Source organism: Chiloscyllium punctatum, chromosome 7 (assembly GCF_047496795.1).
Source record: "Chiloscyllium punctatum isolate Juve2018m chromosome 7, sChiPun1.3, whole genome shotgun sequence".
NCBI lineage: Eukaryota > Metazoa > Chordata > Chondrichthyes > Orectolobiformes > Hemiscylliidae > Chiloscyllium > Chiloscyllium punctatum.
In genome coordinates, this window is record NC_092745.1 from 90,465,514 (window position 1) to 90,667,683 (window position 202,170).

Sequence of the window (202,170 nt, forward strand, 5' to 3'; positions counted from 1 at the left end):
GGAGACCCATTTCGTCTGCCTGCTCCTGCCCCACAGAACCCCGACCTCAACTCAATTTTTGTCTCCCCTTGTCCAGTCCCTTCCACTTACATCTATGACTCTTCTGATACTTTACATCAGGATATCCAGATCATGGGCTCCAGCCACCTTAACCATGGAAATGCAATCCCTTTACACATCCATCCTCAATCAGGGCTCTCCGCTTCTTCCTGGAAGAAAGGTCTGAACTATTCCCATTTACCACTACCCTCCTCCTGTCCAAGTTCGTCCTCACTCTAAACAATCTCTCATTTAATTTCTCTCACTTTGTTCAGGTCAGAGGGCTATCCATGGATACCTGCATACGCCCAGTTATGCCTGTCTCTGTCTTTGTTCCACTCCTATTCAGGCCCCCAATCATAACTCTTTCTCAGGTACATCGGTGGCATCGTTGGTGCTGCTTACCCCTCTTGTCTGGAATTGGAAAAGTTTATCTATTTCACTTTCAATTTCCATCCTGCTCTTACCTTCACCTGGTCCATTTCTGACTCCAGTCCTCACTTGCTCAACATCTGTTTCCATTTCTCACACAAGCTGGCAACTAATTTCCACTATGAACCCTCTGACCCCCAGTTACCGTGACTATACCTCCTCACACCCTGCTTCCTGTAAAGACTCTATTCCAATCTCCCAGTTCCTTTGCCTCATTACATCTGTTCCAATGAAGCCAATTTCGACAAGGGCATCTCCACAAAGTCCATCTTCTTCCTTAACAGAGGATTCTCCACCAACATCATTGACAGGGCCCTCAGCAGTGACTGACCCATTTCCCACACCGGCCCTCACACCCTCTCTCCCCTCTCATGACAGCGATACGGACCCCTCAACCTCACCTACTATCCCACCAACATCCATGTCCAAAACATCATCAACCACTATTTTCACCACCTCCAGTGAGATGTCACCGTCAGACACATCTTCCCCTCCTTGTCAGCCTTTTGCAGGGACTATTCCCTTCAGGACACCTTGAGCGAATCCTCCTCCAGTCTCAACATCTCTCCAAATCCCCACATCGCTTTCCCTTGCTATTATAGAACTTGTAACACCTACTTGCTTACTTACTTCCTCCTCACTATTTAAGGCCCTATACACATCTTTCAAGTGAAGCAGCACTTTACCTGCACTTCTCTCAATATAGTTTAGATCAGTGTGGTGCTGAAAAAGCACAGCAGGTCAGCAAACATCTGAGCAGCAGGAAAATTGACGTTTCGGGCAAAAGCCCTTCTCTCAATATAGCCTACTGTAATTACTACTCACAATGTGCTCTCCTCTACATTGGGGAGATGAATTCAGACCAGGCAACCCGCTTTGCCAAAGATATACATTTTGTCTGCAGGTAGGGGGTCGTGGACCTGACCAGGTAGTCATGGAGGCAACGGTCTTTGCGGAAGGCGGAAAGGGCTGGGGAGGGAATATATATCCCTGGTGGTGGGATCTGTTTGGAGGTGGCGGAAATGTCGGCGGATGATGTGGTTTATGCAAAGGTTGGTAGGGTGGAAGGTGAAATGTTGGCGGATGATTTGGTTTACGCAAAGGTTGGTAGGGTGGAAGGTGAAATGTTGGCGGATGATTTGGTTTACGCAAAGGTTGGTAGGGTGCAAGGTGAGCACCAGGGGTGTTCTGTCCTTGTTACGGTTGGAGGCTTGCTGCAGTACTCCAATGAAGCTCAGAGTAAGCTGGGAGAATGACAGCTAATTTTCTGCTTGGGAACTCTGCAGCTTTCTGACTCCATATAGTCAGAGAGCCAGAAGGGTGGAGAGATAAGTGAGAGGAGGGTGGGGTGGGGAGAAAGTAGCATAGAGTACATTAGGTGAGTGGGGGAGGGGGTGAAAGTGATAGGTCGGGGTGGGGGAAGGCTGGAGTGGATAGGTGGAAAAGAAGATAGGCAGGTAGGACAAGTCATGGGGACAGTGCTGAACTGAAAGTTTGGAACTGGGTGAGGTGGTGGAAGTGGAAATGAGAAAACTGTTGAAGTCCACATTGATTCCCTGGGGTTCAAGTGTTCCGAGGCGGAAGATGAGACGTTCTTCCTCCAAGCGTCTGGTGGTGTGGGAGCAGCGGTGAAGGAGGCCCAGGACCTCCATGTCCTCGGCTGAGTGGGAGGGGGAGTTGAAATGTTGGGCCACGGGGCGGTGTGGTTGATTGGTGCGGGTGTCCCGGAGATGTTCCCTAAAGCGCTCTGCTAGGAGGCGCCCAGTCTCCCCAATGTAGAAGAGACCGCATCGGGAGCAACGGATACAATAAATTATATTGTTGGATGCGCAGGTAAAATTTTGATGGATGTGGGAGGATCCTTTGGGGCCTTGGATGGAGGTGTGGGCGCAGGTTTTGCAATTCCTGCGGTGGCAGGGGAAGGTGCCAGGACAGGAGGGTGGGTTGTAGGGGGTCGTGGACCTGACCAGGTAGTCACGGAGGGAATGGTCTTTGCGGAAGGCGGAAAGGGGTGGGGAGGGAAATATATCCGTGGTGGTGGGATCTGTTTGGAGGTAGTGGAAATGTCGGCGGATGATTTGGTTTATGCAAAGGTTGGTCGGGGGGGGAAGGTGAGCACCAGGGGCGTTCTGTCCTTGTTACGGTTGGAGGGGTGGGGTCTGAGGGCGGAGGTGCGGGATCATCTTTAACCACATGGGAAGGGAAATTGCGGTCTCTAAAGAAGGAGGCCATCTGGTGTGTTCTGTGGTGGAACTGGTCCTCCTGGGAGCAGATACGGAGAAGGGGGAGGAATTGGGAATACGGGATGGCATTTTTGCAGGAGGTAGGGTGGGAAGAGGTGTAATCCAGGTATCTGTGGGAGTCGGTGGGTTTGTTAAAGATGTCGGTGTCAAGTTGGTCGTCATTAATGGAGATGGCGAGGTCCAGGAAGGGGAGGGAGGTGTCATAGATGGTCCAGGTAAATTTAAGGTCCATTGCTCCTGGTGCGGTCTCCTCTACATTGGGGAGACTGGACACCTCCTAGCAGAGCACTTTAGGGAACATCTCTGGGACACCTGCACCCATCAACCACACCGCCCCGTGGCCCAACATTTCAACTCCCCCTCCCACTCAGCCGAGGACATGGAGGTCCTGGGCCTCCTTCACCGCCGCTCCCTCACCACCAGACGCCTGGAGGAAGAATGCCTCATCTTCCGCCTCGGAACATTTCAACCCTAGGGCATTAATGTGGACTTCACCAGTTTCCTCATTTCCCCTTTCCCCACCTCACCCCAGTTCCAAACTTCCAGTTCAGCACTGTCCCCATGACTTGTCCCACCTGCCTATCTTCTTTTCCACCCATCCACTTCACCCTCCCCCCCCCCCCCGACCTATCACCTTCATCCCCTCCCTCACTCACCTATTGTACTCTATGCTACTTTCTCCCCACCCCGACCTGTGGGAGGAAACCCACACAGACACAGGGAGAATGTGCAAACTCCACACAGTCAGTCGCCTGAGGCGGGAATCGAACCCGGGTCTCTGGCGCTGTGAGGCAGCAGTGCTAACCACTGTGCCACCGTGCCACCCACTACCAATACCAAATTGACTGCAGCGGTTCAAGAAGGTAATTCACTACCAACTTTGAAAGGATAACTAGGATGGGCAATAAATTCTGGCTGAGCCAGTGAGGCCCACATTCTGAGAGTTAATTTAAAAAAAACACATTTTATATGCTTAGGCAAGCTGTATGAAAATACCAAAAATTGAAATTCATGTGTTAATCCAGAAAAGGGCCAGGGTTAACCATAAATGATGGTATGTATTGATGTATTGCATCGTAAATATTATGAACTTGAAATTAATCTTCAGTTTTGGGGCTGAACAGACATTACAATAATCAGTACACTTCAAGTCCTTGCTGTGAAAGACATTCTGAGGTCACAATTGATACTGTATAAACGTAAGATGATTTGGCATATGTAAATCTAATCTTGTGGAAATCTGGTCATTTCTGGCTGGGTCATAACTTTTAAACTGTTGTATAGTAAACAATATTTTTGGATGACTGATTAAATGGCATTTAATCCATCATACCTCACTTGCACTGTAACCAGAAACACTCCCCACCCCAATTACTGGCTATCCGGCCTGTGGCACTGTTTCAGGGTGGATTTCCTGTTGCCTAGTAGTCTAACAAGTTCTGTAATTACAAATAAAAAACTAGTTTGATATATCTAGAAAGATGGCAATCCATACACTATATTACGTAGACAATTAGAAATTCAAAGGAGGAGGATCATCCCTAATGGTAAAGGATTAGAGAGAAGTATTAATTTTTTTAAAAACTGCCTCTGAAGACCATGAAGTAAAATCAGTACGGATAGAAATTAGGAACATTAAGAGTCAGAAAACAAAGGAGGGAATAGTTTATAGGCTTCCTATCAGTCACTGCAATATTGGACAGAACATAAATTAGGCATTATAGAAACTTGTTATAAAGGCAATGTGAATTATTGTGCAGAACTTTAATTTTCGTATAGATTGGGACACAATGTTCTAGAAGTTAATTTTAAAAATATTTTCATGACATTTTTATGGAGTGATATGCTGTGGAACTATCAAAATAAAGTTATCTCCAATCTAATATTGTGCAATGAGACAGGATTCATAGAATCATAGATTGATGAATAATATCATACTAACAGATCCTCTGAAATAAGATCATGATACCACTGAATTTCATATTAAATTTGAAAATAATGCACTCGAAATGCAAATAACAATTTTAAACACAAAGCCAATTATAGAGGAAGGTTAATTGGGTAAATAGACTGAAAAGCCGAAAATGTGTTGCCGGAAAAGTGCAGCAGGTCAGGCAGCACCCAAGGAACAGGAGAATCGACGTTTCGGGCATCAGCCCTTCTTCAGGAAGGGCTGATGCCCGAAACGTCGATTCTCCTGTTCCCTGGATGCTGCCTGACCTGCTGCGCTTTTCCGGCAACACATTTTTGGCTCTGATCTCCAGCATCTACAGTCCTCACTTTCTCCTAAGTAGACTGAAAACTATGGCTATGAATAAGCAATAGAAAATATTGACATACACAATTCAAAACCTTCAATAAGAGTCATCCCATTGAAAACCAAAAACCCAACATGGAAAATCCACCCATGGCTCACTCAACAAGCTAAAAATAGCATTTACTTTTTGTCTCCTTATCTGAGGAAATATATATTGGCATTGGGGGCAGTTCAAAGAAGATCCACAGGGTTGATTTCAAGCATGGATAGATTTTCTTCTGAGGAAATGTTGAGTTTTGGAGGCTAGGTTTGTACTCATTGGAGTTTAGAGAAATGAGGTAACTTTATTGAAACATGCAAGATTCTTAGCACGTTTAACATGGTGGATGCAGAGGTTGTTCCCCTTTGTGGAAAAATTCAGGACAGGGGTCATAATTGAAGTTTCCCATTCCTGGTACCCTCTTCTGCACTTCTCCCATGCATTTACATCATTCCTGAAGTCCTGGCACCCAGAACTGTACACAATACTCCAGGTGAAGTCTAAGTAGTTTCTTATGTAAGTTCAGAATAACCTCTTTGTTCTTGTACAGTATGCCCCTATTAATGAAACAAGTCTATATGCTTTACGAACTGCTCATTTTACCTGTTTTGCCAAAATGGGCTTAAGGCCTTAATACTCTTAAGGGACAAATCCCTAGCACCTCATAGCCTACACCCCAGGGGATCTAAAAGAGATAGCTGCAGAGGTAGTGAATGCACTTCGCCATGATTTCCAAAAATCCTTAGAATTGGGAATGGTGCCATCAAATTAGAAGTTAACAATTATTACACTATTTTTCAAGAACAGAGGAACTACAGGACAGTTAGAGGAATATCAATTAGAATCATAAAGTCATAGAGATGTACAGCACGGAAACAGACCCTTTAGTTCAACCATGCCGACAAGCTATCCTAACCTAATCTGGTCCCAGTTGTCAGCACTTGGCCCATATCCCTCTAAATCCTTCGTATTCATATACCTATCTAGATGCCTTTTAAATGTTTGGAATTATATCAGCCTCCACCGCTTCCTCTAGCAGCTGATTCCATACATGCACCACCCTTTACATGAATAAGTTGCCCTAAGTGGCTTTTATAGATTTCCCCTCTCACTCTAAACCTATGCCCTCTAACTCTGGACTCTCCCACTCCAGAGAAAAGGCCTGATCTATTTATCTATCCATACGCCTCATGATTTTATAAACCTCTATAAGGTCAGCCCTCGGCCTTCGACACTCCAGGGAATACAGGCCCAGCATATTCAGCTTCTCCCTGTAGCTCAAATCCTGCAACCCTGGTAACATCCTTGTGAATCTTTTCTGAGCCCTTTCAAGATTCACAACATCCTTCCGATTGAAGAGAGACCAGAATTGCAGGCAATATTCCAAAAGTGGCTTAACCAATGTCCTGTACAGTTGCAAATGCTAAGACCTATTATTAAGTTTTAATGCACTTGAAAATGTTTATAGAACAGGTCAATATGGTTTTATGTAACCAGTAAAGGATGTAACCAGCAAGTTGGATAAGGGGAACTGGTAGTTGTATATGGATTTCCTTAAGTCAGTATGTTAAAATACAAGAGGTTAATCGTCTCTGGGGTGATTGTAAGAGAGGAGTGGGGACGTGGTGTCTAATGATGAGAGGCTGAGCAACTTGGATTTATAGTTTTAGGGTAAATGGTAGTTTAATGGTATTGTTATCCCTCTTAGTTGCTGGATCCAAATACTGCAACTCCCTCCTTTACATCACTGTGGGAGTACCTCCACCACAGATTGCAGCATTTAACAAGATGGTTCACCATCATCTTTCTCAAGAGTAATTAGAGATTGGCAATAAATGCTGGCCTTGCCAGTGACAGTCACATCCCATGAATAAACACAAATTAATGGAGAAGAGGAGGATGAATGGAGAAAATTGCAAGCCCCTGCAGAATCTTAAATAAGATCACCTCCCTTTCTTGTAAACTACAATATGCATAGGTCTAACCTTTCCTTAAATGACAAACATTTCATCCCAGCAATCAGCCAAATAAAGCTTTCCTGAATTGTTTCCAGTGCAAGTATATCCCTCCTTAAATAAGAAATCCAAAGCTATATTCAGAGCTCCAGATGTAGTCTCACTGATGCCTCTATGGTTGTAGCAATGTGATTGTATTTTACATCTCAATTCCTTTGCAATAAAGACAACATTACATTTGATTCCTAATGACCAATGCTAACTTTTGTGATTCGTGTACAAGACATCCAAATCTTTCTCTGTTGCAGCATTCTGTAGTCTGTTGCTCTCTAGTTAAATGTAATAATGTTAGCAGGAAAGGATGCTGACTGTTCACACAGTAAATAACTTCAGACAATTATCCCACAATAGGGGATAATGCCTAATAATTTTTGTTTGGTTTGGGTAATCGACACCATTCTGTTGAAACAGATTGGATGTGGGTAAAGATTAGAACAAAAACTCACACAAGATCTGGAATATTCATGTGGTTAGCAGCAAAGCATTTTCATTACCACTTCAATTTATTGAATGTTTAGACTGCCTCAATGTCTAGGAACACTTAACCATGGAACAGTCATTAACTCCAAGAATTCAAATAATGTATGGTGTACACCATATAATGAAAGCTGATGTAACTATATTTAACCACCTGAGCTATATTGGATGATTTTTTTGAGAACTGAACAGAGTTCACTTTCCCAGTTGACAGATTATTTCTTAGATCCATAATGCTAAATTAATCAGAAAAAAAACAGGAATCCAATGTGGATAGGACAAAACGTCATCTTCTTGTAATTATACTGCAACATTTGTGACCAAACAAATTCTTAAAATACTGCAATTAGTGCATTTTGTGATTCATGCTGTTGCCTTTATGCAATTCTGTTGTGGTTAACACATTTTGGATCTTTTCTACTGTTAATCTAGAATTTTTGCTTTTAAGTTTTAGGTTGCTGTCTTGAGAATTGAAGTTTCACACCCTCGAAGATATGTTTCACAGCTTTTGGGAGGAGAAAACCAAGCAGTTGTGCTCGTTGAAGATGTTTACTCCACACGTTGTAAAGGCATTACTATGTGCATGAAGGATAAGGCATGACATTATCAGCAAATTGACTTAGCATGTGCCAAGGACCACCTTCAGGAAAATTGCAATGTTTACATGCCCAGAGAAAGACCAAAGATGGTGCAATGGCAGAAGATCCCCCAAGCACCAATAATGTGAACGGTCAGTTCTGTGGACATCCATACCATCCCACATTAGACTTTTCAAATCAAAAAGGTAAAAACAGATGCTGGAAACCAGATTCTGGATTAGTGGTGCTGGAAGAGCACAGCAGTTCAGGCAGCATCCAAGTAGCTTCGAAATCAACGTTTCGGGCAAAAGCCCTTCATCAGGAATAAAGGCAGTGAGCCTGAAGCGTGGAGAGATAAGCTAGAGGATTGTGGGGGTGGGGAGAAAGTAGCATAGAGTACAATGGGTGATTGGGGGAAGGGATGAAGGTGATAGGTCAGGGAGGAGAAGGTGGAGTGGATAGGTGGAAAAGAAGATAGGCAGGTAGGACAAGTCCGGACAAGTCAAGGGGACAGTTACTGAGCTGGAAGTTTAGAACTAGGGTGAGGTGGGGGAAGGGGAAATGAGGAAGCTGTTGAAGTCCACATTGATGCCCTGGGGTTGAAGTGTTCCAAGGCGGAAGATGAGGCGTTCTTCCTCCAGGCGTCTGGTGGTGAGGGAGCGGCGGTGAAGGAGGCCCAGGACGTCCATGTCCTCGGCAGAGTGGGAGGGGGAGTTGAAATGTTGGGCCGCGGGGCGGTGTGGTTGATTGGTGCGGGTGTCCCGGAGATGTTCCCTAAAGCGCTCTGCTAGGAAGCGCTCAGTCTCCCCAATGTAGAGGAGACCGCATCAGGAGCGATGGATACAATAAATGATATTAGTGGATGTGCAAGTAAAACTTTGATGGATGTGGAAGGCTCCTTTAGGGCCTTGGATAGAGGTGAGGGAGGAGGTGTGGGCGCAGGTTTTACAGTTCCTGCGGTGGCAGGGGAAAGTGCCAGGATTGGAGGGTGGGTTTTTTGGGGGCGTGGACCTGACCAGGTAGTCGCGGAGGGGACGGTCTTTGCAGAAGGTGGAAAGGGGTGGGGAGGGAAATATATCCCTGGTAGTGGGGGCTGTTTGGAGGTGGCGGAAATGTCGGCAGATGATTTGGTTTATGCGAAGGTTGGTAGGGTGGAAGGTGAGCACCAGGGACATTCTGTCCTTGTTACGGTTGGAGGGGTGGAAGACAACCTGCAGAAAACAATAAAATTAATTACAGCTCAAACATATGCCAAAGACTAGGAGTCTGCTGTGAATCAAAAGGTAAAATCTTCTAAACACTTGTGACTTTGAATAAATCGTCAGATTAACTATAGAAATGTAGATGTAAATTTAAATGTAAAATTAAAATGACCTGCATTGAGAAATGTGGAAGTTCACTGGAATGAAGATAGCCATATGCAGAAATAATAAAATGCTAGTGAAAGTCGACCTGGAGGAAGTATAGATTATGACAAAAGATATATTGAAGAATTATTTTGCAATGTTTCAACAGTAAGGGGATAGCCAGAGAATGAGAACTATCAAAATGCAAATGAGGTTGAAACTGAAGATAAGGAAAAGTTAACATTGAATACTTCTTTCAAGTAGTTCTTCCCTCAACTTATAATGCTGAGACAAAAGGGCACAAAGCAAGTATATCCTCAAAGACTGAAGGCATTCACTGTCAAATAACAAAGAAGTCATGAATGCAGTTTTGTTCGGCAGTCATTACAAGGAAGGTACAAGGCGCTATCAATTGGGAGGTAACTGTAAATGGGAAACAGGCTAACTTGGTAAAAATTCTCAAAATTGGCAAAAGGAAATGATACATCATTGGTTACTTCAGTACCCTAAAAAATAATGTAATTTGCCATCAGAAATAAATGAGGATTTTCTACATAAGGGAATAAATAGCAGTTTAGATGCATTAAGTATATGTATGCCATAACATATTGCTCACAATAATCTAGATCTCTATGTTAAAGAAAGCAGAGAGAGATTGAGTAATCATTTTGCTGAATACTTTTGCCATTTGCAAACATTTATCCTGAACTTCCAGTCATTTGTTCTTTTTTAAAATTCTCTCACTCTTGAATGATCTACTCTTGCTACTACGTCCTATGTGTCAATAACCTTTTTGCATTTTACCATCCACACCACAGACAGAGCTAAGCTATCCTATAACTTTGTTCTATTAATCCAGAGACCCAAATAACACTCATTGACATTGCTTCAACCAGCACTTGTATAGGTGATAATCTGCCCAATGAACTCAGTCTGGGTTCCACAAGAGCCAGTCTGCTCCTGACCTCATTGCAGCCTTGGTCCAAACACGAATAAAAGAGCTGAACTCCAGAGGTGAGAGAATATCTGGTCTTAGTATGAAGACTCCATGAAAAAGCTAATGTGAATCAGGAACATTCCCCATTGATTGGAACCATATTAGCAAAAAACAAAGGTAGTTCTATTGTTGCAGATCAGTCATCCCAGCTCCAGAACATCTCTGCAGAAGCTCAAAGTAGTGTCTTAAGTTCAACCATCTCCAGTTGCTTCGTTAATGGCCTTCCCAAGTTCTGAAGTGGGAATATTTGCTAATAATTGCACAATGTTCAGCGCTATCTGCAACTTCTCAGATGCTGAAGCAGTTAATGTTCAAATGCAGTAAAATCTGAACAATATCCAGGTTTGTTCTGAGAAATGTTTAGTAACATTCATCTCACACAAGTGCCAGGCAATGACTATTTTCAACAAGAGTCCAACCATTACCACTTGACATTCAACAATATTATTATAAGACCATAAGACCATAAGACATAGGAGTGGAAGTAAGGCCATTCGGCCCATCGAGTCCACTCCGCCATTCAATCATGGCTGATGCGCATTTCAGCTCCACTTGCCAGCGTTCTCCCCGTAGCCCTTAATTCCTCTAGACAACAAGAACCTATCAATCTCGGCCTTGAAGACATTTAGCGTCCCGGCTTCCACTGCACTCCGTGGCAATGAATTCCACAGGCCCACCACTCTCTGGCTGAAGAAATGTCTCCGCATTTCCGTTCTGAAATGACCCCCTCTAATTCTAAGGCTGTGTCCACGGGTCCTAGTCTCCTCGCCTAACAGAAACAATTTTCTAGCATCCACCTTTTCAAAGCCATGTATTATTTTGTACGTCTCTATTAGATCTCCCCTTAATCTTCTAAACTCCAACGAATACAACCCCAGTATCCTCAGCCGTTCCTCATATGCTAGACCTGTCATTCCAGGGATCATCCGTGTGAATCTCCGCTGGACACGTTCCAGTGCCAGTATGTCCTTCCTGAGGTGTGGGGACCAAACCTGGACACAGTACTCCAAATGGGGCCTAACCAGAGCTTTATAAAGTCTTAGGAGTACATCTCTGCTTTTATATTCCAACCCTCTTGAGATAAGAGACAACATTGCATTCGCTTTCTTAATCACAGACTCAACCTGCATGTTTACCTTTAGAGAATCCTCGACTAGCACTCCCAGATCCCTTTGTGCTTTGGCTTTATTAAGTTTCTCACCATTTAGAAAGTAGTCCATTCCTATATTCTTTTTGCCAAAGTGCAAGACCTCGCACTTGCTCACGTTAAATTCCATCAGCCATTTCCTGGACCACTCTCCCAACCTGTCTAGATCCTTCTGTAGCCTCCCCACTTCCTCAGTACTACCTGCCTGTCTACCTAACTTTGTATCATCGGCAAACTTCGCTAGAATGCCCCCGGTTCCCTCATCCAAATCATTAATATATATTGCGAACAGCTGTGGCCCCAGCACCGAACCCTGCGGGACACCACTCGTCACCGGCTGCCATTCTGAAAAAGAACCTTTTATCCCAACTCTCTGCCTTCTGTTAGATAGCCAATCCTCAATCCATCCCAGCAGCTCACCTCGAACACCATGGGCCCTCACCTTGCTCAGCAGTCTCCCGTGTGGCACCTTATCAAAGGCCTTTTGAAAGTCCAGATAGACCACATCCACTGGGTTCCCCTGGTCTAACCTACTTGTTACCTCTTCAAAAAATTCCAACAGGTTTGTCAGGCATGACCTCCCTTTACTAAATCCATGTTGACTTGTTCTAATCAGACTCTGCTCTTCCAAGAATTTAGAAACCTCATCCTTAATGATGGATTCTAGAATTTTACCAACAACCGAGGTTAAGGTGATTGGCCTATAATTTTCCATCTTTTGCCTTGATCCTTTCTTGAACAAGGGGGTTACTACAGCCATCTTCCAATCGTCCGGGACCTTTCCTGACTCCAGTGACTCTTGAAAGATCTCAACCAATGCCTCTGCTATTTCCTCAGCAACCTCTCTCAGAACTCTAGGGTGTATCCCATCGGGGCCAGGAGATTTATCAATTTTAAGACTTTTTAACTTTTCTAGCACTATCTCTTTCGTAATGGCAACCATACTCAACTCAGCCCCGTGACACCCTTTAATTTTTGGGATATTACTCCTGTCTTCCACTGTGAAAACTGACGCAAAGTACTTGTTAAGTTCTCCTGCTATTTCCTTATCTCCCATCACTGAATCTTTCACTGTCAACAAAGAGGAGGTTACGACTGAACACAAACTGAACTGGACTATCCATATTCATGTTTTGGCTACATGAGAAGGTCAGATTCTAGGAATCTTGCAGGTTCACTTTCTGACTGCCTAAAGTCTGTGCACTATTAAAAGGCGTATGTCAGGAGTATGATGGAATACTCACCGATTGCCTGGATATGCTCAGTTCTAACAAGACCCATGAAGCTCAATATTATCCAGCACAAAGTAGCCCTCTTGATTGGTACCATATCCAAAAACTTCCACACCTTCCACCACTGACACTCAGTAGCAGCAGCATGCACTACTTACAAGATGCACTGCAGTAATTCACCAAAGCTCCTCAGATAGCACCTTCTGAACTCATGATTACCACATCTATAAACACAAAGACTGCAGATACATGGGAAACTACCACCTGCAAATTTCTCTCCAAGCAATTCACCATCATGATTTGGAAATGTATCATTTTCTTCAGTGTCATTGGGTCAAAATCCTGGATGCCCCCTCCTTAACAGCATTATAGGTGCACCTAGACAAAATATACTTAGCAGTTCAAGGACGCAGTTCACCAACCTGTGATGAAGAAGACTACTGACAATCCTCAATGACGGCAGAGACCACCACAAATGTGCAAGTGATAAGTTGAAAACATTTGCAAACAGTTTTAGTCAGAATTCCCTCGTGATCTTGGTTTCCTCCCAAGTCCCCAACGTAACAGAAGCCAGAGTTCAAACAATTTGATCCACTCCAATCTGTACTTTTATCATTTAATCACTCCTGTAATCCACCTCCTCACAGACCTCTCTTTGGTTCTTTTTCTGCAACACTTACTTTTCATCTCTAATATCTTGTAATTCGAAAGAACAGCTATTGACCAGAAAGTGTAAGGACTACACACATTTTATTTTGCATAATAAACCAGAAATTAGAGTTTGAATTATCAGTTTTGTTTTTACAACTTGAAAGAAGCTGAACTGTATGGAATGCTCTTGCTAAAACTTAATTTGACACTGTAGTACTGGCTCCACTGTCTTTGTAGGGGGGGGGGGGGGGGGGGGGGGAAGCAAAAAAAAACAATAATGCCCAGCAATCTCATTTGCATTGATCTAAAATAGCAGTTTGATACAAAACAGTGGACAGAAAGCAGTTGGGATTCAGACCTTTAGCCTACCAGCAAGTGGAATTACTCTCTTTCTCTCACTGTGAGTAAAAGAAATAGCACTCAAAAGACTTGGGGGGGAAAAAAATGAACTGCTAATTTAAGCCAAGACCTAGGACCAACTGAGCAGCTACTGAATTGAAAGTCACACTATTTAATGTGATATCATCTCCAAAATCAAAACAACTGAGAGAAGGTCACATCATTTTACCCCATTTGTTTGGAGTCTGATCCACATTGAAACATACAGAATAGTGAAAGACCTGGACAGAGTAGATGGTTGGAAGATGTTTCCATTTGTAGGGGAGACAAGAACCCAAGGGCATAGCCTTAGAGTGAAGGGACGACCTTTTAGAACAGAGATAAGGAGCAATTTCTTCACCTAGACAGTGGTGATTCTATGGAATTCATTTCTACAGAAAGCTGGGGAACCAGGTCATGGAATATACTTATGACAGAGATAGATAGGTTCTTGAGTATCAAGGGGATTAAGGGTTCTGAGGACAAAGTAGGCGAATGGGGTTGAAAAACTTACCAGCCATGATTAAAGGGCGGAGCAGACTCAATAGGCTACATGGCCTAAATTCTGCTCCGATGTCATATAGACTTTGTGCCTTTTCATCTGTATATTCCATCCATGATATTCCTTTAAAAAAGCTGTTTGTCTTATCTGTCTTGTTTGTCCTATTTGTGAATAAATGTGTATGTGTGCTTGGATTTAAAGTTTGTGTAAGCTTGTATGTTTGTAATCAATACTTGTTCTGCTACAATGTTAGAGGATAGGTTCATTACAATAAACAAATTTTTCATTTATCTTAGATAGGGGTCACAGTTAGGCATTAACTGTAGAGATGAAATTGGTCATGTGTCAAACTTGTGACAATTCATGGAATGGTAGGGCTTGGATTCCAGTACACTACTCCCATCAGGATCTTAACAAAAGAAACTTGTTCTCTCTCCACCCATACTAATCTGCTAAATGCTTTCAGCACTTCACATTTTTAATTTAAGAATTTCCAGCATCAGCAGTTTTGTGAAGAAAAAGGCTCTACCTAGTTAACTTCATTGATGCCACCATGGAAGTATTGTAGTCATTTTCAGATGGGAAACTCTACAACCCAGGCTATCAAAAACCTTGACAAAATTAAATTTAAAATATGAAGCAAGCTCATAGATGCGCATGCAACAAGTCAAAAAAAAATTCAAACAATAAATATGAATAGATGTGGCAATAGCAGATAAAATTTAATATAGACAAATATAAAGCACTGCGCATATGAAGAAAAATGTGCATTACAATTACTCCATGGTTAATTTGAAGTTGAAGAGGAATCCAAGTCATGAAAGACTCAATCCTTAACTTGTCCAATTAATCCAGCAGCATTAAATGATAGACAATTAAACATTTCAAAATATTTAAAGTCAACTAGGGATTGGCAATAAGTACTTGCTTCGCCAGTCATGTCCCATCCAATTAGTGAATTAAAAAACCCATCCTGACTAACTGCACTACGCTCCGATAAGATCACAGCGCAAGTCAAATGTCTAGTTCTGATCTCCAGGTTGAAGCCATTGTTTAAACAGCGCAGACAATATTGGAGATAACCAGTTTCAATATTAAGAACAGAATACTGTGGACATTTGATATTTACAAGATTCAGAATATAATACCTTATAGGGAAAGACTATGTCTGGAATATTATTTAAAACTAAATTACAAAAAGTTGTTTACATTCAAGTTCAAACTGGCAATTGACAAAATTGCAACTAAAATCAGTGATTTCTTCAAAAGAATATAAGTAGAATAATTGAATGGATGGAATAGTGTAAATGTCCCAAATTGTTCAAAAATAACAGCATGCCACAACTGTGAAGATTACTGGGTATTTATGCATGGGATCAATTATAATGGAATGAATCAGCTCCTTCATCTGCATTTATCATGTGATCCTGAGATAACAAGCTGCTACATTAACCTCATTTAAAAACGCTCTCAGCATGGATGCGACGAGTTACAGGAGGGATTTTATTTGGTATATAATCAATTTTAACGAATTCTGAAAAATGCCTGAAGCAGGCCATTTTCTGACCCTTAAAGCAATTTGTTTTAAAGACAAAAGTAAATAAAACAATACATTGCAACCAATAATATAAATGGAAATGTTGTATTTTTCTGGTGAGGTTCAAAGTAGGTTGAGTGTGACATTATGATCACAAGATGCCAATATGGCCTGATAACACAGGCTATTGTAGAACAGAAAATTATGTTAATTTTGCTCCACGAGGTTTCATGGAAATTCCAAAGTGGTCTCACTTTCAGCCCTTGGCAAATCTGTACTGCATTTCAGCCAAGACAGAATTCCAATTCATTGGATTATTTAAAATTGTGTTAGAAATATACAATTAACATAGGAATTGAAAATTCAATACTTTTCGATGTTATAATTCTTTTTGGTTCAAATATATTGCTTATCTTGATTACTATGGAACTGGTAAATTTTGGCCATGATCTATTTTGAAGTAGTTTCCTTTCTTTCTCTTCAGAGTCATACAGCACAGTAACAGACACTAAGATCCAACTCAACCAGACATCCCAATCTGACCTAATCCCATTTGCCAGCACTTGGCCCATATCCCTCTAAGCCCTTCCTATTCATATACCTATCCAGGTACCTTGTAAATGCAGTAATTGAACCTGCCTCCACCACAGAAATTATCTGAAACAGAAACCTTCCCATGTAGAAAAGCCAGAGTATAAACCTCCTGTTACAAATAAGGTTTAAATTTAGTCTTATTGGAATCCTGTTATATTCAAGCATATATAGGTACAGTACTGCTTTCTATCTGCTCCTCAGAATTTGAATGACAGGAAGATCTTCTCCTCAAGCATACTAATAATTCAATAAGACCGTATTCTTGCCTTCATATAGAGTGGATTGCTCGCACATAAATTAAAAGTCTGAATTCAGCATTATTTGTAGTTTTCATGTTCATATAAACTGAGACACTCCACAAAAAGAAGGGAACACTGAATTGCATTAAATAAGCCAAGTTATGTTACAAATTTCATTTTGTAGCAGTTAAGAAAATAACAGGTTAAGGCCATTCAACCCTTCAAAATCTATTGCATCATTCTATTATGATAAAGTTGATCTATACATCAACTCCATTTACCCCATTGTTACACATCCTTGATAGCTTTTCCTAGCAATGTTTTATCAATCACAATCTTGCACATTTCAATTGATCTTTGCTACAAATCTAGATTTATATTTCCCCTTTTGTTTGAGGTTTTGTATCCTGTTTTAATTCCCAAATAGCCTAACTCTACTTTTGAGACGATGCCAATGTTTTAATTGCGCCAAAGAAAATAGTGTCTCTGTCTCTGCAGTACAAGATACCTTTATCCTTTTATACAACTCTGTTACCCACTAATCAACTTTCTAAACTCAAGGGGATGCAAACAAGTTTGTTCAACCTGTCCTCATAATATAAGGTATATAAAGTGACAATATTTCAGTTGAATAAAGGGAAATATGGAGCTATGAGGGAGCAACTGGCCAAAGTTCAATGGTGCAATACCTTAACAGGGAAGACCGTGGAGGAACAATGGCGGATATTTTTGTGTATAATGCAGAAGTTGCAGGATCAGTTCATTCCTAAAAGGAAGAAAGATCCCAGGAGGAGACATGGGCGGCCGTGGCTGACGAGGGAAGTAAAGAAACATATAAAGTTAAAAGAGAAAAAGTATAACTTAGCAAAGATAAGTGGGAAAACTGAGGACTGGGAAGCTTTTAAAGAACAGAGGATTAGTAAGAAGGAAATACGCAGAGAAAAAATGAGGTACGAAGGTAAACTGGCCAAGAATATAAAGGAGGATAGTAAAAGCTTTTTTAGGTATGTCCAAGGCAAAAAAATGGTTAGGACAAAAATTGGGCCCTTGAAGACAGAAACAGGGGAATATATTACTGGGAACAAAGAAATGGCAGAGGAATTAAATGGGTACTTCAGATCTGTGTTCACTGGGGAAGAAACAAGCAATCTCCCTGAGGTAACAGTGGCTGAAGGACCTGAACTTAAGGGAATTTATATTTGCCAGGATTTGGTGTTGGAGAGACTGTTAGGTCTGAAGGTTGATAAGTCTCCGGGACCTGATGGCCTGCATCCCAGGGTACTGAAGGAGGTGGCTCGGGAAATCGTGGATGCGCTGGTGATTATTTTCCAGAGTTCAATAGAATCGGGGTCGGTTCCTGAGGATTGGAGGGCGGCTAATGTTGTGCCACTTTTTAAGAAGGGTGGGCGGGAGAAAGCAGGAAATTATAGACCAGTTAGTCTGACCTCAGTGGTGGGAAAGATGCTGGAGTCTATTATAAAGGATGAAATTACGGCACATCTGGATAATAGTAACAGGATGGGACAGAGTCAGCATGGATTTATGAAGGGGAAATCATGCTTGACTAATCTTCTTGAATTTTTTGAGGATGTAACTCGGAAGATGGACGAGGGAGATCCAGTGGATGTAGTGTACCTGGACTTTCAGAAAGCTTTTGATAAAGTCCCACACAAGAGGTTAGTGAGTAAAATTAGGGCGCACGGGATTGGGGGCAAAGTACTCAATTGGATAGAGAATTGGTTGGCTAATAGGAAACAAAGGGTAGTGATTAACGGCTCCATTTCGGAATGGCAGGCAGTGACCAGTGGGGTACCGCAGGGATCTGTGCTGGGACCGCAGCTTTTTACAATATATGTTAATGATATAGAAGATGGTATCAGCAATAACATTAGCAAATTTGCTGATGATACAAAGCTGGGTGGTAGGGTGAAGTGTGATGAGGATGTTAGGAGATTACAGGGTGACCTGGACAAGTTAGGTGAGTGGGCAGATGCAGTTTAATGTGGATAAATGTCTGGTTATCCACTTTGGTGGCAAGAACAGGAAGGCAGATTACTACCTCAATGGTATCAAATTAGGTAAAGGGGCTGTTCAGAGAGATCTGGGTGTTCTTATCCACCAGTCAATGAAGGCAAGCATGCAGGTACAGCAGGTCGTGAAGAAGGCTAATAGCATGCTGGCCTTCATAACAAGAGGAATTGAGTATAGAAGCAAAGAGGTGCTTCTGCAGCTGTACAGAGCCCTGGTGAGACCACACCTGGAGTACTGTGTGCAGTTCTGGTCTCCAAATTTGAGGAAAGACATTCTGGCTATTGAGGGAGTGCAGCGTAGGTTCACGAGGTCAATTCCTGGAATGGCAGGATTGCCTTACATGGAAAGACTGAAGCGACTGGGCTTGTATACCCTTGAGTTTAGAAGACTGAGAGGGGATCTGATTGAAACGTATAGGATTATGAAAGGCTTGGACACTCTGGCAGGAGGAAACATATTTCCGCTGATGGGGGAGCGCCGAACCAGAGGACACAACTTAAAAATTCGGGGTAGACCATTTAGGACAGAGATGAGGAGAAACTACTTCACCCAGAGAGTGGTGGCTGTGTGGAATGCTCTGCCCCAGAGGGCAGTGGAGGCCCAGTCTCTGGATTCATTTAAGAAAGAATTGGATAGAGCTCTTAAAGATAGTGGAGTCAAGGGGTATGGAGATAAGGCTGGAACAGGTTACTGATTGGGAATGATCATATTGAATGGCGGTGCAGGCTCGAAGGGCTGAATGGCCTACTCCTGCATCTATTGTCTATTGTCTTAAAACCCTGCTAACTTCTGATTAATCTGCACTGTATTTCTTCAATATTTCCAAAGGTTTTGTGCCCAAATTTGAATACAGTGCTATAGAAGCAGTCCTACCAAAGTTTGGTACAATTGGAACAGCCCTTCTGTTCTTTTCCAATTCAACTGCCTTGAAATTAAAATCAATATCTCATTAGCTTTTTTGATTACTTCTTGTCCCTGTGATTGAGTATTTACATAATTTGTAATTATCACACATTTGTAAAGGCTATTTGGTCTGTAAAAACAATAATCCAAAAACCTGTGAAGTGGTTCCTGGAATTACAAGACTGTGCTGTTCATTCATTGCTGCCAAAAAGGCAGAAAGATGAGAGGAGGAATTTCTTCTCCGAGAGGTTTGTGAATCTGTGGAATTCCTTATAACTGAGAGCTGTTGAGGTTGGGTCATTAAGTACATTCAAAGCTTAGATAGACAAAATTTAAATCAGCGAGGGAATGAAAGGTTATGGAGAAAAGGCATCAGAGTTGAGGATTAATGATAGAGTAGATTTAATGGGCTGAATGGCCTATTTCTCCTCATATGTCTTAGGGTTTTACTTATGCTTTTAACCACAAACCACGTTTAGAATTTGATTAATCCTTAGGCGATACAATGGATTCTTCTAATGGTGTGAGAATTCAAAACTGCCGACAAAAAAATGAGTTGAGACTGGCTGAGGACAGAAAAGCTGAAAATTAGAGGCTAAAGCCAAAATGTTCTGAACATTTTTTGACAACGAATCATGTAATTATAGCACTTTTATAATATGCAGTGAATGCAAATACTTCTGGTGAGTTGAAATTTTAGCTTCATTTTGGCTAATATTCTATTTCTGCCAAAACCATGGACCAATGCATTTCTATCGATCCACCAAAAGGACCATTGCATTGCAAAATTCAAACAATTAGTGCATGTAATAGAGGATGAAGCCCACACCAACAATAAAACGGACTTTGCTGGATGATCCAAAGGTGAAGCTGTGCAAACAATGTTTCAACAGGATCCCATTTCAACCCACCATTGCTTTCCCTACAGCCATGATTTAGAGGAGCCAGTGTTGGACTGGGACGGACAAAGTTAAAAATCACACAAAACCAGGTTATAGTTTTACAGGTTTATTAGGATGCAGTAGCTTTCGGAGCGCTGTTCTTTCATCGGGTAGCTACAAAAGATTACAGTAATACAAATGATACAGTGAATAAACCTAGATTGTTCAATGAATCATTGTATCACTATAATCTTTTGCTATAAGTTCTATGTCTGATGGTCCTGCTTCACAACCACCTGATGAAGCGGCAGCACTTCGAAAGCTAGTGCTTCCAAATATACTTGTTGGACTATAACATGATGTTGTGTGATTTTTAACTTTCTCTTGAGCAAATAGGATAAACAACAAAGGCTGGCCTTGCCAGTGTGTCTGTAAACATATATATAAAAGAAAAACCTCTAGGAAATTAACATGACTTCCTAACTCCAGCAAAAGCAAAACAGCAATAAAATCGCACTGGAATCTTTGACATCGTTAAAATTTGCACAATATAAATCAACATAAAAATGTATCCTACAAATATGAAAAGGTGCATTTTCAAGGTACTTGTAAAAAAGACTTACTTATACACTCTCAGGTTTCAGTCAAACTTTCCACATCCCATAGTGACAGAAAACTCAAGACTCTGACCTTCACCCACACACATCACTGTAATAACAATATCTCTACCCAAGACATATAGTTGCTTCTCAAACCACATCTCCCCAACTTAGTTCCACTCTTTTTACGGCCTCCACCTTCCCGCTCTTCCCTGTGACCTACATTTTTCCACCTTTTCCACATAAATATTGTTGACATTTGTGGTCCTATCAAATGGCCTAGTGAGACATTATGAATCTGCAATACCAGTAATGCCCACATCCAATGAAATAAACAAAAACTAAATATTTTATTTTCAAAACTAGACCCTAAAACCCATGCTTGCATTTATCAAAAGAAATCGGTTTATACAGATTTGAGGTGAGCAGAAATTAAAGAAAAGTAGCTTAGTCTTAATATGGTCACAGTTGCTGGTGAAAAGCATTTACAACATTAAGTATACGAGAAAAATGAAAGAGGATCCACCATAACAGAAAATCCAAATTGGACTATCATATTATGAAAATCTTGCAACGTTATATTTGCAACAAATCCCCCAAGAAAAATCAGTATTAGTTTATTTCAACTGCATTTGAATGAAAACATTCAAATAATGGAATAATATTACAACAAAATATTACATTATTCTTCAAATTTCAAAAAGCAGGTTGATTAAACAAAACAGATGACAAAGTTTAATGATATTGTATTTGGAATGCAGATTCTAAAATAGACAGAGCCATATTTAGCTTTAAGTCTGATTTGTATTTTTATATCATGTGTAGGAAGTAAATTATATAGTTTCAGTTTAAGATTAGATTTGTTTTGTGTGTGGTGCTATGGTGCCTGAAGTTTGTTGATACATGTACTTTTTCATAAGGGTTTCCAGCCACAGAGTTTATGGCAAACAGTGCAGTGCATAAGAAATAAGGCTAAAAAAAAATCAAGATATCTATCATCAAGGTGTCTGAAGACATAGAGACACAAACAATATAATTTAGAAAAGCATTATATGCAGGTTTAGACAGAGCAAAAACATGCTATTAGTTTAGTAGTCTTCAAAGGTTAAGGATGGTAAGTTCCAAGTGATTTGGAAGAAAACTCCTGGAAGCTGAGGGTATCAGGACTGCATTTGTTTATCTTGCAGTCAGTAAGAAACTTTAGATAGCAATTACAGCCCTAACGACTTAAGAATGAATTTTAAAGTGGTGATAGGTTGACCCTTCATTCAGGTTTGAATATCTGTAAGGATGTTGTCAAGGGTAAAAGGGTTGATTCTGTATTTTTGATATTTACAGTAAGTCCATTTCAAATAGTTTAAACCAATTATGATTTTCTTTCTTTTGCATCTTATAACTGCGATGCTCTTTCATTAAAAGTATGCTTGGGTCCTTTTTGAATATGTTCAGTAAATGACCACGATGGTGTGTTCTTGTGAGGTATATTACATTGGTTCAAATTTTGAAATAGCTTTGACTGTTGTTAAGACTTTTCTGGAATAGAAAATGCCACATGAGATTATTTGAAATCTTTGACAAAAAAAAGTTTACCACAACTTAAAAGGTTGGCATAAAAGTCAGATCTTATGAGGCTGTGATACCTAAAATGATTACCCAATATTTAGAATTAGCGAGAATTAGCTTAGATTCAGCTAGGAATGCAAAAAGAACTTGAATTAAAAATGAGAGGAGAAAAAAAAATCAAAGAAATGTGTAGGGGAAAGGGAGGAGAAAAAAAATAGAAAAATGGCATTAAAAATGCTTGCATTCCAAAGAGAGAACTCAGACAACATGACTTGTTTATAATAAAGGAAGAAAGAAGCAAGTGTCAGTTCTGCTATTAGCAGTAGTTCCATTCTCGTGCAATCCCGTGTTAAGAAAATCACGTAAAAGCAGCACCATTTAACCTAATGGGGCCGGAATCACATTATAACCAATACACACTTCAAAACTTTGTGCTTTAGAAAGTGTCCCCAATTCATCAACTGTGTTATAGTAAATTCATGTAAACAAAATACAGAAGGACCTGTAATAGCTCAGAGGATGACTCTGATTCTAGTGAGAAATTTAACTAGAAATATGCACTCAGTGCATAGATTTACAAAGAATGAAGTCAGAAGATGGTTTATCTGAAAGGATATCTGTGAATTTATAGCGGAAGACTATCACAGACTTGGAGTCAAACAAAAATCTAGAAGTACAACATCTGTGGTGCCTGAGTTAATGTTTCCAGTTCATGGTCTTCATTAAAAGTGGAAAATGTCTGAGATGTAAAAGGTTTCCAATGAGTAGAAAGTGGAAAATGTCTGAGATGTAAAAGGTTTCCAATGAGTAGACAGGTGGGAGCTGAACACAATGCCAAGTTTTAATAAGGCAAAAAGATGGAGAGATTAAATTACAAAAATGATGAGGTGAAAGGTTATGGTAATGGAAAAAAAAATCAAGAAACAAATAAGATCTGGATGTGATCAGGCCAGATGAGGATGGCAGATTTCCTTCCCGAAAGCGTAAAGGTGAAAGAGTTTCTTATGGCAGTTTCATAGCACCATCACTAAGATGATTCAGTGGGAGATAGAAAATAACAAATTAATTTATTCTGCTTTGACATCACTACAATGCAAATAAAAATGCAAGTTAGATTTTTGATGGGCGACAAATCACCAAGTCAGCACCAGAAGGATAAGTTGCTCTCATAATTAGGTAGGAAGGGTATGTGAAAACCAACAAGGAATTTTAACGGAGACTGCAGTGAAACAAAAAAACCTGGGAAAACCAAGCTGTGATTTCTTAATCAACTGTGAATTCATATGGGTATACTGAATAGCACAGATGGTGCTGGCTAGGTCCAGCATACTACATTCCATTTTAATGGATTCCACAGAACATCTTTACATAAGCTTGCATTTTATTTGATGTTATTTACTCATCCAGGCAGTAGCAATTTCACATGAACATGAAAGGAAAATCACTTAAATTTATAAACTGACAAGTTAAAAAAATAAAGCCAGTAAAAAGTTTAGCAGTGCATACGTTTAACTTACAGCAGCAGTTTCAGCATGTATTTTGAAATAGATGTTCTATACAGTTATATATTGTTAGCACTGGTGGTTACAGAAACAGTTAATATGCTACACTTGAAACGTTTATGATTTTTGAAATCTACTTAGTCATTAAGGTGTAAATATGTACAGCTGTTCAATGGCTTCTGTATCCTATTGGACAATATTATTTGAACAGGAAGCAGAGATGGTACACTCCATTACCCAACAATGCAAAGGAGTATAATTATAAGTAAATTCATTGCATTTAATACAGATTTGCATCAGTATTTAGCATGTACATTGTTTTGATTTTTACATATACAGGATAAAGATTATTTGATACTTTTGAATTAATAAGTTTCACCACACTGATCCAAGTCCAGTATAAGACTCTTTAGTAATGAACTAATAATTTCAGGGAAGAATTTCCATAATGACATAGTTACTTTAGGTAGTTTCTATATAAAATGTCATTAGTAAGAATAGACTTGCTTAGGCGAGTCAATGGCAGCCAGTACATTGAGAACCATAGAAGAGCTATTCATGCTTCTGATATTTCAGATTTACTGAGTGCTATGGCCAGTTCCAAATCCTCTTGTTCTTGCTGATTTAATCTCGCTAGTCGTTCCTTCTCTGCTCGTTCACTTTCTCTTTTAGCCCATTCTATCTGGTCTTCCTCACTGGGGTACTGAAACAGTCAAAAACAAAACGACAGAAAAATACAAACCATTTCTTATAAACAGCACACTGAAGACAGGAAAAAAAAAGTGGTATATTTTACACAAACAATAATGGCTCTGCTGATATTTTAAGGAAATCAAAGTCAGTTTACCTTTAGACATACACATGTAGCAACAAATTTGCAACAACTACAAACATTATTAGTTCATAACTTTTGAGATGCTTAACATTTAATCGGGAGAACACTAGCCTCACGTTAGCAATCTCCATTACTGACCAACAGTTTTAGTGTTCAAATAAAAATAAAATACTGCAGATGTTGATGATCTGAAATAAAACCACAAAGAGCTGGAGGAACTCAGCAGATCTGGCAGCGTCTGTGAAGACAGAAACAGAGTTCAAAAGTTTACCTTGGAACTGAATTAGAGTCATGGGACACTAAATGTTAACTCTGTTTCTCTCTTCATAAGTTTGCCTGATCTGCTGAGTTTCTCCAGCACCATGTTTTATTTCACAGTACTGAATGGTTCCTGATTAAGTTTATGCAATTCCAATACTAGATTCAATTGCTTCTCATAGATTTGCTTTGGGGTGGATAGGCATACACATAACAACATTAACAAGGAAGAAAACATAACTAGAGTCACTATAGAGCTCAAACATTTGACCACATTTACCAAAATATTAAGAGTACTTTGCTCTACAAACTGGTAATTACTTGAAACAAAACATATTCAGTTTATCTCCAAGTTCAAATTATGTTCCAGAAACTTAGACCTGGGCATAACCAGAAAAGATGCAAAGAATCTAGAATTAAAGAAGAACAGAGATCTGGGAGGGTTGAGAGACTGGAGAAGATTAGAGGGTGGGCAGGGTGAGGCCATGAAGGCATCGGAAAACAAATCAAATTACTTTAAAATCAAAATGAGCGAATAGTGGTCAGATGATGGTGGAAGAGGACCTGCTTCAATTTAAGAGACTGGAACCAGGACTTTGGATGATCAAGTTTATAGAAGATAGAATCTGGATGATCAGCCAGGAGTACATTGGAATAATCAAGTCTCCAGGTAAGAAACGCACAAGAGAAGGTTACACCAGCAGATCGGCCATGGTACAGAGGTGCAAATAGGTTGTCCTAGTGATGGCATGAATGCGATTGGAAGCTCATCTCAGGATCAAGTGTGACATCATGACTGTGAACAGACTGGCTTAATCACAAACTGTAAACAAGGAGAGAAATGGAATCTGTAGCCAGGAAATGGAGTTTGGAACAGGGGCTAAAAACAACGGCTTCAGTCTTTTCAATATTTAACTGGAGCCATTTTTTATTCACCCAATAATCGATGACAGACAAGCAGTCTGATTAGCAACAGTGGAGAAATCAAGGGAAGGTGTAAGGTGAAGTAGCACTGTATTTCATTAGAATACATATGTAAACTGACACTGCCTTCAGAAGAGATTGATAAAAAGCAGCAGCTGGATGAGGAAGTGGAGTGTCGAGGATAACTCTTTGGGGAAGCATTAGAGGTATGCGGTGCGGGAACAAGAACAGAAACCATTGCAAGTGACTCTCTGGTTGCCATTGGGCAGTTAAGAGTAGAACCATGTGATTCAACTGTTGACAGTGGAGAGGCATTAAATGAGGATGGTGTGCTAACCCGGTCATGGGCTGCAGGCAGGTTGTGAAGGTTAACAAGAGAAGGCTTATATTTGTAACAATGATACAGAATATCATTTGTGACTATTAAGAGGAGCTTCAGTACTGCAACAACAGAACCTGTTGTAGGGATTCAGACATGGGAAAGCAGGGAATGGATTTGAAAGGCCAACATGTTTAGGGACTTTAAAAAAGAAAAGGGAGATTGAAGATGGCATAGTGGTTTAAAACATGGAACCATTAACAGTATCAGCCAACGTGGGGGCCAATAGGGGAAGTAGAGTGATCAGCAGTTTAGTGGAAATAGAATGGAGGTAAGAAAGGTGGTTCTCATAAACAAGAGCTCAGAGTTGACATCAAGGAGACAATAGAGGAACTGCAAAAAGCTGAGAGATGAGAGTTAAGGCAGAAGGAGCAGAAAATAAGTTTGGCCAAGTGGACAAATAAATATGGCAGAGGCACCATACAAGCGTGTCTCAGTCTTATTGATAAAGAGGTTAATGAGCTTCTTGTGTAGAAACTGGGGGGGACAGGGGCTGAGGACAATGGTTGGTAGTACAGAAAATAAACCTGGTGTTATTTCTGTTTTCCACGATGATTTCAAATAATGAGCATGTTGACCAGAATAGGATAGGAACCTGTAGCATTTCAAATGATTTGGCCAGATCTAGTAGTTAATGATCATTTGTCCCCATCATATTTTTGTTCCTCTCAAGTGTGCATCCTTTGGACCGAAGAAGCAGGGATGAGGGTTAAACCAGTTGAAACTCTCAGAGTGAGAGAACTATGGTTGACTGGGGACTGGGACAGAAAATGCAGTAGTATTGCTCTAGTAATGCAGAGGCTTAGGCTAAATGTTTTGAGAACATGTGTAAAATCCCACCTCTGCAGCTAGTGGAACTTAACTTCAAAGAATTAACCTGTAAACAAAGCTAGACTCATAACCTTGACAATCATTGATTTTTGTAAAAAGCCACCGGGTTCACTAATATCCTCCAGGGAAGGAAATTTGCCATCTTTACCAAGTGTAGACTATACATGAACCCCAGACCCAAAGCAACATGACTGACTCTCAACTCAAATATCCCAGCAAGCCAGTCAATTCCAGGGCAATTAAGGGTAGGCAACAACTTCCAGCTACATCCATACTCCATGGAAGAATTAAGAACTAGGATTAAAAAGGTCGAGCTGAGTGTTTAAGCAAAACAGCAACTGTGGAAATGCTAATGGTGAGTAAATAGATGACTGGGAATTTGAATTAAATTGTTTTTCCCAGGAACAAGTAACAAAGGGGTAGGGTTAGAGTGGAGAAGGGGAGTGTGGGTAGTAAGTGATGCAAGGAAATGATCAGAGATGGTTTTATCTCAGATTGATACAGTGGGACGAGGGAGACCTTATGAGATGGCAAGGTCAAGAAGGTGATGGTGAATATTGTTTGCAGACTTATTGGGAATGGAGGGATTTCAGAATGAATAAAGATCGTGATGAATTGAGATCAAAGTTGAAACCACAGAGGATAGGGAGTAATTCGGTGGTGAGGCCATGACAGGAAAGACTATAAGATGTGGAATGGAATTATGCCATTACGCCAATTAAGCTGCTCCACCACTTGAACATTGCTGATATGTTTCTCAAACTCATTCTCCTGCCTTCTCCCCGTAACCCTTGCTCCCCATACTAATCAGTAGTAAGCAATGAACATATCTCTGTGTGATAATATTTTTGTTATACTGGGGAGGGCAGTACAATGACTAGACCGACAGAAAAATAACAAGACAATCAGTGATGTTTAAACTAGTTGGCAGATCATGTTTGATGAATCTAAATGAATTTTTATGAAGTAACTAAAAAGGTTGATGAAGGGAATGCAGTGGATGTTGTTCAAAGGAAGGTTAAGAAAGTGCCTTACGAAACATGATATAAAATAGTTGGTTAACAAGTGTGAAACTTGTGAAATAAGAGTGTCAGTGTCAACTTCAATAAAAAAATTTGGCTAATGGTCTGAAATCAACAAGTTGTGAGAAATGGTTGTATTTCAGACATGAGGATGATGGACAATCATGTTCCTCTACAACTATAGTACTGTATCTAAATCACAACATTTTAAGAAGGTTGAAGGGTCCTGGAGACAGTGCAGAGGAGATTTGCTAGAACAGCTCCAAGATAGAAGGAATTCAGCTCCAAGGTTAGATTAGAGAAGCTTAATCATTTTAAGTAAAGGAGGGTAAGAGGAGATCTGATGGAACTTTACAAGAAGACAGGCAAGTTTAGATAAGGCAGTCAACAAAGGGCTGTTCTCATTTGCTGTTGGTACAAGAACTAAGGACCCAAGACATTTAAATACCTTGGGCAAGATGTAAGGATGTAACTTTTCTTTTAAAAACATAGGAACTAGTTAGACCGAGAACTTGCTTCCCATGAAGGTAGTACAAACGGAGACTATCAATGATTTCAAAGAAAACTGGATAGGCACTGGAGTGAAATAAACTTGCAGGGCTATAGGGTCAGAGTTTTGGAGTGGAACTGACTGGATTGCTTGACAGAAAGCTGACATGGACTCAATGGGGCATATGGCATCCTTCTGTGCCACAGTGACTCCAGGTTTCTTCAAATCAAGGTATCTCCTCAGCTTTGGCATGGACAGAAATCTTGATTGTAGGCTTTGGTAAATGTTGCTGGCAGGTGTTGGTAAGGGAATACTTTCAAAAGTGACCTGCTGGTGACTAGCTCATCCAATTTCGCACTATTTCTACCTTCTGACAACACTAATAAGAAGAGCAAACAAGCATTTTAGGAAACCCTGATTAAGAATAGGTATTCTGCCACTTCTTCATTTGGCACAAAATTCCCAGTCAGTAGGAGAGGGTCCACACTGCCAAAAATAGGTAAATAAAATTCTTGAAAGACACAGATTTTTGTACCTTAAAATTATCAAACACACACACAAACAAAAACACACACACTTACAGCATTGAAGTTTGCAAAATTTGTGGTGTCTCCAACATCTTTACTTGGAGAGGTAGGAGCAAATGGGTCAAGATGATTCTCTTTATGGAATGAATCCCCTGAATTAAACGGATGGAAAGGATCATTTAACTTGGAGTTGGATGATTCTGATTTTACAAGGGAAAGTCTTTTACCTACATTTAAAATAAACACACAATAATAGTAAGTGCCTTTGCCATTAAAACTCTCAACATCCCTTGTCATGGAAGAGTGTTGAAATGGTTCATTTTTAAATCAATTAAATTTTGATGAGGAGGTAAGTGAACTATCATTGTAAATTTGGAAAATAAAATCCCTACAGTGAGCAAAGGATACATGCTTAACATTATCTAAACAATTACAAGAAATATAATTAACATTTGAAACAAAATTAGCACTTTTGATGTCCTCCTATTCACTTACCAGGTGGTGGAGGAGGGGGTCTTGTTGGAGTGCCAACCTTTGGTGGTAAAGCTGGAGGAACCTCATCAATGTTTATAGGTTCATCTGTGAATCCAGTTTTTCCAAATGCATCATTATTAGGGTCTATTCCTGTAGCAGAACTGAATGGATCTTGCTGGTCAGACTGAAATTTTATGTTCAGAGGAAACGAAAAAGAAAATATTACCAGTGATATCAAACTTATGCTGTAAAAGATATTCAGTGGACTTAATGCAGCCACAAAGAACTCACACAAATGTCCAAAGAATTGAATCAGTACAACATGTTTTCATGTAGTAATATCAAAGATTGAACTTGTCTACTTTCCCGTATCAATGAGCCAACTTACCCAAATTATACAAAATAACCTTTCAAGTTCTCTCCATTATGATAAGGCCAATAGTTGATCTATGTGCCCACACAGCATTACATTTTTAGAGATCTTACTGTGTTCTTGTTTTTTTTTAAATATCTGTCTTCAAAACTGAAAGAGGTGTAACAGATAAGTCTTGTCAAATGTACAAACTAGAGATCTCCCAATGTAGTGAATGTTAGGGGTCTATTGATAACATTTTGTCAGTATTCGCATTAGAAAAGGGCAATGTTTGTAAGAATACAGAGATACAGGCTACTAGAAGAGATGTGATGACAGTTGACAAAGATGAGATTTTAGCAATTTTGGAAGATCTGAAAATAGATAAGATTTCCGGGCTGGATGGGATTTATCCATGGATTCTCTGGGAAGCTAGGAAGGAGACTGCAAAGCCTTTGGCTTTGATCTTTATGTCATCATTGTCAACAGGAGTAGTGCCAGAAGACTGGAGGATAGCAAACGTAGTTCCCCCGTTTAAGGAGAGAGGTTGGGACAACCCTAGTAATTATAGGCCAGTGAGCCTTACTTCAGTTGTGGGTAAGGTGTTGGAAAAGGTTATGAGAGGGAGGATTTATAATAATCTGGAAAGGAATAATTTGATTAGGGATAGTCAACACAGTTTTGTGAAGGAGAGGTCATGCCTCACTAACCTTACTGAGTTCTTTGAGAAGGTGACAAAACAGATGGATGAAGGTAAAGTGGTGGATGTGGTGTATATGGAATTCAGTAAGGTGTTTGATAAGGTTCTACACAGAAGACTATTGGACAGAAGACTATTGGACAAAATAATGAGTGTCATGATTGAAGATGATTTAGCTGTTTAGATCGGAAATTGGCTAGCTGAAAGAAGACAGAGGGTGATGGTTGATGGGAAATGTTCATCCTGGAGCTCAGTTACCAGTGGTATGCCACAAGGATCTGTTTTGGGTCCACTGCTGTTTATCATTTTCATAAATGATCTGGACGTGGGCATAGAAGGATGAGTTAGTACATTTGCAGACGACACTAAGATAGGCAGAGTTGCAGATAGTGCTGAAGGAAGTTGTGGATTACAGAGGGATAGAGATAAGATACAGAGCTGGGCTGAGAGGTGACAAATGAAGTTTGATGCTGAAAAGTGTAAGGTAGTTCACTTCAGAAGTAACAGGAATGCAGAGTACTGGGCTAATAGTAAAATTCTTGGCAGTGTAGATGATAGATCTGTGTCCAGGTGCATAAATCCCTGAAAGTTGCCACCCAGGTTGATAGGACTGTTATGAAGGCGTATGGGTGTGTTGGCATTTATTGGTAGTGGGATTGAGTTTTGGAGCCACGAGGTCATGCTTCAGCTGTACAAGACACTGATAAGGCCGCATCTGGAGTACTGCGTACAGTTCTGGTCACCACATTATAGGAAGGATGTAGAAGCTTTGGAAAGGTCTCAGAGGAGATTTACTAGGATGTTGCCTGGTATGGAGGGAAGGTCTTATGAGGAAAGGCTGAGGGAACTGAGGCTGTTTTCGTTGGAGAGAAGAACATTGAGAAGTGATTTAAATCGAGACGTGCAAAATAATCAGAGGGTTAAATAGGGTGGACAGTGAGAGCTTTTCCTTGGATGGTGAAGGCTAACATGAGGGGACATAGCTTTAAATTAAGGGGTGATAGATTTAGGACTGATATCAGGGTTAGTTTCTTCACTCAGTAGTAGGGGCGTGAAACGGCCTGCCTGCAACAAGAATAGACTTGCCGACATTAAGGGCATTTGAATGGGCATTGGACATACATATGGATAATAATGTAACGGTGTAGGTTAGACGGGCATCAGATTAATTTCACAGGTTGATGCAACATTGAGGGCCGAAGGGCCTGTACTGCACTGTAACGTTCTATGTTTATATACATTAGGAAGAATAGCAAATTATATCTTTTTTATTCTTCGGAGAAACTTCAAAGTCTATGTGCTTCTTTTGTTGCATCTTTTTACTTCAATTCATTCTCTGAATATGAGCTACTTTGGAAATGTTGTCAGAGTTCTAACGCAAGACGCACACAACAGGTTGTGCACAGTAAGTTCACACTAAAAGCAAAGTGCAAAAATGTTAACTAACGGTTTTAGGACATGGAGTCTTTTGTATCCACCAGAAAGTGCAGAAGGTACCTTGGTATCATGTCTCACCTGAAAGATAACATCTGACACAACAGCATAACCTCAATACTAAAGAGAAGTGGGCAAAATCTCAGCAGATGGAAGATAGGTGTGGAAAATGGGTGAACAGGCACTTTGCCAGGAAGAGGAGAGAATAAATACACAAAGTCTGCAGACAACTGCAGCAGTGTGTGTGTCTGGGGTTCTTGTACGCTAGCCTTTTGTGATTCATATACAAATAGAGCAGGGAGTCGGGATGGCAAACAGAATGTTGGTTTTTACTTCAAAGGGAATGGAGTACAAAAATATGGAAGTCTAAGTAAAATGAGAAAAGGTACTAGTCATACCACACTTAGAATACTGTAAACAACAGCAAAGTGCTTGATTCTTAACTGCCCTCTGGGCATTTAGGGATGGGCAATAAATGCTGGTCCAGCCAGTGATGCTCTCATTCCGTGAGTGAATAAATACAATTAATCTAAGGAAAGATATACAGGCATTGGAGGCTGTCCAGAGAAGGATTACCAAGTTAATACCAGGTATGTAAAGGAATGGTCTTCGCGCAAGTCTAGCAGCAGACAGCATAATCTCAGGGTTTAGATTAGAGTGGTGCTGGTAAAGCAAAGCAGTTCAGGCAGCATCTAAGCAGTAAAATCGATGTTTCGGGCAAAAGCCCTTCATCAGGAATACAGGCAGAGTACCTGAAGGGTGGAGAGATAAATGAGAGGAGGGTGTGGGTGGGGAGAAAGCCACACAGAGTACAATAGGTGAGTGGGAGAGGGGGTGAACATGATAGGTCAGGGAGGAGGGTAGAGTGGATAGGTGGAAAGGAAGATAGGCAGGTAAGACAAGTCGTAGGGACAGTGCTGAGCTGGAAGTTTGGAGCTGGGGTGAGGTTGGGAAAGAGGAAATGAGGAAACTGGTGAAGTCCACATTGATGCCCCGGGGTTGAAGTGTTCCGAGGCGTTCTTCCTCCAGGCATCAGGTGGTGAGGGAGCGGCGGTGAAGGAGGCCCAGGACCTGAGGAAAGGTCAATGACCTGAAATTCTGTTGTAATCTCCAGAGATGCTATCAGTCCTGCTGAATATTCCCATCATTTTATGTTCTTGCTGAAGAACCTGCAGCATTCTGCTTTTAAATTACTACAGTTTGTTTTGATATAGTCCGCTGCGTCAATAATTTTTTTTCAAACCAAATTATACAAGAAGGCTTCTGATATGGCCAGTCCAAAATATTGATGGAGCTTCTTCAGAAGCCATGTTAGAAAGAATTTTCAAATGCTTTTAGTTTTGATATATGATGTTTAGAAAAAAAAAGCCGGAAGGTAAATCAAGCATCACCACATTATTATCAATGAAATTAGTCTCAAGCCAAATATGCACCAAACAGCATATTTCATAGCTGAAAAGAATTGTAAAGATAAACATGAGCAAATGGGTAGCCACATTTGAAGCTTCACTATTCCTAACTGTTTCTCAACTAGCCCAACATTCCATACTACAGATGTTGGAAATTCAAAATAGGAACAGAAAATACTGAAAACATTGAGCAGATCCTACACCTTCTAGGGAAAAGAAACTCTTATCGTAACTCAAAATGTTAATTTTGTTTCTTTCTCCACAGATGCTGCCAGACATGCCTCAGTGTTTCCATAAGTTTATGTTTCAAGGCTATTTTTAAAGTACATTAATAAGAAAACATTTACAATGGAAGGAGATTGTGAAACAAAACATTAAAAATAACAAAATATTCTAAGTACACATTTTGCATAGATTTCTAAATTAATTACCTGTGATAATGTGTTAAAATCAGCAAATCCACTTCCAAATGAATCACTTCCAAACACTGAGACAAAAGGGTCTGCAACTAGAACAGAGACAGATAGTTATCAAGAAAAAGAAAATCACATCACATCACAGAGAAAGCAATTTTCTTTATCCACATGTTGGCTTCAGTAAAAATGCAATAGATAGGAACCAATAAGGTCTCAGAGGCTCTTGTGATTGTAAGTTATTTACTAAGATAAATTCGTAAAGATTAATATTTATCCTTCATTGAAAAAGATAATTAAGGCTTAAAACTTCGAAACAAATTTGGCAAAAATCACCAAAGAACTGTGAATGCTGAAAATCAGAAACTGCTGGGAAAACTCAGGTGGTCAGGCAGCATCTCTAGAGAGAAAGCAGAGTTCACATGTCAGGTTCAGTGACAAAGAAAGGTTGTTGAAAAAAAGTGCATACGTTTTTAAGTTATGCTTCTATCAAGTGAACAGACACATGAATATTTTACAACATCTCTGCATATCAAGGTGCACACACATTTATTCTGTGAATGTGTCTATTGATATTTTTAAGTATTGATTATTAATTTAATGTCCTTATTTCTTAATATATTTTGCTATAGTCACAGAGGTGTACAGCACGGAAACAGACCCTTTGGTCCATCTCGTCCATGCTGACCAGATATCCTAACCCAAACTAGTCCCATCTGCCAGCACCCAGCGCATATCCCACCAAACCCTTCCTATTTATATACCCATCCAGTTGCCTTTTAAATGTTGCAATTGTACTAGCCTCCACCACATCCTCTGGCAGCTCATTCCATACACGTGAAAAAATTGCTCCCTTAATCTCTTTTATATCTTTCCCCGCTCATCCTAAACCTATGCCCTCTAGTTCTGGACTCCCCCAACACAGTGAAAAGACTTTGACTATTTATCCTATCCATGCCCCTCATAATTTTGTAAACCTCTATAAGGCCCTCAGCCTCTGACGCTCCAGGGAAAACAAGCCCAGCCTATTCAACCTCTCCCTATAGCTCAAATCCTCCAACCCTGGCAACATCCTTGTAAATCTTTTCTGAACACTTTCAAGTTTAACATCTTTCCGATAGGAAGGACATCAGAACTGCAAACAATATTTCAAAAATGGCCTAACCAATGTCCTGAACAGCTGCAACATGACCTCCCAACTCCTGTACTCAATTCTCTGACCAATAAAGTATACCAAATGCCTTCTTCACTATCCTATCTACCTGCAAGTCCACTTTCAAGGAGCTATGAACCTGCACACCAAGGTCTCTTTGTTCAGCAACCCTCTCTAGGACCTTACCATTAAGATGTTAAGTCCTGCTAAGATTTGCTTTCCCAAAATACAGCACCTCGGAATTAAACTCCATCTGCCACTTCACGCCCATTGGCCCATCTCATCAAGATCCTGTTGTAATCTGAGGTAACCCTCTTCGCTGTCCACCACACCTCCAATTTTGGTGTCATCTGCAACCTTACTAACTGTACCTCTTATGCTCACATCCAAATCATTTATATAAATGATGAAAAGTAGTGGACCCAGCACCAATCCTTGTGGCACTCCACTGGTTACAGGCCTCCAGTCTGAAAAACAACCCTCCACCACCACCCTCTGTCTTCCACCTTTGAGCCAGTTCTGTATCCAAATGGCTAGTTCTTCCTGTATTCCGTGAGATCTAACCTTGCTAGCCAGTCTCCCATGGGGAACCTTGTCGAACGCCTTACTGAAGTCCATATAGATCACATCTACTGCTCTGCCCTCATCAATCCTCTTTGTTACTTCTTCAAAAAACTCAATCAAGTTTGTGAGACATGATTTTCCATGCGCAAAGCCATGTTGACTATCCCTAATCAGTTTTGCCTTTCCAAATACATGTACATCCTGGCCCTCAGGATTCCCTCCAACAACTTGCCTACCACCGACGTCAGGTTCACTGGTCTATAGTTCCCTGGCTTGTCCTTACCACCTTTCTTAAACAGTGGCACCACGTTAGCCAACCTCCAGTCTTCCGCCACCTCACCTGTGACTAGCGATGATACAAATATCTCAGCAAGAGACCCAGCAATCACTTCCCTAGCTTCCCACAGAGTTTGAGGGTACACCTGATCAGGTCCTAAGGACTTATCCACTTTTATGCATTTCAAGACATCCAGCACTTCCTCCTCTATAATATGGACATTTTACAAAGTGTCACCATCTATTTCCTTACATTCTATAGCTTCTATGTCCTTTTCAACAGTAAATCCTCATGCAAAATACTTGTTTAGTATCTCCCCCATCTTCTGCGGCTCCGCACAAAGGCTGCCTTGCTGATCTTTATGGGGCCCTATTCTCTCCCTTGTTACCCTTTTAGAACATAGAACACTGCAGCGCAGAACAGGTCCTTCGGTCCTTGATGTTGCACCAACCTGTGAACTATTCTCAGCTCGTCCCCCTACACTATCCCAAAATCATCTATGTGCTTATCTAAGGATTGTTTAAATCTCCCTAATGTGGTTGAATTGACTACAATTGCATTTTCCTTAATTCTATTTGCCAAAGATATCTCATGCCCCCTTTTACCATTCCACGCCCTTACCACTCTCTGTGTAAAGAACTTTCCTCTGACATCTGTCTTAAATCTATCACCCCTCAATTTGTAGTTATGCCCTCTCGTACAAGCTGACATCATCATCCCAGGAAAAAGTACTTCACTGTCTACCCTGTCTAATCCTCTGATCATCTTGTATTCGCTATCAAATCCCCCTTAGCCTTCTCCTTTCCAATGAGAACAGACCCAAGTTTCTCAGCCTTTCCTCATAATAAGACCTTCCCTCAAGACCAGGCAACATCCTAGTAAATCTCCTTTGCACCTTTTCCAATGCTTCCACATCCTTCCTGTAATGGGGCAACCTGAACTGTACACAATATTCCAAGTGTGGCCGCACTAGTGTTTTGTATAGTTGCAGCAGGATATTGCAGTTCCAGAACTCAATCCCTCTACCACCGTATGGCTTCTTCACAGCACTATCCACCTGGGTGGCAACTTTCAGGGATCTATGCACATGGACTCCAAGATCCCTCTGCACATCCACACTACCAATAATCTTTCCATTGACCCAGTACTCTGCCTTCCTGTTATTCTTCACAAAGTGCATCACCTCACATTTAGCTGCATTGAACTGCATTTGCCACCTGTCAGCCGAATTCTGCAGTTTATCAAAGTCCCCCTGCAACCTGTAACATTCTTCCAAACTGTCCACTACTCCACCGACTTCAGTGACGTCTGCAAATTTATTAATCCATCCACCTATGCTTGCGTCTAAGTCATTTATAAAAATGATAAACAACAGTGGTCCCAAAACAGATCCTTGAGGCACACCACTAGTAACTGGACTCCAGACTGAATATTTTCTATCAACCACCACTCACTGCCTTCTTCCAGAAAGCCAGTTTCTAATCCAAACTGCTAAATCACCCTCAATTTCATGCCTACCATGTGGAACCTTATCAAAGGCTTTACTGAAGTCCATGTATATCAAGTCAATTGCCCTACCCTCATCTACATGCTTGGTCATGTTCTCAAAAAACTCAATGATGTTTGTGCGACCTGCCCTTGACAAAACCATATTGACTATCTGAAATCAAATTGTTGCTTGTTAGGTGATTATAAATCTTATCTCTTATAATCCTTTCCAAAACCTTTCCTACAACAGAAGTAAGGCTCACTGGTCTAGACATTTTTGTCCTTAATGTATTTGTAAAAACCCTGTGCATTCTCCTTAATTCTATTTGCCAAAGATATCTCATGTCCCCTTTTGGCCCTCCTGATTTCCCTCATAAGTATACTCTTACTGCGTTTATACTCTTCTTAGGGTTCACTTGATCTATCTTGTCTCTATCAGACATATCCTTTTTTTTTCTTAACCAAACCCTCAATTTCTTTAGTCATCCAGCATTCCCGATACCTACCAGCCTTTCCTTTCACCCTAACAGGAATATACTTTCTCTGGATTCTCATTATCTCATTTCTGAAGGCTTCCCATTTTCCAGCAATCCTCTTACCTACGAACATCTGCACCTAATCAACTTTTGCAAGTTCTTGCCTAATACTGTCAAAATTGGCCTTACTTCGATTTAGAACTTCAACTTTTAGGTCTGGTCTATCCTTTTCCATCACGATATTAAAATTAATAGAATTATGATCGCTGGCCCCAAGGTGCTCTCCCACTGACACCTCAGTCACCTGCCCTGCCTTATTTCCCAAGAGTAGGTCAAGTTTTGCACCTTCTCTAGTAGGTCCACCCACATACTGAAACAGAACATTTTCTTGTACACACTTAAATTCCTCTCCATCTAAACCCTTAACACTATTGCAGACCCGGTCTATGTTTGGAAAGTTAAAATCCCCTACCATAACCACCCTATTATTCTTACAGATAGCTGAGATCTCCTTACAAGTTTGTTTCTCAATTTCCCTCTGACTATGGGGGGGGGGGGGGGGGGGGGGGGTCTATAATACAATCCCAATCAGGTGATCATCCCTTTCTCAGTTCCACCCAAAAAACTTCCCTAGATGTATTTCCGACAATATCCTCCCTCAGTACAGCTGTAACGTTATCCCTTATCAAAAAGGCCACTCCCCTTCCTCTCTGGCCTCCCTTTCTATCTTTCCTGTAGCATTTGTATCCTGGAACATTAAGCTGCCAGTCCTGTCCATCCCTGAGCCGTGTTTCCATAATTGCTATGATATCCCAGTCCCATGTTCCTAACTATGCCCCGAGTTCATGTGCCTTTCCTGTTAGGCTTTTTGCATTGAAATAAATGTAGTTTAATTTATCAGTCCTACCTTGTTCTCTGCTTTATCCCTGCCTGCCCTGACTAACTTGCTTCTGTTCTCAACTGAACCAGTCTCAGCTTGATCTCTTTCCTCACTATCTCCTGGGTCCACCCCCTCACCTTAATAGTTTAAATCCTCCCGAGCAATTCTCGCAAATCTCCTTGCCAGTATATTAGTCGCCTTCCAATTTAGGTGCAATCCATCCTTCTTGTACAGGTCACTTCTACCCCAAAAGAGGTTCCAATGATCCAAAAATGTGAATCCTTCTCCCATGCATCAGCTCCTCAGCCATGCATCCATCTGCTCTATCTTCCTATTCCTGCCTTCACTAGCTTGTAGTACCGGGAGTAACCCAGATATTACTACTCTCGAGGATCTCCTTATTAAATTCCTGCCGGACTCTCTGTAATCTCTCTTCAGAATCTCAACCTTTTCCCTTCCTATGTCGTTGGTTCCAATGTGGACAATGACTTCTTGCTGACTCCTCTCCCTCTTGAGAACATTCTGCACCCTCTCTAAGTCATGCTTGATCCTGGCACCAGGGATGCAACACACCATTCTGATTTTTCGCTGCTGGCCACAGAAATGTCTGTCTGTACCTCAGACTAGAGAGCCCCTTAACACAAACGATCTCTTAGAACCCGACGTACCTTTCATTACATTAGAGCCAGTCTCAATACCAGAAACATGGCTGTTCGTGCTACATTCCCCTGAGAATCCATCGCCCCCTACATTTCCCAAAACAGCATATGGGGACAGCGATAGAAGACTCCTGCACTACCTGCCGACCCCCTTACCTTTTCTTGAGTTAACCCATCTATGTGACTGTATCTAAGACTTGCTCCCCCTTCCTATAACTGCCATCCATCACATTCCTTTGCTCTTGTAAATTCCTCATTGCCTCTAACTGTCTCTCTAACCATGATCCTGTGGAGCTCAAGCCAGCTCCACATTTTCTGCAACAGTGACTATGCTTCAAAAGTACTGGCTGGAAACCGTTTTCAAACATTGGTGAAGTTGTCAAAGAAACCATGCAAATGCAAGGTCTTTATTTTACATGCAAATTTCATAGTCTTGTGCATTAGATATGTGAGGTCCCCTACTTACAAACATGAAACTTATGAATGCTCATACTTGGAAAGATGTGCCCAAAAAGTCGTATCACTTGCAATATCCAACATACGATCATTTCCTGTACTTAGAAGGGGCTGCTTCATATTGTCCTGCATTGTGTTCCAACTTGCATGAAGTTCGACTGACAAATAGACTCAGGAACAGAACCTGTTTGCAACCTGGGGACTTCCTATACTTTGAAGTCGACTCCTAAATGATATTTTATTGGAACATTAACTTTTGATTGTACTTTGCTTTCATCAAGTATGCAATCACACATTCAGTTGTTAAGAGGTGTCCATGCTTGAAGCAGAAACACTGTCGTTTAAGGGGTTGAGGCATCTTTCCTTATTTGATGAGAAAACTCCGAAATTAGTTAGAACGGAGATTTGGGATGGTGGTGGAAGTGGGGTGCGATGGGAGGTAGCAGAGAGCGAGCGAGAGGGTGAGCTAAAAAGGAGTGAAGAGAGAGGTTGTGCTGGTGAGAATCTAAAATGGAAGAGAGTCCCTGCATTTTAGAGATCATGTAAGGTGAAATTCCTGCCAGAGGATGTACAGGTTATGAACAGTTCACAATAAGCTGTGTACCATCAGGAGGAGAGATGACATCCAGAGTGCAACACAGCCCGAATGAGTATATAGTTCTGGGACAAAAACAGAAGTTGATGGAAAAGCTCTGCAGGTCTAGCAGCATCTGTGAAGAGAAATCAAAGTTAACGTTTCAGGTCTGGTGACCCATCCTTCGATCTTTCCTGGTTTCTGATTTACAGCATTCACAGTTCTTTCGGTTTTCATATTGTTTTGGAATTTGGAGGTAGCATGGGAATATAATTGGTAAAGTCTCTCTTTTTTCTCTATTTTAAGAGTTTAAAAATTAATAGTCTAGATAAAACGTTCATAAAAAGGTAGCTGACTCAGCTGATTGAGTTATCACCTGAAGTCAGAATTGGGCTTTAACAGGTGTTAATTACTAGTGAAACTAAGTGTTTGTCATCACAGTTCTGAAGGCCTGTTGAAAGCACATAATCAGTAAGCTTTGCGTGTTCAGGAAGGAGAGATCACATCCAGAGTGAGACACTGCCCAAGTGAGGACTGTACACACCTCAGGGACTTTGGAGGTAGTGTGGGAATTTGGTACAGGAGGAAGAGATACTTTTTGCTTGTTTTTACAAGATAAATTTAAGCAAAATATCAAGGGCCCAGTAAAAGGAAGAATGACATCACAGGAAAACCACAAATTCGCTGGTTGGTAAAAGCTATTAGTTTGACTATTGTACATTACTTTCATATTGAAGGTAAATGGGGTAAGTACTTACAGGCTACAGATTACAAATAATTATTATAAGACCAGTCGGAATTTGCTTTAAAAATTGAAGAAAAAACTGAGACTCTACAACTGTAGTGTCTCCCACCCGTCCTCCTCTAACCTAGTTAATAAGATAAGATTCATTCTAAACTTCCTCTGTTGAATATAAGTTTGTTATTAATTTTATAGCAACTTGAACTAAGCTTTCTACTTTATTACTGAGTGGGTGTTCAAATAAGTTGGGTATGGATGCTAGGGCAGTTGCTTACTCCTCCTGCAGAATGTGGCAGATGGGAGACATGGCATACATCTCCACTGGCTACATCTGCGGGAAGTGCACCCAACTCCAGCTCCTTGAAAACCATGTTAGGGAATTGGAGCTGGAGCTGGATGAACTACCGATCATTCGGGAGGCTGAGGGGGTAATTAAGAGGAGTTACTGGGAGTTGATGACTCCTAAGGCTCAGGACAAGGATAGATGGGTTACAGTTAGAAGGAGGAAAGGGGACAGACAGACAGTGCAGAGATCCCCTGTGGACATTCCCCTCAGCAATAAGTATACCGTTTTGGATACTGCTTGGGGTGGGGGTGGGGGTGGGGGTGGGGGTGGGGAGGGGGGGGGGGCGGTGGAGTGGGGGCGGTGGGGTGGGGGGGGATGACTTACCAGAGGAAAGCCACAGCAGTCATTTCTCTGGCACTGAGCCTGACACTGTGGCAAAGAAAGGAAGGGGGCAGAATAGAAAAGTACTCGTGGTAGGGGACTCAATAGTTAGGGGAATCAACAGGAGATTTAGTGGTCAGGATCGGGATTCCCGGAAGGTATGCTGCCTTCCTGATGCCAGGGTCCAGGACATCTCCGATTGGGTGTCTAAGGTTCCAAAAGGGGAGGGCGAACAGCCAGAAGTCGTGTTACATATTGGCACTAATGATATAGCCAGGAAAAGTGATTTCAGGGAGTGAGGATGGAAGCTGCAAAGCAGGACAAACAGAGTAGTGTTCTCTAGTTTACGACCAGAGCCACGAGATAGCGAGGCGAGGAACAGGGAGTGGACGCAGCTTAACACGTGGCTGCGCAGCTGGTGTAGGAAGGAGGGCTTCAGATATGTAGATAATTGGGATGCCTTCTGGGGAAGGTGGGACCTGTACAAGAAGGACGGGTTGCATCTAAACTGGAAGGGGACCAATGTCCTGGATGGAAGGTTTGCTCGAGTAATTCGAGAGGGTTTAAGCTAGTGTGACAGGGGGGTGGGAACCTGAGCTGTATACTGGAGGTGAGAGTTGATGCAGATGAGGCAATAGCAAGAGGTAGACCAGCTAGTGGGAAGGAACCAAGGGATCAGTTAAAGTGTGTTTGCTTTAACGCAAGGAGTATCAGGAATAAAAGTGATGAACTTAGAGCATGGATCAGTACCTGGTACTATGATGTTGTGGCTATAACGGAGACATGGGTTCCTCAGGGGCAGGAATGGTTGCTGGATGTCCCAGGGTTGAGAGCATTTAAAAAGAATAGGGAGGGGGACAAAAAAAGAGGAGGGGGTGTAGCACTACTAATCAGAGAGGATATCACAGCTACAGAAGCTTCCATTGTCAAGGAAGATCTGCCTACCGAGTCAGTATGGGTGGAAATTAGGAACAGCAAGGGAGCAGTCACCTCATTAGGGGTTTACTACAGGCCCCCCAATAGCAGCAGGGAGATGGAAGAAAGCATAGGTCAGCAGATTTTGGAAAAGTGTGGACGTAATAGGGTTGTTGTAATGGGTGACTTTAACTTTCCCAATATTGATTGGAACCTCCTTCGAGCAGAAGATTTGAATGGAGCTGTTTTTGTAAAGGTGTGTTCAGGAGGGTTTCCTAACTCAGTGCATTGACGGGCCGACGAGGGGAGAGGCCATTCTAGACTTGGTGCTCGGAAACGAGCTGGGGCAGGTATCAGATCTTGTGGTGGGAGAGCATTTTGGTGATAGTGACCACAACTGCCTCACATTCTACATAGCTATGGAGAAGGAGAGAATTAGGCAAAATGGGAGGATATTTAATTGGGGAAGAGGAAACTATGATGCGATTAGACATGAGTTAGGAAGCATGGATTGGGAGCAATTGTTCCATGATAAAGGCACTATAGACATGTGGAGACTGTTTAAGGAACAGTTGTTGCAAGCGATGAATAAATATGTCCCTCTGAGACAGGCAAGAAGTGGTAAGATAAAGGAACCTTGGATGACAAGAGCGGTGGAGCTTCTCATCAAAAGGAAAAAGGTAGCTTACATAAGGTGGAGGAAGCTAGGGTCAAGCTCAGCTCTAGAGGATTACAGACAGGCGCGGAAGGAGATCAAAAATGGTCTGAGGAGAGCCAGGAGGGGGCACGAGAAAGGCTTGGCAGAAAGGATTAGGGAGAACACAAAGGCATTTTACACTGATGTGAGGAATAAGAGAATAGTCAAAGAAAGAGTAGGGCCGATGGGGAACTTGTGTATAGAGTCTGAGGAGATAGGGGAAGCCCTAAATGAGTTTTTTGCTTCTGTCTTTACGAAAGAAACCAACTTTGTAGTAAAATGAAACCTTTTAAGAGCAGGTGTGCATGCTGGAATGGATAGAGATAGAGGAAGCTGATGTGCTGAAAATTTTGTCAAACATTAAGATTGATAAGTCGCCAGACCCGGACCAGATTTGTCCTCGGCTGCTTTGGGAAACGAGAAATGCAATTGCTTTGCCACTTGCGAAGATCTTTGCATCCTCGCTCTCCACTGGAGTCATACCTGAGGACTGGAGGGAGGCAAATGTAATTCCTCTCTTCAAGAAAGGAAATAGGGAAATTCCCGGCAATTACAGACCAGTAAGTCTCACCTCTGTCGTCTGCAAGGTGTTAGAAAGGATTCTGTGTGATAGGATTTATGACCATCTGGAAGAGCATGGCTTGATTAAATGCAGTCAACACGGCTTTGTGAGGGGCAGGTCATGCCTCACAAACCTTATCGAGTTCTTTGAGGATGTGACTAGAAAAGTTGATGAGGGTTGAGCTGTGGATGTGGTGTATATGGACTTCAGCAAGGCATTTGATAAGGTTTCCCATGGTAGGCTCATTCAGAAGGTCAGGAGGAATGGGATACAGGGGAACTTAACTGTCTGGATACAGAATTGGCTGCCCAACAGAAGACAGCGAGTGGTAGAAGAAGGAAAATATTCTGCCTGGAAGTCTGCGGTGAGTGGTGTTCCACAGGGCTCTGTCCTTGGGCCTCTACCGTTTGTAATTTTTATTAATGACTTGGATGAGGGGATTGAAGGATGGGTCAGCAAGTTTGCAGACGACACAAAGGTTGGAGGTGTTGTTGACAGTATAGAGGGCTGTTGTGGGCTGCAACGGGACATTGACAGGATGCAGAAATAGGCTGAGAGGTGGCAGATGGAGTTCAACCTGCATAAATGCGAGGTGATGCATTTTGGAAAGTTGAATTTGAAAGCTGAGTACAGGATTAAGGATAGGATTCTTGGCAGTGTGGAGGAACAGAGGGATCTTGGTGTGCAGGTACATAGATCCCTTAAAATGGCCACCCAAGTGGACAGGGTTGTTAAGAAAGCATATGGCGTTTTGGCTTTCACTAACAGGGGGATTGAGTTTAAGACAGTCGTGAGATCTTGTTGCAGCTCTATAAAACTTTGGTTAGACCGCACTTGGAATACTGCGTCCAGTTCTGGTCGCCCTATTATAGGAAAAATGTGGATGCTTTGGAGAGGGTGGAGAGGGTTCAGAGGAGGTTTACCAGGATGCTGCCTGGACTGGAGGGCTTATCTTATGAAGAGAGGTTGACTGAGCTCGGACTTTTTTCATTGGAGAAAAGGAGGAGGAGAGGGGACCTAATTGAGGTATATAAGATAATGAAAAGCATAGAAAGAGTCGATAGCCAGAGACTATTTCCCAGGGCAGAAATGGCTAACATGAGGGGTCATAGTTTTAAGCTGGTTGGAGGAAAGTATAGAGGGGATGTCAGAGGCGGGTTCTTTACACAGAGTTGAGAGAGCATGGAATGCGTTGCCAGCAGGAATTGTGGAAGCAAGGTCATTGGGGATATTTAAGAGACTACTGGACATGCATATGGTCACAGAAATTTGAGGGTGCATACATGAGGATCAGTGGTCGGCACAACATTGTGGGCTGAAGGGCCTGTTCTGTGCTGTACTGTTCTATGTTCTAAATAAAAGAGAGGTAGGGCCAGGCAATGCATTGTACCTGCATAATGTGGAAACTGGAGGACCCTATTGTGGTTCATTGTGACCATATCTGTAGCAAGTGGTGGTTGCTTGAGGAACTCCAACTCAGAGGTAATGTGCTTCAAACATTGCGACACATCAGCAAAGGGGAGAGAGTAACCTGAACGTTGTGCTTCAGGAGACAGTCACATCACTTCAATTAACTACCTCAAATTCAGTCAGTGCTCAGGGACTGGAGGATGTGACTATGAACAAGGCAGGTAAATGGATCCAGGAGGTAGTGCTGAAGGAGCCTCAGCCCTTGAGCTTGTTTAACAGGTTTAAATTCTTACTCCCTGCAGGATAGAGAAGGGACTTGGGCACGGGGTGGGGAGCGGAAACGGTGGTTGTGGTCCCAAAGGTCATGTCGCCTGCATGCTATCAAAACTCAGAATCGCTCATCTTGGTGCAGAGGAACTTGGAGTGGGAGGGGTATGGTCCTGAAAGGGAGAAGCTGGAATGAGATGTAACAGTATTACAATTAAGTAAAAGGTGATTGCAAAGACATGAGAGAGGACTTAGCCAGAATTGACTGGAAAGATAGCCTAGCAGGGAAGACAGTGGAGCAGCACAGGCAGAAGTTTCTGGGATTAATTCAGGAGGCAGAGCAGAAACTTATCCCAAGGAAGAAGAAATGTACCAAGGGGAGGACAAAACAGCTATGGCTAACAAGGAAAGTCAAGGTAAAAACAGGACAGCATTAAAGCAAAATAAAAAAAAATACAATATGGTGAAGATTAGTGGGAAACCAGAGGATTAGCAAGCCTTTAAAACAACAGCAGGGGATAACTAAAAAAACAAAAATGGAGGAGAATATGAAACAGGAGACTAACCAGCTAGTAAAATAAAAGAGAATTGCAAGATTTTTTTTGATATATAAAAGGTTACAGAGAGAGGCAGGAGTGTACATTAGACTGCAGGAAAATAAGGCTGGAGAAGTAGCAATGAGAACAAAGAAATGGAGGAGGAACTGAATAGGTACTTTGCATCAGTTTTCACAGTAGAAGACACCAGCAGCAAACCAGAACTTCAGGAGTCAAGGGGCAAAGGTGAGTTAGTTGCCATCATTCAGGACCAGGTGCTGGGGAAGCTGAAAGGTCTGAAGGGGCATAAATCACCGAGACCAGTTGGATTATACCCTATAGTTCTGAAGGAGATAACTGGAGATCGTACAGGCATTGGTGGTGATCTTTCAGGAATCACTGGAGTCAGGAAGGATCCCAGAGGACTGGAAAATGGCTAATTTGGCATTCCAGATAAAAAGGGATGGAGGCAGAAGGAAGGAAACTACTGGCTGGTTAGCCTGAACCTTGGTTGGAGCTAACATTTTAGAGTCCATTATTAAGAATGAGATTGCAAAGTTCTTGGAAGTGCATGATAAAAGAGCACTGAGTGAGCACAGCTTCAAGAGGGGGAGGTCATATCTGACAAATCTGTTCAAAGTTTTTCAGGTGGTAATGAGCAAGTTAGACAAAGGAGAGCCAATGGATGTTATCTATTTGGATTTTCAGAAGGCCTTGGATAAAGGGCTGCACAGGAGGCTGCTAAATAAGACAACATCCCATGATGTTAGAGGATGAACGGTTTGTCATATGAAGAGCACTTGAGGGCTCTAGACCTGTGCTCGAAGTTGTTTAGAAGGGTGAGGAGGATCTGATGAAAACTTACAGAATATTGAAAGGCTTGGATAGTGTGGATGTGGAGAAGATGTTTCAACTGGTTGGAGAGAATAGAACTGGAGGGTTCAGCCTCAGAGTGAAGGGATGACCCTTTAGGATGGAGATGAGAAAGAATATTTCAGCCAGAAGGTGACTGCTCTATGGAACTCATTTCTGCAGAAGGCCGTTAAGGCCAAGTCATAGAGTATATTCAAGACAGAGATAGATGGGTTCTCAGTTAGTAAGGGGATCAAGGGTGACAGGGTGAAGGCAGGAGAATGGGGTTGAGAAACACATGATTAAACAGCAGAGCAGACTGCTGGGCAAAAATAGACCTTCTTCTGCTCCTATATTTTATGGTCTTACATGTCCCAACTTAGTCAGGAATACATGACATACAACATCGGAAACATGTTTTTATCTAAAGATCTGCCACTTTATTATGAAACTTCACACTGTGTTGCCAAGATCTGAAATATATAAAATGGTGTACAAGATACTTTGGTTCATCTTGCCTGTCTTGTACCATTGTTAAAAGTCACACAACAATAGGTTATAGTCCAACAGGTTTAATTGGAAGCACACTAGCTTTCGGAGCATTGTACAATTGTTACTTGCTACTCACCAGAGCTACGCAATTTATTGTGAAAAAAAGAAAACATCAAATATTTGGGATAACAATCTGGAAAATTTATTTCTAATCCCATTAGGTAACCAAAATCATACCAGGTCATCAATGACAATGATTTTGACCTTTGGTCCCAGCCAATAACAAGTCGAGCTTTCAATTGAAGTAATTAAGTGAATCAGCACTTAGCACACAAGTAGGCAACCTGGCCATAAAAAAAGTATTATTATCTGACGCAATCCTGTCTTTGCTTAGAACCTAAGAACTAGGTGCAGGAGTAGGCCATCTGGCCCTTCCAGCCCGCTCTGCCATTCAATATGATCACTGCTGATTTGTTTGTGGCCTCAGCTCCATTTACCTGTCCTCTCTCCATCACCCTTAATTCCTTTACTGTTCAAAAAAGTATCTACCTTAGCTTTAAAAACATTTACTGAGGAAGCCTCAACTACTTCATTGGGCAGGGTATTCCAAAGATTCACAACCCTCTGGGTGAAGAAGTTCCTTCTCAATTCAGTCCTAAATCTGCTCCCCCTAATTTTGAGTCTATGTCCTCTTGTCCTAGTTTCTTCTGCCAATGAAAACATCCTCTCTACCTCTCTCACCTATTCCCTTCATAATTTAAAATGTTTCTTTAAGACCACCTTTCTTCTAAATTCCACTGATTATAAATTCCAGTCTACTCAGTCTCTGTTCTTAAGCCAACCCTCAATTCCAGGATCAACTGAGTGAACTTCCTCTTGTGCCAGCACATCCTTTCTCAAGTAAGGAGACCAAAACTGTATACAGTTCTCCAGGTGTGGCCTACCAGCACCCTATACGATTGCAACATAACCTCTCTGCTTTTAAATTCAATCCCTTTAGCAGTGAAGGACAAAATTTCATTTGCCTTCTTAATTACCTGTTACACCTGAAGACCAAACTTCCATGATTCATGCACAAGGACATCCAGATCCCTCTGCACAGCAGCATGCTGTAATGTTTTACCATTCAAATAAGTCCTTTTTACTGTTATTTCTATCAAGATAGACGACTTCACATTTATTAATAGTATACTCCATCGGTCAGACCTTTGCCCACTCAAATTATCTATATCTTGCTGGAGGAGAAAGTGAGGACTGCAGGTGCTGGAGATCAGAGCTGAAAATGTGTTGTTGGAAAAGCGCAGCAGGTCAGGCAGCATCCAAGGAACAGGAGAATCGGCGTTTCAGGCATGCCCGAAACGTCGATTCTCCTGTTCCTTGGATGCTGCCTTACTTGCTGCGCTTTTCCAGTATCTATATCTTGCTGCCAAGTTTCAGTCATAGAGTCATAGAGATGTACAGCATGGAAGCAGATCCTTCGATCAAACCCGTCCATGCCGACCAGATATCCCAACCCAATCTAGTCCCACCTGCCAGCACCCGGCCCATATCCCTCCAAACGTTTCCTATTCATAAACCCATCTAAATGCCTTTTAAATGTTGCAATTGTACCAGCCTCCACCACTTCCTCTGGTAGCTCATTCCATACACGTACCACCCTGTGTGTGAAAATGTTGCCCCTTAGGTCTCTTTTATATCTTTCCTCTCTCACCCTAAACCTATGCCCTCTAGTTCTGGACTCCCTGACCCCATGGAAAAGACTTCGCCTATTTACCCTATCCATGCCCCTCAATTTTCTAAACCTCTACAAAAGTCACCCCTCAGCCTCCGACACTCCAGGGAAAACTCCTCTGCATACTTTGCCTTATCACTCATCTTAGTGTTACCTTCAAACTTTGACACCCGACACATGGTCTCCAACTCCGAATTATCTAGTAAATTATGAATAATTGCAGTCCCAACACTGATCCTGAGACACACCACCAATCATCAACTAGAAAAACATTCATTTATTCCCACTCTTTGCTTCCTGTTAGTTAACCAATCCTATATCCATGCAAATACATTACCCACAATGCCATACATCTTTTGTTTGGCATTTTGTCAAATGCCTTTTGAAAATATAGATACGCCACAGTTACTGGGTCCCCGTTGTCCACAGTGCTTGCAATGTCTTCATAGAATTCCAGTAGATTAGTTAAGCATGACCTGCTTTTCACGAACCCATGCTGCTTCTTCCCAATGGGATAATTTCTACCTAGATGTCTTGCTATTTCTTCCTTGACAGTAGATTCAAGCATTTCCCAGACTATAGAAATTAAGCTAACTGGCCTATCATTCCCCATCTTTTGTCTAGCCCCTTTTTTAAAACAGTGGTGTCACATTTGCTGTTTTCCAATCTGCTGGGACTACAGATACATAGATATTTTTAGTGACCTTGCTTGGACATATTATGGACTCAATAGATGGGACTTGAACCTTGGCCTTCTCTGACCTGAGCACTCTGCCACAAAAGCTCGAACAAAAAGAATCAATCAACTTAGGTGGACATGTTGACACACCTCTAAGGCAGGCGAGGCTTGAATCTAGACCACCTGGTTGGGGAGTAGGGACATTACCACTACACCACAAAAGCCCTCAGCTTGTTTAACTCGTAAGCCTGCTCCCTGGCATTTTGAACCAATCTAGTTAAAATAATTGAACCACATTTACTTGATCAAGCTACCCATTCATTTTGTAAGAGTAGAGTCATTTAATAAAGATTAAGATGTTGGAAAATATGAATAAGGACAAAATGGTATGTTTAGATGCGTGTTGGATTATTCTAGGAATACAATCTGTACACTTGTTTTTTAAACTTCATCACGCTAGTCATGAAACATTTTGAGCTGTTCATGTTTGAGGATCCTTTCTGATGGGCTTGAGCAATTTTGGTCTCATTGAGTAACTCACTACAAATGATTAGTATTCTAGTCATAAAACGTTGATGTCATCTTATTTCTTGAATTGAACATCATTTTTGCAGATAACTAATTAGCAACAACTAAGGAAGCAAACCACACATTGATTTAAAAAATAAAATCCCTGCGTATTCTAAACTAAAATAAAGAAGTGTGGATGCTGAGACTTGAAACAAAATAAAATGGTGGAGAAATTCAGCAGGCTTGGCAGCATTGGTCAAGGGAGAAACAAAATTAACATTTTAAGTCCAGTGACCCTTCATCAGAACTGAGTGTTTGAGTTTTTCCAGCACTTCATTTTTATTTCAAATGCATACTTTCTTTGGCTTACAATTTTGCCAATACATCCATGTGAAAGTACAATGAGAATACATAAACTGAGATCACCTGCCCAATGGAATCAAACACTTTTTTCACTTGTTAAAAAAATACAAAATAGACATTTCAAGATTGCCAATTAGTTACAAGCAGATGGTATATAACATGTTGGACAATATTTCATCAGGGAAAGAGAGAGAGAAAAATAGGCAGGATGAAATTGGAGAGATATTGAAGGACCATAAAGAATAAACTCATGGTGACAGCATCAAAATGGTATTAAAGAGGCTGCTTGTGAACAATGCAGAGATCTGTTATTGTGTGTGCACAAGTGTGTTTGTGAATTTATAACCATATTAATAGCTTAGAACTGATATTTGTATCTGCACTGTTAGGTTTAACTTTCTCACCTGTTTCAATCGTGGATGAGACTGTTCCACCACCAGGAGCAAATGGATCATTGGCTTTTAGAGTTTCAATCTAAAATCAAATATATGTAAATACGTTGATTTTATACAGACACATACTTGAATTCAGAAGTAAAATGCCAGTTCATGTGTCTGTGCAATGTTCTAGAAAGAAACTGGTTATTCTAACTGTTTTGGAATACAACTGGACTTGTGGTATCTGGTTTTGGTCTGCACTGACTTTTCTGATTGATCAGAATTTCATTAAAGTCAGAATGCAATCTCAAGTTCTCACGATAAAAGCAAAGCTGCTTTTTTCAATTTTAATCTGAAGTTCAAAAATATGACCAGAAAAATAAAAAAACCCTAAATAACGTTTTGACTGTAGTTGAAGAATTAATGTCAACAATGAAATCCTAAAAATCATCAACTTGATTTTGCAAATCTTACATTTGTGACTTGGTGACATTGATTGCTCAAAATAGATAGAAGTGGGTTCATGCCTGAAACTTACTGCAAGACAAGGTGCTATTTTCATTTTGGGCATCTAGAGAGGAAACCAATAATCAGAATCTAGTTACCAGAAATCTGCTTCCATGGCAAAGTGCAGAATTCAAAGTGATATACCTTGGTACTGTCAATAAGTTATGTTCCCACCCTTTCAGTTGCAATAAAAGTACAATAGAATATCAGAAAACAAGTAAAATAACTGCAAAATATGCAGAGGCAAAAGTGAAATGAGTTCACCGATAACCTGTATTAATTATTGGAAAATATTCAGAAGGTATGTCATATATGATCTTTCTGATGACCTTACACAAATGATCATTCTTTATCAATTGTCGGCAGCTTATTTGACCACATGAGCTGTTAAACATGTATTCTTCTCAAGTTATGCATAGACATTTACCTTTACTAGCTTATTCATTGGATAATTATCAAGTGCAGAAACTTTAGCTAATTTTAGCACCAGGAATTTTAAGACCAATCAAAATACTGTGTCTCACATCAAAGATACACTCTATTAACTTAGCACATTAATAACTGAATTTTATTATGTATACATCAAAGAATCCATTCTGGGACAACAGTTCAGCATAATTCATTATGTTTTAGCATCATATACAACTGTGTGGAAATCCTTCCAGGACACAGCAGTACACCCACGTGGTCATTAATAATCTACTACTTGGCATTAAGTAATTGATTTCTCAATCATTTGGGAATGATCTTAGTCCTCTTCCCATGGTACTTAACCACTAACAGGCATGATACACTCGGGGGGTAATCTCTTCTAAACCTTAACTCCTTCGGCACAGAGCAGCTTCGGCCCCACAATGACTTGGCCATGATTAGGAATTTTTTCAAAAAAGCCACAAGATTAAGTGGTTGACCTTTCACCGTTTTCCGATACACCACTATCTGCAGAGAGTCATTTTTAGATACTTTATCTTTAGAAAAACAGTATGTGCCATTCTGTACGTAACTGATTTCTGTACTTACTGATGCCACATTATTGTTGGCTACGGTTGTACTAAAAGGATCAGACTCAATGGATGTAAACGGATCATTTGAAGACTGTTGAAAGAAGTTACTAGAAGCATCTGCAAAAGGATCAGTGCCTTTAAAAGGGTCTCCTCCAAAAGGATCTGCAACAATTATTGTACAAATAATTCAGAAAAAACCCAAACAAGAAATGTTAGCAGATAAATGATTTTGAATACAAGACACACGTAATCAAGACTATCTACTGAATAGCATAACTGAGAAAGCCTACCAGAAATAGGAGTAATTAGTACCCAAGTCAGACTGCAATTGAAATATTAAAGCAAACTGTAAATTGTTTCAAATGTAAAAAGTCAACTTTATACATTTCGAAATAATTCTACAACAGTTAATATCTTACATATAAATTTCATGTTGTAGTAAGTTATAAAAATTGAGGAAGGTTGTAGACTTTATCTGAATTCCATATTCAAAAGGAATATGACAACTAAGCTTATGCTCATGCTAAGAAGTGAGAATTTTGAAATCAGCCTTGGAACATGATCAGGATCATGAGCCAATGACAGTTTACAACTTTGTTTCAATATATCTGCTCAAGGACATTAGATACATTTAATGTGACTTAGCTGTTACTTCCCTCCTTTTGCCTTACACCACACACACAGAATTGGCCCCCACTAACAGCCATAAATGTTCATGTTTAAGTCGTTATTCATTGGTACTCCTGGGACACTATATCATCATCCTCAGGGGAAATTAGACTAAAGTTTTATCATTAAGTGTATAAACCCTGCTTTGATGTGCTTTTCCAAAATGCCGACCTTATATTTATCTAAATTAAGCTCCACCTGCCACACCTCAGCCCATTGGCTAATCTGATCAAGATCCCATTGTACTCTGAGTAATCTTTGCTACCCACTACACCTCAAATTTTGATGCCATTAGCAAACTTACCAACATTACCTCCTATGTTCACATCCAAATCATTTATATAAATGACAAAAAGCATGAAACCAGCACCAATCCTTGTGGCATACCACTGGTCACAGGCCTCCAGTCTGAAAAGCAATCTTCTAACACCATAGTCTGCCTTCTACCTTCAAGTCAGTTCTGTATCCAAATGGCTAGTTTTCCTATTTTCCATCAGATATAACCTTGCTCACCAGTCTACCATGAGAAACCTAGTCAAACACCTTACTGAAGTCCATATCGATCATGGTAAAAACAATGACTGCAGATGCTGAAAACCAAATACTGGATTAGTGGTGCTGGAAGAGCACAGCAGTTCAGGCAGCATCCAACAAGCAGCGAAATCGACGTTTCGGGCAAAAGCCCATATCGATCACGTCCACTACTCTTCCCTCATCATTCCTCTTCCTTACATTTTCAAAAAACTCAGTCACGTTTGAGAGACATGATTTCCCATGCACAAAGCCATGTTGACTATCCCTTGCCTTTCCAAATACATGTACATCTGTCCGTCAGGATTCCCTCCAACAACCTGCCCACTACCAATATCAGACTCACTGGTCAATAGTTCCCTGGCTTGTCCTTACCAACTCAAATAGTGGTAACACATTAGCAAAATTCCAGTCTTCCAGCATCTCATCTGTAACTATCAATGATACAAATATCTCAGCAAAGAGCCCAGCAATCACTTCTCTAGCTTCCCACAGAGTTCTAGACTACACCTAATCAGGTCCTGGGGATTTATTTATTTTTAAGACATCCAGTACCACCACCTCAGTAATTTTTCATGCTGTCACCATCTATTACCCCACATTCTACATCTTCCACGTCCTTCTCCACAGTAAACTCTCATGCAAAACACTGGTTAAGTATCTCTCCCATCTCCTGTGGTTCCACACACAGGCTACCTTGCTGATCTTTGAGGGGCCCTATTCTCTCCCTGGTTATAATTTTGTCCTTAGTATATTTATTCTCCTTAACTCTATTTGCCAAAGCTATCTCAAGTCGCCTTTTTGCCCTCCTGATTTCCCTCTTCAGTATACGCCTACTGCTTTTATACGCTCAGGATTCACTCAATCTCTCCTATCCATACCTGACATATGCTTCCATCTTTTTCTCAACCAAAACCTCAATTTCTCTAGTCATCCAGCGTACCCTACACCTACCAGCCTTGCTTTCACCCTAACAGGAATATACTGTCTCTGGACTCTCATGGTCTTGCTTTTGAAGGCTTCCCATTTTCAAGCCATCCCTTTACCTGCTAAAATCTGCCCCCAATCAGCTTTTGAAAGCTCTTGCCCAATACCATCAAAATTGGCCTTACTCCAATTTAGAATTTCAACTTTTAGATGTAGTCTATCCTTTTCCATCACTATTTCAAAATTAATATAATTATGGTCACTGGCCCCAAAGTACTCCTCCATTGACACCTCAGTCACCTGCCCTGCCTTATTTCCCAAGAGTAGGTCAAGTTTTGAACCTGCTCTAGTCGGTACATCCACATACTGAACCAGAAAATATTCTTGTACACACTTAACAGATTCCTCTCCATCTAAATCTTTACCACTATGGCAGTCCCAGTCTATGTTTGGAAAGTTAAAATCCCCCACCAATAACCACTCTATTATTCTTTCAGGTAACTGAGATCTCCTTAGAAATTTGTTTCTCAATTTCCTGTTGACTGTTGGGTGGTCTTTAGTACAGGCCCAATAAAGCGATCATCCCTTTCAGATTTCTCAGTTCCACTCAAATAACTTCCCTGGATGTATTTCTGGGAATATCCTCCTCAAGTACAGCTGTAATGTTATCTCTTAACAAAAACACAACTCCCTCTCCTCTCTCATCCCCCTTTCTATCCTTCCTGTAGAATCTGTATCCTTGAACATTAAGCTGCCAGTCCTGTCAATCCCTGAGCTACGTCTTGTAAATGCTATGATATCCCAATCCCATGTTCCGAACCACACCCTGAGTTCATCTGCTTTCCTTGTTAGGCATCTTGCACTGAAATAAATGCAGTTTAATTTATCAGTCCTACCTTGTTGTCTACTTTGTCCCGGTTTCCCCTGTTTGACTCGCCCCTTTTCCCAACTGTTCCAATCTCAGATTGATCTCTTTCCTCACTATTTTCCTGAGCTCCCCCAACCTCTAACCCCGACCCCACCATACTAGTTTAAATCCTCCTGAGCAGCTCTAGCAAATCTCCTGCCAATAGAATAGTGTCCTTCCAATTTAGGAGCAATCCATCCTTCTTGTACAGGTCACTTCTCTCCCAGACGAGATTCCAATGATCCAAAAATGTGAACCCTTCTCCCCGGCACCAGCTTCTCAGCCACAATTCATCGGCTCCATCCTCCTATTCCTACCCTCAATAACTCATAGCACAGTGAGTAATCTAGATATTACTACCTTTGAGGACCTCCTTTTTCAATTCCTGCCTAAGTTTCTATATTTTCCCTTCAGAATCTCATCCTTATCCCTTCCTATGTCATTAGTTCCAATGTGCATAACAACCTCCTGCTAGTTCCTCTCCCCTTTGAGAACATTTTGCACCCTCTCTGAAATATCCTGGATCCTGGGAGGCATTCTGATTTTTTGCTGCCAGCCACAGAAATGTCTGTCTGTGCCTCTGACGAGAGAGTCCCCTATCATAATCCATCGCTTGTAACCCATCGTATCCCTCAATACATTAGAACCTGTCTCGATATCAGAAACCTAGCTGTTTGTGCTACATTCTCCTGAGTCCATCACCTGATACATTTTCCAAAACAGCATATTCATTGAGATGGGGATAGTCACAGTAGACTCCTGCACTACCTGCCTACCCCTCCTACCTTTCCTGGAGTTAACCCATCTACCTATCTGCGGGTTTTCTCCCTTCTTAACGGCCATCCACCACACCCACAGCTCCTGTAAATACCTTCTTGCCTCTAAATGCCACTCCAACTGATCCACGTGGTCTGATAGGATTCACATCCAAAGACACTTCCTGCAGACATAATCATCATTAACATGGAAACTGTCCCTAAACTCCCAAATAAGAAAGAAAGAGCACATCACTCAAAAGGCCATCTTTGCTCCTTCACAATCATTGCCACATCTCCACTTTCTTGCTCTTCAGCTGAGATCAAAACATATGTCTTTCTATAAGTGTTATAATACCACTTCACTGCTCAAGGCATTCACAATTCCAGAACACAAACTCCCTGCAGCAGATGAAGTGTGCTAAAAGGATAATAAATGAAAGAAAACTGACTCACATACATCTGAATAAAAAGGTAACAGACCCGCTGCAGCATCAACACTTCAGAAACAAGCTTCCAATGTTAAGTGTAAAATGGAACAATACAAATAATGTCAGAGCAGGAAATTTTCACCTTGTTATCATCAACAATTTGGTTATAAAAAGGGTGAGGAGCAAGTTTCATTCTTGCATGTAGGATTAAGAAATGGAGATAAATTTGACAGCATTTACAATGTTATTATACAAAATCCTCCTGTCTGATATTTTACCTTACACCCCACAAACTGGAATGAAGATTTGCTACGCTAAAGAAATTATTAACACGAGTTGTTGTTGATTGGGCCGGAGGAACAAAAAGCAATACAGCACCTTAGAATCAGAATTTTTATTGTTGGCATATCGCAGCAATTTAATGCTGAAAAAATTTAAATGTTTGTCAACTGAGGTGGGACAAAAGACTCGGTAGTAGGATTACCCCTCCCCCAGTACACCTGATTCGCCAAGCCTGTTTTCACAGCTGAAAGTTCCACTTTATGATGGATGTTTCCTCATTCCAAAGTACTATCATTGCCTCCAAGTGAAAGGTCCAGAGGTGAAATTAGGTATGTTCTAATGCAAATAGAGCTTGCTGAAACTACTTCAGATTAAGTACACCACGGAGTACTTTTCTTACCTGCAATATCAACTTTTCCAAATGGATCATCTTTAAAGGGATCGCCTTCAAAAATAATTGAATAAAAAACATATTACTGCAAAACTAACAGATTCATCAGTAAGGGATTAACATAAATTATGTTGAATTTAAAAAGTCAATTTTGTTACATGACACACTTAGCCAAAGATTACGAATAATGGAGGGAGGAAAACAGGCCTTTGTTTCAATTGTGTGTATGGGAGACTGAATTATTGTGCATCCAAAATTGTATACTTTTCTTGAGTTTCTCACTGATTTTGACATATGCATTTAGCCTCAGCTCCAAAAGATTGTCTAGCTGTGGTAAAAGGGAACCAAGGTGATTAGTCTGGAAAATGCTGTGGTTATAGGGGTTTTACAATACAGGGTCATTTAATTATACATGGTGCAAGCATTACCACTGTTCAAAGGCCTTTGCTCAGCTCATCAGTATAGTATGCCAAATTCTCCTAATGCCTATAATTAATTGGGATTATGATTAATACTTTATATTTTGGATTTAAAATATATCCTTTGATTTGACTTCTGGTGGGAGTTCTAAATTGTAGGTGAATCTGAAATCATGCAATTCACATAAAATATCACACATCTGTGAAAGGGATGCTTCATCCAGAAAAAATTCTGTTTATTACATGAATAAATAATAGGTATTTCTGGGATAAAGCATGTTTCAGCAGTGCAATTTGGATATACATTGAAGAGGAGTTGGGAACGGTATTTCTGACAACACTTATCTTCGTTGGCAATAGCATGATTTGAGTGGGGATCAGGACGAGCACTTTGCTCTGTGCATGCACCAACGTGCAAGCCGAAATCTCTGCGTTGTTCCGCGTACACGCCAGTGTTCTTACCACTACACACAGGCGCTGGTCTTCGTGCTGTTCTGCACACGCGCAAAGTCTATCTGCTGTTCTGTGCATGTGTGCGGTTAGTGCGAAAGTCTTTGTGCCATTCTGCGCATGCGCAATCTGAGCTCCGGTCTTCATGCCGTTCTGCACATGCGCTGTTGGCAGCTGCCGACAAAGCAGCTTTCTGTAACAGCAGCTTTCTTACACTTTTTAAACATATTGTGTTAAATTTATTTTTGCTTTGTTAACAAGTAGGATTTCATAAAACATATAGAGCATTACAGCGCAGTACAGGCCCTTCGACCCTCAATGTTGCGCCGACCTGTCATTCCAATCTGAAGCCCATCTAACCTACACTATTCCATTTATGTCCATATGTTTGTCCAATGATGACTTAAATGTACTTAAAGTTGGCGAAACTACTACCGTTACGGGCAAAGCATTCCATACCCTTGCTACTCTGAGTAAAGAAACTACCTCTGATGCCTGTCCTGATCTATCACCCCTCAATTTAAAGCTATGCCCCCCTCGTGCTCACTGTCACGATACTTGGAAAAAAGCTCTCCCTGTCCAACCTATCTAACCCCCTGATTATCTTATATGTCTCTATTAAGTCACCTCTCAACTTTCCTCTCTCTAACGAAAACAGCCTCAAGTCCCTTAGCCCTTCCTCCTAAGACCTTCCCACTATACCAGGCAACATCTTGGTAAATCTCCTCTGCACCCTTTCCAAAGCTTCCACATCCTTCTTATAATGCAGTGACCAGAGCTGTACACAATACTCCAAGTGCAGCCGCACCAGAGTTTTGTACAGCTGTAGCATAACCTCATGGTTCCAGAACTTGATCCCTCTATTAATAAAAACTAAAACACTGTATGCCTTCTTAACAACCCTGTCAACCTGGGTGGCAACTTTCAAAGATCTGTGTACTGGACACCGAGATCTCTTTGCTCATCGACACTACCAAGAGTCTTACCATTAGCCTAGTACTTTGCATTCCGGTTACTCTGACCAAAGTTAATCACCTCACACTTGTCCACGTTTAACTCCATTTGCCACCTCTCGGCCCAGCTCATCTATGTCTCTCTGTAACCTACAACATTCCTCGTCACTATCCACAACTCCACTGACCTTAGGGTTGTCTGCAAATTTACTAACACACCCTTCTACGCCCTCATCCAGGTCATTTATAAAAATGACGAACATCAGTGGACCCAACACTGACCCTTGCAGTACATGACTGGTAACTGGACTCCAGGATGAACATTTCCCATCAAACACCACCCTCTGTCTTCTTTCAGCAAGCCAATTACTGATCCAAACTGCTATATCTCCCACAATCCCATTCTTCCGCATTTTGTACAATAGCCTACTATGGGGAAACTTATCGAACGCCTTGCTGAAATCCATATACACCACATCAACCAGTTTACTCTCATCTACCTGTTTGGTCACCTTCTCAAAGAACTCAATAACATTTGTGAGGCACGACCTACCCTTCACAAAACCATGCTGACTATCCCTAATCAAATTATTCTTTGCTAGATGATTATAAATCCTATCTCTGAGAACCTTTTCCAACACTTTACCAACAACTGAAGTAAGGCTCACTGGTCTATAATTACCTGGGTTGTCTCTACTCCCCTTCTTGAACAGGGGAACCACATTTGCTATCCTCTAGTCTTCTGGCACTATTCCTGTAGACAATGACGATTTAAAGATCACTGCCAAAGGCTCAGCAATCTCCTCCCTGGCTTCCCAGAGGATCCTAGGATAAATACCATCCGGTCCAGGGGACCTATCTACTTTCAGACTCTGCAGGATTTTTAATACCTCTATCTTGTGACCCTCAATCACACCTAGTCTAGTAGCCTGTATCTCAGTATTCTCCTCAATAACATTGTCGTTTTCTGAGTGAATACTGTCGAAAAATATTCATTAACTGCTTCCCCGTCTCCTGAGTCCACACACAACTTCCCACTATTATCCTTGATTGGCCCTAATCTTACTCTCGTCATTCTTTTATTCCTTGAACATCTATAGAAAGTCTTAGGGTTTACCCTGATCCTATCCACCAACAACTTCTCATGCCTCCTCCTGGCTCTTCTGAGCTCTCTCTTTAGGTCTTTCCTGGCTACCTTGTAACCTTCAAACGCCCTAACTAAGCCTTCACACCTCAGCCTAACATAAGCCTTCTTCTTCCTCTTGACCAGCAATTCCACTTCCTTCATGCTCTATAGCTTCCTTCCTGCCTGACAGGTACACACAGGAGCTTTTCCTTGAATAAGCTCCACATTCTTAATATGCCCACTCCCTGCACTTTCCTTCCCTATCCTGTGCTTCCTAAATCTTGCCTAATCGCATCATAATTGCCTTTCCCCCAGCTGTAACTCTTGCCCAGTGGTATACACCTATCCCTTTCTATCACTAAAGTAAACATAACAGAATTGTGATCGCTATCACCAAAGTGCTCACCTCCTTCCAAGTCTAACACCTGGCCGGGCTCATTACCCAGTACCAAATCTAATGTGGCTTTGCCCCTTGTTGGCCTGTTTATATACTGTGTCAGGAAGCCCTCCTGGGGATATTGGTACCCCTCTGGTTCAGATGAAGACCATCCTGCTTGGAGAGGTCCCACCTACCCCAGAAAGAGCCCCAATTATCCAAGAATCCAAAACCCTCCCTCCTGCACCATCCCCGTAGCCACGTGTTCAACTCCTCTCTCTCCCTTTTCCTTGTCTCACTAGCACGTGACACAGACAACAAACCAGAGACAACAACTCTGTTTGTCCTAGCTCTAAGGTTCCATCCTAGCTCTCTGAATTTCTGCCTTAAATCTCCATCTCTCTTCCTACCTATGTTGTTGGTGCCCATGTTGACCGCGACTTGGGGCTGCTCCCTCCCCCCACCTCCCCAGCCCCCTTAAGCATCCCAAAAACACAGAGACATCATGAACCCTGGCATCTGGGAGGCAACACATCAACCGTGAGTCTCTCTCATCTCTACAGAACCTCCTATCTGTCCCCCTAGCTATGGAGTCCCCAATGACGACTGCTCTGCTCCTCTTCCCCCTTCCCTTATGAGCAGCAGGGACAGACTCTGTCAGCAGGGACAAACCTTGCAAAAAACAGACTCTGTGCCAGAGCCCTTTGTCACACTGCTTTCCCCTGGTAAGTTTCCCCCCCCCCCGCCCCCCGCCCAACAGTATCCAAAACGGTATACTTATTGTTGAGGGGAATGGCCACAGGTGATCCCTGCACTGCCTGCCAGTTCCCTTTCCCTTTCAACCTTCATTCAGACTGCATTATACCTGTCAAAGAGTCATAGAGATGTACAGCATGGAAACAGACCTTTCAATCCAACCCGTCCATGCCGACCAGATATCCCAACCCGATCTAGTCCCACCTGCCAGCACCCGGCCCATATCCCTCCAAACCCTTCCTATTCATATACCCATCCAAATGCCTCTGAAATGTTGCAATTGTACCAGCCTCCACCACTTCCTCCGGCAGCTCTTTCCATACATGTACCACCCTCTGTGTGAAAAAATTGCCCCGTAGGTCTCTTTTATATCTTTACCCTCTCACCCTAAACCTACGCCGTCTAGTTCTGGACTCCCTGATCCCAGGGAAAGGATTTTGTCTATTTATCCTTTCCATGCCCTCATAATTTTGTAAACCTCTATAAGGTCACCCCTCAGCCTCCGATGCTCCAGAGAAAACAGCCCCAGCCTGGTCAGCCTCTCTCTATAACTCAAATCCTCCAACCCTGGCAACATCCTTGTAAACCTTTTCTGAACCCTTTCAAGTTTCACAACACCTTTCTGATAGGAAGGAGACCAGAATTGCACGCAATATTCCAACAATGGCCTAACCAATGTCCTGTACAGCCGCAACATGACCTCCCAACTCCTGTACTCAATACTCTGACCAATAAAGGAAAGCATACCAAATGCTTTCTTCACTATCCTGTCTACCTGTGATTCCACTTTCAAGAAGCTATGAACCGGCACTCCAAGGTCTCTTTGTTCAGCAACACTCCCTAGGACCTTACCATTAAGTGTATAAGTCCTGCTAAGATTTGCTTTTCCAAAATGCAGCACCTCGCATTTATCTGAATTAAACTCCATCTGCCACTTCTCAGCCCATTGGCCCATCTGGTCCAGATCCTGTTGTAATCTGAGGTAACCCTCTTTACTGTCCACTACACCTCCAATTTTGGTGTCATCTGCAAACTTACGAACTGTACCTCTTATGCTCGCATCCAAATCATTTATGTAAATGACAAAATGTAGAGGGCCCAGCACCGATCCTTGTGGCACTTCTCTGGTCATAGGCCTCCAGTCTGAAAAACAGCCCTCCACCACCACCCTCTGTGACGATGGGATTCTTATATTCGAGGAGCAAAATAACTTGACTGATTGATACCTGAGCCTTTGCACTCAGGCAATGCCCAAGTATATAACATATGCTCAGTAAGTCAAAAGTGGTCACTAGCAGCACTGAGTTCTTGTAGTGTACTGGCTATTACGTTTGCCTAACAAGCGAAAGGCCCCAGATTCAAAACTGGGCAGAAATGTCAACAGTTTAGGGGTCTTGTGGCACAGTGACATGATCCATAACCCTTGGATGCATTGAAGTTCCACTTGCTCCAGAGATGTCTCGCAACATTTGAACAGGTTGATTAAAAATATTTACAATATGAGCTAGTTATATTTCAGAATATCTGAAAAATACAACTCTGTCGTGGACCTCCCAGAAAAAGTAGAAAATTTCTTGAAGATTTCTGGCACACAATATGTAGCTTTTTATGCAGGATGTCACATGTTTTTCTCAAATTATTTACAAATTTTGCAACAAAGTTTTACAGGAATGAGGATAGCGACTTAAATTACACAGATTCTCCACAGTGTATTGAGTTAAATGCTGGTAGCTTTCTCTTCTCTCTCCCACCCCCCCATTCTGAATTGAACAAATCATGGCATCAGTTTCTCTCAAAGCATCAAATGACATGATTATCATTTAAAGTGAAATGGATGTGTTACAATAGATTTTTGATTTTACCAACATTTTCCAAAGATATTAGCTCATGTATTTTATTGTGTATTCACAATAATCTATGATATGGCAATATAAAGACTACAGTTTTACTTTCAGGCCATGTGTCAACACATCAGGAGCAACATAGATTCATAACCAATTCCTAAAGTATTAAAGCCAAGTAGAATCTTAGAGTCACACGGCACAGAAACAGGCAGTCCTGCGTCACTCATCCAGGCCGAACAAGTTTTGTAAACTGAACTAATCCCATTTGCCTGTGTTTGGCCCATAGCCCACTAAACCTTTCCGATCCAAGCACTTTTCAAAGTTGAAATTGTACCTGCCACAGTAGTACTGCAAGTTTCATTATTTAAACATCCAACGAGCTCAGTACAGTAAAAATGGATAATTTGCAAAGTTGGTGTTGAGTCTTTTCAAGTTAAGACAAAGTGAACAGCCTCAGATGAAATCCAAAATATAACAATTGGAGAATCAGAGCTCTGCACACATCTATTACTTCTGTCGTGGCAAAGAGTAACATACAACTCACAACATATATTGTTCAGTGCAGAGCTACTGATTCAAGACCAATACTAAAAAGCACCAACTTGTATTTATATAAGGTCTTGTGACTTTTGGACATCTCAAAACACTTTACAATGAATGATTACTGTGTTTAACCATATGAATAAAAAGCAGAGTTGCTGTCTGTCTTAAACTGAATTAATTTTGGAGTGTATGCAGTCCAAAAATTTAGTTCTTACGTGTTTACTTACAATATTAAATTTGGACTACACTTATGAAAGCTGGAATAGTAGCATGAGAGGCACAATCTGAAACTTAATTGTTACACATATGACTTTTTAAAAATTATATGAAGACAATGAGCTTCAAAATTTGAAATTAAAACCAAAATAATTGAACTTACTTCCAGTGAAAGGATCCGTCTGAAAGAAATCCAGATTTGAGTCTGGAATACTGTTGTTGTTTGTAGTTTTCGTAACTATTGGATCAAAAGGATCATCCTACAAGAAGCAAAAATAGATACACTCTATTTAGTTCTTCGAGGAAGTGACCAAGTTGATAGATGAGAGAAGGGCTGTTGATGACATATAAATGGACTTGAGTAAGGCGTTTGATAAGGTTCTCCATGGTAGACGAATGGAGAAAATGAAGTCACATAGTGTGCAGGGTGTTCTAGCTAGGTGGATAAAGAACTGATTGAGCAACAGGAGACAGAGAGTAGTAGTTGAAGGGAGTTTCTCAAAATGGAGAAAAGTGACCAGTGTTGTTCCACAGGGATCAGTGCTGGGGCCACTGTTGTTTGTAATATACATAAATGATCTAGTAGAGGGCACTGTTGGTATGATCAGCAAGTTTGCAGATGACACAAAGATTAGTGGAGTAGCAGAAAGCATAAGGGACTGTCAGAGAATACAGGAGGGTAAAGATAGACTGGAGAGTTGGCAGAAAAGTAGCAGATGGATTTCAATCCAGACAAATGTGAGGAGATGCATTTAGGCAAGTCTAATTCTAGAGCGAATTATACAATGAACGGAAGAGCCTTGGGAAAAGTTGATGGGCAGAGAGATCTGGGAGTGCAGGTGCATTGTACCCTGAAGGTTGCTGCACAGGTGGATAGAGTGGTCAAGAAGGCATATAGTATGCTTGCCTTCAGTGGATGGGGTATTGAGTATAAGAGGTAAAAACAATAACTGCAGATGCTGGAAACCAAATTCTGGATTAGTGGTGCTGGAAGAGCACAGCAGTTCAGGCAGCATCCAACGAGCAGCGAAATCGACGTTTCGGGCAAAAGCCCTGATGAAGGGCTTTTGCCCGAAACGTCGATTTCGCTGCTCGTTGGATGCTGCCTGAACTGCTGTGCTCTTCCAGCACCACTAATCCAGTATTGAGTATAAGAGTCATGTTAAAATTGTTCAAGACATTGGTTCGGCCGCATTTAGAACACTGTGTACAGTTCTGGTCGCCTCATTACCAAAAGGACATGGATGCTTTGGAGAGTGTGCAAAGAAGGTTTATGAGGATGTTGCCTGGTATGCAGGGTGCTAGCTGTGAAGAAAGGTTGAGTAGGTTAGATTTATTTTCATTCGAAAAAAGGAGATTGAGGGGGGACCTGATTGAGGTTTACAAAATCATGAAGGGTATAGACAGGGTGGACAGAAACAAGCTTTTTCCCAGGGTGAAGGATTCAATAACAAGAGGTTATGCTTTCAAGGTGAGAGGTGGAAAGTTTAAGGGGGATACACGTAGCAAGTACTTCACGCAGAGGGTGATGGGCGTTTGGAACGCGTTGCCAGCAGAGGTGGTAGAGGCAGGCACAGTAGATTCATTTTAAGATGCATTTGGACAGATGCATGATTAGGTGGGGAGCAGAGGGATACAGATGCTTAGGAATTGACCGACAGGTTTAGACAGTACATTTGGATGGGCTCAGGCTTGGAGGGCCAAAGGGCCTGATCCTGGGTTGTAAATTTTCTTTGTTCTTATGTACAAATTCATTAATTTTGGGTTGGATTTTACACAACAGGGTCCCTCGGCTAGATAAATAGAATGAGAGAATGAGAGATAGGTACCTAAGTGGAATGGTAATCCAGAACCCCCAAGCTAATGTTCTGGGGACAATGGTTTGAACCTTACCATGGCAGATGGTGAAATTTGACATCAGTTAAAAAGAAAATTTGAAATTAAAAAGCTAATGCAATGGTGACCATGTAACCCTCATCAATCGGTGCAAAAAAACACCTGGTGCACTAATCTCCTTTAGGAAACTGCCATTCTTACCAGGTCTAGCCTGTGTATGACCCCACACCCACAGCAATATTGTTAACCCATAACAGCTCACCGAAAGTCATTCAGTTGTATCAGTCCTCTATAAAGTCGAAAGAAAGGTGTGAAACCAAATGGACCACCTGGCATCAACATAGGCACTGGAAACAATAACAGCAAACATAGCCCTAACACTTCTTCTTAGTCCTCTTTGTCAAACTTTTGCCAAAATTGGGAGAACTGTCCCACAGACGAATTGAGATACAGCCTGACATAGCCATTCTTTCAGTGTCAGTGTCAGTGTCAGACTTAGTAGGGGCATGGAACGCACTGCCTGCAACAGTAGTAGACTTGCCAACTTTAAGGGCATTTGATAGGCATACAGATGAGAATGGACCAGTTTAGGTTAGATGGGCTTCAGATTGGTTTCACAGGTCGGTGCAACATCGAGGGCCAAAGGGCCTGTACTGCACTATAATATTCTATGTTCTACTTACAATGTTGCAAACAGCATCGTCATCATCCCAGGTATGTCCAATCCCAGCCGCAGGACAAACCCAGCAGAGTTCTTGATACCATAGTATACAGTTGGGAAGAAATTACCCTGGGAGATGGTAACCTCATGAACAGTCATTTCCCCACTCTACTACTATGACCAAACTGGGAGATAATCCTTGTTCAATCAAAAGTCTGGAAGGGCAAACCAGAAGCAGAACCAGTCACACCTAAAAATGAGAGTGTCAATTTGGCAAAACCACAACACAGGACACTCTGCATGCCAAACAGCAAAATCAGCATGTCGTGATGAAGGGCTTTTGCCCAAACGTAGATTTTCCTGTTCCTCGGTTGCTGCCTGACCAGCTGTGCTTTTCCAGCACCACTCTAATGTAGACTCTGATTTCCAGCATCTGCAGTCTTCACTTTTGCCTATGTAAAAGACAGGGCTAAGCAATCCCACAACTATCAAGTTATATCCAGCTCTGCAGTCCAGTCATGAATGGTGGTGAAAAACTGAACAAATAGGAGGGGAAGGTTCCACAAATACTTCTGTCCCCAACTGATAAGGTGTACATTAGTGCAAACGTTGGGGCTATCTTCAACCAGAGGTGAATTATTCATTTGGCACCTCGGGTCTCATCCAGACATCTCCAGAATCACAGGTGCCAATCTTCAAACAATTCTATTCGCGCTCTGTGATAACCAAGAAACAGCTGAAGATACTGCATACGAGAAAGGCTACGGAACTTAACAATATTCTTATTAAACATGTGTACTCCAGAACGAGTTGCTACCCTAGCCTAGCTATTGTAACACAGCTACAATGGCATTTATACAAATGTGCAAAATTGCCTATATTCACCCTGTGCACAGAAAAGCAGGGCAAATCCAATTAGCACCCTATCAGTCTGATCTTGATCAATAGTCAAGGAAGGAACTAGCAACAGTGCCATCAAACAACACTTACAAAGAAATAACCTGTTCACTGATGCTCAGTTTGGGTCCACCATGATCTTTTGGCTCCTCGTCTGATTACAGTCCTGATCCAAACACAGGATTATTAGCATGCCAAAGCAGCATGCAATAGATAAGGCTAAGCAATCTAACAATTAATGGATAAGACCTAGTTTTGCAGTCTGACCCAGTCATGATAGTGATGAATAATTAAATAATTAATACAAGGCAGTAGCTCCACAAATATACCCATCGTTAATGAAGGGCAACTCCAGCACATCAGTGCCAAAACACAAGGCTGAAAGGTGCATCCAGATTTGGGTTTGAAATACTGTTGTTATAAGCATTTTTTGTAATTAGCTAGAAGTGGTGAGTAGATGATTCATCTTGGCTTCCTCCTGAAGGCCCCTGCTTCAAGAAATGGCTGAAGGAATACTAAATGCTGCAAAGGCTATGTGCCCAGATAGTATTCCAACACTAGTATTAAAAACATCTGCTCCAGTAGCAGCTATGCCCCCAGACAAGCTGTTCCAGTACAGTCACAACGCTGGCATTTACCTAACAATGTGGAAAAATGCCCAGCTATACCCTGTCCAAAAAAACAAGCCAGGGTCTATTAGTCTACCCTTAGTCTAAGTTACAGAAGAGTTCGCCAACAGTACTAACAAGTGGCACTTGCAAAAGCAATAACCTACTCACTGAAACTCTGCCTGGGTTTTGACAGGCAACTCAGCACCTGACCTCATTAGAGCCTTGATTCAAACATGGATAGAACAGGTGATTTCCAAAGGGGAGGTAACAGTGACTGCCCTTGATATCAAAGCAGTATCTGACTATGGCATCAAAGAGCACTGGCAAAACAGGAGTCAATGGAAATAAGAGGAAACTCTCCACTAGTTGAAGACATACTAAGCACAAAGTAAAATTGTTATGGTTATTGGTGCCCCAAGGCATCTGTGCAGGTGTTTTTCATGCAAGTTTCCTCAGACCAACCATTTTTCGGTATTGCATTAATGACCCACCCATCACCATAAGTTCAGATGTGGGATGTTTGTTTACGATGGCACAATATTCGGCATCTGTGTGTTCATTTATACAGTACAAGTCAAGATGGAACAATAGCCACTTGCCTGGATGAGCGTAGCTGCAACACTGGAAATTTGTCATCATCAGGACAAAGTATCCCACTTGACTGGCACCCCATTCACCACCTTCAATATGGTCTTCATTTGTCACTGACACACATTGGCAAAGTGCCAACTGCAAGCTGCAATGCAATAACTCACCAAGTTTCCTCCAAAAGCACCCTCCAAATCTGCAACCTCTATCACTTACATGGACTAGGGCAGCAGATTCACAGGAACACCTCCAACTGCAAGTGTCCCTTCAAGCCAGACACTACCCTGACATGGAACTATCTGACTGTGCCTTCACTAACACTGGATCAAAAACCTGGAATTTGTTTTCTAATAGCACTGTCGCTGTGTGTTGCTGCAATCCAAGGGCAGAAGTTCAATACGAAACTTGCCCTACCTTCTCTTGGGCAAGTAGAATGGGCAATAAATCCTGGTCCAGCTATCCCATGATTGAACAACTAAAACCCATATGCCCATGACAATTTTAGCTAAATACTTTACATGTTTATACCAGTTGGAAAGATTCCTCGTAGGTATAAACAAAGATGTTTCAATAAATTTCCTGTCAATTTAATAACTTAGGCATTGCATTGTCACATAAGAACAACTAAGATGAGGTTTAAAGCTCAACACCAATTTTGTTAAATTTAAAAGGCTTTGTGAACATACTGTGTTAAAATAACCACAAGAGGCAGCAGTTAGCAGCAGTGGATTATTTCAAATTAGTGAAGGGACCCAAGGGGTGAGAAAGAAAGCAGAAAGAAAATGTGGGGAAAAAAGCTGTCCAAAATGACATCATCTACTTAATGCAACAATTAAGTTGAAGAGATACAGTTAGCCCCAGCCTAGCAGCTGGGCCATTTCATTCTACTTAAATTTAAACTATAGCACTGTTGCATGCAAAGACCAGCAATGGCCCAACTTACCTTTTCTGCAAGACTTGGCTGCTGAATTTCAGCTTGTTCTGTCTTTGTTTCTGGAGCATTTGAGATGGACTCCTCAATGCTATTGGTGACCTAGATAAACAACATTTTTTGACAAAATATTATTGTGATGTTTGCTGACAACTGTGCAGTGTTCAGTAATATTTGTGACTTTTCAGTTACTTTAGCAACCATATTTACATGCAGCAAGAACTGGATAATGCTCAGACTGAGTGGCAAGTAACATTTGCACCACACAAATGCTAGACAATAACCAGCCCCAACAAGAGAATTAAATCATTTCGTCTAGACTTTCATAGCATTATCACCATTAAATCACCCACTATCGACATCCCCAGGGTTACCATTGACCATTAAGTTAACTGAAGAAATAAATTGGCTTTCAGAGAAGAGGCTGAGCATTCCCATAGTAACTCACCTCCTGGCTCCTCAAAGTCTGTCCACCACCTACAAGGCACAAGTCTGGAGTGTCATGGAATAATTGCCCAGATGAGTGCAGTTCTAACCAACACTAAAATAGCTCAACACCATTAAGGACAAAGCAATTCATTTGACTAAATGTTCTTTGCACCACCTTAAATGTTGCTCCCTTCACAACCAATGCACAGTATATGTCATTTACAAGATGACTGCAGAAACTCTCCAAGGGTCCTTCAGCAGCTCCTACCAAATTCTGATCATTATCCCCTAGGAAGGTGTACAGGAGTAGGAGAAAGCTATCGCCTGCAAATTACCCTCCAAGCAACACACACCATTCTGACCTGGAACTATATTACCACTCCTTCCCTGCCATTTCAGTGTACACCATTGTTTCAATGTGACAGTTCACCATTACATTAAACTGCAATTAGGAATGAGCAACAAATGTTGGGATGAGCTAGTAATGCTCAAAAACTAGGAAAGAACAAAAAGTTAAATTTTCAAGATATATATAACATTGAGCAAATGCAAATATTGAATTTAAGATTTTAAAATCACAATATGTGAACTCAGTAGCATATGCAATGGCTTACCACTGCCTCGTTAATAACCGCTTCCTTCTCCAATGGGCTGTGCTTTTCAATATTTTCCTTGTGGTCAGTGGGCTCGCTTACACTGTTGCTGAAATCATACGGCTCAACACTACCATTGACAACAGCAGGTTGCACAGGACTACGCCAATTCATTTGATTGTTGAGGCTTTCCTCAGATTCTTGTAGTTCAGACAACTTAGATTTTGCCTTTGAATATAAAATTGAAGTAATCATGACACATGTCGGACAAGTATTTACCAGACAATCTGAAAGATTCAGCACACACCAATACAAACTTATAAAGCATCTTAAATACAGCAGAACTAATGTGAATATGAATTATGTAACATTTTGTGTATGAAACAGGCATTTTGTTAGGAAATACCAATATTATTTAACTGTAATGGAAATTGTATACAGCTAGAGTACATTTTTACAAGTTTTTTATTCTAGATTTTATTTCCAGATCTTTTACAATTCCAAACTGTTTTTGACTAATGATTTGGAGATGCCAGTATTGGACTGGGCTGTACAAAATTAAAAATCACACAACACCAGGTTATAGTCCAACAGGTTTAACCGGAAGCACTAGCTTTTGGAGTTCTGCTCCTTCATCAGGTGGTTGTGACAAGGAAGGAGCAGCACTCCGAAAGCTAGTGCTTCCAATTAAACCTGCTGGACTATAACCTGGTGTTGTGTGATTTTTAGTTTTTGACTAAGACTCACTTAGCAAATAAAAAGGTTACTGCATCCACGAAATCAAAATGCACATTACTCATTAGCAAGCAGTTTTAAAAAGCAGGTAATTATACACAAATCCAATGAATTGCAAATTCTTTCAATTTAGCTGCACTGATTGTTGCACATACTCAAGTCACCAGAAAACGAAACAAGTTTTTAATACAGGTAGTTTCAAAACTACAAAGCCAGACGTAGCAGTTTAAATTGCCCTGGATCAAAATTTGTAGCAAGAACATAAATGGTAATATAAACTCATGTCAGCTGCTCTTGTAGCACCATATACAACCACATAGGATTCAGAAGAATGAGTTACCAGTTACTGAACATTAAATACAGGGCTGAAAATGTGTTACTGGAAAAGCGCAGCACATCAGGTAGCATCCAAGGAGCAAGAGAATCGATGTTTCGGGCATGAGTCCTTCTTCAGGAATCGACGCTCATGCCCGAAACGTCGATTCTCCTGCTCCTTGGATGCTGCCTGACCTGCTACACTTTTCCAGCAACACATTTTCAGCTCTGATCTCCAGCATCTGCAGTCCTCACTTTCTCCATGAAATACAGGGGTTAAGTATAATATTTAATTCGCCTCTTCAGTATAAATTGTGTCTGCTTTGGTAATTTATTGTAATGAGCAGCGGCACAAAAATAAACTATGTAACTCACCCACAATGAATTGCCTCTATGAAGGGACACAACAGCACTCAAGGTGTCAATGTTGAGTTTATCCAAACAAAGAGATGACCACCCAGGTTAGAACAGCATGCACCTATTCGGTACTATTTATCATAGGGGTATGTCAACATCACAGATGACTTATGTCCACAACTTTTTCCAGCTAGTGACAGATCGGGTCTTGGGTCAGGTATGGCATGGTTACATACAAAGCCCTTAACGCCATCTAGAAAATTAATCAGACTGCAATCTGAGAAGTATTAAGTAATAATCACTCAAATGTCTCGAAAATAGAAGGTGGGCTGAACAATCCCAAAATCAACTGAATCAATCGGCCAGACTACACAAATCTTTTAAGAAAGTTAACAAATTCCATTCATGCTATTCAACCACACTGATTTAAAACTGACGTTCACAATACATTTGAACTTTAGTAGTCCTCAAAAAGATCATTTTCTGACTAGAAACACTTCAAAGCCATGTCCAGGTTACAAAGGGGAATATTTAAAACATTCTTTAGTCCACATCCTACTACAAAGTGAGAGGCTTAGCCTTTTCTTTTAATTGTTTGATGTGACAACAGCTTTAGAATAAGCTTAATTTAAAAAAAAAATCAGCATTATGTAATTTATATAGTTATCATTCAAAATTGACATTCACACTGTGCAACACCATCTAAATGACAACAAAACTTCCTGGTTTACTTAAACAAGCAAAGATTGTGGACAACAGCTATCATGCTAGAAATAACGTAGCAATCTTTGCTCAAAATATAAACCCATTTTAATGAATGTACACCAAAAAATACCCTCATTATAGCCAAATACAGCAGTAAAGACAGAAAAGACCATCTTTGCCAAAACCAAACAGGGCCTAAAGCCAATCACCAATATATCTAAAGATTAAAAATAAGGTTAAGCATTACCTAAATACTGGCCATGTTGAAAGAACTTGGAATTCAAAGCATTGCTCAGTTTGTTATCAAGTTCCAAAGTACTTCACAGCCAATGAATTACATTTTTAAACTATTGTCCTTGTTTTGTAGGAGATGTGACATTTATATTATGCATTTTTATAAATAAAGCAATAAAGAGTGAACTAAAATACATTGTACAATATGAAATTCTCATTGGATACTACTTTTGCTAGTATTTCTGATATTGCAGTAAATGATAAACATTTCAACCCTCCCTCTCAGATGTAATAAAATAATCTGCTATGATGTTTACAAACAATGACCCATTTACCTGACTAATCTCATGGTGAGATGTCTGTAGAGATTGCTGCATGGGCTCTAATTGCATTTGGCTGGCCTCCATACGTTCTTGCAGTTCTGCTGTCTCCAAATGAAGTCGGTTCAGCTCCTCCTTTGCTTTGATGAGCTCCTCTTCACAAGATAATATATGGGTTTCCTGAGCTGAAATTTCAGTCTTTAGAGATGAGATCTGAAACCAAAGTGAACAATGTGAATGTACAACAGATACAAACACATTTGATTTCTACTGAATTTAAAAAAGTACTGTTATGCTTTTTCTCTGTCGCCCTAAGAACGTGCTGCATTCTATTCTCCATAGGTTCAAACGTCACACTGTAATAGCATGCGGACCAACTTTTAACTTGGAATGACTGAATACGAGCTCTCCAGGACAGACATAGCAACCCTTGCAAGCAACAAGGAAAAGCAGGTTCTTCATTTGTTTGCCAGCCAGCACTCTGATGAAAACTTGACTTCTGGTTAAAGAGCATAAATTTGTAAAAATTAAGATCTCTCCAAGATTCAAATTCGCAAGGTTGCAAGAAAATATTACTGCTGTGGGCCTTGTTGCCAGAAGTTGGTTTGCGATTCTAAAACTGAGGGAAACAATTTCAACATGTGGCTCAGAAAAATGGACAGAAGCAAACATGTAAGAAGCTGGGAGTAACTGCAGACTCATTCCTGTAAAGAATGTAACATAATGCATAATGGGGTTACCACTTAAATAACTAAGGGATATCTGTTTAAGACCATTAGTTGGTTGCTAAAAAAAGTGTTTAGATGATGTTGATATTAGTTTATTACGGTAAAAGTTTGATATCTTGTTGCAATATACCTATGATTGTAGATTTAAATTCATATTACCTTTCCACTTCTTGAGCTCTTTCCACCAATTAGATGATTAATCTGTACAGTAACTCTTCTTACTCACTTAATAGCCTTAGCCAACAAAATCCTATCAATCTATCTCAGACTAGAAATTTTCAACTGATTGTTGTGGTTCTGTTCGCCGAGCTGGGAATTTGTCTTGCAAACGTTTCGTCCCCAAACTTTGAATTTTCAACTGATCCAACGTCCATTGTATTTTTGAAAAAACAGTAACCTTTATGAAGAAGATGTCTTCATTTGCTTCGCTATTATACAGTAAAGAACCTTTATTCCAGTCAGCAACTCCTTGGGACATGTGTAGCATTGAAATTTAAGCTGCACTGTCAGGAACGGAATTTTAATATGTCAAGTGTCTTCTGCAATTGCTTAGCAATAAGAAAATAAATGTAACATTTAAATAGGATATGACTTTAAGTACTGAAACCTTAGTTGAATGAATTCTATCAAGCACACCAATCCATTAACCAATCATGCATATCATTATAATCAGAACCAGGACTTACCAACTCTGTCTCTTCAGTGCACTTCTGTCTGATGTCATTAAGCTGCTCCTCCAATTGATGTTTTTGTTGATCCAAGCCATTGAGCACTTCTTGGACTTGTTGCCTCTGGTCTTGTAACTTTTGGAGGTTTGTACTTTCTTTATCAACTTCATCTTGGAGGTCCTGGAGACAAAATAGTCATTGTTACGAAAACACTTTTTATTACAAAAATGCATTTGTGTCTGATGTGGATTATTATTGCAATCGTCACAACAGAATTTTAATTTCACTACCTAGAACATTTTGATGAAAGCCTAAAGAATGATTCAAATTTGGGCTGGGTGTCCTCCTCTTTTGATGTATCATCCAATAATACAACAAGATGCTCGCTCAGATACTAAAGCAGATCATGTACAAATGCAACAAAATCTGGACAAGATCAAGGCTTGGGCTGACAAGTGGTAAGTAACATTTCGAACATACAAATGTCACACTATGACCATCATCAATAAGAGAAAAACTAATCACCATCCCTTAACATTCCATGGTGTTATCATGACTGACTCCCCCACTGTCAACATCCTGGGGGTTACCATTAGTCAGAAACTCAACTGGAATTGCCACATAAACACTTTGGCTGCAGGAGCAAGTCAGAGGCTAGGAATATTCTGGCAAGTAACTCACCTCCTGACTCCCTGAAGCCTGGCCATCATCTACAAGGCAGCAGTGAGAAGTGTGATGGAATACTCCCAGCTTGCCTGGATGGGTGCAGCTCCAACAACACTCGAGAAGCTTGGTACTACTGAGGACAAAGCAGCCCACTTGACTGACACCACAAGCATCCAATCCCTCTACCTCAGTAGCATCAGTGTGTACTGTCTACAAGATGAACTGCAGAATTCACCAAAGATCATCATACAGCACTTTCCAAAACCCAAGAACATTGCCATCTAGAAGGTCAACAGCAGCAGATATATGGGAACACCACCACCTTCAAGTTCCCCTCCAAGTCACTCACCATCTTGACTTGGAAATATCTCACTGTTCCTTCATTGTCGTGAGGTCAAAATCCTGGATTCCCCTCCTTAATCGCATTGTGGGTCTACACACAGATAGACAGCAGTGGCTCAAAAAGGCAGCTCACCACCACCTTCTCAAGGGTAATTCGTCATGGGCAATAAATGCTGACCAAATAGCAATGCCCACATCCCACTAATAAATTTAAAAAACAAACGTAACATAATAAAGTGACCCCACAGTATTTCACAGGAGAACAGTAAACTAGGCATGTGAGGTGTGGTGTTTGTCTTTTCACTTGCTGCTTCAAAACGATGATTTGCTTGTGCTTTCAGTTTACTGTGTTGCATGTGCTGTACTCATCTCTATATTAAGATCAAAGGGTGATCACTTTACTGAATGACTGTGCTCAGTCTACAAGAGTGATTCCCACTTATAGTTGCTTGCAATTTTTATTCTTTATCATGTTAATTGTTATTTATCCCAGCTTCACTCGACCCTGAGCTTTCAATATCATTCCAATGAAGCTTTTTTAGTCATTTTATTGCCTTCCAGACTAAACATTAAGTTCACCACTTTTAGATTCATAGATCACTTGCTTTTGAATATAGCTTTTGCTTTTGGGAAATTAAAATCTTAACCATGGAAAATGGGATAAATGTAATTAAGTGAAACTTGGAGCTTATTTTTTCATAAAATAAGGGCCAATGTCGACTTTAAAAGGCTAACAGGTCCAAAGCTAAGATCATAACGCAGCATATGAGCTTATAGAATTGTTTGCATTGCTTGCAATAAAGGGCAGAGCACACAATGTTTTTGTAGTTAGAGCTAAGTTTGTCTAAAAGCATTCAGTAAACAGAAAGATTGCAAAAACTTCAAATCAAAAAGAAATTTTAAAGGGTAACTTGATGTCACCACAGAGCATGGAGATGGGTAGAGTGTAGGAAGGTTTTCTTGTTTCAATTAATCATGGTGTTTGTAGAGATGGTTAGATACAGTTTAAATATGGTTTACAACTCATTAAAAGAGAACAGCTCAAGTAAATGACAGTTAAAAAGATGCGCATTATTAGCAGAGAAAATACTTCCATGTGTGGAACCCAGTTGAAATTTAATCTCAATCTGAATTTTGAAAATGAACAGATGATTTTCTAAGTCAGAAGCTACTGGAAAAATCTACTGTAATCCTCCGCAGAGCCTTGTGTCAAAAGAAAGCATCATGCAGATTAGTTTGAAAATATTAAGAAAGTGCCCAAAACAAGAGACTGAGGCATTAACAGGGAAGCAATGGCAAGTGGAAGGTGTCGAAGTGGAGCAGAAAAAAATTATCCAGAGGACTGGGCCACACTCCTGGGGTTCCTATAGAAATAAACAACTTTAAAATTGATGTATAAGAAAATTCTTGGAAACTGAAAAGTAAACCTGAATGCAAAACATGCATAGTTGTAAAACAAAAAGTTAATTCAATAGTGTTTAATTAATATAAAATGAAGTTTGTTTTGTTTCAAAGAAAATAAAAATCTTGTAGTGTAATATTATAGATTAAAATGAAATGTTGGAATTTCTCTTTAAATGTAGATGATCCCTATCTGGATCAGAACCAATGTGTCATTTTCTCTAAATCAACAGGTACTGGCATTGAGTTTGTTGTAATCATTCATATTTCTCAACCCATCTATTGTTAGTTTACTCACTCCATTTCTACTCTCCTGTGCCTTGCACTATGCTTTTTTTGTCACTTAGCCACACCCGCAGCTTGGCTGTTCCAGTACAAGTACAATACTTGTACAAAGATGCGCATGTTAGGTGAATTGGCCATGCTAAATTACCCAGTGTTCAGGGATGTGTCGGTTAAGTGCATTAGCCATGGGAAATGCAGGGTTTCAGGGATAGGGCAGGGGGATGCATTTTGGAGGGTCGTGTTGATTTGTTGGGCTGAGCTGCCTGTTTTCACATTGTGGGGATTCTATGGATTCAATGAATACTTGATAGCCTATCTGGCAGTTTGTAAAATTGCCCAGGTATGTCCTGATCACAAAAAGTAGGACAAATGCAATCATGCTATTATGCTCATCATCTTCCTCTCAAATCACTAAAAAGTACTGCCAAGAGCAATGCTCAAAATACACAGTGGAGAGGAGCAAATTTGACCCTGAATTTCCCAGATGACCCAGGAAAATTCACAACAGAAAAGCCATGACGAATAGAATGGAAGCATTGGGAGAGAAGTTGCACATCCATGTTTGCTGCAACATGAGAGTGGAACAATCTATGATTGAAGAGCAACAAGTAGCTAGATAATTAAGTGCCAACAGTAAGAGTGATGCAAGAAGAGTAGAATGGTGGGTGAGTGTTCTGGCAGCTGGTGGAGATGAAGTTTGGAGTGTTGTGAGCAGGATCATGAGCAATGGCCTGGAGCCAAGAGCCAGTTGACACAGTAAAGCTTTTGCTCAATTCTTAAATGGAGATTGAAATTTGAGGTGCAGTAAAAAAAAAGGTTACTAATTGCTTGGTTAGAATATTCCAGCACTGCGAGGTATGTTCAGGATGAAGACTTTTCGTACTTAGAAGTATGTGCCAGTTAATTTCACCATAAAACCTTTGTTACCAACTTATCTTGTGGTCTTGCACCATAAGATAGAGGAGCAGAATTAGATCATTTGACCCAGTGAGTCTGCTCCGCCATTCCATGATGGCTGATAGGTTTTTCAACCCCTTTCTCCTGCCATCTCCTGATAACCCTCGATTCTCTTACTGATCAGGAACCTGTCTTAGTAGGCTGGCCTTCACAGCTTTCTGTAGCAATTACTTCCAGGGTATTGGCCCTTTGACTGAAAAAATACCTCATCTCAATTCCAAAGGATCACCCCTTCAACTGTGAGGCTGTGCTCTCAGGTCTTCGAGTGTCCTACTTGTGTAAACATCTTCCCCACATCCACCCTAACCAAGCCTCTCAGTATTCTCTAAGTTACAATCAGATTGTCTATCATCCTTCTAAACTCCATTGAGCAGAGACCCTGACTCCTCAACTGCTCCTCATATGATAAGCCATTCATCTCTGGTATCATTCATGTAAACCTCCTCCAGAACCCCTACAAGGCCAGCGTAGCCTTTCTCAGGAATGGGGCCCAAAAGTGCTCACAATATTCCAAATGCAATCTGACCAGAGCCGTATACAGCCCCAGCAGTACATCCCCACTCATACATTCTAGCCATTTTGAAATGAATGCTAACACTGCATTTAGCCTTCCTACCTGCCAAGTAACCTGCATGCTAACCTGAAGAGAATCTTAGACTAGGATTTTCAAGTGCCTTGATGCTTCAGATTTCCAAAGCCTTTTCCCATTTAGAAGATAGTCTAAGCTTCCCTAAGTGCATTATCTCACACTTTCTCACTTGGTATTCCATCTGCCACTTCTCTGCCCACTCTGCTGGCCTGTCCAAATTCTTCTGCATCTTTTGTTCCTCCTCTACCTACCTTGATAATGTATCAAGAAATCATTTCCCTTGAACATTGTGGCTTTAAGTTAAATGGGTTGGTAATTGAGAATAGTGTTGAATTTTTATAAATTCTGCCTTTGTGCAAATCCAAATACGCACAGTGAACACAATTACTGAAAGTAATGTTATAAAGTGACTTCATTACCCAATAAATGGAGTGAACGAGAACATAAAAGTAGCCGCGAAAGCTAAAAAGCAGTCCCCAACAATCAAAACATAACATTCAAGAGAAACTCTTGGGTGAAAACAAGTGCACCCTGGTCACCATGGCTATCAAGTGGCATGCACACAGCAACAACCCATTCACTGATCCTAAGTTTAGGTTCCATCAAGTCTAACAGCTGCTGACAACATCACAGATCTGGTACAAATCCGGACAAAACAGCTGAATTTCCAGAGATGAGGAAAAAGCAACCCCTGCCCAAGTCTGAGGGTGGCATCAAGGAGACCAAGCAGAACTGGAGGTGTCAATGGGAATTGGGAGGAGTGTCCTCTGTTTAGAGTCACACCTAGCACAAAGGAAGATGGTTGTGGTTCTTGTTGGCCAACCATCCCAGTTCCAGGCATCAATGCAACAGTTCCTCAGCATAGTGTTCTAGGCCCAACTGTTTCAATGACTTTGCTCCTGCATAAAGTCAAAAGTGGGAATTTTCACTGATGAATGCACAATGTTCAGCACAAACAAACAGATATTTGGTAGTACAGACTTCGAATTCTGTACAGAAGAGGGAGATCTTGTAGACTGATTTCTCTTCGAGAGAGAAACTCGAAATGAAATCATACCACACAATATATACACAGGAGAAAAAAACGTGCTGAATAGTCAAAGATTACTGAATGGGAAGTGGACTCTAGGGCTGACACAGTGCATTAAAAAAAGTAACAGAAGTTCGCAAGTAGTTCAAAAAAAATGTACAAGCATTTAACATTCTATTTGTCTGCAGACATGAAGTGTTATAAAGAGTTTCTAATGCAACATACATGCCATGTAAGTACCAAGCAAAGTCGATCTCCATTATGTATGAATTTAACCATCTTCCTTTGATATTTAATGCCATTATCATGTGAATTCTCCGCCTGCTTTGACATTGCCTCCTCCCCGGCCCCAACAACCATCATACCACCTCAAAGTTAGCTCTAGTTCTCTCAGATGCTCCTAACCGGTTGTGCAATTTCTGAATTTTGTTTTCATTTCACATTTTCAGAACCAGTGCTAAATCACTTACTTTCCACCATCGGGGTGTTTCATCTACTTGTTCTTCAAGAAACTCGAAATGCAGAGCAGAGGGATCTTGGTGTCCATGTACACAGATCTCTGAAAGTTGCCACCCAGGTAAATAGTGCAGTGAAGAAGGCATATGGCGTACTGGCTTTTATTGGTAGAGGAATTGAGTTCCGGAGTCCTGAGGTCATGCTGCAGTTGTATAAGACTCTGGTGCGGCCGCATCTGGAATATTGTGTGCAGTTTTGGTCGCCATACTATAGGAAGGATGTGGAGGCACTAGAACGGGTGCAGAGGAAGTTTACCAGGATGTTGCCTGGTATGGTAGGAAGATCCTATGAGGAAAGGCTGAGGCACTTGGGGTTGTTTCCATTGGAGAAAAGAAGGTTTAGGGGTGACTTGATAGAGGTGTACAAGATGATTAGGGGGTTAGATAGGGTTGACCGTGAGAACCTTTTTCCACGTATGGAGTCAGCGATTACAAGGGGGCATAGCTTTAAATTAAGGGGGGGTAGATATAGGACTGATCTTAGGGGTAGGTTCTTCACTCAGCGAGTCGTAAGTTCGTGGAATGCCCTGCCAGTAGCAGTGGTGGACTCTCCCTCTTTATGGGTATTTAAGCGGGCATTGGATAGGTATATGGAGGATAGTGGGTTAGTGTAGGTTAGGTGGGCTTTGATCGGCGCAACATCGAGGGCCGAAGGGCCTGTACTGCGCTGTATTCTTCTATGTTCTATGTAAACTGAAATTGTATTTAGTTTGGTCAATTATGTTATTGCAATTTGGTCTTCCTTATTTCATCAGTATTGCAGTAAGACATCTGATTCACTGCTCCATTTTCCCAAAGGCAGTCAGCATTCTTCTACATTACACACATTTTGTTTTAACAGAAGAGGTAACAGCCAACCGTGGAAGACAAGGAGGTTACAAAAAAAAACCTTAAAAGGACAAAGTTTACAAAAATGCAAAAACAAAAGCAAAGATCTTTACCAGAAAAGCAAAGATCAAAATGGAACAAAAAGGTAGTAAGAAATATATTTTAAAAAAAAGGGAGAATGGCAAGAACCTTACAAGGAAAATTTAAAAAAAGGAATGTTTTAACAATTGTATCAGTAAAGAGGGAATGGCCGAAGACCAACACAAGATCAACAAAAAATTATGAAATGCATTTTTATAATTGTATCAGCAATTACAGTGGAGAAATGGGCTAATATGTCAGACATCCTAACTTTGAATCAGGAAGTAAGATTCACCCAAGTAAAATAATATAAAAATTGATTCGAGTGACAAATCCAAAAGCATTAAAATGTCTTCCATCCTTGTTTATAAAAAGGAAGTCAGTGAAAACATTGCAGGTGTGGTGACCATAATTTTTCAACATGTTCTCAGTTTTAACTTTGTCGCTGTAACTTTAATTCATGGTGATACTGCACCTTTGTGGGCGGCATGGTGGCACAGTGGTTAGCACTGCTGCGTCACAGCGCCAGAGACCCGGGTTCATTTCCCACCTCAGGCTACTGACTGTGTGGAGTTTGCATGTTCTCCCCATGTCTGCGTGGGTTTCCTCCAGGTGCTCCGGTTTCCTCCCACAGTCCAAAGATGTGCAGGTCAGGTGAATTGGCCATGCTAAATTGCCCATAGTGTTAGGTAAGGGGTAAATGTAGGGGTATGGGTGGGTTGCACTTCGACAGGTCGGTGTGGACTTGTTGGGCCGAAGGGCCTGTTTCCACACTGTAATGTAATCTAATCTAATGTAACCCTGCAGTTCAGGTAAAATTGAATTCCATTTATTTGATAATGGTGAAAAATTCTGTTCTCAAAGAAATGAGAGGAATTTGATCAACTCAAAGACTTCACAGCTCCAAATCTTACAAATCAGCAGTTTTAAATGAGATAGAACAAGATCACCTGAATTTTAGATTTAAAATACAAAGGCTTTTAGGTGCTATTATTTTAAAATAACTATAATTAAACAAACGTCTAAAGCAAAAAAAAACTGCAAACGTTTTCGTAATCCATTCCAGAGACTCAAAATATGTGAAAACATTCTGCTAACATTGCATGAAACTCATTATTTAATGTTGATCCATTTTAATGTAAATTATTCGCAGAGATACAAAACTTCACACAACTTAACGAGCAGGACTGAGATACTAATTTAGTTATCAAAATATTTACATTATTGCTACGGTTTAGTGCACTCAATGAAAAGTCCTTCAGTATAACCATCACTACAGAAGGATATTTTAAATGTTTAGTCATCTACTTTGACTACGTACATTTGCAAAGAAAATCAAATTTCTCTCTCAAACAGATATTCCGATTTGAATTGAATTTATTAAAGGGCGGCACTGTGGCTCAGTGGTTAGCACTGCTGCCTCACAGCACCAGGGACCCAGGTTCGATTCCAGCCTTGGGTGACTGTTTGTGTGGAGTTTGTACATTCTCCCCGTGTCTCCGTGGGTTTCCTCCCACAGTCCAAAGATTTGCAGGTTCAGTGAATTGGCCATTCTAAACTGCTATAGTGTTAGGTGTTTTAGTCAGAGGGAAATGGGTCTGGGTGGGTCTGGGGCGGTGTGGACTTGTTGGGCCAAAGGGCCTGTTTCCACATTGCATGGAATCTAATCTAATTTAAAAGTAGGGCAATGCATGGAAATCAAATATATAACAGCTAATAAAGGTATGATGAATGTATATATATTTTGACAGGGACTTTGTTTCTTAGTCAATTCCTTGTGGAGCTGTAGGTTGCACACAGTTTGATGTGCAACCTACAGCTCAGGTTTTGTTTCCAAATTTTCAGGAAGTAACAAACACTGAATTTGGAATACTTGTTTTGGTACCTTCACCAAAGTAGGCATAGTTAAAATGCAGATATGACAGTCTTCTGATAAGAGTCTTACCAATCTACACAAAGCTAAAGAAACAATCCCAACAATTTTGAAACTGGTACAATATACGCCTGTATGTATAAATAGATTTCATTGAGTGGGCTGCAACACTCCATTTCAAAATTTCTCAAAACTGTCCATGTCAAAGTGAAGTCCACAGTGGAAAAAACAATTTTAAAGCTTCAATATTAATTTATAGTGTCAGTTACATAGCTGCTGACAATTGATATAATACTATTTACTAACTGCAGACACTTATCTGCAGATATTTCTTCTACCCATTCATCACTTTCGTACATGATCTGGCTCAATCCCTAAATTTATGACACACAGTTGCACTTTCATTGTTTAAGACAATACTCTTGCTTTGCCTAACAATAATTTTTCTCCCACCCAAATTAACATTTCACACCATATTGGAATGTTGTCTCCAAGCACAACATCACAGGAACTACAACTCTCATTATGTACTTGCATCACCAACCCTTCACTTAGTTGACAGGTCTGATCAGTTCATGCAAGTAAGGAAACAAGAAAAAAAACGGTCAAAAGCCAAAAAAAGTGCAACAATGGTGGTAACTCAACTGTATACAGGGGTCACGATTTGGAGATGCCGGTGTATAAAGTTAAAAATCACACTACACCAGTTTATAGTCCAACAGGTTTATCTGGATGCACACTAGCTTTCAGAGCGTTGCTACCACCTGATGAAGGAGCGACGCTCCGAAAGCTAGTGCGCTTCCAATTAAACCTGTTGGGCTATAACCTGGTGTAGTGTGATTTTTAACTTTGTATACAGGGGAACCTCGATTATCCGAATACCAATTATTCGAAAATCGGATTATCCGAAAGAGATCTCTAGGTCCCAACAGAAACATTACATCAAAGATGTGTGTCCAACACTGATCGCATCTTTTGTTTACAATGACTAAAAGTGCTGTTGAGAACAGTCCTGGACTGATGGGAGCGCAGGCACCATCTTTAAATGACTGATCTCCCACCCCCTCTCTGTCTCTCCCCACACTTTCCCTGGAGTTCTACACAGGCATGTACCCTGAACCCACCCCCCCCCCCCCCCCCCCCTTCCGCAGATAATCTCTCCAACATTGTCCTGTACAGGGCAAAGGTGGAACCTGTCAAAATGTTGCAGTAAAACATTGTGTGCACGCGCACGTACGTGCACACTATTTGGAGACTCACCCCTAAAAGGTGGTAGCAGAAATCGCAGCAGTCTTGCTGTTGATGTCCAATCCGGCTGCCCTGGTGAACAGGTGGGAATGGATTAGGTGTAGGGGTGGGGTTGGGGGCAGACGTGGTCATATGGGGAGTGGGGGTGGGCAGGGGGTCACTGTTGGAGGTGGGCAGGGGGGCTGGGTGGGGGACTGGTGTTGGATGGGGTTGGAGGTGGGCAGGGGGCAGTGTTGGATGGGGTTTGGGGGCTGGGTGGGGGAGTGTTGGAAGGAGTTTGGGGGGGGGGCAGTGTTGGATGGGGTGGGGGGAGAATGGTGTTGGACTGGGGTTTGGGGGCAGGGGTGGGGAAGCGGTGTTGGGTGGGGTTTGGGGACCGGGCAGGGGATTGCTGGAAGGGGTTTGGGGACAATGTTGGATGGGGTTGGGGGGCTGGGTGGGGAGCGGCGTTGGATGGGGTTGGGCGCAGGCGGTGTTGGACGAGTTTGAGGGGGGCGGGCAGGGAGGTGGTTTTGGACAGGGTTGGGGGAGCGGGCGGAGGTGCAGTGTTGGACGGGGTTTGCGGAGCCGGGCGGGGGGCGGTGTTGGACGGAGTTGGGAGGGGCAGGGGTGGGGGGGTTACACATACTATGCTGCTGCTAGTCTCTTGAATGGGGAGCAGACTTAAAAGAAAACTCCGAGCCCTAGAGGAAAGGCAATGAATCGATTAACCGAATAATCAATTACCCGAACAAAATAGTGCCCGCCCATCTTGTTGGGATAATCGAGGCTCCTCTGTATTTCTAGAAACAGCAGATGCCGCCAACATTGATTATCTTATCTTGCATAAACAAAAAGCAAAAACAATGCTGCATACAACTGAGAAATGCAACTTAAACTGCATTCAACATGTCTTGACATTTTGCTCAAAAATAACATTAGTGTCATCATTAAAGGTGAACCTAGGTTACGCTCCTTTAAAGAAATAAAGTGAATCTCGGATTTTAAAAAAGCTTCCACAGATAGCGAATGAGAGATGATATAATGGACGTATATGAAATAATTACTGAAGTACATTAAAATTAAGTTCTGAACAGCATGACCCATGCAAATATCAATAAACTCTGCTGTTTCCTCCCAAAATCTCCCATAAAAGATGTAATTGTAGTCAAATGAAAAATATGTACACTGAAATTCAGTTTATGTACTAGGTGTTTTCATAATGCAGTCAAACAAATTGAGTATCAACTTGTAAATCCATCCAATTCATGCTCACGGTAAGCAGGAAAAAAAACGAGATAGCGACATCTCTGGTCAGCCAAGTAACAGAGAAAGGGATGATGATATGCAGGTAAAAACAGTTTCATCTATGAGTCATACAGCATGGAAACAGACATAGAACATAGAAAAACATAGAAAAATACAGCGCAGTACAGGCCCTTCGGCCCTCGATGTTGCGCCGACCGAAGCCTACCTAACCTACACTAGCCCAATAACCTCCATATACTTGTCCAATGCCCGCTTAAATGACCATAAAGAGGGAGAGTCCACCACTGCTACTGGCAGGGCATTCCATGAACTCACAACCCGCTGAGTAAAGAATCTACCCCTAACATCTGTCCTATACCTACCAACCCTTAATTTAAAGCTGTGTCCCCTAGTAACAGCTGACTTAATTAGCGGGAAAAGGTTCTCACTGTCAACCCTATCTAAACCCCTAATCATCTTGTACACCTCTATCAAATCTCCCCTAAACCTTCCTTTCTCCAATGAGAAAAGCCCCAAGTGCCTCAGCCTTTCCTCATACGATCTTCCTACCATGCCAGGCAACATCCTGGTAAACCTCCTCTGCACTCGTTCCAATGCCTCCACATCCTTCCTGTAATATGGCGACCAAAACTGCACACAATACTCCAGATGAGGCCGCACCAGAGTCTTATACAACTGCAACATGACCTCAGGACTCCAGAACTCAATTGCTCTACCAATAAAGCCCAGTACGCCATATGCCTTCTTCACAGCACTATTTACCTGGGTGGCAACTTTCAAAGATCTGTGTACATGGACACCAAGATCCCTCTGCTCATCCACACTACCAAGTAGTCTACCATTAGCCCAGTAATCCATCTTCTTGTTACTCCTACCAAAGTGAATGACTTCACACTTAGCTACATTGAATTCCATTTGCCACCTTACTGCCCAGCTCTGCAACTTATCTATATCCCGCTGTAACCTGCCACATCCTTCTTCGCTGTCCACAACTCCACCGACTTTCGTGTCATCCGCAAACTTGCTCACCCAGCCTTCAAGCCCCTCCTCCAGGTCATTCATAAAAATGACAAACAGCAATGGTCCCAAAACAGATCCTTGTAGAACACCGCCAGTAACTGCGCTCCATAATGAAACTATACCATCAACTACTACCCTCTGTCTCCTTCCAGCCAGCCAATTCCTAATCCAAACTTCTAATGCACCCTCAACGCCATACCTCCGTAGTTTTTGCATTAGCCTGCTATGGGGTACCTTATCGAAGGCCTTGCTAAAATCCATATACACCTCATCTACTGCTTTACCCTCGTCCACTTCCTTGGTCACCTTCTCAAAGAATTCAATAAGGTTTGTGAGGCACAACCTGCCATTCACAAAACCATGCTGACTATCCTTGATCACATTATTCCTATCCATTATTCCTACCCTTTGGTCCAACTCATCCATGCGGACCAGACATCCCAATCGCCAGCATTTGGCCCATATCCCTTCCTATTCATATACCCATCCAGATACCTTTTAAAATGTTGTAATCATATGCACCTCCACTGCTTTTGCTGGCAGCTCGTTCCAGATATGTAGCACCCTCTGCATGAAGGTGTTATCTCTCTGGTTCTCTTTAAATCATTCCCCTCGCACCTTAAACCTTTTCCCTCTAGTTTTGGATTCCTCTACCATGGGGAAAACATCTTGGCCACACACACTATTGATGCCCCTCGTGATTTTATGAACTGCTTTTAGGTCACCCCTCAGTCTCCAATGCTCCAGAGGAAAAAAGTGCCAGACTATTCACCTTCTCCCTCTAGCTCAAAACCTCCAGTTCCAGCAACATCTTTTTAAAATCTTTTCTGCACCCACTCAAGTTTGAGAATATCCTTCCTACAGCCTCCTTTACCTATTCTGCCTGTTTTCCAATCCAATGTGCTTGAAACCTTTACAAGCCCACCTTCCAATTTTGAATTCTGCATTAAGCCCATTAATGAAAACCTTTTCAAATTCACAACTTCCACCTCACAAAAGGCATCTAGAAGCATTATAAAGATACCCAAAACTGCCCCTGTGTCAGTAAACTGTGATAGGGTTTGCTTTCAACTGAAGACAGCCCAGTGTTACTCGTCAGATTTTACTAAGAAGCACCACGATACTCCAGTTCTGAAGAAGGATCATCAGAAAACATTAAATCTGATTCCTCTCCACAGATCCTGCCAGAACTGCAGACTTTTTCCAGCGTCTCTTATTTTTGTTCCAGTGAAATACTGTTGGCTATTAAGTACGTAATTAATGAAGGTGAAACTGTGGATATGAAAAATGACAAAGCTATTACATTGTTCAAGGAGGTCAGGTGCATGGTCAAAAACCATGACAAAATCTTGTATTGGAAGAAGTACAGAGCAGAGTCGCTAGATTGATCTGAACAATAACTATCTGACAGTTATTAGGAAATTTGTGAAATTTGTGTTTCCAGCCTGAAAAGGGACGTCCAAGATACAAAGTTAAGAGTGTATTGCTGGGAAAGCACAGCAGGTCACACAGCATCCGAGGAGCAGGAGAATCGATGTTTAAGGCAGAAGCCTTTCATCAGGAATGAGGCTTAAGGGCTGGGGCTGAGAGATTAATGGGAGGGGAGTGGGGTGGGTAGCTGAGAAAGCGATAGGTGGATGAAGGTGAGTCACTGGGGGTGGGGGGAGGGGTGGAGAACTGACAGACAGGTCCTAAGAGTGGTGACGAGTTGGAGGCTTGGAACTGGGATTGTGTGTGTGTGTTGGGGGGGGGGGGGGGGGGGGGGGGGGGGGGGGGGGGGGGGAGTGTAAGAGGAAAATTGTGGAGCAGGTTAAGAGCATGGGTGGTGTCACAAATATAGGTGAGGAGTTCCTGGACTAATGGGGCCAGGACGGTGTCGAGGTAGGAAGACAGGTGGTCAGTGGGACAGGCGCAGGCTGAGATAATGGGTCGACCAGGGCAGTCAGGTTTGTGAATCTTCAGTAGGAGGTAGAAATCGGGCAGTGTGGGGTTCATGGACAATGAGGTTGGAGGCTGTGGGTGGGAGATCCCCAGAGGTGATGAGGTTATGAATGGTCTGGGAGATGGTTTGGGGTTGGGAGGTGAGGTTGTGATCGGGTGGGTGGGGGGGGGGTGTCAGTAGGAGGAGGTGTCTGCGAGTTGGCGCTTGGCGCCAGACTACTACTGCACTTCCCTTGTCTGTGGGTTTGATGGCGAGGTTGGGGTTGGAGTGGAGGGAGTGCAGGTCAGCGTGTTGTGAGGACGGGAGGTGGACTGGTTGAAGCGGTTGATATCATGGCAACAGTTTGAAATAAAGAGGCCAAGGACGGGTAAAAGGCCAGCACGGGGTGTCCAGGTGGATGGGGTGTGTAAGAGGTGGGAGAAGGGGTCCTTGATGGGTGGGCGGGTGTCCCGATTGAAAAAGTAGGCCCAAAGATGGAGGCAGCGGAAGAAACGTTTGAGGTCGCAGCTGTCATGGTGGTAGTGCCTGGAGTGGGGACTCCTGGCTGTGATAGGCCCAGAACAGTGACTCTTGGTGGTGTTGACAAGGTGGCAGCAGCAGTAGCAGAGCTGAGATCTCCTGGGGCATCGGTGTCGTCATTGAGGTTCCCGGGGTATGAAGTCCTCGAGGCCTGGAGCACCGTGCAGAAGCCCTGGAGCAGTGCTTGAGACCCAATTTGAACAGAAATGAACTCTATTTCTTTTCATTCATTTTGTAACTCAAAATGGTGCTGGATTGTGGCAACAAAACAATTTTCATTCAGTCTCTAGATATATCTGACAATAAAATCATTCATTCATTGAAGGGTAGATCTGTTAGTAATAATGACATGAGCAGTTTGAGACAAGAACTCCATATCAATGATGCCTTGTTGCTGTTCACCCAATGTACAATTGTACAAAGTGTTACAATTCCCATGGAACCAATAACTTCAAAATCTATTTTGAATTCCTTGCGAATAATGCAAGAAAATTAGACAAGTTTTGACATCAAGACTTATATTGTAACAACACACTAAAAGCAACATTGATTAAACGTTACTTGGTAGACAACCAATAACATTAAACGATGGATTAACAACTCATCCTTAACTTCCAACATGACTGAAAACCCGATATTACATTGATATGCTACTTTTCACTCACTGCTGAATTACAGAAACCAATCTCAAGTGACATGGAGCTTCCAACAAACTTTGCAACTCAGTCAAATGGGAAATGAAAGTTCAGTGTCACTTCAAAGTATTCCCAAACTGATTTCCAAGTTCAAGACTGACTCTAATAATACCTTTCCCCAATCATGCCAGGGTAAATCCTACAGTGTCCTTAAATCTCTTCAAGCCCTATCTTTTCAGCTAGAGAACATGCTTCCACCAGCATCTGGCCGAACCACAGCAAGTTCATCTGCTATTTCATTCATGTCCAAGTTGAAAGCTGGTAATGATGTTTCAATAGGACTGGCCTTAGGCCCCAGGTTCCAATGATAGCCAAGTCATATAGACTTATATATCCATTTACAATAGTAAGAGATCATATTTCCTGGACCATAACTTTATTTAACCTTAAATCAAAGGATAAAACATACCCATCTCATAAAACCTGATAAAATTAAATGAAAAGGTTGAATTTGCAGGTCTTTTTTTCACCTTTCAGGATGTAAACTTGTACTAAATAATTGCCCTCATTTGCGAGCAGTACTATCACCTAAAGGTCAGAATATACTGGTTACAAGTCCCATGTGAAACATTATTGGAGGTGTCAGTTTTCTGACAGGATGTTAAGCTGAGGCTCCACCTGACCATTTGGAGGGAAACCAGCATAGAAAAATAGAAACCAGGAGCAGCAGGTCAGTCAGCCCATCAATCCTGCTCCACCAGTGAATATGATCATGGCCAATCCTCGACCTTAATGTCAAAGTTCCACTTTCTCTTTACTGGCATTGATGCCTTTCATGTCTACAAGGTCATCCATCTCTTTCTTGAATAAATGCATTGAATTGGCCTCTACAGCCTTCTGTGCTGCTAGGTTGCACAGACTGATCAACTGCTACGCGAAGAAATGTTTTATCTTAATCCTAAATGGCCCACTCCATATCCTGGATTGTAATCTTATGGTTCTGGGCTACCTAGCCAGGGGAAACACCCCCCTTGTATCTGTGATGTGGAGGAGCCAGTGTCAGACCAGGGTGGACAAAGTTAAAAAACACACACTCATGTGACTCGGCCAGCGTTATCTGTCTCACATGCTGCAGACAAGGATGCCCTGAGGCATGGTACAAGCAGACACTACAACAACAGATAAATGGACACCACACAACAATCACCAGACAGGTCTGTTCCCTCTCAGTTGGGGAACACTTCAGCAGTCAGGAACATGCGGCCTTGGATCTTCGGGTGACCATCCTCCAAGGTGGACTTCGGGATAGACAACAATGTGAAGTGGCCATGCAGAGGCTCATAGCCAAGTTCATTACCCATGAGGATGGCCTCAACCGGGATCTTGGGTTCATGTCACACTACAGTTGACACCCCATTACACTCTTCTTGCTCTCGTGCTCACTCCCTCTTGACCTCACTCTCACGTAGACCCTATGTCATGTACACACACACACTCCCCGCACACATACACTCCCCACACCTTCTCACAGGCTTATACTCCATCATACCCACATACACACTTTACCAAGTTTTCACACACGCAAACATACACTCCCTCATGCGCACTCTCACTAGCTCTCTCTCTCTCTCACGCACACACACGTCTACAGGGTGAACTTGTATTTGCAGATACATTCTATTCTGTTCAAAACAATGCACAATTTGCAGGCAGTCAATACATGTAATGTTTTATAAATTCCAGTTTGGAAATAGAATCAGTATGACTCAAGATTAGGATACAGACAGACTCTGACCTCACACCTTTTAATGCATTGCCTGAGCTGGAGATTTCACCTTTTGTTACAAAACCTTCAGTTATCTTGAGAAGGTGACTTAAAAGAAGTTCTGGGATTTACATATTAATGAACTGAAACCTGCAACCCATACTAAAAGAAGATGAAAGACTTAACAATTCAAGTTTGTTCAGTATATCACTCTATGACACTGAAATCTTTTGTTATAAATTCTGCATCTTATGATCTCATACGCCACATCCACCTGATGAAGGAGCAGTGCTATGAAAGCTAGTGCTTCCAAATAAACTGGTTGGATGATAACCTGGTGCTGTGTGATTTGTGAACTTGGTTCTTTTATCTAGTATGCCCAGACCTGCTGAACACATATACAATTCTATCGGACCCCTCTTGTTCATGTAAGCTCTAATGACTACATGTCTAGTCAACTAAGACAAAGTGAGGACTGCAGATGCTGGAGGTCAGAGTTGAGTGTAGCGCACTGGAAAAGCAGAGCAGGCCATGCACAATCCAAGGAGTAGGAGAATCGACATTTTGGACATTAGCTCTTCATCAAGAAGGGCTTGATGAAAGGCTAATGTCCAAAATGTCGATTCTCCCGCTCCTCGGATTGTACATGGCCTGCTCTGCTTTTCCAGCGCCCCACTCTCAACACACAGGTCTAGTCAAACCAATCAATCATTCTTCATATTACTGTTCTGCCATCCCAGCTACCAGCCGAGTGAACCTTCATGGCACTGCCTCTATTGAAAGGATGTCTTCTTTCAGATAAAGAGACCAAACTGGACACACTACTCCAGGTATAGTCTTACCAAAGCCTGCATATCTGCAATAAACACAGTCCTAATTTTGAACTCAAATCCTCTAATAATGAAGAACATATCTTTCATCTTTTTAATTGCTCGCGCACTCCCCTCTGTATTTCCCAACATATCACCATTTAAATTAAACTCTGTCTTCTGTTGTTCTGCTGTATAACTTCACATTTATCCATATTACACTGCATCTGCAAAGTTGCACATAAGTTGTCTAGTTTGCCCTGAATCCTCCCTGTATCTAGTTTTGCTTCATTAACAAATTTGGGAAAAATGCATTTGATTTCCTCACAAGCACAGGTCCTTGCACTACACCACTAGTCACCACCTGTCACCTGGAAAAAGACTCATTAGCTCCCACCCACTGTTTCGAATCTGTCAATCAATTTACAATATATGCCAGTACGTTACCACCAATCTAGTGCACGTTGATTTTGCCCACTAGCCTCTTGTGTAGGATGTTATTAAAAACTTCATTGAAATCTAAATTCACCACATCCACTGGTTCTCCTTTATCTACTATATTAGTTCCATCCTGAAAAATTCCAGTAGATTTAAGTATGATTTGCCTTTACCCATGCCGACTTTGCCTGGTCCTGTTCATGCTTTCCACATGTTCTGTTATTATGTCTTTTAACTATAGTATTTTCACCCACTGTTCATTTTAGGCTAATCAATCTGTAATTCTGATTTTTTTCTTCCTTTTTAAAATAATGGGGTTGCATTTGTTACCTTCCAACCAAAGGAACTGCTCCAAAGTCTACACAATTTTGAAAATGACCATCAATGCCAGTGCCTCTTCCTTTAGAACTCTAGGATGTAGATTATCATGCCCTGGCGATTTGTCAGCTTTTAACCTCACTAATTTCTCTAGCACCTTTTCTTAACAAAAATTTTCTTCACTCTCACGAGATCCTTGGTTCCCTAACACTTCTGGGAAATTATTTATCTTCTTTTGTGAAGAGAGAAATAAAGTTTGTGTTTAATTCTTCTGCAATTTCTTGAACCCCTTTATAATGTTCCCCATTTCTGATTAAAAGGGATCTATATTTGTCTTCACAATCTTTTTCTTTTCACATGTCACTGGAGGATCTCATTATTTAAAGAGCAGTGGAGTTCATTCATTGCCTTTGTCAACATTGATCACTCAATTAACATTAAAATAAATGATCTGATTTCTCATTTATACCACTGCAATTCATGGAACCTTGCTGTGTTAAAATTGACTATCCTGCTCTCTATGTTGTAAAACATGGATACAGACCATGTGCAACCAAATAGCATCAGAGTGGCACAGTTGTAATGGGCCAAAGGGCTTGTCCCTGCATTGTGCTGCTCTATGTTCTATTGCTACAATTCTATAACTAACATACAGGTTGTGACATAAGTTACGATGTTGTGAAGCAGTGAAAAAGCTACATGAATCCAAGTTTTATTTTACTTTTTAAGCATACAGGCCAAACTTTTATAGTTCCTACCTAGACAAAAACCCTGTTTTCTACTTCACCACATGAATGGGCAATGATTGCTACATCAGAAGGATGCAGTTGTCAACAATACACTGGATCTCCCTCACATATACTTACTTCAGTGAAACTTTGAATTGTAATGGATGTGAGCCAAAATTCAGATGCATGATATTTCAAAAATCATTCACCTGGGGCTAAAAATAGGCATATAATTTACTAATCTGTAATCTCAAGTCCTTTGATTTTTACTACAAATGATTTGAACCTTTCATCTGAACTGTTCATTTTGAAATCCATGGGCATTTCATCCATGTTGTTGATGTGATCTGTTTTTGCTGCTGTCTGATGGAGAATTGCTGGAAACTAACAATTTTGGCATTGAGATTTTTTTGCTCATCTGAGAAAATTTGTGGCTTTCTGCCACAACATTTGATATTTCATTTTATAAAGTGGATATACCCAACTAGCTGTTTCTCAGAAATGTTTACAGGTTCAGGGTTTCATTTAAATGCATTCACTCGTGGGATTTATGTAACACTGGCTGGCCAGCATTTATTGCCGCCCAAGTTACCCTTTAGGTGGTGGTGATGAGCTCTCTTCCTGAATCGCTACAGTCACATGCTGTACGTTGACCCACAATGCCCTTAAGGAGATAACTCCAAGATTTTGACCTACCAACAGTGAAGGAATGGTGATATACTTCCAAGTCAGAATGGTGAGTGGCTTGGAGGGAAACGTGAAGATGGTGGTGTTTCCATATATCTGCTGCCCTTGTCCTTGTAGAACGAAGTGGTTGTGGGTTTGAAAGGAGCTGTCTAAGGACCTTGGGTCATTTCCTGCAGTGCATCTTGGAGACAGTAGCAACAGTGTGTACTGAGCATCGGTGGTGAAAGGAGCGGGCTGCTTGGTCCTGGATGGTGTCAAGCTTCTGGAGTACTGTTGGGGCTGCACTCATCCAGACAAGTGGGAGTATTCCATCATACTCCTGATCTGTGACTTGTAGATGGTGGACAGGCTTCAGTGAGTCAGGAGTGATTGTTACTCACCGCAGTATTCATGATCTCTGACCTGCTCTTTTAGCCACAGCATATGTGGTGAGTCCAGCTGAGTTTCTGGCCAAAGGTAATGCCAAGGGTTTTGATAGCCAGGGATTCAAGTGATAGTAACACCACTGAATGTCAAGGAGAAAGTGGTTAAATTGTCTCTTATTAGAAATTGTCATTGCATATATACACATTAAACTCTGGTAACAATAAAACCATTCCGACAACTTAAGAAATCATTCCGATACATGCTTCTCAAAGTAAGGATGACATTCTCTGTTCTTGTGGGGCATTTGGTCTGAGATTGCTTCTTGAAGGTGGATTTCTTCTATTTTCAAAATTTCCACCAACACAAAATTCCCTTGCTGTGGCACAGTTATTTGAAGAGTTAGCTAACGTTATAATTTTTAGCTTGAAATCAACCTCATACTTCATTTACTTTGTTGCAAAACTCATTTCCACTCCTAATTGCCATGAATAGCATGTTCTGTATTAAACGTCTCTCGCATTTTCGCAACAAAGTTCAAACTGCCCACTTGATCCTTTGCACCCAGTTTTAAGCTAATTAAAATATGCATTTATGGAGTGAACAAATGAATCGGACAGCTAATGAAAGTAAAGCATAATGTGGCAGAAGAGCTCAATTTGAATGCCATATACAGACAAAAACATGTATTTTGGGGCTGGAAAACTAGGTCATCTTATGCGCCAGGTAGACATTCATTCTGATCTGTTATAGTCTAAAACAAAATTCTAATATGCACTGACACCATTTTGACAACTGATTTATGAGAGCAGACAGAAGCTAAGTGATGAGAGTTAACAATTACCATCGTGTTTCCTGGTATTTGCATCATCTACGATAACTCCTAAAAAATATTGCCTTAGTAGCAATGGCAAGGTGGAAATTTCTTATATGGCTTACCCTGGCAAGCTCTGCTCTTTTTTATTAAAACATACACTGAGAAGTAATATATCAACATTAAAATCAAATTAGTTCTGCCTCGCTGGATAAAAATAATACAGTAATTAACAAAGGCAGTATGTGAAAGCTGGTGTGCAGCCAACTAAAAGTATAATATCAGATAAAGGAAAACACAGAGGGGGAAATGGTCAATTAAAGATTCTACTGGAAATACGATACTATGCTGCAAACCACAAAAGGTTAGCATATCATTAAAACATTAGCTTACTACCTGCTAAAATGCTAATACAGGGAGAACTTATTTTGAACTAGATTCCACAATGCAGTAAAAATACCGATGCATTTTTATGAATGAACCATGATGTCATACAGTTGTAATCAAGTCTAGTGCTGATAATTATAACATTCTGTTTGAAAAATTATTTCAGAGCAAAATACTGGAGCCAATTATCATTATGATTATCTGCTAAGGTTATATAACAAGTACCAACTGAAAAGCAGGTCAGTTTATTCTATATCATCATCTGTCCATCAAGCTAATTCTGCCATTGCATAATAGCCAGGATTAATGCAACTTGAAATTTGACAAGACTGCCATGTAAGTTCTTTGCTGATCAATGTACAGCCACTGCTGCAATACCTGAGAAAATGGAGAAAGACTACTCACTAAATCGCAAGCAGTAATAGACAATAAACTAAATGTCAAATCAACGTATTGAAATTGTAGGCAAAAATATGCTTAACATCATGAGATACATAAGATATTTTAAATTCAGACTAATCGTGTACAACTGAAACTAAAAATGTCATTGTATTCAAAGCAATTAGAAATCTTTGGTGGTTAAAAACAATTGTAATTTTCAGTCATATTTTTACCATCGTTCAACATTTTTAAAATTATCTACCAGTACTACCAGATCATAAGCATATTTTTTTCCAATAGTAATACAATTTTCTTAGCATGAAGAATAGCTACAGCCTGCCTTTAGCAAAATTCTGCATGATGTAACTGATTGACATTGTAACAATACTCTTTCACTGTTCGTAAAATTGGCAAAATCTCAGCTCTTGAAAAATAGCCAGAAAAATACAGCAAGGGCAAGATGACTTTGCAGATGCTGATCCTTTAACTTAAAAATAAACTGCTGCAATTAACACTCACCTGGACCTCACTCGTTCGTTGCTTGATGGCCTCCTCCTTTTCTTTGATTTCAACTTCCACACTGCTTTTCTCCCTGGAAGACCAGCAGACAAGGCAGGTATATTTCAGGACATCAGCGACAGCAGGAACAGTTAACCAGCTTCCAAACCCCGACTCGCCCTTCAAATGCATCTTCAGGCACCGAACTATTGCTCCAGAGTCTAGGTTTGAATTTCCGTATAGCTTATTTTAAACTACAAACCAAAAGCCAAATCTCAGTGAAGAATGAAAATGTCTGCTCTCAGAGGTGGGTTTTGTGAAATAGAGAGGCGAAAATCAATGAGACGTTTTCTCACCACAAATGTCACTGTTGCTACAGCGCTGTCAGCTAATCAAAATTAGAGTCGAGAGGAAGAGGAGGAGCTAAACATCATCCCTTCATTAAATAACATGCTTATTTAGTTCTCAACGGCTACATTTTGAAGTACCATTACTTATTCACACTTTTACTAATGCCAAACAACTTGTACATTGTACAGTAATAGGTTTTACAACAGACCTATGGTGAATGCAGAAAACACCTTCAGAAGCGAACAAAATGAATAACTCGCACATTTTAAAACTAAAAACTAACGATTCTGACGGCATAAGATTGGCATTTCATTGAAAACCCTAAGGTGTACAATATTAAAGTATACAACATACATGAATTATTGGCACCAGCTCCCATGATCATGATGTGGGATTTTCACAAACGGGATGCTTGCACTATTTCATCCAGACATATGTCCCCAGCTGACGGTTATTTTTTGATCTGTTATTTCCACCTCGCATCTTGTAAAAATTTCCTATCGCCACCAACCACCACCCCCCACCCCACGCCCCGCCCAAAACAATTCCATGCTCCCGTCATTGTAATTACCCTGATAGTTTGAAGACTCACCGGTCGTGGGGCGGCGAGAGGTGCCGAGGAGATTTTAAACAGTCTCTTACCACTCGCATCATCTCTGCTTCATCCTAACTTAGCACTCATCTTAACATGTCCAATGTGGGGGTTCAGAATCAAATGCAAATCGTGAACCCAAGAACTGCAAACCTTCATGATATAATCAGCAAAGGCTGATGTTCTCCTAAAGCTGCAAGTCTGCCCTCCCTCACCGTGTATATGCAGGCAAGGGCTTCAGATTCTACAGAACCAATTCAGGTACCAGGAAATAGCAGTCACGTGGAAAATTCCTCAACCCGAGAGACTATCCATATGGAGTTTAATCCTTCATTTTATAAACTATTTGGGGGTAAGAGGGATAAGTAGAAGAAAATGATCCCTTTGATTTTTCCATGAAATGCCTGATGGGGCTTGTAGGCAAGTTTAAAGGGACAATTCCCCGGTGCGCATCACCGTTTAATTACACTGCACAAACTGCTTGCTGAGGAAATTGAATACATAGTAGAAGGTTATCAAGTCTATGCAGCCGTGAATGACGGTGATTTACACTAGCCAGGATCAGAAAAATGATGAAACAAAGAGGTTAAATGAAGAAGGTTATGAGTCAATAAGAAAAAAAAGAGCGTTATGTTATTTTGTTTTTATTCAAGTAAATAGAAGACTTTATTAAGTAAAGGAAATCAAACGGTAGTGCAAATATTGAGGTCTCTTTTTTTTAGGCACCAGTAAATCAATGCATTAGCATTCAATCACAACTGTTTAGAGGATCACAAACAAAATACATTTGTGGTTATCTCTGGTTTACAATTTGCCAGGACTTCAGAAGCTACTTTAGGTTTTAAACCCTAATGTGTGTTCAACCATTCCTATGAATTTCTTCACGTCATAAACATGATCGGATGGTCTAAACTTCAATTGATGTTTCATGCATTATTGACAACTGTAAACATCTTCCTGGAGGCCAAATCCATCAATTGTCAAATCAAAATAATGAGGGTATTTATTATAAGTGCATCACAGTTAAAATACAATTGATTAGTATTGTTACTCTAAAGCAACCAGGACTTACAGAGTTGGCTTCAGATGAACCTTCAAGTCAGTTAAAAACAGTGCATTTTAATTTATTTTTAAAAAGATAATTATTAATATCAGCAGCTTAGATATTTTAGGTAAATCATATATCACAATTGTTAGTCGGAAAAAAATACATTTACAGGAATCAATTAAACAACACATTTATGTATCACATATAAACTTAATTAAATATCCCAAGGCACTTCACAGGAACATTCTAAAACTAAGAATAACACTAGACCAGCCAAAGAGATATTAGGTCAGATGAAAAAAAAAGCTTTGTCGAAGAAACAGGTTTTAAGGAGTGTCTGAAAAGTAGAAAAGCAGAGAAATGTAAGGAGAAAATTTAGTTATCGAGGCAACTAAAGGTACAGTCAATGATAGAGCAATTACAATTGGGAATTCACAGGAAAAGCACTGACATCTTGCAGAGTTTTGAGGTTGGATGGGTTTACAAAGAAAAGGAAGAGAAAGGCCAAAGGAGAAAATGAAAGCAAGGACGAGCATTCAATAAAACCATACAACATGGACAACATGTCAGGAAGAAAAGTAATTACTTCTTCAGCTGCAGAGCTAAGGGTCTTTATTTACTCTTCCCTTCTGAAGCCCCCAAGGAATTTACACCATTAACAATAGGTCATTTCTTCTTTCATAAAAGGGCTCTGTAGCTAAACTTCAACATTTTATGGTGATTGCATTATTAATGGCTAACATTTTCCAGAGACTCAATGACATTTTTAAAATAATTTCTCACCAGTTCTTTAATAAACATCAAAGCAATGACTTTCCTGGCAGATTCACAATTTGTACCACAGAAGAAGGAGGGAAGAATTTTTTTTGGTCTAAATCAAACTAATATTAGAGGAATCTTAGAAGAAACATTGGACTACAGTTCTTGCATTACTCTCTGCTTGCCTGAGGCAAATAATCAACCTAAATTTAAAAATGTTTGTCCAGCTGAATCATACCAGACACAAATAGCAACACTGGTTTTGATTTTAAAAATAATATTTTCCTATCCATTCCTGAAGGCACTTTTGGTGGGGTACAATTCCCTCTGAAGCATTATCCTGGAAGACATTTTTGTTCTGTAAACTTCAACAGTCTTACCAGAATTACCCATCATAGATGGCTATGTCCTCACCTGGCACCGCACAAACACATACTTAAATACATAACTCTTCAACAGGGGGGGAAAGCATGATGACCAAAAACAGGATACCGAATTGATTTTTCACTCTCCAATTGCTGAGAGCTGAAATTATATCATCCTTGCAGCTATTTCAGCGGACATGGGGGAACGAACCAGGCTATGAGGGTAATGTTCAACTGAGAGAAAATTTATAAATTTAAAGAGAAAAACATAAATGTAACAATATGGAAAGAAAATCAGTGAATAATATGACCAAGGATCAACAGTAATAATGCAGTGAATAAGGTCCAGTCAGAGAAAAATAATAGGTTAAATGGACAGCATTTCAAGATGGATAAACTAATGTCAAAAGTGAAGATAAATGGGCTTAATCTAAGATCCAGTACAGAGATCTGGTTCTTGGTGTCCAAGGTTGATCAATAAAAAAAATCCAAGTTACTTCAAAAACATGGACAAAATGGAAAAGAAGCAATAGCTCAGATAATAAAGCATGTCAAATTATTGCTTTTTCACTGAGGTCTTTAACTCAACAAGATGAAGCAAAATGAGTATGAGTGGAGATAAGATATAACAAGGGACAGAATACAATAGCGGGAGTAGTTTATAGCCCATCTAATAATAGCTATACTGGAAGACAATGTATTCATCAAGAAATATGACAGCTTTTAACAAAGGTATTGCAACTGAACACCTTAATTATGATATAGATTGACAAAAGTCATTTGAAGGACAAGTTCAGGATAGTTTTCTGGAACAATATGTTGGGAAAGCAAACAGGGAAGAAATTATTTCAGATCTTGTTTTGTGTGATGAGACAGAGCTAGTTAGTAATGCCATGGTCATCAATTCTGTGGAGAAGTATGGTCTTAATATGATGAACCACATCAAGTTTGGGAATGACGTATTTGAGACCATTGTTTTAGTACTGTGTACAGTTCTGAACTTCTCATTTTAGAAACAATGTAATGGCACTTGAGAAAGTACAGAGGAGACTTACAAGAATATTGCTAGGATTGGAAAATTCCAGCTTTGAACAAAGATTGGAAAGGGTGTCGTTATTACCCTTAGAACAGAGGAGACTGATGGGAGATTTGATTGAGGCATACAAGACAATAAAGGGCCTGGATGCAGTGGATCAAAATGATCTATTTCTCTTACCAGAGGGATCTGAAATGGGGGGGGCACAGACTTAAAGTGATTGGTAGAAGCATTTTACAAGAAATGAGGAGACTTTTTTTTACCCAGGAAGTGGTAGAGGTCTGGAACTCATGGCCTGAAAGGGTAGGTAACAACATGAGCTTGGAGCAAAAGGAAGCAATTTGGCCCCACAAGTTCCAAGCACGGTGGCCTCATAGTGCCAGGAACCCAGGTTCAATTCCACCCTTGGGTTACTGTGTGGAGTTGCATATTCCCACTGCCTCCGTGGGTTTCCTCTGGGTCTCTAGTTTCCTCCCACAGTCCAAAGATGTGCAGGTGGGTTGACCATACTAAATTCCCAACAGCGTCCAGAGATGTGCAGGCTAGGCGGATCAGCTATGAAGATGGAATTCTATGAATTGGCTCAGCCACTAATAAGATTAAATGATAACCTGAACTCCACATTCCCACCCACACCAATAATCCTTCACTGTTCTTGCTTATCAAGATCCCACCTACTTACTTTTGCCTTAAAAATATTCAAAGATTCTACTTCTGATGCCTTTTGAAAAGAGTTCCAAAGTCTCACAATCATACAGTCATAGATGTACAGCAAGAAAACAGACCCTTTGATCCAATTTGTCCATGACGGCCAGATATCCTAAATGAATCAAGTACCATTTGCCAGCATTTGGCCCATATTCATCTAAACCCTTCCTATTCATTCACCCATCCAGATGCCTTTCAAATGTTATAACTATACCAATATCCTCCACCTCATTTGGTAGCTCATTCCATATGTGAACTACCATTTGCATGAAAAAGATGTCCTTTAGGTCCCTTTAAAATCTTTTCCCTCTCACCTTAAGCCTATGCCCTCTGGTTTTGGGCTCCACTTCCCTGGGGAAAAGACCTTGGCCCGTTATCGTCCATGCCCTTCATGAGTCTATAAATTTCTATAAAGTCACCCCTCAGCCTCTGATGCTCCAGGGAAATAGCTACAGCTTATTAAGCCTCTCCCTATAGCTCAAACTCTCTAACCCTAGCAACATCCTTGTAAGTCTTTTCTGAATCCTTTGAAATTTCACAACATCCCTCTTATAACAGAATGACCAGAAGTGAACACAATATTCCAAAAGTGGCCTAACCAATGTCCTCTACAGTCGCATCATAACCTCCAACTCCTATACATAATGCACTGACCAATAAAACCAAACATACTTAGTGCCTTCTTCTCTACCCTGTCTACCTGCGACTCTGCTTTCACGAAACTATGAACCTGCACCCCAAGGTTACTTTGCTTGGCAACACACCCCAGAACCTTTCCATTAAGCATATAAATCCTGCCATGAATAGCCCTACCAAAATGCAGCACCTCACATTTATCTAACTTACACATCATCTGCCACTCCTTTGCCCATATGCCCATCTGATCAAGGACCTGTTGTCTGAGGTAACCTTCTTTGCTGTCCACTATACCTCCAATTTTGGGGTTATCTGCAAACTTACTAACTATACCTCCTATGTTCACATCTGAATTATTTATATAAATGACAAGTAGCAGTGAACCCAGCACCGATTCTTGTGGCACACCACTGGTGATAGGCCTCCAATCCCAAACGCACTTCTCCATCACCCTCTGTTTCCTACCTTAAAGCCAATGTTGTATCTGAAGGGCTAATTCTCCCTGGATTCTATGTGATCCAACCTTGCCTAACCAGCCTACCATGCGGAACCTTGTCAAAGGCCTTACTGAAGTTCATATAGACAACATCTACCACTTCATCAGTTCTTCAATCCTCTGAGAGAAAAAGTTTATATCTCAGTCTTAAATGGGCTATCCCCTGCGCTTAAACAGTGTCACAATGCTGGTCTGTTACAAGGTTACTTTGCCTGTGAGGATCGCACCCCCCCTCCCCCCGCCACCCCCCCCTCCCCACCCCAACCCCGGAGAGGGGGCAATTGGCCAGGCTCCATCATGTCTGAAGTTTGAATGGTTTATTGGGGCCTTATTGTTCACCCTAACTGATAGTGCTTCAGGCCAAAAGCTTGAAAGGTCTTTTGAAAAACTGGTATAATTAAGGGGGTGTGACCAGCTCTCGAGATGTGCAGTTCAATTCAGTTCAGGAGTGAGTTGAGTAAGAGTCACAGGGGAAACTGGAAGTCTTCGCTCTATCCTTCTGCCCTTATGATTTTGAACTGTGAGTTTCCTGTGCCATTGTTTACTATTTGTGCTAAGGGATGTGCGTATTGGGACTGCTGTAGGTATTTTTGGAAGAGCATCATTAAGTCGGGTTTGGATAGGATAAGTTTTCCGGTATTTTGTTTTCTGTTCTTTGTGTTTCATTCCGTAATGTTGTAAATAAATTTTGTTTGTTTAAAACTTGGCAGCCGACTCAGCTAATTTACGCCGGGAATACCCGCAATACACTGAGCTAAACAAATAGCAAAGTTATGGTCTGGGCTACCTGCTTAAAAATGTTTTGAGGGGTCTGGCCTCGTCCATAACAACAGGGATCTCTATTCCAGATTCTTCCACAACAGAAAACATTCCATCCACATCTACCTGTCAAGCTCCACACAACTGTATATAATTTATTCTTATAGGCTCTTATTCTTTATAAACTCCGTCAGAAACAAGCCTAAGCTGACTAGAGTTTCTCCGTAACACAAACCACCCACTCCATTCAATTCGTAAACCTCTGAACTGATTTCAATGCATTTCCCTGCTTCTTTAAATAAAGAGACTAATTCTGTACTCAACACTCTAAACTGCGGATTCACCAGTGCCTGATATAACTGAAGCATTAACCTCCTCTACTTTTGTGTTCAATTCACCATAAATAACATTCACATTTGCAATAATAATATTAAATTTGATTTTCTCACTTGCTGTACAGGCATACTCGTCTTTCGCAATTCATTCTCCAAGACACCCAGATGTATCTGCATCCATTGCATATTACCAAGTGCAGTGGATCCCACTCTCTGGTTGGCTCCAGAAAGTGCAGTTGAAAGAACGCTTTCAGGATTGTTTCTATGAATTCCTCTTCTAACTACATTTGCCATTTGATCTATTCAGCCAATATGTAGATTAAAATTCCCCATGATTACCAGTGTATCTCTCTGACAATCTCCAATACTTTTTCCTTTATGGTCCATCCGGCAACTGTTCAGGGGCCAGTCTACCACTCACAAAAGTGATTTCTTGTCTTTATTAATTCTCATATTGACCTAAACCATCTGTACTTCCTAATTTCCCAAACTAAGGCCATCCCTCTTATTGTGCTATTACATCTCTAATTAATAGAAATATCTCTCCATCTCTTCAAAGGTGTCTGTCCTTCCTAAATAGAATGTAGCCTTCAATATCCTGGTCCCAGACCATGTCATCCTGTAGCCATGTATCTCTAACAGCTATCAGATCACACATATTTATTTCTGTTTGCCATTACCTGTTCATCTGTTCCAAATGTTACATTGATTCACCTTCAGATCATTTAATTGAGTCCCACTAGTATTTTTGAAACCTCTAGCCTTATGTATTTATTTACTCTCACTTACGTCCTCTTTATCCCTGTCTGTCTTTATTATTTCCCATATTAATACATTTGTCTGTTGGCTTTAGCTCTTGAATTTGCCACATCTTCTAAAATTTGAACCTTTTTTTCCAACATTTAGTTGAAACCCCTCTCTACTTTAGTTATGCAGTTCACGATAAAACTGACCTCACCGATATAGATCAGGTGTAGATTGTTCCGAAGGTACAGATCCTGCTTGTCCCAGTACTGGTGTCAGTGCCCAACAAATCAGAACAGATTTCTCCAATAATCTTGAGCCATCTAGTCTTATCTATCCTCAAATCACAATTTGCTTGTGATATTGACAGTCATCCAGAGGTTTTGTTTTTTGATTTGTTGCCTAGTTTCCCCATACTGACAGATGCAGGACCTCTTTCTTTATTCTACATGGTCACTACATGGACTGTGATGACTGGATCCTTCCCCTTCCATTGCAAGTTCCTCTTCATCCCTGAGTAGATGTCCTGAATACTAGCACAGGGAAGGCAACACAATATCTAGATTCTTGCTCTTTGCTAGAGAGAACAACGTCAATTTCCCTCATGAAACTGCCTCCAATGCTATCACTTCATTCCTTTTTGCCTTCCCCCTCCCCATCTTGCATGGCTTCCTGCCCAATGTACCATGGTTAGTTAGCTAATTTACCCTGCAGCCAGCACTCTTATCTAAGCAAGCCGAAAGAAACTGTAACCTGCTGATCTCTGTACTCCTGCTCTCTGAATCCCCTTATTTTATTCACTTTTAGTCTCACTTAATAGTTCTTGACCACAAACCAAATCAGAAGGTCCAATCCTAAGGAGTGCGACTGGACCTTGGTACAATGCATTCAAGTACCTTTCAGCCAAGCTGATAATAACACAGAATCTATAGCTCAGCCTCCAGGTCAATGATTCTGAGCTGATATTTGTCACAAACACTTAGTACAGACATGTTTGCCCTGACCTTCCAAAGTTCTCACATGCAGGGAAGGCCCATCACCTGTCTTGCCATTCTTCGTGTTTTAATTAATTACTTAATTATTTTATTCAATTACTTATTTTGTCTTTTCATATTTTGTTAGCCTTACCATCAGTTTCTATATATTTTCAACCATTAACAACTTACCAGATATGCACAAAACACTAACTTCTTTCCCTACAGTGGGGTAAGAACCAATTCTAAGGGGATAAGATGTTCGAGAAAGAACAAGCAAAAGGGCAACTACTTCCCCACTCCCTAATGACTAAAATTCCAACAATGTATAAAACAGCACAAAACTGAACTCAGTGCTAAAACACATAAGACTAGATGTGTTCTACTGCTCTGCTATTGGAAATCATTTATTAATTAATCCAGACTATACTATCAGTTAAATTGGAAATCTTTATTTAAGCTAATCACTCAGGTTCAGAGTGTGATATATTAGTACGTCCAAGTATCCTGTTTTATGTAGGGACAATAATTTGAACAGACATGACATGTTTTCTATAAAAATTGGGGTAATGGATGCAACCAAACCCTGCTGCATTCCATGGCAACATCCTGACACAATCAGAACCACCTATCTGATCTGAGGATTAAGACTGACAGGTAATTGTTCTTGCTACATTTCCACACCACTGATGGTTTAAACAATCAGCATTCTCTTATGCTTTATAAAAACTGTATATTTGTCAAAGTCTGTTTCTTGCACCTTGTTCTGATGAACGCAAGATGGGAAAGATTCAACTTGTTGTTCCCTTTTACTCTTGGACATATTCTAGGTGTTGTTCAAAACATACACTTTGTTTCTTCAATCAGGCCAAGTTGGAAGAAATACCAAGGTTAAGGCAAACACATACAGCTTGACAGTGCTAACTAGGTGGCAAGTGGGATTTGGCCGGTCGTGGCATTGTTATGGTAAATGCATCAGTTAATGATCTGACAGTGACTGCCAAGCTTAGTTTAAATTTTCAACAAAGTAGGCTGATTCTGATTGGTCAAAGCAATCTATTTTTTCTGTCCATGTATCCTTCAGCTGTCACAACAAGCAAGGTGTTGACAACCAACATGGGGTTGTCCGTTGGGTTCACAGTGTGACACACTTACATGTACAGAAGAAATAGATTGCTTTGACCAATCAGAATCAGTCTACTTTGTTGAAAATTTAAGCTAAACTTGGCAGTCACTGTCAGATCATGAACTGATGCATTTACCATAACAATGCCACTACCTGCCAAATCCCACTTGCCACCTAGTTAGCACTGTCAACCTGTATATGTTTGCCTCATACTGTGAACCCAACGGACAACCCCATGTTGGTTGTCAACACCTTGCTTGTTGTGACACTGAAGGATATGATACACCTGTGTTTGAGGTTAATGACTGACATGTCCAGCTTATGACCAACATCTATTAACTTTAAAATGTAAATGCCACAGGATCCATTTGCGCAATAGGCAGAATGTCTGTTTGCCTTGATGGCTGCTTTCTGTTCTTACAGCATATTAACAGCTCAAAACAGTTAGCTTCACCTTTTGCTCAAACCTGAGATACTGCATGCTTCCTAATATGAAATAAGCTAGGCACTTTGCAGGCCCAAAACTGGAGACTTTATGCGATATCCAAGAGCTTATCTGATAATTGCGAGGACTGCCCATGACTGAGTGGCACAAAATGGCCGACAACTGCCCCTCTAGATCTGCTGAACATGGCGAACAGTAGTTTGAGAGCTTGGGAAATATTTTCTTATGTAGTTGCCACATGTGGAATAAGAGCAGGACTGTATAATGAAGGTTACTGGCTGAGAGAGAAAGTCCAGCAATGCATGAATTCAAACAGCAAAAGCATTAACTGTGCAGGTACATTGTGGTGTCAATTTCTTTCTCACTCTCTCTCCTGCACTGACCTCACCATGTACTTCCTTGGTCTGTTCTTCTCCCTTTTAGAAGTGTTGTTTTGACTTTTTTTTCCCAAAACAATGCAACAGCATATGAAACAGTAATTGCTGCCCCCGGAATTCAAGGAAATCACCTCCAGCAACTAAAATACCTCAAAAAAGGAGCTCTTACAGCCAGAAAATTTTTCCATCCTCCATCTTGCAAAAATACAACTTCCCTGACTGGGAATTAAACCCAGGTCACAGCTGTGAAAGCACCAAATGCTAACCACTCGATCACCAGCAACTCATGTAACCAAGTCCATGCCAAATATATTTTTCAGTATTTTCTGAACCTGACTGGGGAGACGGAGATGCAGATGAAACTGTGATTTTAGGTATCCCAGGGACCCTATAAATGTTAAACAGGCTTGCAATCTTGAAAGGACTTCCAGTTTTACTGAAGAGCATTAACACAACATGGAAGGCAGCAGTTACAAATTCTCAACCTAACTTGATTGACAAAGAATTGATTAACCACAGTCCACCTCACGATGAGCAAGCTCCTGATGAGCTAGGTGTTTGAGGCTATATTGCTCGTCAACAAATGGACTAAAACTAGTACACCAGACAAATGATTAAGATAATAATCAATAATACTATTTTGTAATGCATGATTAACCAAATGACAAAACCAATCTACGACAATTCACCTGAGAAAACAATGATGGAGAAAGATAGATTGGATCTAAAAGTTAAAGTTCTTTCTTTTGTCCAATGTGGACAAGATTTAGGATGCATAGGATGGGGAAGAAACTGCAGGGGATGGGCACAATTGAAATGGGGAGCTGATTCAAGGAACAGCTACTGCGGGCCCTTGATAAGTATGTACTAATCAGGCAAGGAAGAAGCTGTCAAGCATGGAAGCCATGCTTTACTAAGAAAGTTGAATCTCTTGTCAAGACAAAAGAGGTGGCTTATGTGACGGTGAGATGTGATGGCTCAATTAGGGCACTTGAGAGTTACAAGTTAACCAGGAAAGACCTAAAGGGAGAGCTAAGAGCCAGGAGGGGACAGGAGAAGTCACTGGTGGATAGGATCAAGGAAAACCCTAAAACTTTCTATAGCTATAACAGGAATAAAAGAATGACTGGAGTAAGACTAGGGCCAATCATGCATAGTAGTGGGAAGTTGTGCGTAGAGTCAGAGGAGTTCGGGGAAGCGCAAAAATGAATACTTTTCGTCAGTATTCACATGAGAAAAAGACAATGTAGTTAAGGAGAATACTGAGACACAGGCTACGAGACTAGATGGGATTGAGGTGCACAAGGAGGGGGTGTTAGCAATTCTGTAAACTGTAAAAATAGATGTCCCTGGGCCTGATGAGATTTTTCCTAGGATTCTCTGGGAAGCCAGGGAGGAGATTGCCGAGCTTTTGGTTTTGACCTTTATGTCATCATTGTCGACAGGAATAGTGCCAGAAGACTGGAGGATAGCAAATGTTGTTTCGTTGTTCAAGAAGGGGAGTAGAGACAACCCTGGAAATTATAGAGCTGTGAGCCTTACTTTGGTTGGGGTAAAGTGTTGGAAAGGATTATAAGATTTATCATCTAGAAATGAATAAGTTGAATAGGAATAGTCAACACGGTTTTGTGAAGGGTAGGTCATGCCTCACAAACCATATTGAGTTATTTGAGAAGTTGAAGAAACAGGTGGATGAGGGTAAAGCGGCTGATGTGGTGTATATGGATTTACTGAGACATTTGATAAGGTTCTCCATGATAGGCTATTGCACAAAATATGGAGGCATGGAATTGAGGGTGATTTAGCAGTTTGGATCCGAAATTGGCTCAGCTGAAAGAAGACAGAAGGTGGTGGTTAATGGGAAATATTCATCCTGGAGTTCAGTTACTAGTGGGGTACTGCAAGTATCTGTTTTGGGTCCACTATTGTTTGTCATTTATATAAATGACATGGATCAGGGCATACAAGGATGGGTTAGTAAATTTGCAGACGACACGAAGGTCAGTAGAGTTGTGGATAGTGACGCAGGATATTGTCGGTACAGAGAGACATAGATAATCTGCAGAACTGGGCTGAAAAGTGTCAAATGGAGTTTAATGCGGAAAAGTGTGAAGTGATTCACTCTGGAAAGAGTAACAGGAATAAAGAGTACTGGGCTAATGGCAAGATTCTTGGCAGTGTAGATGAGCAAAGAGATCTCACCACACAGGCCACATTTGGAGGATTGCGTACAGTTCTGATCACTGCATTATAGGAAGGATGTGGAAGCTTTGGAAAGGATTCAGAGGAGATTTACTAGGATGTTGCTTGGTATGGAGGGAAGGTCTTACGAGGAAAGGCTGAGGGACTTGAGGCTGTTTTCATTAGAAGAAGGTTGAGAGGTGACTTAATTGAGACATATAAGATAATCAGAGGGTTAGATAGGTTGGACAGTGAGAGCCTTTTTCCTCTGATGGTGATGGCTAGCACAAGGGACATAGCTTTAAATTGAGGGGTGATATATAAAGGAGATATGTCAGAGGTACTTTCTTTAGTCAGAGAGTATTAAGGGCGTGGAACGCACTGCCTGTAACAGTAGTAGACTTGGCAACTTTAAGGGCATTTAATGGTTTTTGGATAGACAAGTGGAGGAAAATGGAATAATGTAGGTTAGATAGGCTTCAGATTGGTTCCACAGGTCAGCGCAACATCGAGGGCCGAAGGGCCTGTACTGTGCTGTAATGTTCTAAATTGGAGGAAGGCCAAGTTTGATGGTATTATGCAAGAACTTTCGAAAGTTGATTTGGGGGAGTGGGGGGAGTGGTGGGGTTGTGTGTTCACAGATAAAGGGATGTCTGGAAAATGGGATAATCAGAGACAGTGTGTTCCTGTTGGGGTGAAGGCAAGGCTATAGGTGTAGGGAATGCTGGATGACTAGAGAAATGGAGTGTTTGGTTAAAAATAAGAATGAAGCATATATCAGTTGACAGCAGAAATCATATGATTCCATATTAAAGTATAAAGGCAGTAGAAATATACTTGAGACGGAAATCAGGAGGGTAAAAAGTGGACATGAGATAGCTTTGGCAAATAGGGTTAAAAAGAATCCAAAGGAATTTTACAAATATGTTAAGAACAAAAGGCTAACTAGGGAGAGTATAAGGCTCCTTAAAGATCAGCAAGGCTGTCTACGTGTGGAACCTCAGGAAATGGGAGAGATATTAAATGAGTATTTTGCATGAGTGTTTACTGTGGAGAAGAATATGGAAAATAAGAGAATGTGGGGAAATAAAAAGTGACAGAGGAGATGGTGCTGGAAGTCTTAAAATAGGTCGATAAATCCCCAGGACCTGATCAAGTATACCCTAGAACTCTATGCGAAGCTAGCAAAGTGACTGCTGGGCCCCTTGCTGAGATATTTGGGTCATTGATAGCCACAGTTGAGGAGCTGGAAAACTACAGGTTGACTAACGTAGTGCCATTATTTAAGAAAGGGGTGGTAAGGAAACGCTAGGAAACTATAGATCGGTGAGCCTGACATCAATGGTGGGTGAGTTTCATAGAATCACAGCCCTGCTACGGTGTGGAAACAAGCCATTCGGACCCAACATGTTCACACCAGCCCTCCAAAGAGTAACCCACTGAGATCCATTCCCCTATCCTATTATCCAAGGAGCAGGAGAATCGACATTTTGGGCATGAGCCCTTCTTCAGGAATTGCCCTGAAGAAGGGCTCATGCCCGAAACGTCGATTCTCCTGCTCCTTGGATGCTGCCTGACCTACTGCGCTTTTCCAGCAACACATTTTCAGCTCTGATCTCCAGCATCTGCAGTCTTCACTTTCTCCCCTATCCTATTACTCTACATTTACCCCTGACGAATGCACCGAACCTACATACCCCTGAAAACTATGGGCACTTTAGCATGGCCAATTCACCGAACCTACACATCTTTGGACAGTGGAAGGAAACTGGAGCACCCAGAGGAAACCCACACAAACACGAGAATATGCAAACTACTGAGGCTGGAATCAAACCCAGGTCCCTGGTGCTAACCACTGAGTTGTTGGCGGGAGTCCTGAGGGACAGGATTTACATCTATTTGGAAAGGCAAGGACTGATTAGGGATTGTCAACCTGGCTTTGTGCATGGTAAATAGTGTCTAATGAACTTGATTGAGTTTCTTGAACATATAACAAAGAAGACTGATGACAGCAAAGCAGTGGACGTGATCTGCATGGGCCTCAGTAAGGCATTTGACATGGTTCCTCATGTCGACCAGAAAGCAAGGTTAGATTACATGGAATAGAAGGAGAACTAGCTATTCGGATACAGAACTGGCTGGATTGAAGGTCGAAGACAGAGGGTGGTGGTGGACGGTTGCTTTTCAGACTGGGGGCCTGTAACTAGTGGTGTGCTGCAAGGATTGGTGTTGGGCCATTTATATAACTGATTAAGATGTGGACATAGGAAGTCTAGTTAGTAAGTTTGCAGATGGCATCAAAATTGGAGGTGTAGTGGACAGCGACAAAAGGTTACCTGAAAGTACAATCGGATCTTGGTCAGATGGTGAATGGGCCGAGGAGTGGCAGATGGAGTTTAATTTAAATAAATGTAAGGTGTTACATTTTGGAAAAGCAAATCAGAGCAGGATCTGTACAGTTAATGGTAAGGTCCTGAGGAGTGTTGCTGAACAAAGAAACCCCGAGAATGCACATTCATAGTTCCTGGAAAGTGGAGATGCAGGTAGATAGGGTAGTGAAGGCGGCATTTGGTATGCTTGCCCTTATTGATCAGCGCATTGAGTATAGGAGTGGGAATTCATGTTGTGGCTGTACAGGACAGTAGTTGGGCAACAATCTGAATAGTCCATGCAATTCTGGTCTCCTTCCCATAGGAAAGATATTGCTAAACTTGAACGGGCTCAGAAAAGATTTACAAGGACGTTGTCAGGGTTGGGGGGTTTGAGCTAGAAGGAAAGGCTGAATAGGCTGTGACTATTTTCCCTGGACCATTGGTGGCTAAGGGGTGACCTTATAAAGGTTTATAAAATCATGAGGGGCATGGATCGAGTAAATAGATAACATATTTTCCCCGGGGTGGGGGAGTCTAAAACAAGAAGGCATAGGTTTAGGGTGAGAGGAGGAAGATTTAAAAGAAATCAAAAGGACAACTTTTTCACACAGAGGGTGGTGCATGTATGGAATGAGTTGCCAGAGAAAGTGGTAGAGGCTGGTACAATTACAACATTTAAAAGGCATCTGGATGGGTACATGAATAGGAAGGGTTTAGCAGGTTTGGGCCAAATGCTGGTCAATGGGACTAGATTATTTTAGGATGTCTGGTTGGCATGGATGAGTTGGACTGAAGAATCTGTTTCTGTGCTAAATATCTCCATGATTCGAAGTATTGTAATGACAATAAAATCCTATTTCATAGAATCTTCTGAATGAGCTGCATTCATGTGCCCCTGGATTAAAATGATTCAGGTTAAATCTTCATTCCAAAATTGGGAATATACAAGTCAAAGTTTCTGAGGTGATCAGTGCAAAGATAAGGCCAAGGTATTTGAAACTATCTTTAATTCATCTCATCATGTCCTGAGTACCCATCGTTGCAGATGCCAGTCCTCAGATAATTCCATTCACTCCACATGATATCAAGAAATAGCTGAAGGAGTTAGTCACAGTACAGACTATGGACCCTGACCAGCTTCCTGCAGCAGTGCGAAGCACTTGACTCCTGAATGAACCACACCCTTCAACAAGTTGTCCAATATAGCTACACCACAAACACCTATTCTGAATAATCTGAAAAATTACCACAGACACCTATTCAATAATCTGAAATATGGCTGCCTACAAAAACAGAAGTTGAATACATGGATATCAGTCTTGATAATTAGCAAAGCGATGGAAGGTTTTTGATTAGATTCCCTACAGTGTGGAGACAGGCCCTTTGGCCCAACAAGTTCACACCGACCCTCCGAAGAGTATCCCACCCAGACCCATTTCCCTCTGACTAATGCACCTAACACTATGGGCAATTTAGCATGGCCAATTCACATCTTTGGACTGTGGGAGGAAACCGGAGTATCCGGAGGAAACCTACGCAGACACTGGGAGAATGTGGAAACTCCACACAGACAGTTGCCTGAGGCCGGAATCGAACCTGGGTCCCTGGTGCTGTGAGGCAGCAGTGCTAACCACTGAGCCACCATGTTAACAATGCCATCAAGCAGCACTTAACATAGACAACAAACTGCTCATCAGTCTTAATTGGAGTTTTACCAAGAGCACTCAATTTCACCTCATGTTATAAACATTAATCAAAAGAAAACAAAAGAATTAATGGCACACGTAACAATTAATGGACATGATCTTATAACCATTACCAAGACATGGTTACAAAGAGGTCAGAGTTGAGAACTAAATATTCAAGGAAAGGAAGGTTGGTGGCATAACTTTGCTAATACAAGATGGATTAAGTACGATGTCAAAAACAAATTTGGATAGGATGTTGGAAGTAAGAAGTAACAAAAGGAAGATCAAACTGATGGAAAAACTCTATCGGCCCCCCGAACAGTAGCTATTCTGTCGGACAGAGAATAAATCATGAAATAATGAGGGCATAAAAAAAAAGACAGTCCATTAATCAAGGGTGGCTTTAATTTTCATGTAGATTGAGAAAATCAAATTGTGAATTCCTTCTCAAGGCTATCTTTGCCAGAGTGCCTTAGGGTCAGTTTCCCAGAACAATATGTTGTGGACCAGAGATCAGGTTATTTTGGAACTGGTAATGTGTAACATGGCCACTTGAATAAATGGTCTCCAAGTAAAAGATCCACTAGAAAAGAGTGATCATGACATTATAGATTTTAGTTTTCAAGTTAAGAGTGAGAAACTTGGATCAGGAACAACTGTTAACTTAAATAGGGGTAATTATATAGTGGTAAGGACTGAGTGAACTGGGAAAGGAGTTTAACTAAAAAGAGGGTTGAGAAAGAATAGTTAACATTTAAAAAAATTGTTCATGACTCACAGAAAATCTACATTCCAGTAAGGAATAAGGACTTGAGGATAGGGATAAACAGACTATTGTTAAGAAAGTTAAGGATAATATGGGCGGCACGGTGGCACAGTGGTTAGCACTGCTGCCTCACAGCGCCAGAGACCCGGGTTCAATTCCCGCCTCAGGCGACTGACTGTGTGGAGTTTGCACGTTCTCCCCGTGTCTGTGAGGGTTTCCTCCGGGTGCTCCGGTTTCCTCACACAGTCCAAAAATGTGCAGGTCAGGTGAATTGGCCATGCTAAGTTGCCATAGTGTTAGGTAAGGGGTAGATGTATGGGTATGGGTGGGTTGTGCTTCGGCGGGGCGGTGTGGACTTGTTGGGCTGAAGGGCCTGTTTCCACACTGTAAGTAATCTAACAAAGCATGCACAAATGTACCAAAGTTTAGTGGTAAAATAGAAAATTAGGAAAGCTTCAAAAGCCAGCAAAATATGGCAAAAACTAAATAAAGAGGGAGAAAATAAAAACAATGATGGCAAGAAACTACAGGGGGGAGGGGATTTGGGCCCCCAACTATCTCTGCACAGGCTAAGCAGGTTTATGCTTATGCGAGGAATTTATGATTTATGCGAGGAATTGGGGCTGGTGGACATTTGAAGATGTCTTCACCCTACTGGCAGGGACTTCACCTTTTTCTCAAGCACATATAAATGTCACACGAGGATTGATCTTTTTCTGACTCACTTGACCCTTTTTGATTTGACTATGGGTTGTAAAATTGGGAACATAGCTATTTCTGACCACGTGGCAGTACATTTGGAGGTTAAGGGCAAGAGTGAGGGGCTAGGTTCATGGCACTGGCGTTTGGACCCTTTTCTCCTCAAGGATTCCAAATTTGTGGAATACTTTTTGAGGGAGTTTCAGGAGTTTTTGACTATCAACTCAGGCAGGGCTAGTAGTCTGTTTATGCTAAGGGACAGTGCTAAGTCCTTTGCTCGGGGATTACCTATTTCCTATTCAGCTAACCAGAAGCGACATAAGTGGAAACAGCAATGTCTACTTGAGACGTGGCTGAAAGCCACTCAGGCAGCACATTTTGCAAAGCCTTCGGTGACCAAGCTACAGCAGATCACGGCCCTCCAGCCTGCCCTGAATTCAGTACTTATACAAACCGCAAAGAAAGAACTTGCTTTTGCTAAACAAAGGCTGTTTGAGTATGGAGATATGCCAGGGAAGTATTTAGAGTATCTGACGAGGAAAAAGTGTGCTCCATAATGCATTACTGCAATTAGAGACAGTGCCAGGGTCCTTACATATGATGCCAAAAGGATTAATGAGGCTTTTCAGAGATTTTACTCTGAATTGTATCAGTCTGAAGGTTGCATGGGCTAAAATGAAATTCTTTTTTAAGAGCCTGGACCTCCCGGGAATAACACTGGAACAGGCCTCTCTCCTTAATGCCCCCTTGACAGTTCAGGAAATACAGGGTGCAGCTAGGCAACTTCAAAGTAGGAAAGTGCCTCCAGGGTGAGTTTTATAGGGAGTGTATAGAGATTCTATCAGGGCAATGCTGGAAATGTACAATCATTCCTATATGCAGGAGTGCTTACCACCATCTTTGAGAGAAGCTAATATTTGCCTCATTCTTAAGAAGGGGAAGGTTCCAGAGGATTGTGCTTCACATAGGCCCATCTCTCTATTAAATTCAGATTTTAAGATTCTGTCTAAGATTTTGGCACTGAGATCGGAGAAGGTGTTGCCCTATATTGTCACAGAGGACCAGACAAGTTTTATAAAGGGCTGTAGGTCCTCTAATAATATTAGATGATTGCTGAATATGGTCCAAGTTTGTCAGCAACAATCGATCCAGGGGTTGGTGATTTCCTTAGATGCAGAGAAAGCATTTGACTGGGTGGAATGGCTGTATCTCTTTTATGTCTTAGAGCGGTTTTGGCTGGGCAGGGTCTTTACGAGGTGGGTGAAGGTTTTATATCGCCACTCTCTGGCTGCAGTCATCACAACGGAGTGAAGTCTGGGAACTTTAGGATTGGCAGGGGTAGTTGTCAAGGCTGCCCCCTCTCATCATTGTTGTTTACTTTGGTGATAGAGCCGTTGGCAGAGGCTATTCATCAGAACATACACATAAGTGCTCCAGAAGTGGGATCGAGGGTACACAAAATTATACTATATGCGGATGATATCCTTCTATTTTTATTGGACCCGATGACCTCCATACCCCATCTGATACAATGTATCAATTCATTTGGGGCTTTTTCAGGATATAAAATCAACTTTGCAAAGTCGGAGGCTATGCCTTTGGGTGACCTTAAGGAAGTGCCAGAGGTTGAAGGTAGCCCTAGGTTCCCCTTTAAGTGGTCCGATACCTAGGTATTTTTATTACCCCCATGTTTGATCAGTTAATTCGGACTAACTTTGTTCACTGCTCGACAATATGTGGGATCTCCAGAGATGGGACCCACTTCCAATTTCGTGGTTGGGCCAAATAGCCCTTGTTAAGATGAATGTCCATTCTCATTCGCTTTATACCATGCGTATGCGCCCCATAATGTTTCCCAGATCAACGTTGCAGAAACCTATGGGTCGGTTCAGTTCATTCATTTGGCGTCGTGGGCAGCCCCTCATCAAACTTACTAAATTGCAGTTGTCTCAAGGATGGGGAGAAGCTGGTTTCCCAGACATCAGGAGATATCAACTGAGTTCCATGCTATCCTTTGTGTGCATTTGGGCAGGTAATGATGCAGGCTCAATACGGCTGGATATCGAGGTCTCCCTCTTATTAACCTGCTGTTCATAGATAAGATGAGAACAGTTATGGACCACTGCCGGAACCCCATTGTCGCGGCAGTCAAAGCATGGAGGGCAGTGCATCAGAGTGAGTGTTGTTTATCCATGACTTCGTCACTCACCCCCATAAGTGGTATGCTGGGGTTCTGACCAGGGATGATGGACTCAGGGTTCAAGCTATGGGTAGCGAGAGGAGTTTCTGATTTGGAAGACTTGTTTGAGGGGGAGGTTATGATGTCTTTTGAGCAATTGAGTTGCAAATACGGGCTACTCAGTAGAGATCTTTTCTGTTTTTTTCAGGTTAGGAATTTCATCCAGAAGAAGACTACAGTTCTCACTGACCCTATAAGCCCGATACAGAAAGGCTGTTGCTACGTACCACAGCACCCTTTCGGTTAGTGCCCTCTATCGCCGACTGGGTGATAGGGACTGGTAGGATATTAACCGGTTATGTGATGTTTGGGAGCAAGAGCTAGGAGTGGAGATCTCATCTGGAATGTGGGTGGACATACGGGAGAACACGCGAGAGATCTCAACATGTAATAGGACATAGGCTCTGCAGTTAAATATTCTGCACAGGGTTCATTTGGCACCGGACCGTCTGGCAAAGTTTAACAAAGGAGCATCTCGAATGTGCTCCAAATGTAAAATAAGTGTAGGTATTCCGACCTATTGCTTCTGGACATGCCACAGGCTCCATGTTTATGGCAGCGCAGTGGCAGGAGAGAGGGGGAGGGTCTTGAGGACCAATGTTAAAGTAGACCCAACATCTCTCTTTCTAGGTCTATCGAATGTATCATCTTTGGATGGGTATGGGAAGAAACTATTCAATATTCTTTCTTACTGTGCACAGAAGAATATTCTGATGAATTGGGTGTCTGAGAACCCGTCGGGCTTGCTGGGATGGCGAAAATAAATTATGGAGCACATTCCTTTGGATGTTTTCACAAATATGGTGCACCACGCAATAGACCTTTGTTATAAGACATGGCAGCTCTTTTTGAGTTATTTGGACACAGATTTTCTGCTATCTTAACTAGGGCATTCGTTTAACCAGGATGGTTAGGTTTGCTGAGCCTGGGCCCTAGAGATGGGACTCCTGACTTAATACAGGTAGATATACAACATTCCCCCGTTTTTTTGTTTGGGAGCTTTGTGCCGTGCATTGTTATTTTGTGTTCTTGTGTGTGCTTTTGTTTTATTTTAGTCACTTATTTATTGGTGTTGTTTTGCACAGTGTTTGGTTTTGTTTTGTTTTATAGGGTAGGTTAGTAGTCAGTAGGCAGTATTTGTATTTTCTAAAACTGGTATTTGTTTTTTTTATAACTTTATATTTTTGTTAAGTCAACAAAGTTTGTTTTTGCTAATCAATATATTTATTTAAAAAAAGAAGGAAGAGAGAGGCCAAAGTCAACATAGGTCCTTTAGAGATGAGGCTAGGAAATAAGGCAGAAATGACAGACGAGTTCAATAAATACTTTAGATCAGTTTTCATGGTAAAGGAAAATTACTGGTATTAATTGCATACTGAATATTCAAGGGGCAAAAGGGGAAAATAAAATAAAAACAATAATTATGATGAAGAAAAAAATACTGGGAAACTAATGGAGTTCAAGTCTGGAAAGTTTCTTGAACCTGACAGATGCAAACCAGGATTTTGAAGGAGCTGATAATAATCTTCCAAGAAAAAGTCACAGAATTTGAAACTGCCAATGTAACACCCTCATTCAGAGGGGCAAAAAACACAGTTAACAATAGGCCAGTTAGCTTAACATCTGTCACAGAGTCCAGTAAAACGATGTGATAGCACAGCATTTAGAAATACGTCGGAAAATCAAGCAGAGTCAGCACTGCTTCATGAAGGGGAAATCATGCGTTACAAATTTATTACAGTTCTCTCAGGAGGTAATAAGCAGGATATATAAAGGCAAACCAGTAGACGTAAAACATGTGAATTTGCAAAAGCTATTCAATAAGATTCTGCACATAATGTAACTTAATAATTGTCCATGATGTTGGGGTAGTATATTCACACGGGTGGAGACTTGGCTAACCATTTAATTGTAGACAGAGAATTGAGATAAAGGGGGCATTTTCAGGTTGGCAACCCGCAATCAGTGGACTGCCATAGGAATCTATGCTGCGGTCACAATTATTCACAATATATATTAGTGACTTGGATAATGGAAATAGAGTTAGAGATTCATAGAGATGCAGAGCACAGAAACAGAACCTTTGCCCCACCTCATCTATGCTGACCAGATTGCCTCAATTAATTTAGTCCCTTTTTCTGCCATTTGGCCCTAATGGCTCTTAAACCCATCCTATTCATATACCCATCCAGATGCTTTTCAAATGTTGTAATTGTGTCAACCTCCACCACTTCATCCGACAGTTCATTCCATGCACACACCATCCTCTGCATGAAAAAAATTGCCCCTTAAATCCTTTTAAACCTTTCCCCTCTCACCTTACATTGGGTGGCTCAGTGGTTAGCACTGCTGCCTCACAGCACCAGGGTCCTAGGTTCGATTCCAGCCTTGGGCAACTGTCTGTGTAGAGTTTGCATATTCTCCCTGTGTCTGCATGAGTTTCCTCCGGGTCCTCCCACATTCCAAAGATGTGCAGGTCAGGTGAATTGGCCATGCTAAATTGTGTGAGGTGCATTAGTCAGAGGGAAATGGGTCTGGGTGGGTTACTCTTCAGAGGGTCGGCATGGACTTGTTGGCCCAAAGGGCCTGTTTCCACACTGTAGGGAATCTAATCTGATCTATGCTCTCTAGTTTTGGATTCGCCTATTCTGGGGAAAAGACCTTGACTATTTACCCTATCCATGCCACTCATGATTTTATAAACTTCTTCAGGTCACCCCTCAGCCTTCGATAGTCCAGGGAAATTAGCCTCAGTCTATTCAGCCTTTCCTACAACTCAAACCCTCCAACCCTGGCAATGCCCTTGTAATTCTTCTCTGAACCCTTACAAATTTAACAACATCTTTGCTATAGCGAGGAGACCAGAAGTGAAGGCAGTATTCCAAAAGTGGCCTCACCAATGTCCTATACAGGTGCAAAATAACCTCCCAAATTCTACACTCAATGCACTACCAAATTTCTTCTTCACTACCCCATCTACCTGCAACTCTACTTTCAAGGAACTATGAATCTGCACTCCAAGGTCTCTTTATTCATCAATGCTCCCAGGGCCTTACCTTGAAATAGCATTCGATTGCAATACAGAGGTAATTGCATGCACTGAAGAGAAATTTTTAAAATTCCTACATTCCTGTTAGAAAACAACATGACTTTTGTGGAACTCAAGATTGGTCATTCATTTTTTTACCTCTGAGAGGACCTATTCAGTTCACTGGTTGCCAACTTTTGACTGGTTAGATGTTGTTACGGACGCCAAAGGAAAGCTTAGAATGAATAGGATTGAGACACAGACATTTGAGTGGTGCAAGGTAACAATGGTAGGGACCTCCAATTTTGGTGTCATCGGCAAATGTACAAACCATACCTCCTACATTCACATCCAAATCATTTATATAAATAACAAAAAGCAGTGGACCCAGCACCATTCCTTGTGGGACACCACTGGTCACAGGTCTCCAGCCCAAAAAAAACCCTCCACTATCATGCTCTGTCTACTACCTGCGAGCCAGTATTGTATTCAAATGACTAGTTCTCCCTCTAGTCCATGAATATACTATCGCTGAGTCTGTGATTGACGGAAAAAATAGCTGGGAAGGCAAGTTGTGAAAATGACACAAAGATTGTACAAAGGCATTTAGATAAGGTAAATGAATAGTCAAAAACTTGGCAGACAGAATATACTATAGGAAAATGTGAAATTAGGTCAAAAAGAATAAAGAGCTGAATATTACTTAAATGAGGGAAAGTCTGAAGGAGCACAAAGGGAACCAAAGGTCGCATGAATCACAAAAGCTAGCACCCAAGTTCAGCAGGTAATAAGCAAGGCAAATGAAATGTTGGCCTTTATTTGAAGAGAATAGAGTATGAAAATAAGGAGGTTTTGCTATATATGTCAGATCAATGAAATTGGTTAGTCCACGCATGGAATACCATGAACAGTTTTCAACCACTTTTCTAAGGAAAGGTATATTGGCATTGGAGACAGTCTGGAGAAGATTCACTAGGTTGATTCTGGGAATGAGAGATTTTCTTAGGTGTAAAGGTCAAGTAAATTGGCCTTGTACTCAGCGGAGTTCAAAAGAATGAAATGAGACCTTACTGAAACATAAAAGATTATTGGGGGCCTTGACCAGGTAAATGCAAAGAGATTATTTCTCCTCATGAGAGTGAGTCGGACCAGATGGCTTGATCACAGTACAATGGCTTGCTCATTTCATGCAGAGATAAGGAGAAATTTCTTCTCTGAGGGTAATAAACCTGTGGAATTCTTTACCACATAGGGTTGCAGATGCTGGGTCATTAATGATATTCAAAGTTAAGTTGGACAGATTTTTAATCAGTAAAGGAATCAAGGGGTTATGGGGTAAAGTCAGGAAAGTGGACTTTAGGATTATCAAATCAACCTTGATTTCATTGAATAGCAGAGCAGACTCAATGGACTGAATGGCCTACTTCTGCTCCTAGATCTTATCATCTTTGGAAACATGGACAAAAAAGCTGAATTACAGAGGGGAGATGAGACGGTCCTTGGCATAAGGTTAGCATTTGACTTAGTGTGGCATCAAGGTCCACTAGCAAAAGTGAAATCAAATGGAAATCTGGAAAAACATCTCTAATAATTTGACTCAAACCTGGTACATAGACAAAATGGTTATGGTTTTTGAAGACCAATCATCTCAGCCACAGACATCACTACAGGATTTTTTTAGGGTGCAAGACCTAATTATCTTCAGCTGTTACATCAATTAACTTCCTTCCAATCGAAGATGAGTAGTTTGGATGTTCATTGATGTCCCAGTGTGTCTCGTACCATATGCAACTGCACAGACAGTGAAGCAGTCTGTGACCAAGTATGGCAAGACATAAACAACACTTAGCTGCGACATTTGGTTAAAAAAAATGACGACTCCATACGAGGCATACTATAGACATGAAAGGTTATAGAAAATTCTTTGTGGATTCTTTAAAAACATGCAATATTGGGGGAAGTGGGGAGGGGATCCCAGATGGCGACGATTTAGGAACATCACAGCGCAAGCGGGATGAACTTTTAACCCACCCTACCTGGACCAATGCAATATCCTGGCACTCTGGAAAGCTCCTGGAGTTCCAGGAAACTATTAAAAATCAACGTGCCTTGGTTTTCACCGTCTAGGGATGCTGAAGAAGGGAGGAAGAGCGTCAGAGGCCGGGCCCGTGGTCCAGCCTGCAGGATCCTTGGACTCGATTTCTTACCAGGCCCTGGTGAAGGAGCTCTTGCAAGGTGTTGGGTAAGCAGAAAGAGGGGAAGCTGGCCCCAATCTCTGTAATGCTGCAGAAGCATGAACAGCAGCTGGGAATCCTGGAGAAAAGGATAGATGAGGTAGAACACAGAGTCATAGTGGTTGAAGCTGATACTGGTTCCTCCAAGAATAGGATCCAAGCCCTAGGGACGCAGGTCCATAATTTGCTTGACCAAGTTGATGACCTTGAGAACAGAGGCAGGAGAAAAATATTCGGATCATTGGTCTGCCGGAGGGTAAGGAAGGTGAGCGGTCTGCGGAATTTATTGAGGACTGGTTGCTGAAATTCCTTAACTTGGAGGCTGGCACGAGAGGCTTGAAGATCAAGAGGGCGCACCAAGTCATGGCGTGGAGGTCAGGTCTGGATCAATGTCCTCTTGATGCGGTTTCATCATTATAAAGATAAGGAGACAATCGTGGGAGCTTCCAGGATTCAGGGGAAGGATCCGAAGTCTCTAGTTTATGAGGGGTCTTCCAGGATCTCTCAGCGGCGGTGATCCAGAAAACAAAATCCTATGACGGCGTCAAGAGAAGACTGAGGGAGCTTGGGATTCAGTATTCTCAGAGAGTATCCGGTGGTGCTTCCGATCACTTTTCATGGGTCTGTACATCTCTTTGACAAGCCAGAGAATGCAAGAGACTTTGTGGATAAATTAACCTAACCTGAATAATTTAATACGTACAAAGTAGTGCTGTTTGGGTATGTCTTTGTTTTTTTTCTTTAAAAATAAGAGAAAGTCCAGTTGGAGCTTTCTTTTCCTATGTTTTTTATTGATAGTAATCTGGTCTAAATTATGTTTGGTGGCGATTGAGATGTATACTTTCAATTTCTACGTTATACCAAAGGATGGGTGGGGTACTTACCCTTTTTTTCCAAAATGTCTTTACTCACATCGCTATCCATGGTGTATTTTCTTTCTTTTCTGCTTGTGTTTGCAGTCCAGCTCTAGCTAGGAGGAGGGAAAATGGTTGAGATGGCTAGATGCCTACTTACGGGCAGTTTATGCCCAGTTCAGGTACTTAAATGCCTGGGCTGCAGTACTGGCAGCGGGATGGGAAGTTGGGTTTTGGGATGCATAGTTGCCCTCTTTGGGCAGGAGGTGAGTTCCCCTATTCAGTGCCATTGGCGCTTTATATGTAGGTTTGTTTTTTGGTTTTTGTTGTATATAATCCTTAATAGCTTTGTACGTTTGTTAACTGTAGTAGTTTTAGTTTATGTAATTTTTATGTTCGATGGATCTTGCAACACGAAGGCTCTGTGATTTGTGGTTCAAGTTCCTCTTCTCTGCAATCTAAATGTTACTGCAGAAGGTTATGGCTAAATACTTGATTAAATGGTGTACCTGGAACATCAAGAGGAGTCAGTCAACAATTAAGAGGAAGAAGGTACTTTGGGGTCTTAGAGAGGAAAAGGTGGATATTGCTTTGTTACAAGAGACACACTTGGATGATGGGGAGCATTTGAAATTACAACAGAATGGCTATGATTGGGTTTACTTTTCATTTTTTAATACCAGAAGTAGGGGAGTGGCTATATTGGTTAGAAGGAATCTCCCATTTAAGTTACTAGAGTGTGCTAAAGACACACACGGGAGGTTTGTAATTCTCAAAGCCCTGATAAATGGGGAAGAATATGGTGTTTTAAATGTTTATTGCCCTCTGGCTCATCCCTTGAAATTTCTGGTAGATGTATTCTCTAAATTGATCAGTCTCGAGTCCCGGCATATCATTACAGGGGAAGATTTTAACTGTCTCATGGATCCCACAGTGGACAGGTTGCCCAAAGGCCCCCCAGTACCCTCTGTACAAACTAAACAATTAATGGATCTGTGTGTGGAGTTAGGGTTGGTGGACATCTGGAGGCGTCTCCACCCTACAGTCAGGGATTTTACGTCTTTTTTCCAATCCACACAGATGTCACACCAGGATTGATATTTTTTCGGACCCTCGTGGCAACTCTGGACTTGATGGCATCTTGTACGATTGGTAATATTATCATCTCTAACACGGTCCAGTACACCTGTTGGTTAAGATTAATGATGTTACTGTGGGCCCGAAGCACTGGTGAATGGATCCCTTAGTAAGTTTGTGGATTTTGGATTTTGAGAATTTTGGACGTTCCTGGACATTAACTCAGGCTCGGTTAGTAGCCCGTCCTTCCTTTGGGAAACTACCAAAGTCTATGGTGGGGTTTAGTTATTCCCTACTCTGCCAGGAGGAAGTGGCAGAAGGGTGAGCAACTCGAAGCACAGTTGAAGACAGCCAAAAAGGTTTACTTTGACAGGCCCTCGCTGGTCAAGCTACAGAAGATTACGACGCTGCGGTCTGCATTGAATTCCGTGCTCACGCAGACAGCAAAGAAGAAGTTTATGTTTGCAAAGCAAAGGTTATATGAGCATAGTGACAGACCAGGGAAACAATTAGTTTATCTCGCCAGGAAAAAGAGCGTCCCTCAAGCCACTATGTCGATTAGGGAAGGGTCTAGGAACCTAAAATGTGATTCCAAAAAGATTAATGTGGCATTCCAGAGATTTTATTCTATGTTATACCAATCTGAGAGTTGTGAGGAGGGGCGGGCCAAGGTGGAGTCCTTTTTCAAGGATCTGGAGCTCCTGGGCGTGACCCCAAACAAGAGTCTTTTTTCAATGCCTCTTTATCAGAGCAAGATGTGCAGAAGGCTGTGAAGCAGCTTCAGAATGGAAAGGCACCCGGTCCTGATGGATTTCCTAGCGAATTCTATAAGGAATTTATAAACCTATTGTCAGGCCAGATGCTCAACATGTTCAATGAGTTATACAGTAATGATCGCCTCCCGCCATCTCGGAGAGTGGTGAATATTTTGCTTACTCTTGAAAAAGGGAAGGTCCCAGAGGACTGTACTTCGTAATGGCCCATTTCACTCTTAAATGTGGACTTCAAATCCTCTCTAAGAGTCTTGTGTGGAGGCTGGAGACTGTTACCTTTTATTGTTCAAGAGCACCAGACAGGCTTCATAAAAGGCCGCAGATCCTCCAATAATGTTAGGAGGCTGCTTAATGTAATTCAAGCATGTCAACAACAGTCAATACAGAGACTGATAATTTCTCTAGATGCAGAGAAGATATTTGACTGAGTTGAGCCGCCATACCTTTTTTACACTATGGTGCAATTTGGCTTGGGCGAAGCCTTTATAAGATGGGTAAAGGTTCTCAACAGTGACCCTCTCGTTGCGGTCATCACCAATGGAGTACGATCAAGCAATTTTAACATTTTTAGGAGCAGCCATTGCTTTTTACTTTGGTGACTGAACCACTGGCAGAGGCCATTTGTAGGGATCCTAACATATAGGCTGCAGAAGTGGGGTCAAAATTGCATAAGATTTCATTGTATATGGACAATGTCCCTTTTTTTTGTCAAATCCATCAGTTTAGGTACCTCGCCTGATAAATGCATCACCACATTTGGCATCTTTTTGGGGTATAAGATTAATTGTGCAAAATCAGAGGCTATGCCTATGGGTGGTCTTCTGAAAGTGCTTGGTCTTGAAGGCGAAAATCGATTCCCATTTAAGTGGTCACAGGGAGATTGTGTGTATTTGGGCATATTCATCACTCCAGTTCTTCATTGGTTATTCAAAGCTAGTTTCATTAATTATTCGACAAAATCAAGCAAAACCTTCAAAGATGGGAGGCATTTCCGGTCTCATGGTTAGGTTGGATTATGCTTATTAAGATGAATATTCTCCCCCGTTTGCTATACCCTATACAGATGCTCCCCCTGATTTTCGATAAGCAAACGTTCAGGAAACTGAACAGCTGGTTCAGCTTTTTTATTTGGCATCGTAAGTGGCCCCTTAATAAATAAGCTAAACTGCAATTGCCTCACAGACTGAGGGGAGTGGATCTCCCAGACATTAATATTATCAACTAAGCTCGCTTTTATCTTACATGAGTGAGTGCGCTTGCGGGGACCCTCTTTCAAAGTGGTTAGATACTGAAACCTCTCAGGCAGGGTGCTCCCTTACTAGCTTGGTGTTTTTGGACAAAATGAGGACGATTAAGGAATATTGCCATAACCCATAGTTATCAAAGCATATTAAAGCATGGAAGGCAATTCAGTAGAGGAAAGGCAATATTGGCAAAATATCTTCTCTTAAAACTATAGTTGGTATGCCGGGTTTTCAATCGGGGATGATAGATTCAGGATTTAAACGTTGGGTAGCTAGGGGTGTGTCTCGCATGGGTGATTTATTTGAGGGAGACACTTTGATGTCCTTTGACCAGTTAGCACGGAAATACGAACTATCTAACAGGGACCTCTTTCGCTTTTTTCAAGTTAGAGATTTTATTCAAAAAAAGACTACACTTTTGACTGATCCCTACAAATCAGACAGCGAGAGAAGGGTGCTCAGTGCTAAGAGTACATTTTTTGTCAGCACTTTATGTCATCAAGTGGGGGGGCGTCCCCTCAGATGAGTTCGATTGACTCTGCAGGGTGTGGGAGAGTCCTGATCTCTCCTTTTCTTGGTCTGCTCAGTGTGTTTCCTGTAGATGTGCATAAGAAAAAACTTTGCAACATCCTCACTTTCTGCGCAAGAAAGAATGTCTTGTTAGGTTTGGTGTCCGAAAATCCCCCTGGCCTGTCGGGATGGCGGAAGATTGTTATGGAGCATATCCCCTTGGATTTTCTCACAAGTATGGTACACCAGAAGACTGAGAATCTCTGTAAGACATGGCAGCCCTTTTAGGAATACCTGGACACAGATTTAAGGGCTTTTATATAACCATAATGATTGTGCTTTACGAGTCCAATATCCGTTGTTGGTTATTATTCATTTAGTTAAGTATATATTTAGACATTTGTACATGAGGGCAGTTTGGGATATTTTACATTTTTCTTTAGTGTTCTTTCTTTGTATTGTTTTGATTGTATTGTTTTGTATTAGTTGTAATATTTAAAATGTATTTTTCAATAAAAATATATTTGAAAAAACATGCAATATATAGTATCTAGCACATCCATAGAAAATGTTTTATGAGAAACTTCAACAGTAGTTTTCTTTTTTCAGCAACACTAAACATTTGCAGGGATCAGAAAATACAATCGTTGGATACCAACAGAGGGGTTTGGAAAAGCTGTCAGTGCAAAGCGATACTTAGATATTTCTGAACAGAAGATGTGAAAAATATGTGCTGGTAGCTAAAACAACCTGTACTGCTCTCATCTTTCCCTGGTGACCGATTAGGCAATTCTACTCTGACAGCCATGTAAACAGAGTGTTGTTTCCATTTTCACAGCTGTAGTGAATTAGGATCAAGGAAATGCTAAGCACAAGTGCAGAAATGACAGGAGATAAGCTATTTTAAAAAATGTATAATTGCTTCAATTTTGTTTCTAAAAAACGTTTCACAAGACTTTCGCATGATTCACATAAAACCCACTTTAAAATATCCTCCAGCATCAAAAACAAACAGGCAGCAGATCCTTCTCAATAGTGAAATAATTTCTCAACAGTGTAATAATTTTTGCAGATTTTGAGAATAAAGAAGGCAAAGAGTGAATCTGGTATAAGGTGGGCCTATAAAGATAAGCTGCACTGATCCAGCACCTTGAAGCTTTGCACACACAATAACAAGATTTTTTTTGTTTATTTGTTCATGGGATATGAGAGTTGCTGGAAAGGCCTACATCTATTTCTCATCCTTAATTGCCCTTACGATGGTGGTGGTGAACCAGTCTAAAAAATAAATTAACAATATTATAAATAATTATAATATTAAGTCTTAGTTAGCCAATGGAACATTTTACATTTCTTATGAGTTATTCTGCAGTACAGCAAATAATTACAATGTTAAACTATCATATGATTTGACAAAGCCTTGACAATTGAAGATATTTTTGTGAAATGCAAAATTGTATATTTTCAGTGACAATGCTGTGCTTACCTGTGAAGATCAGCAATTTCGTTGTGTATAGAATCAAGTTCTTTGATGGCTGAAAAGTCAGTTCGAGTGTTCAGGGCTGATCCATTCTGTGGTAAGCAAAAGTTGGATTATTTTAGCCTCCAACAATAATAAATGTGCAGATTTAAAAGCAGCTTTAAATTCACAACTTGACAGTATTCCCTAGTTTAACTAATATTTTATAGTTTAAAATGAGCATGTAAAATCAACTTTCTAAAGCTTAACGCTGGACCTGAAGCAGATCAATCTGCCCCTCCAGCATATCAAGCAACACAAAGTAACCAAAACTGGTTCAATCATAGCATCAAGTATCAAATCCAAAGGCATGACTTAGCGAGTTACATACACAATTTAAATGTAAGCACCAGATCAAAGTATTTATTTGCCTATGAAGCAGTACAACATCATGATGTAAGCAAAGATAAATGGAACAACAGTAGGTGTCCTATTCTTGACCCTAATGCTAACTGGAAATACAGGGGAAAAAATAGGCAAAACATACAGCTGTAAAACAGTTTATTAATGCTGGACACTCTGCCATTTTTCCTGACACCCTAAACACATTATTTTAATCTTGCTAGTTAATTTGTTAATTCAGAACAATAACGGATGATATAGTTTCAAAGAAGGAAAGTTTAGTTTAGCATTAAACACCTATGGAAGATTGTGAAACTAGAATTCTTTTCTTGATTGACTACATAAACTTTTCTGCAAAATTATGCTTCATAAAAATCTTAGGTGAATTTAAAAAAGCAATCTGAAAAAGAAAAAAAAATCAGCTTTTATGAACAAAAGAAGGTGAAAAGATGATAGATTAAACAGTAAATAATAATGCTAACCTTGCACTTTTAACGAAGAAGTGTTACGTTAGGCTTCCAACGTTATTCACATATTACGGACATCAAAGCAATGCAGCAAGGATGGCTGGCACAGTGAGAAAGGCATAGAGCCTGTAGCAAAGCAGAGGCCAGTAGAATGCAAGAAAGAAAGGTTTAGCAAGAATTAGTAAAGCTACAAAACAGAATTGGATTAATTGTGGAAAATCAAACTTCCAAGAAACACATATTTAGTGAATATTTGCTTTGGATCAAGCAGCATCACGTCAAATTGGAAATCAGAATTTCCAGGACACAATTATTGAAAAGAATTAGAAGCATCCTCAGAAAACGCATTCCTACTTGCAATCGTGTTGTTACACTAAGATACAGTAATTCAAGAGAGACGTAAAGGAGTTAAAAAGAGCCCCAGAGACAAAAGAAGCATTCGACTGTTAGCAACATATTTCTCTCCTTCAGAGATTCTAACAAAAACTTCAATTTGATTGTAGAATATTCCTGCCATCCACAGTTTATTTTTCTCCTTACTAAAGTCCTACTTTACTAACAATAAAGAATAATTGGTGAAAAATGCTGTACCACCAAACTAACAGAATTATTAGTTATCGTACTCCTAATTTATTAGTTAGCAAATAGCAATAATTCCTAACAAACTCAAGCAAAGTAAAAAATTTGCAAAAGAAAGATGGGAAGAAGAGAACAGATGGAAAACAAAACAAATTACCCCACAATCAACAGTCAGGACGTCAACAGAAATCATTGTTAAACACAACAAGGAATACTCAAAATTACACGGTACATAGATGGCGAAAACACAGAAAGTTGCAACTAATTAATGGAATGAGAAATTTAACCTTAAAAATACAAGAATTTTAAAAATGAAAAGAAGTGCAAACAGTAGTTAAACTGAAATTACCAGAAAAGCATAAAAAGACCCAAGGAAGGTCAGCACAGGGTAATGGAGTAAAGTAAAAATGAAACATAATCCCTTTACTGTAAAAGGAAGTGGTGAGAGCATAAGCATAGGAATTGAACTATTTTGACCAAGTTTAGGACAACCTTCGGAAAAAGGATCTGATATTTGTCCTGGGTATCTTAATACTTAATACAGATTAGAATGTCCTCAGTACTTAGCTGCAAATGAAATGCACCATTTCCATTAAAACCACAAAAAAGTGCAGTTGCAGTAAATCAGAAAAAAAACCGGAATTGCTGGAAAAGCTCCACAAATCTGGCAGCATTTCTGGAGAGAAGTCAGCGTTAACGTTTCGGACCGAGTGACCATCTCGGAACTGGGGGAAGCCCAGTTCTGAAGAAGGGCTACTCAACTTGAAATGTGAACTCTGATTTTTTTGCACAGAAACTGCCAGACTTGCTCAGTTTTTCCAGCAATTCCTGTTTTTGTCCCATCATTTCCTTCATTATTTCAAACACTTCTTTAATTGATTTCAATTTTTTTTTAAATCTACCATTATTTGCTACCCTGAAGTGGAGCATTCGATACATCAGAATATTTCATATCTCCGTTACTACCTATTGCTTTTTGAAGGTTTCGTACCCCAGCATTACTTGTTCCTGTCTTTCTCTCTTGCTTTCTTTTTAATTCTATTTAAAATACTCCTTTGCCTCTCAGTATTCAGTTCCAAAGAGGGTTGTTGCCAGCATGTTAATCTAACTTGTCTTTCTGATAGATGCTGATTTATTTGAGACTTCCCAGATTATTTTGGTGTTTGTCATAATAGAATCAATTGTCCCCAAGGAAACATTACATTGTATCAATGTGAATCGTACAAAACAAATTTCAAAACTTCATAGAATCCCAACAGTATGGAATGAGGCTATTGAGTTTACACCAACCCTCCAAAGAGCAGTTTACACTATTCACATAATCCCACATTTGCATCGGCTAATCCACATTGCCCTGTCGTATCCAGGGATGTGCAGGCTACGTATCATGGTCAATTCATTTAACCTGAACATGACTGTTCGGACTGTGGGGGGAAGCTGGAGCATGTGGCAGAAACCATATAGACATGTGGAGAATGTGCAAACTCCACACAGGCACGCAAGGCTAGAATTGAATATGGGTCCCTGGTGTTGTAAGGCAACATTACTATCCACTGACCCACCGCGCCACCTCATATAAGGAGTTTGCTTTGTTTACAGAGGACCAAATCAAAAGCAGGATGGCTGGGACTACTGTGAGTTATTTATACTGCCAGTACAGTCTCGAAAATATGCAAATACTCACATCAGTTTAGAACCACATTTGAATATTTTTGAGTGATTTTTGACATCTCTGATATTGCTAGAATCAGTTATACAGCAAACACCATGTTACAATATGATTTTTGAGTCACAGGTGATAGGATAGTGAAGGTGGTGTTTGGTATGCATGCTTTTATTGGTCAGTGCAATGAGTATAGGAGTTGGGAGGTCATATTGAGGCTGTACAGGGCATTGGTTAGGCCACTTTTGGATTACTGCATGCAATTCTGGTCTCCCTGCTTTATGAAGGATGTTATGAAACTTGAAAGGGTTCAGGAAAGATTTACAAAAGATGTTGCCAGTGTTGGCGGGTTCATGCTATCAGGAGAGGCTGAACAGGCTGGGGCTATTTTCCCTGGAGCATTGGAGGCGGAGGGCGACCTTGTAGAGGATTATAAAATGATGACGGGCACGGATAGGGTAAACAGAGTAGGGAGAGGACAAAACTAGAGGCCATAGATTTCAGGTAAGAGGGGAAAGATTTAAAAGGGACCTAAAGGGCAACTTTTTCATGCAAAGGGTGGTGCACATTTGGAATGTCCTGGCAGAGGAAATGGTGGAGGCTGGTACAATTGCAACATTTAAAACGCATCTGGATGGCATATGAATCAGAGAGATTTGGGCCAAACGCTGGCAAATACGACTAGATTAATTTAGGATACATGGACGAGTTGGACCCAAGAGTCTGCTTCTGTGCTGTACGTCTCTGTGACTCTATGACACTATGACACAATAATACATATTTGAATAAAACATCTTCTTCTATTTTCTCAAGAAGGTTTTTCTGAAGAAATGTGTATATCTTTTTTGGGTATTGAGTTCCCATCAAGAGAAGCAGATGATTTAATGATCCTCGCTGAAAAGCACAGAGACTGGTCGTGGACCTGAGCAGAATTCAGGATTACCAGCAATAAGCTTAAAAGTAGCAGTGAGAACAGAGAGTTCCCAGAAGCAGACAAACAAGTAGCAAAGCTGTTTCGACAAAATTAAGTGTGTTGTGACAGGACAGCAGGTAGGTAACTTTTTCTCGCTTGACTCTTGTAACTGGATATTGAATTAAGGATTTAAGGCATTCTGGTTGTTTGTCTGACACAAAAGGGAAGAATAACATTTTTTTAGTCTATATTTCAGTCAGAGTAAGGGTAGAAATAAAAGCAACAGTCCACATTCACTTTGTTAAGATTTGACTGGGGAACTCAGGCCATGATTAGCCTATTCTGCACTTTGTGGACGTACTGGATAACCATGTATAAAGGAGTGTCTCTAACTGCAGCAACTCAAGTTCTGGGTTTTGGAGATCGAGTTGCAGCTGAGGGTACTATGGTGAATTATGAGGCTGAGACTGAGCAGTTCGTGGACAGCATGTTTCAGGACCTGATTATCTCATAGATTAAAGAAGTGCAGGTATAGAGGAAATGGGTGTCGTCTGAACAAGAACAGGACCAATATCCTTGCAGGGACATTTGCTCATATTGTTTGATAAATTTAAACAATATTGGCAGAGAGAGGGATCTGACAAGTTGTTCAGAGGGAAGAGAAGTTGAGTTGGAATGAGAAGTTCAAGCACCAGCATGTGAGTCTGGAAGGCAGATAAGATATGGGAGCCTGAAGAATCAGACAGCCATGTGACTATGGCTCAGACTTAGCTGAAATATGAGCAAGAATGGCAGCTCAGCATTCTTGGTGTGAGTGAGTGAATGTGAGAGAGACAGAGGCAGACAGAGACCCTGACAGGGGCACTAACAATTTTCAAATCCTCTCTGGCCACAGGTGAGCTATCGGAAGACTGAAGGACTTCTAACATTGTCCCATTCTTAATAAAGGGATGGAAGGATTAGACCTAGAAATTGCAGATCAGTCAGTCTAACCTCAGTCATTGGGATTTTTTAAGAAAAACGTTGATGGATAGAATAGATCAGCACTTGGAAAGACACAGATTAATCAAGGATGATCAGCATGGATTTGTTAAGGGAAGGTCATGTTTAACAAAATTGATATAGTTTTTTTTGAAGAGTGCTGATGATGGTAATGCATGTGAGGTTATCTAAATGAATTTTAAAAAAACATAGAAAATAGGAAAAGATGGGGGCCATTCATTCCTGCGAGCCTGTTCTACTATTCAATATGACCATGGCTGATCTTCTCAGTACACTGTTCCTGTTATCTCACCACACTCTTTGATCCCTTAATCCCCAAGAAATATTTTCAACTCCTTCTTGCGAAGCTACATTGTTTTGGCCTCAACTGCTTTTTGTAACAGAGAATTCCACAGGCTCACCACTGTCTGGGTGAACAAATTTTTCCTAATCTCAGTCGTAAGTGACCTCGTCTCCTTTGACTGTGACCGATGGTTCTGAGCTCCCAGATCATCTGGAACATCCTTCCTGCATTTACCCCCTCTAGTCAGGTTGGAATTTTATAGATTTATGTGCGACATTCCTCATTGCTCGAAACTCCAGTGAATATAGTCCTAATTGATCCAGCCCCTTTTCATAGATTTGTCCTGCCACCCCAGGTATCAGTCTGGTAAATTTTCTTTGCACTCCCTACATAGACATAACATCTTCCTCAGACCAAATTTCATACAATACCATGTATTTTACTTTTGCATACTAATTTTTTTATGTGAGATCTTATCAAAAGTCATCTCAAAGTCCAAGAAAACCACAACCACTGAGCCCTCCTTATCAACTCTACTAATTCCATCCTCAAAATATTTCTTCTAGATTTTGTTACAGACTAGGCCAGACCACTCAAAACATTCTGAAGCAGGCAGCCCAGATCATAACTTTGCAATTTGTTTCACTAAGCGTAGGGTGAAATTACCTGGAGTAAGTTAGCTAGGTAAACCACCAGGTTTTAAAACAGACAAAAATTTATTCACAAAATTATACAAAGAACAGAATAAAGAAAACCTACAGAACTCAGTCTATCCAAACTAGACTTAATTATGCTGTTCCGAATATACACAACAGTCCCAATAAGTAAACATCCTAAAACACAGTAAAAATGAAACAAATGCTTACAGGTTAAAGTTGAAGAGCAGAAGGGAGAGAGGGTCTAGCAGCCTGTTTCCACACAGCTGAACTCCCAATTAGTTCTGGAGTGAACTACTCAGCTAGAAAGCTGACCACTCCCCTTCATTGTACAGGTCACTTCTAAAACATGACCACTTTGGCCTGAAGTCTTATCTGTTTACAAATAAACAAATTGCATCTCAAAATCCCTTTTCAGCTCTGTACCAAACTAGCCACCTCGGAGCCAGGAGGGTTTTATGACCCTTCTGATAAAAACCAAGGACACAGTATCCTTGAGAAAAGGAACAGCTTTTTAGAAAAAAAGGACCAGCTTTGTGACAGTTTGTCAAGCACGATTTCCCTTTCATAAATCTATGCTATTTTTCGATTGCCACTGCTTTTTAAGAGCACTGCTATTTAATCTTTTTATAATAGACTTGTTTTCTCCATTACTGATGTCAAGCTAAATGGTCTAAGATTCAGTTTCACCTCTACCTCATTTTTTAAATCATGGGGTTACATTAGCTACCCTTCAACCCCTAGGAACTGTTCTAACATCAAGAGTATCTTGGCCATAAACGCGACCATGATTTCTATGGGTTCTTCCTTAAGTAGCCTGGGATGTAGATTATCAGACTCCGGGATTTGTTTGCCTTTAATCCCATTAATTTCCCCAACACCATTTCTCTACAAATACTGAATTTCCTTCAGTCCTTCACTCTCACTAGACACTGCATTCCCAACATTTTTGAGGTCGTACTTGTGTCCTTCTTTGTGATTATAGAACCAAAATATTTATTCAATTAGTTACTCATCTTTTCGTTCGCCATCATAATGTCCCCTGTTTCTGACTATGGCCAGAAAACATTCATCTTCACTAATGTTTTTCACTTCAAATATGAATAAAAGCTTTTACAATCAGTTGTATGTTCCCTGCAAGCATGTTCTCATACTCTATAGAGCAGGAAGGTTATGTTGGAACTATAAGATACTCTGGCTAGGCCACAATTGAACTACTCCATGCCATTCTGATCACCATGTTATAGAAAGAATGTGATCATACTGGAAAGAGTGCAGAAGAGATTTACCAGGATGCTGCTTGGGCTGGAGAATCATTTGTTTTCATTCAATCACAGAATGTAGGCGTTATTAGCCAAGTGAGCATTTATTGCTCTTTCCCAAATGACAACAAGGCAATTAAGAATCAATTACATAGCTGTGGGTCTGGAGTCTGGATGGTGTAAGGATGATAGCTTCATTCCCTAAAGGACATTAGTGAACCAGATGGATTTTTTCACCGCCTGACAATCAACAATGGTTTCACCATCCTAATCAGACCATTGTTCCAGATTTGAATGGAATTCAAAATCAATTGAATTCCATCATGCAGGTTTGAACTGTGATCCCAGAACATTACCTGTGTCGCTGGATTAATAGTTTGATGATAACACCATGAGGTCATCACTTCCCTGTAGTCTAAACAATGAGAAAAGACATGATAGGTTGGGGTCGCTTTTTTGGGAGCAGTGAGGTTTAAAGGGGACCTGATATGGTTGTGGGGGTCAAGGATAGAGTGAATAGGACAGTATTGCTTCCATTAATAGAGGGGTCAATAATCAGGGACACAAATGTAAGGTAAGACATAGAATGGCAAGAGTTGAGAATTCTTTTCACCCAAAGGATGGCAGGAGTCTGGAACTCAATTCCAGAAAGAGTGGTTAAGTCAGAAACCCTTGTAACCTTTAAGCAATATTTAAATTTTCACTTGCATGCCATAATCTCTATGGCTCTGGGCTAAAATGGGGTTAATACAGTCAAATCTTTAACAAAAGCAGAAACTGCTGGAAAAACTCAGCAGGTCTAGCAGCGTTTGTGAGGAGACAGCAGAGTTCATATTTTTGGGTCCAGTGACTCTCCTTCAGAACTTAGTGTAATCTTTGTTGACCGGCATGAACATGATAGGCCAAACAGCTTCCTTCCGTGATGCAAACTTCTATGAGTCTCAAGCCTTGCATCAGATGGCAGGAAGGAAATGGTGAGAGCAGGAGTTACAAGAATGTGTAAAATCATCATATGACAAGAAGGGAGAAGTTCAGTGAAAGTAACAGTTGTTATTCCCTAATACATTGACAAACCCTTACAACATGATATCACAAATTCTCCTAAATCAACAGAAATTAACAAGATTTAAGTTTATAATAATAAGGATTCATTAATAATTTAACTTGAATTATTATGACACACCCAAATCTGAATCATTACTCAGGTAAGTGCTGATAGTTTTATTTCTTGTGTAAATGATACCAAGGGCCAGTGTTGGAACAAATAGTTTAGATGACATCATCCACACAAGAACTGTTCAAAGCTGATCATATCACTGCAGTGCCAAAACCATGATCGAAAACAAAAATTACCTTTTGTGCATTGTCAGAAGGAGGCATCATCTCTGCTGTGAGAACCTGAGGTGGATCAATACCTTTAGTTAACTTCTGGTTTATTAAATGTAGTGCCAAGGCAAACTGCTCCTTTGTAAGCTTTCCACAATCATTTGTGTCACAGAGTGCCCTGTGAAGGCAGAAAATTAAGGCAGATCAACAGCTCTGTACCAAGTATGATGAATTAACTGAATTTAGATTTGGATCATCTTACTTTTAAATCCCAAGGTAAAAACTGCAATAATGTTTAGTCACATTATTTTGTATATTTACTCTAACCTGGAAGCAGTAAAAATAAACCTGCACAGTCTTCAAAATATTACTTTCTAATATATTTATTAATCTCTTCAAGCACCACATTACTTAGTGACATCACTAACCATGGAAAAATTGGATCAATGCACTTGATCTGTGGTGAAATACGCAGCAGTACAACGACTGATTCTGTCCTTCCAAATTCAGTTGTCTTTTGTGAAAGATAATATAGTGATTTGAATACTAAACACTGTGGGTTCCTCACTGGTGGAATTAAGTGGAGATGATGAATTAACCAGTTTAAAGAAGAAGATTCAAAGCAATTTGGCTTTATGTAATTTTCCCTCAGGGGAAAGGCAATGATTCCTTTATTGATCCAGCCTATTAGCTGGAAACCTCACAGTTCCTCATCAAAGATGTTTATCCATATGATGGAGTACAGTTCCAACTGACCCAGTAGTATTTCCCCAACTGCCGAAGTCATGATTTCAGATGTCCAATGTGTCGAAGCTCATGTTTACAAGTTTCCAAACCAAACTACTGAGAATCTTGTGACCAAAACTCTTCATTGGAGAATTCTAATATTCATCCAGATGGAATGACATTTTCAGTTAAGAAACAGGCTTTAAAGCTGAGCAGGAAGAATGTCAAAGATCTGTGATGGATCTAACCTCCAGGCTCTCAGTAGGTTAGCTTGATCATCAACAACATATGCAGACCTGAATGACTCAGATATCAGATTACCTAGCCTTCCAGAGACGATTTATTTTGACACAATTTCTGGTTAGATGTATCGCCATAAAGGGAGTTTGACCTTTAATCACCAGAATACAAACAACAGTGGTCATGTGCTCATGAAATAGCCAGAAAACAGCACGAAAAGGAAAAGAGAGGTTTTTCACAGGTGCAAAATAGAGTCATAGAGATGTACAGCATGGAAACAGACCCTTCGGTCCAACCGGTCCATGCCGACTAGATATCCCAACCCAATCTAGTCCTATCTGCCAGCACCCAGCCCATATCCCGCAAAACCCTTCCTATTCATATACCCATCCAACTGCCTCTTAAATGTTGCAATTGTACCAGCCTCCACCACATCCTCTGGCAACTCATTTAATACACGTACCACCCTCTGCGTGAAAAAGTTGCCACTTAGGTCTCTTTTATATCTTTCCCCTCTCACGCTAAACCTATGCCCTCTAGTTCTGGACTCCCCCACCCCAGGAAAAAAGACTTTGCCTATTTACCCGATCCATGCCCCTCATAATTTTGTAAACCTCCATAAGGTCGCCCCTCAACCTCTGATGCTCCAGGGAAAACAGCCCCAGCCTCTCCCTATAGCTCAAATCCTCCAACCCTGGCAACATCCTTGTAAATCTTTTCTGAACCCTATCAAGTTTCACAACATCTTTCCGATAGGAAAGAGGCCAGAATTGCACGCAATATTACAACAGTGACCTAACTAATGTCCTGTACAGCTGCAACATGACCTCCCAACTCCTGTACGTAATACTCTGACCAATAAAGGAAAGCATACCAAACGCCACCTTCACTATCCTATCTACCTGCAACTCCACTTTCAAGGAGCCTGCACTCCAAGTTCTCTTTGCTCAGCAACACTCCCTTGGACCTTACCATTAAGTGTATACGTCCTGCTAGGATTTGCTTTCCCAAAACGCAGTACCTCGCATTTATCTGAATTAAACTCCATCTGCCACTTCTCAGACCACTGGCCCATCTCATCCAGATCCTGTTGTAATCTGAGGTAACCCTCTTCGCTGTCCGCTACACCTCCAATTTTGGTGTCATCTGCAAACTTACTAACTCTTATGCTCGCATCCAAATCATTTATGTAAATGACAAAAAGTAGAGGACCCAGCACCGATCCTTGTGGCACTCCACTGGTCACGGGCCTCCAGTCTGAAAAACAACCCTCCACCGCCACCCTCTGTCTTCTACCTTTGAGCCAGTTCTGTATCCAAATGGCTAGTTCTCCCTCTATTCAATGAGATCTAACCTTGCTAATCAATCAAACCTTGTCGAATGCCTTACTGAAGTCCATCTAGATCACATCTACCGCTCTGCCCTCATCAATCCTCTTTTGTTACTTCCTCAAAAAACTCAATCAAGTTTGTGAGACATGATTTCCCACGCACAAAGCCATGTTGACTATCCCGAATCAGTCCTTGCCTTTCCAAATACATGTACATCCTGTCCCTCAGGATTCCCTCCAACAACTTGCTCACCACTGAGGTCAGGCTCACGGGTCTTTAGTTCCCTGGATTGTCCTTACCACCCTTCTTAAACAGTGGCACCACGTTAGCAAACCTCCAGTCTTCCTGCACCTCACCTGTGACTATTGATGATACAAATATCTCAGCAAGAGGCCTAGCAATCACTTCTCCAGCTTCCCATAGAGTTCTAGGGTACACCTGATCAGGTCCTGGGGATTTATCCACCTTTAAACGTTTCAAAAAATCCAGCACTTCCTCCTCTGTAACCTGGACATATTGCAAGATGTCACCATCTATTTCCCTACAGACTATATCTTCCATATCCTTTTCCACAGTAAATACTGATGCAAAATACTCATTTAGTATCTCCCCCATTTTCTGTGGCTCCACACAAAGGCTGCCTTGCTGATCTTGGAGAGGCCCTATTCTCTCCCTAGTTACACTTTTGTCCTTAATGTATTTGTAAAGACTCTTTGGATTCTCCTTAATTCTATTTGCCAAAGCTATCTCATGTCCCTGTTTTGCCCTCCTGATTTCCCTCTTAAGTATATTCCTACTTCCTTTATACTCTTCAAGGATTCACTCGATCTATCCTGCTATAACTTACATATGCTTCCTTCTTTTAACCAAACCTTCACTTTCTTTAGACATCCAGCATTCCCTATACCTACCAGCCTTTCCTTTCACCCTAACAGGAATATACTGGATTCTCATGATCTCATATCCTAACCGTATTCTCATGATCTCATTTCGGAAGGCTTCCCATTTTCCATCCATCCCTTTACCAGCGAACATCTGTCCCCAATCAGCTTTCGAAAGTTCTTGCTTAATACTGTCAAAATTGGCCTTTCTCCAATTTAGAACTTCAACGTTTAGATATGGCCTATCCTTTTCCATCATTATTTTATATCTAATAGAATTATGGTCACTGGCCCCAAAGTGCTCCCCTACTGACTCCTCAGTCACCTGCCGTGCTTTATTTCCCAAGAGTAGGTCAGGTTTTGCACCTTCTCTCGTAGCTACATCCACATACTGCATCAGAAAATTGTCTTGTACACACTTAACAAATTCCTCTCCATCTAAACCCTTAACACTATGGCAGTCCCAGTCTATGTTTGGAAAGTTAAAAACCCATAACCACCCTATTTTTCGGAGATCTCCTTACAAATTTGTTTCTCAATTTCCCTCTGACTATTAGGGGGTCTATAATGCAATCCCAATAAGGTGATCATCCCTTTCTTATTTCTTGGTTCCTCCCAACTAACTCCCCTGGATATATTTCCAGGAATATCCTCCCTCAGTACAGCTGTAATGCTAACCCTTATCAAAAATGCCACTCCCCCGCCCCCTCCTCTCTTGCCTCCCTTTCTATCCTTCCGATAATATTTGTATCCTGGAACATTAAGCTGCCAGTCCTGCCCATCCCTGAGTCATGTTTCTGTAATTGCTCTGATATCCCAGTCCCATGTTCCTAACCATGTCCTGAGTTCATCTGCCTTCCCTGTTAGGCCCCTTGCATTGAAATAAATGCAGTTTAATTTATTAGTCCGACCTTGTCCCTGCCTGCCCTGACTGCTTGACTTGCTTCTGTTGTCAACTGTACCAGTCTCAGATTGATCTCTGTCCTCACTACCTTCCCAGGGTCCCACCCCCCCCCCCCCCCACCTTACTAGTTTAAATCCTCCCAAGCAGCTCTAGCAAATCTCCCTGCCAGTATATTAGTCCCCTTCCAATTTAAGTGCAATCCGTCCTTCTTGTACAGGTCACTTGTACATCAAAAGAAATTCCAATGATCCAATATCTAGAATGCACTGCTTTGGAAGGCAATAGAGGCAGGAAACTTCACAACCTTTATGTAGATGAGCACTTGAAATGTTATAACATTTGAGACCATGGGTCATGTGCTAGACAGTGGGATTCATGTAGATAAATCGGTACTTGAATAGCCAAAGGGCTCCTTCTGGCTGTATGACACTCTACCAGTGACAAAAGAATATTCTTCCCAGAAAACGAATGACGTTGCTGCCAAATTTCTGACTCTAAAATGGACACAAACCATATCCCATTAGACAGTGTATCACCTGCTGGCTTAGTGCTTCAGTAGAAACTAGTATTTCTTGCAAACACTTTCTTTTTATTGTATCAAACTCACCCATTCTATATAATTTTACAACTCATACATGGATTGAAGAATACCATAATTTTCATTATTTCACGAAAGAATTTCCAATAAATGTAGGATTCTGCATCAAGAAGGAAAACTTTCGGATTGAGTTCTTAGCTGTGAAGTTGGATTCTGAATTTTCTGCTATTGTTTACCAGAGTTTGATTCCCTTGAAAAAAAACTGAAGGATTAGAGGGGTCAGGAGGAAAACTTTGGGTTGTGGAATTCCATGCCCAGTTTGGTGGTTAAGGTGGAAATTCTCAACTCATTTTGAAGGAATTTGTATCTACAGCTGAAGCGCTGTAACCTGCAAAGCTATGGACCAAAAACTGCAAAGTGAGATTAAAATGGGTGCTATTTTATCCAGCTAGCACAGACAATATGGACTGACTGGCTTCTGTCTGAAAACTGTGTGAAACAGTGGAAGAAGTCACAGACTGATTAACAGACAACATTTATCAACAGAAATATAACATCGATGGCCAAAGCTATCTTTATATCAGCTGATGGGGCTGTTAGTTCTGTATGGAGGTAAGGTTTTGCTGGTATTTGCAACTATTCAGTGAATGAAGACGACCATTCCCCAATGGATGCAAACATCCAAATGAATGCCAATCCAGAACATTTAGTCAGCCATTGATCAGAACTGTCTGGAACAGCCTGGAATCAAAAACTACACTTGCACATTCAGAGATATGAATACAAAGAAAGATGGGTGTAGTTTTTGAAAGTCAATTACTTCAACCATGGAACACCATTACAAGGTTGTGTCCTAGGTCCAACCATTTTAGCTGCTTCATCAATGTCCTCCCTCCATTATAAAGATCAGAAGGAAGAATGCTCACTGATGACTACACAATGTTTAGCACCACTCACAACCCCTCAGATAACTGATGTAGTGCATGTCTAAATGCAGCAGGACTTCGACAACATTCAGGCTCGGATATAAGTGGCAAGTAACATATTGTGAGATATATATTCATAAAACAGTGGTTTTGTAGTACTTTTTACTCTTACAAGATGAACTAAATTAAACATCCCTGCCAACTTATTACTGTTTATTTACACCTTTCAATTTTTAGCAGCCACATGCTGCAAGCTGTGTTTAAACCTGTTTCTGTATCAAAGGCCACCCCTGAATAAGTGTTAATACTGTAACCTACTCAGAACAATGCCAGTCCCACCATCGTGTCTCTATAACTCATACACAACTATGGAAAATTATAATATTTATTACCTTAGTAACCACTTCTCTGGATCTGAATAGGCTGCAGAACATCAAGTAGTTTCCTCTACAAGCATGTCCCCACAGGGTGTGGCTTTTTATCTCTTTGAAATTTCCTTATACACTAATTATTTCTATAACACTGTATTACCTATTTCTAACATAGATTTAGGACTATCATCTTGTACTAATGTATGGATTTATACTTTTTAAATACATATTAAATAAGGCTTTTACCCGAACTTATTATCAAAACAGCACTTCTGCAAAACTGCATGAATGAATGTATAGGAAATATCAAAAACCGGCAATAGTAGATGAAATCTCATGACCCGGTTGCACGAGATCAGTTTATTATCCTCTATACTTTTATTTAGTAAAGTTTATTTTCTCACTTAGTTAGGTTGTATAGGTTCAGATTTTTACTAATATTACTAACTTTAAAGCCAAAAGCAGTAACATCTCTTAGTTATGCCAGCTCAGACCAGACAGACATTCTAATCCCATCAAGAGTAACAGCCAGCATTTAGCACATGTTTAAACTACCTCCTGCTTCCCCAGGACAGATATCACACAAAATTGTATACAAAAGATGCAACTATATAGTGCCATAGTGCTAAAATTTAATGTATGCAAAAACAGTGTATAAACAGGCTAAAGTATAATTGTACTTTGGATTCCATCCCTGCCTCGAACTGTGCCACTGCAGATGGTCAATAAAGAGACTACTTTTACCACTTACCAATCTCAGTTGCTTTTGAACACAATCCCACACATGCATATCACATACTTACTAGGCAATGAAAATCTCCAACAACAAAGTTATAAATGCAAATTTATTGATATGGTGGTCATCAGTTTAATGGATTGTAGTTGTGATGTGGGGCCAGGAGGTGTGTCTCATGGAGAAGCTCAGGGAGGGCATGAGGGTCCTATTCTCCTATCACATCTAAGTCAGATTATGTTTTCACCTTATGTCCATGACAACAACAACATAATTCAAGAAACATCTTGACAACAGGGTCAGTAATCAGCAAAACTGAGATTATGAGTTGAAATCAGCAATCAGGAACGAGTGATTTTTTTTTCAAACCTCTTTAGTTTAAGAAGGAGGCTTAATCCTTCAGGCTAACAGCAGCACTGAAGAACAACTAAAGTACCTTCTTAAAAATTATTTGAATCTGTAGAAAATCATAAGAACATTTAAGATTAGTTCTAATGGATGAAAGTGATTATTATTGTTTTTGTTAACACACACTGAACACTTACCAGATATGAGCCAGTGTTGTTGGGGTCAGACCTGTGGTAAGAAAGATATCTTTAACCTCTACCCCAGAGACAAATCCATCTTGATCTTTGTCAGTTTTCATGAAAATCTCATCATATTTTGCTTTGTCAGCTGGTGTTACAACCCATTTGACAGCCTGGAAAATACAGAAAACATTGCTTAGATTAACAATTGTACCATCATTTTCAAAGTTCAGAATGAGAAGAGCAGTTTTCTACAAAAGCTAAATACAGATAATGCCAGAAATCAAAAGTAAAAATGAAAATGCCAGATATACACAGGAAGTCCAGAAGCATCTATTAAAAAAAACACAAAATTGATGATGACTTTTCACTCAAATAGGGAAAAAACAAGAGGGTACTATTCTCCTACATAGGATATCACAGCTGAGACAGATTATGTTTTCACCTCATGTTCATGACAACAAGATAATTTAAGAAACATCTTGACAACAGAGTTGGTAATCATCCAAGATGAAATTATGAGTTGAAATAAGTTTGTTTTTAAACCAAGAATCAAGGCAGGAAAAAGTGAAGGCATATCTACAGGCAGCTCCCAATTTATGAATGTCTGAGTCATGAACACATGTACTTACAAATTGCTATTTTGTATTGTACTGTATTGTGTTCCAACTTGATGCAAATCAATCTATGAACATACTTGTTAACAGAACCTGTTTGCAACTTGAGGGCTGCCTTTATACCATGTGTAAACATATTAGATTCACTATGAATTATGAAGACTAAGTGATATATGATAAACATCATGTCTGAGCGCAGATCATTCTAATTAAAATAATCACCTTTCCAGACAAAGATGACACATCATTCCCCACATCACACCATTCCTGAAAATGGATCACTAGATTGCTAATTGTTTCAATTGAAGTATATACAGATGGAGGGCATTGATTGGATAGTTACTTCACAAGTGGCACATGAGTGGAGTCAGGAGATACATGCCTGCAATAATTTACTCTGAATAAATCTATTCTTTGAATTCTTCCTTAATTAACTGGCTATCATGAAAATCAGAGTATTAAAAATATTTTCTTGATTGGTGTTTTATTCCAACCCTTTATTTTGTTCACAGAATGTGAGCATCGTTGGATCAGCCAGCATTTGTGCCAATCCCTAGTTGACAGACGGCAGATAAGGGGGAATTATATTGTTGTAGATCTGGAGTCATATGTAAGTCAGTCCAGGTCAGTTCAGCCGTTACCTTTCCTAAAGGACATTTATGAACCAAACAGGTTTTTCCGACAATCAACAATGGTTATCATTAGATTCTTAATTCCGATTCTTAATTCCAATTCTTATCAAATTGGGCGGCATAGTGGCACAGTGGTTAGCACTGCTGCCTCACAGCGCCAGAGACCCAGGTTCAATTCCCACCTCAGGCAACTGTCTGTGTGGAGTTTGCACATTCTCCCCGTGTCTGCGTGGGTTTCCTCCGGGTGCTCCGGCTTTCTCTCATAGTCCAAAAATGTGCAGGTTAGGTGAATTGGCCATGCTAAATTGCCCCTAGTGTTAGGTGAAGAGGTAAATGTAGGGGGGTGGGTTGCTCTTCAGAGGGTCGGTGTGGACGTGTTGGGCCGAAGGGCCTGTTTCCACACTGTAAGTAATCTAATCCAATCTAAAAAAAATTGAAAATTCACCTTCTGCCATGGCAGTATTTGAACCCACATCCCAAGATGATGATTTGGGTCTCAAGATTAACTGTCTAGCAATAATACTACAAAGCCATTGCCTTCCCATAAATTGCAGGGGTTTTTCTCACTCACAGGGGGAGAGAAGGGAAATCATGTGACAACACTGTTTTAAATAAATGTAAAGGCTAACAAACTACCAGAAGCTTGACAGTGAATCAAAAGAGAAATTGTACTCTTTCTCATTTTGAAGTAGTATCAGTCACTAAACACTAAAGTCGAACAGATACAAATTGTGGAAAATCTCTATATCAGCCCATTTAAAGCACAGTTTTGAATAAAAGATTAGGTCAAAAATATGCCCAGTTACAATTTTAACTTGATTTAACTTTGGTTTGGGAGTGATGTGTCAGTATCTCTGTATAGTTAATAGCAAATCAACAAAGAAAAATGGTGTTCAAGAGAAACACCATTATTATTTGTAGTACCTGGACTGGTAGTGTTTTAGTAGGTAGAATTCCCACAGGGGGCAAGGACTGTCGGCTTTCCTTAGCAGTAGGTGGAGATGGAATGAGTGGCACTGAAGATGGAACACTTGCTTTTTTCCTCTTTGAAGGTGGTACTAAGGCAGGCGGCAAGGAAAATGGCACAGGTTCTTTCTCAAGAGCACGGTAAACCAAGTACATTGCCTTATGAGAGAAAAATTATACTGAGTCTTGACATTAAAACAATTTTGTAACAGTTTATAAAAATATTAAATGAAGCTGAAATGAATGAAGAAACCTAGCTATTAATATAATCAGGACCACAGCCACACTTATGCAACATTGCCAAACTAGTGCATCAGGAGAAGGGATGTCTAAAAGAATTCTGTAATGAAACCTGTGAACTATGACTCAAATTAATAACTTCTGAGAAATGGTTGAACTTCTATCAGGTGCCTAAAATATTCATTAGAAAACATGCATTTTACAGATTACATTGGACGGTGGCTAATATTCTACCACTTTTTAAGAAAGGTGGGAGAGAGAAAGCAGGAAATTATAGACCAGTTAGTCTGACCTCAGTGGTGGGAAAGATGCTGGAGTCTACTATAAAGGATGAAATTACGACACATCTGAATAGTAGTAACAGGATAGGTCAGAGTCAGCACGGATTTATGAAGGGGAAATCATGCTTGACTAATCTTCTGGAATTTTTTGAGGATGTAAGTCTGAAGATGGACGAGGGAGATCCAGTAGATGTAGTGTACCTGGACTTTCAGAAAGCTTTTGATAAAGTCCTACATAAGAGGTTAGTCAGCAAATTTAGGGCACATGATATTGGGGGCAAAATACTAACTTGGAGTGAAAGTTGGTTGGCTGACAGGAAACAAAGAGTAGTGATAAACGGCTCCATTTCGGAATGGCAGGCAGTGACCAATGGGGTACCGCAGGGATCAGTGCTGGGACCGCAGCTTTTTACAATATATGTTAATGATGTAGAAGGTGGTATGAGTAATAACATTAGCAAATTTGTTGATGATACAAAGCTGGGTGGCAGGGTGAAATGTGAGGAGAATGTTAGGAGATTACAGGGTGACCTGGACAAGATAGGTGAGTGGTCAGACGCATGGCAGATGCAGTTTAATGTGGATAAATGTATGGTTATTCACTTTGGTGGCAAGAACAGGAAGGAAGATTACTACCTAAATGGAATCAATTTAGGTAAAGGGGCAGTACAAAGAGATCTGGGTGTTCTTGTACACCAGTCAATGAAGGTAAGCATGCAGGTACAGCAGGTAGTGAAGAAGGCTAATAGCTTGCTGGCCTTCATAACAAGAGGTTCTTCTGCAGCTGTACAGGGCCGTGGTGAGACCACACCTGGAGTACTGTGTGCAGTTCTGGTCTCCAAATTTGAGGAAAGACATTCTGGCTATTGAGGGAGTGCAGCGTAGGTTCACGAGGTCAATTCCTGGAATGGCAGAACTACCTTACGCTGAAAGACTGGAGCAACTGAGCTTGTATACCCTTGAGCTTAGAAGACTGAGAGGGGATCTGATTGAGACATATAAGATTATTAAAGGATTGGACACTCTGGAGGCAGGAAACATGTTTCTGCTGAAGGGTGAGTGCCGGACCAGAGGACACAGCTTATAAATATGGGGTAGACCATTTAGGACAGAGATGAGGAGAAACTTCTTCACCCAGAGAGTGGTGGTGTGTGGAATGCTCTGCCCCAGAGGGCAGTGGAGGCCCAGTCTCTGGATTCATTTAAGAAAGAGTTGGATAGAGCTCTCAAGGATAGTGGAACCAAGGGTTATGGAGATAAGGCAGGAACAGGATACTGATTAAGGATGATCAGCCATGATCATATTGAATGGTGGTGCAGGCTTGAAGGGCAGAATAGCCTACTCCTGCACCTATTGTCTATTGTCTACAACATGACTATTAGATAATCATTGTAGGAAGGATATTTGTGACGACCATCATTGGTGATTTCTGTATTGTGAATCTTGCCTGCTCTCCCACACTTATGTAAGAGAACTAGTATGAGATTTGGGTATTTGCATTAAACAACCAAACGTTTCAAGGAACATTCCTCTCAATAAATTTCAAATTTCTATGTGTTCCCAACAGCAACTGCATGAGAGTTTGAGTTTCTTCTGCACATTCTTGCTGTCAGCATATTAATATAACAAAATCACAGTGCAGCTGTGATGTCCAATTGCTTGGATATACTTGGGAACGTCAATAAAAAGATGGCAGTTTTCTCTACCACATATCTAAATACAGATGGCATATATTATTTTAAAATACATATATGATGCTCAGAAACAACAACATAAATTATTTTAAAGACTACTTTTGAGATTTCGATGTTCTGCTAGGCCAATAGTTATTGCCCTTCCCTAGTTGCCTTTGAGAAGGTGCTAAGCTGCCTTCTTGGACCACTGCAAACCATTTGCTGTACATACACCCACAATGCTATCATAGAGGGAGTTCCAGGAATTTGTCACAGTAACACTGAAGGAAGAAAGTGGGGACTGCAGATGCTGGAGATCAGAGTTGAGTGTGAAGTGCTGGAAAAGCGCAGCAGGTCAGGAAGCATCCGAGCAGCAGAAGAAGCAACATTTCCCTAATGATGGGCTTACGTCCGAAACATTGATTCACCTACTCCTCGGATGCTGCCTGACCTGCTGTGCTCTTCCAGCATCATGCTCTCGACAATAACACTGAAGCAATGACAATATATCTCCAGTGATAGCTGCACTACAATAATTAGATGGAAAATTACCTACAGGGCTTTAAATAACATCAAAATGTCAAAAAAACTCTCTCAAGATCAGAGTTTCATAATTATTTCATACACTGTGCTCAGTGATTAGCACTGCTGCCTCACAGCACCAGGATCCCAGGTTCGATTCCAGCCTTGGGCGACTGTGTGGAGTTTGCACTTTCTCCCTGTGTCTGCGTGGATTTCCTCTAGGTGCTCTGGTTTCCTCCCACAGTCTAAAGATGTGCAGGTCAGGTGAATTGGCCATGATGGATACAATGCTCATGACATACTCAGTATAATGTTATGAAGTTGAAGGCATGTACTGTACCTTTAAGAGAGAGAGAGTGAATACTCTTTTCCACTGAGAGCTTACAAGCACCTGTCATATGACTAACAAGCAGCCCCAGGGTGTACCGGAAAATTGAAAATATCTAACATTTGAGTTAGTTGCTGTTTTGATAACAATTCAAATTTAACCAGTTTAAATTATGTCCCAGGATACTAAAACCCAATTGAGATTGAATTTATTGTTTTTGCCAATATCGAACCAATGAGACGATCCAATGTTAAGGTATTAAAAAAGCAAGCAGTTTGATAGTCAGACAAAGTAACTGCCATTTGAAACACTCTTTATCAAAAGGTACCTTTTCATATGAAACATATATGCAATAAAAAGTCAGACGGTGACCCAAGGAGATCTTCTGCTGAAGGAAGAAAGACACCAAAGATGACAGCTGCAATATGGTTTTGAACTTGAGTTGATGTAATTTTAATAAGACTTTTATTGGAACAGTGTATTGTTATAGAATTGGAGGCAGATAATAAGCAGTTAAGAGAAAGGGGTCTCAGAGTTGTGAATAGTTGTTGTTTAATGTTCACTTTTAGAGTTAAAGAATAAATTGATATTATTTTCTTCAGATAGTGAAATTTGGGAGCTCTCTGTCCCTCATATTTTAAACGATTATGAGGCAAGGTGAGCTTTTCATGTGTTTAGTTTAATTAACAGAGGAGTTCACTGCTGTGTCGTAATAATAAGCTTACAACAATTGGAAAAGCGAGTTACCAGCGTAAACACAAATAAAGAAATAAATCGCGATAAACCATTCCTCGGCTCCAATGATTTGAGCAGATCACCAGATGTACAATGTTTGTCTGAAGATGGTTAGGCTCATTCTGAGCACCCAAAGGAGAAATGAAACGTTTCCACGGTGATAGTACAGAATCTCAGAAAAAGCCACTGTGTTTTTCCCTTTGACTTGTTTAAAAAAAATCAAGCTGCACAGGGCATGGCAGCCTCCCAGCCTAGCGAGGTGTCCTTCTGGCCCAGAGTGGCATCCTCCCGACCTGGCATGGCTTCAGCATGGACTTCCTGCCTTGAGGTGATTCCAGAGCGATCTTCCGTCCTCGTGAACCCTGATGTGAAGCCCCTGCAGAGTGGAGTCACGGTCCGTTGAGGACTGGAGGCCAAGTGCCAGCATGGATTGAGTTGGAAGACACTTTTTCAGAACATTTTTTTTGCCATTTTATAACTTATTCCTGAAATCTGCGTCACCATTGCTTCTGGACATAGAAGGCTAACTCTTCTGTCTTCCAATCTCAGAGAAAGTGAGGACTGCAGATGCTGGAGATCAGAGTTGAGAGTGTGGTGCTGGAAAAGTATAGCAGGTCAGGCAGCATCTGAGGAGCAGGAGGATCAACGTTTCGGGCATAAGCCCTTCATCAGGAATGGGGTTTGTGGGCCGGGAGGCTGAGAGATAAATGAGAGGGGGGTGGGGCTGGGGGAGGTAGCTGAGAGTGCTATAGGTAGATGAAAGTAGAGGAGAAGGTGATAGTCGAAGCGAAGTGTGGAGCAGATAAATGGACTATGGATAGGCTGAGTTGGAAGCTTAGGACTGGGATAATGTGGGGGAGAGGAATGAGGAAACTGGTGAAATCCACATTAATCCCATGTGGTTGCAGGGTCCCAAGGCGGAAGAGGAGCCGTTCTTCCTCCAGGCATCGGGTGGTAAGGGTTCGGCGATGGAGGAGGCCCAGAACCTGCATGTCCTTGATGGAGTGGGAGGTGGAGTTGACACGTTCAGCCACAGGATAGTGGGATTGATTGGTGCAGGTACCACAGACATGTTCTCTGAAACGATCCGCAAGTTGGCATCCTGTCTCCCCGATGTAACGGAGACCACATTGGGTGCAAAGGATACAACAGATGATCTCTGTGGAAGTACGGCTAAGTTTCTGGCGGATGTGGAAGGATCCTCTGGGGCCTTGGATGGAGGTGAGGGGGGGGGAAGGTGTGGGCACAGGCTTTGCACTTTTTGCAGTGGCAGGGGAAGGTGCCAGGAGTAAGATGAGGTCTGGTGGGGTGAGGATCTGACAAGGGTGTTGTGGACGGCATGGTCTCTCCGCAACGCTGACAGGGGTAGGGAGGGAAATATATCCCATTTCTGCTACTTTCCCTCCCAGCCCCAACCCCTCCCATTTATCTCTCAGCCTCCCGGCCCACAAGCCTCATTCCTGATGAAGAGCTTATTCTCCTGCTCCTCAGATGCTGCCTGACATGCTGTGCTTTACTAGCATCACACTCTTGACTCCGTCTTCCAATCTCACCTGCTTTTCACCCTAATCAGACAGGAGCCTTTCATTTTTGTCCCTTCCAATCCTTGCTCAAAACCTATTCAAATTCTAACTTTTCCCAATTTTGATGAAAGCTCACAAACCTGAAACATTAATGCTGTTCCTCTCTCCAGAGATGTAGACATAGCCTGCTTAGTAACTCCTCCATTATCAGTTTTCTTTCAGACTTCCAGCACTATTTCCCTTTTTTAATTTCAGGTTTTCAGCATCCGCAGTATTCTACTTCTTGATACTTCAGTCTTGTCTCCTTGGAACTACAGAAAATTTTTTTTCATCCAGAATTTGGACCCAAGAACAAAAGCAAAATACTGTGGATGCCGGAAATCTGAAAGAACAATAAAAGCTGGAGAAACTCAATGTCCTGCAGAATTGGTGGAGAAAAACAGCTTTACCATTTCAGGCTGAGTGAGTTGCAGTTGTAGAAAATAAATTGGTAGCATAGGAAGTAACACCAAATATCAATGGAAGTTGACTAAAGCATATCATACAAGTGGATAATTAAAGCTATTTTTAGTTGTCAATTCAAAAGGCTGGAAGTCCCCAGATTCTACTTTTAAGTGTCATTGTAGGAAAAGCAAAATAGGTACATCAGGCAGAGTAGAAGAAACAGCATCAAAGCTTCCAAGTAAATTTAAACAAATTTTCTCCAAATTCAGAATGCTATTTTCTTGCAATGTAACTAAATTTCAAAGAACAAGAAGGGATTCATGGAATTATGCCTCTTATATATAATCTAGCACAGGATTTATTAAGTAATTACTACACCGCACAAAAAAATACTGTGAATTCAACCTCAGAAAATAAGCGATGCCTTACTAATTACAACATTGTTGATTCAGTTTTAACTTCACAATAAATAGTTCTTGATTTCAACTTCCACATAAACAAAGATATCATTCTGAAAATGCAGGAATGCATTTCAAATTTGGTTAGCTTCAACTAGCAGGAAAAAAAATGTAAGGGAATAGTTGGCACTGTTTAACTATCCAGGTAATGCAAGCTGAATTTATAACATGGGGAGCTCATAAAATAACCCATGGCCAAATATAAGTGGATAAATATCCAAGTCAAAAATCTATGAAATTTTATGGGAAAAAACATATTCCCTTCTCCCTACAGATTCCAAATTTTATGTTGATTTTTACTGCCAAAGGAGTGCATGATATCTATTATGTCAGGATGGCACAGATAGCGAGCAGTGCACATGCTAATGTCACATCTGTAATTCACGTGTATGTATGGTTCCAATGTTCATTAAGAAATTAAATGTTCCTTCAAATTCAAGGGCAAGCTTTTTTCTTTAAACTTATCCATTTCCTGAATATAAAGGCATTTATTATGAATGATGGTGGGGATTAATTATAATGAATCGTGAATAGCATAAGATGAAAATGGGACCTTTGGCACATCAGAGGTGATGCCATAAACAGAAGTGTGGAAGCCATTGACACAAGCGATGATTAACTGCATTAAGACAGCAGAAATGGAACTACATCGGGACAGTATTATGGAGGCAGATCAGAGGTGAGGTGACAGTAGAGAAGCACAATATGATCAAACAAGTCAGGAGTCAACTAAGGATAATACCTTATTCACACAGGCCCCTAATGAAGGCTACTACATTATCTTTGATTTCTAATAATTGCAAACTCCAGCACAAAGCTAACAGAAAAACCTATAAGTATGCTCGGTCACCACTGATCATGAAATTGGTCAATGTGGTTTCAGTTAATACCACTGAACTAATTAAGTTTAATGGTCATAATTTCTGAAACCGAAACACCAAAGATATGCTTCGGTGTATTTAATAAAGTTGTATTTAATACAACTTGAAATGATGTGATTTATCTAATATGTACATGTTTTTAAATTTAATTCTAAACCCAGCATGAAATTATCCTATCCTGTAACATTCATGACCTAACACCTGGTAGCAGTGCATTTAAATCATGTGGTTCACTCAAAAGGTTTGCCATCTTCTATTTCACAATAAACGAGTACTTTAAAGAACCTTAAAGCACAAAAGAAGCAGATCATAAATTCTAGCCATAAAACACAAATGCTGGAATAAAATTCAAATAAATAACACATCTCAGGAACAGGAACAATGTTCATTGGGAGCCACTCTCCCTGGTTGATATCAGAATGCCCAACTTCCCACATGATTTTGTGCTCAATGCAGCAGACAGCTGCGACATAAACACCACAAAGGCCTAGGTTCAATTCCACTTTTACTTCTTTGGCTGCTATATAGTCACTGAATCATAGTCACAGAATACCCACAGTTTGGAAGCAGGCTATTCGGCCTATCAAGTCCACACCAAACTTCTGGACAGCATCCCACCCTTTCCCCATAATCGTGAATTTCCCATGGCCAACCCAGGGAGGTTGCACATCTCTGGACAATTTAGCATGGCTAATCCACCTAACCTGCACATCTTTCTACTGTACAAGAAAACTGGAGCACCTGGAGGAAACCCATGCAGACACAGGGAGAATGTGCAAACTCCACATGGTCAACCAAGGCTGGAATTGAGCCTGGGTCCTTGGCATTGCAAGACAGCAGTGCTAACCACTGAGCCCCCATGCTCTCAGCTGAGATGGGGTTACGGGTGTACGTTTGGTCATACAATCCCAGATGATTCAAGTTTATATTCCCTTGTCTCGATCTCTGTGCTGTGGAAGTGTAGACACAATTGGCTTCAATACTTCTTGTAGTCAAATACCTTTGATTTAACTCCATTTGAAGTCAGCCCAAAGAATATTGACTACTTCAGTTAGCTATCAAAGGCTATTCTAAAGCTCAATACTGCCCTGTCACACAAATCATATTGTGAATGCATTTCTATGAAAATAAAATCATCAGGTAGCCTGTGGTCCCAAAATAGATAACTGTATAATATATCTGTAACTTACAACAGCAAATTCATCCCGATCTAATAATCCATCATGATCAGTATCACTGAGGTCCCAGACCTAAAAGATAATGAGAAAAAAAGTTAATAATTAGACTCATTCAATTCTAAACATGCTTTCTAAATCAAAGCATCCAGGGTCAGAATTTTCTTATAGCAATGAACACATCATGTTACAGAGTCATACAATACAAAAAGAAGCCCTCAGTCCACCAGTCCATTCCAAACATATTCCCAACTAAACTAGTCCCACCTGCCTGCTCCTGGCCCATGTCCCTCCAAACCTTTCCTATTCATGTATCTATCCAAATGTTTTTTAAACATTGTAATTGCACCCATATCCACTACTTCCTCATAAATTTCATTCCACATTCAAAAAGATTGTAAAAAGATTTGCCTCATGTCTTTTTCAAATCTCTCTCCACCCATCTTAAAAATGTGCCCCATAGTCTTGAAATTCCCCATATCAGAAAAAAGACAACCATTATCAACTCTATCTATATCATTATTTTATAAACTTCCATCAGGTCTTCTCTCAATCTTCTACATTCCAGTGAAAAATGTCTCAGCCTGTCCAACCTTTCTTTATAACTCAAACTTTCCATCCCCCACAACATCCTGGTAAATCTCTTCTGAACCCTCTCCAGCTTGATAATATCCTTCCTACAACTGTGACCAGAACTGGACACAGTATTCCAAAAGAGGCTTCACTAATATCCTGTACAACCTCAACATAACGTCCCAAATCCTATACTCAAAGGACTGAGCAATGAAGGCAAGCATGCCAAACACCTTTTTAACCACCCTGTCTCTATGTGACACAAACCTCAAAGAATTATGGACCTGTACCCTGAGGTCCCTCTGTTCGACAACATTAACCAAGGCCCCTACCATTAAGCCCTATCCTTGTTTATTATATCAAAATGTAATACCTCATATTTATTCAGATTGAACTAACTCCACCTGCCATTTTTTAGCCCATAGACCCATTTGTTCAAGATCCCTTTGTAATTTTAAATAACATTCTTGCCGTGTCAGCAGTATTTTCAAACAGCTTTGGCAAAAGCTAATTTAAGAGAACGCAGAAATGAATTAGGAACCCAAAATATATGGATAACACCACCTTAAGACTGTACTGGAACTACTATTAAACATCATGACACAGACATTTTACATTATCTAATCAGAGATGTTATGTCTTGAGCAGAGGGGACTTAAACCTAGATCCCCGGCTCAAAGTTAGGGGAACTACCACTGTCACAAAACAACTCTGCGGACGTTTCAAATGCCATCAATTTGTCCATTAATCTAATTGAAGACATATTCCTTTCTGTGCATGACACTTCAATCAGCTTGGCTATTAAAGGATATATTAGTATAGTATTAACTTACTCAAATAATAACATCAGCAACCTTCATCCAAAAGAGGATTTTTGTTTTAGAAAAGCAAGATTGTAGCTGTATAATGTAAGATGTATGATTTACATACATTTCAATATAATTTACTTTGGATCTTTGAACATTGAGCTAGTGACGTATGGGTTTTCTGTGTCTGAAGGCACTTTATGATTAACTTGCAGCCAGTGTTTTCTTTTAAAACACACAATTAGAGTCACAATTCCTGAAGAATAACATGGTTTTGTTTACACTGGGAGAGTATACGAGCAAATGAAGCAAACAATGTAGTGCATTAGGTTTTCAGATATAAGATTCTAGATTTTTGTTTACTTATCAGAAACACCCATATCTTGAGAAAAAAAAATAGTTTCAGTTTGGGGCAGTTTAGTTGTTGAAAAGTGTGGTGCTGGAAAAGCACAGCAGGTCAGGCAGCATTTGAAGTGCAGGAGAGTGGACCTTTTAGGCATAAGCCATTCATCAGACATTCCTGATAAATGACTTATGCCCGAAATGTCGACTCGCCTGTTCTCAAATGCTGCCTGATCTCCCATGATTTTCCAATGCCACACTTTTCAACTCATCTCCAGCATCTGCAGTCCTCACTTTCTCCTAGGCAGTTTATATTCAATTTTATATTCAAACTTGGGTAATTAGAATGCTATCCCTAGTATAAATCCTGGGCAAACATGATAAGCAACTGTCAAGCTCTGCAATAAAGCAGATCAAAGGATTATTTGTAAACAACACAGAATCTGAACCAGTAAATAGCACTAAAATGATTAATTTGGTATTAAATCAGATAGCAAAAGGAAAATAGCAAGAAAGAAAGAAAGGTGGGATTTAGCAAGAGAGTAAAAACAACAAAGAAAAATGAAGTTCATTGTTTCTTTTTTTAACAGCTCTAACAATAATTAAAACCCAAAGAGATTAGACTCCACGCTCATAAAAGTTCCTATCTCTACTTGTTAATGTCTAAGTGATGATCTGCCTTCTTGAACCACTGCAGTTCATCTTGTGCCATGAGGGAGGGAGTTCCAGGATTCTGACCCAGCAACACCAATGGAATGGAGATATATTTGCATTCAGAATGACGAGCAGCTTTCAGGGGAACTTATGGTACACTTTGAAAGTGCTGCCTAAGGAGCCTTGGTGAATTTCTACCTTGAAGATGATACAACATGCAGGATATAGACTGCAGCGGTTCAAGAAAGCAGCTCATCACCACCTTCTCAAGGGCAACCAGGAACGGATGATAAATTCCAGCCAGCCAACAATGCGCACAACCCACAAATGATTTTTTTAAAAATGGATGTTATTGAGCATCAGTTTTGGGTGCACTGAATATTTATAGATATGATGCCAATCAAGAACCTGATTTTCCTGGATGGAATCATGCTTCATGAGCACTGCTGGAGCTGCATTCACCTAGACAAGTGAGGAGAACTACATCACACTCCTGACTTGTGCCTTGAGGATGGAGGACAGACTTTCAGGAGTCAGTAGGCGCATTAGCCAATGCAGGATTCCTAGCATTTGACCTGCTCTTATACCCACTATATTAACATTTCTCATCTAATTTAGTTTCTGGTCAATGGATATCCCCGGGGTGTGGATAGTGAGAAATTCAGCAAAGATAATGCGATTCAATGTCAAGAGTCAATGGGTAGATTCTCCCTTGTTTGAGATCGTCAATGCCTAGCACTTGCATGGTTCAAATGTTACTTGACACTTTTTAAAGGCAACACTGGATTTTGTCCAGAACTTAATGCATTTGGACATGGACTGCTTCAGTTTCTGAAGACCTGAAAACTATGTGATTGTCAGCAAACACCTCTAATTCTCATCTTAGGATGACAGAAAGTTATTAATGAAGCCTGTTTGGCTAAGGATACTTCCCTGAGGAACTCATGCGGAAATGTCTTGGAGATGAGATGAAAGGCTCAGTGAGAATGTGCGAGATTAAATACGAGAGGGCAAATGAAGGGTGAAATAAAACAAAATAAAGTAACAGCCTTTGAATGACAGATAATAGGAAGACTGTCGGATTTTAAATAGAAATAAAAAGCATCAACATGTAAAAAGGCTGAGAGGGACTGCATACACATACAATCACAAAAGCACTAAGAACTATTTCCCACCATGTTAGAAACTGCTGAGGCCAGTCTTCAACTAATAAATGAATTTCCTAATTACGTAAAGAAGGAGAGTCTGCGAGTCTGTGCCCCTGAAATAGAGGGTACCTGAACGTCAGAATACCACAAGACACATAGGATTCCCAAAGATTACATGGGGCCTGCAAGTAGCTTCACAGTTCCCTGGAAAAACGGTTAGTACAAGTTAACAGATCTTCAGTGGAAGCCCAGGATACATGACTGGGTTAGTTCTTTGCTTAAAAATACTCAAATCAGGGGTTGGGCTTACACATTCTGATTATAATGATGTGGAGGAGCCAGTGTTGGACTGGGGTGGACAAAGTTAAAAATCACACAATACCAGGTTATAGTCCAACAGGTTTATTTGGAAGCACTTGCTTTCAGAGTGCTGCTCCTTCTTCAAGTGGTTGTGAAGCAGGACCGTAAGACACAGAACTTATAGCAAAAGATTAGAGTGTCATGCAAGTAAACTGATATATTTAATTAACCTAGATTGTTGTTAAGTCTAGGTCTAGGTTTGTTAAATAAATCAGTATACTTTCATGACACTGTAATCTTTTGGTATAAATTCTGTGACTTATGGTCCTGCTTCACAACCACCTGATAAAGGAGCAGCGCTCCAAAAGCTAGTGCTTCCAAATAAACTTGCTGGACTATAATCTGGCATTCTGATTATATGTCATTTTGTGACAGCTAATCAGAAAGTCAGGCATTTAAACTACAATGTAATTCCAGTAGGAAAATATGTTACTATATATACTCAAGTAATATCAATCTCATGTAAAAGTCAACCCCCTATTTTTGGCCAAATAACCAGGAATTTTCCATTAATCTTGTGTAAAAGTCAACCCTAGTTCTTCACAGATAACAGATCAACGTTTATGAGTTAGTGTGCTGGCTGTCACTTTTTGCTCTAGCTTTCCAGTCTGCCGGTTGCTCCACTCCGCTCCCAGTAAGCTGGCTGTTGTGTTCCACTTCGGATTTTCAGAATTATCATAATTTGTTCTTTTATATTCATTTAGAGATCATTTTGGCTTCTGCTAATGACACGGTATGAATTTTGATGGGCACGAATTTCAGCCCCTCGAAAGTAGTATCCATGTAATAGTCGACCCCATAAATTTAACCTTAAAAAGTAGTCATAAAAATTTGACTATTATTCAAGTATATACAGAAACTTTTAATGCCTATAGGGAGCACACAGATTCATGCAGTCATACAGCACGGAAACAGACCTTTCAGTCCAACTCGTCCATACTGACCAAGTTTCCAAACATATGTTTAGCTTTGAATAAGTTTATCCCCAACATTCATTAGCAATTAAAACACAGAACCACAGAATCCCTACTATGTGGAAAAAGGCCATTCAGCCCACTGAGTCCAGACCATCCTTCAAAAGAGCAGCAGAGTGGGACTAACTGACAAACTAATCACTCTTAAAAGAAGTAATATCAATTTGTTGGACTTTGTTTGTTGGTCTCCTTCTGTGTTTACTGTTCTACAGAAACAGCACACAAACTTAATTCTGCTAAGACTATTCCACGGCATATAAACATAAAATTGTTCTTACCCTTCCTAGGACATCCACAGGTAGCTTAGAGTTCAGAAGCACAGGTTTCACTTTATCACCAGATAGGAAACCATTCACAGGATTAAGACTGTCAAAAATTATATCATACTTCGCCTTTTCTTCCAACTGCAATTCACATATTAACATAGATGTAAGTTGATGACTATAAATAGGAACTCCTTGTCTTGAAGATGTTAATTTACATTCATATTTTTAATCAAAATAGTATTATGATTAAAGTTATTAAAAGGAAAACAACTTGATTTAGAAATATGGTATTTCAATTCCTGTACATACATGTAACGCATTGAATTGTTTACATACAAAACTCTAATGGTTGGAAATGTTCAATTTTATTGACTGCTTTGTAATTTTCTAAGTACAATAAATGAAACATTGATGAATTTAAAAAGAACCAAATAGTTAAATCCTCAATTAAGTCATACACACTCATTGCATGCAGCATTTATGTTAGGAAATACCACTTAATAAAATTTGTCAAGCCAAATCTCATTTTCTGTGACAGAATTTTAAATGATAGTCAAAAACCTCAAAAGGTTAAAACTGAATATTTAAAATGCTGTACCTTCACAGCCCAGGGAATATCAATAGGTGTTGAACCACCAGCCAGCAATGGACTATTTCTATCACTCTAAAACAAAAATGACAGATCCATTTATAAAAATTGCAGTAATCTCAGTAGAACACAAAGTGGGGGGTACAGCAGAGATGAGAGAGAGAGAGAGAGAGAGAGAGAGAGAGAGAGAGATTGGCCAAGAGTACAAAAGAAAAAGGAAGGAAACAAGAACAATAGCAACACAAAGAAGAAAATTTTTATTCCATTAGTCACAGATATCAAAATATACTTGATGCATTAACTATTATCTTTTGAATGAAATGAAAATGTGTAAATTTCAAACTAAATTCCTGAACTGAAACCAAAAAGTCAAATGACTGCTACCATTTCAGGTTACAAAAAATAGGAAATGAATTTACTTACAAATTTTGGTGCTGGTGCAGCAAGTTGTAAACTGTTCAGCGAGACCTCAAGTCCATTTTGTGCACAGGCTACAAGTCTTAAAGCAACAAAAAATTCCTTAAGGAAATAAAAGCAGTAATTAGGTAAATACTTTTATCATATAAGCAAACCAGATATGTTGTAATAATTCAAAAGATAACAGCTATCATATAATATTGAGCAAATCTAGCAAAAGTGGCATTTCTGAATTAAACAAGTATAAAAGTCACCTGTTTGTTTAAAAATCCCTTTGCATCTGCATCAGCTAAATCCCATATCTGCAAAAAATTGAATTTGGTAAACTTAAAACATTGCACATCTTGCTAAAATCTTCAAAATGTTACTATGGTCTACTGATTAGTATTCACAAAATACAACAACCACAATATCAGGGCTTAATAAGTCACCACATACATTGGTGGTGGTGGGAGTGTTTTGGGATGGGGGTAGGGAAGAAAGAGAAAGGAGGAAGGAGAGGAGGTGGGGTGAAAGATTTGCCATCAAACACTCCCAAAATGGCTAGGGAAAATCAACCACTGGGATAACTAACAAGACAAAGTCACCCCTACATGCAGAAATAAAACAACACATGATAAAGTCGTGCCAGCAATAACAGGTTAGTATCATACAATCCCTACAGTGTGGAAACAGGCCATTCAGCCCAACAAGTCCATACTGACCATCTGAAGAATAACCTACCCAGACCCATTCCCTCTAACCTACAATCACCCCTGATTAATGTACCTAACCCACACATGACTGAACATTACGGGCAATTTAGCACAGTCAATTCACCGAACCTGCACATCTTTGGACTGTGGGAGAAAACCTGAGCACCCGGAGGAAACCCACGCAGATACTGGGAGAATGTGCAAACTCCACTGAGTCTCCCGAGGCTGGAATCGAACCCAGGCCCCTGGTACTGTGAAGCAGCAATACTAACCACTGAGCCACTATGCTGTCCTAGCCCTCTAGTAAGACAGCGCTCGTCTCCAGCCTGAGATTGGAGACAAAGTGAACAATTAGAGAAGTAAGTGGTGGCATGAAGGAGCTGGGTTTATGGTAGGAAGAAGGTGGCTATAAGAAGGGTGGTCTTGAAAACAAGAGTACAAAGGGAGTGAGGACAGACAAATGGTAGAAAAGGATGGGGAGGGGAGTGGAAGGAGAATGCAAGGCAGAAGAGGAACTGGAGAGGGATGCTGCATTAGTCTGAGAGAAGGAAGCTATAGAGTGGGAGGGAAGGAGGCTGGAAGAATGTGTGGAGAGAAAAGGAAGCCACATATGGGGTGAGAGTGGAGCTGTTAACAGCGTTGAGAGAGATAGAGGCAAGGCAGAGCATAGGGAGAGGGAGGCTGTAAGGACAGGTGGTGAGAAGAAGGAAGTTGCAGGGAGCTATGAATGTGTGAGTGTGCACCAAATAATTTGGAATAAACTAGTTGCTAACATACCGGTTGTCTTGTACCAATTTAAATATAATGGTGTCTAAGAAATTAATGCTTTCATTGTGTGAAATGGGTTTGTTTTAATGAAGGGTTGATAATTGCGGACACTCATGAATTCTTCTAAATCTGCTGTGAGAGCCCAAATACCCGATATAAACACTAATACAGGAGACATTATTACTACATGACCAAGTAATAAATGAGTTGGTGTGAATGAAAAGGGAGTCACTGAAAACTTTTTAAAAAATTAAAATAAAAATAATCCCTCAAGAAAATCTCAAGGTTAGCCTTCAAAATAAAAACATTTTGACCACTGCAGCATTCTGCAGTCTTTGGAAAACCACAATGAAGCTCAGAAAAACAAGGTCAAATTTAGCCAATGGATTTTGCCTAGGCGTTTCATCAAAGGTGCCCTAAAAACTAAATATAGACCATGCTGTATGCATTGCCTTTGACTTTAGCATTTTCATCAGTAATCGTATAAAACTATAATCAGAGTAAAGAAGTAAAAGGGTTGGATATGTTCAAGTTGGTCAAGTCATATATAGCAGAGTATTATAAAGGACAATTATGATACAAAGGCAATTTAAGAAAGTATTCAAGTTTCAGAAAATATCAATGCAGTACACCCAAGAGAAAGACAAACCCAAACTGATATTATTGTGAAATGTGAAGCATCAAAATGTAAACTGGAGAAAGAACAAACATGGGAAATTTTGGAAACAGAACTCTGATAATCCTGATGAAGGGCTTTTGCCCGAAACGTTGATTTTACTGCTCCTTGGATGCTGCCTGAACTGCTGTGCTCTTCCAGCACCACTAATCTAGAATCTGATAATTCAGTCAAGGCAACCAAAACAGTAATGAGAACAGATAATTTTACAGATTCGTCAAAAGGAGCTTTAAAAGATTGACTGAGATAGAGTGGGTAGGAGAAAATGAAATAAGAACTAAATAAGGCAGTGAGAAATGGGTAACAATAGAAAAGTGTGAAGAGTAAAGTGGAAAAGATTTTTAAAAGGATGTTACAGTAAAATATTTACTAAAATGAAGAATTTACTAGTTTCAGTAATATATGATATAAAGAAACTGAAAAAGCAATGATTTCAATTCATCACAGGAACCAGAAACAAAAACAAAAAATAAAGCAGTACCTTTCCAAGCACGAGATCAGAGAGCCCAGACCTTTTTAAAAATGAGGCAGCTTCTGCTGCTCCAACTCTCCCACCATTTACTGTATCAATCTGTAAATGTGAAAGACAGAAAAACTGAAAATCGTAAGCATGGAAATGATCTGTACTCCATAAGCATGTTTAAAAGATCATTTTTCCTTGGGAATATCGATGAATTAACCGCTTTATGATTCTCAATATGGAAAATGCCTGAACTTAGAAAAAGCACCAAAAGTGAGACAAAACCCTAATCTCCAAGTCAATAAACTTAAGGAAAAGAAGCACTGAAAGATAATATTCTTAAACACCAGTCATACCCAGCCACTCTCATTTACTTGTCAGTAGAGTCACAATGATAGCCAAGACCTTAGTGCAAGTCACCAGTTGACTCTTTCAAGTATTTAATGGTACTGGGGCTAAGTGGGAGGGAGAAAATAAAAATTGCTGTGGAACAGAATAGAAAAGGTCTTGATCATAACAAAATACATATGGGCTAAGTTAGCTACAAATATTAACAATGGAAAATATGCCACCATTGGTAGCCCAACAGTTTGTTAACAGGCAACACCATTCTTTGCCAGGTGCTCTAAAATAAATGCCAACTAAAACATACTGCTCAACTTAACTTAAAAGGAAACATTTAAGATAATAAACACAAATGAAGAATTTAAGATTAGGCAAACAACCCTGCACACAAATAAATCTTAACTTCTTTTTCCATAAGGCCTCCTTTATCCAGGAGATCTATAAAGGTTTATGTTGAAGTTCTTGTCGGTGCAATTTTATATTAACAGTGGGAACCGCTAATTAATCTCCAAACTGAAGGAAATTCAAATGAGATTTTAAAACAGAAAATTAAGGTTAAATGTAAAACAGCAACTAGTAATAGGGACAAAAAGTTTTAAGAAGTGTTGATTAGTATACAAAGGTTACCATAAAATAAAGGCAAATAGCTTCAAATTATGGCTTCATCAAAAATAATCTAAGCATTTTTCTCATCAAAAAAAGTTGAAATTACTTTATACTATGTCTGGTACTCAGAAACACTATTCTAAATACAGTGATTACCTCAGAACGGACCAAGAACTTAACCTAGCTCTTATTTGCCTGTATGACTCAGCAATCATGCCAAACTGGGTGAATCTGTTGGATCTGCAATCAGCCAAAAAAACCAAAAAGATATGAAGTCGCTATTCATATACAGAATATTCACAAGTACGCAGTCCAATGTACCATCCAAGAGGCTAACTTAGAATGAAAATTAAGGAAAGTAATTTAAATTTGACAGCAATTACAAAAATAAATTTTTCTTATAAATTTACAAAAGTTCACTGGATGATTTCTAGTATGGTCTATCTGCTCGCCAAGAGGAACAATGATCATCAAAGAACAACACTTGATCCAACTTAAAATTAAGAACCTGGTCCTCAGTGTGACAAATAGTTCCCAGAGATGAATTTGTTGCCAAAATGATAATGTTGTTTTAACTCAGTGAGGTGGATCATTCATCATAATGAAGAGTAGAGTTTCTCCATGGATTCGATAAAAGGACCACCTGATATATGAATTAGCTGATCACATAGAGGTAGAAGTGTTATATTGATAAATAGGTCAGAAGGGAGCCATGTGACTGACTACATTTGTGTCAACTCTCTCCTTGAGTAGGCCTAAACTAATCTCAATGTCCAATGATAGTGTTCCCAGTTTCTTCTGTCTCTTTTCATAACTTACTCCCAATCACGAGCATCACTGATGCTGTGTAATAAAACTGACTTCAATAGTCTTTATGCACAAGAGGTGGTGAAAAGCAGCTCGATTCCCCATGTATGATTGTTATCTACTGACCCCTGCTAACACATGCATGTGTGTGGACATGTGGCAAGGACAAGGTCACATTTGGCTCGTGTTTAGTTGCCTCATGTTGTTATTTGGGCAATGTACCAAAAGCTACAACAATTGTGAAAATATACCACTACTTGAACCTTTGCCTTCAAGGAGAAAAGGTCAACATCAAAAAGTCAGAAGTAAACAAGTTAAGGAGAATGTGTTTTAAAAGCAAACAATGTTGTAATAAGTTTGAAATTCAATTCTAAAATCACTGTTTAATTGACCATCAGGGTAAAAAGGATTCTTGTTTTAAATATTAATCGTAATAATCGTAACATAATTTGTTCGAGTGGTCATTGCAGTTAAACATATTCAAATATTTACATGGGGCAGCGTCACACGGATTTAATAGTAAGCAAGTAAAGTGAAGTTACCTGACGATAATACTTTTCATATAAAGGATTTCCACTTGAAAGCTGCATAAGAATAAAAAGCAATACGTTCACTGATTGTATTACAAAAGATAAAAAGTGTAACATGCAATGTTTTCAAAAATATTGGATGCTGGTTCTGAATGAATTGATATAGTCATTTTTTATTTTTGTTTGTTCATGGATGTGACCTTTGCTGGCAAGGCCACTATTTATTGCCCATCCTGAAGTGGTGGTGGTGAACAGCCTTCTTCAGCCATCACATTCCTGATGCACAGGACTCAAATACAGTTCTGTTAGTAAAGGAGTTCCTGGATTTGCCTCAAAGACAGTGAAGGAATGACAATCCAGTTTCAAGTAAGGATAGGGTGTAGCTTGGAGCTGAATTTTCAGGTGAAGATGTTCCCAAGTACCTGCTGCCCTTGTCCTTCTAGGTGTAAGAGATAACGGGTTTGAAAGGTGCTGTCAAAGCAGGCTTGGTACCTTACTCAAATGAATCTTGTAGATGATATGGATTGCTGCTAATATGGATCATCAGCAGTGAAGGATTGAACACTGAATATGTTGAAAGTGGTGGAGTGGTACAAATCAAAGCAGATGCTTTGTTCTAGATGGTGTTGAGATTCTCCTTTCCCTCAAGTACATGAGTGAATCCATTAATGCTTTTGACAATTGACAATAGTTACATGGTTACCAACCATCTAGTTTATAACTTTAGATGTTATTAAAATAAAATGTTGCTATTTGCCATGGTGAGATTCAAAGCCATGTCCCCAGAACATTATCTAGGGTGCTGCATGACTAATCATTAGCACTTCACCCCCACCTTCCCCAAAAGATTACGACTAAATGTTAACATTCTTGGATGTTGAAAACTTTGATCTTCCATTGTTATTGGAGAATAGGGGAACCGTTGAATTTACCAAGAATCACAATACATTTAAGAACAATTTAAAACCAAAAGACAAAAGAAAAATCAACAATTTACCCTTACTTTTACATGTCCACTTCCATGTCCTTCCACACTGGAAATAGCAACACATGCTGAATGTGTGTCATCTGGCCAGGTTCCATATCAACTCATTTCTATGGTGAACAAGCAACTATGGAAACGTGCAGACATTTTAAGCAGAAATCCCTGAATATCTGATGCACAAATACCAAAGGCAACATATGCCAGCCTCAACATTACAATCAAGATAGCTTACATCAGTACAGACCAGGAATCGTAAGCTCTAGCAGAAACTGTTCTAAAATTCACAAGAGCTGCAACATCATGTGCCAACTGGCAGAAGTCACTTAAGATTAGTGAAATTAGTACATCGCTCAAAGACCAGTGTGAAGACCCTGGGTTCCAATTCATGGGGCATTGATATCAGCACTGGGTTACATATAATTGAAATTGTCTACACCTGAACCTTGCTAAGCTCACTGTTGCATTAAACAGAACAATGGGGTGAGGGATCAAAATTTAGCAGAAGCAGCAAATCAAGCAGTACAGTCAAAGCAGGAGAGCAAAATAGTAATATGGGAAAATAAGGTCAGAACATAGCAGAAAGCAACAAAACAAACTCTAAAATACACTGGCAGCCAAGACTAGATGCTACAAAGAGAATGGGAAGACAAAACAGAGCAATTGACAAGTTGTTGCAGAGATTTTTGGGGATATTTCAGAATTCAGAAAAATGCAAATAATTATGCCAAGATGACTGACAGGTTCACCAATGTCCTTAGGGAAGGAAATATGCTGTCCTTAGCTGTTCCAACCTACTTGCCACTCCTGGCCCAGAAAAATATGCTTAACTCTTAATTGCCCTCTGAAATGGCCTAGCAGGTTACTGCGTTGTATCAAGCCAGTAAAAAAAATCTCAAAATAGAAATAAAATGAAATATACCACTCAGAATCAACACAGGTACCAGAAATATCAATGGCAAAGTTTATTAACGATGTAAACTCCTCCTTATACATGTAGGGGCTGTGATCAACATAAGTAGGAGAGGTACCCAACAGTCTAACAAAGCAACTGAGGAATCATAGCCCATCACCATTACCATCCTGTCCCATCGACAGGACAGACTCACCAGGAGGTAAGAGTACCATATAGTATAGTATAACAGAGTACTGTATATTTGGGAGGGAACTGTCCTGGTAGTCCTCACCATTGAGTCTGCACTCCAACAGATCTCATGGCGTTAGGTCAAACATGGACAAGAAATCCTCCAGAACATGGCCCACACTAACCTTATCAACAAGCCACATTATCAACGCTGTTTCAAGGAAAAATGCAGGAATACATTCCAGGAAGAACATCAGGCATACCGAAAGATGTCAACTTGGTGATCACACAAACCAGGAATTCTTGCATGCCAAATGGTATGTAGTAAGTGATAAACAGACAGAAAAAATTCCATGTCCAACTGATCAGATCTAAACTCTGCAATCCTGGAACATTCATCATAAGTGTGGGTGGACAAATGAACAATACAAGGAGGAATCTTCAATGAAGGTAGAGCCTAGCACAAATTGCTAAAGATAAGTCTGAAGCATTTGCAAGAATCTTCAGCTAGAAGTGCTGAGTCTCAGCCTTCCCAAAGGTCCACAGCATCATAGATGCCACCCAACAGTCAATTTGTTTCACTTCAGATGATGTTAAGTAATGACTGGAGCCAATGGATCCTGAAAAACTATGTGTAATAGGATCATACATTCCATACAAGCCCTTCAGCCCAACTCATCCATGCCAACCAGGTTTCCTAAACTGAACCAAACCGTTCCAGTACAGCTACAGATACCTGGATAATATTCCATATTGCAATGTATGTCTTGCACACAAGAAACAGAAGTCCAATCCTGTCAATGATCAATTCTCAGTCATGAGTAAAGTGTGCATTTGGCCCATTTCCCTCTAAACCTTTCCTATCTATGTATCTGTCCAAATGTCTTTTAAATGTTGAAATGGTCCCCATGTCTACCACTTCCTCTGGCAGCTCATTCCATATATGCATCACACTTGGCATGACAAAAGGCTCTTTTAAATCTTTGCCCTTTCAGCTTAAATCTATGCCATCTAGATTTGGATGTCCCTACCCTGGGAAAAATAATTTGATTGTTCACCTTGTCTATGTCCCCAATGATTTTATAAACCAGTACAAGGTCATCCCTCAGCCTCCCACTTCAGGGAAAAAGTCTCAGCCGATCCAGCTTCTCCTTACAACTCAAACATTCCAGTCTCGGAAACATCCTTCTCGATTGTTTTTGCACCCTTTCCAGTTTAATAACATCCTTTCTAAATCAGGGCAACCAGAATTATATGCAATATTCAAAACATGGCCTTACCAAAGTCTTGTTCAGCTGTAACATGACATCCCAAACCCTGGACTCGGTGCTCTGACCAATGAAGGCAAGCATGCCAAATTCACCACTCAGTCTACCTGTGATACCACTCTCAAGGAAATGCACCTGCACACACCCTGGTCTCTCTGTTGAAAAACACTGTCCAAAGCCCTACCATTAACTGTATAAGTCCTGCCCTAGTTTGCCTTACCAAAATTCAACATCACATATTTGTCTGAATTAAACTCCATCTATCATTCCTTAGCCCGCAGATCCCATTGTACTATTTGATAACCTTCTTCTCTGTCCGGTATACCACCAATTTTGGTGTTATCTGCAAACTTACTAACCATGCCTCCTACATTCTCATTAAAACCATGCATATAAATGACTAACATTCCTGACAACATCCCAGCAATAGTACTGAAGATGAATGCTCCAGAACTCCTAGTGCTCCTAGCCAAGTTGTTCCTGTACAGCTACAGATACCTGGATAAATATTCCATATTGCAATGCATGTCCTGCACACAAGAAACAGAAGTCCAATCCTGTCAATTATCAATTCTCAGTCATTAGTAAAGTGATGCACAGGGTCATCAATAGTGCACTTGCTCAGCAATAACCTGCTCAGTGACGCCCAGTTTGTGTTTCGCCAGGGCCACTCAGCTCCTGACCTCATTGCAGTCTTGGTCCAAACACAGACAAAGAGATTAGCTCCACAGATGAGGTGAGAGGGACTGCCCTTGACATCAAAGCTGAATTTGACAAAGTGTGACGTCAAGCAGGAGTTCCTCAGGATAGTGTCCTCGATCCAATCATTGCCAGCTGCTTTATCAATGACATTCCTTCCATCACAAGATCAGAAATGGTTCTGATCACTGATGACTGTACTATGTTTAGGACCATATGCAACTCCTCAGATACTGAAACAACCCATGTCCAAATATAGCAAGACTTTGTTGATATCAAGACTTGAGCCAACAGGGAGGACATAACTTTGATGCTCCACAAGTGCCAAACAATGGCCATCTCTACTAGAGTGAATCTAACCACAGTCTCCTGATATTCAACAGAACTACCATCACCGAATCCCCCACTATCAACATCCTGGGGTTATTGTTGACAAGAAACTGAACAGATCTGGCCAGATAAAAACTTTGGCTACGAGAGTTGGTCAGATGCTAGGAATCCTGTAGTGAGGTACTTTTCTCTGAACTTGCCCAAGTTTGTCCACTATTTACAAGGTACAAATCAGAAATGGGGAAATGGAATGGAGTGCTCCCCACTTGCCAGGATGAATGTAGTTTCAGCATCACTGAAGCAGCCTATTTTTATAATGCCAGATCGATAATTAATTACTCCCTCTAATCACCAATGTACAACAATATGCACCATCAGATTCCTGATGAAGGGCTCCTGCCAGAAACATCGATTTTCCTGCTCCTCTGATGCTTTCCTACCTGCTGTGTGCTTCTAGCACCACTCTAATCTTGACTCTAACCTCCAGCATCTGCAGTCCTCACTTTCACTAACATGCACCATCTACAAGATGCAGAGCACACATTTACCAAAGCTCCTGAGACAGCACTTTACAAATCCATAACTACTACCATTAAAAGGACAAGGACCACAACACACCCACAAGTTTTCCCCCAGGTCACTCACCATCCTGACTTGGAAATACATTGCTATTCCTTCATTTTTGCTATGTCAAAACACTGGAAGTCCCTTCTTAACAGCATTGTTAGTGCACCTAAACCAAACAGACATCAGTGGCTCATGAAGGCAGGCCACCGTCACCTTCTCAAAGGCAAGTGAGGAGGTGCAGTAAATGCTACTCTAGCCAGTGAAGAATTTATCTCTTGTATGATTATTTTTAAAAAAAACCTAGATTCTGGAAAGGTTTCATCAAATTGAAAGGTACCAAATATAACACTTCCATTTAAAGCGGGAGACAGAAATAAGAAGTTACAGGCCAGTTGGGTTTGGTTAAGAAAAAGAAGGAAGCATATGTAAAGTATAGACAGGAGAGATCGAATGAATCCTTAGAAGAGTATAAAAGCAGTAGGAGTATACTTATCAGAGAAATCAGGACGGTGTCGACGTTCTCATTAATTTGCTGTCCCTGTCCTTCTAGGCAGGAGTGGTCATGGGTTTGGAAGGTGCTAGCTATAGAGCTTTGATGAATATTTTTAAAGAAGCTTTCCATCCTGATACTACTTATAAGTTTACCCCAGATGGCAAGTGATAAGAGAGATGCTCCCTTTTGGCTGGCTTAACAAAGACATGAGAATGCATTAGCAGCCATTTGGCCTTATTTTATAGTTATTTGAAGACGAAGAGACAACAGGAAGAATCTTTTTTTAAAAAATTCATAACATTTTTGCTTCACGGGCTAGTCAGCATTTATTGCCTATTGCCTAATTGCCCTTGATGGTGAGCTGCTTTCTTACGCAACTGATGTCAAGAAGTTTGATATGCTTTCCTTTATTGGTCAGACCATTGAATATAGGAGTTGGGAGGTCACGTTGCAGCTGTACAGGACATTGGTTAGGCCACTGTTGGAATACTGTGTGCAATTCCGGTTTCCCTCCTATCAGAATGATGTTGTGAAACTTGAAAGGGTTCAGAAAAGATTGACAAGCATGTTGTCAGGGTTGACAGGTTTGAGCTATAGGGAGAGGCTGAATAAGTTGTTTTCTCTGGATCATCAGAGGCTGAGGGGTGACCTTATAGAGGTTTGTAAAATCATGAGGGGCATGGATAGGATAAATAGGCAAGGCTTTTTCTGTGGGGCGCTGGAGTCCAGAACTAGAGAGGATCGGTTTAGGGTGAGAGGGGAAAGATATAAAAGAGACCTATGGGATAACTCTTTCACGCAGAGGGTGGCGCGTGTATGCAATGTACAGCCAGAGGAAGTGGTGGAGGCTAATACAATTGCAACATTTAATAGGCATTTGGATGGGTATATGAATAGGAAGGGTTTGGAGGGATATGGGCCGGGTGCTAGTAGGTTGGACTAGATCGGGTTGGGATATCTGGTTGGCATGGACAGGTTGGACCGAAGGGTCTGTTTCCATGCTGTACATCTCTCTGACTCTATGACTCGATAACCCTCGCTGAGATTGTGGGAATGTAACATATATATTCCTGCTTTACAATCAGTGCTGGATGCTTATGGTTTTCTAATGGTTCATGACCTTTTTATTTCTTATGGAAAGAACAATGGAGAAAATGCCAGATTTAAATCAAATAGTAGGAAATTTCTTTGCTTCAAACACTCCTAATGGCTTCTTATTCTGACTGAATTGATGTAGAATGGATCAGGGCAATACCACGGGTTAAACTTGGTCCTTTCACCTTCAACTCTTGCACATGGATAAAAGGCTGTAGACCAATGTGAAGTGGGTTTGTACAGTGACAGTCCTGTCTGCTGGTGGGCATGGCCCATGGTATAAAACAGTCCTGCCAATTCAGCACAAAATACCTCGGAAGTAGGCCAAAGATCCGACTGGTGTCATCGTGTGGGCTGGAGCTGAGACAGCATTGGGGAAGACCTGAGGGACATTATATCTGGCTGCAGCATGCTTGACCAAAAGAAACCAAATATGTTGCACATAGATACAGACAGGCTGAACGAGTAGACAAAATTGTAAAGGACAGAGTAACAATGTAGGAAAATGTGAAGAAGTTCCTTTTGGCAGGTAGAACAAAATAAACTGTATCACTTCATTTGACAATGACTGCAGAATTCTGAAGGTGTTCTCATGCATAAGTCACTTAAAATCATACAGTACAGTGGCACAGTGACTAGCACTGCTGCCTGACAGCGCAAGGGATCTGGGTTTGATTCCCACCTCAGGCAACTCTCTGTGTGGAGTTTCCACATTCTCCCCTAGTCTGCATGGGTTGCCTCCTGGTACTTCGGTTTCCTCCTAAAATCCAAAGATGTGCAGGTCAGTGAATTGGTCATGTTAAATTGCCCATTGTGTGAGGTGCATTAGTCAGAGGGAAATTAGTCAGAGGGTTTGGGTGGGTTACTCTTTGGAGGGTTGGTGTGGACTTGTTGAGCCAAAAGGGCCTATTTCCATACTGTAGGGAATCTAATCTAATCGTTTTGAGGTTTCCCACCGCACCACACTGTGCATTCTAATTTCCCACCATACTCTGGGTGAGAATATTTTTCCTTAAATCCCCTCGAAACTTCCTGCCTTTCACCCTAAAATTGTGACCCTTTTATTGACTGTCCAACTAATAGGGACAGCTGCTTTCTATTCACTCTGTCCATGTTCCTCATAAGCTTACACGCTTCAGTCAGGTCCTCTCTCAGCATTCTTTATTCTAAAGAAAACAACTTGAGCATATCCAGCATCTCTTCATAGCGAAACTGCTCGATCCTGGGCAACATTCTGGTGAATCTCCATTGCATCCCCTCCAGAGCAATCACATCTTTCCTATAGTGCGATGAAGAGAAATGCACGCAGCACTCCAGCTGTGGCCTAACCAAAACTCCGAGTTCTGAAGAAATGTCACTGGACCTGAAACGTTAACTCTGATTTCTCTGCAGAGATGTTGCCAGACCTGCTGAAGTTGTCCAATTTTTGTTTTAGTTTCTGATTTCCAGCATCCATAGTTTTTTCCATTTATTTTGCTCAGTGACCTAACCACTGAAGCTTTTGTAACAAAGCTCCAACATAGCCACCCTCCTTTTATACTCTATGCCACAACTGATAAAGGTAAGTGCCTCATATGTCTTCTTAACTACTCTATTAACCTGTCCTGCCAGTAGTCTTCAGGGATTTGTGGATAAGCACCCCAAGATCTTTCTGTTCCTCTGACCTGCCTAGCATCCTGCCATTCACTGAGTACTCCCTTGTCTCACTATGTCTTGTAAAGTAAACATCACACTTATCAAGGTTAAATTCCATCTACCACCAATCTGGCTAAACAATCCATTTATATCTGTCTAAGACTGTAACTGAGATGGTTAGTGGGATGCTATTCTTTATTGCAAGAAGGAGAAAAAGTGAGAACTACAGATGCTGGAGATCAGAGTTGAAAGTGTGATGCTGGAAAAGCACAACAGGTCAAGCAGCATCTGAGGAGCAGGAGAATCGGTGTTTCGGGCATAAGCCCTTCATCAGGAATGAGGCTTATGGGCCGGGGAGCTGAGAGCTAAATGGGAGGGGAGTGTGATTGCGGGGAAGGTAGCTGAAAATTCTTGGAAGAGCAGAGTCTGATTAGAACAAGTCAACATGGATTTAGTAAAGGGAGGTCATGCCTGATAAACCTGTTGGAATTTTTTGAAGAGGTAACAAGTCGGTTAGACCAGGGAAATCCAGTGGATGTGGTCTATCTAGACTTCCAAAAGGCCTTTGATAAGGTGCCACACGGGAGGCTGCTGAGCAAGGTGAGGGCCCATGGTGTTCGTGGTGAGCTGCTGGGATAGATTGAGGATTGGCTGTCTAACAGAAGGCAGAGAGTTGGGATAAGAGGTTCTTTTTCAGAATGGCAGCCGGTGACGAGCGGTGTCCCGCAGGGTTCGGTGCTGGGGCCACAGCTGTTCGCATTATATATTAATGATTTGGATGAGGGAACCGGGGGCATTCTAGCGAAGTTTGCCGATGATACGAAGTTAGGTGGACAGGCAGGTAGTACTGAGGAAGTGGGGAGGCTACAGAAGGATCTAGACAGGTTGGGAGAGTGGTCCAGGAAATGGCTGATGGAATTTAACGTGAGCAAGTGCGAGGTCTTGCACTTTGGCAAAAAGAATAAAAGCATGGACTACTTTCTAAATGGTGAGAAAATTAATAAAGCCAAAGCACAAAGGGATCTGGGAGTGCTAGTCGAGGATTCTCGAAAGGTAAACATGCAGGTTGAGTCTGTGATTAAGAAAGCGAATGCAATGTTGTCTCTTATCTCCAGAGGGTTGGAATATAAAAGCAGAGATGTACTACTAAGACTTTATAAAGCTCTGGTTAGGCCCCATTTGGAGTACTGTGTCCAGTTTTGGTCCCCACACCTCAGGAAGGACATACTGGCACTGGAACATGTCCAGCGGAGATTCACACGGATGATCCCTGGAATGACAGGTCTAGCGTATGAGGAACGGCTGAGGATACTGGGATTGTATTCGTTGGAGTTTAGAAGATTAAGGGGAGACTTAATAGAGACGTACAAAATAAAACATGGCCTCGAAAAGGTGGATGCTAGGAAATTGTTTCCATTAGACGAGGAGACTAGGACCCGTGGACACAGCCTTAGAATTAGAGGGGGTCATTTCAGAACAGAAATGCGGAGACATTTCTTCAGCCAGAGAGTGGTGGGCCTGTGGAATTCATTGCCACGGAGTGCAGTGGAAGCCGGGACGCTAAATGTCTTCAAGGCCGAGATTGATAGATTCTTGTTGTCTAGAGGAATTAAGGGCTACGGGGAGAACGCTGGTAAGTGGAGCTGAAATGCGCATCAGCCATGATTGAATGGCGGAGTGGACTCGATGGGCCGAATGGCCTTACTTCCACTCCTATGTCTTATGGTCTTATGGTCTTAAAATGCAATAGGTAGATGAAGGTAGGAAGAAGGTGATTGGATCAGAGAGGAGGGTGGAGTGGAGAGTAGGAAAGACTGTGCACAGGTCAAGAGGGCGGTGCTGAGTTGGAGGCTTGGAACTGGGATAAGGTGGGGGGAGGGGAAAATGAACAAACTGGTGAAATCCACATTTATCGCGCGTGGTTACAGAGTCCCAAGGCGGAAGATGAGGCATTCAGATGTCCAAGCCTCCAACTCAACACTGCCCTCTTGATGTCCACAGTCTTTCCCACCTATCTGCTCAACCCTCCTCTCCGACCTACCATCTTCTCCCCTATCTTCATCTACCTACTGCATTCTCAGCTACCATCCCCCCTCCCATTTATCTCTCCGACCCCAGGCCCACAAGCCTCCTTCCTGATGAAGGGCTTATGGCCGAAACATCGATTCTCCTGCTCCTTGGATGCTGCCTGATCTGCTGTGCTTTTCCAGCACCACACTTTCAACTTTATTGCAAGAAGATTTGAACATAGAAGTAAGGATGCTTTGCTTCAGTTAAACAGGACATTGGTGAGACCACATGTCAAATTTTATGTGCAGTTTTAGTCTCCTTATTTAAAGAAGGATGTAAATGCATTGGAAACAGTTCAAAGGAGGTTTTCGAGATTGATATCTGAAAATGAGCAAGTTGTCTTATAAGGAAATATTGGACAGACTAGGCTTTATAACCCTAGAGTTTAGAAGAGCAGGCAGTGACTTGATTGAAGATCCTGAATAATCTTGACAAAATGAACATGGAAAAGATGTTTCCTCTGGTGGGTAAGTACAGAACTAGGGGACATTATTTAAAAATTAATGTGCACCCTTTTGGGATAGAGTCAAGAATTTTTATCACTCATCAGGGTTGTGAGACTTTAGACTCTCTGACTCAGATAGCTGTGGAGGTTAGAGCAATAAATTTTTAAGGCAGGACGTCGATTGATTCTTCTTAGGCAAAATAATCAAAGATTATTGGTGGGGGAGGGTAGATGCAAAGTTGAAAGACAAAGAGATCAACCATGAACTTTTTGCTCCTAATTCAGAGTTTCCTAAGTGCTCCACGCAATGAAAAATTCAATTTGAAATTTTTTAAGTTGTCTTCTATATTTTTAGAGTTTCAACCTTTGGAACTGAAATCACTTACACGCTTTTTTAGGCTGCAGAAAGCGGCAAAGAAACTGATAAATTTATACAAAAGAAAATTAATATAGATGCTGGAAATTGGAAAGAAAAACAGAAAATAATGGAAATATTTATTAAGCCTGACAGAAACTGTGGGGAAAGATTTGAGTTAAATACCTGAAACATTGACTCTGTTCTTTTCTCCACAGATGCTGTCAGACATGCTGAGCACTTCAGAACATTCTCAGTCTGTTCAGTATTTTCATCATTTAATGACTTTAACATGTTGTATGTTGCAGCCAAGAAAACTTGCAAAAGCAGGCCAACAGATTTAAAACAGCTGGCACAGTGCCAACTTGCTAAGAACAAGTCAGATCCCTGTGTGACTGTGACAGAGGCTTTGCAGTTTATTCTCACAAAATATTCCATATTCATACTGTAAAAACACCAAACACTGTCATCCAGTTTCCCCCCTCAGTTGAAACAAAACGGTCAGAGACATAGTATAGCGTTACCTCCTCCACCTTTATTCTGGGCCATGGAGGAAGAGAGAATGAACACCCATGTGCACAAAGACGTGAGTTCTCAGTCTTCTCTCTCAAACAGGAGTTTCGTTATGAACTATATCGTCATTTTACAGTGAGAAGCATCCAAATAAGACAACATATATATTAAGTAAATGAGGGTTACAATCACCAAGTGTCAATACTAAAGATTAAGCCATCTGTTGTTACACAATGAATGTTCTTAAGCTTAACTGGCTTCACATAATGAATACTTTTCAGCTTGTTAAACCGAGCTTACACACTAAATGCTTCCAATATTGTTAAATGGCTGTACAAAATGAATGATTTTCCACCTTGTTAACCCATTATCCTTGCCTCCAGCTCCCCATTTGTAACTGTAGTTCTTATCTGATCTGAGTCATGCTCAGCTGCACCTCTTGTTTCACAAAACACAGAACTTAACTCTTTCCCTACTTGCTTATACCCGATACACATTCTCAACGGGAGCATGAAAGCCTAAAGAGGAAGTTTAAAAGTTGAATATACACAATTGGTACAGTTTCAGGAAGTTGGTGGTTAAAGTTTATGGGCGACATGGTAGCACAGTGGTTAGCACTGCTGCCTCACAGCACCAGAGACCTGGGTTCAATTCCTGCCTCAGGCAACTGTCTGTGTGGAGTTTGCATATTCTCCGTGTCTGCATGGGTTTCCTCCGGTTGCTCCAGTTTCCTCCCACAGTCCAAAGATGTGCAGGTTAGATGAACTGGCCATGCTAAATTGCCGTAGTGTTAGGCGAAGGGGTAAATGTAGGTGAAGGGGTAAATGTAGGGGAATGGGTCTGGGTGGGTTGCGCTTCAGCAGGTCGGTGTGGACTTATTGGGCTGAAGGGCCTGTTTCCACACTGTAAGTAATCTAATCTCATCTAAATTGCCCATGTGTTAGGTGAAGGGGTAAATGTAGGGGAATGGGTCTGGGTGGGTTGCTCTTCGGAGGATCGGTGTGGACTTGTTGGGCCTGTTTCCACACTGTAAGTAATCGAAATCTAAAATAAAACAATAATAGGTCTTGTAGTTAATAGGTACTAAATTTGTTTAAGTCATAATGAACAAAGACACAAATTGCTGGAGAAACTAAGCTGTGAAGGGAAAGCAGAGTTAATGTTTTGAGGCCAGTAACCCTTCTTCAGAAAATCAAAAATAATTTCATTTGGCTTTTCAACAATCAAACTGCTTACTGAATACTTCCTCAAAAGTAATTTAGCCATATCCTGACTGCCCAGTTCACAATTACATTCTAATCCTCTAGTTGCAGTGCAGGAACTGTCCCACTCTTTCAATAGTGACACTTCCTTCTCCAAACTTCTTCATTTACATCCTCATTCCTTTCCACATTTGTTTGTGCATTTTTCCCCATTTCTGACATCAACCTTAGCTCAGACGTCACCTTTGATTCAGATTGTTTTAAGTTCAAGTTTTAGTTCATATCTTTGCACATATACTAATAATGGCTGGCACTTCAGGGGATTATTGAGGGAAAGTTGAAGTGCTGCCTTTCAGGTGAATATCTTTCTCTCAGATGGAGATTTCACCAGTGTCCAAATCAAACTAACATCAAAACTGATAATCTGTTCATTTATTTCACCTTTATGCAAGGGGCCTGCTTTGTGTAAATTGGCTGCCACGTTACCATGGCTATGCTTCAAAAGCACTTAATAATTGGCAAAACTTTTGAAGATGTCCACAGTTTGTGAAAACATCAATATTAATACAGGTTATTTATTTTTAAATATAATTAACCATGTGCTCTTCCCTGTCTATTCTGTTTAGCCTGAGTAATAATCTTCTTTCTCCCATTCCCGAGTTCCTGCTGGGTCACTCCCTCCCTAAACCTCCCTCACAATCCTGGGCAATTTTCTTCCTCAGTCAACCAAAAGTGCTGATTTAATCATCTTCTCCCTTCGTCCTCAAAATGTCAGTTTCATTGTGCAACCTTCATTCCTGTTTAACTCCTTTTCCCATAAATGTCATCAATTAACTTAAATAACAGTAACTTTATAAATTTTTTCTTACACTGTTATCAGTTCTCACTTGCCAAGCATTGGACTTTCTTTCTTTCACTGATGGTGAATTATGCCCCAACACCAACTTTGTCCTCTCCTCTCATATTCTCCTCTTACTGCTTCCTTGTCTGAGCCTTGTTCTTCCCATAACCATCTATTCTCACATGATCAGTGGCTAACGTTCAGAAAACTCCCCAGTCCACAATTTCACTGGTGACAATTGATTAACAATACTTGTCTTCATGGAAGTTCACAACTGCAATGAAAAGAGACACCATCAAGGTTCGTATCCTCCTGTGGAATAAAACCTATCTATAACTTGATACACTGGTTGACGAGGTGCTTCACAGAGTTGTGAAAGCTCACACTGACTTGCTGTTAACAAATAAAGGCATGTTAACCAGGTTGAATGATGATTGAAGCGGTTATAGGAGGGTTTAGATGATAAATTTGGTGTGGGTTGGAAAACTTGTGTAAGTTTTGCATTAAAATGAGCCTACGTCATTCTGCACAACCAGCTTGAAAATTAGTTCTTCCTCTACCTAAACATATAACATGGAGATATGACAGGGCAGCTATCTGAAAAAGCTTCAAAGTATAGAAGAAAGCTTGGAATTTAATGGATACATTTAATATTAATCTGCTGTTCATCTGTTTTTGGGGGATTGTTGAAAGTCCAATTAGATTGATTTGCAATGCAGGGTGTAAAAAGACAACAATAAAAACATACTCCAGCGAGGTAACCTTCAGATGCAGTCTACTATCTTGAAAGGGTGCAACTGGTATCCTTAAATGTAAATTCAAGTTAAAGGTAAAGTTGTCATCGTCTTACCAGAGCATAGGGCACTCTTTCATGAGAGAGACAGAGAGAAGAGGAGATGAGAGAAAGAGAAAGAGAGCGAGAGCGAGAGCGAGTAAGAGAGACAACTGGTGATATTTTTTACCTGACGGTCATTATGCCTCAGGCAAGGGCAGAGGTTGGGAAAGAGAATCCTTCATTGTAGCCTCAGTTGGTGCACAAATTTAACTCGCAATGTTGGCATTATTCTGCATCACAAACCAGCCATCCAGCCAACTGAACTAACCCCAGTTCCCCTGATCTACACAAACAGTTCCTAGCTAGAAACTTGAAAAGCAATGGTTTTTCATCTCTTAAGCTAGGATTCACCCCTAATGTATGCATGCTGAAACAGGACACAGATCCATAAGTGATCAACTTCACAGAGCCCAAAACTGTTGTTTGCTAACCTCTAGCCCAAACAGTCCTTGGAAAAACTAAGTGTGCAAGTGAAAAACAAATTAACTAAGTGATTAGCTCTATAGCTAACTACATAAGTTAAAGGTCGTATTAAAGTAAAATATATAATTCTGTGAAGATTATGAGAGTAGGCTAGTTAGAAATATAAAAGCAGGCAGGAAGAGTTCCGAGGAGCATTTGAAAATGAAAAAGGATAACTAAGGCATTTCTGAAAGGCATTTAACATGGTGCCACAGCAAAGATTATTATCAAAGGGTTAAAGGAAGAGTTAAAGGTGTAGGAAGTAATGTACTATCATGGATGGAGGATTTGTTGGCTACCAAGAAAGAGATAGTGGGGAATAAATCGGTGATTTTATGGTTTGCAAGCTGTAAGCAGTGGAGTACCACAGGGATCAGTGCAGTGCAAATCACAGTCTATGGATAAAAGGATTGAATTTATCGCAACTAAATTTGCTGATGACACAAAAATAGGTTGGAAAGTAAACTGTGAGAACATAAAGTCTACAAAAAGATTTAGATAAGTTAAGTGAGTGGGCAAGAAAATTGATACATGGAGTATAATCTAAGAAAATGTCAACTTGTCTACTTTGGCAGTAAACGAGGAAAATAGTATACCATTCAAATGGAGAAAGATGATAAAACCATGGTAAAGGGATCTGGATGCCTTGGCACATGAATCACAGAATTTAGTTTCAATGTATGTTAAGTAGTTAGGAACGGAAATGAAATGTTGTCATTTGTTGCAAGGGAGACAGAATATAAATAAAGACAAGTTTTTCTACAATTGCAAAGAATTAAACCATGCCTTGGGCACTGTGTATAGATTTGGTATTCATACGTAAGATTGAATGTAACAATATTCAAAGCAGTCCAAAGAAGGTTCTCTTGATTAGTTGCTGAGATGAGGTTGTTATCCTATGAGAAAAGTTGCAAAGGTTGAATCTAGATCCAATGGAGTTAAGAAGAATGAGAACTCTTGTAAAGTTAATCTGGATGGATTCTTAATTGACAAGGCAGTCAAAAGGTACAGAAGGTAGACAGGAAAATGAAAGTGAGGCCACAAACAGATCAATCAAATTTTGTCAAATGGTGGAGCAGGCTCAAGGGACTAAATGGTCTACTCCTGCTCATAAGTTATATATTTGCATATACGTTTGCACGTTAGTAACAAGATTGAAAGGATAGGAACTTCCAGAAAAATGACCAAACATTAATGATGAAATGGTGGAAAATGTCCAAGTCACAATAATGTTATTTGGAGAACTTGGGAGTGAACTTGGAAAATACTCCTACTCTTTTTTTGGTAACAAAGGTTGCAGGGGAAGATGGTGCTGAAGTAATCCTCATGATCCAACAACAACACATCTATTAAATTGTACACCGTGCAATCATACCAGTGATGTAGTTATGGATTTTAATTTATTTATAAAATACAAATGCCTGCTGCCAAGTGACAACCTCCTCATTTGTTCAGTTTAAGTTGATTATTCCACAACTTAGTTTGTGGACAGGTTACTCCTTGGTAATAACAATGACTGCAGATGCTGGAAACCAGATTCTGGATTAGTGGTGCTGGAAGAGCACAGCAGTTCAGGCAGCATCCAAATAGCTCCGAAATCGACGTTTCGGGCAAAAGCCCTTCATCAGGAATAATCATTATTCCTGATGAAGGGCTTTTGCCCGAAACGTCGATTTCGAAGCTACTTGAATGCTGCCTGAACTGCTGTGCTCTTCCAGCACCACTAATCCAGATACTCCTTGGTAATGTGCAGCATTATTTGTGTTTCTCTACAAGTGTCTATGGGGTTTGTACTGAAACCCACTGGTGGCATTTGACTGTGCAGACACCTTGATTTGGCCCGAACCTGTTTAACAAGGGCCATCTCAAAGCCTGCTAGTCAACATATAAACTCTTTATAGTGACATCCCTTGTTCCCATTCCTTGATCCAAAGGATGTCTGCTGGTGGATCTTATTCAGGAAAGTTGCTCTATATGGAGGACCAAGATGGAAGACGACTTCTTGTATTTCTCATTCCTTAATCCAAAGAATGTCAAAAAGTGGATCTTGCTCAAGAAGATTGTTCTCTTCGGACACCAAGTCGATGCATTAAACATGTCATTATTGAGCAGTGAGTGAGGTGCATGGGTTTTTGTCAGGCCTCAGATATGTGAGAGAGTGATGTTCACCATCTTAAATTTAGATGATAATCAGGCCTGCTTTAATTAGCTTTGAAGGAGGTGCTTCATTAACAGAGCAGTTTTGACAAGAGCTGAATTCGTCAACAAGCTGCTTTCTTGCTGACCTATGGCAGACCTTCTACCATTGATAAAGTATACAAAGGTAGCTACAATAAAGACATTTCCCGAAAAAGTTCCTTGAACAATATGAATGGTGACAGTAAGACTCATTCTAAATCACCCACACTCATAGGCACAATAATATTAATTTCAACATAACACACACCCCAATAGAACATGAATTAACAATCCAGTTGCAAACAATTGCTTTAATATATGGAACCATGCATAAAAAGTCATATCCAGAAGGACAGAAGGGAAACAGTTTAATAACTGAACTCATTACAAAGAAAATTGCATTTAAACAATTCCTTTAACACAGCAAAATGTACAAAGGGCACTTTGTTGTCAAACAAAATTCATCATTTTACCACATTGTAACAGTGGAACTAATAATTGCCAGAGACCAAAAATACCAGACACCAGACCAGCTGCACAGTGTGTCGGGGGGAAGACATCACAACACCAGAGATGCCATCATCACATAATCTCACAAAAAAAGTGCACCAGAAACAACTTTACTTGTATGTGTAATGGCTTAGTTTCCAGTGATGGCTTAGTTTACTGTTGACAACAACAAACCGAACTGTTGTATATTCCTGGCTATGCACAGTCTCCTGTATTTTGCAAAATTATTTTTAATCCATTACTCTTTAAATGTTTTTCCTATCTTAAACTTAGTGGAATCCCAGACAGTAGACAAACAAGCCAAAAACTAGATTGTCCAGTATAAAACTAAACTGTCATCCCATCACCTAAATATTCGGATAGGTGAGCAAAGCTGCTCAATGAGCTATAATTTAACAAGCACGTTAAAAAAGGGAATAGAGGTGGAGAAACTTAGGGAGGAAATAGCCCAGAGCATAGGGACTAGGCAGCTGAGGCATAACAAAGAAAATAATAACAAGGTTAGCAGGATTACAAAATAAAAACAAGCTTTGTTTCAATGACAGAAACAAAGTTTAATGAGAATATTAGGCTTTCATTAGTGTAGCATTCTTACTCAACCTTGGTGTATCTTGATTGTTTCTTTAAAACTCAAATGTTATTTCTGCACACTCTATCACAAACTGGAAAATAACATTACATTTAAAGTCTGAAATCTTTTGTAGGCTACTTGAAAGCAATCAAAAAAAATCATTAAGACAAAATTATGTTACCAGAAAATACTTTAAACTCATTCATTGTTAAGATATTTCTATTCTTCTCCTTCAGTAGAAGGACAAAGAAAAAATAAGCGACAATAATACTTTCCTCAAAGAATTAACCTTGACTCAATTGTAGCACTTCCAAGTCAAAAGATCATAATTCAAGTGTCCCCCTCCTGTGACCCTCTACAGTTGCAGCACATAATCTCTCAGTGAAGTTCCAGTCTGACAGTGGAATTAGTTGTCATTTGATTATACAATTCACAAATTAGCGAGCACTTTCTCTACAACAGTAACTTTAATTGCATTTCAATATTTGTACTGTGTTTTCAGATCTCCTCACATTGTGTAAGGTAAAATATACAAATTCTTCATTAAGGTCTTTGTTAAAACCACAAGTTATTTATGAAAAAATACTTCATGAAATACCACACCAATATAAAACTTGTGAGAATATTTGATTAGGTTTAGGTTCCCTACAGTATGGAAACAGGCCCTTCGGCCCAACCAATCCACACCAACCCTCCAAAGAGTAATCCACTGAGACCCATTTCCCTCACTAATGCGCCTAACACTATGGGCAATTTAGCACGGACAATCCACCTGACCTGCACATCTTTGGACTGTGGGAGGAAACTGGAGCACCCAGAGGAAACCCACGCAGACACGGGGAGAAATGTGCAAACTCCACACAAACAGTCGCTCGAGGCTGGAATCGAACCTGGGACCCTGGTGCTGTGAGGCAGCAGTGCTAACCACTGAGCCACCATGCTGCCCCATATGTACCCACATTGTCAGTACAAAACTAGCTGGGTGGCGCTTTTTAGCGGTAGAAATAGGGTTTACACTCAGCCCAAATAATCAGGTGAACATCTCTAGTTTGCTAGCTTCACACAAATTTGGGCAGAATTAATCCTGATTCTACGAAGTGCAGACAGCTGCAGTGAGGAAGCACCAAACTCAGATCTTGTGTTGAAGGGCTTTTGCCCGAAACGTTGATTTCGCTGCTCGTTGGATGCTGCCTGAACTGCTGTGCTCTTCCAGCACCACTAATCCAGTATCAGATCTTGTCATGTTGCAATAAAAAACAAACTTAAACAAAAAAAAGGGTCTACTTCAAAAAATAAGTGGAATTGTTTCTTAATTGCATGTAATTGTATTCATGTATTCAGTGTTAACAGGGCACTTGTTTGAACCTGCTACAGACAGACACAAAATTAAACTAATGATTGGGTTATGAAGTGTATGATTGCAATGTGTAACACTTAAATGCAGAAGTGCGTAAGAATTAATTTCAGTTCTATCTTTCACCAACTGGCTTTCAGGAATGGATCACAACCAGTTTGCTATCTTAGTTCTTAACACCAGTGTATGCTGGTATCATAAAGGCATCATTAACAACTTACGAGTTGTTAGAATTGCTGCAACACATTATTCAAACTTAAGCTGTCAAACAATTTGTCAACATAATGGATTTCAGATACAGACTGCATCAAGGTACTCTTCTAATCTCTATCAACTCATCATGGGGACCATCAAATAGCAGCAATAGAACAAGAGATGGAAAATGAAAACAGGCTATTTTCTTCTGGGAACATAGAACATAACAGCGCAGTACAGGCCCTTCAGCCCTCAATGTTGCACCGACCTGTGAAACCTATCTGAAACCCAACTAACCTACACTATTCCATTTTCATCCATATGTTTATCCAATAACCATTTAAATGCCCTTAAAGTTGACGGGTCTACGACTGTTGCAAATAGTGCATTCCACGTCCCTATTACTCTCCGGGTAAAGAAACTACCTCTGACATCTGTCCTATATCTATCATCCCTCAACTTAAAGCTATGTCCCCTAGTGCTAGCCATCAACATCTGAGGAAAAAAGCTCTCACTTCCACCCTATCTAACCCTCTGATTATATGTCTCAATTAAGTTACCTCTCAACCTCCTTCTCTCTGATGAAAACTGCCTCAAATCCCTCGGCCTTTCCTTGTAAGACCTCCCCTCCATACCAGCCAACATCCTAGCAAATCTCCTCTGAACCCTTTCCAAAGCTTCCGCATCCTTCCTGTAATGCGGTGACCAGAACTGTAGCAATACTCCAAGAGGGGCCGCACCAGAGTTACGTACAGCTGCAAAATGACTTCATGGCTCTGAAATTCAATCCCTGTACAAATAAAAGCTAACACACCGGGGGCCTTCTTAACAACCCTATCAACCTGGGTGGCAATTTTCAGGGATCTATGTACATGGACACCGAGATCTCACTGCTCATCTACACTACCAAGAATCTTACCATTAGCCCAGTACTCTTTTTTTCCTGTTGGTCCTTCCAAAGTGAATCACCTCACACTTTTCTGCATTTACCATTTCTCAGCCCAGCTCTGCAGCTTATCTATGTCCCTGTGTAACCTGCAACATCCTTCCACACTATCCACAACTCTACCGACCTGAGTGCCATCTGCAAATTTACTAACCCTCATCCAGGTCATTTATAAAAATGACAAACAGCAGTGGCCCCAGAACAGATCCTTGTGGTATCATGTCTGCCACTGATGTTCAGTAGCAGCAGTGTGGACAACATACAAGATGTGGAGCAGACATCCATCAAGGCTCCTTAGATGGCATTTTCCAAACTTACAACCAGTTCCATAGAGAAGGACAAGGGCAGCAGATACACGTTCTAGTCCACTCACCATCCTGATTAAGAAACATATCATCATTTCTTCAGTGTCAGAAGCAAATAAAAAAGAATTAAATATGTTTGACCTACTTAGGGCATTCTGTCAGTGGTGGTTCAGTGGTTAGACTTTCAATTCAGAGTCAAAAGGTTCTGGATTCAAGCCCCACAAGAGATAAACTTAAAATCCAGGTGGGCATTCCAGGATGTCCATATCACTACATGAGTCAAAAACAATATACCCATGCCATAATTCATCTTATTCTCTGATTACTTGCTCAGGCTAAACTCAATGACAGCCAAAGCTTAGTGTACAGCTTAAACTGTAGCTGAATCTTGCACGTTATCAAGATCCACCTGCTTCATTTCCATTACACAACCAACAAGATTTCTCTTTTTGAGCTGTGCTCAGATGATGTGTAATATTCAGAGCCATGAGGAAACAATCATTTATGGAGAAATGTTACATATAACGCAAAACATACTTCACTCTCTTAATAATTTCTTGATACTTTAGCGAACCTATCTACATTGTTTTTGGTTTCAATCTAAATCAATTTCAGATTCCAGTTTTTTCGAAGCAAAATACTGTGAAAGTTTCAGTTATGACAATAGCCCATCAACCTGCAACATTGACCACTGTTTTTTCATGCTGCTTGACCTGTTTGTTTTTCAACTTTATCACTGCCTGTACCTGTACTATGAATTTGGCTGTTAAATCATAAACAGGATCTTGTGAGTACTGCAAACATGTCTGACACAGTTCTCAGATTACTAAAACTACCAAAAAAATGTAATTAACAACCATTCTTCAATTGTCAGGTATTTTATCTTGAAGCCAAGTCAACTGCAAAGAAATCCAACTCCCACTCTCCACTTATAAACATAGATACTAGGTTGATTACTAAAACAATTAATCAACTTACTTACAAAACAATGTCAGAGAATTATTGTAAGAGCTGGAACTAGACATTCAGGCCATTACACAACCAACAAGATTTCTCTTTTTGAGCAGGGCAGAAATGAAAATTTTCTAATATAAACTAACACCAAACTTCAGGCTAAAAAAAATATCCAGCAAGACAATATTTTCAGGAATAGGCTCCTTGGACTATGGATTTGAAAGGCCCAATCAGCTTCTGCAACAAAATTATCACATTCAATCATTTCACTGAATATACACTAAAATTATGTTATAAAATATAATGTCGTACATGTCAATTTTAAACAAATGTTATGACAATGTTCCTTTTCTTCCTGTATTTAGCTTTAATATCCTTATGCTAGATTGGCATCTCTGAAAGCTTATCACCACATACAATGGATTGGTCTTGAAGCTTAGTCACAACTCTTTATCTCCACTGCAACTATCAAGCACAGGACACATCATGATAACAAAATTTTAATGAATTGTTCACAAGCCACCACATTATAAAATAAAAGCCAACTAAAGAACCTGGCATGTTGCATGAGCACATGTACCTTCCTCTCCCTTTTCTTACGTGATCAGAGTCAACTCTGCAATATGGAGATAGTGAGGACTGCAGCTGCTGGAGATCAGAGTGGATAAAGAGTGGAGCTGGAAAAAGCACAACATGTCAAGCAGCATCAGAGGAGGGGAGTCAACATTTCAGTCCTGATGAAAGGTTCTGACCTGAAACGTTGACTCTTCTCCTCCTCTAATGCTGCTTGACCTGGTGTGCTTTTTCCAGCTCCACTCTTTATCAACCCCTGTAATACGAACAATGTACCTTAAAGCAACCATCACAGTGAAGTGCAATCCAATCCTTACCCAAATTCCTCACAGTTTCAGTTTGGGACTACTAAAGATCAGAAGCAGGATATCTTGGTCAATGTACTCCTTCGTAATGCAGAGTTATTGAAAATAGTCTTTGTACACCAACCAATACCTTGACTGAGAATAGCTAACTGAGCTCAAATGAATGTGTGAATCTGGACATTCTCATTCAAAATGGTCTTACATCTTCTTCATCAGCAGTTCCTCGTGGTCAAGAGACATAAACATAGTGTAACATCAGTCTGAGCTGTGACAACATGATTGAACAGCTTGCCAACACTCGACAGGCAGAGCTTTCATAGATCAACTGTTTACACTTTTCACAGGTGCAGGGCCAGCCTAAGGAGTTATGTTTACTTATACAAATATTTATCCCTCAGTCAACATCAGAAATACTGATTATCTGGTAGTTGAGGATCTGACCAAGACGACAGATGAGGGCAAAGCATTAGATATCTACATGGACTTTACCAAGGCCTGAGACAAGAGTCCACATGGTAGACTGGTTAATACAGTTAGATCACATGGCATTCAGGGAGAGTTTGCCAACAAGATAAAAAAAATTGGCTTGACAGGAGGAGACAGAGGATGGTGGTGGTACAGTGTTGTTTTTCAGGCTGGAGGCCTGTGACCAGTGGTGTTCTACAGGAATCACTACTGAGTGCACTATTCTTTGTCATTTAAATAAATAATTTGGATGATAGTATCCGAAGTAGTGGCGAGTAAGTTTGTGGATGACACAAAAGTTGATGGCATGGTAGACTGTGAATAAGGTTATCTAAGAATACAAAAGGATCTTGATCAATTGGGCCAATGGGACAAGGAGTGGCAGATGGAGTTCTATTTAGATAAATGCAAGGTAGTGCACTTTGATGAACAAGGGCAGGACTGACACAGTTAATGGGAGGGACCTGGGAGTGTTGTCGAACACAACGACCGAGAGGTGCAGGTTCACAGTTCCTTGAAAGTGGTATCACAGGTAGACAGGGTGGTTAAGAAGGCATTTCGTATACTTGTCTTCATTGCTCTGACCATTAAGTATAGGAGTTGGGACATCATGGTGTGGTTTACAGGATGTTGGTGAGGCCACTTTTGCAGTACTGTGTACAGTTCTATTCACCCTGCTATAGGAAGAATATTATTAAATTAGCAAGGGTGCAGAAACGATTTACAAGAATGTTTCTGGGACTGGCCAGTTGGAATTATAAGGAGATGTTGCATGGGCAAGACTGTTCTCTCTGGAGCAGCAAGGTGTGACCTTATCGAGATTTATAAAATCATGAGGGGCAAAGATAAGGTGAATAGCAAAGGTCTTTTCCCTAGATGGGGAGTTCAAAAATCAAAGGCATAATTTTGAGGTGAGAGGAAAAAGATTTAAAAGGTACTAGAAGAGCTATTTCTTCACACACAGGGGGTTTGTATATGGAATGAACTACCAGATGAAGTTGTTGATGCAGAAACATTTAAAATTCTTTTGGACAGGTTCATGAATAGGAGAGGTAGATATAGGGCAGGTGCAGGAAATGGCACTAGTTTAGTTTGGGAAACCTGGTCAGACGAGTTGGACCGAAGGGACTTTCCATGCTATATGACTCTATGCCATATTAATTGTTACATTACAACAACAACTATACTTTAGAGCACTTCATTAGCTGCAAAGTGCTTTAGGATGTTATGTAGCTGTCAAACATGCTATATAAATGCAAATTTTTATTTTTGCTGTCTCAAGATTGTAGCATGTCCGTTTGCAGGAGGAAAGAAGGTGTGGAAAATTATGTATTGTGCAAAATTGAACCAAAATAAATTCAATCTCTAGTTCAAGCATCTTATCCTTCTTCAAATATAGTGTAAGGTGTACACTTGATTCACTGCATACGATCTGACATAATAGTGACAAATACTGCAGCTCTAGACCTATTCATAGAAAAGGGTCTCAATCAGAGATAAACTGTAGTCAATTCTATTTTCACTCTTTAAATAAAAGAGTAAATACCTTCCCTCAATTCCTTTAAAAATGGGAAATTCCTCACCACTTTTCGGGAAACACTGCGGTGCTTCAAAGTTTAACATAGTGAAAACACACTAGAGTAATTCTGTACAGGATTACACATGCTGACAGGATAATTCCTGGTAGTTTCAACAGTTTACACAATAGCACAATGACTGGAATTGAACTTCCACTGAAAAATTCACAATCAGTTAACAGTCAAATCCTAAACTTTCAAAGATGTGTTTTTGTGGTAAAATTAAGTTATCCCCTAATTTGAATGATGCAACAGAAATGGCTTGAAAAGTAAGAATTTCCTGCCAATGCAAGTTAATCATTAAATTTTCAACTGACAGAAGAAGTAGACTGCAGCTATGAAGTTTTTTTTATTCTTTCATGGGACGTGGGCATCACTGGCTGGTCAGCTTTTACTTCTAATCCATAGTTGTTGTTGAAAAGGTGATAGCGAGCTACCTTCTTGAAACACTGTGGCCCATTTGGTGCGGGTACACCCCACAATGTTGTTGAGGAGGGAGCTCCAGCATTGTGACCCAATGACACTGGAGGAACTGCAATGCATTTCCAGTTCTGGATGATGACGTCTTTACAGGTGGTGTTGCTCCCATCTATCTGCTGCCCTCCTCCTTCTAGATTGTCCTGATCACATGTTTGGAAGGAGCCATAGTGAATTTCTGTAATGCATCTTGAAGGTGTACACATCACTACACCTGACTGTCAGTAGAAGAGGGGCGAATGCTTATGGAGATGGTGCCAATCACGTGGGCTACTTTGTCCTGGATGGAGTCAAGTTCTTGAGTAATTGTTGAAGCTGCACTCAGTTGGGTCTTGTAAATACTGGACAGGCAATGGGAAGTCACAAGGTGAGTTAATTGTTGTGGGCTTCATAGCCTCAGATCTCTACATGTATTGGCTGTATTTACATAATGAGCTAAGTTCTGTTTCTGGTCAGCGGTAACTGCTAGGATGTTGATGATGGGACATTCAGTGATCGGAATCCCACTGAATGCCAAGGAGACGTGGTTAGATTGTTTTTTTTTTAAAAAAGGCCAATAGTCATTGCCTGGCACTTTTGCGGCACGAATGTTACTTGCCACTCATCAAGCCAAGCATGGCTAATGTCCAGGTTTTGGTGCATTCAGACGTGGACTGTTTCAGTTTCTGAGGAGTCACAAATGGTGTTGAACAAAGTGCATTCCTCACTTCTGGAGGGAATATCATTGATGAAGCAGCTGAAGATGGCTGGGTCTAGGACACTATCCCAAGGTACTCCTTCCGTTATAAAATGATCGACCTCGAACAACCATAACTCCCTTTCTTTGTGCCAAATACTCCAACCAGCAGACAGCTTTTCACACTTCAGTCCCTTTGAGTCTTGTTTTGCTTGGGTTTCTTGATGCCACACTTGGTCATACGTGGCTGTGATGTTAAGGGCAGTCACTGTCACCGTCACCGTCACCTCACCTCTTTTGTCCAGATTTGAACCAAGGCTGTAAAGAGATCAGTGGCTGAATGGCCCGAGCAGAACACAAACTGAGCTTCATGGAGAGGATTATTACTAATTAAGTGCTGCTTGATTTTTTTTCTTTTTCTTTTTTTCTTTTCACACAGTGAAAGACACAAAGTGCACGAATCTTTATTCAATTTCCACCACCAGGAAGATAGGAAAACACCCGAGTGACCAGTGACAAGCGCTGCCCTTCACATCAAAGGGCAATGCTGTGTGATCAAAACAGTGAAGGGGAGGGTAGGGACTAAATCAAAACAGAGTAAGTGCTGCTTGATAGCTGTTGATGATAGGGCACATAATTTTACTGATGGCAGGAGACAAAATGGGCAGTAATTGGTCAAGTTGGATTTGTCCTGTTTTTTGTATTCTGGATACACCTGGGCAATTCTCACATTAATTGGGTATCCTCAATGCGAAGATGGGACTTAAACTCCACAAGGACAGTGTGGTGTCCCTCTTACAGATACTGTCATAGACAGAGGCATCTGAGACAGGGGGAATTGGTGAGGGGATGAGGTCAAGTATGTTTTCAGCTCTTGTTGGTTCCCTCAGCACCTACTGCAGACCTAATCTACCAGCTATGACCTTTAGGATTCAACCAGCTCAGTTAATAATGGTGCAGTCATATTACTCTTGGTGGTAGACTTTGAAGTTACCTATCCAAAGTACACTCAGTGCCCTTGGGACCCTCAGAGATTCCGGAATTCAACATGGAAAAGTATCAAATCAATAGCCAAAAGGAAGTGGTACATGATAATTAGCAGAAGACTTCCTTGCCATCATTTGACCTGATGCCATGAGACTTTGTGGGGTTCAGAGTTAATGTTAAGGACTCCCAGAGCAACACCCTTCCAATATTTTGTCACTATGTTGCCAGTGGGACAGACCATACCAAAGGATGGTGATGGTGTCGTCTCGGATGGTGTGTATGGTATGACCCTGAGAGTATGGCTACGTCAACCTGCAGCTTGACTGACTGTTTGTGAATCAGCTTTCCTAATTTTAGATTCAAACTGGAGTCCCCAGAACATGACTTGGGTCTCTGGATTACTAGTCCAGCAGGAATACCATCACCACGCCTCAACTTCATTTCTTAAAAAGACATATGAAATGTGCACGATGACAGAAATGAAAAATGTAAAACGAGTAGGGATGTATATTTGAAAGATTTACAATTGCTGTAATTCCGACAGCAGTGTCGTCCAGGATTTTAAAAATCGACAGGCAGAAACATTTTAGCCATACAAACAAATTTTCGTGGAAAGTATGGGAAAAGTACTTCATATGCACACATACCTAAACATCTGCCATCATTCAGTTTGGAGCTGGAGTTTGGAATTTTGGCATGAATTCATCAGATGCAGCACATCTTGGGGCTATTACTAGGCTTTGAATTGCAGTCACAAACGATACTCTAGCATCATATTACTTGCTGAGAATACAAGATGAGATGTGTGAGACACATCCCTCTCTGTTCAAAACATTCCTTCCCTTTACTATTAAGTCCTGATTGGAATCACTTCTCATTGTATAAGCATGTTTTCTTCTACTAGACTGCAATGATTAATTTACACTGGTTAATCCAACTATGAAGACAAAATCTATCATGAAATCAGCATCCATTCCCTCACCTATAGAAAATACTGCAACAATCCAACAAGGTTACTTTAATATCTACCAGCCCTCAGACATCTACCACCAAGGAGAAAAACAACAAGTTCAAAGAGCTGCCACTATCTCCAAATTTCCCTCACACCAATCTGGTTTGAGATACAGAAGTATAATATGCAGATACTTTCTGCTGAAAGGTCATTGACTTGAAATGTTGACTCTGTATTTCTCTCTCTCTCTTTAAAGATGCTGCCTGAGCCTCTGAGTGCTACCAGCAACTTCTGACATTAACATAATTCCTGTTCCTTTATCAAAGCTGAATTAAAATGCCAGAATTCCCTACCTATCCACGGTGAAAATACAGGAACCACACAGGATTAAGCACCTCATGCCCATTTTCTCAGGCAACAAGGAATGGGCACTAAATGTGGCATTACCAGGATCACCAATATCCTCAGAACAAATAAGACAACTCAGGCTCAATTAATTGCATGATCCAATGCAGAGCATTAGCACCTACTTTGGGAGAAAACATATATTAGGAGAGATAATACGTTTTTCAATCATTCCAATATGCAATTCTAGAAACTTTACTCCGGAAGTCATGAAAACATGGAACTCGCCACAACAAGGTATAACTGAGGTGAACAGCCTAGCTTCACAAGACATGAAGAATAACTAACATGGAGTCAACCTTAGTTAATCATACCAATGTGTATTTACGTGAATGCATTTAATGCTCCCAACAAATGCATCTTTCTCTAGCAACTTTCACATTTCCCATCTCATCCTCTCACAGCTCATTTTGTCCACAAAATTCACTTCTTGCTCTCTCAAACTTATATCTGTTAAGTTGCTGACATTCAACTTCTTTCATATTGTCATCCCATCTCCCCCCTGAGTTGAAGCAAAACATTCAGAGACACAGAGTAGTTTTGCCTCGGTCATCTTTATTCTGGGCCCTGGAAGGAGAGAGAACCATCACTCGTGTGCACAGAGACATGAGTTTACAGTCTTCTTTGCAACAGCAGTTTCTCAATGAACTATATAGTCATTTTACAGGAGCATCCAGATAAGACAACGTACATATTAACTGGGTGACCATTACAATCAGTGAATGTCAATAGTAAAGATTAAGCCATCTGCAGTTATACAATGAATATTCTTAATCTTGTTAAGTGGATTCATATAATGGATACTTTTCCCCTTGTTAACTGACATTACATACTGAATGCCTCCAGCACCCCATTGTTAACTCTAAGTTCTTATCTGATCTGAGTCATGCTCAGCTGAACCCCTTGTTTCACAAAACTCAAATTAATTCTTTCCCTGCCTGCTTATACCATATACACATTCTCATTAGAATCAGAGTTACAACAGCATTGAAATATCCACTTTCACAAATATTGTCAAAAATTACTTCTTTTCTCGTATTTTCCCCATTCCCAACAAATCTGGCATCAACACACTCTCAAAAACCTGTCTTTGAACTCCATCAGAACTATAAGCCTGTCTACAACCTCTTATTCCTCTCCAAGGTCTCTGAAAGTATTTTCATTTCAGATTCATATACCTACCATATCTATGCCCTTTCCTAAATACATTTGAACTTATGACCTCTCTAATCAGGTTTCCAAAGCTGTGACAACACTATAAACAAAGCCTGAGAGATTGTGGCCACAGTATACTATCTAACATCATCCTTCTTGATTTGTCTGCAGACTTTGACAGTGTTAACAGCATCGCTCTCCTCCAATGTCTCCATCCACTGCCCTGCTTAAAAGAACAATTCTTTGTCACATAATTAATTAACTAGCCCTAATAAGAAAATCTCCTGCAACATTTCAGAGGCTAGGAATCTTGTAGCTCCACTAACAGTCAAGAAGCTTGACATTATCCAGGACAAAGTGGCCCACTTGATTGGAATTATATCTAGAAATATTCACTCTTTTCACCACCAATATTCTCTAGCAGCAGTGTGCGCCCTCTACAAGATGTACTGCTGTAATTGACCAAAGGTCCTAAGTCAGCACCTTCCAAACTACCATCTAGAAAGACAACAGATAGATTAGAATATCTTCACCAGCAATTTTCCCACCAAACCACTCAGCACCCCAGACTTGGAAATATATTGTCATTGTTTCAGTGTTGCTGGATTAAAAAGCCTGGAACACTCTGCATAATGGCAATGAACATCTATTTACAGTAAATGGACTGCAACAGATGAAGAAGGCAGCTCACAAGTACCTTCTCAAGGGGAACTAGAGTTGGCCAATATATGCTGGCCCGGTCAATGATGGCCGTATCTTGTAAAGGTAAGAAAAACCATATTTTTCTACTTTCACACCATTATCTTCCAAGGATCTATTGTGATGCTAGGTGTGAGATATATATATATATATATATATTTGAAAATCATTTATTCTAGAGTTTGGATTTTGAGCAAATGGCATGTGAGTTCTGATCTGTGTATATGTGGAGATTTAATTGGGCTTTCTGGAGCAACAATTTATTTAAACCAGTATGATGGAGGGAGGGAGAGTCTTCATTGCTCAGTTTTTTGAGTACGGGAGTTGGGAAGTCATGTTGAGGTTGTACAGGACATTGGTGAGACTTCTTCTGGAGTACTGTTCTGGTAGTCCAGTTAGAGGAAGGCTATTATTAAACTGGAGAGGGTTCAGAAGAGATTTAACAGGATGTTGTCAGGTATGGAAGGTTTGAGTTAAAAAGAAAGGCTGGCTGGTCTGGGACTTCTTTCACTGAAACGTAGAAGGTTGAGAGGTGACCTAACAGAAGTTAATAAAATAATTAGAGGTATAGATAGAATTAATGGTAGTTGTCTTTTCCCAGAGATATGGGATTTCAAGACAAGGAGGCATATTTTTAAAATAGGAGGAAGAGGATTTATAAAAAAACAAGAAGCAATTTTTTTTACACTAAGGTGGTGGTTATGGGTACAATTACAACATTTTAAAGACATTTGGATAAGTACATGAAAACAAAAGGTTTGGAGGGATATGGGCTAGGAGCAGACAGGAAGGACTAGTTTAATTTTGGATTATATTCGTCATAGACTGGTTGTAGAGAAGGGTCTGTTTCTGTGCTGTATCACGATGACTAGAAAGATGGAACTGGCTCATACAGCTGAATAGCCTAGTGCTATGTTCCCATGTAATGGAGCACAACCAGCTGATTTTCGCATCACATCTTTTCACATCAGCCTCAAAGTCGGACACTCTCTCACCTAAGTCAGTTGGTTGTGGGTTCAGCAATCTAGGCAAACTCAGTGCTGTGTGGATGCTGCAATGTGAGACATGTGTGTTGCAGATGACACATCAAACCAATGACTTGTCCAAACTCTTTGGTGGGATAAAAGATCCTATTGCACTATCACAAAGAGCAAAGAAAATATCTCTCTGTGGTTCAATATATAATGTGGAGGTGCCGGTGTTAGGCTGGGTTGGACAAGATCAAAAAATCACACGACACTAGGGTATAGTCCCAACAGGTTTATTTGAAAACACTAACTTTCAGAGCATTGTTTCTTCATCAGATGTCATGAGAGAGGGGTATCAGACACAGAATTTCTAAGTAGAAGATCAAAGGGTCATACAATGATGCGAATGTCTTGAACAAACTTAAAATGGCTGACTCCCTCACGATAAAACTTTAATGAGTTAGTAAAAATATGCAGGTTTTGATTGATTAAAATGCAAATCCCAGAATTTCTTTCAAGTCACTGCCCAGAGATAACTAGAGGTTATCAGTGTATACAAGTAGTGACATCTCAGGTCAAACAATGCATTTTACGTGGTAAAAACAATAACTGCAGATGCTGGAAACCAAATACTGGATTAGTGGTGCTGGAGGAGCACAGCAGTTCAGGCAGCATCCAAGTAGCTTCGAAATCGACGTCCTGATGAAGGGCTTTTGCCCGAAACGTCGATTTCGAAGGTCCTTGGATGCTGCCTGAACTGCTGTGCTCCTCCAGCACCACTAATCCAGTATAATGCATTTTACGTGTTAGGCCTTGTTTAGAATCTGTCTGTATTTTAACCTGGCATCAGATAGGTTTTATTTCCAAACCAGGGATTTATAAAATGCAACAGTGACTGTGTCACCAAATTGTGTGCTTTTTGAACAGCACACTCACATATACTCTTTGTCAAGCGCACGCACATACACATATAAACCTATAGGGTGAATCTGCATTTGCAGATACATTCTATTTTGTTCAAAAAGCACACAATTTGTAGACAGAGTCAGTCAGTGGAGTATCCTACTCATGAGGTAGGGACACAACCACTGCACCACATGAGCCCTTATCATTGTAAGCGGGTAGCTATTTTCCAATCAATCGTTCAGAAATGCTATTACAGACTTCTGAAGTAAGTGGGACTTCAATCTGAGCTTTCTCACACAAGGGAAGGACACAAGACCTTTAGGGATTTGAAGTGGGTAGATATTTTCTAATCAAATTGCCTCAGGTGTATTTAGTTAGCATAATGCAATATTTAATTACTACAGCTGCAGCTCAAAGAACCAGGGTAGTCTGAAAACAATGATACCCTTGCCTAGCAGAAGACACAAGGATCACTGCATATTCTAACATAATGAAACATTTGCAAATGCATCAAACAGACTCAAAAGGCAAAAATATAAGTGGCACTTATAATGTCAGTACCAGAAGATACAGGCAAACAGAAGAAAAAAAAACAAAAGATATACACAGAGCAAACATAACACTGATTGGTTGATCAAACTGAAGCTATAACAAACTGCATAAATGTTAATTTTCACAAAATACTCTGATGTAATTTTCAACAATATAAGCTCACCACCCAAAACTTCTTTGTTCTACATGCAGGATTCAGGAGCTGTTTTGGCCTCCCAGAATCAGTATACTAAGACATATCAAGGTTACAAGTGTTTTAAACATGCAGAAGAAAACAGAAGTATTTTATGTTTGTTTTAGGACTACTGTTTTTCTTGTTATACATTCATTAAACTAGACATGTCTGGGGCACAAATTCAAAAGCACATTACAAAAGTGAGGACAGTAAATTAAAAGGATATGGTGAAGCTGGTGGAATAGACAAACACATAACAGATTAAATTTAATGTACAGAAATGTGAAGTATTATGTCAAGAAATGTGAAGCATTACATTTTAGGAGGGAAAAAAAGCAGCAATATCAAATACAGGATTTAATTCTAAAGGGAGTGGAAGAGCAAAAGAAGCCTGGAGGTTTGCACATCATTGAAGGTCACAAGGCAAGTTGAGGAAGCAGTTGTCAAGGCATAGAAGATCCTTTAGAAAACACTGGTTCAATCTCAACTGGAGTAATGTCCAGTTCTGGGCACACATTTTAAGAAGAATGTGAAGGCATCAAAGAGGACACAAGAAAAAGAAAATCACATGAATGGTTCCTAAGATGAGGGACTTCAGTGACAAAAATAAATTCTTGGGATTCACTTGTTTTGCTCTTCTTAAAGAGATCTGAGAGCAGTACTCTAAACCATGAAAATTTGAGCAGATCCAGAGAACATGTTCCATTGGCAGATGGATTGAGAACCAGAGGACACTAATTTAATTTGGATTGCAAAGAACCAAAGGCAGTATGAGGAAAGATAATGTTGACACAACAAGTGTTAGGGATCTGTCATGCATTTAATGTCAGATTTACATCTTTCCATCTGCAAAAAGATGATAGGTATACAGGCTCAGAACTCTGGTGAGGACAAAAGACATCATCAGCAGCATTTGTTTTGATGGTGGAACAAGCCAGTTCTGGAAAGGCAAAGATTTGCTGCAAATGCCACAAATGAAGCAAAAGGAGGAAGTTTTCATTTGTTTTTTAGCAGCAGAGTCTGAGTAGAATAGATTAGATTTGTTACAGTGTGGAAACAGGCACTTTGGCCCAACCAGTCCACACCGTCCCTCTGAAGATAAACCCACCCAAAACCATTCCCCTACATTTACCCCTGACTAACACACCTAACACTGTGGGCAATTTAGCACGGCCATCCACCTAACCTGCACATCTGTGGATTGTGGGAGGAAACCGGAGCACCCAGAGGAAACCCATGCAGACACTGAGAGAAAGTGCAAGCTCCACACAGATAGGCAGGAATCAAACCCAGGACCCTGGTGCTGTGAGGCAGCAGTGCTAACCACTGAGCCATCGTGCCGTAGAATACAGAAACATGGACTTGCCCAACATCTGTAGTTCCCTCCAAACAATATAGACTAAATCCAAATAAAAGGCTGGAACCTCTACATTGACTTCTAGGATACCACTCCAGTGCTTTTGATCTTCCTGAACCAGACACACAAAGAACTGGGTACAGTACTAATGATCCATGGCCTATACCTAGTTAATGGATATCAGGGCAGGATTCTATTTTATGACGTTTTTAAAACAACTTGCTCACCATTAAGTATGCTTTAGAGTGTCTACACCTGATTAATGTACGCCGGGGCATGTCAACATACTGATGGGCCTGTAATATAACATCTCTGGGGGCCATGGTGCCTCAGGGATAGCCCTAGGCTAACCTGCAGGTTATAAAGTACCTAATTGTTACATGTCTCCTAAAGACTATGATGGGAACAGATTCAGTCATGGCTTTCAACAAGATCTTGAATAACTAAAGGCAGTTTAAAAATTTGCAAGCCCACGGGAAAGGCAAAAGCAATGTGGCTAATTGTGTTGCTCTTGCAAAGAGCTGGCACATACACGATAAGCCAAATGGCCTCATGTTCTCCAACCATTCTACTTTGTTAAGACTATTCAAGCATTCTGCTCACTATACGACACGTTTGAGCAAGATAAAAGCACTAAGATATGCCGTTGGAGACATTTGTTTACAAGTTACATCGGTCTATGTTCCGGGTGCAGTTTAAATGCTGCATAGATCCGCCCTCCCAATGACAATAAAGTGACCGCCTCGTCCACCCCATCCAGTGGTCTCCTGGCCACTTGAGTTTACCCTCAAATAAAAGAGGCCCAGCAAAACCCCCAACCCCTGACCGAAATCGCACTTTCCCACAAACTACGCCCACAAACTGCTCCCTTTATCCTGGTGCTTCGCAGGCCCCACTCCAATACGACCTTTACAGAATAACAATTCCATTCCTCCAAATCCCGGAAGCCCTCATTCTTCGGCCCCCACTCATTTTCTTTTTACTCTCTAACGCAAATCGTTTCAAACGAACAGCCTCGGTGTTTTAAATGAGAAGGTCCGGCTTTTACCTGAGTGAGTGTAAAATGACCCGCCATGCTGTTTCCTACACTTCAGCCCATCATGCACTGAAAAAAAGTTCGTGAACTTTAGGACCACAAACAAAACCTGGCACTGGAATTCGAGGAGGAATAAATTTTCTCTCCAAATTTATCTCGGTGTGCGATTGCATGAAAATACACCTCTATCCGCGTCCTACAACCCTTCTTAAACCCACACCAGTAACTGAGATATATTACTGTTCTGGTAATCATTTATCTCTGAAATAACTCCACAGAGGCCAGGTTCCCATCACTAA

The 202,170-nt window shown here is 40.7% G+C and overlaps 1 protein-coding gene across 5 annotated transcripts; it reads right to left on the reverse strand.

Moving 5' to 3' along the window:
- Window positions 1–24,044: 24,044 nt before the first annotated feature.
- eps15 (epidermal growth factor receptor pathway substrate 15) lies at window positions 24,045–201,965 on the reverse strand. Of its 5 annotated transcripts, none has more exons than XM_072574276.1 (26): window positions 201,884–201,918; window positions 173,918–173,995; window positions 166,730–166,771; window positions 164,451–164,540; window positions 162,085–162,132; window positions 161,837–161,932; window positions 161,423–161,488; window positions 160,837–160,962; window positions 155,717–155,776; window positions 147,400–147,600; window positions 145,245–145,399; window positions 138,077–138,227; window positions 129,524–129,609; window positions 97,643–97,715; window positions 75,273–75,434; window positions 73,874–74,071; window positions 71,214–71,420; window positions 70,183–70,272; window positions 64,810–64,906; window positions 57,973–58,017; window positions 53,087–53,232; window positions 51,587–51,656; window positions 34,250–34,326; window positions 29,945–30,107; window positions 29,504–29,601; window positions 24,045–24,886 (listed from the first exon to the last, which is right to left on the reverse strand). In XM_072574276.1, exons 1-26 carry the CDS (start codon window positions 201,908–201,910, stop codon window positions 24,740–24,742), a joined length of 2,799 nt encoding a protein of 932 aa, XP_072430377.1. In that variant the 5' UTR covers window positions 201,911–201,918; the 3' UTR covers window positions 24,045–24,739. The 5 variants fall into 5 exon arrangements, with proteins under 5 accessions (XP_072430377.1, XP_072430376.1, XP_072430378.1 ...); XM_072574275.1 differs by having other exon boundaries at window positions 29,504–29,676; XM_072574277.1 differs by lacking the exon at window positions 173,918–173,995 and having other exon boundaries at window positions 29,504–29,676; window positions 201,884–201,965.
- Between the last annotated feature and the right edge of the window lie 205 nt (window positions 201,966–202,170).

Coding starts and splice junctions, on each gene's coding strand:
- eps15 (XM_072574275.1), bottom strand. CDS start 201,910: ATGGCGGGTCATTTTACACTCACTCAG. Junction 147,601..155,716: donor ATCGGGATGAATTTGCTGTT/GTAAGTTACAGA, acceptor TTCTCTCATAAG/GCAATGTACTTGGTTTACCG. Junction 29,677..29,944: donor ACCCCCTCCTCCACCACCTG/GTAAGTGAATAG, acceptor TTTTAAATGTAG/GTAAAAGACTTTCCCTTGTA.